Source organism: Chaetodon auriga, chromosome 20 (assembly GCF_051107435.1).
Source record: "Chaetodon auriga isolate fChaAug3 chromosome 20, fChaAug3.hap1, whole genome shotgun sequence".
NCBI lineage: Eukaryota > Metazoa > Chordata > Actinopteri > Chaetodontiformes > Chaetodontidae > Chaetodon > Chaetodon auriga.
Window position 1 is genome coordinate 10,928,085 of NC_135093.1, and position 240,699 is coordinate 11,168,783.

At 43.2% G+C, this 240,699-nt stretch overlaps 24 protein-coding genes and 1 long non-coding RNA gene across 40 annotated transcripts; 12 read left to right on the forward strand and 13 right to left on the reverse strand.

Annotated features, from left to right (window-relative positions):
- Positions 1-7,404: 7,404 nt before the first annotated feature.
- On the forward strand, positions 7,405-18,818 carry atp2a1l (ATPase sarcoplasmic/endoplasmic reticulum Ca2+ transporting 1, like). Of its 2 annotated transcripts, none has more exons than XM_076759219.1 (23): positions 7,405-7,661; positions 8,585-8,602; positions 8,949-9,031; positions 9,978-10,082; positions 10,946-11,084; positions 11,791-11,871; positions 11,957-12,042; positions 12,167-12,464; positions 12,556-12,722; positions 12,832-12,920; positions 13,012-13,114; positions 13,203-13,334; positions 13,525-13,641; positions 13,737-13,955; positions 14,052-14,163; positions 14,454-14,677; positions 14,792-15,012; positions 15,118-15,320; positions 15,409-15,494; positions 15,574-15,707; positions 15,841-15,958; positions 16,118-16,235; positions 18,183-18,818. In XM_076759219.1, the coding sequence occupies exons 1-23, from the start codon at positions 7,544-7,546 to the stop codon at positions 18,197-18,199; spliced, it is 2,988 nt and encodes a 995-aa protein (XP_076615334.1). In that variant the 5' UTR covers positions 7,405-7,543; the 3' UTR covers positions 18,200-18,818. The 2 variants fall into 2 exon arrangements, with proteins under 2 accessions (XP_076615334.1, XP_076615335.1); XM_076759220.1 differs by lacking the exon at positions 18,183-18,818 and adding an exon at positions 16,577-16,625.
- A 19-nt stretch (positions 18,819-18,837) lies between these two features.
- Positions 18,838-27,373, reverse strand: LOC143338680 (sulfotransferase 1C1-like). The gene is made up of 7 exons (XM_076759256.1): positions 26,967-27,373; positions 22,498-22,626; positions 21,352-21,449; positions 21,094-21,220; positions 19,838-19,932; positions 19,578-19,758; positions 18,838-19,191 (listed from the first exon to the last, which is right to left on the reverse strand). The coding sequence occupies exons 1-7, from the start codon at positions 27,151-27,153 to the stop codon at positions 19,079-19,081; spliced, it is 930 nt and encodes a 309-aa protein (XP_076615371.1). The 5' UTR covers positions 27,154-27,373; the 3' UTR covers positions 18,838-19,078.
- An 818-nt stretch (positions 27,374-28,191) lies between these two features.
- On the forward strand, positions 28,192-30,762 carry LOC143339296 (sarcoplasmic/endoplasmic reticulum calcium ATPase 1-like). The gene is made up of 5 exons (XM_076760467.1): positions 28,192-28,203; positions 29,598-29,714; positions 29,810-30,028; positions 30,128-30,239; positions 30,527-30,762. The coding sequence occupies exons 1-5, from the start codon at positions 28,192-28,194 to the stop codon at positions 30,760-30,762; spliced, it is 696 nt and encodes a 231-aa protein (XP_076616582.1).
- A 267-nt stretch (positions 30,763-31,029) lies between these two features.
- LOC143338679 (sulfotransferase 1C1-like) lies at positions 31,030-38,206 on the reverse strand. Its single transcript, XM_076759255.1, has 7 exons — positions 37,405-38,206; positions 36,809-36,937; positions 35,666-35,763; positions 35,408-35,534; positions 32,146-32,240; positions 31,886-32,066; positions 31,030-31,379 (listed from the first exon to the last, which is right to left on the reverse strand). The coding sequence occupies exons 1-7, from the start codon at positions 37,589-37,591 to the stop codon at positions 31,267-31,269; spliced, it is 930 nt and encodes a 309-aa protein (XP_076615370.1). The 5' UTR covers positions 37,592-38,206; the 3' UTR covers positions 31,030-31,266.
- Positions 38,207-41,613: 3,407 nt separating this feature from the next.
- On the forward strand, positions 41,614-45,825 carry LOC143338664 (tectonic-3-like). The gene is made up of 14 exons (XM_076759230.1): positions 41,614-42,188; positions 42,478-42,592; positions 42,679-42,776; positions 42,931-43,043; positions 43,177-43,285; positions 43,636-43,748; positions 43,844-43,882; positions 44,180-44,254; positions 44,353-44,472; positions 44,555-44,653; positions 44,750-44,853; positions 44,958-45,105; positions 45,324-45,458; positions 45,578-45,825. Exons 1-14 carry the CDS (start codon positions 41,882-41,884, stop codon positions 45,815-45,817), a joined length of 1,815 nt encoding a protein of 604 aa, XP_076615345.1. The 5' UTR covers positions 41,614-41,881; the 3' UTR covers positions 45,818-45,825.
- A 74-nt stretch (positions 45,826-45,899) lies between these two features.
- Positions 45,900-51,854, reverse strand: mto1 (mitochondrial tRNA translation optimization 1). 2 transcript variants are annotated; one of them, XM_076759226.1, is made up of 13 exons: positions 51,749-51,854; positions 49,820-50,022; positions 49,527-49,726; positions 49,306-49,423; positions 48,697-48,995; positions 48,250-48,362; positions 47,972-48,162; positions 47,747-47,877; positions 47,395-47,599; positions 46,706-46,877; positions 46,510-46,619; positions 46,228-46,385; positions 45,900-46,153 (listed from the first exon to the last, which is right to left on the reverse strand). In XM_076759226.1, the coding sequence occupies exons 2-13, from the start codon at positions 50,007-50,009 to the stop codon at positions 45,983-45,985; spliced, it is 2,058 nt and encodes a 685-aa protein (XP_076615341.1). In that variant the 5' UTR covers positions 50,010-50,022; positions 51,749-51,854; the 3' UTR covers positions 45,900-45,982. The 2 variants fall into 2 exon arrangements, with proteins under 2 accessions (XP_076615341.1, XP_076615340.1); XM_076759225.1 differs by lacking the exon at positions 51,749-51,854 and adding an exon at positions 50,630-50,790.
- Positions 51,780-62,092, forward strand: LOC143338655 (ataxin-2-like protein). The gene is made up of 23 exons (XM_076759218.1): positions 51,780-51,904; positions 52,987-53,026; positions 53,490-53,546; positions 53,988-54,059; positions 54,258-54,417; positions 54,763-54,884; positions 55,167-55,258; positions 55,476-55,724; positions 56,331-56,776; positions 56,863-56,949; positions 57,039-57,152; positions 57,351-57,431; positions 57,602-57,663; positions 58,284-58,639; positions 58,751-58,820; positions 59,102-59,236; positions 59,475-59,538; positions 59,837-60,018; positions 60,247-60,388; positions 60,508-60,617; positions 60,711-60,890; positions 61,070-61,241; positions 61,351-62,092. Exons 1-23 carry the CDS (start codon positions 51,780-51,782, stop codon positions 61,398-61,400), a joined length of 3,168 nt encoding a protein of 1,055 aa, XP_076615333.1. The 3' UTR covers positions 61,401-62,092.
- A 19-nt stretch (positions 62,093-62,111) lies between these two features.
- On the reverse strand, positions 62,112-68,447 carry adprh (ADP-ribosylarginine hydrolase). 2 transcript variants are annotated; one of them, XM_076759249.1, is made up of 9 exons: positions 68,387-68,447; positions 67,574-67,722; positions 66,927-67,041; positions 66,705-66,813; positions 66,243-66,341; positions 66,055-66,160; positions 64,426-64,692; positions 64,057-64,271; positions 62,112-62,778 (listed from the first exon to the last, which is right to left on the reverse strand). In XM_076759249.1, exons 2-9 carry the CDS (start codon positions 67,579-67,581, stop codon positions 62,630-62,632), a joined length of 1,068 nt encoding a protein of 355 aa, XP_076615364.1. In that variant the 5' UTR covers positions 67,582-67,722; positions 68,387-68,447; the 3' UTR covers positions 62,112-62,629. The 2 variants fall into 2 exon arrangements, with proteins under 2 accessions (XP_076615364.1, XP_076615363.1); XM_076759248.1 differs by lacking the exon at positions 68,387-68,447 and having other exon boundaries at positions 67,574-68,011.
- A 14,542-nt stretch (positions 68,448-82,989) lies between these two features.
- On the forward strand, positions 82,990-104,617 carry LOC143338668 (double C2-like domain-containing protein alpha). Its single transcript, XM_076759241.1, has 11 exons — positions 82,990-83,323; positions 87,278-87,642; positions 88,724-88,803; positions 89,781-89,855; positions 90,136-90,245; positions 92,989-93,115; positions 94,927-94,986; positions 99,315-99,514; positions 101,306-101,387; positions 101,695-101,791; positions 102,762-104,617. Exons 1-11 carry the CDS (start codon positions 83,292-83,294, stop codon positions 102,896-102,898), a joined length of 1,365 nt encoding a protein of 454 aa, XP_076615356.1. The 5' UTR covers positions 82,990-83,291; the 3' UTR covers positions 102,899-104,617.
- A 5,634-nt stretch (positions 104,618-110,251) lies between these two features.
- prrt2 (proline-rich transmembrane protein 2) lies at positions 110,252-116,300 on the reverse strand. Its single transcript, XM_076759261.1, has 5 exons — positions 115,947-116,300; positions 114,108-114,398; positions 113,614-113,909; positions 113,311-113,440; positions 110,252-112,335 (listed from the first exon to the last, which is right to left on the reverse strand). The coding sequence occupies exons 2-5, from the start codon at positions 114,331-114,333 to the stop codon at positions 112,319-112,321; spliced, it is 669 nt and encodes a 222-aa protein (XP_076615376.1). The 5' UTR covers positions 114,334-114,398; positions 115,947-116,300; the 3' UTR covers positions 110,252-112,318.
- A 319-nt stretch (positions 116,301-116,619) lies between these two features.
- On the reverse strand, positions 116,620-124,009 carry kif22 (kinesin family member 22). Of its 2 annotated transcripts, none has more exons than XM_076759228.1 (13): positions 123,064-123,379; positions 122,513-122,715; positions 122,279-122,406; positions 121,834-121,985; positions 120,949-121,158; positions 120,131-120,527; positions 119,436-119,556; positions 118,918-119,038; positions 118,535-118,706; positions 117,904-117,998; positions 117,404-117,604; positions 117,191-117,250; positions 116,620-116,807 (listed from the first exon to the last, which is right to left on the reverse strand). In XM_076759228.1, the coding sequence occupies exons 2-13, from the start codon at positions 122,698-122,700 to the stop codon at positions 116,778-116,780; spliced, it is 1,875 nt and encodes a 624-aa protein (XP_076615343.1). In that variant the 5' UTR covers positions 122,701-122,715; positions 123,064-123,379; the 3' UTR covers positions 116,620-116,777. The 2 variants fall into 2 exon arrangements, with proteins under 2 accessions (XP_076615343.1, XP_076615344.1); XM_076759229.1 differs by lacking the exon at positions 123,064-123,379 and adding an exon at positions 123,892-124,009 and having other exon boundaries at positions 116,623-116,807.
- Positions 124,010-124,040: 31 nt separating this feature from the next.
- On the forward strand, positions 124,041-126,542 carry pagr1 (PAXIP1 associated glutamate-rich protein 1). The gene is made up of 4 exons (XM_076759259.1): positions 124,041-124,209; positions 124,807-125,140; positions 125,219-125,307; positions 125,411-126,542. The coding sequence occupies exons 1-4, from the start codon at positions 124,041-124,043 to the stop codon at positions 125,644-125,646; spliced, it is 828 nt and encodes a 275-aa protein (XP_076615374.1). The 3' UTR covers positions 125,647-126,542.
- A 583-nt stretch (positions 126,543-127,125) lies between these two features.
- tlcd3bb (TLC domain containing 3Bb) lies at positions 127,126-134,835 on the reverse strand. Its single transcript, XM_076759257.1, has 7 exons — positions 134,248-134,835; positions 132,585-132,785; positions 132,207-132,290; positions 131,422-131,647; positions 130,930-131,025; positions 129,392-129,501; positions 127,126-129,231 (listed from the first exon to the last, which is right to left on the reverse strand). The coding sequence occupies exons 2-7, from the start codon at positions 132,707-132,709 to the stop codon at positions 128,964-128,966; spliced, it is 909 nt and encodes a 302-aa protein (XP_076615372.1). The 5' UTR covers positions 132,710-132,785; positions 134,248-134,835; the 3' UTR covers positions 127,126-128,963.
- Positions 134,836-137,578: 2,743 nt separating this feature from the next.
- mazb (MYC-associated zinc finger protein b (purine-binding transcription factor)) lies at positions 137,579-143,778 on the reverse strand. Of its 5 annotated transcripts, none has more exons than XM_076759235.1 (8): positions 143,638-143,778; positions 143,257-143,407; positions 143,089-143,124; positions 141,465-141,895; positions 140,663-140,910; positions 140,311-140,374; positions 139,652-139,823; positions 137,579-138,893 (listed from the first exon to the last, which is right to left on the reverse strand). In XM_076759235.1, exons 1-8 carry the CDS (start codon positions 143,668-143,670, stop codon positions 138,550-138,552), a joined length of 1,479 nt encoding a protein of 492 aa, XP_076615350.1. In that variant the 5' UTR covers positions 143,671-143,778; the 3' UTR covers positions 137,579-138,549. The 5 variants fall into 5 exon arrangements, with proteins under 5 accessions (XP_076615350.1, XP_076615352.1, XP_076615349.1 ...); XM_076759237.1 differs by having other exon boundaries at positions 141,789-141,895; positions 143,218-143,407; XM_076759234.1 differs by having other exon boundaries at positions 143,218-143,407.
- Positions 143,779-145,554: 1,776 nt separating this feature from the next.
- Positions 145,555-171,669, reverse strand: taok2b (TAO kinase 2b). Of its 3 annotated transcripts, none has more exons than XM_076759215.1 (20): positions 171,122-171,669; positions 167,061-167,201; positions 165,872-165,943; positions 165,679-165,780; positions 164,745-164,790; positions 164,551-164,647; positions 164,156-164,269; positions 162,960-163,051; positions 162,693-162,786; positions 162,011-162,092; positions 161,248-161,415; positions 159,688-159,894; positions 158,773-158,984; positions 158,347-158,524; positions 158,133-158,261; positions 157,823-158,026; positions 157,384-157,623; positions 151,817-152,029; positions 149,853-150,035; positions 145,555-149,165 (listed from the first exon to the last, which is right to left on the reverse strand). In XM_076759215.1, exons 2-20 carry the CDS (start codon positions 167,190-167,192, stop codon positions 148,242-148,244), a joined length of 3,489 nt encoding a protein of 1,162 aa, XP_076615330.1. In that variant the 5' UTR covers positions 167,193-167,201; positions 171,122-171,669; the 3' UTR covers positions 145,555-148,241. The 3 variants fall into 3 exon arrangements, with proteins under 3 accessions (XP_076615330.1, XP_076615329.1, XP_076615328.1); XM_076759214.1 differs by having other exon boundaries at positions 151,808-152,029; XM_076759213.1 differs by lacking the exons at positions 145,555-149,165; positions 149,853-150,035; positions 151,817-152,029 and having other exon boundaries at positions 153,276-157,623; positions 171,122-171,662.
- On the forward strand, positions 150,029-151,863 carry LOC143338688 (uncharacterized). The gene is made up of 3 exons (XR_013079266.1): positions 150,029-150,269; positions 150,574-150,703; positions 151,493-151,863. It is a non-coding gene; the product is annotated as an uncharacterized LOC143338688 (long non-coding RNA).
- A 2,413-nt stretch (positions 171,670-174,082) lies between the features above and the next one.
- Positions 174,083-176,771, forward strand: cabp5a (calcium binding protein 5a). The gene is made up of 7 exons (XM_076759262.1): positions 174,083-174,290; positions 174,693-174,742; positions 175,071-175,101; positions 175,275-175,418; positions 175,625-175,734; positions 175,837-175,984; positions 176,167-176,771. The coding sequence occupies exons 1-7, from the start codon at positions 174,251-174,253 to the stop codon at positions 176,193-176,195; spliced, it is 552 nt and encodes a 183-aa protein (XP_076615377.1). The 5' UTR covers positions 174,083-174,250; the 3' UTR covers positions 176,196-176,771.
- Positions 176,772-179,499: 2,728 nt separating this feature from the next.
- Positions 179,500-183,424, forward strand: nif3l1 (NIF3 NGG1 interacting factor 3-like 1 (S. cerevisiae)). Of its 2 annotated transcripts, none has more exons than XM_076759242.1 (7): positions 179,500-179,597; positions 180,175-180,740; positions 180,921-181,077; positions 182,167-182,290; positions 182,453-182,591; positions 182,791-182,874; positions 182,962-183,424. In XM_076759242.1, exons 2-7 carry the CDS (start codon positions 180,185-180,187, stop codon positions 183,144-183,146), a joined length of 1,245 nt encoding a protein of 414 aa, XP_076615357.1. In that variant the 5' UTR covers positions 179,500-179,597; positions 180,175-180,184; the 3' UTR covers positions 183,147-183,424. The 2 variants fall into 2 exon arrangements, with proteins under 2 accessions (XP_076615357.1, XP_076615358.1); XM_076759243.1 differs by having other exon boundaries at positions 179,521-179,587.
- A 3,239-nt stretch (positions 183,425-186,663) lies between these two features.
- tbx6 (T-box transcription factor 6) lies at positions 186,664-190,269 on the forward strand. The gene is given in 9 exon segments (XM_076759223.1): positions 186,664-186,733; positions 187,064-187,277; positions 187,642-187,909; positions 187,991-188,134; positions 188,300-188,370; positions 188,476-188,534; positions 188,657-188,951; positions 189,053-190,217; positions 190,219-190,269. Coding segments are annotated over 9 exon segments (2,337 nt in total).
- Positions 190,270-191,988: 1,719 nt separating this feature from the next.
- prodh2 (proline dehydrogenase 2) lies at positions 191,989-196,007 on the forward strand. Its single transcript, XM_076760468.1, has 10 exons — positions 191,989-192,219; positions 192,808-192,998; positions 193,563-193,689; positions 194,013-194,084; positions 194,232-194,312; positions 194,431-194,574; positions 194,703-194,869; positions 195,073-195,183; positions 195,478-195,566; positions 195,829-196,007. The coding sequence occupies exons 1-10, from the start codon at positions 191,989-191,991 to the stop codon at positions 196,005-196,007; spliced, it is 1,392 nt and encodes a 463-aa protein (XP_076616583.1).
- A 1,486-nt stretch (positions 196,008-197,493) lies between these two features.
- Positions 197,494-205,834, reverse strand: eif3c (eukaryotic translation initiation factor 3, subunit C). Its single transcript, XM_076759222.1, has 23 exons — positions 205,706-205,834; positions 204,794-204,911; positions 204,642-204,707; positions 204,359-204,548; positions 204,059-204,184; positions 203,866-203,917; positions 203,428-203,552; positions 203,164-203,294; positions 202,924-203,074; positions 202,465-202,568; positions 202,047-202,188; positions 201,783-201,908; positions 201,451-201,544; positions 201,114-201,301; positions 200,717-200,941; positions 200,446-200,637; positions 199,904-200,075; positions 199,653-199,812; positions 199,442-199,507; positions 199,135-199,222; positions 198,865-199,030; positions 198,631-198,672; positions 197,494-197,963 (listed from the first exon to the last, which is right to left on the reverse strand). The coding sequence occupies exons 2-23, from the start codon at positions 204,889-204,891 to the stop codon at positions 197,860-197,862; spliced, it is 2,808 nt and encodes a 935-aa protein (XP_076615337.1). The 5' UTR covers positions 204,892-204,911; positions 205,706-205,834; the 3' UTR covers positions 197,494-197,859.
- Positions 205,835-206,131: 297 nt separating this feature from the next.
- LOC143338659 (uncharacterized) lies at positions 206,132-210,321 on the reverse strand. The gene is made up of 8 exons (XM_076759224.1): positions 208,767-210,321; positions 208,549-208,594; positions 208,301-208,444; positions 207,924-208,013; positions 207,603-207,728; positions 207,366-207,488; positions 206,744-206,815; positions 206,132-206,550 (listed from the first exon to the last, which is right to left on the reverse strand). Exons 1-8 carry the CDS (start codon positions 210,267-210,269, stop codon positions 206,513-206,515), a joined length of 2,142 nt encoding a protein of 713 aa, XP_076615339.1. The 5' UTR covers positions 210,270-210,321; the 3' UTR covers positions 206,132-206,512.
- Positions 210,322-212,672: 2,351 nt separating this feature from the next.
- On the reverse strand, positions 212,673-228,899 carry LOC143338651 (uncharacterized). Of its 5 annotated transcripts, none has more exons than XM_076759212.1 (13): positions 228,699-228,899; positions 226,507-226,833; positions 226,116-226,409; positions 225,634-225,939; positions 225,283-225,393; positions 224,471-224,632; positions 222,988-223,218; positions 222,842-222,892; positions 222,493-222,747; positions 222,046-222,393; positions 221,631-221,903; positions 220,690-220,965; positions 218,882-218,994 (listed from the first exon to the last, which is right to left on the reverse strand). In XM_076759212.1, exons 1-13 carry the CDS (start codon positions 228,748-228,750, stop codon positions 218,882-218,884), a joined length of 2,799 nt encoding a protein of 932 aa, XP_076615327.1. In that variant the 5' UTR covers positions 228,751-228,899. The 5 variants fall into 5 exon arrangements, with proteins under 5 accessions (XP_076615323.1, XP_076615327.1, XP_076615325.1 ...); XM_076759210.1 differs by lacking the exon at positions 218,882-218,994 and adding an exon at positions 219,920-220,517 and having other exon boundaries at positions 222,493-222,744; positions 222,988-223,302; XM_076759211.1 differs by lacking the exon at positions 218,882-218,994 and adding an exon at positions 219,921-220,517.
- A 2,418-nt stretch (positions 228,900-231,317) lies between these two features.
- Positions 231,318-235,399, forward strand: LOC143338677 (chymotrypsin-like protease CTRL-1). The gene is made up of 6 exons (XM_076759254.1): positions 231,318-231,408; positions 232,593-232,607; positions 232,776-232,944; positions 234,211-234,479; positions 234,583-234,731; positions 234,858-235,399. Exons 1-6 carry the CDS (start codon positions 231,354-231,356, stop codon positions 235,164-235,166), a joined length of 966 nt encoding a protein of 321 aa, XP_076615369.1. The 5' UTR covers positions 231,318-231,353; the 3' UTR covers positions 235,167-235,399.
- An 855-nt stretch (positions 235,400-236,254) lies between these two features.
- Positions 236,255-240,307, reverse strand: aldoab (aldolase a, fructose-bisphosphate, b). The gene is made up of 7 exons (XM_076759247.1): positions 240,201-240,307; positions 238,749-238,867; positions 238,217-238,483; positions 237,957-238,117; positions 237,170-237,428; positions 236,849-237,048; positions 236,255-236,698 (listed from the first exon to the last, which is right to left on the reverse strand). Exons 2-7 carry the CDS (start codon positions 238,858-238,860, stop codon positions 236,606-236,608), a joined length of 1,092 nt encoding a protein of 363 aa, XP_076615362.1. The 5' UTR covers positions 238,861-238,867; positions 240,201-240,307; the 3' UTR covers positions 236,255-236,605.
- Positions 240,308-240,699: the final 392 nt, after the last annotated feature.

The window sequence follows — 240,699 nt, forward strand, 5'->3', positions numbered from 1 at the left end:
TAGGATTTGTTAGAGTCAGTGATTAGTTGATTTAGTGGGAAAAAGCTAATTCACAAATTGACAATGAATTCCTGACCATGACTCAAATGACAGATTAAAAGCAGATTACTTAAGAGCAACCACAAGAAACTTTCATGTTGTGTCAGCTTTGGCGACCCCTGTGGACAAAAGTGGCAGCGTTTCCCCGAATAAAGACTGCATTTCCCCTGAGCACGCCTGCCTCCACCTGACCAATCCTTGCACTGGTTTCTGCAGTGAAGAAAAGTGAAAGATGCAACTTGTTTTGTTATTTTTCTTTTTTGTCCACACGGAGGTGCTGTTGAGCTCCTTCGGCTCTTGCAGTCAGAGGCTCCACATAACAATGAGACAAAAGCTCTGCAGAGTGTTTGTTAACAAACAGCCGACTGCTTTACGTTTTCCCAGGAGAAAGTTTATGTTTCATAAGCCTTGGCTGTGCACCTCAAAGTAACTATGGAGCTGTGTTGTTACATTAGGTTCAACATTTCCTACAAAGTCCTTCACATTAATAAGTTGGTGTCAGTTTAAAAATATATATATATATATATATCTTCTCATTAGAGTAAAAATCACCTTCTGTTGCTAAACGGTGGCTGTGTTGAAACCCCTCTACCTCTCTTTCACGTTCCTCATTCTATATTTATCAAAAAAGGATCCCATTTCATTCTTAGGCATTTCTCTTTTTGCATTCATTCGTCTTCCTGTCATCAACACCCTGCTTCAAGGCGCTCCATTTTGCCTTCCTTTTACAGGACCACGGAGGTGAGAGGTGAAGGGTACAGCTGGGGTTTGGATTTCAAAAAAGTGCAACTTTTTTGAGATGAAACAGATTTTCTGTAACTCTCTGCCCCTCAGCTTGATAAGAATAATTCTCTTCTGAAATGTAGAAAGTCCAGAGAGTTGAAACGTACTGAATTCAGAGAATTCAAAAAAAAAAAGGAAATTCAGCATGAAATTGTGAGCCATTTATATCCTGATGCAGAATCAGGAACCCTGTTACCATCTCCAAACTTCTGTCCATAAGATAACGTGATGAAGAGTTAGAGTGGGCTGTTTTCTGACAGAAACCACATTTTCACCGCAAAACTGCTCTGATATCAGCCCTAGCCTTCCTCATTGTCCTGCACGGACACACCCCTCTGTACTTTATGGCGAGGCGAAAGACTTGAAGACTTCCAGTCACTCTTAATCGTCACAGGTTGGCACTTTCCGTGGTCTCACATTCTTACTGCAGCACATCTAGAGGATTACATTTCTAGACTCTGTGCTGCTTGAGGATTCAGACGTGACCTTGTGTCTGATGTGCGCAGGTTTATTGGATGTATCAGTGTTGGAAAAGGGTGAAAATCAAACTTTCTGTCATAGATTGCGGGGTCTGGTCCATTTTTGTGGTTGCAACATGCCTCATCAGTCAGAGCTATTAACCCAGAAATAGTGTCTTGGTTAGATAAGAGTACTGGAAATAGACAGGACATTGAAGATGTAGTAAGACTTCAGATGATATCAAATACTGTACATACTAGTTCATACTGACTATGCTGGCCTGAAATACAAAGTGGTTTAATTTATGACTGCTATTATGAAACTGCAGAAGGATTTTATTCATGTGCAGAAAGAAAAGTCACATCTGTGCAGCCTGGAAACAAAGTTTTTAATTTTCAACAGTGAGAACAGGAAAGTTTGCTTTCATTTCTGAGATATAATCTTCTTTACAGATGGAACGGTGCCAGTAAACGTAAGGCTGACAGTGTTGTGGATGGAGGGCTTGATGAATTCATCAGACATGAAAAAAGTGACCTCAAATGAAAGTATTTTTACTTACACCATGACAAAATCCTGACTTTTAAAGGAGCAGTGTGTAAGATTTTTGGCAGAATATGGCTGAAATTGAACATATTCAGTGTATTATCACCTGAAAATAAGCACCGTTGTGTTAGAATGAGCGCTTACAGAGGGAGCAGGTCCTCCACAGAGTCCACCATGTTTCTACGGTAGCCCAGAACAGACAAACCAAACAGTGGCTCTAGTGAGTGGCGGGGGTGAGGGGAGGGGTTTTCAATTGGTTGCAATCTGCAACCTCACCTCTAGATGCTGCTAACTCCTGCACACTGGTCCTTAAAGTACTATTACAAATTTCCTATGGCCACTTTTTTTAACATCGTTCTTAATAAAGAAATGTAGTGAGGTGAGTATATTAAAACTATTTCCGCCAGTACAATTTCCTAAAGAAAGCATGTAACCCATATCAGTAGCTCATACTACAATAGATCAAACTTTGCTATTATGTAAATGCTGAATATCGCACCGATTCTGCAGAAGTTCAGTAAAGCTAACGGGATGCTGTGCTCGATTCTGCAGACCTTGAGTTCCCTAATAAAGTGTCTTTGCAAGTAAATGAACAACACCTGCCTCTAAAAATGCAGAGCCAGCCAAGTAAACGACACCCCATCAGTAAAACGAAAGCCACTTTTGATCAACGGGCTCACTTTCCCGTCGGCTCCCCCGTGGCTTATATAGTACACCCCTAAGTGTGTGGAATGGTGTGAACAACCCGGAACTCTTTCAGTCCAATGTACCACATGGATACTGACGACACTGGGGAGTCGAATGTGGCCTCCAGCATCCAATCTTATTTTCTCCCAATAGATGAAAGTTAGGCTTATGAGTCTGAACTAAAGGTCCAGCATTCTGAGTCAAAAAAACGCAAAGCTGTCGTGGTGCCATGCCCAGCAGCACAGTGTCACCTGCTCTATTTATATCTCGTGAGGAATTCTGGATTCAGAGACTCAGCTGCCACTTCTATTATTACTATTAGCTAATGCTGTAACAAGTGCCCAGCTAACTCCGACACTGCAGCTCCTTTATCCATTGCCTTATTGCCGAGTACTAATTATGTCCTCACTGTCAATACCACACATTCTTTAATTTCATATTGCTGACCAGCAAACCTTTTCGGTGCCCCTAATTTATCTGGCAAGTGCATAAAAGTTTAATATTGCAAAGAACCTGCAGATCATGGATGCAAGGTAGTACAGTTAAGATGATGCCACTGTAACCAACCCTACACTGTGAAAATCTGCTCTCAAAAACAAGGAGGAAAAAAAAGCAGTAAAACGGTGGAAATATTACTTAGAATAAGCAAAATTACCTGCCAACAGAACAGGAAAATTTCACTTACCAAGATTTTTTAAAAAGAAGTGAATATCTCATCTAAAAGCAGTGCGAAACTACAACAACAAAACTATTTGTCTGGACACAGAGAAATTCTGACTGACTTTGATTTGATCCAGTTACTGAGAACCAGCAATAAGAGGAAAAAGTTAGAATATCTTATTAAAATAAGCAAGGATGAAAAAGCTTGAATCAACATAAAAACTACTTGATAAGAAGATACATCTTGTCAGACAAAAAAACAAGCATATATCACCTCGATTTAAGATATTTCATCTCACTCAGGTGTCACTTTTCTGCCTGTTGCCAGTTACTTAAGCATGAGACTTAGACTGCCTGAGTTCAGGTTGTTTTCCATAAGAGTACAGCTGCACAGCTTACAGGCCACAGAATGTGCTGTTAATGACAATAGCTGTCTTTCGGAAATAAGACAGTCTTTCCCGGCTCCATGCCTTTAAGTGACAAATGTCGCCTTGTCGCTCTCACTTTGCTTGTGCCGTGCAAGTCAGCAGAGCCAGACTTAGTTGCATAAGCTAGGCGTGCGTACAGCTGCACCACCACGGCACTTAACACTTGTACTGAACTGAGAACACGTATAGAGTTCACCAGTGGAGGAGGGAGGGCTCGGTGGGTTAAGGCGTCACATGGTGATCCCTCAGCCTGGCCGGCGGGCGTGGCATGTTAGCGCCGCGGCAGGAGTTGGAGGCGATGGGTGTTCCAGCTTGCAGGGGTCTGTGCTGTAGGAGTCCCTGCACCCACAGGCTACTGACACTTCACAGATAGACAGAGGCGGAAGATAGAGGGGAGCGAGGGAGAAACCTTATCCTTCTGGGATATTGAGTTAAATGTCACTGCTCTGCCTTGAGGGAGACACTGACAGGCCGACCCCTATCACAGCCCCCAAATCTCAGAGGTCAACGGCTGCACAACAGCTGAGGCCTGGAGAACGGTTGGATGAAACAGAGATGGGACACTGGCAGAAGGGAATAAGTGTTTCAGCAACACGTCTTGGAACAATAAAAGTTCACATCACGTGAAGCTGGTGCCAAATGTTTGTAGATGTGGAACAAATTGGTAGGATTCACTCTGAAGTTTAATGCTCTTACGGTTGAGCTTATACACGTTTGGGTGACGTGTCGATATCTTGCTAACCGAAGTGTGGCGTTAGCACACCCATCATCACACTAACCATTCTCACGTTGTTTGGAATGCCAGTGAAACTGATCAGAGGGATTACATACATGCACAAATAAAACTCAACACCTGGATCCTAATACAAAGCGCATTATCTAAATGTGTTTGCAGCATAATGTTTATATAATTACATGAATGTAGCAACAGGTGTTCAGACTCCATGACAATAATTCTGCTGAATTTTGCTTGAACACTTATTAAACTAGGTGCTTCTGCGCTTGCTGATCGCCACTGTCCTCTCCAGCTTGCATAAACTGTACCTTCTGGGAAAGGAATTGCCCCTCACCAGCAGGCCAGAGGGCCGGGTCAGTGGGCCACCAGCAGCTGACTGGAAACTTGAAAGCTGCCACAAAAACAACTTCCTTTTTTAGAAATTCCCTGTGGACTAGCAGCAGAAGCTCGTGTTTGTCTTACGAACAGGCTAATAATGCATATACTGTAAATGCTTCGTCATAGTTATGTAGCATAGCAATGGTAAGTTGCCCTGCAAGTACTGCAAATATCTGAGGTTGAAATGTATATAAAAAAATGTTCATTTATTCATTTCTTATAGACATTAATCCCATTTATTTGGGAACACACTCACAGCAAACTTGAGCCACGTCCCTGCAGTATTAACACAGGAATCATACCAATGATTCGTACATAAGTGTAGTGTAAAGCAACACAATGAGCTGGGCTAAAAATGTATGTTGTTAAGCTTTTTGTTTACTTTACATTCCACACAAATGAACAGTCAGACTCACTCACAGTCCATGGTGGTCCCTTGGACCGGAGAGTTAAAGCCTTCATTACTGGAAGCACCCACCCTGATGGAGTGTCCTTGAGCAAGTCAGTCTTATTTATCGATTTATTATTGCCATACATGCAAAATCAAGAACAGGTCATCACATATCAGGTCAGAAATTAACCATCCAATGCAACTAATTTGAAATTGCAGAATTAGAGGAACATTTTGCCAGTCAGCTGTTTTACTCACTAGCGGAGATTCCTAAAGCTCACTTTACGGTCATTCACACTATGATGTGAGCCGTCGAGGTCCTGTAAATCATGAAGCCAGCCGTGAAGCTCAGCCCTTGAACTAAGGTGCAAATGGGTGTGAATTCTAAAGTAATGATTCCTTCAATACAAAGCTGCTGTGTTGATCAGCTATAAAAGGTAAAAGAAGATTGAAGTCTGGTTGTGAACATTGATATGATCAGCCATGTTGTAGCACGCTGTGGGTATATTCTGTCACAACTCACTGAAGCAAAAACAGATATTGTAACATGTCACTTTATTATTATGATTATTATTATTACTCAGAATAAAGCTACATGTCAACTGATTCAAACACATCATCAGCATATTTTCTTGTTACGTGTTGAAGTTGATATATATAGCTCTATGTAGGACGCTTGTATGCATCATCGCAGTGCAGGTGAATAGCTAATATTTTTTCAAGGAGCAGTTCGTCCAGAAATAACCTTTAGCAAAGCAACTTGTTCTGCAATAACTGCCAATAAGTGCATTTTTAGAGCGCAGCCTATTTCAAGCTGAAACCAAATTGACACTGCGCATCAACTTAAGGCAGGAATAAATAGAATGCAGCAAAAATGTGTCCTGTGGCTGTCAGGCGTGACGAGCAGTGACCACTGCTGGTCTTACAGCAACACCTGTCAGTTTATTGATTAGCAACAGCAACTTGAATTCCTGTCTACAGCGGACTGTGCACCACCCAGCAGCCTGTTTATTGCTGTTTACTGCAGTTCAAACAAACAGTAAATCAAAACAGTCTGTGCTCAAATTTGGGTTTTATACTGAATTTTCACACCAGCATCTAAGTTTTCACTATATTAAGACTTAGGGATGATTTATTATTGTCAGAAACTATAAAATATTCAGACAAAAGAGAACAAATAATAAGGCACCAAATCCTAAATTAACGCACAGATTTAGAGCGAGTGAATGAGCTGAATAAAATAATCAATAAGCCTTATTTTCTCTGTTGAACCTTGTTCATTCTTACTTACCAATAACAAATTTCAGTGCTCCGAATTCACCACAAGAGGCCATTGTGCATCACTCAATAGCAATTTGTGGCCGGATCATCTGTTGTGCATCCACTTAAGCCCGCTGCCCTCTCTTCCTCATAAAAAAAAAGAGAAATAAAACTTGATCCCCCCATATCTGCAGCTGGGGCTTTTCCTCTGCGGTGCGATAGTGTGACACTCTGGCGGCCCCCCCGGCATTCCTGTCCCCCTGCGATCATTCCTCTACTACACGCTCACTTTCTTCTGTCCTTTATCATTCCCATGTCTTACTTAACTTCCCATGTCTTACTTAACACTTACTTATCAGGTCTGGTGTTGCAGTTACTATGAGTGGTTACTGGCTCTGCAGAGCTTTAGGTAAATGTATGCTGATGATGGTTGTGGCTCTGAGGCTGAAGGTCTCGTTTCTGGTTTGGGTGGAGAGCTCAGCGTGTCAACATGTCAACATGTGTAACTGGCGGTGTTCTTGTGAATATGCCAGGTAAGTCTTTTACTAAGTCATTGGTCCACCATGTCCCCTCTTCAGCCTCTTGCTGTGTGTAGTTCACTCCTCTGTCTCTGGCTCGGCCACCTTCCTCAGCAGAAACCAGTTGAGCCGTCACTCAATGCCCCCCCCTCCACCCTCTGGATGATCTCCTGTCTCACTCTCTCACCTTCTCCCTTCGTCTTATTCCACTGACCATGCATGTTCCAAAAACAGATCTCATTTTCATCCACAGTGCGACTCCCCCCCCCCCCAGCTCCCCCCAGCCCCTGCACCACCGCTCTTCTGCATTACCTCCTTTCCAAATCCAAGCCTTGTCCCCAGTTCCTGTCCAAGTCCACCATCTCACCTCCTCATTGCTCCACCTCGAGCCCCACCCGGCCCCCCCGAGTCCTCCCATGCCGGAATTTGGAGGCGTGTGTCAGTGGGGTGTCCACCAATCCTGAGCCCTTTGGTGGTATAAAACCCTGAGCATGTATGCAGTTATTTGCTCTTTCTGTCAGTCCAGCACTCCTGAATTGGAGGGTGCCACACTTCTAGGTGAGGGTGGTGGACCAAAGGTAAAAACTGCAGAGAACAACAAGAAGTTAAAGAGCGCGGATAGACACGGTCAGACGGGAAATCCCTTGTCTATCCAGAAAGGATGGAGAACGCACACACAAAGATGCCGGCAGAATGCCTGGCCTACTTCGGGGTGAATGAAAACACCGGCCTCACTCCCGACCAGTTCAAGAAGAACCTGGACAAGTATGGCTACAATGGTGAGAGAGCAGGGCATCAGGGATGGGGTGGGAGGCCCCTATTTGGTAACAAGGCCACATAGAGAGTATTTGCATTCAAAATATTCCACTAAGTACTTTTGCTAAGAGTGTTTTCCTGAGTCAACTCCAATGGAGTTTCCAGAGATTCTTGTTGGCTTGGGCTGGGTCGAGTTTTTTGCATGTGGTGCTTTTTTAGAGAGGAGTTGCAACAGCTGGTAGAAATGCAGAGACATTGAGAAGCAGAGACTTTGAGGGCTTTGAAGAGCTATTTAAAGATAGCCAAAGAAGATGGCTGGAGAGCGAGAGAGACAGGTGATGGCTCAAGAAGCTTCCTGGGTGATATATGGGCCGGCCGTAACAGGAGAAATGGATAATTTTAGGCTGGGTAGAAGGGGGAGGTCCTTAGATGGATTACGGCTAAATGACCCGTGATATGATTGCTAATCAATAACCCATGGAATGGCAAATTAGAGAGCAAAGGCTCTGTAACATGGTGTTATAGTTCAGTTCATGATGATGTCTCTGTTGCCTTGGGACATTATAGTGAGCTGCCATTAAACATAACACTTTATTTGATCGAGAATGAAGGAATTCATGGACTGCAGTCAGGTTTTGTTTAGGCCCAGATTAGAAGTAAAAGGAAGCTGGTTCAGTATTGAACATGCTGCAATGATTTTTCCAGGTTACAGTCCTCAAAGTCGTCAAGTGTACAGCACACAGGGATTTTTGAAAAGGTGGAAATCAGGGAGCTCAAGGTCACATTTATCATCTTTTACCAAGAAGTGTAACTGTCCTCCCAAAATTGTTGTTGAAAATGTTTCCCAGTGAGCATTTCTGTTCCAGTCATTTGAACTAACCACCTTTTCTCCTGTCTTTCTGTCTCCACACCTTTTCTCCTCCATCGCATTTGTGTCCAAATCTAGAGCTGCCTGCTGAGGAGGGTGAGTGTTTTTCCAGCTACATTTACCAAATGTGTAAATCTGAACAGCAACTTCCAGACACCAATACTCCAAAATACTACACAAAACTGCCCCTCATCCACAGAAGGGGTGCACTAAAAACATGCAGGCTGCATTCTGATGTGTGACGTCCACATGCTAACGTCTGCTGGCAGTACATGTTATACACAGACCATGATCTTCAGCAACAAATAATATGATAGTCTGCAAACACTTCCTTTTGGAATTAAATGTACTTTTGCTTGCATTTGTCAGAAATGTATATTTTGTGGTATTTATCCATTGATTTACATTCATTTTCCTCTTTCTATGTCTCTGTCTCGCTCAGGTAAGAGCATCTGGGAGCTGATTGCTGAGCAGTTCGAGGACTTGCTCGTCAGGATCCTGCTGCTGGCTGCCTGCATCTCTTTTGTAAGTAAACAAATGTTGGTAATAAAAAAAGACAGTCAGTAATTTTAAACTGTGGTTATTCCTGTCTTGGTCATTTTAAACTCAAGTGGCAGCACTAGGGTTTGTAGTAGCCACCATAGTAGCAACAAATTACACAAGACACTCACATCACGTGGGATCAAACACTTCTCCTGACCACAAATGAGTTTTCTCACATTCACATTTGGCACAATAATCTCTGGCCCTTTTAACTGTCTTGAATGCCATCTTGAAACACATAAATCAATGCATTTAGCTTTAAAACCATCAGTTATTAGTCCTACCACCCCTCCATGTGTTTTTGAGGATGACAACTTGAGAGGAGGGAGACATGGGCTTGTAGGAGGTGTATTAATTCCTATGCCCAGCTTTCACCCCTTTGGGCAGCTGTCACGATGGCCTTAGAAGGCAAATATTGAGGAGCCAGTGAGAGACGGGGGTCAGGGAAGTATAGGGGGGCTGAAGGGTAAGGGTTTATTTTAAGAAAGCCCCAAGCTGAGGAGAGAAACTGAATCCTTCGGGAAAGGTCAGGCCTGAAGGAAGGAACGAAGGACCTCCTCAGAGAGAGGGTTGAAATGAGAAGGAGCAAGGAGTTATGGGACACTGAGATCAAGTTATTATCAATTGTTTAATTATGCTATACAATATATTAGCAAAATAACAGGTGCTCACACATGTATAAAATCATCAGACATTTTTTATGTTTATGTTGTATGAAATCATGCTAAATGCATACCAAACTATACATGCCTTTGGTAGTCGCCACAATCCATGAAAAGGTCTCTTATTGTTCAGACATTACACAAGGTTATAAGGCTGTGTGGAATCTTTTCATTCAGGCACAATGCAAATATTTACCACATTGTTATGTACATGCTGTTTCTCAGGCCCATTGTCACTGATTTGCTCTCCACTACTCTGATCTCAGGTGCTGGCCTGGTTCGAGGAAGGTGAGGAGACCGTCACCGCTTTTGTGGAGCCCTTCGTCATCCTTCTTATCCTCATCGCTAACGCCGTTGTTGGAGTGTGGCAGGTCAGTGACGAGGCCTGGCACATTGAGCAATGAGACATATCTATTACAGCGATGACAGAAAGTACACAGTTTCCAGTTACTGCCGTGTTTTCTACCCAGACCTGGTTGCTCAACCGTAACATTATCACTTTTACAGCTCAGGAGCTCAAAATAGTTAGTGTGTGCTCTGTAGCTGCTGTTACAACATAGAGTAAATCTTAAATAAACAGTATTAGTCACTCACACCAATTCGAGAAGATAAATAAGATAGTTGCCATTTTAGCACTTATTTGCAGTCACCATGCTGAGTTTATGTTTTGACTGCATTGATTCACATTGTGCAAGTTGTGCTATTCTACACGCATGCCATTCAGTAACTGGAACTGCTGTCATGCATCAGTTGCTACGGGAACATTGTTGTTATCGCATCCCCGCCAAGTGTCAGAATCGCCTGCTTTGTTGATGTTTTTCTCCTTGAGAAACACAACTGAATTCAGCAACCTGCGATTAAAAGATTTATGTCAGGCTTCCCAGATCAAATTTTACCTCTGAACACAGTGTGGTCTTTTCTGGTTGGCCTCTTTAGATGGAGTAGCGCACACAGGATCATAGATTTAAGTCATGTCATCAGTAGGTTGTGTGTAATTGCTACATAAAGCCTGCTAGAGGACATTGCAAGTGCCAGACCAAGGTCAAAATGAGTATGGTTTACATTCAGGCAGAGATAAACAGAGATGTTGACATCAGTTTACTGATAATTGTTAGGAATGTGCATTAGGTTTCTTTTTTCCTGATCAAGTCAGGCTCAACTTTGTGACATTTTAGCTGAGCCCCTGAAGTTACTTTGATTTTTTAATGACTGTTTGTCTGTGTGTGTACCACAGGAGCGTAATGCTGAAGATGCCATCGAGGCTCTCAAGGAGTACGAGCCTGAGATGGGCAAAGTTTACCGTTCTGACAGAAAGAGTGTGCAGATGATCAAGGCCAGGGAAATCGTCCCCGGAGATATTGTGGAGGTGTCCGGTAAGAAATTTCAAGATTGTCTCTGTTTGCTATTTGTTGTTAAAGGAGAAGTGAATTACTGACATTTCTGTTGAGGGAAAGAAAGACAGACACAAATTCAGGATATGTGTGTCTGGTAAAGGTAATGGCAAAGCTTTTAAGGCAATGTGAGCGAGGCAGGATGAAATAGCACTGCTGTGAAAACATGCTGACTGGAGGAAAACAAAATCAGGAGTATAAATACCCTCACCAGCACCTGCTGCACCTCTTCTCCCCTCCCTGCCATTACCCACTTCTGTTCATTTGTCAGTGTACACCTGTTCCCTCTCTAGCTGGCCATCTCCACCCCCCACCATGTATGGCTCATTCTCATTGGGTCATGCATGTGTCAGTTTAGCTTCTGTCCCATTATGAAAACCATGGATTAAGTATAAATTTATTCTGAGCATTTGGATCTACATTTGGAAAAAATTCTACCTTAATTTTGGCTATTTGTTTTATTATTCTTTCAGTTAGGGGCTTCATTTTATGCTGCTCACATGTATTAACACTTGAATGTTATGGAGGTGCAAAAATAATTAAATATAAGAAATTTCCTGAGAAAAATTAATCCACAAATATACTCAACCACCAGAACACACCTTTACTTCATGTTGTAAAATCGATGTATTTTACTCAGTAAAAACAGGGATTCATTTTAATGATGGCTTCTCTGTGTCTCCCACAGTTGGTGACAAAGTCCCAGCTGACATCAGGATTGTTACCATCAAGTCCACCACCCTGCGTGTTGACCAGTCCATCCTTACTGGTAAGCTTTCAAGCAACCTGAAACATGCCTAATGTTTTTCTGTTGCATCTGCAGTTTTGAGTAAATTTTCTGCTTTCTCTCTCAGGTGAGTCTGTCAGTGTGATCAAGCACACTGAAGCTGTTCCCGACCCCAGAGCTGTCAACCAGGACAAGAAGAACATGCTTTTCTCTGTAAATACCTCACCAACATCAATACTTTATGCTCACCACTACAGACATTGTTTTCCTGTATTGCTCCTCACTTCATGTCCCTATCACTACCTTGTCTAACCTTTCTCTTCCTCTCTCTTTGTAGGGCACTAACATTGCTGCTGGCAAGGCCATTGGTATTGCTGTGGCCACCGGAGTCTCCACTGAGATTGGCAAGATCCGTGACCAGATGGCTGCCACTGAGCAGGAGAAGACCCCTCTGCAGGCAAAACTGGATGAGTTCGGTGAGCAGCTGTCCAAGGTTATCTCCCTGATCTGTGTTGCTGTCTGGGCCATCAACATTGGCCACTTCAACGACCCCGTCCACGGTGGCTCATGGATCCGTGGTGCCGTCTATTACTTCAAGATTGCCGTCGCTCTGGCTGTGGCTGCCATCCCTGAGGGTAAGAGAAACATGTCATCAAACCAGAAAGCGAATGTTCCTTCCCACACTGCTTGTTTATCATACTCACAGTTTTCAACAATGTCTCTCAGGTCTGCCCGCTGTCATCACCACTTGCCTGGCCCTTGGTACCCGCCGTATGGCCAAGAAGAACGCTATCGTCAGAAGCCTGCCCTCTGTGGAGACCCTGGGTTGCACCTCTGTCATCTGCTCCGACAAGACTGGAACCCTCACCACCAACCAGATGTGTGTGACTAAGGTGGGAATCAAATGTTATTCACGCTAAAAAAGGTAATTGTGTTATTGGCAGTTTGTCTACAAAACTACTTTGGACACAGCTTAAACTTTCTTTCTTTCCTCCGACACAGATGTTCATTATCAAGAGTGTTGATGGCGAACATGTTGACCTCGATGCCTTTGATATCTCTGGCTCCAAGTACACCCCTGAGGGAGAGGTGTAAGTTCAAGCTCGTTGAAATCCAGCATTAGTCATACACTGAGGTATACATGAACTGTATGTGATTTATTTGAAATTCTTTGTCTTTCAGTTCCCAGGGAGGTTCTAAGACCAACTGCAGCGCTTACGACGGCCTTGTTGAGCTGGCTACCATCTGCGCCCTGTGCAACGACTCCTCTCTTGACTACAACGAGGTAAAGTCTGAAAGTCACGATGTTGTTGATATGCTGAAATTTCTTGACCATCCGCAATTTGACCAATTCTCTTCTCCCTTTTCTCCAGGCCAAGAAGATCTATGAGAAGGTTGGTGAGGCTACCGAGACTGCCCTGTCCTGCCTGGTTGAGAAGATGAATGTGTTCAACACCAACGTGAAGAACCTGTCCAGGATTGAGAGAGCCAATGCCTGCTGCTCTGTAAGTTTCCTCCTGCATGTTGAAGATAATACTCATGCTTATTATTAATATAGCCAATTGTAAAAAGTATCAGTTGAATAGGCCTTAATTGTTCTGAATAATTACAGTTTTCAGTGTTTGATTGAGGCCAACCTGTGGTGAGGTGACTCTCTGTTTAATAAAAATCCCTTTTAACTGTGTCCTCCAACAGGTGATCAAGCAGCTTATGAGGAAGAATGTCACTCTGGAGTTCTCCCGTGACAGGAAGTCCATGTCTGTGTACTGCACTCCCTCTAAGGGTGATGGTGGTGCCAAGATGTTTGTGAAGGCTAGTTTCTGTCTTCTTTGCTCCTTTTCATATCCTTTGGTCAGACAATGTGAAGCATCCAACATAACAAAAAGCAATCCTGCTGTTATCCACAGGGTGCCCCAGAGGGTGTGATTGATAGGTGTGCATATGTGCGTGTTGGCACCACCCGTGTGCCCCTGACCAACGCCATCAAGGAGAAGATCATGGCTGTCATCAGGGACTGGGGTACTGGCCGTGACACCCTGCGTTGCCTGGCCCTGGCCACTCGCGACTCCCCACTGAAGCTGGACGAGATGAACCTTGAGGACTCAACCAAGTTTGCTGACTACGAGGTGGGAACCCGGACCCGGGGTGGAAATGTGTGGGTACAACCATGACTACATGTAAACACTTGGATTGAATGACTCCACTCTTGCTTCTCTCCTCAGACTGACCTGACCTTTGTTGGCTGTGTGGGTATGCTGGATCCCCCTCGCAAGGAGGTCACTGGCTCCATTGAACTGTGCAAAGCTGCTGGAATCCGTGTCATCATGATCACTGGTTAGTATTATGGCTGGGATGGATTACCAGTACAGAAATGTGCTGTGCTGTGATGTGATATGAACATGCATTTTTACATGTTATGAGAACTATAAATTATGCATTTTACATAATAATTACACCGTATTTTTTGCAATAATTGCCATTTTGAGGCAAAAAATGTTGCATAAATGTAAAAAACAAGAACAACTCCATCTGTTCCCCTGTGGTGCAAAATTTGTGTTTGACACTTCTGCAACATCAGTCATTCCACTGACCCTCCACCAAACTTGTCCTTTTCCATATTTCAGGTGACAACAAGGGAACTGCTATCGCTATCTGCCGTCGCATTGGCATCTTCACAGAGGAGCAGGATGTTTCTGGCAAGGCCTACACCGGACGTGAGTTTGATGATCTGCCCCTTCATGAACAGGCTGAGGCCGTGCGCAGGGCTTGCTGCTTTGCCCGTGTTGAGCCATCCCACAAGTCCAAGATTGTGGAGTACCTGCAGGGTTATGATGACATTACTGCTATGGTGAGAACCCAGCAGCATCAGATGCAACCTAAAGTTGACAGAGACATAGTTCATGTTGTGCTGTACTTGTGTGCAGTTTGAGAGTAGTTTAACTTTCCTCTCCTTCCACTCCAGACTGGTGATGGTGTGAACGATGCCCCTGCCCTGAAGAAGGCTGAGATTGGCATCGCCATGGGCTCTGGCACTGCCGTTGCCAAGACTGCCTCTGAGATGGTCCTGGCTGACGACAACTTCTCTTCCATTGTGGCTGCTGTTGAGGAGGGCAGAGCTATCTACAACAACATGAAGCAGTTCATCCGCTACCTCATCTCCTCCAACGTCGGTGAGGTCGTCTGGTGAGTGGTGTGATACACACTCTGATCCACACCTAAACGCCATATTTTAGCCATCTTTCTGTCTCCAGCTAACCCCAGCCTACATTTCCTTTTTCTCTCTCTCAGTATCTTCCTGACTGCTGCTCTGGGTCTGCCCGAGGCTCTGATCCCCGTCCAGCTGCTGTGGGTCAACCTGGTGACTGACGGTCTGCCCGCCACTGCTCTGGGCTTCAACCCCCCTGATCTGGACATCATGGGCAAGCCCCCACGTTCCCCCAAGGAGCCCCTGATCTCTGGCTGGCTGTTCTTCAGATACATGGCTATTGGTGGTAAGTAGGACTGGATTTGTGCGCTCGGGTTTTGTTTAGATGCAGAAAAATACTTGCCCACACAGACATTGTTACCTTTCTCTAACAGGATATGTCGGTGCTGCCACTGTTGGTGGTGCTGCCTGGTGGTTCCTGTACGATCCCACTGGCCCCGGTGTCAGCTACTATCAGCTGGTACGTAATTGTTGTTCTGTCATGCCATCTCAAACACTCACATGCAGACACTGAATGACCTCACCTGTCCTCTGTGCAGTCCCACTTCATGCAGTGCCATGATGAGAACGAGGATTTCGCTGGCATCGACTGCGAGATCTTTGAGGCTTGTCCTCCCATGACCATGGCCCTGTCTGTGCTGGTCACCATTGAGATGTGCAACGCTCTCAACAGGTAATACTTCACGTGTTGGCCAGAAAAACAATTTTTGTCAGCATTACAAACTTAAAAGGAATTATGAGAATGTCTGGTGGATCATCATCTTAAAATGTATGCTCAGCAGTTGATGTTCTTTTTCTTTTCCAAGCTTGTCTGAGAACCAGTCTCTGGTGCGCATGCCCCCATGGAGCAACTTCTGGCTCCTTGCCGCTATGTCTCTCTCCATGTCCCTGCACTTCATGATCATCTATGTTGATCCTCTTCCCGTAAGTCAGCCACCAGTACTCCGTACAGTTTGACTTAAGAGCTGTATATGAGTAAATCCCCCAGAATGAGGAATTATATGTCGTCCTCTATGACTTGAAGCTTTTGTTGTGGTTGCTTTCGACTGCGGTTTCTGACTCCCACTGTTTTGCCCCCCCCAGATGATCTTCAAGTTGACCCATCTATCCGTGGACCAGTGGATGATGGTCCTGAAGCTTTCCTTCCCTGTCATCGGCATTGATGAGGTGCTGAAGTTTATCGCCCGCAACTACATTGAGAGTAAGTCACCTTGTATTTTTGCACATTCACTCAAACATATTAAAATAGTGTTAATAAAAATGTAACTTATTTCCTAAAATAATTGTTCAGCTCTCCTTTGAAAAGCTTTAATATAATTTTGAATTAATTGATGTTTTATCTTTTTTTGTTAATCACTCATTAATATTCTAACAAAGTATAATCCTTTGTCCTGTGCTGTTATTTCATTTCTTTACACCATCTCTTCTTCTATCATCATTATTATTCATACTGTCTGTTTCCATCTGCCTGATCTTTCTCATCACTCCATCCTCTCTCTTCATTCATCATTAACTCACTTAACCCTTTTTGTTGATTTCCAGCCTAAATTCAGTCCTCCCACCAACATTAGCCTGTACCTAAAGCAAGGTATTCCAATGCTATCGCTGTGTGGATGTACTATGTCCGTATGTTCCCGTGGTTGTTTTATCTCGTATGTTCCCGCTCTGAGGCAGATCTGTCTTCAGTGCTGTCTATATCATCACTCTCTATAGATGTGGAACTCTGGGTTCTCCCTACTATTTTATGACACAATTGAAAATCTCACATCTGCCACAAACTGACAATGTGGCACGATGACCAATGAATAGGGAGATCTCTCTGTTCTGCTGTCTGTATCTGACGTCCTCCTCTGACCTCTCTGTTTGTTGTTTCCTCTGATGTCTTACCGGTTCATGACATGCCTCATAAGGCGAGTTCAGCACTTCTGAGTTTCTGCTGTCAGCGTCAGCGTTGCAGCGTCTTTGTCAGGTTGTTTCTGTAGCAGGAGTGTGACCGATGCCTGTTCTGGTAGCACAAAAAAAGCATTTAGCATCTATGAACAGTACATAAACATTCTATACATTTTTTATAACACACTATAATGTATGTAGATAAAATATATTTAAGTGTTTATTGATGTAGTTATCAACAGATTTATCTGTCAAGCAACCATAACTGGATGCTGGTAACTTACTCTTATTCTGAATTTTATGCCAGCAAGGCATTTCAAACAAGTTGGGTGTTTGTGAAACTCCTGATTGTATAGAGGATATTACTGTAGGGAATGAATTTTTATGTATGTTTTACACAACATCCCAACTTTTTTTGGAATATGGGCTGTACAAGCCGAACAATACAACACAGTTTTGGTTATATGAGATAAATCTTAATAGAAGTTATAATTGTTGAAAATAATGACATTAATAAACACTTACAAATGTCTTTCTATCTACTTATAATTACACTATAATGTGTTATAAACAGTTTGTGACATGTTTGCATACCACTGTGCCTGTGACTGTCATTCAGAGCTGCTCGGGCTACATTTGAATGTAATTCTTCTTATTTTATAACATTAATTAAAATGAATGAATCAAATTAGCCTTTTCTTATGAGGGCCAGGTGGTAACAGTTAGTCCAATGTGATGATCTTTAACAGAGGGAAAAAAATCCATCCTGTGAATGACAACCTACTTCCCAAAAAAATTAAATGTACTCAAAACTGAGTCACACCCAGCTGGACCTTCAGCTTTGTAATGTTCAAAACTAGTTTGACTCAGGCCTGAGCTCTTTACATGAATGTCTCATGTAAGCATGCCAATGATATTGTGTATTATTGACTCAAGAAGTTTGGGCCTGCAGATTAAAACAAAAAGACTTAAGATCAGTGTCCCACCACTGACGCAGACTTAGTTTGCTTGCTGCTTTCATTAGATTTGATATTTGAAAAGCATATCTTTAGTATTTTATAGATTATATCATGCTTCCTTAGTGAGCTGAGCTCTAACACTTGGACTTAGTTATGATCACGTGCTTGTCTGCAAAGATAATTTAAGTGTCGGGCTGTTTAATTTGTCAAATGGGTCAATGTGTCAGTTTCCGTTGTTGACCAAATCATGGGTCCAAAAGTCCATTCCCTCTCTGATTTATGCCTTTTCTATTTTCCAGGTACACAAGCTATATAGAGATGTAGAGGAAGAGGATCTTAAGGGCTGGAGAGAAAGATGCAGAGACAGAAGAGGATCAAAACTGAAGAGGGAAGCCATAGTGAGCCAAACAATAGAAGAGAGGAGAAAACACAGGAAAATGTACAAAAAAAAACAATAAAACAAAAAAAATCTACATAAACATAGCCTCTATATAAGGAAGGAGATTAAATTCAAATGAAGGGAAGTGTCCCTGCCGATAAAGTATTCAAATATTTAAGATTTTATTCTCAGAAATAAAGTATGTATTAAACGTGATTTTTTGTTAAACTTGGATATTCTCAGCTGTTGTGTTTTTGTGTTCTCTGTCCATTTTCATATGATTGACTTTCCAGCTCATTATTTTTATTCTAGTCTTTGTTGCTCATGTCTCGTGCAGCCTCCCTGCTTTGGCTGGGCTCTGTACAGTGTGGTGTAGGGTTGCAAAATGACTTCATATGGGCAGAAAAACCACATGCCTCCAGCTGCCAGCGCTCTCCATAGGCTCCATGAAGTCAGCAGACTCTGTCTCATGACATAAAATGGGCATGTCCACTCAGTCACAACACTTTTGGTCTTATATATTGTTTACGTGATAAGCTGCAATAAAGTGATGATTACAAACTCATGCACTCGTATGGTGGAGCACATTTTTATTGATTTTTTAAACATACATTTGGATGACTGTCCTCTATCGGAGGTGCAGTGATTACAGTGTTTAACACACAGGCTTGAGAAGTGAGTAAGACACATTTGTTTTTACTCATTTGTTTTGGTTTAAGCTCGTGTCAAACAGTATTTCTGCCTTCTGAATGCAGCAGTGTCAGTTCATCCATCTTTGGTTTGCAGAGCTGATGAATTTGGAAAACCTCAAATCCGTTAGATTTTGGACCTGAATGGCATGTTGGATCCCTTCATTTGCTTTTCATAGTCTTCATCAAACATCTTCGATTGCTCTGGGGTGAAATGGTTCTCCCAATCACCCACCTCACCTGTAATGGAAGACAATGCGGATGTGAATGCAACAGTGTTTAAAAAAAAATAAATAAACAAAAATAAAATATATTTTTCTGACAGAGACAAATCAATTAATCAACTAATAATTTAAGCTATATTGAGCATGAAGGTCTCATGCATTATTTATTAATGAAGGGGAATAAAAGAAAAGAGAAAGAAGTAAAAGTAGGAAATCCAGCAACCTCTTGGGGGTGCTACTGTACTGTATAATGTGAAGTGGAGGAAGAAGGCAAACTGTAATGATACAATGCAATGCAATAACTGAGCAGTGAGGTGTTCATGATACTGTGTCCACCTAGTGCAGGTGTCCTCATGTCGAAACCTCAGATCAATGTCTTTGTCAAGAAATTGGTTGATGCACCTTTTCTCATGAAGGGAGAGATGGACGGGTCAAAAACAGGTGCTGGGATGAAGGAGTAATTGGCCATCGGGTTCTCCTTCATCTTCTTAAAGGACGTTAGCTCCACAATATTTCTGATGACCTCATCAGAGAGCGACAAGTCCAGGTACCTCATGATGCGCTCCACTTCATGCCGAGGATTCTGCAGGAGTAGACGTGATAGTTGGAGTCTGTACAACAAGCTTTGGTCATACTGGGGTCTTATGTTGGATTCTCCTTACCTCTTTCATGTCCTCATAGAAGAGGTAAAGGATATTCCTCTTCTTTCTCTCCTCCCAGAAACCTTTCACATGGTCATACCAGGAGCCCCACGCTACTGCAGAGAGCAAATTCAGAGAATTCTAATGCATTTGATAATGTTTTAATGTCGGTTAGACCAGTTGAGTATCACTTTCTAGCAAGCCAACCTTTTAACATATGTTTTATTCATGTGAATAAATCATTTACTTAATCTTATAGATCAGTTATAAGTCATTATTTGTTGACAGCTTGTGAAAAATCCCTCTGGCTGTGTTTCTGTGGTGAACTCTTTAATTTGTCAAGAAGACCCACCAGTGAGCAGTTAATCCACTTACTTTCTGGGACAGGACTGTGGGGAGTCTGTACCAAAATCCATTTATTAACAACTTGTTAATATTTTTCTCTCATAAATGACTTTATGCCAACATTCATAACTGCAGGTGTCTCAGTAACGTTTGCTGTGAGCCAATTAGAAAGAAAGAAACCTTGACCCCTTCTCAATAACTTTAATACCACTGATAACCACCCAACTGATGGATTATTATAAAGCTTTACACAATTACTGGTTAGTTCATTGGCCACACAACCAACCAACTAATTACGGAGCGACATTTTTCATTCATTGGCAGCTGTTGTTTCAGGCTATCAGACAAATATGGGTCCAAAATGAATTGTTTTAGCTCTGCTTTTGGTCTCTATCAACTCCTCAGGCAACTGTCTGGCTCTTTAGTAGCCAAATGCTCCACTATGCTCACCAGCTAGTCTGAAAACAGTTGCCTGCTGTGGCCAAAATGATGATTTGAGAGCAGTGACAGAGAAAAATCCTCTGTAGCAACAAGGAATCTACAAGTTCACCACCACGAGCGACTGCTTTCACATACAAGTAGCCCATTGTTAACGTCAAAATATTGATTGTAGCTACTTTAATTAGTCATGAATTATCTTGGTCTTGAGTTGCATATGTCTATTGCTACACATGTCAGTGGTCTAGCAGTCCACATGAATCCTGCTGAATTAAAGAGTAAAAGCAAGCTGCTAATGCTAATGCTAATCTTGTGGTCATGTGGCATACAAAGATTCTCAAAGTGAAAAGCTGTGAGGCAACTTATGGTATCATGGGTCACAATATTCAGCAACCACTCATTTATTGACTTTTCTTCATTCTGCTCTGACTGGCGGGGTAGATAAATGTACCATACATAGCTGATTACAAGCTTTGTGCAAACAATCTACTTACACTCTCCTCGCATGAACTTGTGGATGTATCCTTCCCAGGGTCCAGGTTCAGGCTGGGTCAGGTTCATACAATCAAAGTGATAGTAGCTCACCAGGTTGTCTTTGGCATTGCGTGCCACGTAGATAGTCTTTACACGTGACCAGGAGGGACAAACCAAAGGGATTTACAACAACAACACAGAGAATGAGTCACCTAAAGCTTTAAACCAGCTTTATGACATTTTATTGTTCAAATTTCACAACATTTAAGAAACCTTACCTTGCACTTGTTTTCCCAAAACCCAGTTGGCACCAACTGAAAAGGAAGATGTGTCTTTATAATTCTAGGTGGATCCATTTTCGTCAGAAGATCAAGACCTGAAACACAAGTTCAGGTACAAGAATATGTATGAAAGAGCTGAAACACACTTTTGGTCCATACTATCTCAGAATCCATGTTATGCTTCCCATATGTACAGCAAGTCCCACTCTAATGCACTGAGATGGAGAAATATCCACCAGCTGCTTTGTGCTTTGTGATTTTTCACATTTTCAGTAACATTTTGATGTATATACAAAGATTAATACCACTCTTATGTCTGTACGTTAAATATGAAGCTACAGCTAGCCTGACTTTGTCCAAAGTTAACAAAATCCTCCTACTGGAACCTCTACAGCTACCTTTTAAAGCTAAATTTTCTATCCCTGTTTTCATGTTCATTCTGTTCATGCTATGAAAAGCACTTTGAGCTGAATTTCTTATATGAAAGGTGCTAAACAAATTAAGTTTGCTATTATGATTATTATTATTGGAAGCTTAAGTAATTGCTGCTGGCTCTAACTTTCTATTTACTGTAAGAACACGAGACTGGCATTGGTGTTCTGATCTCGCTCTCAATAAGGAAGCAAACTTCAGCCATTTCCATAATAACTGATGAGCCAACTGATGAGCTGCACAGCACCAAACAGCAAAGACGCAGAGTTACAAGTTAAGCAGTTAAATAAAATAACAACAGGTAGGTAACCATTTACAAGTCTTTTCAACCTGTGGATAAGTCATGTTTCACTTGCCGTGCTAATGTAAACTTATGGCAAAAGATTGTTTTCAAGTTTTTTTTTCACACCAGGAGAAATTGTACTCTTCATATGTTTGAGTGTGTCACATGGCAGTTTGATGCTGAGCACAATGTTTATGGGTTAATAGCTCATTGCCCCGATTAAGGTGGAAGAAAGAAGAATTTATGAAAACATTCCTCCATGAATTGGATTTGACAGACCATCAGAACTACCTGGAGTATACATTTGAAAAAATATTAGAAGTTTTGGACACAAGGTGCACTTGAAGTGGATATTTGGGACAGAAGGTGCGGAGGAAAGCAGCGTACAAAAATTCGAATTTCTTTCAGAAATGTGTTACAGTACACACCTGAGGACATGGGTGGTGGGAACTTGATCTCTAGGAAAGGACTGCGGATTGGTGTGGGGGCTCGTTTGCAGGCCTCAGCATCTCCGTTGTGAAGAAGCAGGTCAACTATCTCCTGAGTCCATGTGGTTCCTTAAGAGTCCAAAATACAAATGAACACTGATTTGAATAAATGGAACACTTTCCATGTATTGAATCTCACCGGTTAAAGGAGAAATCCCATCGTACACATACAGACACCAAAAACAAAAAGCATATTTACTAGAAAATCCTGTCTTTTCCACTCTTCACTCTTCCACTGCACATTATATACTGTTTTTAACTTCTGGTTAGATGCTCGACTTTATTTCATTTTTTCAATACTTGTACTCTGTGCAATGAAAAAAAGTTGAGTCTAACTCTGGTTTACAGACAAGAATGTCCTGTCAGTCCCACTTTCTCTCTGGCCCTGTAACACCTTTCACCACTTAATGTGGCATCAAACTTCAAATCTTCCGAGTGGGTGAAGTTGAGATTGAAATCCAAAACAAAGGACAGCCGTGAACCAAAAGTCACTTCAACTATTCATTAATATGATTACAAACAAAAGAATAGGTGATCTGCCCTTTGCAGTCAAAAAACTGTGTCGCTTCCAGCACTGTCCCCCATGTCAGCCCCCACATGATATTAATCACTTCTAAAATTACCTCTGCTCCGACCCCCAGAGGGACCAGCAAAGTACAAAAGAAATAATTCCCCAAATCAATCTAAACAAGTAAAGAAAGGGTTTTTATATAGTAATTGGTAACAATAAATGTTAATAATAATATTAATTATTTTATAGTTTGGCTCCAATATACTGGCCCCTAACTGTTGATGCAAATGCAGCACAATTGATAATTAAACATTCAAAAGGGGCCAAAAAAAACGAAAAACAAAACAATAACTCAGGTCATGGCTCAATACATTTCAAATAAACACACATTCCATAATAATTGTCCATAATTGTCCTTTGATTGGGGATATAAGTTCAAGAGACAGGAGAAGTGTGTGCATGTATATGTATGTATTATTGTGAGGGCCAGTTGTTATCAGCACATAGCCCTTCCAATCAGTCTGCTGCTTCCAAGAGCAGGCAGAGCTTGTCAACAGGTCTTAGTAGGGTGCTGTTCTTGGTTCTCATCAAGATGGTCCAGTGCCCTTTGGACCCTAAGAGTGTCTTCACAACACGTCCCAGGAACCATGAATTTCTCGGTGCTGTGTTGTCCACTATAAGGACAAGGTCGTTAGGGCAAAGGCTTTGTTTGGGGCTGAGCCATACTCAATCACCTTGCTGGTTGTATTTTTCTCTTTAATGCTCACACTGTTTACAGATGCCTCATTTTTGACCTCTGGATTGTCTGGAGGAATCTGTCCCAACTCTTTAGGTATCTTGGGCCAATCTGTTTCTGGCATTTCCAAATACTTGGGACCCTTTAGCCATCTTGATTTTAGAAAGGGTTTAACATGCAGCCCACGTGATGCGGCATCAGCTGTGTTGTCCTTAGAGGCAACATGTCTCCACTGTCTTGCTTGAGAGCTGAGAGCCTAGTGTGGAATCTTTTTGTTCGATTATGGATATATCCCAGCACAGAGGTGCTATCCATCCGGAAAGTAGAATCTATGATTTCTATTTGGAGTTTTCTTTGCAATAACCTTTTAGGTTTGGTACATCTGTCCACCTGAAATCTGCTGAGTTGATCCAACTCTGAGACCCACACCTGCCATTGCTTAGCAGATTTTTTTGGGATAATTTCATCCCACCCGCATTTCAATTTGCAGAGTTATTGGAGTATTTGCTTGGCATTGAGAATGAATGGGGCAAGGAATCCCAATGGATCATAGATAGAGCTAACCATGGAGAGGATACCTCTTCTGGTAAGGGATTTGTTCTTGATGGTAACTTTGAATGTGAAAACATCAATTTCACTGTTCCATTGGATCCCAAGTGCTCTTTCAATTGGTAGCTTTTTCTCTCTAGGTCCAGTTCCTTGAGATTATTGGCTCTCTGATGTTCAGGAACACTCAGCAAAACCTTACGGCTGTTACTGATCCACTTACTTAATGAGAAGCCTCCTTGAGAGCAGGTGGCTTGATCCACTGTGGCCACTAATTTAAGGCAATCATCGACATCGAAATTGTGATGGACTGTTTCGGTTACTTCCTTATTATATTTGTGGCTGTTATCTTTTGCTGTTTGTTTCAGGGCAAAATTAGCAATGCTAGGTGAAGAAACTGCTCCAAAGAGATGAATCTTCATTCTGTAGGTCTCTAAGGGTTTGTCGGTGTCTCCACCAGGCCACCACAGAAATCTCAGGAAATCCCTGTGTTTCTCATGAACCGGCACTTGATAAAACATTGCCTCAATATCTGCAATGAAAGCAACCTGTCCTTGGCAAAACCTGAGCAGGGCTCCAATCAGAGTATTTGCCAGGTCGGGACCTTGTAGGAGATTTTAGTTGATCAGTTGCTATACGATTGACCATTGCCACCATGGGACAGATTCCACAGCATCACATGAATTGAGTGGACCATTTATCACCCATCCAAATACTGTCTTGACTGCGTATGGGCCATTTTCTTGGCTGTTGATCATGTCCCATGGTTCCATTGCTTTAGGAACATGAACTCCAATAAGAAGTTTTAGCACATGTTTTCCCTTGCAGAAAGTGCATGATAAAGATGGCTGCCACCTGGTGGCTGTTGTTTGCATGTGTAGTGCTGCACTGTTTCTAAAGGCAGTGAAGCACTACTTTTAACATCAGTCGCCACAATAGTGGTGAAGCTGCTTCCTTTACTCTTAGGTACTCTTAGATTCACTGCTAGATTTCTTGTAACCGGCTTTTAATTGAGAAGTTGGTGGTCTTGAATGTCTCCAAACAATGGATCCATAAGTATTTTTGTATGTTTTTCCATAAACTCCACAAGGTTCTGGAATCTAGCTCTCCTGTTAGTTCTTTGCAAAACATCATAGGCTGCCATTCACCACCTATAAGGAAGTTTAAGTGCATTTGATCTTATATTGGAGGGAATGTCAAGTTCATCCACGTGATGCAATGCATTATGGCATGCTCTTCAATACATTGCATAAGCCTGAAGTGCCTTTCCATCATCAGCCTTTACGGCTGTCCAGTTCAATGCCTTTTCCAAGTAAGCATTTGCTATCTGGATCTCATCCCCAAAATGCTCCTTTAATAATCGTTTGGCTTCCTGATAACCTCTTTGTGAATCCATATGTAGGCAGCTATGAACAAGACTCCTTGGTTGGTCTGAGGTGTATTGCTCAAGAAAATAGAGCCTGTCCCAACTGCTACTGGTTTTGTCTTTAATCAGGTGTTTAAATGCTTGAATAAATGATTGATATGCCAGCAGATCACCATCAAACACCGGAACCTCCACTGTTGGCAGCATGGCTAGTTTTTGTTGCATGATTATGAGTTCAGCAATGTCGCTCGGTTGTCCTTGCCTTGAGTTATCATGATGGTCTGGACTGGGGACTAAATCATCCATACTGTGCATTCTGGATGACTTATGTCATCTCACTGGTTGTGTGAGGTTATGCTGCTGAAAAGCACTTTGACCAACAGAAAATCTTTGTGATTGTATGTCTTCAACAGTTTTCTGCAGAGGTGTTTTAGACACTGCACCCATATTCAGAAACTCAACAGGTGAGACTTCAGGATTCATTAAGTCTATATTCTTTTCTTTACTTGACTCCAAATATGCATTCATTCCATCCTCTTGTGTTTCGTCATCCATGCCTTTGCAAAAAACTGTGTCACTTCCAGCACTGTCCCCCATGTCAGCGCCCAGGTGATATTAATCACTTCTTAAATTAGCTCTGCTCCAACCCCCAGTGGGACCCCCATTCATTCATTCATTCATTCATTCATCTTCTATACCCGCGTATCCCTTTCGGGGTTGTGGGGGGCTGGAGCCTATCCCAGCTAGCAATGGGCGAGAGGCGGGGTACACCCTGAACCGGTCGCCAGCCGATCGCAGGGCAACAGACAGACATACAACCATTCACACTCACACCTATGGACAATTTAGAGTGACCAATTAACCTAATGAGCATGTTTTTGGTCTGTGGGAAGAAGCCGGAGTGCCCGGATAGAACCCACGCATGCACGGGAAGAACATGCAAATTTCACACAGAAAGGCCCTGCCCGACCCGGGGATCGAACCAGTGACCTCCTTGCTCCTTGAAATAATTCCCCAAATCAATCTTAACAAGTAAACAAAGTGTTTTATATAATCATCGGTAACAATAAATATTAATAATAATAATATCAATTAATGTATATTTTGTCCCCAACACCAATGGTGCCAACTGTGTGAACACAAACAGAGCTTCAATAAAAATATTGTACATATGATGCAAAAAACATGTCTTGTCTTGACCCTTGCAGAGATTTACCGTATACAAACAAAGCATGCAACCACGTGAGTACCTGCTTTGGGGTAGGTGGCGATGAGGAGGTCGGAGGGGTCGGGTCGAAAAGCCCAGATGTTGTCCCAGTTCTCTGCGATGCAGCTCATGAGAGGAATTCCTCTGACTGGGATGAGAGGGAAGCGGGTGAGGGAGGCGGAGGCCTTCTCAATGGCTGTGGTGCAGCTGATTTCTTCCCCATTTGACATGGCTGACGCTGTGAAAACTTCACTCAAGGAAATGAAGAAGCAAAGGCCAAAATTTCAACCACTCCAGTGAGGCCAGTGTGGTGGTCTTGTCTACTGCAGCAGCTCCTCTCTCTGCACTGGCTTTAAGTCCCGCTCCTTTGTCAAACATTCACAGGTGATTTGCTTTTATACATTATGCCATGCAAACTCTCTTCCTGTTGGATTGCCTCGCCCACGATCACTGCGTGTACACACTGTCACTGTCGTAATCTCCTCCGTGTGTGCCTTATGGTTTTCAGCCCTCCTCCAACATCCAACATCTGAATGCAAAAAAAAAAAAAAAAAAAAAAAAAACAATCCTTCCTGAACTCCCAGCTGCAGCTTAAGTGCTTCAGTCACTCTTTCTCCCTCTTTCTATCTTTACAACCTGGCTGTCTGAGTGCTTGTACCAGGTTCTCGTCTGTCTGCGATCGCTGGAACTTGCACAGCCAGATCTATACTAAAATACCCTTATGTAACATTCCCAGTTACGTATGAATTCCACTTCTGCCCACAATACTATCGAAACTGCTAATTTGAGGGGTAAGGGGGTGCCTTAGAGCAGCTCTGCACAGCACAGAGAGGCAAACTGAATGAACATTTGAGCTCAACAAATGATTTCATTAACTCTGCGTTACTTCACTGTTTTGTGCTCTTTTACCACAGAAAGTTGTGTCACAGTGGGAGGCTTGAAATTGTGTCAGTGTTTACTCCAATGAAAATGAACTTTCTGCAGGAGACAAAGCTGAAACCTACCTTTGGACCCCTACGTGACATTCAATATCCTGCCAAAGGTAGAAACAATATTTTCACTGAAAATAAGCTCAGCTCGATGGTCGCCTGAAACATTTAACAACAGAGTCTGTAGAGTAGTAGAATTCAAAAGACTGCTTTTGAGTATCTAAACGTGCAGAAACCCACTGAAATTCATTACTATATACAAAGTACATGAAAATGAAAGCAACCTGAAACATTGAAATGTAGATTTAGATTTAAAATACAGGCTTCATAATTGCCCCCATGTGCATGAAGGTTTGCTAAAACACTGTGTAGGCAATCACAGCAGACAGAGCAGCAACTAAATGGTAATAAATGAAGACGTGAAAGACGGTCTTGTCAGGAAAATGCATACAGTGTACTTATAAAGCTTTAATAGAGATACTTCAACCCAATATTTCATCCCCTTTTACTCTGAGCGCATACAATCTTGGTACTTGCTCACAGAATAGGTTGTTGCCCCACTCTCCTTTAATCAGAACTGAATTAAGAAAAAGGCCATTTTCTGACACCACACAAATTGAGTAATCTGTTAAACTTGCAATGTGATTGGCTGAAAGGTGAGAGACATCACTGACATGAAAAGTGAACTTTTGAAAGGGGGCATTTTATAATAAATATTAATATTGATCTCGTTGGGTTCCATATACAACAGCACAAAGACATAAGTGAACAATAAAAGCAGACATGGTACTGCACCCACCTCCTTTCTTGTGTATTGCAGAGTCATGATGAGTTTTTCCTTCCAGGAAACCGTCACTGACCTTATAGGTACCAATACACAGGAAATCAATACAGAAAAATCCCTGAGTCAACAAAGTAAATGGAGAGCTTTAAATATTTTCATCTATATTTATTCCTCTTGCTCTTAGATTCATGTTTCTATTCTTTAGTTGTATGTTTTTGTTTCATTTGTGTGACACATAATCTTCACTGAGGGACAAAAGTTAGTATCTTCAGAGAGTCAAAGAGACATTGGAATAAATCTAAATATATGCACTCATACAAAATCATGAATTTGATGACTTAAGGATTCCAACAAATAGTTTCTTGTGTAGCTGAAGGACAAACATTTTTCACAACCTGTTGACTTTATCTGGGTTAAGTCAATAAAAGCTGCCTGTTTGCTTAACCCCACTAACTATGCAGTTTCACATGGTCGCATCTGGGAGCTCAGAGTTTTGCCTTGTCTTGTGTAAAGTTCCACCACAGCAAACATATCTGCAAGTGAAACATCAGTCAAATGATTAATCAGACAATAAAACAACAGTGGAGTCCATTTAACATAGAGAGTAACAGTGAATGAGGTCAGAGTGCATTTGTTTGAACACATACAACTGTAAAATCTGCAGAAGCAGAAGGGAACAGTGAGCGTGCAGGTGTTCAGTTCAGTGTCACCACCTCTAACACACTATTCATCCTGCATGTAGCACATCTCACTGACAGCCTGGTCTGTCTGGATTTTGTAAATTTAAAGCAATAATAATGCAAACCTGTGATATAATATATAGTGTTTATTATATAGTATTTTAAATGTGGCCAACATATCACAGTTAGATTATTAATTTCATAACTGCCTTTGAATTCTTCACATTTGTTCCAAACATTTCTTTGATAAACATCCCTTTTAACTCTGTGTCCTCCAACAGGTGATCAAGCAGCTCATGAAGAAGAATGTCACTCTGGAGTTCTCCCGTGACAGGAAGTCCATGTCTGTGTACTGCACTTCCTCTAAGGGTGATGGTGGTGCCAAGATGTTTGTGAAGGCTAGTTTCTGTCTTCTTTGCTCCTTTTCATATCCTTTGGTCAGACAATGTGAAGCATCCAACATAACACAAAGCAATCCTGCTGTTATCCACAGGGTGCCCCAGAGGGTGTGATTGATAGGTGTGCATATGTGCGTGTTGGCACCACCCACGTGCCCCTGACCAACGCCATCAAGGAGAAGATCATGGCTGTCATCAGGGACTGGGGTACTGGCCGTGACACCCTGCGTTGCCTGGCCCTGGCCACTCGCGACTCCCCACTGAAGCTGGACGAGATGAACCTTGAGGACTCAACCAAGTTTGCTGACTACGAGGTGAGAACTTGATGGACCTGGGGTGGAAATGTGTGGGTACAACCATGACTACATGTAAACACTTGGATTGAATGGCTCCACTCTTGCTTCTCTCCTCAGACTGACCTGACCTTTGTTGGCTGTGTGGGTATGCTGGATCCCCCTCGCAAGGAGGTCACTGGCTCCATTGAACTGTGCAAAGCTGCTGGAATCCGTGTCATCATGATCACTGGTTAGTATTATGGCTGGGATGGATTAACAGTACAGAAATGTGCTGTGCTGTGATGTGATATGAACATGCATTTTTACATGTTATGAGAACTATAAATTACGCATTTTAAAAAATAATTACACCGTATTTTTTGCAATAATTGCCATTTTGAGGCAAAATATGTTGCTTGAATGTGAAAAACAAGAACTCCATCTGTTCCCCTGTGGTGCAAAATTTGTGTTTGACACTTCTGCAACAGCAGTCATTCCACTGGCCCTCCACCAAACTTGTCCTTTTCCATATTTCAGGTGACAACAAGGGAACTGCTATTGCTATCTGCCGTCGCATTGGCATCTTCACAGAGGAACAGGATGTTTCTGGCAAGGCCTACACCGGACGTGAGTTTGACGATCTGCCCCTTCATGAACAGGCTGAGGCCGTGCGCAGGGCTTGCTGCTTTGCCCGCGTTGAGCCATCCCACAAGTTCAAGATTGTGGAGTACCTGCAGGGTTATGATGACATTTTGTCAATATTTTTATTCTAGTCTTTGTTGCTCATGTCTCGTGCAGCCTCCCTGCTTCGGCTGGGCTCTGTACAGTGCGGTGTAGGGTTGCAAAATGACTTCATATGGGCAGAAAAACCACATGCCTCCAGCTGCCAGCGCTCTCCATAGGCTCCATGAAGTCAGCAGACTCTGTCTCATGACATAAAATGGGCATGTCCACTCAGTCACAACACTTTTGGTCTTATATATTGTTTACGTGATAAGCTGCAATAAAGTGATGATTACAAACTCATGCACTCGTATGGTGGAGCACATTTTTATTGATTTTTTAAACATACATTTGGATGACTGTCCTCTATCGGAGGTGCAGTGATTACAGTGTTTAACACACAGGCTTGAGAAGTGAGTCAGACACATTTGTTTTTACTCATTTGTTTTGGTTTAAGCTCGTGTCAAACAGAATTTCTGCCTTCTGAATGCAGCAGTGTCAGTTCATCCGTCTTTGGTTTGCAGAGCTGATCGATTTGGAAAACCTCAAATCCGTTAGATTTTGGTCCTGAATGGCATGTTGGATCCCTTCATTTGCTTTTCATAGTCTTCATCAAACATCTTCGATTGCTCTGGTGTGAAATGGTTCTCCCAATCACCCACCTCACCTGTAATGGAAGACAATGAGGATGTGAATGCAACAGTGTTAAATATACATATACATCAATAACTCTGTATGTTGTATGTGTGTGTGTGTGTGTGTGTGTGTGTGTGCGTATATATGTATGTATGGATGGATGTATATTTTGCTTGAAAAAGTACTTCCAAGACGAAGCAACTATCAAAATAATTGCCAATTATTTTTCTGACAGAGACAAATCAGTTAATCAACTAATAATTTAAGCTATATTGAGCATGAAGGTCTCACTCATTATTTATTAATAAAGGGGGGAAAAAAGAAAAGAATCAGAAGTAAAAGTAGGAAATCCAGCAACCTCTTGGGGGTGCCACTGTGCTGTATCATGTGAAGTGGAGGAAGAAGGCAAACTGTAATGATACAATGCAATGCAATAACAGAGCAGTGAGGTGTTAATGATACTGTGTCCACCTAATGCAGGTGTCCCCATGTTGAAACCTGAGATCAATGTCTTTGTCAAGGAATTGGTTGATGCACCTTTTCTCATGAAGGGAGAGATGGACTGGTCAAAAACAGGTGCTGGGATGAAGGAGTAATTGGCCATCGGGTTCTCCTTCATCTTCTTAAAGGACGTCAGCTCCACAATATTGCTGATGACCTCATCAGAGAGCGACAAGTCCAGGTACCTCATGATGCGCTCCACTTCACGCCGAGGATTCTGCAGGAGTAGACGTGATAGTTGGAGTCTGTACAACAAGCTTTGGTCATACTGGGGCCTTATGTTGGATTCTCCTTACCTCTTTCATGTCCTCATAGAAGAGGTAAAGGATATTCCTCTTCTCTCTCTCCTCCCAGAAACCTTTCACATGGTCATACCAGGAGCCCCACGCTACTGCAGAGAGCAAATTCAGAGAATTCTAATGCATTTGATAATGTTTTAATATCGGTTGATTAGATCAGTTGAGTATCACTTTCTAGCAAGCCAACCTTTAAACATATGTTTTATTCATGTGAATAAATCATGTACTTATTCTTATAGATTAATTATACACTGAACAAAAATATAAATGCAACACTTTTGTTTTTGCTCCCATTTTTCATGAGCTGAACTCAAAGATCTAAAACATTTTCTATATACACAAAAAAAAACATTTCTCTCAAATATTGCTCATAAATCTGTCTAAAACTGTGTTAGTGAGCACTTCTCCTTTGCCGAGATAATCCATCCCACCTCACAGGTGTGGCATATCAAGATGCTGATTAGACAGCATGATAATTGCACAGGTGTGCCTTAGGCTGGCCTCAATTAAAGGCCACTCTGAAATGTTCAGTTTTATCACACAGCACAATGCCACAGATGTCACAAGTTTTGAGGGAGCATGCAATTGGCATGCTGACTGCAGGAATGTCCACCAGAGCTGTTGCCTGTGAATTGAATGTTCATTTCTCTACCATAAACTGCCTCCAAAGGCGTTTCAGAAAATTTGGCAGTACATCCAACTGGCCTCACAACCGCAGACCACGTGTCACCACACCAGCCCAGGACCTCCACATCCAGCATGTTCATCTCCAAGATCGTCTGAGACCAGCCACCCGGACAGCTGCTGCAACAATAGGTTTGCAAAACCAAAGAATTTCTCCACAAACTGTCAGAATCTGTCTCAGGGAAGCTCATTTGCATGCTCGTCATCCTCATTTGGGTCTTGACCTGACTGCAGTTCGTCGTCATAACCAACTTGAGTAGGCAAATGCTCACATTCGATGGCGTCTGACACGTTGGAGAGGTGTTCTCTTCATGGATGAGTCCCGGTTTTCACTGTTCACGGCAGATGGCAGACAGCATGTGGGGCGTCGTGTGGGTGAGCGGTTTGCTGATGTTAATGTTGTGGATCGAGTGGCCCATGGTGGCGGTGGGGTTATGGTATGGCCAGGCGTATGTCATGGACAACGAAGACAGGTGCATTTATTGATGGAATTTTGAATGCACAGAGATACCGTGACGAGATCCTGAGACCCAATGTTGTGACATTCATCCTCGACCATCACCTCATGTTGCAGCATGATAATGCACGGCCCCACGTTGCAAGGATCTGGACACAATTCCTGGAAGCTGAAAACATCCCAGTTCTTGCATGGCCAGCATACTCACCGGACATGTCACCCACTGAGCATATTTGGGATGCTCTGGATCGGCGTATACAGACAGCGTGTTCCAGTTCCTGCCAATATCGAGCAACTTCGCACAGCCATTGAAGAGGAGTGGACCAACATTCCACAGGCCATAATCAACAACCTGATCAACTCTATGCGAAGGAGACGTGTTGCACTGCGTGAGGCAAATGGTGGTCACACCAGATACTGACTGGTTTTCTGACCCCGCAGACCCCCCCCCCCCCCCCAAAAAAAAGCAAAACTGCACTTTTCCAGAGTGACCTTTTTATTGTGGCCAGTCTAAGGCATACCTGTGCAATAATCATGCTGTCTTATCAGCATCTTGGTATGCCACACCTGTGAGGTGGGATGGATTATCTCGGCAAAGGAGAAGTGCTCACTAACACAGATTTAGACAGATTTGTGAATAATATTTGAGAGAAATGGTTTTTTTGTGTGTGTGTGTATACAAAAATGTTTTAGATCTTTGAGTCCAGCCCATGGAAAGTGGGAGCGAAAAAAAAAGTGTTGCGTTTATATTTTTGTTCAATGTAAGTCATTATTTGTTGACAGCTTGTGAAAAATCCCTCTGGCTGTGTTTCTGTGGTGAGCTCTTTAATTTGTCAAGAAGACCAACCAGTGAGCAGTTAATCCAGTTACTTTCTGGGACAGGGCTCTGTGGAGTCTGCACCAAAATCCATTTATTAACAACTTGTTAATATTTTACAAGTGCTGACTTAAGAATTGCTGCAATAACTCTCATAAATGACTTTATGCCAACATTCTTAACTGCAGGTGTCTCAGTAACGTTTGCTGTGAGCCAATTAGAAAGAAAGAAACCTTGACCCCTTCTCAATAACTTTATTACCACTGATAACCACCCAACTGATGGATTATTATAAAGCTTTACACAATTACTGGTTAGTTCATTGGCCACACAACCAACCAACTAATTACGGAGCGACATTTTTCATTCATTGGCAGCTGTTGTTTCAGGCAAATACTTGAATTGTTTTAGGCAAATACTTGAATTGTTTTAGGCAAATACTTGAATTGTTTTAGCTCTGTTTTTGGTCTCTATCAACTCCTCAGGTAACTGTCTGGCTCTTTAGTAGCCAAATGCTCCACTATGCTCACCAGCTAGTCTGAAAACAGCTGCCTGCTGTGGCCAAAATGATGATTTGAGAGCGGTGACAGTGAAAAATCCTCTGTAGCAACAAGGATTCTACAAGTTCACCACCACGAGTGACTGCTTTCACGTACAAGCAGCCCATTGTTAACGTCAAAATATTGATTGTAGCTACTTTAGTTAGTCATGAATTATTTTGGTCTTGAGTTGCACATGTCTATTGTTACACATGTCAGTGGTCTAGCAGTCCACATGAATCCTGCTGAATTAAAGAGCAAGAGCAAGTGTCACACTGCAGAGGTTACCAGTTAGAGGGATTTTTCATAATCTGGCGCTCAAAAGACATCAATCTCTTAGAAGTGATCTGTAAAGCACGAGCAAGTGAGTCATTATACATTATTAGGGTTGTCAGCTGTACAAAAAACAAAACTGACCCCAGAGTCCCAGCCAAAAAGCTAAAAATGTGTAAGGTATCAGATGGTTCCTTGATAGCAAACGGACACCAAAGAAGAAATAAGGAATCTCAAGTATGAAAGCTTTCTTCTGACTGGCATCACGTTTGTTCTGCAACAGGAAGATGCTAATCCTGTGGTCATGTGGCATACAAAGAATCTCAATGTGAAAAGCTGTGAGGCAACTTATTTGTCCTAAGGTATCATGGGTCACAATATTCAGCAACCACTCATTTATTGACTTTTCTTCATTCTGCTCTGACTGGCAGGGTAGATAAATGTACCATACATAGCTGATTACAAGCTTTGTGCAAACAATCTACTTACACTCTCCTCGCATGAACTTGTGGATGTATCCTTCCCAGGGTCCAGGTTCAGGCTGGGTCAGGTTCATACAATCAAAGTGATAGTAGCTCACCAGGTTGTCTTTGGCATTGCGTGCCACGTAGATAGTCTTTACACGTGACCAGGAGGGACAAACCAAAGGGATTTACAACAACAACACAGAGAATGAGTCACCTAAGGCTTTAAACCAGCTTTATGACATTTTATTGTTCAAATCTCACAACATTTAAGAAACCTTACCTTGCACTTGTTTTCCCAAAACCCAGTTGGCACCAACTGAAAAGGAAGATGTGTCTTTATAGTTCTAGGTGGATCCATTTTCGTCAGAAGATCAAGACCTGAAACACAAGTTCAGGTACAAGAATATGTATGAAAGAGCTGAAACACACTTTTGGTCCATACTATCTCAGAATCCATGTTATGCTTCCCATATGTACAGCAAGTCCCACTCTAATGCACTGAGATGGAGAAATATCCACCAGCTGCTTTGTGCTTTGTGATTTTTCACATTTTCAGTAACATTTTGATGTATATACAAAGATTAATACCACTCTTATGTCTGTACGTTAAATATGAAGCTACAGCTAGCCTGACTTTGTCCAAAGTTAACAAAATCCTCCTACTGGAACCTCTACAGCTACCTTTTAAAGCTAAATTTTCTATCCCTGTTTTCATGTTCATTCTGTTCATGCTATGAAAAGCACTTTGAGCTGAATTTCTTATGTGAAAGGTGCTAAACAAATAAAGTTTGCTATTATGATTATTATTATTATTGGAAGCTAAACTAATTGCTGCTGGCTCTAACTTTCTATTTACCGTAAGAACACGAGACTGGCATTGGTGTTCTGATCTCGCTCTCAATAAGGAAGCAAATTTTAGCCATTTCCATAATAACTGATGAGCCAACTTTACGCTTCACAGCACCAAACAGCAAAGACGCAGAGTTACAAGTTAAGCAGTTAAATAAAATAACAACAGGTAGGTAACCATTTACAAGTCTTTTCAACCTGTAGATAAGTCGTGTTTCACTTACAGTGCTAATATAAATTTATGGCAAAAGACTGTTTTCAAGTTTTTCACACCAAGAGAAACTGTACTCTTCATATGTTTGAGTGTGTCACATGGCAGTTTGACGCTGAGCGCAATGTTTATGGGTTAATAGCTCATTGCCCCGATTAAGGTGGAAGAAAGAAGAATTTATGAAAACATTCCTCCATGAATTGGATTTGACAGACCATCAGAACTACCTGGAGTATGCATTTGAAAAATATTAGAAGTTTTGGACACAAGGTGCACTTGAAGTGGATATTTGGGACAGAAGGTGCGGAGGAAAGCAGCGTACAAAAATTTGAATTTCTTTCAGAAATGTGTTACAGTACACACCTGAGGGGATGGGTGGTGGGGACGTGATCTCTAGGAAAGGACTGCGGATTGGTGTGGGGGCTCGTTTGCAGGCCTCAGCATCTCCGTTGTGAAGAAGCAGGTCAATTATCTCCTGAGTCCATGTGGTTCCTTAAGAGCCCAAAATACAAATGAACACTGATTTGAATAAATGGAACACTTTCCATGTATTGAATCTCACCGGTTAAAGGAGAAATCCCATCGTACACATACAGACACCAAAAACAAAAAGCATATTTACTAGAAAATCCTGTCTTTTCCACTCTTCACTCTTCCACTGCACATTATATACTGTTTTTAACTTCTGGTTAAATGCTCGACTTTATTTCATTTTTTCAATACTTGTACTCTGTGCAATGACAAAAAGTTGAATCCAATTCCTTTTTACAGACAAGAATCTCCTGTCAGTCCCACTTTCTCTCTGGCCCTGTAACACCTTTCACCACTGGTGCCAACTGTGTGAACACAAACAGAGCTTCAATAAAAATATTGTGCATATGACGCAAACATGTCATGTCTTGTCTTGACCCTCGCAGAGATTTACCGTATACAAACAAAGCATGCAAGCGCGTGAGTACCTGCTTTGGGGTAGGTGGCAATGAGGAGGTCGGAGGGGTCGGGTCGAAAAGCCCAGATGTTGTCCCAGTTCTCTGCGATGAAGTTCATGAGAGGAATTCCTCTGACTGGGATGAGAGGGAAGCGGGTGAGGGAGGCGGAGGCCTTCTCAATGGCTGTAGCGTAGCTGATTTCTTCCTCATTTGACATGGCTGACGCTGTGAAAACTTCACTCAAGGAAATGAAGAAACAAAGGCCAAAATTTCAACCACTCCAGTGAGGCCAGTGTGGTGGTCTTGTCTTCTGCAGCAGCTCCTCTCTCTGCACTGGCTTTAAGTCCCGCTCCTTTGTCAAACATTCACAGGTGATTTGCTTTTATACATTATGCCATGCAAACTCTCTTCCTGTTGGATTGCCTCGCCCACAATCACTGCGTGTACACACTGTCACTGTCGTTATCTCCTCCGTGTGTGCCTTGTGGTTTTCAGCCCTCCTCCAACATCCAACATCTGAATGCAAAAAAAAAAAAAAAAAAAAAAAAAACAATCCTTCCTGAACTCCCAGCTGCAGCTTAAGTGCTTCAGTCACTCTTTCTCCCTCTTTCTATCTTTACAACCTGGCTGTCTGAGTGCTTGTACCAGGTTCTCGTCTGTCTGCGATCGCTGGAACTTGCACAGCCAGATCTACACTAAAGTGCCCTTATGTAACATTCCCAGTTACGTATGAATTCCACTTCTGCCCACAATACTATCAAAACTGCTTCCCCTGTAATTTGAGGAGCAAGGGAGTGCCTTAGAGCAGCTCTGCACAGCACAGAGAGGCAAACTGAATGAACATTTAAGCTCAACAAATGATTTCATTAACTCTGCGTTACTTCACTGTTTTGTGCTCTTTTACCACAGAAAGTTGTGTCACAGTGGGAGGCTTGAAATTGTGTCAGTGTTTACTGCAAATGAAAATGAACTTTCTGCAGGAGACAAAGCTGAAACCTACCTTTGGACTGATACATGGCATTCAATATCCTGCCAAAGGTAGAAACAATATTTTCACTGAAAATAAGCTCAGCTCGACGGTCGCCTGAAACATTTAACAACAGACAGAGTCCTGTTTAGAATTCAAAAGACTGCTTTTGAGTATCTAAATGTGTGGAAACCCACTGAAATTCATTACTATATATAAAGTATATGGAAATGAAAGCAACCTGAAACATTGAAATGTAGATTTAGATTTAGATTACAGGCTTAATAATTGCCCCCATGTGCATGAAGGTTTGCTAAAACACTGTGTAGGCAATCACAGCAGACAGAGCAGCAACTAAATGGTATTAAATGAAGAGGTGAAAGACGGTCTTGTCAGGAAAATGCATACAGTGTACTTATAAAGCTTTAAAAGAGATACTTCAACCCAATATTTCATCCCCTTTTACTCTGAACGCATACAATCTTGGTACTTGCTCACAGAATAGGTTGTTGCTCCACTCTCCTTTAATCAGAACTGAATTAAGAAAAAGGCCATTTTCTGACACCACACAAATTGAGTAATCTGTTAAACTTGCAATGTGATTGCCTGAAAGGTGAGAGGCATCACTGACATAACAAGTGAACTTTTGAAAGGGGGCATTTTATAATAAATATTAATATTGATCTCGTTGGGTTCCATATACAACAGCACAAAGACATAAGTGAACAATAAAAGCAGACATGGTACTGCACCCACCTCCTTTCTTGTGTATTGCAGAGTCATGATGAGTTTTTCCTTCCAGGAAACCGTGTAATCTTCACTGAGTGACAAAAGTTAGTATCTTCAGAGAGTCAAAGAGACATTGGAATAAATCTAAATATATGCACTCATACAAAATCATGAATTTGATGACTCAAGGATTCCAATAAATAGTTTCTTGTGTAGCTGAAGGACAAACATTTTTCACAACCTGTTGACTTTATCTGGGTTAAGTCAATAAAAGCTGCCTGTTTGCTCAACCCCACTAAATCTATGCAGTTTCACATGGTCACATCTGGGAGCTCAGAGTTTTGCCTTGTCTTGTGTAAAGTTCCACCACAGCAAACATATCTGCAAGTGAAACAGCAGTCAAATGATTAATCAAACAATAAAACAACAGTGGAGTCCATTTAACATAGAGAGTAACAGTGAATAAGGTCAGAGTGCATTTGTTTGAGCACATACAACTGTAAAATCTGCAGAAGCAGAAGGGAAAAAAATTTTTGGCAGGAAACCTCCATCATGAAATGTGAGCATGAAGTGCAAAAGATGAGGGCGTTTAACTTGCAGGGAAGGTCTAACAAAAGTTAAATGTAGAATTCATAATAGGGTTATTTTGGCTTATTATTTACACTTGAAGTTTCTTTGATTTTATAGCATCGTCAAGTTATTAGAAAGTTTGTGAGAAGGAGTGACAGTTCGATAAATGCGAGCCCAGTTCTCTAAACTGGAAAAAAGCAACATCATTTGAATGGAAATATGGCTCACTTCATAAATGACACAGAACAAAATCAAAGAATATAAGTCAAATTCTTGTTGTGTGCTGTGACCCTCAAAGAACATTTGGTTCACCTCTGATTGGTATTCACTGCAGTCTGCAGCCTTGCAGGGTGCTGCTAATCTCATCACGGCCACTGAGGCATACTAAGTATCTCATGACTAACCAGAATTACTGCCTCACAGTTGTATGCGTCACCAACCAATCAAGCTGTGGGTTCCATCCATGTTTGTCCAGACTCATCATATTTGTAGTGAAGAATTTAATAAAGGTACTAAGTGTACTGCTTTGGCAAAATGGAAGTTATTGTTATATTGACATGTATGATTCCAGTGAATAACTTCCAGTGACAAACATGCTGTCTTCACTTAGAGGAGGACAGAGGACTGATGGAGAGCTTTATCACATGGTGCAACAACGATCACCTGAAGCTCAGTATCAGCAAAACCAATGAGTTTGTGGTGAACTACAGTGCTTCAAATATGGATGCTGCTACAAAGAACTACAAACTTTAAAATGTGTGTGCTTCACACACGTCTTCAGCCCAGCAGCACAGAAGGTGAGCACCTGAGATTAGTGTGACCAAATGTGAAACTTGGTCACAGTCTCACCTTCTGTTCCTGATTATGGTGTTGAATAATGGCCAGAAAATTGTTTTTACAGAACATTATGATGTCAGAGTGAAGTTGACCTCTGACCTTTTGGACATAAAATACCATCACTTTTTTCACATTTGTGTGAAATTTTGTCCTAATTAGCTTTAACCGTCAAAATCTTATGAATTCATCCTTGAGTCCAAGTGAACATCTGCACATACGCACACATACAGACAACCTGAACACATCCTGGCTCTGGCCACAGCTGTCGCCAGCATGGAGGCATACAAACAGTTAAATCAAGGAATTAATGTATTTAATCATATTGTCATCGCCTGCTAGAAGCTTTATATGCATCGTAATTATCAGTTGACTAAAAGCAAAATTACATTCCGAACGTAATTCAATCCACTTATACTCTCCTCGCATCACCTTGTGGATGTTTGTGGATTAGCAAACAATACAGACCACAGGTAATCCGATGAGATGTTTGTCATTGGCGTTGTGTGAAACTTGATGACTCCTGTGGGAACCATTTTCTTCAGGAGATTAAGAACTAAGACATAAATGTGAGTAAATGGATATGTACATACCGAGAGGGTTGAAACAATGAGGTCACCCTTGGTGAAAATACACATAGTAATCAGAGTCCAGGAACAGAACAGCAAGTTTCATTTGCGGCAGCTATTCAGTGAATAATTGAACAGCTGACTATTTTCTGTGGAGAAATAAAGGGTGGAGAAGTACACCAGGCATTTTGATGCTGAGGGAAATGTTTATGGGTTAATGGATCCAGCTCACCCACCGCAGGATCTGGATTTATATGGTCTGGCATGTCAGACCTTATTGGAAGATGCATGTGGGTTGAGAGGCACAAAATATCTCAGGAGTTTAAGCAAAAGCTGGTGGACATAAAAATCAGATGTGCTACCTGACCTCTTCAGCATCTTTATTTTATTTATTTGCCCTCTCCATTGTCTTATTTTGTGTGGTTGCTCAATTTCCTCCCCTGTTTCTGATTCTGGTGGGCCAACTGAGTACACAAATTTAAGAAGTTTGAGAAAAAAAACGGCTTTCTTCTCTTTTATAAGTTTTACGGTAGCTTTATCATAGAAACGGAAGTCGCCGCGACGACTTCCTTAGTAACAAGAAGCTTGGTCGTCGGTGTGAAAATGAATAGCATGTAAAGAGTAATGCCTCCGTGGAAAACACTTTCTGAATTGCTTATTCACTTTTGACGTTGTTGGTTTATTTTACTGGATTCATTCATGCGTTTTGAGTTATAAGAAGCGACGTAAACGGGATAATTCCAGCTAACTGTCAAGTTGCCATCTGTGTAGCTAGTGTGATTAACGTTAGCTAGCTAGCTAGGCTTCGCACCGTTGACAGCATCATGTCTCTGACGAAATGAATTTCCGCCAGTGGTGTCGTTTAGTTAAGATATTTATCGTCGTGTGTGGACGTTCAGCAAACGCAGCCACAGAATCGGGGGTTACTTCAACCGATAACATCAGCCCTACCAATGGGGAGCCTTTCAGCTCAGCAACCCCTGCTCCGGGCGGTACAGAGGCCGTGGGCTCCGCCAGTGTCGGCACCACTGAGGCGGTCACTCGGGACTCCACGATAATCACGACGCTGACTGCGTCTGAAGTGCCCACTGTGGTCAGTGAAGCGCCCTCTGCAACCACCGTCCAGCCTGTGGTGACTTCAGACGGTAACTAACTCCTGCCTCTTGTTCTTTTTCAAGCTATTGGAAGTTGCCTCCTAAACTGAAACTCTCAGTCCATCAACCTCCATCCACTCTGCAGCAGTGTTTTGTTTGTCAGGTGCTACACGATTCGTCAAATTGATTATGGAAGCTAGACCCGATTTGTCCTTGTAATATAATTTTGTCTATCTATGGCTGCCAAACCCTAACATTATGTGTTTTGGTGATTTTACATCATTTTAAGGAAAAATCAAGTAGTGGTGACCAACACAAGTCATTTCTGTCTGTTATCCAGGTTGCCTCTGTGATTTAACCCCTGATTTCTGCGACATTGGCTGCTGTTGCGACACAATTGATTGTGGGATTGCGAACTTGAGCACAGTCTTCATCGGATGTCCACAGAAAGCCATGTAAGTCTCTTGCACATGCTGCAAAAATATAGCTCATGGAGTGCACATTTCTAGCATTTAAAAGAGTTTCAACTCTTGTTTTACAGATCAGGAGTTTGCATTGAGAAATGGCTAATGTTCAGGGCCAACGTGGAGTCGTCTCTTGTTACTGTGACTGACTCCTTGTTTTGTGTCCAGCCTGAAGGTACAAAGAAGCAATAAGAAAATATTTTTTAAAAAACACTGTTTAAATTAATTGACAGTCGTCGTTGTTATCACCAGGGGAAACACTGTGACATGTAAGTATCCTCCACTAATGCTGTTAAAAATCTTAATTCTTGTTAAACCTTTCCCGACAGATAATGCACCACAGTCCCTCCCAGCTCTACCTCAGGATCCGGCTTTAGGGGACTCGTACCACTTCTCACCACCAGCACCCACAAGCAGCAGGCACAGCAGAGATTTCTACAGGGTAAGCAGATTTGGTGTTTTTCGGTGTATTTTTAGTAATGCACCTTTGAGATTTTAGGGTGCTACACTGTACTAAAACTTGGAGAGTGTATTTTTAATAAATGAAATGCATGTAAGACTCTTAATTTTTGTAGGTGGATGATGTCATCCAGACATATTTCTCCAGCTCATCTGTGCGGAGTCTCCTTCGTCAGCCCTCTCCAGGAGCTGCTGCTGCATTCTGTGTCAACCTCAACCCTGCAAGTGAGTTCATATCAAATCAAAAACAAAAAGAAAGACCTGCAGGCAAGGTTTGTTCCAGGGACTTCCTCCTGTCAGAATAAGCATTCTTTCTCATGTCACTCACTCAGTTTAAAATCCTATTTTGGCAGAAGACCCCCCTTGATCTCCCTTAAGAATTACCAACAGTCCCTGAAGTACACTCACTGCAGTGTTTTATTGATTGTAAGATTTTCTCAAACGATGACCATGGTCAAAGTGGATTTGTTTGCTGTGTTTCTTTGAAAATAGTATATTATCCCTTGTATATCACAACCATATTGACCACTGTAACTCTTTTGTTCTAAACACCTTCTGTTTTCTTCTGCTTCCAGAGTTCTTGAGGTCTGCGTCTGTGTCTTGCACTCGCATGTTAACTCCTCAATCATGCACCACAGATCCAAATATCAACGCCCGCTCTTACTACTCTGACCTGAGTCTGATCAAGGTCAGCGAGTCTGCCTGCACAAAATGCTTTTATGCAGCTAATTACTGGTGAGAATCTCGCAGCAGATGGAATAACGTCAGTATTTTTGATTTCAGATTCCAGTTGTTGAGACGGCGCAAGTGTCAGACTTTCTGGTAAGCCATACAACTCAAATCCATACGTGTCATTAGCAGAACATGCCTCTGCACAAGTTGATTGGTCAACGCAGCAGTTTTCTCCAGCATATCAGGCAAATAAACTTACTAAGAACAAGTCTTACAATGAGATGACATCCCTTAAACTGTATCTACAACATGAAAAACTATCTGTAGAAAAAGATGTAAGTGCCAGGTGTCATCCGCTCTTGGCCTCTTGAGTAAATAAATCCCTTTTGCCAAACAGTTAATGCAATTTAAATCCAAAGTAAGGAGCTGTACTAACTCTTGTTTTAGATCCCTGTTACTCCGCTGACTGACTGGCCTGCACCAAGCAAACAAAACAACTCCTGTGTCAATGTGGTGAAAAAGGTGAATAGATTAAAATTCAGATTTTTTTCCTCCCTCCGTTGTTCCCTAAATCACAAAGTTGTGAAACTCAAGTCCTCCTTTTCCTGATTCTCCCACAGGTGGAGTTTGTCATAGGATACACAGGCAGAGGCGAACTCTCGTATGCAACCGTGAATGTGGTCTTAGCTGATGTGGATCCAAATCAGTTGCTGTTGCAGACGCACTCCTTACAGTTCCAGGTCGCCTTTTACAGCCACACATTTCATCTTTAAATTAGCAACAGATTCAAACACTCAAATTAATATCATCTCTGTCTTCTAGCTAGCAACACCCAGCACCACTCCGGGAGGACTGATCCCTGCAGTCGGATTGAGAGCAGGATCTCCTGTCATTGGTCGCTTTGATGGAGAAGTGAATCCTGTATCCTCACAAACAGGAACTTCTTTTAGTTGTGTTGTCATTTATACAGCTAGCTTTGATTCACTCTTGCGTCACGGTTCCTTGACAGCGAGTTAGCTGACCACACTGGGGGTGTCGCAGAGTGGGGAGTGTTCCTCTGAGCCCAGCAGACGGGCCCCCATCCTCTTCGCACACAATGCCATCACTGGCTGCACATTCAGGTGAGACTAAACTTTACCTCTAGTTTTAACTGATGTTTAGCTGATGATGAGCCGTGGTGTCATGTTGAACCTGTGTGCTTCCTTTCCCTCTCTGTGCTGTTTAGTTCCCAATCTAGTGACTGTTCAGAGCTGCGTTCCCAGGTTTATGGGATCTTGCAAGGACTCGCTACTCCTGATGTGATAGCTATGAACTTTGGCTCCCAACCAGACTGGACGAGAGTCATCACCCAGGAGTGTCCTGTAAGCCTGCAGGTACAGCTGAATCTGCAATCTTTAGTATTTTTGAATGTTAATGATTTTGGATTTTACTCAGTTACTGATATGCACAGTAGGACTTGAAGATGATTAGATTTGATGACAAATGAAGTTCTTTCCTGCATTGTTTGGCTCTGCTGTCTTGGATTTGGTTATGTTAAAAGACCGGTGCTCTCTCCCTCCTGTTCACAGTCATTTATTTTGTTCTTTCTCAGGAAACATGTGAATCAGGCTGCATCCTCCCGAACTCTCTCTCCATCCGAGTGCTGTGGGCTCGCCAGGGTCCGTTAGACCTTCCACAGAACTACATCCTGGGAGCCAAATACCTTTTCCAGTGTCAAAATGTCAAGGTAAGCATATACTCTTTCATCATGAGGCCTGCATCAAATATTCTTCTTCTCTGTCCAACACATGTAGTTTCACCTGTATGAAAAACGTCCAATCAATCTCCTCTCATCGTTTCTTTCAGTGTCCTACATTGTCCTCTATCGTCCTAACCACCGAAGTGACGTTTGTCGACACTACAGTTTACCCAGAACCCCCCAGGGGCTTGCCTCAGCCTAGGTGGAAGTTTCCATTTGGTTTCTTCACTCGAGGCACAGCTGAGCTGGACGGGCACATTGTTATTAACGGCACTGAGAAGGTCACGTGGAGTTTAATGCTGTTCACAGTAATGTTACTAACAGGATTAGAATTCTTCACGAGGTAGTTGGATGGCTGACAGTAGAGCAGTTAGAGCACCTTTGATGTTTCCAGGGCTTCTTGGCTTGAGAAAATAGATGTTTATGAAACATTTTTAAACACCATATTTTATTCTTTTGTACATTTTCAGAAATAAATACATTTTTTACAAGACATTTTGCGAGTCAGCATTTCACTGAAGCACAGGTGTTTTTCTTGCACACGGCTCCTCTTCGCTTTTCTCCTTTTGGTCTGACTGTTTTCTGCGCATTCGCCTCTCGTTTTGTCTGGTGTGGTGCACGTAGCGGAGCAGATTGACAATTGCAGCTGGAGTGATACCTTGCAAGCGTGTAGCAGCACCCAGCTGAGGGATAAAGCATGGTATTAGTTGCATATTTGTTTTTATGGAGGAGAACAAAACATTACTGGCAGACTCACAGTGCTGGGTCGAACTCTGTCCAAAATCTCCCTGGCTTCGTTTGACAGTGACACTGGCAGAGACAAATAGTCCATGTCCTGAGGGAGAGACATGCTCTCCTCCTTCTGAATTCTTGCGATCTCTTTCCTCTGTAGGTCACAGTGAGGCCTGTACACAGCTGAGTAACGAGAAATGTTTTTATCAAGAGAATGAACTATGTAATGGCAGCTGAAAAGAACACAATACCAAAGCTGCATTTGGAAACAATGCAGAGGGATAACTGAGCCAACAATCAGAATTACCCTCTATCTTGAGTCTTTGGGAGAATTCCATGTAAGGAGAAAGGAGCTCTGGGAAAGCAGACACCAGCTTTTCAAAGGACACGTCGTTGTACTGCAGCATATCCATACCGCTGGAGAAAGAGCAACAGTCAGGACCACAAGTCGACCTCAGATTACAATTTTGACGGTATCTTGAGACAAAGCATTTGCCACTCACGTCAGTACGGCGAGCTTGGCCTCGCTTATACGGACGTCGGGCAGCTTTTTTTTCCAGCTGTGGGACGACAGAGTGAGAGCCTGAAGGGCTGCCAGTGCGTCCTGCAGACTGTCTCTGACTCTCACAGCCTCCTGGTAGCGTAAGGAGGACACACATCCCACCTCCTCAAACCCTGACAGAGCAAAGTGTTTATAAGAGGAGAGTAAAACTAAAAGGCACAAATGGATAGGGGGCTCATGAGACCCCTCATGACTCCCATCAATTTAATTTTCAATATTAATTTACTGTATACTGTGCTTAAGTAATGTTACATCTAAAGTGCAAATGATTAGAACTGACTGTATACTGAAGTATTTTTCTAGTGGCATCAGAATGTTGTTATAGCGAAACCAAACAGCAAGAAACTGATTATATTTCAATGAAAAAAAACAGGTTAAAATTGCATTATTGGATTGCATTAAGTCAGTAAAAACAGGAAATAGTGGAAGCTATAATATACTATAATGATACTGGACATAGGGCATCCTGTATTTGGCAGTATTGGTAAAATGTGTTGATATTTTAAGGAATTAGTTGCTTTCAGGAGCTACTTTAAATCTCTATAACAATGCATGCACACCAACCAAAGTAGAGGCACAGCTGATCTTTTATTTCCCTCCGCTAATTTAAGTTCCCGACAGCGCGCCTACCTTTCAGAGTGAGGCGGAGGTCAGCGTTGTCCGGCCTCAGGGAGGCTCGAAACTCAGCCCGGCTGGTGAACATGCGGTAGGGCTCTGTGACGCCTCGACTCACCAGATCATCGATGAGAACCCCAATGTAGCTCTCTGTCCGAGACAACGCCACGGCGGGCATGGAGAGTGCCGAGCGGGCAGCGTTCACCCCCGCCCACAGGCCCTGCAGTAACAATATGATTCCTCAGGTCTAATTGGTCCCTGTTTTCTCTCTTACTTGCTACACGAGTGTCATTAGTTATGCAAATGAGCACTTGTGTGAATGATTTTTTGGTTTATGACCCACACTAATCGCTAAATATAGTACTACCTGTGCAGCAGCCTCCTCGTACCCTGTTGTTCCGTTGATCTGACCGGCCAGAAAAAGCCCTTGGGTGTGCTTCACCTGGAGGGCATGGCTCAGCTGAGTGGGACACACAAAGTCATACTGCACACCATAACCTGGAAAAGCCCCCAAAGATGAGAAACATTCAGACAACACTGCACTGTCAGATCCATGAACTGAAGGTAATCAAACTGGAGTCTGGTGGTGCACCAGGTGTGTGGATCTCCGCTCTGTGCATGGCGGGGATTTCTCGGATGAGGCGGAGCTGCACGTCAGGGGGCATGGTCATGGACAGCCCCTGAGGGTACAAAAGGTCAGAGGTCAACCCCTCGGGCTCCAGCCACACCTGGTGCTTTCGGCCTGGAAAGCGAAGCACTCGCGACTCAATGGAGGGGCAGTACCTGTGAGAGACGAGGCGAGTCGTTACAGCTGACTTTCAGAACACACTGTGTGCAATGACATTTGTGTGTGTGTGTGCGTGTGTGTACCTGGGGCCCTTGGTGTCCTGCTGTATGTGACAGTTGAGATGAAGACTCTCCCTCACCACTCTCTCTACACCAGGGGTAGTGTGGGTCAGGTAGCAAGGAAGCTGCTCCTCAGGCTTCAGAAGTGTTTCAAAATAAAGGATTTATTAAGTAGCATATTAGAAATAATCCTTAGAGTTTATATAACTGATACTATGAGTCTTTTCCCTTAAGAACAGTGCTGAAAAAACTCTTGTTAATCAATTCGGCAGCAACAAAACATCAAAATGACAAATTTTTATATTTGCTTAATCCTTTGTCACGTGTCAAGTAACATTACTTAACGTAGGTTACTGCTTCTGAAATATAAAGATTTGCTGCTTTCAGAGTTAGAAATTGATCTGTCATAACATTTTATAGACTAAACTATGAATTAATGAATAAAAATAAGTACTTGGAAAGAGCATTTACCTTGCAGCGTGTGTGTGTGTTGAGGAAGCTGAACGGAGTTGGGTTGCTGTCTGCGGGGTGAACGTTAGCCAGGGAGAGGTCTACTGAATCCTTCACGATCCTGGGAGGGGTACCGGTCCTCAGCCTGCCTATCCGCAGCCCCAGCCTCTCCCTCAGCGTCTGGGACAGCCCAGCGCTCGACGGGGCATCTCCAATCCGACCCCCTGGGGACGTGGTTTGGCCCATGAAGAGGGAGCCGGACAAGAAAGTACCAGTAGTGAGAACCACGGAGCTGGCAGAGATCGGGTGGCTTTCATTCGCTGAGAAGACATCGAAAGAAGTGCAAAATCATTAACTAACAGACTACTTTTTCCTGCAAAGACCGATTTATATCAGAAACATCTGTGTGATATTTAGAATTTAGGAAGGACACATTTTACTCTGCTGACCACAGTGATAGTACATTCATTATACAGTGTGCACAGGTTGGTTTCCTACTACACTGAATAAAAAGACAAACTAACCATGATTTATACGAACTTCTTGCCTTCAAAGTTTCATTTAAATCTTAATCATAATAGTAGGATATAGAGATAAAACTTGGAAAATCGCTCTCATTTGCTCCCCTACCCAAACGTATCCCAGTGACTTTATGGCGTCCAGGCTCCTCTGGGTTTGGTTCAGTGACCAGCAGCTCCTCCACCGAGCCCTCCAACACCGTCAGCCTCGGAGTGGACAGCAGCTCGGACTGAAAGAGCAACAGCAGGTGGAGACATAGTCAATTACATTTTTTGAATTAACTCACAGACATGAAATCACAGAAAATGCAACCCTCTTTTACATCTGTGTACCTGGATAAATTCGCGGTAGCGCTGGCGGTCCAGCTGGGCCCTCGGGCCCCACACAGCGGGGCCTTTACTGCGATTCAGGATGGAGAAATGGATCCCCGCCCAGTCTCCTGCTCGGCCACACAGCCCATCCAGAGCATCGACCTCTTTCACGAGCTGGCCCTTCCCTACTCCTCCCAGAGACGGGTTACAGGACAGGGCACCTGGGAAGAAAAAAAGTTCTCAATCAAATTGAACAATCCAAACCCCGGTTTTATCGAGATGGTCAAACTCTTTAATGAAACCCTTCCTCTTACCGATGGTGTGTATTTTCTGTGAGACCAGGAGTGTCTCGGCTCCCACTCTGGCTGCCGCGGCCGCGGCCTCGGTCCCCGCATGACCCCCACCCACAACAATGACATCATAGTTCTGTCGGGCAAGGTGACTGGCCCGTCTGGAGACCAGCACCAGGAAACTCTGCAGGGGGGGAAGCTTCTTTGACAACATGTGAGACGCGCACCTGCAGAGGGAGGGTCACACAGTCAGAAATGTGGACAAGATGAGCTTCTTAAAGGGAGCGTGATGTCATCAGGAGGCTACAGAGTGATGCTACTGGTTGCATCATGGGAAATGTAGGCTTGAATCTTTCTGAAGTTTGAGCCTCAGTATGATCTAAAAGTCTAAAAGCCCTGATGCTCTATCTAAAACCTCAACTCTATGACACTGCAAAACTGCTGAAGTGCCCTTTTAATTAGGTTATCAAAATTACTGCCAGCATTTTCACATTAATGTTCTTGATGTTATTAATCGAATAAAAATCCACTGCAGTTTACATGAATTCAAGTCTATTCTAGCCGCTGTTGTTTCGCACATCAGTGTCAGAGCCTTCAGTCTTAAAACACAGATTTCCGTGGAACAGCACTCTGAAACCACGAAATTTAGAACAAATCATTTCTGTATATGTTTTAGGGCGCTGATTTACTTAATTTACAAAGTCCACAACAGGTTATAGTTGTTGTGAGGTCGTTCCCCATTTTACTCTAAATGGGAACAGAACACTTCTTTGACCGCATGTGAAGGGTCATCGCAACATATAAATCACCTTAAGTGTTAAAAAATCTACTTACAGTTTCGGCAGGTGACGACTTTTGTTTAATTTCAAGGTTGCTGACAGAGGAGCTTGAGTTCAGAAAGATCAAGATGCTTGGTAACATTACAAAACTGCCGCTATGTAACACAAACGCCGTTCATGGAGGCCGCCATGCTGTTTGCAGCTTACAGTCGTAATAACTGATGTACAGACGCACTGACAAAGTTAAGCTAGGTGAATTCGGTTTGCCTCAGCATTAGCTGTCTTTCTAAGTTGTAGATGAATGTGTCCATTAAATGAAAAAATAAAGCAATCAACACTAACATACAGATGAAAAGGTGGAAAGTGAAGGGGAAGTCATACATGTCAAGGTGATATGACGTAAACAAAACAATATTGATCGTTTGTGTACTGACTGCCACGTGTACAGTAGAAACCATCCATTCTTGTTTATATCACAGATCAATCAGGATCGATTAAATATCGATTCAGTGCACACTTCTCTCCACGTACGCGCGCTCGCTAGTAGGTCAAAGGCGCACGCGCACGTCAACGCCCCCTCCCCCTTCCAGCCGGTTTCCAGTCAGCCGCGCGCGGATTGAGTCAAGTGAACCTACCGAGAGGTGGTGTTGACCGACCGCAGCAGGTTTTCAGTAAGAAACCTGAAAAATCAGACTTCTCTAAGGCAACTGACAGTAACGCTTAAGACCTTATTTTTTAACGGAGGGGTCAGCGGTGCCGGAGTTAAGGCGACGCGACAGAGAGAAGAAAGTAAATCCCGGAGGGAAAGCGCCCGAAGTGAGCTTGAGGATCAAAGCTAATGCTAACTCAGCTAGCAATTGCTAAATAATTATACGGAAACTCGTGTAATTTTTTTTAGTCGCTTGCTTTGACACAACCACTGCGGTTACAAAGTAGATAGTTGAGGGACATTTGTTAAGTTATATGTCACATTTACTTAAAATAATAAGGTGTTTTGCTTTTACATTTTAGGCCACAAGCGACTGGTATTCATTTAGCAAGATTAGCTACAATAGCCGGTCTTAGTGAGGTTACACCGGCTCTGCTGTCCGTGTTACAGGTGAAATTGCTAAAGGTTGTTCGCTTTCAAAGCAACTTCACATCGAGAGGTATCAGTGTTACTAAGTTAGCTTACACTTGGTACTGTCTAAGCCTTGTGCTTCGCAATGCTGAAACAACAGCAGCAAACCGGCTCAGGCGGGAGAAAAGCGTCGAACGGAACCTCGGGCCCCGGTGGTATGTCTTCCCCAGTCAGCGGCATCAACAGTGGCAACAGGACACCGGCCGGGAGGTAAGCGGGTTGGGGGGTTTCTGTCAGGACAGTCCGGGGATTGTCCTGTGACTCGGAGGCCTACCGGTTAAAGCGCTGTGTGCTCAGTGGGTGTGTCTCGGAAATAGAGACTTTCTCCAGACCAATAAGATTAGTCTATATTAAATTGACAGTGGTTGTAGGCCAATCAGAATCCTGAACTTGAACCGAAGACAACTATGTGAGGTGGGTCTAAGTTTGGGGAAAGCAAGGAGTAGCAAATCAGCATACAAGCGATACAAAGTTTATCTGGCCTGTCAGTCCCTGAGAAGGGACGTTGATGTTTGAAAAATATGAGACTTACAACAACACGTCCTTGTATCTAAGAAAGCCTGATGTCGAAACGTTGTAATTAGTACCGAGATTATGTGTTCAACATGAAGGCATGTGTGGCCCAAGTCTCTGAGATGAGTGTGTTTACTGAAGTCTTGTTTCAGTCTTTTGTTTTGTAACCGTGAATGCGACTAGCAATGATACGATCTTATGTAAGCGCTCTTTATGGATTGTGCATTTCGTATCTAGATTGATCTCAATCCTTTTATTGAATGTATGAATATGAAAGTATAGATCTAAACCACGTTTCCGTTTTTCGTCTAAAATGTTGTCATTATAATGACGGAGCTGTCCCTTTTCTTTGTTGAAGAGGATCAAATATGTGATTCATTTCAGGTCAGCTTAAATATGATTTTGAGATACTAACCAACATTGAAGTTTGCTTAAAATTGAAGGTAATACTACACCTTACCTCTTTGAAAACAGTGTTCAGATGCCAGTGTGGAAGGTTACAGGTGAACACAAGAAAGGCTGACACTATCTGTAAAATATAAATCCATAACAGGTGATTCGACAGTAGGAGTAAGTAGTAGATAGACAATTTCAATGCAGGAGGCTTGTTGATTTTGGAACTTGTCTGGGTTATAAGTAAGATTGCCAGCTCCTCAAGTAGTCATGTTGTATATGTGCAAGGTGGAATGCGATACTGCCTTGGCAGGCTTTGAAAACAAGTGACACTCCTTTTGCTTGTAAGCTGTCAAACATGTTGTAAGTGTGCTGTTTTTCCACAGGAATCGAACTTCTGCAAAGCCAACATTCCAGTCATCTCCAGTGAGTATCCTGATCCCAACAAGTTGGGCAGAAAGTCAACACACAGCATTTTGCTAAAAAATGAAGGGCAATACTGACGATGCGTCTTATTTTAAAGTCCTAATCCATCATCCAAGATATGAAAATGTAGATGGGAAATCAGTATTATGTGCGTTTCCCGTGTGATTTTGATTTAAAACATAAGGATGTTTTACTCCTGTGCTTACAAACATCGGTGAGGTAAAACCCATTGTGTAGAAACTTACTGTGTCCATGAAACCACAGTTGAATTCAGTCTGACAACCAGGAATGAATGTGTGACAACAGTCGATGTGAATGAGCTCCTCACCATAGTGTTCCCTTGCTCTGGGAATAGATTTCCTAATAAGTATCGAAGCATGTTTCTTTAAATATATCACTATGCAATGGAGTTTTTATGTCAAGCCTCACTTGATGGATGCTTTATACCTTTTCCCATCTGCAGGTGTTTGAGGGTGTGTACAACAATGCCAGAATGCTTCATTTCCTCACAGCTGTTGTGGTAAGTCATTTGGCTTGTTATCCATGGTCTTCTCGGACCAGGATGATTATTAGAAAATGAATAGCTTGCATCACCCCCTTTGACATGCCCCATAATAGTTCAAGATAATATGTAATTTACCAACTGTAAAGCTACTTGTTCATAATTTGCTGTGTCTATCGCAGGTATTGAAGCATTATGGTACCTAGTAGAAGGTTGCTGGACAATCTTTTTCCATTTCACTGCGAAAAACAGGCACATATTTTGGTTGTGAAGAGGCTGTACATCCTGTAGCTACCTTTAATATTAATTATGCACAGTGGGTGTACTGATATAGTGAACAAAATATGTATAATTAATCAACAAATGGTATTCCATGTATCCCTGATCTAAATAACAATTTCTAACTTACTTTTCTGATTACATAAGGTAGTTAACAAAATCTTTGTCTTTCTCTTTCAGGGCTCCACCTGTGACATAAGAGTGAAGAATGGCAGTGTATTTGAAGGCATATTCAAGACTCTAAGTTCTCGGGTAAGAAGCCCGTGTTGAGCACACAGGCATGCACTTTCCCTTAGCCAGTTTAATGAAGCACTGCAAGTAATCCTGTCACTATAATGGTAAACCCCTGTCAAGGGAAAAACATAGCCTTTTCTTTAGTCATTTATTTTCTGCTCTGCAATTTCACACATTTCTCAAATTTCTGATGCCTTCGTAACGTTTGGTCCTTAGTGTGAGTTGGCTGTGGATGCTGTACACAAATGCAGCGAGGAGGAGGGCTCGACATCAGCTCCACCACGGAGGGAGGACATCACTGACACTATGATCTTCAGCCCCTCAGACCTGGTGACTATGATCTGCAGAGACGTTGACCTCAACTATGCTACCAGAGGTACAAACAAACATGCCTGGGGCCTCCTGATAAAAGGAAGAAGGCTTTGTGTGAAGCATTAGGTTGTGTTCATGCAAAGCGTATTGATTTGTGCTAAATGGTTTTTCATGTGCTGTAAATGATGACCAAGTGCACGACTCATGTAACAAGGATTAAAGTATTTGAGCTGACTGTTTTAAAAGTCCAGGCTTCTGTTTTCTGCAATATGGTTAAAATAAAGCAAATTGTGACATAGTATTATGTAATTAACAGTGTGAATCAGAACCAAATGTAGGCTGCAGACAAATATTGGCAAAGGTAACAATTTAAGAATGTCTCATCTATTTTTTTTGTCCTTTGTTTTAGACACCTTCACAGACACAGCCATCAGCTCCAGCCGCGTCAATGGAGAACACAAGGAAAAGGTTTTGCAGAGATGGGAGGGAGGAGACAGCAATGGGGAGAATTACGATCTGGACAACGATGCAGTGAGTTGCCCTGTCTCGTTTACACACACAGAAACACCCAACTAATCATCTAATGAAATAAATGCCCTTTGACTACAGAAATCGCACAATAATATGCATCCTCAGTAATACATACGTCTGTTATTTAGTTAATTATTCACACTCAACCTTTTGAAACAAACTTCTAATGAAATGCTACAATAAATCAATCTTTTTTATCTGTTCTACTAATTAAGCATCACTGTAAAGTACTGACTTTTTTTCCCCACACCGTTGATTTCCTTATTTTTTGTTTTTCCTCAGTCCAACGGCTGGGATGCCAATGAGATGTTCCGTTTCAACGAAGTTAAATACGGAGTCACGTCAACATATGATTCCAGCCTTTCCATGTATACGTAAGTTTCTATATGTATTCGTTGTCTTGAGAAACTGTATTTTGGTCCTTAAAATACAGTACTGTCAATTGTGTCATTGTTGACCAGCAGGTTAATGGTTTTCCCCAAACCAAAAACTGTACCAGTCCTGCTGATCTCAGCAGTCAGTACGAGAGAAGGGAACAACTTACTTTAAACAGCTGACTTTGTTTGTTTGTCGCTCCTCTGTCCTGTCCAGTGTTCCACTGGAAAAGGGCAACTCTGAGGTCTTCCGGCAGAGGGAGGCACGCGCCGCCCGCCTGGCCAGTGAGATTGAGTCTAGCCCCCAGTATCGCCATCGCGTCAGCCTGGAAAATGATGAGGGCAAAAGCGAGGAGGACAAGTTCAGTGCTGTGGCGCGGGACGGCGGCGATCGTGAGAGGGGCCGTGAGAGCCCCCGCGACAGAGAGCGCGAAAGGGGCCGAGACAGCCCTGGAGCCAGCAATAGGTGAGAGGGGCTGCTTGTTGTTGAGCATGCCGATAGTAGTCTTCATAATCAATAGGCCTTTTTCACAGCAGACTGTTCTGTGCGAGTGTCCCAGTCAGTCATGATGGTGTGATAGTTGACAAACAGTTTTGCCCAAGGGTTCATCCAGTAGCTGTTCTGCAGCGTTTGATTGTTAACACACATCTGCCCAGTTGTCTTGGAATCGTGGAGGTTTTAAATTTTCTGGAGACTCTAGAGACTTCTCCGCAATTTTGGCTTTAAATTCTTGACTTTGGAAATAGCAGTAGACAAATCAAACTAATTTTGTGGCTGTTCGGGAGGTTTCAATCCCACCATGCAATCAGTTCATGTAGTTAGCCTCCACCTGCTGAGGGAGATCATGTGATACGATCAGAAGCTCCAGAGCAGCGACTAAATAGACTTTGAGGTGAGATTGTTTTCTCAGCTGCTGTTTCCGAGGTAAAAGCAACTCATTGGTTTTCATCATGTTTCTGTGCACCAGTGCTTTTAGATTGTATAGTATTTCCTGTATCACATATGTGTTGCCCCTGTGTGATAATGACAATGAGATGATGATGATGATGATGTGTCCCCTTCCTCTTTCAGAGAGGGCAAGTACATTCCATTACCACAACGCCAGAGAGAGATGAACCGGGAGCGAGCTGAGAGAGGTCCTGGTGGGCCTCCATCCCACAACCGTCTAAGTGGAGGTTATCGCTCCACCCCTCCATCCTCCTCTTCCCCCAGACCCCCACTGCCCTCTGCTGCTGGGCCCCAGCCTGGCGTCTCCCCCTCTGAGAGAAACAGCCCTCTGTCAGGTCGAGGTGGGGCCTACGCCCCCCACCACCCGCAGGGGAGCCCGAGCCCAGGCCCGGGCTCTGGCCCGGCGAGCCCATACACACCTGCCTCTCCAGGAGGACCAGCACCCACCCCAGCCTCAGTATCCGCTGCCCAATCCCCTGCCAGCCCCCCCGCCTCACACGGACACACAGTCCCCCATTCCCACTCACTCCCGCACTCGCTCTCTGAAGCTGGCAGGCCTGTTAATGGAGGTAAGTGTGTGAACTTGTGTCAGAAAGTGTTTTAACTGCATCTGTATTTGTGAAAAACTGTAAGGAGATTTTTTTGTGCTTTTCAGTCTCTGCCAGAACATCTCCTAAAGCCCAAAGACCTCCACAGTCGAGCAGAACAGTCCGCGCTGCAACCTCACACGCTCAGTCCACAGGTACATTCAGTAACTGCTCTTACAAAATCCTCTTCTGTTTTACTGGCAGGCTTTGCCTAAAACTTAGTTTCCCTGTCCTGTCCTCGCAGCTACTCGCTCTCCTAAATCAGGCTCTTCCCAGGACACGCCTTATTTGGACACATCGTCTGTCTCCCTACCTGCTCAGAAGACGTCTGGCCCTGCCCCTCTCTTCCCTGTTGATGGTACTGTCTCACTTATTGCCTCCTTTTTTCTTTTTGCATCGTTAAGGTTAGAAATCAAAGTCAAAACTATTTTTTCTGTAATGACATGAGCTTCATCTGCCTCGATGAGACAACCACCTTGTAGCGACAGGTATTGAAGGTGAAATCTAATGAAGCGCTACGAATAATTAGTTTTTGCCGTTTGTCTCATCCTGACAGTGAATGAGATCCTTGGAGCAGCTGCAAAAGAACGCTCAGCCGAGAGCCCCAGCAGCACAGAGGAAAGCAAGACGAGTAAAGGTGTGTGCAAGACTGCAAATAAGTCTTAATTTTGGACACATACATCAGAGGACATACTGTCTACTTGTACCTAATTGCATGCCCTGTGCATTTTTGACAGCATGCACTGAGTTAGTGGGTTTCATACTTTCGCGTTTTCATTAACCTTTGTCTCCTTCCTCCTCCACCAGCTCCCTCAGTTCAGCAAAGGTCGCAGATCGAGGAGCTCCGGAAATTTGGCAAGGAATTTAGGGTAAGAGTTCATTTGCCTTTCCGTGAAGCGTGAAATGAGAAAATCTGTGACCAATCAAGAGGCTGCGACTTGAGACATGACTGATGTTAGATGACTTCCAAAAAAATCACTTGCAGCTTACTCACTTGGTTCTGACCATTAATATGTTTCACATACCACCATGAATAGCAGCTACTGGGACCTGTGAGGATCAGTCAGGGCGGTATACTCCTGAAGGTGTCACTCTCTTTTTAATGCTTACTGGTGCAACTGTTTGTGCAGCATATTTACTGAAGCATAAGTTGTTTCTGAAAATTGCTTGGGTGTGATATAATTACAAATCTGATCGTTTAATAAATCAGTATAGCTTTTTTAATTGGATTTTTTTCTCTGCTTCTCAAGGACATTTGCCCAGTGGCTGTTGGCCGCCTGTTAGATGTGGTATCTTAAGATTTCTGAACAATGTATTATTCCCCAGATCAAAAGCTAAAAAAAAAAGGTCTAATTAAGACTTTAGAGTGTCCATTTAATTGCATTTATCTGTTTGCTTAACCTTCATTCCTTCCTCTCTCTTTCGTCATCTTCATCCCTTTTTGCTTCTCTCCCGTGGGCTCGATCCTTACCTTCCTCTCTCTTTCCAGCTCCAGGCGAGCGGAGGCAGCTCAAGCTCTCCCAGCTCCCCAGCAGCAGCCACCCCACCGGCGGTCAGCGAGGCCCCCCCACCCAGCGCAGCCAAACCCTCGCCGTCAGACGCTCACCCCGCTTCAGAGCCCAAACCTCAGCCTCCAGCTCCCAGTCCCTCCCAGCCTCAACCTCAGCCTTCACCAGCCCCAGCTGAGGACCCCACCAAGGACACCACAACTACACCCGGTGCCACAACAGCCACCGCTGCACCCGTTTCAGACAGGCATTCACCTGCTGCCCCGCAGCCAGCCAGGACCCCTGGAGGTGAGGAGGGCAGGTCTGAGACGACGGAGCGGACAGAGGGCGTGGCAGAGTGAGTTTCAAAAAGGATGCGGGATAACGAGATGCAGAAATTTCTCATTCCAAACAACTTGATGTTGTTCGTCCATCTCATTGTAAACATTTCTTTTTTCATATCTTCTAGCCAAGTAAAGAAATCAACCTTAAACCCCAACGCTAAAGAGTTCAACCCGATCAAACCTCAAATGCCCATGGTAAGCCAGTTTGTTCCTGCTGAATCCTTGAAATACACCTTATTAATATTAAATGTTTGCACTCTTTCCTACTTTGCACTGAAACTGCTGTGCAACAGTTTCCCCTCGGGATAGGTTAGCAATGTGGTGTTTAGATCAGCGAGTGTATTAAGGTCGAGCTAAGTTGAATGGAATTTTTTCACTTATTGTAAAAACATGGAGGAAATTGTAAAATGGACGGAAACTTTCACGGTAGCCTGAGAGACATCCAGATTAATTTGCCTCTGGTTGTTATCATACAGACAAAGCCCAGCACTGCACCCACCCCACCTCGGCCAACTCCTCCCAGCCCAGTGGTCCTTCAGCACCCAGGCGGACAGGGGCCACTCTACAACACCCCCTACCTCTCCTATGTGTCACAGATCCACTCTGTGCAGGTACATGAGAAACTTTAACACGAGCAGCTGTGTTTGTTTGTGCAGAATGTTTGGAAGAAATCCAGATACTGACTTTATTACCCCAAAAATCTGTGATCAGAGATTTTTGAGCATTTTGCTTTATCATATGACAAGAAATTAATTGAAGATTAAAATATATGCCAGTTAGTTTTGTTTTGATCAGCTAATCATTTCAGCTTTGTCTTGTGTTGATCTACTGGACTTTTCGGTCTTTCAGCCCCCACCAATGTACCAATACACCATGTCTACAGTCAGCCAGGGAAAATACCCCAGGACCAAAGGTAAATGCAGCGTTTTGTTCTCTCCAGTGTCTCTTATGTGTGTGGTTTTAATTTGTTGTTTCCATTTTAAACTGCTTTTAAAATGAATGTCTGGTTAGCTCTCGTTAAAGGCTTGTAATCCACTTCGCAGAGCGCAGTGCTGACATTGGCACCTTTCAGTTTAACCTTAAATTATGTTTTAATCAGTGGTCATACTACAAGGTACCAGATTGCTGTAAGTTGTGACACACCAGAACAGTCACCATGCAGTGACTTAACAAAATCTGTGTTTGTCCTGATAATTCTTTGCCTCCACCAGGCTCAGTCGTGGCTCAGCGGTCTGATCACGGTACCTCGGCACCTCCCATGTTACAAGCTGCTGCGTCGGCAGCTGGGGCCCCATTGGTAGCGTCCCCCTACCCTCAGTCTTACCTTCAGTACAACCCACAGCAGTATGGCCAGCAGCAGGTCATCCAGGCCATGACGCCCTACCCTGGACAGGTAGAACATCTGCCCTCTAACCCCTTTAATAATTCAGTTTTTAAGTGGTCGGCAGGGTGTTTGCAGAAACATTTCAGTAAATGTAACTATTGGGGGGATTATCTGATTCTGAGAGCTTATTTATTCAACAGAGGTTAATAACGCCTGAAAAGCTCCCAGCTATATGTTGCATCCATGTCTAAACATTTTAGTACATTTAAAAAATGCTTAATCTCTGCCCCTCTCCAGCCGATGTACTCCATGCTGCAGGGTGGAGCCAGGATGATAGGTCAAGGTGGGGGTCCCCACCCACAAGCCCTGGGACCTCCAGGAGGCCCCCAGTTCCCTGCACAGGGGGACGGACCTCAGGGACCACAGCAAGGCATCTACGGTTAGTTATTGATGGGAAGCAAATCCCTATTAGTAAATTCCATATTTCCATTAAGAGTCTCAGTATTTTGACAGTAATACAATACAAAACAGTATCTTGACTTGTCTTTTTCTGTATAGCTCCACAGTCCTTCTCTCATCACTCGGGTGCAGTTCATCAGCCCCAGCCCTCCAGTACCCCAACAGGAAACCAGCCCCCTCCCCAGCACGCTGCACCTAGCCCTGGACAGGTGAGATACCCCCGTACAGGACTGCTTGAGTCTAGACTCTAGATGAACTACTACTAATGACTAATGTTTCGATGTCGTGATCTCTCCTTTCAGAACGCCCAGTCAGGCCCACAGCCCCAGTCCTTGTACCACTCAGGTCCCCTGTCAGCACCCACCCCACCCAACATGCCACCAGGCCACACGTCTCCACAGGGCTCTTACCCCATTCAGGGCTACAGCATCCACAGTCACCAGGGCATCCCACCAACGTATCCCCTGGGACAGATAGCACAGGTATGGATCTGCTGTTGCTTTTTCTGCAGCGTAGTTACTACTGTTCCTTCTCATGCGTCACTGCAAATGAATATTTGTTGAATGCGACACAAATTTAGCATGACAATGTGGTCATTTTTGCAAGTGTTGCCTCATTTGGGAAGCTATAAATATGATTTGTCGCTCTCCTGTCCCTGCAGGCCCACGTACAGGGAGCCATGTCGGGTCCCCACCACTCAGGGGGACACGGTCAGCCCCAGTTAGTAATGTTGCAGCCGCCCCCTCAGCAGGGCCCCGGCTCAGTGCCCCAGCACCCCCAGCACGGACCTCAGCAAGGAGCACACCAACACTTTTACATAGGACATCCACAAGGTACAAGACATGGCGCCAAGTAACGGTGATTCAGAGTGTCTGTGGGGTGAAGAGTAGCATTTACAGATTCTGTTGTGTTTTTTTTTTTTTGTTTGTTTCCTTTCCACAGCAATGCAGGTACAAACACACCCTGCTCCCTTCCATCCGCCTGGAAACTAAACCCCATCTGCCCCCCTCCCCACCTTACCTCCAAAACTGTTCCCAGGAATGAGCCCCAACATCCCCACCACCTGCTGGATGTGAGGCCCAGACTGAATGCGACTCAAAAAACAAACGGACAGGATCGTACGGAGGAGAGGACAAAGAGTCTCACGGCACCTTATGCTTCTGCTGTTTTGTTCATCGGTACAAACCTCGGTGTCAGCCCCAGACAAGGAGGACCTTTTTAATGCTAATGATGATGGTGGCAGACAACAGCAGCAGCGTCCAACCCCCGCTGCCATCCTGCTCCAACTTCTTCCCCTTTCAGAGACACGAGGCACCTTGCTGGGCGGACCGGTCAGAGAGGAAAAGACGCGGATGAGAAACAGCAGCAGACACTTTATCTTCTAGCAGTGTGTTTTTAGCCTTGTGGGATTTTGTATGTACCATGACACAAACGGGAAGCAGACTGTTGCTGTAACTCTCATGAATACAGCATGAACAGTGCGATTTGAAAAGGAGGGAGATTTTTAGCAAATAATTTTTTTCTTTTCTTTTTTTTTTTTTTTTTTAACTCAATCCAGTAGTTAAAACCGCCCTTTTGCCCTTCTTCTCTCCTGTAGGAAAATATAATTAATAAAAAAAATGGACAAGACAAAAAAAATCTTAAAACAACAATGACCAAAAAATAAAGTTTTCAACTCAACTACAAAGCTTTTGTTTGTTTAGTTTATTGTATCATTAATTGTGTTTGCAGTGTTGCAGTTACAGTCTTGCTCTGCACTGCTTGAAGGAACAGTTAACTATAATGAGACACAGAAATGTATTTTTCATTAGACAATAACAAGAACACATTTAATTTGAAGCTCGCTAAGCATTTGCTATCATGTCAGGCTGACAAAACAAAGTAATTACCTCCCGGGGGACTTCTTGTATTCTCTTCACATTCTCATTAGCTTGGATTCGTTCCACTCAGCGGTACAACTCTACATGTTAATTTAAAATGGTCACTAGAGGGACCCCTCTTAATACACCAGTGATGATGCCATAAGGCACGCAGTCCTTGACGAGGCAGGATGACTCTTCTTTGGGTTAGTGGGACACTGTTTCCCCTTCAGGCAAGCATGACACCACACATTGTGGTTACGTGACGGCACTAGATCGATGTACAGCTGAGCGCACCAACTGGCTCTATGTCAACATGTCAGCGTGTGGCCTCGTTCCCCTTCAGCGCTGTGGCGGACTTCTCAGTGTGACAGGGCGTACAGTTGCTCGGCGCTGCGCTCCAGTCGGTCCCGGTACTCCAGGTTGGAGTAGTTGCCTTCAGGGACGCCCTGGATACCGTAGAGGAGACCCCAGCAGCAGCAGGCAATCACAGCCGTGCTGTCACTGTCGCCTGGGCAGTAAGGAGAGGAGACGAGGAGGAGCATGAGTCCTGTGATGAGGCAGAACTCCACATTGCTTCTGTTTTTAACTGATTTAGATGTTTATTTGGCTGCTATAATCAGCATTGTAGTAATGTTCCCAACCCTGCATTTCCCCTCTGCTCCACAGCATTTTAGCATCATTGGGTTTATTGTTTTGGTTCAGTCTCAGCGCTCTCCTGTTGCCCTATGTACGCTCCCTGCCCAGCATCACACACCAGGCAAAGGTAACACCTCGCTGGTGGTGAACACAGTGGAGGGTTTAGCAGCTAAGGAGCCACATACTGTCCTCATTAAGAGTGAATATTGGACTCGCTATCTGTCAGGTGGCAAAAGACACGACTCCAAATGAATGCTAATGGCGCTAAGTACGTGCTAAGTACCTATATATATTTAAATCTGGTGTTCGCATTGAGTGCTGTAAAAAGTGGTCAAAAATATCACTTAATGCCTTGTTACACCAAAACTGACCAAATATCTGCCACAGTGGTGAATGTATTCAGTTTTCAGTCTTTCAGTGAGATGGACAATGTGATGATTAATGAGCAGATCACCACTGAAATAAACTCAGCATTTATCATGATGTGTGTTTAGGATAGGAAATTCACATATTAAGTTGCTGTTTATCACATTATTGCAGGATATTGGCAAGTTTAAACTTCTCTTATGAAATAATATGGTGACATTTGTTCCATACCAGCTTTTGATGGTGCACTGACATAAGGCGGTCTGTTAACACACTGGGTCTTTCGAAGGACTTTCATCTACAGCCAAAAAGGAGGGTGTATTAATCACAAGCCATGGACAGCTGTGGCACTTAGGCCAAATCAGAACATCTCTACGGATGACTTCAATTCAGAGGGTTCATAAGCCGATTTCTTAAAATGTCAGCCTTCATTGTAAGGACTTGTTCACGAGCCGCCGTGCGAAAGAAGTTTCCTTTACACTTCATTTGTGCCGTCCCTACAAAGCTGCGTCTGTCTGCGAGACAATGACAGATGAGGACCAATTAAGAGTTTAGACCATTAGTCCATATGGCTTGACTGAGCAAAACGTGCCCTGACTAGATGAGAATGTGTGCAGAAACGTAAGAATAAGTGAAAATACACGTGTTATGAGTAGAAGTGCTTGTTGAAACCACTTAGTTTCAGGCTGACAGTGGAGAGGTTTTTTTACAGCATCAAGGTTCAGGCGAGACTTCCCTGTCAGCTCATAAGATCCATAAAAATGCAAAAGACATTTTAACTGACCTCCATGGAAGGCCGCTCTGCTCATCAGCTCCTCCCAGTCTGAACCCGCCCCCAGCAGGGCGTCCAGTGCGATCATAGGAGCGTCGTGGCCGCTGCGTCCCGCCCAGCCCGACAGGCTGAAGCTCTTGTAGGCTTCGTCTCTCTCAGCTGGGCCGTAGCTGGAGGGCCAAATTGCAGGCCCCACCCCATTAGAGATGCCCCTCAAGTCCAGGTACCTGAGGACAGGGGGAAGACATCCTGAACATGTCATTTTTACTGTGAGTCTCCCGCCATCATCGATCAACTTTGAGACTGAAATAGTTTCATAGGAAGTTGCTGATGTTGGAAACTTGAATTTGAACCCGAAAGCCTGACTTCAGCCACTCATACCACTGCCACTTGTCACAGAAGTAGCCCCAGTCTCTCTCCGTCTCCTCCACAGCGAAGCCTCGACCCTGAACGAAGCTCTTTGCTATTGGACAGGCCTCATTGATCAGGCCTAGACCCCACGTCGTGATTGGCCTGCGCTGGACGGCGTACGCTGTAAAAAGGGCCGACGCCACCGCGCCGAGGAATCCAGTGGGGTGAGGGTGGGTCATCCTGCCTGTCTCCACGGCAACCGCCACCAAGGACAACAGCTGGTCAGGCTTTGGATATCTGGTGAGGGTAAAGTATTAAAGTCCTTATGAGCATTCATTATGGAGGATATTCAGCTGAAGTTTCCTCCATAAACCTAATGTGGTCCATCAGTCTTTGATAGATACACTTAAGCATTCTGCGTGCAGTACTTTGTGTTTGTGTGGATACAAATGATGTTTCGGGTAATTACTTCTTTTCACGCTTTAACTGAGTGCGCATAATGTTTTAATCTTTAAACTCTATTATTTATTAAAAATGTGCTGCTGAGTGATCAGAGAAAGTATTCCACTGTTGCATTTATTAGAAACGACTTTGGATAAGAGCAGCAGCCGCACGCATCAGCTGTAACTTTAACTGGGAAATGTTCGCTGATGTTTTTTTAAGACGCTTTCTTCGAGTCATCGGGTGACCAACGCGCACAGTGCATCTTCAATAATGCTACTTCATTCACATCCTCTTTTTTTTTTTTTCCATTTTATTGTGCCTCATTAACCTAAATGAAGATGAAAATAACCCGTTTTACATTTGATTAATTCCATCCAATCAATCCCTGATGAGCTCAAACAATTAGTGGATTTTAGCGATTAGCCGACTATTTTAACTGATGAATCATTTAAATCGTGTTTTGAGCAAAAATGTCAAGCACTCTCTGATTACCTACAGATTTGCTCGTTGTCTGTGTTTCACACCACTGTAACCTGAATACTTTTGGGTTCTGGACTATTGTTCGGACAAAACTAGAGATTAGAATATAATATAATAATGATCAGATTAATCAAGACTGAAATACTTTCTGTAGGTCCTAAAAACCAAGTGAGGAAATTTACTCACTTGGGAGTTACTGAATGTGGAATACAGTGAGTAGGTCAGGACCCTCAGAGTTATTTTGGACTCTGACCCTAACTTTGAAAGTCATGTCAGTAATATAAGAAGGGCAACTCTTCATCGCTTTAAAAACACAGGAAGAGTTGGAGGATAGAGGATATGAATTAATCACTTAGGGCCAACGTTAGTAACATTCTGCATTTCCTTTCCTCTGTTTATCCCTCAGTTAATCATTGAAGGGAAATTCTAGCACTCTTAAACTTGGATCTTATTTTTACATATTTTGGAGTCTAAAAGACTAAAAGGTACAAAAAGTTTTGGAACTGGTCCAGTGGATCGCTGCAGCCAGCTGCCACGAAAATAGGCTGCAACAGCTGCAACATAAGCGCATGCGCCCATCAAAGTCTGTCCCCTGAAAGTGTTTTTGCCTCTGATAGCTCAGATTGTTAATCTTAGGAACCAAACCCATGGAGAGCTCAGGCGAAAGACAGAACATGGAAACTGGAATGCATAAGGGTCAGAGTTATGTTTTTATTGTCAGGACAAGTGTTTTACCTGAGGCCGATGCACATGGACCTCATGGCGGCTCCACAGCCCGTCCCCTCTGGGTTATAGGACACTCTGTAGCCCCCTTCCTCTCCAGGCTTCAGCTGGGAGACTCCTAAAAGAGCAAATGAAAGTCAGATCTCTGCCATCGCTACAAATAAATGTACGATGATTTTAAGATGAAGACCTCGTCTCACCCAGAATGCTTGAGGGCCCTGGTTTCCTCCCGTCCATGTCTTTCATCCCCTCCACATATCGAGCAGCCACCTCGTGCAAGAGCTCCTCCCCCATCTTCCCTATGAGGGAGACAACTTGTTCAAACTGCACACATTGACCATTTTAACATTTTTAAAGATGTATCAATCTATTAACAAGCCTGGCTGTTCGCCTTATTGCAGTAAAGGTCAAGTGGCATTTCCACAATTTTCCTCCCACTTGTGCAGGGCCGTAATAGAGCTGCAAATCAAGGCAAGACGGGAAATTAGATTTAACCTTTAGCTGGGGCTCATGAGGAGGGAGGGTGTGGTGTGTGTTCTGATGAGGCCTCATCAGAACGGCGCATCAGATCAATCCAATCAATTCCTTGTTTCAAAGGAAATGAGCAAAGGAGAGACAGAAACGGGAGACACGGAGCAGGTTCAGCGTCACTTTGAGCTTACCGGTCGCCAGCCCCTCAGCTGTTGCCAGATGCAGAACCGTGTCGTCGCTCACCGGCCAGTCAGGGAGTTCAGCCTTGATGCTCTGCAGACCGCCAAGCTCCTTCAACTCCTGCGAGAACAGGACAATTTGAGCTAAAGACGCCTTCACAAACTCAACTAGATGAGGCATACACTGCATTATCATCGTCTACGTTCTCCCAGTTAAACATACTGGGCACTGACCTGGTGAATAGCTGGTCCTGACTCATTGTACTCCCACAGCTGGTTCCTGTATCCCAGAGCATCACCAACACCACTCAGCAACATGGCTGCCTTATAATGCTCGAGTGTGGCAGATCTGCTGGGATAAAAAGGCACAGGGTCCCCACACTTTGTTAACAAATGTATTTTCACTGTCCATAAAAATGAAACTGTAGTGAGAAACTGTTTCTACAAAGATCAGAGTATGTTACGTAATGAAATGGAGGGACACTGTGTGGTAATGTCTAGTTTTGTGCTGATATTTTCATGTGGGAACTGCACTAAAATAAAATATGATATGTAGCTGTGGGAAAATGATCAGAAATTAAACATGTTTTAAATAGTATATTTTCTTTTCTTTTTGTCTTTTGCTCCACAGTAAGTCAAAGTCTTCATACTTGCACGTGACTTTACTGTGCAGTGTAAAAGCAAAAATGAATAATGCACAGTATGTGCAAACAGCTGAACTATACTTTTATAAGACATATCGTGAAAGACAGTTCTTTGGTCATTTTATTTGCAAACTTAAAAAGTAAAGCATTTTCTGATCATAAACGTAACCATCGAGCAAAACATATAAACAAGTCGGCTCAAACATGTCTCGCTCCTCCATGCAGCTGCACGCTCACCGGTCCATTGCAGCGCGTCGCTCCCGGAAATCAAGCTTCACCAGGCGGCCACACACAGAAGTCGACACCGGGGCTGCAAACTGAGGTACCGAGCACCAACTTCTTACTCTCGACTACTTGTTTGTTTCAACTATGAGCTCGGTCCCAGCCTGCAGCAAACAACAGCGCTGATTCACTTAAGTTATTTCACGCTACTTTCTCCGCCCGAGGCAGCAGGCTGCAGTCCCTGAAAACGTGGGGCTAAAAAAAGACGCAAAGCAGTTTTAGACGGCTGCTTTCCAACCGGCCAGCTGGAGACACAACAAAACAAATGGCACATTTTTTTTGTGTGTAAGACCAGGACAATAATCATTGACTCGTTCCCAGGAACTCAGCACCTACACAGCTGCAGCACACACAGTTATATTTGTATATGTGTGCTTTTAGAGCACAGAGCATTTCACGAAATGATTACATAGACAAACAATACATTTGGCTTCAAAGCACCATGCCTATTTATGATTTATGAGGCTTGTGCAGAGTGATTTTTTTTGGACAGCTGTTTCAAGCAGCTGTCACACTCTGAGCGAGTGATCTTTGAATCTTGTCATTCAGATTTTGAAGGTGTGCATGCATATTCACTCATGCCAGAGGCTTCCAACAATGGATGACATTGAGCAACTCACGCTCGCACCTGCTGGATCAGAGCTGAAAGGGATTGCAGCAGTCTATGAAGAGCAACAGCCAACATCAGGAAAGACCATAATGTCAGTTACTTACCCCAGTACCCAGGATGTCCAGGAGGAACAAACTGTCAAGTGTCTAAGCACATACCTTACAGAGTCCAGCACCTAGTACCTCTCCCTTTTCCTCAGATTTTGCACTGGATCAGACTCACTCACAGGAAACAACATCACTGTCATCTTCACGCAAGTGAGGCTGTCACCAGTGAGTTATGACAACTACCCAGATTTTCAACATGAAATGAACAAAGTCTTAGAAAGCAACCTGTGGATAATGGAGATTGTCTGAGATGCAAATATTTCAGCCAACAGGAACTGGACTGCCATCAGAGGTTTCATGTTTTGGCTCTGCAGGTTTGAATGATGAGTGATGCTGCTGCTTTGCTGAATATGCCCCACGCATTTGCTTATGCTGCCAACAATGAAAACCATGCAAACAACGATGACCATGAAAATAACAACAATGAAAACTATGAACACAACAGCAACCATGAAAACAATGGCAACCGAGACAGTGCTGACAACCCCGACAACAATTACGCCATCCACGACGATGTAGATGCTAATGCTGACAACGTTGTCAACATTGACAATCCCACTGTTGATAACGTTGACAACAACAATGAAAATGCAGTGCCGGTTGTGGTGCTAGTGCTGGAGTTGTGCTGGTTGTTAGAGTCAGCCAGGGAATAGAGGAGGATGGCCCCCTGCTTGGAGTATCCAGGAAGAGGTCAAGAGAGGAGGATGAACAGGACGCTGATGAGAGAAGCAGCGAAATGTTCAGATGGTGGGAGTCTGACTGCTCCTCTGACAGTGACACTGACAGCACTGACTGTGAGGATAATAATGCAATACAAGACAGGAATCCTGTAAACTGTCCAGTCATACATGCAGGCGCTACTGCTGAAGCTGCAGACGAAGACCCTCTGCCTGGTCCATCCAGGAAATGCCAAAGGAAGCATGGTAGAGATGCAGATGAAGATGAGAGAAGCGGCAAACAGTTCAGATGGTGGGAGTCGACTGCTCCTCTGACAGTGACACTGAGTTTGTTAAAATGATATTGATCACTTTTAAAGGGATAGTTCAACATTTTGGAAAGTTTTGTGCTCATTCACTGTCCTGCAGAGAGTTAGATGGTAAGTGATACACTACTCCTGTCTGTCTGCTGCAGCACATTTAAGCTTGTTAATGGTTTGTTTGTTTGTTTGTTTGTTGACCTTTTAGCATTATCACAGGTTCACAAATACATTAGCATCATCATTAAAATCACAGAATTACTTTGAATTAATAACACTGAATTACAGTGAAATGAAATCAATGCTAAGTACACGAAAAATTAATAATAGGCTGAAATTTAAAATGTACAGTTACCTTAGCAAAAATCTAATATCTCATATCATAAATCTGAAATGTAAAATCTGCTGTCATTCAGGAGTCTGTATACAGTATATATTGAGTAAAGGGGATTGATGATCTCAATTTGACATCTTGGGATGATCAGTTTGTTTGAGTTCTTTGTCTGATAACCTGTGAGTCTCTCCCTGAGGTGGCTAGCCATTCACTGAAGTTGGACTTCATCAGCGGTCGGGCAAAGCCAAGATACAGTTGAGTGCGTCTCTCTGCTAGAGTGCACAATCCCGGAGTGCAAGGAGCCTCTGGGTAACCTGAGTACCTCTGGGCACGTATGATTTTCTTGTTTCTGCATGGTTTCCACCCTTTTAGCCTGGTCTGGACAGTGATTTTCTTCAGGTGATCCCGAGCAAAAAACTTCCTGTTGGCTGAGGTCAATAGCAGGTCCATCTGACTGTCCTATCCCAGGTTACCCTGGATGGTGACCACCAGGACTTTGACTGTGTCACAGACTTCCAGTATGTTCTGGTCAATGGAAGAGTCAGCAGTCTCATGCTGGTGACATATAAAACTTTACATTCCCTTGGACTGAGTTTCATTTGTTTCTCCTCAACCCAGATGTCAGCAGCATTCAGGCTCTGTCGGAGAGTACAGGGTAGTTCAGTCAAGTCATATCGTCCACATATTTGCAGGGAGTTGTTCCTAATGTTAATCAGTGCTTAGAAGATGAGAGGCCCTTGTATGGTTTTCTATGGAACTACACATGTGGGATATTCCCTGTCGGACAGATGCCCCTGGTAGTGCAGTATCTGCCTATAAAGCGGCCAGTCATAAAGCTACAGATCCATCACAAACGTATAAGTGGGTACAGAAGGAATTTGGCCTCGTTAACTGGTGCAATAGTTTTGCAAAATGGGACCTCATATGTGGATGTTGTGCAGGATTAAACCCACTCAGGTGTCTCATTTGTGTGGAATGTTAGACAAAAAATGGTGAAGGAAATCTTGTGTAAATTATAGTAACTCACTGGTGTTTAAGTTGCTTTAAATATGACATTTTGAAAGAGAAAATATGAGGTATACAATGGAATCACTGACTTATTTAGCTGAAAGCTACAGCTCTGATTTCATGCACAGTGCAGCCTGTACCCGCTGCACAGAAAGACCCTGCATCTGCTTTACACTCTCCTGGAATCCAGATGGGATCTTTGCATTTTTGACACAGAAAAAAAAACAAAAAAAACAATCAGATCGAGACTGCCCTTTGTGCAGCAGGGTGGCAATGTATGATTCATATGAAGACCATCATTCCACCAGAGGACTCAGCTCCAAGCTGCAGTGCCACCGAGCATCCATCCTGTGAACATGTTGGAGCAGTTGTCCATTCTTTGGTCCTTGCTGTCATCTCCCTTTCACCAATTCACTTTAGCTGAATCAAAATCCCTCTGAGTTGATTGGACGGTTATTTGGATCATCACTTGTGCAGCGTGTTGAGACTGGCTGCTAAATAATGGCTGAGAGCGGTTTAGCGCATTCCCCTTTTAGCCAATAAGGGTTCGGCTTCGGAGAGGTCGGAAACCGAACACCCATGTCAATCGGATCCTTCCTCGACTAACTGCAGACCCTTTGTTTGTTTGTTTAGGCCCTTTTGATACTTTTTTGCTGTGTTTTGCTTTTCTAATTAAGAGTGATTTTGAGCGTTCTGGAGCCTAGTTTGACTGAGTAGTTTAACAAAAAAAGAAATCACAGTTTCACTCGGTTACCTGCATTAAGGGAAATTCTAGTGCTGCTCGTGCAAGAGTTTTGCTTTCCTGACAACAGCCTGACGCCTGCCTTTGCTTTGTTTATGTTTCTCTCTATTTCATTTGGGGAACTTTAAAGGGGAAAATACTTAAGTTCCCTTATTTTTGAAGAGGCATTTGTTCATTGTTATTAAGGAGGCATTTTTTAATTGTAAACACAGCTGTGAGATTTGTACCTCGCAGTAAATATTCTTTTCTATTTTCATGTGGCTGGGAACTGGTTCTCAGGCGTCTTCCCAATCAGCTGAATTCTGGGGAATCAGTACTGCCACAGAGTCCTCGAGCGAGACACGGCTGTTTTGTGTCTGACCCAGTGCTCTGACCTAAAGGTGGAGGGAGACACATGAAAAGAGAATTCTCCTCCAGGGATCAATAAAGCATTACATTACATTAGTATTAAGTTTTGGATCCTAGATCGAGCTTCAGATGGCTCTAGGATCTTCCCTCCACATGGGGGCATGGTTTCACTACAGTATACAAACAACAACGGCTTTGAAACACACTTGATGATTGACGCTGGCAGGTGGTGGATCCTCATGCCAGACAGTGATTCCCAGTGGCTGATGCGTCGGGTCAGTCTTTGTTACCAGATGATTATCATCAAAGGAAAGGTGCAGATTGTGGAGGGAGCTGAGGTATCAGGAGAGAGGTGGCCTGGAGGCTATTTGTCACATGAGTTGTCAGGGGCCATAAATGCAGATGGCAAGCTGAGCCAGAGAGAGGCTTATTGGTGAAACAAATGGTCCATGTACAGATATGTCTGGGCATACAGCGGAGCGGCCTCACTATCGCTATTGATGTGGCTGAGGTACTTTGCTGTATTGTGAGCATGTGTGTCTGAGTATGAGTGCTCAGAGAGAAGATGAAAAAATGTATTGCTGCATCAGTAATGTCGAACAGATCTCACACAGAGGCTGCGGAGCCACAGTGATTAGCTGCACACAACACTCTAAATGAAAGAAATACTTCCAGATTTTATGAAACAAGCTTGTTTTTCTTCTTACTTAGAGTTAGATGAGAAGATTCATAGCACTCTAAGACATCTCCAGCTGCTGCTTAGCTTAGCATAGCATAATTGTGGAAATAGGGCACCCCTACTGTCAAAAGGTATCCATCAACCAGCACCTCTAAAGCTGAAGGATCGACGCATTATATCTTTTGTTTAGTCCGTACAAAATCGTGGCTGTCAATTCGTCACTGAGGCTACCATGCAACCAATTTCAGCCCTGGACAAGAAATGGTCCAGCACATGCCTTCCTGTAAAACCACAGCTTGGCGATTTCGCAGTTTTTATGCTAAACTAAGCTACCTGGCTGCTGATTGAAGCCTTATATATTTGATGCACAGATATGAAATACGTGTCAGTCTTCTCATTTATTCTAATTCTTGTCGAGACAGCAAATTAGCCTGTCTCCCAAAATATCAAATTAATCGCAACAAAAGTGCTATTATGGATAGTTACGGTTTATAATCACACCTCGACAAAAGACCATTACCCTAAAAGCTGCATGAATTATAAATGCGTGTGTTTCCTTACTCCTGAAAGTGCTTCGGAGTCAGCTGGAAACAGGATAATGAAGAAGCCCATTATGCTGCTACATACCACACCAAACAGCATCAAAGATATCCCCCATTCACCACTGCTAATTATCCAGCCAGAGACATTTCTGCTCATGTGATTATAATGTTTTTTAAATTGCTCCCTTTGGCACGGCTGAGCTCCAGCATGCAGCACTGCATCTCCACTAGGGTGGTTAGTTTAGCCCTGCTTGGCGACAGGCAGAAGGTGCAGTGGGCTTGACTGAGCCTGACAGACTTGCTCCCAGGTTGCCTCTTAGGCGTGAGGGATGGAGTGGGAGAGCATAGCACATGGGTGTCAGGGTGATGTGTTGGCAGCCTCAACTGCCTAAAAGGAGAACTGACAATGTGGCTTTGCAACCAGATCCAACTCCCTTCTTCCTATTGGATAAGACACCCCTGATACATTGACCAAATCCTAAAACATCATCAATTTATCTCGTCATTTTTTTAGGCAAAAATCCCAAACGTTGCCTTGTTCATGCTTCTTCTTCTTTGCCATATGATAGTAAACTGAATATTTTGAGGTTTTGGACTGTTGGTTGGACAAAGCAAGGAATCTGAAGACTTAACTGTGGAGTCTGGTAAATTATATTGTGCGTTTGTCTTATTTTCTGGCATTTAAAGACCAAACGATTAATTAATTGTGAAGAAGAAAATAATCAGCAGATTAATTTCTAATGAAAATAATCGTTAGAAGACTGCCAGTGACAGTGTTTACAGTTGAGGGCTGGAGCCGGAGAACTTTGGCTTTTGAAGATGACTGGAGTGATTAATCAGAATAGATGTAGAGGTTTTTTTGTTTTTTTTTTGACTGATTCTTTCCGCTCTAACTTCCTTTGGGACTGTTAACCATAACTGCTGTAGCACAGTGCTGCCATTACTTTTTTTTTTTTTCCTTTATTCATTTTATTTTGTAGTTGTCATGTCTTGCTATGTTTCTGTTTGCATTTGAAAAATTACTAAAATATTTGCTAAAATACTGAAGTAATCATCAGTCGCAGCCCTAGTTTGGTTAAAGACATTGTGGTATTAATGTTTTCAGGATCGCTCCTTCCTTCTCCTCCCTACTGCTGTCAGAACATTGTGGAAAAAGAAATGGAGGAGACGTCTCGTCGTCTCTTCCGTCTGCTCTGCCCCTCTTCTAACCGCTCGTCAGAAATAACATAACGGCTGTTGGTTAAAAGAGAGGGTCAGAGGAGGAGCAAACGAAAAACCCAGGCAACCTCTTCACCCGGCACCCCCATCCACACTTTCACCCCAACCCCACCTGCGGCGGGCCATCATACCCGAGTGCTATTACAAGTTCCAGTGTTGCCTAGCAACTGGCTGGCGCATTACAATTGGGGCTGTACACGGTGGAGATTTAACACTGTTTATGGGGGTGTCAGCTTGTGCTTACGTGTGTGTGCATACATTTGTGTGTGTGTACGGAGGCAAAGGGAACTGTGTGTGTGTGTGTGTGTGTGTGTGTGTGTGTGTGTGTGTGTGTGTGTGTGTGTGCGAGTGCATATGTGAATGACTGATGTGAGTGTGTATGGATGTGTCTTTGTTGTCCCTGTTTCCCCTGCAGCTTCCAGGTAATATACTGTATTGGAAACTTGGCTTCATAGTGGTAATTATAGCAAAATGTATCACCAGGTGTCTGCCTTGTATACCTCAATTATCATCTTCAGTGATTCAAAGTCATATTCAATTTCACTGCTGCTGGGATAACAGCTCGATTTCACTGTGGCTAAGCGTTAAAGCGGAAGTTTGACGTCATGGGAAATGCATGTGTTTGGTTTCTTTCACAGAAACGATTGATGCCATTCTCATATTTGTCTGAATATGAAGCTACAGCCAGAGTTTTTGGACAGACCCCTGGTTTCACTGTGGCTCTCTGTGGGAGGTTATGTACTATTATGTGCTACTATTTCCTGACTTCAAGTAATTTTGCTGGTCACCAGCTGAGACTCCAGGAGGTCACTGGTCCCAGCCAAGAAATAGTCCGGCACATAATCCCTATGAAACAGTGGCTTTTCGTTTTTAGACTGTGTTTTGTTTGTTTCGTAAAGATTAAACAAACCAAATATAATGTTTAATTGGTGAGCTTTAGAGGTGCTGACAGGAGGATTTTGGAAGCTTTGCGCTGATGTTTAACTGACCAGCATGAGAGTGGTATCAACCGTCTCATGTGACTCGTTTTTCTCAAAATGTTGAACTACTCCCACAAGGCGTTTTCTATTATCTGCCCGGCAGTGAACTTTTGTTTTCAGGTACTTCAGCGTTCTTCTTATTCTGACATAAATCTTAATTTATTAAAGCGCGGCTCTTAATGTCAGCCCCGCTCAGAGATTTGTCTTGCGAGCTTTGCGGTGAAAGCATAAGTGCACTACTGGATAATGAAAGGTCACTCTTGGAGGTAATGTTGCAGGCGTCACTTGACTCAGCTGTCATCTAACAGACCTAATTCAGCTGTTTCTCAGCTGCCGTTACTACACGAACGGGAAAATTCAGATTGGAAAGCCTGTCCGGACTACTTAGTCTCTTCTCATTTGTTTTGTTTTCTTAAATTAGACTCTTAAATTGTTGTTTAATGTCTAACAGTTGCTTAATAACAGCTGAGGGAGAGTGCTGATTGTGCTGTTTGTCAGGTAACCTGTAAATGGAGGGGGGCTGGAAATGTTCTATTTATCAAATGGCTGTTTGGAATATTCATGCGTTTGTCGTCATGAAGTAAAATATTTCACAGTAAACCACTGAACACCTTAAAAGCTCGTCTTTCCCCAACAGAGGCACAGCACTCTGACATTTCTCTTTGACAGTGTTGTGAGAGGGAAGGCGGTGTCCCTGATATGTAAAATCAATATCTCAACAGAGCAGGAATACCTTCAGTCTCCTCACTGATACATTTTCTCGGTGATGTGATTATTTGCAGTTTTCTGGTGGAGGCTTCTCTTATTCTTTTATCCAGTCTCTTTCACGAGATAAAAAAAGACAATTCAATTTCTCTGAAATGATCACAATAACTCTGGGCATCAGAAACGCTTATCTGACAGCCCGTCTCTTCTGGTTCCAGTCCCTCCATGTTCGTCCTTCACGCCTCACTGTTTCTCTTTCGTCTTTTTTCTTTCTGCCACCTCTCCCTCTGTAATCTTTCTTGCTCTTGTTCATAATTCATTAACACTGCACTTTTCAAAACACTTTCAACAGACTTGCTGATTACAGCCTCGAGCGTATGTCATGTAATAAAGCAGCCAAATAATTAGGAAAAAATGGAACATCTCATGTCAAAATAACATTTGCTATGTTTGTTAATCAGGTTTTACATAATTAGGGCCTTGTTTCACGCATGTTACCCGACAGCATGTCTGTCACTGTCTAAAATTAGCAAGCGTCTGATTTTTCCATATGAAATTCATCATCAGATATCACCCTCTGATTAGAACTTCAAACAGAAATCTCTGTAAATCCTGAACCCCTTGTTATCTCGATTCATACAAATGAACTCAGACATAAATATTTTTTAATCTCCAGATAAAAATTGCAAATTGGTGAAGCCTGTTCAAACTGCAGCCTTGTTAATGTAAAAGTCATTTAAAATGAGACATCATGCTGGTATTAACATTCATTCATTCAAAGCTTTGAATCAATTTTCACTTTTCAGCGTCCTGTGAAATGACACAGCTTGAAGTACAGACTGCTTCAGTTTAAGAGGCTGTTTGGTAATGGCAGAAAGCCACTTTTTGTATAAAATATTCAATAAAACAGTCATTTTTCTTTTACAGCCAAACACCCCTCCTGTACAATGACTTTATGAAGACTGCAAACCAACATCAGACTGAACACATCTTCTTATTCAAATGCCCTTTCAAGCATTTTTGCATATCAACATACTTTTAATAGAATTCAGTTTTGGATGTGGCTGGCTGCACATCACCTGAGGCTGTGTGTATGCACTTTTGAGAGGGGGGGAAAAAAGCGAGTCGATGCCATGCTCCTGTTTTCAGGGAGCATTTCAGCAGTTTACGCTTTAGCTCAGATTTAGACCTTGCTGACATAACAGCTTGTCAGCTTGCATTTTGTAAGCGAATGTATGCATGCTGTGTGATATTTCAATGATGCAGGACTTTAAAAACTCAAAGAAAAAAAAAAAAAAATCATGACTAATGTGCTGATTTTTTAAAATGTATAGTAAGGATTGAAGAGATGGTTCAGTGAAAGTTTTTAATCAATTAACTGCTTTGGCTCCCCTTCGCTCCTGTTATAGGTCATACATTCATTTTGAACCCAATCCAGTGATGGCTAGGCTAGGCTAACTAGCTTCCACTAGCTGAGTGGAATATGAACTTAATAGCACAATGGGTCCTTCAAAATGTTGAATGTTATCACAGGACAGGCAACTTAGAGTAAATTGCTAACTGCTGATAGCTAATGCTACGTGGAGAAAGGAGGAAAAGGCCTTGCATCAATAGGCTACAGGACCGTCGGATCCAGTTGGTAGTGCACCAGAGAAGCTAACAGCGAGTCTCCTAACTGCACTGGCCCTCAAACGTCAGTCAACCGAGTGGCAGACTCCTGCTGTCTGAGCGAGGGGCACCAGCAGCACGTGGTGGGGCACCAGCATGCACAAAGTCATGATACATTTATGGTGGACATGAATCCAAACCCTTTTCTAGCATGTAGGGCAGGCTGTATAGTATTGCATCATGTTTCATCCACTGGAAGGCCACCCAAGAGGGCACTGCATCACGTTTTCTTGCACATTGGGCCACCGTAGAGGGCACATTATCATATTCTATGTAGTGTAGGGACATCCAAGAGGGTAACCCCCCCTCCCCTCCCCCTCTAAGTCCAACAGTGAGTCAACCTCTACCATGGAAAACACCCACCCAGAAGCTTAAAGCTTAAGCCAAGTCAATTTTATTCATAGACCCCCAGTATTGCAAAGGACAAGGAGCTTTACAATCTGTACATTATACAGCCCCCTCTGTCCTTAGGGCTTTGATTCGGTTAAGGAAAACCTTAACGTGGAATGTAATAGATGTTGTATGCACAGACTAGATCAACATCAGATGGTTCTTGTATGGATACTGTTTTCACAAATATGCCCAAAAAATGTTCTTTTGAAAATGGGAAATTATACCAAACAGATGCAGTATGACTATAGTTTGTGCTTCCTTTTGCAAAAAGTCTAAGAATCATCTTGTGACCCTTCAGCTTTCTATTGTGACCCCATGGTGGGTTTTGAGCTTCAGGTTGGGAACCACTGATTCAGTATAAGTCAGAAAAAAAAACTCACAAACTGACTTCAGAACAGCGTTTCCTGATGACACTTGAATGATTGAAGTCCATTCTTGCATGGAGGGTGAGAAGCCAGGTGAGAGGCCTTTCTTTTCTTGTAGAAAAGAAATCACTGCACATGCTTGTATTCTCAGGCAGAGGAAGCTGTTGGCATACAGTGCTTACACACCACATACATAAACGTCCTGCACACACTCACATCCCTTCATCATGAGCAAATGTAAGCACACATGCCTTTTATGTGGACGTGCACATTAGGCTGCAGGGTTGATAAGCTGCTGCACACTCATCTGCACATGTCACAGTCAGCCATGAACTCATGTAAACTTGTTCGCTGCCCTCCATGACTGTTCCAGCTGCTTGTCTCCATGTGGCAACCAAGGCCACTCGCTTCGCAGTCTAACATCTCCACCTGTCTATTACCACGCAGCATGTTTTCCTTGAGTAAAACTGAAACAGCTTTAAGATACCATATGTTTTATGTTTTGTTCCTGTTCTTCTGTCTCACCAGTTTGCATTTGCATGAGTGGACGTCTAATAATGTCTCCTGTCTTGTCTCTGGATGTAAAGCTCCATAGGGGATGAGTTGAAAAAATAGCAAAGGTAACTGGGACAGCACCCTGGATGGTTTGCAGTGAGTGAAGGCACATCCTATATGCAGTAATATACTGTAACATGAAGCTCATTTTGATGTTCAGTTTGGGGAAGCTCATGCTTGAGGCTAACATTTTCAGCTGTTTCCCTTTATTGTTTCACACCCTCTTGACTGGATTTCTAAAGTGATATAATAGATTTATAAAGACATATAATAAAAGTGTGTATATTTTTTGCCTCAAGCTTTTGTCACTCAGTGACTTGATAATCCAAAGAAGGCAGTTCTCCAGGAGGCCAGCGTTTCACTTCTCTTGCATTTATCTACTTGCATACTGACTCGATTGTCTCAAGCATTTATATGAAGTGTTTTGGTTAAATGATTTTTTTAATCTTTTACGGAATCACCAGCAATTCACTGTTATTAATTACTCTGCAGATATGGACCATGCAAAGAAATTGAATGAATGAACACTGCACAAACACGAGCTTTAGACTCAAGATTTTAATTCCCATGTCCCCCCCCCCTCCTTTTTCAGACACCCGTCCCTCCTCTGCAACTTTAATCTTTGTTATTTGGATGCGGTTTCCTCTCCTATCTGTCACTCTCTGTTCCCTTGTGCTCCTGGCATTGCAACAGCTGCTGTGTTTATTTCTCCAGCGTTGTTATCAGGCTCTTCCCTTTTCAGTTCTAACATAAAGGCATACTAGCATTTCCATTTCACACGTTTATGGGCCAGTGAATCATGCTATACATCAGCGTAGCTCATCATGAAAAAGAAGCAGCCGTGTAAGGGAGTGCAGTCAGAAGCTTGAGTCCTTTTTTTTCCCCCTCCAGTTGGTACACAATGTCCTTCACATGGCTGAGAGTCAGAAAGAAGAGGACCTTGGACTTCTCTGATTTCTTGTGTTATTCCGCTTGCCTGTCTTTGACAGATGTATAGTGCGATTTGTTTATGTACCAGAGCAGAGCTCTAACACATGGTTTGGTTATTGCTCATTAACCGCTGCTCCTTCGGTGGCAAGTGAGTCAACCATTCCCGACCACACAATCAAATGTTAGACTGACTTCATAAATAGTTTCCTCATGGTTCCAGGGGACATTTCCAACATCAAACACTTCATTTCATGCATTCTTGTGAATTTTTATGCCCCAATTTGTGCCTTTTCTGCATCAGTCTATCATGCCAATGTCTTTGTGTAAAGAAAAAAAACAAAATTCAGGTGTCTAATATCACTCAATAATTCCTAATTTCAGACCTCCTCCTCCTTTTTCCCCCTGGCAGGCACCTGCAGAGTTATCAACCATGCACAGTTGCTTCTTCTGTTTCTGTTTTATAGCAGATTGCAACCATTGCTTGTGAGATTACATACTGCCGCCATCTACTTTACAGGAGGCATTGTTGCTCCTATAAGTCGCACTCAAGCGGTTTGTCAAAAAAAAGGTCCTCTGGGACTCAAATGTTTTTATTGGGCAGGACAAATGCATATTGTTCTGTGTGATTTGTGCATCTTGAGCATGCATGTTGTCTTTTTTATGTCTTGTATGTTTGTATTTCTAAACCTGTTCACTGGTTTAAAAACAAAGGAATGTATTGAGTTGTATGACTGAAATAGGCTAGAATCATAAAAGAAAAAATATATAACAGTACACCATATCACCATATGTGCATTAATTGTCTAGTTGTTCAATATACGTGACTCCTGTTTTGTAACTGGTTAAAGAAACCGCTCCTGTCAGTGTTTGTCATCTGTCTGTAACCAGGCCAACTGGCTCGCTGATGTCATTTGTTCTTGTCAGAGCCATTGTGGACTCTGTTGTGGTCAGCTGTTTTCACTGAAGCACTAGCACCCATCCCCAACATAATTGGTGTGGAGAGAGCACGTAATGACTTATGCATTTATAATGAGAAGATTTTCAGTTCTCATAAACAGAAAGCAGGGGAATGGAGATTTGATGAGGAGGAGAAGGGAAGAGGGAGGGAAGTGGAATCAAGCCCAAAAAGGTGAAATAGGGATTGAAGATTGAAGTGTCTTTTGACAGAGTTGGCAGAGTGGTGGTGTGTGCATGCGTGTGTGTGTGTGTGTGTGTGTGTGTGTGTGTGTGTGTGTGTGTGTGTGTGATTGGGTAAATGTGTGTAGCATGAGCTGTTTGCATGAAGGGAGTGGGAGTCATTCTTCTCTGGAGGCCTGTATTCGTATTAATCCATCCATGCATGTCTGTGCCATGGCATCAATTTAATGGAAACAGAACATACAGTACATGAGGGTGTGAGTGTATGTGTGTGTGTGTGTGTGTGTGTGTGTGTGTGTGTGTGTGACAGAACTAGACCTAGAGAACTGGAGAGGGGACATGAGATAACAAAAAAGAGAGACATGAACACCACGGCACAAAGACATCAGGCAATTTTTGAAGATAACACACAAAAAAGCACCAGTAGGTCTATTCAACAGCCTGTGCTGTGTGACAGCCTCCAAGCTCCTCTTTTTGATAGACAGAGAGTTTCAGCGAGTATGGACATGACACTGAAAGAAAGAAGCAAAAAAAAAAAAAAAAAACAGAGAGAGGGACAAGTGGAATAAAGAGACAGAGACACACAGAGAACACCAATTTTGTCCCTTCAATAGACACAAGGGGGAAATAGCATGTTTCCCCTTGTCTATCACTGACTCAAGAACCATTAGCTTAATTATATGGAGGAACTGAGACTGAAGAGACTGTGTGTGAGAGAGAGACAGAGAGATTTAGACACAGTGTATTAATTTGGAATTAACATGGACAGAAAGATGGAGAGATTTAATGAGATGTCTTTTTTTTTTTACCCTTGAAATGAACACAAACTCAGACCTGTAATCAGGCTCTCGTTCGGGGACACAGAACAGGTCTGTACAAGGTGAACCAATGAATCATTATGGTTAAGGTTAAACATTTAACATGGTTAAGGGTCATTTCAACGTTTTGAGAATTGTGCTTATTCCCTTTCTTTATAAGAGTGACATGAGATGGTTGGCCTAACTCTCATGCATTAAGTATGGCTCTAGAGTCAGGAGGTGATTAGCTGAGTTTATCATAAAACCCTGATGCATGAGGAGGCGGCCGGTCTGGCTCTGTCCACAACTGAAAAATACTGACTTATTCACACATTGTGCCTCATTTGTTTAATCCCTACATTAAGACGAAGGTAAAAATGCCACGTACGGGTGGCAGACTGCTCTCTGCAGTGACACTGAAGGTTATTATTGGTTGTGAATTATGATTGCAAGTTGGGTCGATATGGCCTCGATTTGTAGGGATACTGAGCTTTTAAGGGGGTTATGGGCTGGAACTATTTCTTAACAAACAACAGGTTATTCATCCGCTCGGAGCCTTTTTGCTTTGTGCTTTTCCAGCTGTAGCTAATTAATTAGGGCAATTAAAATGACCCAGTTTTTGCTGTTGTGTTACCGATTTGTAGCAGTTCGTGAGCAAATGAAGCCAACTACAAACAACCAGAATATAACTCTTTTTAAAGGCACAATAACTAAGGCATTAAACTGTCTGAACACAATTAGACCTATGTTGTATAATTTGTTAAGTTGTGTTCAAACCCACAGAAATCTGCCATTTTATTCCAGGTAACGGTGCGTTTGATTTGGTTGCCTGTCAATGGCGCCATTGACCCTCTCTAGTTGCTACAATTTGTGGGGAAGCACCAGATGATACGTTGGAGAGGGATGAAGGAAGTCGATGAATGAGCTAGCCTCAAGCTACTTCACAACGTCATCGAGCTTCATCTTTTGTTATTGTTTTGATTGAGAGACTTTTAGCAGCACACCGTGTGACCAAATGGGCGGAATTGATGCCATTTGTGTAAATATTTTTGTAAATGTTCAGTTTTATTCTGCCGTATCAGGCGACGCTTGTGTGTAAGGCAAATCCATTGTTGGTTGGGATTTGTTGACATGAAGAAAAGCTTTGTCCACTGTGGTTCACTTTAAGTCTTCAAGGAATGAATGTAAGTCAATGCAGCGTCCTCCCAAGTGACAAAAACAAGCGTGTGTGTGTGTGTGTGGTGGGGGGAGCGAGGCGAAACAGTCACATGCACAACAGAATGTCAAGGAATAACTCCCCGCTGCCTCCCTCTCTCTTCCTCTTGACTCCCTCCATCCTCCTCCTCCTCCTCCGCCAGCATGCCGCTCTCCTCTCTCTTCCCCTCTGCTCCTCATTTTCATCTCAACTTGAACTATTCGTGCATTTAATTTTTAATGATATGCGTAGAGCTCACTCTCTCCCTCTCTCCCTCTCTCTCTCTCTCTCTCTCTCTCTCTCTCTCTCTAGTTTTTGCTCCTCTCTTCGCCACCTGTTAGTTAGTCTCCCTCTCCTCTCCGTGCTGGAATCCCCCTTTTTTTTATGAGGAGTTTCACACTTGCACTATCAGTAAGGTAAGTCAACATTTTTATTCTTTTATTCTGAAATGCGAACAGGTTGTAATGTGAATTTTGTGATCCATATGTACCCCCCCCCCCTCCTCATTTCCCTGCATGACATGCACCTTTATATTTCACACCTCCTCTTTTAAAAAAATCTTTTCTTTCCTGCTCCCTCATGATATCATTGCATCTTCACTTTTCTTGCCTCTTTGGATCTGTGTGTGTGTGTGTTTTTTCTTTGTTAACCGCATTACAGATATAAAAACTAATGCAGCAAAACCCAGATTGAGAGACAAACACATTTTATTCTATACTATTCTCACACAGCGAGCAGGTGCAACATGTGGCAGCCTGTTTTCCTTTTTACCTGCTCCTTCACTTTTCTTTTATGCCTTCAAACACACACTGACACATGAGACACGCACACACACACACTGTCACTCACACACTTTGAAGTTTACTCATCCCTGGCTGCCTGAAAATAACTTGGCTCTAATTGACAAGTGCTCCTGTCACTGTGGTTAGCTATAAATGATGTGCTGACTGTCAAGCTCTAATGAGTAGCTACAGTGTGCGGCACTGTACTATACCATCTGCCTGTCAGCCAGCAGCTTGTTATTTAAAGGTGAACGCAGCCCGCCGCAGGGGCCCATTGTATGTAGGACACAAGAGAAGAAGAAAACTAGTTGCGAGATAGAGAGAGATCCTCGCATACCTACAGGTGGAATAACAGTGTCTGAGAAAGATTGATGGAGTGATAATGGCAGAGATAAAGAGGGGAGATGAAGAGAAGAGGTGGATTATTGAGGTGGAGATGAGACGATAGAGGTGGGGGATTGGGAGAGAGTGCATCCATATTGTGATGTGACTCTAATTTAAAGTGAAGCAGCTGAAAGAGGAGGAGGGGAGGTCGCATGTTGCACAAAGATATTCCTGACTGCCGGCTTCTGTCAGCTCCATTCCTCCCTCTCAAAGCTGGAAACATATGAAATCCTTCAAATGTATGTACAGGGGGATGTGCAGGATATACTGCATACTGCATGTGGTTGCATAACCAATAGCCATAAGGCAACTGTATGTAGCTGCTGTGGACGTGTTGGGCCATTATCTTGTAGCTTATAGGAATTATGTTAAGTTGTTCAGCTCCAAGGCTGAGAGTCGCGTATGTAAACGAGGTTTAGCGCATAAAAATCTGTGAAGTGCGAGGGTTACCTTATTATTTCGAGTGTGCATTGCCACACGCCCCAGCAGTGAGATGATGATGAAAAGAGGAGATGAGAGAGATTCCAACTGGCAGCATGAGCGCGATCAATCACGATCTCGCTGTGAGCTTCTGCTTCCCCGCGAGCTGCGAGCCACCAGGCCTCCCGGGCTGTACGTGTGCTGCTGGTGATGGTGCTGGTGATGGTGATGGTGCTCCGGCTGCTCCAGCTTACGGCCACCTCTGCCAGGACTGCAAGGCGACTGACTGCACACATTATATCAACAGACACTCGCTCACAAGCCTGCAACAGCTGCCTAGTATGTGTGTGCGCGTGTGTGTGTGTGTGTGTGTGTGTGTAGAGGGATGAATTAATGATCTGATGAAAGTGTATCTGTACGTATGTTTGCTGGCATGCTTGTGTGAGGGATGTTTGTTTGAGGGATTATGTATTATTCATAGGAACAATCATTATTATCTCCTCATCCGAGTTAATTGATCTTTTAATCAATTCTGGCCAAAATCATCATCATCACAGGGAGTTTCATTAACTTGTTTTCACCTTCTCTTTAATGTCTCGCAATCCACTTAATTGTAGATTATTTCTTTTTCATTGTTGTGTCAGACTGAAGTGATTTATGGCGTGGTGGCTGTGACGAGCTGCGGTTCATCTTCTCTCTACATTCATCCCCCTCACAAGAATCATAGTGTCCTGAGTCTGAAATTATCTCTGTGCTGCTTAATTGAGCCATGATGAACTCTGACCAGTTTTCCAGCTTCAAAAGTCATTAATTTTGCTATTGTGGTCCTGAATGGCACCAAAATGGCTGCTGCAGATTTTCCAAAGGCAAGATGTCCATCATGGTCCATTCCAGAGCCAGTGGTCTGTCAAAGTCCTTTCAGTCAAATGAGTTGCGGAAGTTCGCAGGCTGGCACACAGCAGTACGTTTGGAAAGTTTGTTTCATCTCCAGCCAAGGCAACGCTGGATGAGCGGCGGTGTGTATCACCCACTGCTCACAGCAGAGAGACTGGACCATACATGACAAATGACCCTCACTGCCTGTATTCTGCTGAAGGTCAGCAGTCAGAGGCGACAGTTCCAGAGCCAGTTCATCACTGGTCATATTGACTTCATCCTGATGACCGAAGGGCCTGAAATTAATCTGTTTACAGGTTTTGACCCCACAAGCGGAAGTAGGACAAAATGAGGAATCATTTTATTTCTGAAGAACCGTCTATTCACATCAGTCATTGGAGGAACAAAACTTCATTATAAAGTGAGACATTTTGAGAAGCTCAATACCACTCTCATTTGCTGTATGGTAAATGTGAAGCTGCAGCCACCAGCCGGTTAGCTTAGCTTAGCATTAAGTCTTGAAACAGGGGTAAACAGCTAGCTTGGCTCTGTCTAAAGGAAATAAAATCCACCAACAGTAAATCTCACTAATTAACATGTTACATGTTGTTTTGACCCACACTTACACCACACATACACATTTCTTGGCCGGCGCAGTAACTTTTTAATTACCAGCTGTAATGACCTGTCAGACATTCATTAGGTGGCAATCTTCCCATATAACTCTCGGCAAGAGAGTAAATAAGAGTATGTTGAACCTCTATTATGGATTCAGGTTTGAGATCATCCACTCTTCCAATGATTGAATAAGGATCATCATAAAATACTCATTCCTGATTTTCCACTTACTTCTGTTTGTGGGGATTAATTTGAGGCCAGTCCGTCACCAGAATAATGTCAATATGGCCGCTATCCCTGTCTGTTTATTTAAGCCTCCCTCTCTGAGTCTTGAGATTCTCTTTGACATTTCTAAACTTCACAGATGTTCGACTTACAGGCAACCCAGGGGAAGCGCAAATATTCACCGTGCAAATATTCACTTCTCAGTTTCAATCGATTAATGCGGACGGAGCAGAAGGGGGGGATTTGTTCAGTATTGAGGACAGAACGCCCCCTCAGGGCCTGCTGTCTTTAGAAAACAAAAGCTGTGAGATATTTGTAATCCACCCCCCTCTTTTTTTATTTCGGGAAGACAGCAGACACATCAGCCTTGTGGTCAACTCCATTCTCTGCTACCACAACTGTATATAATCATCAGGACTCTTGACTCCAGCCAAGTGTACTGAAGAGGCTCCAGCCAGTGACGACTTCCTTCCATAATTACCTCTCCGTTATGGAGGATTGTTGAGCACTTTAGATAACATGCGTGCCTTGGTGGCTCACGCGCGATGCAATTTCATCAAGAATGATTGGGATTCGGGGGAGACCCCTATTGTTCATTATCCTTCATCCACCCTGATAGGCTTGAGTTTATTCAGATGTATTCAATTGAAATGCAAATGTGCGCCCATCCTCTGCTGTATTTTGTCATCTTATGAGTAACGTCTTTCTTTTTAAGAGTTCTAATTATGTTGAAGGAGGTTTCAGTGTGAGAGCAGATAAACGCTTTTTATCGCAAGTTCTTCTTCTTATGGCAAATGAGAAACTCCACTTATGTTGATGATATCTCAGAGATGGCCAGACACAGGAAAAGATCTTATTTATCAGGAACCATCTTACGACGTTCACCTTGTTCTGCTTCGGATAGCATAGGTGAAATTGAGAACGGTAGCTCCTATCTGTGGATCAGTGTCTTCGCTTTAGCTCGCTCTGGACGAACGCTTTCAGAAATTTCAATTGTTGTTGCTGAAAAGTCACGTGATTTAACTTTCCATCTCTTCCTCCGTCTATCTGTCTCTTTCCCTCCAGCCCTATGACTGTGCGAAAAGGAAAACGTTTAGCTATCTCCATCCAGGAGCACATGGCCATCGACGTATGTCCAGGCCCCATCCGCCCCATCCGCCAAATCTCTGCCTACTTCCCTCGCCTTTCGCCCACTTCCTCCTTCTCTGAGCCGCTCTCGCCCAATCAGGCGCCAGCTCCCGCCGCGCTCAGCCCTAGCAACGCAGGTCAAGGTGGAGGGGCTGTCGGAGGAGGAGGAGGAGAAGGAGGAGGGAGCAGCAGCCTGTTATCACCGCTGTTACCAGGGGCGGCGGGCGGAGGAGGCTCACTGTCAGCCATGAGTAGCATGGACACCTCCATCGAGATCGACAGCTGTGACAGTGATGATAACAGTGAGTCACCTGAAAGTCATAACTTGGATTCACTAAAGCCGCTTGAGCCCGAGAATTTAAATGAACTCAGCACAGATGTGGGTTTGGAAGAAGACGGCGAGAACAGAGAAAACAAAACTGAGGTTCTGTCAAGCTTTACGATGTCGCGCAGAAGAGTTTAAAAAGATGATGGTGAAAGATTTACTATCAAAATTCTTGGGGATTTTTTTTAAACAATGGGTCTTTGAATTTACAGAGAATGAAATAAAATCAGATTTCTCATTTGAGCCGACGACCTCTGAAATGACATCCATCGCTAGCGTAAGCTAATGCTAACACTAACACTAATACCAGAGACTCCATAGTCACCGAAGTAAATGCTGGACCCATTTTTCATAAGCCACATATCTTCTGAACATGCAGACACTAAAATGACATTTTTCAGACGGGCATATCAGGAGGAAATTAACTTTTTTCAAGACCTGCCTGTGTCTCAGCAACACACTCAGCAAGTGAGCATATTAAGATCGCATCAGTGTTAAAAATTTCTCTTGGGATGGTGAGGAGAGGGGACCGCACCCACTTAGGAGACAGGAAGTGTAGGCAAAGGTAGTAAAAAAAAAAAAAAAAATCACCTACCAGTACTTCCAAACTTTACTATTTAACATGATCTATGCTTGTTCAGTCTGTGAAAATGACACAATCTGTGGTTTTGACTCTGCCCTGGACCATTTCTGACCGGTGAAGTCATTTCCTGTGGTCTTATGATTAAACAAGATATAATGTGTTAAGCTTTAGATGTTCTGGTGAGTGATTTTTGTTACCTTTAAGCAGAGCCAGGCTGGCTGTTTCTAATCTATGTTAAGAACCAGCAACTGGCGTTCACCTTATATTTACCAGACAGATGTGAGAGTGGTATCAATGATTTCATCCCACTCTCAGCGTTGGAGTGAGTTAAATGAGGCATAATGGAGTACATGAAGGTAAGTGCACACACATCCCGCCATAATTCTCTGTACAAGGTAATAAGGTCATCAGCTGAAAAGCAGTTACCAAAGTGGCACATTTAACTTTTTTTTCCCTTTCATCTCCTGCCGTCCAGCGTCTTTGGGGACGTTAGAGTTTGACCTACTGTATGAGAGGGCCACCAGCTCCTTACGCTGCACAGTCCTGAGAGCAAAGGTAAATACTGTCCTCTGAAATCTCCATTAAAGGCAGATTCGTGTGTCCAACCTGTGACACAAAAAGCTGCAGCCTGTCAATCAAAGAACGACTCCTGTTTGTACTCCCGCTATCATCGTCGCTCTCGGGATGGCGATGCCTGTTGGTCGGTCCAGCCTTTGACCTAGACTGTAATATCTCAACAAATATTGGATGGAGGGCCATAACATTTTGTACTTGTACGGTTCCCAGACAATAAGTTTTGCTGACTTTAAGGCCACCATGAGGCTAATTAACAAATATTACCACACTAACACATTAAATGAAGATTGTGAACATGTCACATGGCTACATTAGACCTGCTACATCAACACGTCAGCATAGTCTAACACGCTGACATTAGCATGCGCCTCTAAGCACCACTGTGCCTAAGAACAGCCTCAGAGAGCTGCTAGCACGGCTGCGGACTCTTAGTCTAAATGGGTGCAATCACTGCTTCAAAATGAAAGCATGCTGTGGGCACGGGTCAAAGAGACCTGCACGATGGCTTTCATGGTGACAGCATCAAAATGAAGAATTGCACCTGTTCATAATTCAGGTAAACTTTACGTCAAAATTCGTGCCCCATCTGAAGGCACTTCTTACTCGATATTCATTCATTATTTCACAAAGGTCTGGAGTTACATAGACTTGAGGTAAATGTATTACATCTTTTCATTATGTCAGTTCTCATCCTCAATTTTTCCATTGCTTTTAAAATGGGCCGTACGTCCTCTGCTCTATGTGGCTCACTGGTTAACTGAAACTACATGTCAAATTAAAAGCCGCCTTCCCTTCCTCTCTACCTCTGTGCTTTAGATTCAATTTGTAAATGAACCTTGCACCTCTAAGTCTGCTAATTGTTTAGTTTTATTAGTTTTTTTTTTCAGAGGTGCTGGCAGCTTACACAATGTTCTCCACCAATTATTTCATATCCCCTCTCTCTCTGTCTCTATCAGGGTCTGAAACCGATGGATTTCAACGGTCTGGCTGATCCTTATGTCAAGCTGCACCTGCTGCCGGGTGCCTGCAAGGTCTGACTTTACGAACAGAACATGGTTATGTCCCTACTGAAAAAAAAAGCTCTTTGGTAACCTGTTGCCCAGGACTTTTGAGTGCATATTCAAGTCTAGGTATAATTTCGAGCTACATTATGAAAGTGCAAGTGTGGGCCAGTAAATCTGCACGAAAATAAAACGACCTTCTAGCCAAGAAGTAATTGTTTCCCTGTTGAGGTTGTTTGCTGTTTGCAGCTCTGAGAAAGAGCTTTGAGTTACATTATTATTTTTCTCTCCTCTCTGCTTTGATGCACAGGCTAATAAATTGAAAACCAAGACTGTTCGTAACACGCTGAACCCTGTGTGGAACGAGACACTCACCTACTGTGGAATCACAGAGGAAGACATGTACCGCAAAACACTCCGGTAAATGTTTGCTGTAGAAGCTTTCGTGCTATTTCTGTCTCCTTCACTTCCTGCCTCTCTCTTCTGTCTTGCCCATCCGAAAGCCGGCTCTTGCTTTCAAAGGATTTCTTATCATCTATCTCAATCACAGAATCTTTTGCTTTCGGTTTATAGGCCTTTATCCTATCTCTGCTTCACTGTCTTCCTACCTCCGCTGATGCTTTGATCCTTTGTCACCACAGCTTCGTTCCTCCCTGTCCTCACGTCTCTCCTGTCCACGAAGATCAGACTTTTTCCAAACCAGCCCTCTCTCATGGTCTTTCTTTCCATCTTTCTCCCTGCCTTTCTCTCTGTTCAAGTTGCAGTGACAGATTGAGGTCAGACTAAGCACCGCGGGGTGTTTTAATTTCATTGACCCCCTCCAGAGGTGACAAAAGCTGTGAATTGTCTCTGCCTGTGACTAAAACTTTGCCACAGCACATGTGGGAGTGGGATTTAAATACGATCGACGGTTAATGTCTCGGGGGAAATTAGAGAAACTGGCCCTACAGCCAGCCTCCGACACTGTATTAATTCCACACAGGAGTTTAAAGATCAGGAGGCAGGAAGCTTAACCTCCTGAAACATGTAAACATGTCGATGTTTGAATTGTGTTCTTGTATTCAGAGACTGAATTTAATTGCTTTTTTACATCTGCATGAATCTCTGGTAATAGATATCATTAAAGAGCTGCAGATTTAAAAGGATTTATCCAACCTGAACCAGTTGAACACATTTCATAAACAGCTGCTGTAGATATGCTGAGTCTTTTTTTTTCTTGCTGTGAGTTTTTCAGTGCAATGCAAGTCCCCTTCCACTGTGTCTACATGGTTTAGCTGCAGAAAAGATTTCAGCTATCTCAAAAATCAATGGTCAGTTTGGCTCCAGTCCCTCATAAATAAAAGGATTTCTTCCCAGACTCGAAATTTGTTATCGTATTCCAACTCTTCCAATGTAGGAAGAAATCTTATCACAGAAAAGGGAGGTTTTCTGGTTTCTTCTCTGAGAGCAGTTTCATTCGACCAGAACTCCACGAGATTGCGACCACAAGCTATGCCGCATGTTTAAAACGGGCAGAGCTCGTACTTTTTAACTGGAAAAGCTGCAGCTCTAATCATGTTTGCTCTCAACTTCAAACCAGCATGCACAGGCGACAAAGTGCAGAAAATACAATTCATAGCTTGCAGCTGTGTGTTTTTATTGCTGTATGGCCACAGGAAGTCATGATTTACATTTCTTTTTACGGCTTTATTTAATTCACTTTCACTTTCATAATGTATAATGTTTCCTTATTTCTGGCAGTAATGAGCCTCCATAAGAGCCAGTCCAGAAGGTGTCATCATCCAATTGCCCTGCAGCAGCAGAAAAGCCTGTAATGGACTCCTGCTCTTCATACAGCATCAGAACATTACATGACTGACACGGACATTTAAGCTGGTGACAGCATGTATGATTAGATTTATCACACCGCTTTACTGACATGACATCTTTTTGATGTAGACGGAAATGTGAGCTGTCACAGTGGCAGTAAAATGTGTACATTACCGCATACTGTGTAACTGCAGCCTGTCTGTTTCACATTATAATGACGCTGCACTTCACACTTGACTCTTTGACCTATATGCTCACTCACCACTCCATCCTCAAGCCCTTTGGATCAGCTGTCCGTTACTCATCCATGTATCGCACCATCTTTCACCTCTCAGCCCTGGCTGACTTCATCTCTCTTTATTCTCCTTGTCTTTTTTTTTGCCTCATATTCCACTGTTTTCTGTCTTCCATTTTCATTCCTCCCTATTTTCACGGCGTTTCGATTCTGAAGGGTCCAGACATCCTTTTGGATAATAAGCCACTAGCCTAGAAATTACCTCTGGGGGAATGCCAGCACATATCTGGTATCCCCAGGCAACTGGCCCCTTAGACCTTCTGCATTTCTGCAATACCATGTTTTATTACCTTAACCTGAAGGCAGCAGGTGACTGCGATGTTTCATTTCTGTGGTAATGAATTTAGTTAGAAGCTGAGTAAAACAACAGGCCAAGAGGCAGCATATTCACATCTGGACCTCTGACAGATTGCATTCTTAGTTTTCTTCTTCTTTTTCTTGCACATTTTTCACTCACATTTACATAAAGCACAGAAAAAGGCAATTTATCTCTTCCTCTCACCCACGTCACTCCATCCCTCGCTTGCTTTTGATTTCACATACTCAGCCTCCCTCCATCTCCTTCACTGCTCTCTGCTGCTCACAGCCATTTATGCATTTCGACTGATGGTGTGGCAGGTGTAAAAGTTTGCCAGACCCATAAATATGGATTGACTTGCATGATGCACTTTCACACTAAATTGCCACGGGAGGGAAAATGGTAATTCCTTGCGCAATGTTTGTACACAGATGCTGGGTTTATACGTGGGTGTTTTTTCTGACTGTGTGCTCTTTAATTTGGGTCAGGTTTATGTCAACAACTTCCCTCCCCCATTATAAAGTTGCCACAACATTCAGAATAATTAAATGAGTGATAAAATGTAAATTTGTTTGACTGCCACCTCCTCCTCACCTTCTCTCACACACACAAAAGTAAATTACATCTTTCCACTTACATTTTCTAGCTCTCTCTCAGCCTCATTTATCAGTATCTTATTCATGTTTGCATCACTCCCCATCGCTGTCTCACGCTTATTCTTATTTGTACCTCCCCCTCCCTCTTCTTCCTCTCACTCCCAGGGTGTCTGTGTGTGACGAAGACAAGCTGACACATAATGAGTTCATCGGGGAGTCGCGGGTGGCCCTCCGCCGCGTGAAGCCGGACCAGACCAAACACTTTAACATCTGTCTGGAGCATCCACCTCCTGTGAGAAGAAGAGAGGGGCGGCAGACAGAACTAAAGGGAGGATAGGAAAGAGAGACTGAAAGGAAGGAAAGAAGAAAATGAGTGTATTAGAGAGATATTTCACTGGAGGGTACAGTAATATTCAATATATTAAGGCTTCCTGTCTGACTCACAACCTCATCTTTTAAAAAAGATGTGGTGAAAAACACGGAGAGATGGGGTGAATGAGCTGAAGGGGGACGGCTTCCTGCCTCCCTTGTTTACGCGCCAACAGGGAGGCGTTAAAATGTCGATATTTAGTAGACACAAGTATCCACTCTGATGATTACCACACACCTGGGTCTCACACGCCAGCGTGTTGCTGCCATCACCGCAGCATCGTTAGCAACAGCGCTGAGCGAATGCTTGAGAGTAAGCCTGATATTTGAGAGGAAGCAGCAAACAAATAAGCATAGACACATAATCGGAAACACTTAAAGCAAGAACCCTCTTTATTAGGGCCGTGAGACAAAAATGTGCTGAGGCAGGCGTTTTACAGCTAAACAATCTGCTTTACTGTTGAAGATGGCAATAACAGTGAAGATAAAAAGCACATTTAGAACAGAGAACTTCAGACATAGTAATAATAAATAAGAACAAACACAACACACTTGTTTTCTGGCTGAGAAATAGATGAGAAGCTCAAGCCAAAACATCAAACTTCCTTTAAAGCTCAGATGGCACTTTCTTTATAAAGAGTTTAGAAGTTGTACCTAATGATTTTATTAATGGTTAGTCATTTACTAATGCTTTATAGATCAGCCATTAGCCATTAATAAGAACAACTTTGGGCTTGCAAGGTTGTAAAAAAATAGGAATTTATGTATTATTATTAACCATTAGTATCGTAATAAGTTGCATCACATGGCCAAAAATATGTGGACACTCAAGTAAACTCAAACTCCCAAACCATGGGCATTAATCTGCCTCTTCTAGGACAACTTTCTAGCATCTTTTAAGCCTGGCTGCAGGGATTTGCTCACATTCAGCCACAGGCTTTAGTTAGGCCGCGACTGTCACACCAAACTGGAAAGACATGTCATTATGTCCCTCACCTTATGCACAGCGGCAGTGCCATTTTGAAACAGGGAAGGCCATCCACCACCTGTTGCATCAAATATCATTGCATGGTATATAGCATAAAAGATTTCTCTTTCTTGGAAATAGGGGCGGCGAACAGCCCCAGACCAAAACTACCCAAAGGACAGTGGTGTCGATTGGCTTACTGACATACAACAATTGAGATGATTTTTCCCTGAGAGGAAGTATTAGGTAAACAGGACTGAGTGTGACATCTATTCTTATGGCCCACAAATAGCTTTTTGTGCAGGCTAAATGTCAGCTGGGTGACACATGGGAAAAGGGTACATAGAGATTGGGAGAATAAAGGGAGGGGAGGGGGGCATCAATGGACAGAGAGAGCAAGTGAGAGAGATGAGAAACAAATGGATTAAAAAATAAAAGTGGCGGAGAGTGGGCGGGGGCATGTGTGAAAAGGGGTGGGAGGATGCTGGGTTTTTGTTCTTTATGAGCTGGAAAGGGCTGTTGGTATTAGATTGGTCCTCTGAGGCTGGTGGCCACTCTGCGATCAAACAGCGAAGCCCCTCTCTCATCCTGCGAACCTGACGCTGTGTCAGGCCCGTCATTTTCAAAGTGGTTTCACCCCTCGACTCGATACGTCCATCCTTTCTCTTCATCCTTTGCTCCTCTAACCTGCTTCTGCAGCCTTTCTGTCAGTCACATCCCCTCGTTTTTTTGTCTGCTTCTCTTCTTTTTGCCTTCTCTGCCTCCAGCTGCCTTCCCCGACTGCGATGAGCACAGCCCTGAGAGGAATCTCCTGCTACCTGAGAGAGGTGACCACATGAGTCCTCTGTTCTGGTCAATATGACCCTCCTCCTGTCTGTCTGTCTGTCCTTATAGTCCATCTTTCAACCTGGCTGAGTTTTGCTCCTCTTAGCCGATTTGAGACTATATGGCTGCAAAATAATATCCTACAAGTATGAAAGCAACATGTTTTACTGTTTACATCTAACAAGTGAAATTAATCAGATCTAATGCCATCTGTCTTTTTCTTTTTTGGCAGGACTTGTAGGTTAAGATGTCTGCCATTGAAATTGAAGGTCCAGTGTGTAGGATGTAGAGGATCTATTGGCAGAAGTGTAATATAATATTCATGTTTGCTGTGTTTCCATGACCTTAGAATGAGCTCTTTATATCTGCAGAGGGAGTGGGTCCTCTTCCACAGAGTCCACCGTGTTGGACTGCCATGTTTCTACAGTAGCCCAGAGTGGACAAACCAAACATTGACTCCAGAGAGGGCCTTATACCTTATTAACGGAGGTGAAAGAAGGGGTTTTCAATTGGTTGCAATTTGCAACCTCACCACTAGATGCCACTATATCCCACACACTGGCCCTTTAAAGCATTGACCACAAATTGTGTTTATCACTGCAAACTATTTTGCAAACCATTTGAATGCATGTTTTCCACCTTTCCAGAGATCTGTTAGTTTTCCATTCCTTTCTGGAAGACATAGCAATCAATTAGCAGCTTCGCTTGATTTATCTAATCCATTAAACCGCCATTAATTTATTGGTGTGGCTTAATTAAATGCAGTACAATTCCAATTAATCTGTGGTCAAAGTGGATAATTGAGTTTGATTTTTTTTTTGCTATGGAAGTGAATGAAAATGAATGGCTGCTAAGGGCTGTTACGATTATGGGAAAATACATGTCAATATGTAAAACTTTTCAGTTTACATTCAAGTGAAACTGTGTAACTTTCATGAACAGCAGGACAAAGCTAAAAAGTAGTGTAACAGAACTGCATGAGAGAGAGTCATAAAGTTTGTGAGCTGACTCAGTAATGTTATTATATTGCAGCAGCATCTATCTAAAGTTTGCTAACATTAGCTAAATAAGCAAGCGAATGTCTGGCATATTGGCTTAAAGGGTGACAAGGGTCATTGATCGACTGTCAAAGTGGATTTATCAAGTAATCATTTCAACTGTGTCTCTTTTTCGCCCATTTTTGTGTTTGCTCACGTGTGTGCGTGTGTTTGTGCGCGCGCGTGTGGTGTGCATGCATGCGCGTGCTACTGGTCATACCAGAGACCAGAGTGTTTTGTATTGCCTCTAAATCCAACCTTTAATTTCTGAGAAGATATAAATGATGTAATGCTATTTTTCATTTCACAGGTTACATAAAAAATTTAAAGCATACATGATTTCTAGCAAACACAGGTCTGGTGGTCTGGTCCACCATCCAGGTTCAGAGCTGCTGCACAGCCCGGTTTAGACACAGCAATGATTTTAGAGCCCCTCCTCTGTTCACAGACTGGCTAAATCAATGAAGGGGTCAAACCAAACGGCCGATGTAATGCTTTGCCTCTATATAGATAACTGGAGTGAAGCAGCTGCCTCTGTATTTCTCACCATTGTCAAGGTTGTTTAATGTATCTGCTGGTCATCTTGCAAGTTCTCTAGCCTTGCAAACCCACAAACAAATGAATCTCTTTCCCATTCATCTGTCACTGTGTGTGGCTGGCTCCACATTGATGCCTGTTTATTTCCACCTCCCTAATGAGTGTCTCTCTATTGATCTGTGAAGGTCTGAGCTGTTTCATTAGCAGATACCTGGTGCAAATTATCCACAGTAATTGCAAGTTTTAAAGTCTCTTACTCAGTCACAACAGATGGTGAACGGCCTGTTGGCAGCAATGATGAGTCCCCCCAAAAAAACAAAAAAAAAAACATACAGACAAGAGGAGGAGGAAATAAGGAAGAGAGAATTAGGAGGAAGAAAGGGAGCACGCTGTTGTGACAATTAAAGAAAGAGAGGGAGGAGCATGGAGGAGTGTGGGGCGTGTGGCGTATTGATCTTCCCGGCTGTGTCCACCTCACGCCCGTAGATAAGACTTAATGAGAGATGGACAGATACGCAGGACAGAGGAGACATTTAGTGAAAAATACAGTGGAGGATTGATGGAATCCGTTTCACATTAAAATTAAATTAGAGGCAATAAAACCAAACCTTTTCCATTTTCTCATGGTGAAATATCAAATGTAACTCAATGCACCTGCAGTGATGAAAAGCCTGAAATAACAAATGTGCATCTTTCCTATAAATAACATACATGTATTGGTGCTGCTGGCCATGAGGGTGAGTCACGGTCCTGTGAGAACATCATCTTCCCCTTCTTCACCCTCTGCTGCTGCTTCCTCGCTTTCTTTCATCTGTCACTTTGAATCTACACTGTTGTTCGGCTTGTCGGCAAACGCTTTGGAAACAGTTTGACGTTGTCCGCGGAAAATACTCAAGAAACGAGTGACAAAGTGCATTAATGTGACTTTAAGGTTAGTCCAAGACATAGGACCAGCTGCACACCTGTCCGTTACAATGTCAGAGATAGCTGGGTTTGTTTCTGAGCTGCAGCAGATGAGCTCAAAGGCTAGAGGAAAGTCACCGAGCTCTTAAGATGTGGCTGCTTATGAGAGAAAGGAGAGATGAACTATATTACAGTGAAGGACACAAAGCACCGTGTAACCATGTAACGACTGAAAGAAGACATTATGTATTTTTTCTTACACATAAGAGGTTGAATAAAACCTTTGCTCAGTTCAATGCACTCAGGGTTTTTGAAGCTACAGCCTTGCTTGTTCTGGTATGACGAGTAGCATTTAACCTTTAGATAGATGTTGCTGTATAATGGGGTCATGCAATTTTCCAATTGGCCACCTCCGTTTAAATATCAGTCAGCTCACACAATGTATAGATAGGAAATATTCTTACACCTAATTTCCTTGTAAAACAGAAAGAAACAAACTCAAAAGAAACAAAACCCCAAATCATAATGGTTTGTTTTTCCACCGTTCTGACAATCACCAGCTCTGGTGAGTTAGATGTGAAAATATTGTGGCTCTACGTGTTTTTTCCTGACTGCTCCACTTGTCTTTAATATTGGGCTTTATGTATTGACGGCAGATATGCTAAGTGATCAGAGGAAGAGTTTAGTCAATGCATTGCATTAGTTTAAGCTTATGGTCAGCAATGAAGAAAAATATTTAACCTTGAGTTAGTTTCGGGTCTCAAATTTGGTGATAACAGTTGGATTCAGTCTGGTTCTGAAAGAGCTCTGGGTCTGGGTCTTAAAGACATGATGGGTTTCATGTGGAATTGTGTTTAAGGTCCAAAGAGAACTTTCGAAGTGTCTTTCGTCTAAGTGTCAGTAGTGGTTTCTGTTCAGCATAAGTTCTACGTGTTTGCTTTGATTTCTGCTGTTGCTGTAGGCAGAGCTGCACTACTTTATTTTCACTGCAGCCTGAAACCTGCATCAATTGATTTTGTGGCCTGAGGAAATACAGCATTGACATATTATCACCTTATTAAGATGATCATGGCGAGCATCTTAGCGAGCAGCTGTGGCTTATTTACACATCAAACAGACACAGGGAAACATTAGCATTCGTTTTGAAGTCCACAAGTTCACTCTCCTTTTGGCTCTGTTTTGCTTGTGACCAACTCCTGAGGGAAACATCTGACTCTTTAGCAGCTAAAAGCATGTATAGGTTTCTCTGCGTGCCTGTGTGTGTGTGTGTGTGTGTGTGTGTGTGTGTGTGTGTGTGTGTAATTAAGTTCTAATCAGAGTGTAGGGATGCATTTCCCCCTAGAAGAGTTCTAGGGGGAAATGCTTGTAAATGTTTTACTGTTTTTACCAACTGGTCTCTCTGACTTAATCTGTCGTTTGGGCTGAGCAGGGAGGGTGCATTGGGTTTATCAGGGCTTTTTTCACTGAAAACAGCTGCTTCTGCATCTGGAAATGACACTGATGTGAGCTGAGAGTGAGCCGAAGTGATTTTGGTCTGTAAACCAAAACAATAAGCTTTTAAAAGGGAGTTTTAAAAGCTCTGTAGCGCAGAATTTGATCATAATTCTGTGAGGGTTTGATGCTACGAGTGACCCCTTTTACACTGCACAGTCATTTAATCCAATAGTAATATAAAAACATCGATTACAACAGCTTTAAACTTTAACACTATTGCCTTTTTCATCAGCTCATCTGAGGCATCATTTCCAGTAGAGGCATCCTTTTAACACTGAGCCTTAAATCACTAATCTACAAATGCAGCTCAGACACCCTTTTCCTGATGTTCTTCCTCTCTGTATCCCTCTTCCTGTCAGTGGGAGACTGAGCAGCAGAGGAGTCTAGAGGAGCGAGGCCGTTTGCTGCTCTGCCTGCAGTACCTCCCCCCAGCCACTGACGGCGATGTGAAGGGCGAGGCCAAGGAGAGGGCTCGTGGTGGGCTGTGTGTGGGCGTCAAGCGCTGCGCCCACCTGGCAGCCATGGACGTCAACGGCTACTCAGACCCCTACGTTAAAACGTAAGGATGACATCCAACCACTAACTGTGCGCCATCACGTATTTGATTGCATGAAATGGAATAACTGCTAGATGAACAAAACATTTTTTTTTTCAATCATTGGACAGATTTAAAATAATTAATGCACAACATTTCACAACCCTCATTTCAGAGCAATTTCCACATGACCAATCCATCTCCCTCGCCACTGCCGCCAACTGGCCGTTGGCTTACATGTATTGGCCCCCTGAATCACCTTCTGTCACCAATCATGAGTGATAGATGGCCCGAGTTAACCCCGCATAAGATAACGGTGACAAATGAGAGCAGCTTTCACACAAGTGGATGCCATTGTGAAATGTATCACTCGTTCATCAAGATAATGGTAACAGTATGTGTGTGTGTGTATTGACAGCCTTCAAAATGGACTGACATGATCTAATGTTATGGGCGTACTGCATCATGGAGGAGGCAGAGTTGGATGCTATTGTTAGTGTCATAGAGGTCATTTGGAGTTTCATTACTCACAATGAAAGAAAAGCAATACTGTGTGTGTCACTGTGTGTGTGCGTGTGTTTGTGTTTGTGTGTGTGGCAGGGAGGGCAAGAAGGTCCGTGGGTTGAATGATGCACCCTGACAGAGACTGGACAAATGAGCCTTAAAATCCCCCTCTTTTTCACTCAGTGCTCTCCTGAGTGCTGGCTCTGGCTTTGAGGTTGTTTGCGGAACGAGTAAAACACTAAACAACCTGTCATCACACACATTCATGCACACCAATCTCCCTTCTCCTTTTCCCCTCATGCCTTAAACTCCAGTTTTCTCCTTCCTTCTTAACACCCACTGAACCTACACATGCATCCCTCGCACATCCACAATAATACATCATGCACCTTGTTTCATTTCGGATGCGTGCTCGCATCTTTGCCCTTTGGCGGGAGCTTTTTCCCAGATGCTTTGTTGTGTCTGAGAGCGTGTGGGAACATACGCTCTCTGAGATGTGGGTGGTGGGTGGAAAGCAAATGTGAAGAGAGATTTTTGCCACGCTCCTTCCAGCTGGCTTAAAAATATCCTGAGAATTTAATGACACCCAGAGAAGGGATGCTGAGCTATTTCAATCTGTGCTGTGTTGGTGAAGGAATAACTGATCAGTCCTCACACTCACACATGGTTAGTTCCACAAAAACACATCAAACCTTTCCAGGAATTGTTGAACATTTTGGGAAGTATGTTCATTAACTTTCCTGCTGAGAGTTAGATGGGCAGATGGAGGCCACTGTCATATATGTGCTGTAAATATGCAACCAGCAGCTGGTTATCTTAGCATAAACACTAAATTATGGGAAAACAGGCAGTCTGGCTCTGTCCAGAGGTCAAGTGGTGGGCTGATGGACAGAAGAAGGCTAGCTGTTTCCCCCTGTTTCCAGTCTTTATGCTAAGCTAAGATAGCAAGCTGCTGGCTATATCTTTGTATTAACTGCGTAGACGTGACTCTCCGCAAGACAGCAAATAAGCCTTTATCCAAAAATATGGAACGGTTTCTTTAAGTAAATACTTTTTCTGAATCATTCATCAGTGAAGAGGAAACTAAGAATGAAGTCATAGTGAATGACAGAAAAAAAAAAAATCTATAATCGACAGCAATTCTGGAGAGAACATAATGATTATCTGTATGCATGAACGTACTCTTACCTTAATGTAGTCATCACTGGTATTTGCAGCCATTGTATCATCAGTACTTAACAGAAATATTCCTTTCAGCAGTGCTCTGACCTGTGAGTGATAATGTAATGGCATCACGTTCCTCTGTCTCAGGTACCTCAAGCCAGACGTTCATAAGAAATCCAAGCACAAAACAGCGGTCATAAAAAAGACTCTCAACCCGGAGTTTAATGAGGTATACATCAATGTTTATGTTTGGGTACGTGCATGTGCATAAATGTGAAAGCAAGAAGCACACTCACAATGTTTAAATGTGGAGATGCAGCTCATTTAGAGTGTCCTCCTCCAGAGACCCTCCACTGCATGCAAAATTTGTGCAGTACTTTTGCTAGACAGCCAATTACTGTTTGCGTACCCTGATCTGCTGCCTCATTAGCGTGTAGTTTGGAGGCTTATAGAAGGGGAGCAACACGTGTGTTCGGCGCAATCTTCTGACCTTTGCTCCCGACCACTCGTCCTTCTCCTTATTTGTTTTCACACAGGAGTTCTTCTATGAAATCACCTTCTCAGAGTTAGCCACCAAGACGCTGGAGGTCACGGTGTGGGACTACGACCTGGGAAAGTCCAATGACTTCATCGGTGAGGTGACACCACAAACACGCTGGCAGCGAATCTTTTCATGCTGGTGCTTTTTGGCATTACTAATTAGCTGGCTGGCTAGTTTATTAGCAGTCTTATAATGTCGTACCCATGGCAGATGTTGCTGAAGATATTTTAGGATGTTCTCCATTATCTGTTATGATCCGAGTGCAGCACTGAGTGTAATTTGCAGGGTTTGTTTGCCAAAAGGGTGCCAGTGACATTTTGGCTAAAAATGAGCTTTATACCATACTTAGTGAGAGTGTGAGTAAGTACTTACATTTACTCCTGTTCCTGTATTTGAATTTGAAGACTTTGTGTAGGTAGAGATCAAGTTCTTTATTGTTATCAACAAATTTACTGAAGAAGTAAAACTCTAAAAGCAAGTCAGATAGATATAGTTGTATTTCCCAAAAAGACTGTAATTGTTCACAGTCAGAATCACAGAAACTCAACTGGAAAACTGTTGCTATTCAGCAACAACATTACGATATATTCAAGTTGACTTTTGCAATAAAAAGGAAATAAGATTTTCAGCTCATTGGCTCTCAGCACTCAGTTTAATTTGAAATTAAATCGATATCTGTCTGTAAGTAATTGCTCAAACAAATCAAGCAAAAAAGACGACAAAATATGCAATTACTGCTAATAAAGCAGTCGAACAGAAAACAATGCAGAAGATCTTCCATAGATCAAAAAGGTGTAGCTTGAAGCTACAATAAATTACGGCAACTCTCACAGGAAACACCTGTTTACATTATGGTGGCATGCAAACGTTTATGCTGTTCGGAAATCAGCTCACCTTTTACTCACTTAGTTATTCAAATTCTGACCAGAGGTGTACTAATATCCATTTGTCCTTTTGCAAAATCTTGTCAGTTCCTGACAACCGTGACTTAAATTGACCTCTTCATTTCTGCATCAGCCTTCAGGTCACACTGACTTTCTGTTTTGTCTGTGCACTGGTTAGGCGGTGTGTCCTTAGGGTGTCACTCACAGGGAGACACTCTGCAGCACTGGATAGACTGTCTGAAGAACAAGGGCAAGAAGGTGGAACGCTGGCACACGCTGACCAACGAGCTGCCCGGATCCACGCTGCAGGAATGAACTGATCCTCATCCACTGTGCTGACACTGGAGAGACTGAGCTGAAGACTCGGCATGAGAGACGTTTCATCGCATGCTCGGAGGATTTTCTGCATGACTACGAAGGATTAATATCTGGCTTACTTTGTGTCTGAAATGAGACCATAATTCACAACAACATACCCAAAGGGGGGTCACATTCAGAGATCAATACTCCAATCTTGGATCTAAATAGACTTGATGCAAATCTGGGAAACTGTCCACATCACAAAGCTGACAGTATGAGAATTTTCATAATCATATTCATAGAACTCCATGTCCCTTTTGTGGATTTAATGTCAATCTAAATGCTCCCGTGCTGCTCCAAACTTGTCAGATCCCAATCAACAAGAGAAATTGAATTCCTGCGGAAGGAGAATATAATGAGGGAGAAAGTTGAATTATTCTGCACTTCGTCCCTCTTGTCAGGTTTGCTTGCTCTCATTACGTTCAGCCTGTTCTTTTCATTGACTGCTGGCATTAAAAGTCCTCCGTTACGACCGTCCGTCTCACAGTGCACATACCTCTCCCTCGCAATAATGTTTTGCCTAATGCTTCCGAAGATTTCCAAGTGGTCTTAATACTGAGTGTTTTGTATCTATTGACCTGATCGCCATTGGATTGCCAGCAGACAGCATAATCTAATAAGATAATTGGTTCTTCCACATTGATGGTTTGTGTCAGTTACTTGCATGTTTGGTGTCTATGGAGCAAACTAAATATGTGCCAGGTTCTGCAGCAGGATGAATTATTCATCATTGTGTTGTTCCCAATTCTCCTGAGGTGTTTTGCTCTGATTAACTTAAGAGATTTTCTTTACTATTATTTAATTCAAGAGTAACAGTTTTTTATGTTGTTCACAGTTGTTTAATGTGTCAGCTTTAATATCACTGTGTCAGTTTCTTGGTGGTGACACGCTGATGAACCTAATCTTACTTTACAATCCTGAATATGTATGGAAGAGAACAGAGATGTAATTAACAGAGAAGATTCAGAGAGCTGTGCGCGGTCACACAGTAAATAAAATCATCAGCCTTTGTTGCGTATCTAAATTACAAATATGAATGGTGTATAGAGCACAGTGTCGTCTGATTACTCTCCATGGCTGCTGCTTTACTATGGATTGCATTTACTAAAATGCAGGTTTTGTCTGTGCTGGGTCTCGTGGTAAAAGAGGCATGCTGAAAACACCTGTGGTGTTCATATGTAAATATATATTGTGTTCACTTGCTTTGGATGTTTGTCTTCTGGAACTTAAAGTGTGCATGATTGTTTTCTTTTTTTTTTTTCATAAAACATTCATATTGATTGATGGTGTGCATCCCTGAGTTTCTAGTGTGTCTGCTCAGTGGCCTCGTTGAATCTCTAATGTTTACGTACGGCTCAGTGGCAATCCAATAAAGCCAATACTGCCACCTGGCCTCCGGGATCTGCAACTGCAGCCTCATCTCTCACAGACGTGGGCAGAAGTGATCCAGCAGGTGTGTCTGAGGAGCACAGGCGCAAGAACATCAACACAAACATCGGTGTTGGTTTGACACTTCGGACTCTGGCTCTTGTGGAAACCTATGATTCTGTGATGGCCTGTGATTGGTCAGATTAGAACAAACTCAAGCCTTTTCACCTGCAAACATATATGGAAGCCAAAAATAGCCGTAAGTTTTATCTTTACTGAATAATAAATATTGAAATTTAAATCCCACTGAATTTATAACATTGAAATGTTTTACTGTCTGAGCTGATGTGGTTTGAATTCTCCTCTGTGAAAAATTCAGTGGGTCATTTTAAGTGGCTCACAGACTGGATTAATGTGGAGGTCATCTATCTATCTATCTATCTATCTATCTATCTATCTATCTTATCGCCATCCTGGAATATTCTATTGATTTCAGCACCCTTTACTGAACTTTGTATTCGTTCCATTTGGCAGGGAGGTCAGAGGTCAGAGGTCAGCGTCAGCGTCAGGACATCGGGATGTTTTGATAACTCACTGCTGCTCAGTGCCCCAGATCGTGTATAATGTTGTGAGGCTTACTGTGAGCCGATCGAGTGTCTGAGTCAGAAGCAGAGTCATGGACTTCGGGACAGAGGCTCAATCTACGTTTTAAATAGAAGAGAAAAACACAAAGCTGTACAGTTTCTGATTATTGTGCATTTTCTCGTGCATCCTGAGTGGGAAAGGAGATCTTTGTGAAATCAGAGACAGCGACTACGGTTTCATCTTAGTCACTGTTTGTTCCTCCCGGTGCTCTTGGATAGACTGACAAACACCATAGACATCTGTCCTCTGCAGGACCACTCACTGCACTTCCATTTAATGTTGGTGATGTCCCTAATACTCATACTCTTACACATACAACCAATAATAAAGAACTTTCCACAAAAAAAAAGGAAAAAGTATTTTACAGAAAATATAAATCCAGAAAATGTATCGATCAAATGTGCATTTTGGTGATCCTCTGACTTTACCTCTGGCGCCACCATGAGGTTGACATTTGTGGTTTTGAGTGACATGTCTTCAGCTACTGGATGGATTTCGAGGATACTTGGTACAGACATTCATATGCCTTTTAGGACAAATGTAACTTTTCATGTAGCACCATCGTCAGCCAAAACACCATGTCCAAAACTGCTTTATGACCAAATAATTTTAAAACTAACACGTTCAGCCTCAGCTGGACCATGTTCAGCGCTAATTAGTGAATGTTAGCATGCTTAACTATGATTGTGAACATGGTAAACATTATACCTGCTTAGCATCAGCATGTTACCACTGTGTGCATGTTAACATGCTAATGTTAGCATTTAGCTCAAAGTAGCATGGCTGTAGACTCTCAGTGTTATATGCAGAGATGCTAAAACTGGGGTTGTACACGCATACTTTCTGGCTGAAACTTGTGAGAAGTCTGTGGTTTTGTGAGGTAATTTTATTTAAACACTGATGAAGAGCATTGCATTAGTCCAGGTCCAGACGCAATAAAAACATGAATGAATCTTTGCAGATAAAAAAAAAAAAAAAAAAAAAAAATGTATATATCTAATCTTGTGAATCTACAGGAAGGAGGACTGGACTGCTGATGTTGTTCCAGGATCTGAGCTGAGATTACTGTAAAAAAAAAAAAAAAAAGAGGGGGGCGTTTGAGGAGAGTAAACATTCATTTTTTAGCCTTTCTGAGGTGGATCTGTATCTTAAATAATACCAGAGATAACCAACTAGTGATAATAAATTCAAATGATCAGCAGACGCTGCAGTAACATGTAAAAGAAAGGATTTATTGAAATAAGACTCCTAAAAAGGTGATAAAGGAAATGCCACAAAAAAGCATTAAAAAACAAACAAACAAACAAACAAACAAACAAACAAACCACTTTCTAATGATGCAGACTGACTCTAACATCACCGTTAAAGAATAATAATAGTTATTTCTGCTCAGGGAGGATTAATCTAAAATCCAGTGGTTTAACAGATTTGACGCAACCACGAACATTTATTTAAACCCAGGCTGTATCCTCTCTGTGGGGACAGACACCGGCACTGCTGCTGAGTGAAAAAACACATAATTGATAGTGATGAAAGATACTGCTAGCACATGATGTCACACAATAGTGAACTTCAGCAGCAGCCATCTGGCTGTCTGATGCCCTGAAATGCTTTCGATTTTAATAAGCTGAAAAAGATGAAGTCATTTTTGGATGGTCATCTCATAACAGTAGAACTGGCAGCATAATAAGGCAGTCAGAAGACGCCACAGTAAGGCCCTCTTGGATAATGCAAACAAACTAAGAGCTTTTATAGAAATATTACAGTGATAATTCACCACAGAGGGACAGAGCCATGAATCCACTCTGTGATGAAGAGTGGGTTTCCTTCAATAATGAGTGTGTTACTGCCACCTAGCCAGGATTGTGAAGAAAAGCTAGCAGCTTGCAGAGGATGCTGAAATGTGGTAGTAAGGCTGTGTACTAATAATGGGCCAATTGTGAGCCTGAAGCTCACAGCACATTTCAATTAAGCTTCATGCAGATATCAGAGAGGTACTCAATTGTAACCCAGTTCATTAGATTTATGAACAGATTTGCATGGATTGCTAAAATTGTCCCTTGGTGGTTCGCAAAGGTTGAGCTGTGCCTTAAAACACGTCCCTAAACAATGAAATAACCAGCCTTTATACCAACAACCCACACTCAACATGTGCTTTAAAGTTTCTTATTGATTGCAGGCAGAGGACGTTCCCCCAAATAACTCAATGGTTCATATGTCTGAAAACTACGTTCTTTATGGTGAAAGAGTTCTTCCTCCAGACAGGATTCAGTCCCTTTAAACAATCCATTGTGCTCTTCTTCTTGAGCAAAGACACACAGATACACAAAAAACTTCTCACACAAGGAACATTAGGGACAACAGTGCAACAGGTTTCTTTCCTTGCCAAAATTGTGCTGCATGTTCTATTTGTAAAAAGGTCAACACTTAGCAGCTTTATGACCCAAAAAAATACAACATGTAAAAATGATAACGTTGTCTTCACTCCTGCATGTATAAAATGTGTCATCCAATATGTTGGAAAAACAAGGAGAAGAGTTAAATTCAGAGTCAGAGTGCTGTCCGACAGCCTCCTGAATCACCTGTTGTAAGACACTTTGCAGCCCCCAGAGTGCAAGCTAACACATGTATGTATACCAGTGTGTATCAGTATGTGTCAGTGCTGTTGACCTGCTGCCAATTAGCTTCATGTATGTTCAATCAAGCCTTAAATGATTGATTAGGTGTACCTGCAAAGTAAATCAGGTTACAACAGGTGTTGAGGAGGATTTTTGTCCACTTGGCAAGGAGGTGCAGGGTAAAATGTAATCAGATTAAGACTGATGGGTTTAAATGTACGCATGAGGAAAACGAATGATTCATCATTAATTTGTCTCATTTGGAAGGCGACAGGCAAATATGGAACTTAATGGCAAATCAGGCACTGTTGACAGATTGTGTTAATCATTAATTATGTCTCTCGAAAAGTACATTGTGTTTATATTATATATATGATATAATATTGAATAGAACAGAGCCATCCTGAATGTTATTGGTAACACCTGTGCTTTGACTCAATCAAAATGTCTTCTGTGAAAAAGGCAACTCAAAACAGGCATTTTACCTGAATTCACAGCAGAAAAAGCCCAGATGTAACATGAGATTAATTATGGCCCCATTCCTTTTAGGTTTATTAGTAAACTCTGCCACTGAGCCAACATTCAACACACATCTCTGGAGCTGAAGCAGCTAAATGGAGTTCAGTTGTACTTAAATTTATTACACCTGCTTTTTCCTGCAGCAACATTTTGAGATGCCTGCTGTGAAAAAGGCCTATTGCTGACGCATCACACAGTTTTGAGGGTTTTTGATTACAAACGTGTCAATAAAAATTACTGCCACCGGAAATAACCAGTGGGCGTGATAATTCACCGTATTGATGCGAAATGAAAAACGATTGTCGAGCGGTGACTGTGTTTACCAGACAGCTGTCTCTGTTCACAGCACCGTGCAGTCAAAGTGAGCCTTTAATTCAGACCTGCTCTTTCATGTGGAAACTGACACCGTGTTAAAAAAAAAAAGGTTTGAGTTTCAATAACAGCTAATCCCTCTCTTCAAATGGAAAATCCACAATCCGTCCAAGCATTAATTCACACTCATAATGATTTCCTTTCAGCCCTTCTCTTTCCAGATGAAGCCGGCACTAATAGAGCAGCACGGCCACGGGTCAGTATGTCTCATTATGCTGTTACTTGCTACGCGGACTGACAGGATGATCATGATGCATCCAAACGCTGCCAAGTTGACTCACAGCCTCAGTGTTGATGTGACCCAGCTGGATAATCCCTGACCCACTTACTGCATCTGGATGTGACCCTGTCTGATATGCTGATCCCTGGCCGAGCCGCGCTCTACTGTATACCTCCTGTTAAATTAGCTGAGTACAAAGAAAAATACCTTTCGCTGTCAAAATGTTAACATTGGCGAGGGGGGGATTTTGCTGCTGTCAGATGTTGTGAGTGCTGTTACGTTTCTGCTACTGTGGTTGATTTTTTTTTTCACTGTGAGCTCAGGATGCTCCTCTTTAAACATAAACTTTTATAATAAAAGTGTGATACAGTCATGTTTAATTTGTCGGTGCAGTATTTCATGTGAGCTCTAATATCTCACTGAGAGCTGTGCGTCTCTTTATCCTTGTTAAGCCTGTGATGTTGTTTTTATCATCATTTCCATGTAATATATTTAAACAGAGCCTCTGTCCCAGCACATAATATTATACTTGTGATCGCTGCAACGTTAAAATTAGGACAGCAGCTAATGCTTATTATCACGATTGATTAATTTGCTGATTCTCATTTTACTCCATGATTCATTTGGTCTGCAAAATGTCAGAAAACATTTGACATTTAGAGTTTGTGGAACAAGGTTTGGCCTTCTTTTTTGGTAACATTTTTTAAAAAGGAAGAAGAAGAAAGTCAAATTTTCAACCTGTTTTTAATACTTACTGCAAACTAATGACATTCCCATCAGCCTCAGCTGCACTTTGTGTTTAGCACTGATTAGCACATGTTAGCATGCTAACATGATAAACATCAGCATTCTAATGCCTCTTGGATGTGTTGGCCTTCTTCATTGATGAAATCACTTTTCATTTTCAATTAATCGATTATCAAATAGTCGCAAATTTCCTGCCTTAACTAATGGACAAATCCTTGCAACACCAGTTGAAATAAATGGTATGATATTGTTATCAGGTGGCCGAATGTGCCACAAACAACATTTAAAAGATCATCACTGTCAGTTTGGATGCAGAAATCGACTATAAAAACAACACTTTTCTTCTTTATGATGATCCAAAACAAACTGCTCTTGTTCAGAGTTATGAAAGCCTGTAATAACAGCCTCTTTAAGGGTTTCAAAAACCTCAGAGGAAATAAGGAGGCTTATGCTGCTTTGATTTTGCTGAAGTCATCTGAGGCTTTAGCTCTCATTACAGCGTATTTCCTCGGCCTGCGGCCTCTCCCTTCAGCAGTTTGCTCTTCCTGCTGTCTCCGCTCCGCTGCCTGACAACAGCATGCGCTTTCAGTCCCTGCAGCTTACACGCTCTCACAGTACGGACGACTACATCAGTACTTCCCCGCATTTATATATTTATCTCTTAGCTCTCATCTGCTAAACTGCAAAACCCAATCTCTTCTCAGTGGCTAAGCTGTCTGGATATCTCTCACTTGTGACACTCACTCTCCCCCACAAAAACAAAGCCTCTTTAATCTCCACCGCTGCTCTTTATCGCTTCAACACGACAATGAAAACACGTTGCATGCATTGTGTCTTTATTATGAATGTGCTGCAGAAGTATAATATTCCAAGTGCCAGCTTATCTTTGTAATTTTTCAACTTCTATCATCATACATTAATGAAAATGCACAACATGCCAATAACCACAAAGATTATAGAAGCCTGGTGGCAATACAATGGTTGTCGGGAGGCTAGCCGACAGTTTCTGTGCCTACGTTAGATCATAACTACTTAACGCTAACTCATATCAACTAGAGAAGTATCACAATATTGAGATTTATATCTGCAGAATACACCAACTGTTGATTACAATTCAATTTACACATTAAGTACTAACAGAGGAAGAAATGCCGTATTAATCAATACAGAAAATTGTCTGCAGGAGTGAACTCATGATGAGAAATTGTGGCGTTTCTGTACATGATTCAAAATCCAAGGTATAATAAATTAGGAGAGTTTGATCCTTTCTTGATGAAACCCAGTTGTTTCAGATCACAGTGAGAATCACAGGTAGATAAAGATTAGAGGTTAGTAAAGGATACACAAGAGTTGTAATAATAATAATGATAATAATAATAATAATAATAATAATAATAATAATAATAATAAGACAGATATTAAAATTAGTTCTATTCATGTCTCATACCCATAAAACCATGGTCCCCTGAACCAGTTTTACAAATTAACCACCAAAAGACAGCAGCCTACGGTGCATGATAACAGAATGGGCGTATATTAAGGTGTTTGTTGCTGTTTTAGGGGTTCTTTCAAGGGTCAAAAAGGCCAGAATGGCTTGGTTTGAAAGCACAGGCTCCCTGTGGGCACAGACTGAGGCTCCAGCCACTACTTTGACTGCAATCACAAGCTATTTGATTTGTTAACCAAATAGTGACGCCCATAAGCACACAATACTACCGCCATCTATCAACTGTGGCACAGCACTTTGAGAGCGTCCCATTACGAAATCGTGTTTTCTGTTTCAAAATGATGTTTTACAAACATTATCAAAAGATAGGTTATAGATGACGTAGCATAATTAGCTTCACTGTAAAATGGATGTCTTAAGTATCTTGCTACAGTGTTTTTTTTTTTTTTTTTTTGTGAACATGTACCCTTTCCCCCCGGCTCACAGTGGTCAGCGGTGTTGAGAGGATAAACAGTGAAGGTGCAGCAGAGTTAAAACACTTTTGATGTTTCTCTCTACAACAGCAATTCTGTGTTGGGTCTTTACAAAGCAAACTTTCCCTCTAAATTCTTGTTTTTTGGCACATATTTTTCCTTGCAGTGATGACTGTGCCTTCTGCGCGAGACTTTCCATAATCCCTTCCATTCTAGCACCCGTAGCTCGTCCTTGGTAAGCCTCTTTTGCCACCCGTGCACTCACTCTCAAACACAAGATGCATGGCGGGGAGTCATGAGAACCACACAGCGGAGAGTCTGCGACGAAGAGGACACACAGTGATTCAAAGTGTTTCTTCTCTGTGAGGGAACAGGGTGAATTTCTGCTCCGTGGTTCCGATGTAGCACAAATCCCAGAGCCTCTCCACGTGTCCGAGGGGATTTGACGGCAAGCCTGAACTCTGATGCTGTCCGTCGTCGGTGCAGTGAACGATGGACTTGGCGGGTATTTTGTTGCTGACGCTGGGAGGCAATCCAGCCCGTTTCACGTTCTGTAACCACCTCCACTGGTCCCCCCATTTTCTAGTCCACCTTGTCTGAGTCAGCTCTGCGGGTGACGATGGGATTCTCGAAGAGCGTGTGTCTTGGTCAAGAATCGTTCTGAATGTGTTGACCAGAATACGAAGGGGCTGATTAGACTGTCTACTCCCTTCTCCATCTAACATCAGACGGACAAACCCACCCCCCCCCACCCTCCCACCCCACACTCAGAGCAGCATCATTTGCATATTTTATTTTCTTCCATTAGCAAAAAGGGATTTAAATGGATTACAGAAATATAAGTAAGCGCTGTATATCGGGTGCATATTTGTCACACATCCAGGTAATGACTAGGCGGTAAAGACGGTGGTGCAGGTGCGGGCCAGACGGTCAGTTGCCTTATCCAGTTTCATCCTGGGATGAAACTCAGGTTTTCACATTTACTAAAAAAAGAAAAGGAAGCATATTAGTTGAAGCTATATGTTACTGCAACCTAATATGGATGTATAAACTTTCACAGACCACAGAGGACAGTTAAATAATGAGAAAAACAAAGATTGCTGAGTCCCAGAGCCCTTAAACTCAGCTTGTGTGTACAATAGCTCTTCCAGTCATTAACTTAATTGGGACATCTCTTGCCTTAATGAGAGCCAACTGGGCGCAGGCGAACACAAAGTACAAATAAGTATCTGCTTGAACTGCAGCGGAAAGGCGAGGCATCATTTAACTGACTGACCCTTCATGCTCATATTTAAATATGAGACAAATGAGTCACTAAAAAGTAATAATCACTGATCTGTTATCACAATCCCTTTATTCGCCAGGTGCAATAAATGTACATTTATTTGTCTTGTGAGCACGTCAACAACTCACTGACATACATATATGTATACAAATGGTACAAGGACAACAAGACTTCACATTTTGTACAAGCAAACAGGGCAAGGCGTACAACAGACAGCAGACTACACTACACATATCACTCTACAGATACACACACAGCAGTCTGAGGCATGCAGTCGGTTACAGCTGGAGGCTGGAGGCCACCCATGCAAATGGAAAAAATATGTCATAAAATGTAGATCTGACTGATGCAAATGTGATTAATATGTTCTGATCTCTGTGTAGCGTTGATATAGTTCCTAAAGTGCCGCAGTGTGTAAAGACGAGTGCAGGCGTTCTAACTAGTGCAATATTATGCAAACATGGATGGTAAGAATATCAGTGATTACAGTCAGATTGTGCGAACATAGCTAAATATTATACTGTGATGGAGTAAATAGTGAGAGGAGCAGGTTTTTGGGGGACCAGTGGGATTGAAGAAAAAAAAAGGGAGAAGTTCAGGGGCACGAATCAGCTGTGCACTGGGGTTAAAAAAGGTGAGGTTAAGGTTTAAAGGTCAGATTTGGGACACTCACTGGCCAGGTTGACAATGCAGGCGATGATTATGACCGTCCCTCCTACTAGTGACACCATGGAGAGCATCTTGGCCACACGTCCCAGACGCACGGCACCGTCCAGGTTCCCCTGCTCGAGACTGTTCTTGGACTGAAGGAGAAGATTGAACCATCAGTTAGATTGAGTTTGACACGGATGCAAATTAAAAAAACCAAAAAAGCACTAAAAATCAGCAAAGTCGCATTAGAGCAACAAAACTGCTGTTACTGAAAATAGAATAAGATGTCAGAAATCAAAAGCCAGACAACAGAGCCTGTTCTTACCATGATGGAGTAGACAAATCCCACAATGTTGATAGGCCAGACGGGGCAGAAGCAGGCCAGCACGGACAGGAGGAGGTAGTCTTTAACTTTGGTCCGGTCCAAAGGCGGGTTGGTGGCGATGCTGGAGTGGCGAGAAAGTGACGGCCTGGGCGAGAAGGCGGTGTAGCCGATGGAGCTCGCCCTGCTCCCCTTCCTGGTCTTGTTGTGATGGGGGTACGAGATGGAGTGCTGTCGTCTGGGAGGGGAGGAGATGACTGGGGAGGTGCTCTCTGCAGGCGCTGGGTGGATCCCGTTACCTACGCATGAGGGACGAAAAGGACGAGCAGATGTTTGAAACACTGGCAAAGGGAAATGTGTGTCGACTCTCCCAGGAGCGCTTTCGTGCTCTGGAACCTGACTTGCTCTGAGTGAGCTGACTCAGCAGCTGTTTTACCCCCCCACCACACACTCCCTCCACCCGCTGCCTTAATATGAGGTCAAACTCAGTCACTTACTGTTCTTCAGCTTCTCGTTGATGACTATGACTAGCTCTCCTTTGGATTTGCTGCGGGGGGGCCTTGTGCTGGCCGGGCTGCTGCTGTGGATGAGTTGTTCGCCTCTGACTGGTAGGCATGGCTCAGAAATGGGGGCTTGGCTCGCCAGAGAGCCCTCCTGGTCCAGCAGCGATGGTTGTTCCTCCCCTGGCCAAATGGTGGGACATGGCATCATGTTCACAGCCATGCTGACATCAAAATGAGGCCTCTGTTTGTGGTCCAGTCCTGTGTGCGTGCAGCCTGTAGTTACACCTGGGGGGCAGAAAATGGTTTCAACAATGTTGGTAAACAGAAGCTGCGCCCTCCAATCGGCTTAGGGACTGTACAAAAATTATTCAGGTGGGCTGAAACAGGAGAGGATTGTGTATTTTTTCATTTTGCTGACAAAGGGGTTGTAACACCCCTCCCACTATCTTAGAGGCAGCCCTGGGAACCTCACAGGCTTGTTTGACATGGGAGGGTGGTCAGCATTTGACAAGGTGCTCTGAACAGGGGAGCGTCATTTAAGTTTTTCTCAGCTCAAAGTAAAAGTGTAAAGAGCATTTTAAAAGATCAAAAATGTATATAAAAGGTGTGTTTTGCCATATGAGGACAACAATCATGCATCTTTGCCATTAATTGTGGCATAGAAAGTGACATTCTCAGCCCTTGGATCAAAACTAAAGAACGGCTTAAATATTTGTGAAGCAGGGCACCGGACATCATTTTAACAAAGCTAACTCCATTCCTATTGTTTGATTTGGATGCTATGTGAAAATTATTATTCCATTAAAGAGAATTTTTAGTCTAGAGCCTTTAAATTGGCTTTAAACGGAGCCACGCTAAATCTACGTTAGCCGCTACTAGCATAACACACCAGGATCCCTGACTGAACTGTCAATGCATTGTGGGTAATGGAGGTGCCAGGTTTTGAGGAGGACGAGGGAATGTGTGCCATAAAAAATGCTGCATTATTTTTATTTTTATTTAGTTATGTCATTATTTACAGATCCTGGAGGGAGGGTCCTGCCTTTTTCAGCCCCCCCTCTCACTCTAATAACTTTAATACAGTCCCTAAATACATTGCGCTTCAGGCGATTTATAGAGTTTAGATCCAGGCTCAATATCACGATAAGCCTCTTTATAATCCCCCCTGACTTCAGATCACATGTATCCTCTTCCTTTTATCATCACTCCTCATGTCACGTTGAATTGTTCATAAACAGTCTCGTGGTAAACACATAAAGTACACGCATGTTCTGCTGTAAATGAGGCCTCAAAGCTCATATTAAAATAGCAGAGTAACACAAGAGGGGGAAAAAAAAAACAGGTCACAATGACATGAGGAGTACAAAGGCACGGCAGATGGAGGCAGGTTGCTTTGTAATGATAGAAGCGGCCATAGTCTCCGTGCAGGTGCGGACAGAGCGTTATTTCATCATGTGGTGTGTACACAGGCTGGCATATGGTGGTCGGTTGATGGGCACAGACAAAAGGGAAAAGGACAGAGCAGAAAAAAGGACGAGGACAAAGGAAAAACAGTCGGACAGACGAGTGAAGGAGGAGGAGGAAGAGGAGGAGGAGGAGGGTGGCTGCTTATTAATTAGCCTGCTGCTGCTGCTTGATTTGGATTCAGTGGATGTGGGCTCGCAGTGATAAGCAGGAAAAAAAAAAAACACACACACATGCACCTTGCATTGGATGCTTGCTTTTAAAGCAAACTGTGTGTGAATAGCACTAATCACTGATGGTGCTGTTTAGTATTTCACACCGACACACAGGGGAGGAGGACAGGTGGGAATGAAGATAAATCAAACTGACCTTTTTAATCCAGCGCCCGTCTCAACGCAGCCGGAGCGTCCCTGGTTTAGGCATCCTGCTAACGTTATGTTCAGGTGCAAAATAAAACCAAATATAAAATTCAGCTTCAGGCGTGACCAAACATCTCAAATGCAGCCACGGAGCGTTTGTAAACGTGCGCAGTTTTGTGTGAAATCCGAGAATATCCGACAGGGAAGCTGAGGAGCGGACGGGGTTGCTGTAGCGCCTGTTTCCAGCGCAGTGTGCTGGGATGGATGGGGAGTCTCCGGGATGGCAGGGCGGATCAGGGAGGAGGGGTGTGTGTGAAATGAAAAGTGAAATCCACCAGACTACGTGATGTGGGAGAAGGAGGAGGAGGATGAAGGGGATGCTGGATTATAGCATCCTCCTCCTGTTAAAAAAAAAAAAAAAAAAAAAAAAAAAAAAAAAACAGCTTCCAACACTGAATTTTTAACCGGTGATGGTGCAACAGAGCAGTCTGTGATTAGAGGTGTCCTCCTGTGTCCACCACGCAGAAGACAAGAGTTCACAGATGAGACCAATTAGGTTTTCAAACCAGAAACAGAGCTACTCCCCAGAGACTGTGATTGATCCGAGAGACGATTCAGTTCAAAGCCACATGTGAAACGTGTGCCGCATTTATTCATGTTCATGGAATAAACACTCAAACATTCAATGCCATCAGAGACATTTATTTAAAAAAAGCAATAGTGCGCCATCAGCTGGAAGAGAGTAGTAATTACAAAAATATCATAAAACCAAGCAAAAACGACAATAGCTTCAGAGGGATGAACATTACACATGGGAAGGACAGAAAAAAATAAAAATAAATCATTTTCCCATGGCACTCAGGATGTTTGCCTGGAAAAAATAAAGAAAAGAAACAAACATTAGGACTGAGCAAGACCATCTGTAACGCTGCATAATGATAAGATAAGCACTTATTGATCCCCCAGAGGGGAAAATCTGTCTGGACCAAATTTCAGGGCAAACTATCCAATAGAGACATTTCACTCAAAACCACAAATGTCAGCCTAATGAAGCTGCTGGTGAAAAAGTCAGCAGCTCGCCAATACTAATAGGATTCATCTAGACCTTCATGGCAATCCATTTAATAGTTGTTGAGATATTTTAAATTGGACCAAAGCGGTGGACCTACTGACCAACCAACACATCTGATTACATGGCCCCGCCACTGGCATCGGACACAAAAACACAAATATCTCACTGAGGACATGACTTACCGTCATAAAGGAGGAAAACCTCTTTTCTGTCATACCCTCAACTTTTTTCAGATCATCCAACTGCAAAATAAATCGGACATAAAGTCACCAAGAGTAAATGAAAATCTACAACTATCAAATGCTGAAAAACATCAGAAAAACACAGAAGACGAGGCGCTGTGGGGCGAGTTACACGATAAAACCAGACCTAAGCTCGACATCTTCTGCACCAACCTTTGTGAAGTGACCGTGGATTTCCCTCCAGCCCAGGATAAGCTTTGCCTTCTTGTCGCCAATCTGCTGCAGACCCTTCAGCTCTTTGAGGGAGCCTGAATTGAGAACCTGTAGGATTTTCTGTCTCGACTGCTCCAGCACTGATGTGTCCAGTTGGGACTCCCAGCCATTCTCCATTATGTTCTCTTTACCATCTGGAGGCTGAAAGGAGAGGAGATAGATACAGTTTAAAGACTGCATTTGTAAATTTACAATAGGCATTTTGTACAATTATAGAAAACAGTACATGAAAATCTATTTCTTAATGTCAACATTTATTTGTCTATATTGGCCTGAAAAGGACGTTAATTTTGACCTAATATATTTGAGACTTGCAGTGTCTGCAAGTCAAAAAAACAAATTGAAGCTAATGCACTACGTCAGCTCCTTCCTGATGCTTCCAATTCTGCAGATATGTCAAGCTAAGCACAGCACAGCACAGTCAGGGCTCGGATGCTGACCTCAACCTGGTCTGAAAGCTTCCTCTCTTTCTTCTTGACGCAGACAGACTGCTTCTTGACCACTGCAAGCTGCTGAAGAGGCTGCAGCTGTGACACTGATTGGAAGGAAACCACATATACAATTAATGTTAAATTCATTTAATGCTACACATTAGAACACAATCTGTTCAACAAAGAAAACATTCTCACTGATGGGGGTTGAAACATAATACCTGAAACCAAATTTGGACTTGAAAGAGTCTGAATTTCATATTTTGTTTCAAACTAAATGCGTGAGACAGGTACCAAGGAAAGTTTATCTGGCTCAATCTCCAAGCTGCTGATGGTGTAAAAATAATTCCTCCTCATCGTCATTTGATACATTCTCTGGCTCCCATATTGTGCACTGAGGTCTTGCATCACCTTGCAGCACATCAATAGCTCCAGTGATACAACAGAAAGAATGAGTGAGTAACATGAAGAACAGAGGTTAAATTTAAAAAAAAAAAAAAAAAAAGTTTTTACAAAGTCAATCTCCTCATATAGTACTTCCTCATTCCTGATACATCTATGGTCTTAATATGGTGGTTCTCTGCGTAAATTCATTGAGTTACAATCACACCTGAAATGAATTTGATCGCTTCCGACTGACCTTGAAGGGGTTGGACCACTGCCTGCTGCTTATTGGGCTTTGTGGCAGTTGACTGTTTTTTGAGCAGAGGTGCTGTGTTGTTCTTGAAGCCAGGCTCCTGTTTGTCGTGGGACTTTTCTCCAGCCAATAGCATGGCCTTGCTCTCAAACTCTTTCTGCTTCTCTTTGAGCTCCTGTGTGGGTGCGAGGAGGGGAAGAGCAATCAAATAGAGCTGATCGATCAGTATTAAGATCTGGTGGTATCAGCGTGTGGCAAATCACATACAGATGGAAGAGACAAACGTTGGACCAGGTGCAGATAGAAATGTTCAAAAACCCATAATATATGCAGGATTTCACATAACCCCCTCACCCACCCACCCAGATGCAGGCGTGTGTTATCACCTGGATCTCCTTGCGAGACTGAGCCACATATTTCAGCATGCTGAGTCTGTCTTTGTCCTGGCAGCTCAACATCAGCTTCTCCAGAGCTATTAATCTGTCCATCACTGACGGTTCTGACACGCTGAAAGAAACAAACAAATCAATACTGTGAAAAGTATGTGGAGGGGGCGGCGGTGTGGTCAGGGGCTCTGAAATGCACTCAGCAGTCGAAAGGTTGTCATAAGTTGCCAAGATTCATAACTCATGCAGACTTAAACACCTAATAACAGATGGCAAGAAAGCTGTGCTTGTATCTCTCCTGAAGAGATCTCAGTAGACACAGCAGCTGTAGCCAATGGGAGCACTGCAGAGAGAGTTGCTCTCAGCACAAGCTATAAAATCTTGGCCCACACTAATTTGAGGCTATGGTTTAAGTTGCTGTTGTATGAATTGAATTTGATGCGGTAACAGTCAAACATCACAGTTCTGATTAGCCAGACAAATAATAAGTCTGTGTGTGGGTGCGTGTTGTCTTTAACCTGTGAAAATGTGTGGAGGGTGAGGAACTGTCTTGTTCGGTTTTCCTCTCATCCTTCTGCCTCTTCTTCTGTGGCTCGGTGCCAGACCCGCGTGCCTCGTGGTCTTCTCTGGCCCGCTTCACTGGAGATGAAGGCAGAAGGGAAATTAACAGTTTAGTATTCCGTGCACTCCAGCAACACTGTTTGTGGGCTTCTCTAGAGTGTAAAGCAATTCAGGCGAAGATGGCAAGGCTGCATTGCGGTGCCTGAATTAAGGCCAAGGGAAGAACAGCATCAAAAATGTATTTAAGACAAACCTTTTGGAGACAAAAATGCATGAAAAAAGCAAACTTTTACATCCAGATAAGACATTCATCATGCCAACAAACACTTGGCTAGTTATCATATTCTGGCATGTTCTGAGATGGGACATGGGTGCCCCCTACTGGCCTTAGATCAAACTGTCAGCATCCTCTCCTCTGCCTATTCCATTTATTTCTACACTGACAAGCCCCCTGAAAGGGGGGAAAAAAGTGCATTTTTCAGGTTCGCTGGTGGAGTCAGCTGTCAGTGCACCAAGGCTGAGTCCTTACAGTGGTCAGAACCCGGTGGTTCGGCCCTATCAACATTTCCTGTCCTCTCTCCAGCTGTCACTATCACAAAAACAACAGAAATAAACACCAAAAATTCAGTGCATTTCTCTCTGTTTCACTCACCTGGCAGGACAGGCACAGCCATAGTTTCACGGGTGAAGGGCTTGTTCACAATGAGCTTGGACTTGGCAGCAAAGTTGAGTGCACTAAATGTATCAAAATAGTATTTGTACTCGGGCGCAATATTGGTGATCATGACGGAGTGTGCTGAGCCGCCCAGAGAGTCCTGTAACAGTCGTGTCAGTTTACTGTCTCTGTATGGCACGCGGCCGGTTGTGCCGGAGTTGAGAGAGTCCACCACTTTACTGAGTGTGAAGAGAGACAGGTTGATGGCACCGCTCTCCTTCAGACGGATGCCCTGGTTGCCAGTGCGCCGGTTGTCCTCAGATCCGGCCAAGTCGATCAAGTACAACTTGCCCGTTTGTTGTCTGTGGGGCAGCGCGCGCTGAGTGCGCACAACCTAGATCAGTGAAAAGATTGAGAAGCAATGACACAAAGGTCAAACATGATAGAAACACGGGGGAGGGAGAACAAGAGAAATGAAAGGTTAGATGAGGCAGCGAAGGAGGGTCACGTTTATGATAAAGGATAGGAGGAAAGGATACAGTTAGGAAAAGGCACCACTATGTTTCTCTCCCAGAATAGTCCCAGAAAGCCCAGAGGTTGCTAACAGGAGTGTTGCAAGAGAGAATTGATATCAGCACCAGCTACCAAATCCTGGCCTACTGCTCTGAGGCCACGACCTGTTTAAGATGCTGTTTGAATGTCCACCGACACCCATGCACAGACCAGTTGAATGAGCAAAACAGAGCAACTTTCAAAAAGAAGTATAATTGAACGTGTAGCCTTTTCCCATGAGCCGATCAAATTACGCATCAAACCTTGAGGAGGAGGACAGCGTGACTGCGGCTGGAGCGCTGGTTGAGTTTGGTAGAAGCTGTAGTACGATTGAGGCTGGCAGGGACAAAATGTTTGTCAAAATCTGAGAAGCATGTGATGGTTGTGTGAGTGAGGCCAGGGATGAGGATGTTCTTGTCCTTATCCTCTCTGATCGGCAAATCCTGGGAGTTTGGTGATAGAAGATCAAGTACCTGACACAGAGACAGAAGGAGGTGTTGATGGATGGCACGACATGCAAGCTATTGAAGTTTTTAAAGATGAAGAGAAGTTTGGGGACATCAGGAAGGGAGCAGAGCTACTGTATGAGGCAGGTTTAAATTAAATTGAGAAGAGTGTAGTTTTTCTAATGACACGATGATATGGCCCCAGGTACACGGGGGGTCATGAGCAGTGGAGCAGTGAGGAACTCTGTGCTGAAGTGTAACTCATGTATCAGTGGTTTGACAACTAAAAAGAGGAGGGTTGGGTGGAGACTGGGTTTGCCTTGGTCATTTACATGATAATGAGTTTGGTCCTCATTAAAAAAGAGAATTTATCCTTGTTTATTCTGAATATTTAAACACACACATTCCCCCCAAATCAAGTATTTCTCAACAACTGATCAACAAATGGCTCATTTTAAGATGAACATGCACACAACATGTTAATGCTGATGCGTGACTTTTCTCAATTAGTACCACAAATGCCAACTTTCAACGCTCTAACGCTGACAGATACATTGCTCTAATGGCACAAGTTATAAAATGGGCTCAACTTTTAAACTAAGGGCAACAATCTTATTTCATTCTTTCACTTTCTTAAGCATGGACAGAAAACAAGAAACTACTGGGCCATACTATACTGTGCATATAGCCAATCATTCATACCTTCTCATTGTAAATTTCCAAATAAGACATGCCAATGCTGTAGTCCCATCCTTCATCCTCATCCTTAGCTTTGACTAGATTGAAGACCTCGCGAACAGCTCGGGGAATCACGCCTGGCTGATCTGAACTGCCCAACATGGTGTGGGTTTTACCTGTAAAAAAGGGTGGTGCAAGTTAATGGGGGGAAAAATGTAGGAAATGGAGCAAATTATATACCAAAAGAAGTGAACTTTAAGAGTAAACCATTATAGAAGGACAGAGAGATTGCTTGACAAAACAGATGAATTCAAATTACTGTGACTGGTGACTTCCGAATATCAAACAGTAATAGTCTAATCTAAAAACCTACTGTTTATATCACATTCATTCATACCATTGTGCCTTGATTACTGTCTTTAATATGTAACCAAGTATTCAAGGTACAAGTAAACAATATGTAACATACCAGCCCCTGTTGGTCCGTAGGCAAAGACACTGGCATTCTGTCCATTTAGTATGTGTGGTAGAATGGGCTTCACTGACGACAGGAAAACCTCTTGCTGAGTCGTTTGCTCACCATGAAAAGCATCAAAGCTGAAAAAGGATCACTTTTAGAATTTATTGCTGAATAATAATTAGAGACATTAACAATACAATCATTGTGAGATGAAAACCGTTAAGTCACGCTGAGGACACTGACTGGTATTTGACTGTTTCTGTAGCGTTCCTCCAGTTGACTATTTCCAGGTTTTGTGAGTCCAGGCCTCTGACACACAATCCCTCATCTTTCTCATCTTGAATGCCCATACAGGGTCGCAGACGAACCGCTACCCGAACCCTGGTCGTCTTCTTGTTTCCTCCATCTGTCAACGCCACACGCTGAGCCATGTTTAAAACAAACGCCTGGATAATAACATAAACCAAGTTAGCAAAGCATAACTTAACGTCAAGCTGGCTTTTACCTGTGGAAAGTGTCATTTAAATAATGCAGATCATTCACAGAGTCATTAGATTTCAAATGCCGATACCCCTCGCACAAAGCACTGCAATATTGGGGAAAGTTTTACTCAATTAACTAACGTTGTAGCTTTAATCGGCTAATAACAAGCTAGCTACGCTGCTAACGTTAGATAACTGCCTATACATTAGCTTACTTACGTTAACGTTAATTAACTTTACTTTTCGACCTAGCTTGACTAAAGTTAGTTACTCATTTGCCGACCGAGTTACTAATGTTCGGTTGGTGCTTACCGATACTATTTGCCGATTCCTTGAATAAAACCTGTATTATTCTCCAAGTTTCAGTTTTAGCAACATAGCGAACACTGTCTTTTAACAATGGCGGCCGAGTCCACGAAGCATCTAACCGAACACTTTTCAAATGAGGAGCGTTGTAACAGGAAACGGCCATCAACCAATCAGGCACACTGGCGCCTCTTTGACGTCTGCCGTCCTAATTTTCCAAGATGTAATCATGCACCGAATATAAAAGTCGACACTATGCTATGTAAGCATATGTGTACACCTTTTGAAATAAACCAATAACATGAACAGTGAAGGAAAATATGTTTACTCAAATTTCGCTCAGCATGCTTGCAGACCTGTTTGCGGTTGCGCTCTGCGCAGGAAGTCGTGAGAAAAGTAGATCTCTAGCGCACACATTAGCTGCTGTCCACCAATCGCGCCGTCGGTGGACTATCCATGTGATGTTTAATCAGTGGAAATGCGCAGTCCAGCGGAACCAAACACACCGTCACTCAGTTCTTCTAATCCAAAATGGCGCTATGTTTACGTCTCTACATGACCGTTTATTATCCCTAGCTAGCCTCACGGAGAGCTTTGGTGATGTTATTCACAAGTTTTAGCCACAACACCAGTGATCCACGATAAACCGGACGTTTGCTAATGACAATTGAAGGTATGTTACTTAAGTGTATTTTGCTGTGTAGAGTTAGCTGACGGTAAGGCCTGGCGTTAGCTAGCTAACTTAGTTCAGTCAAAGAAGGGCAGGTCACGTTTGATTTACAGAATGGTAAGCAGTCAACGAAGCCACAACATCAACAGTTATCGTTGTGCTACCTGTTATAGACTTGATGTTATTCTCAGCTAGCTCTTCCAAAGACACCTTTCTTACACACTTAGGGTTACTTGCAGTCGTGTGTCTTTTCCCACAATGCTTGTGTTTTGCAGCTCCGTGGGTTTAAAGTTGACCAGCAGCAGTAGGAAGGATGCAGGCTGAGGCCACAGACTCTTCGCTGAGCGAGGGCATAGAAGCTCTGGGTGTGAAGGATACAGAAAAACCTGCAGCAGTCGAAGAGGAGGGAGGCAACACAGAGCAACAAGACACGGAGATGACTGCGGCCACAGAGGAGGACACAGAAAGCAAGGATGGAAAGGGTAAGTCCACCGAGACACAGAAACAGGGACAGAAAGCATCTGCAGATACACATTAACAAAGCTCACATAAGTAAGCAACAGGTTTTACCATTAAGGGAAAAGTACACATGGATTGATTAATATTTAATGTGACAAAAACCAGCATGAGTAATGTAGGCAATAACACAAAGTAATTAACCGTAACTGGCAGTAAACTATAACTGCTTATGTTAAAATATGCAGGTTTGGAATAAGTGTGAAGTGTAAAGAGCAGAAAACGCAACAGGGTATAACCAATTATGTATATATAGATGTAGATATATAACATTCTACAGTATGTAAATATAAATAAGGTGTAAGTTAAGCGATATCAATCATGCAAACACTGAACATGTTCAATTCATCACTATGTGTCAGTTTAAGAAGTTGTTCTCACTAAAAAAAATTTATTTGTAGAATGTATAAATAGTCGCCTACATATCATGAGTTACTGAGGTGTTATAGTTCTGTGTGATGCATAACGAAACCAGGTTGTACTGTTATTCCCAGCGTGGATTTTCCTTTCACTCAGCAGCTTTTGTTAAACTGCCTTTCTACACATTTTTTCTGCCTTCTCAGACAGAGACACAGATGCAGCGGAAGGAGAGGCATGCAAGGACGAACCTCAGGCAGACGCTGGGGTGGACGGCGAAGACGGAAAGCAGGCGGCAGCCGTGGACGGCGAATGGGAGCTTGCATACAGCGACGAGGAAATGGAGGACCCCAAAAACTGGATGCCCCCTCCTGCTGAGATCAAAAGACTCTACGAGCTCCTCGCTAAAGGGGAGATGCTGGAATTGGACTTTGTGCCCCTTCCTAGGAGGCCCCCTACACCTGAACGTACCCCCTCACCTGACAGAGACGATGAGGAAGAGGCGGCGAAGGAAAGGGAGAGGGAGGAGAGAGAGCGCAAGTCAGTTTTACTCTTTTCATCATATCATATTTAGTTTGCGTACTAGTACTGTGTGGTAACTTCCTTTTTTCCCCCTAGGCCTCCAACTCCTACTGAGTTTGACTTTGATGATGAGCAAATGCAAGCCACTCCGAAAAATGCCTTCATCAACAGACGCAGAACACCAGGTGTGACGGGCAGTAATAACTCATGATATTCTCAAAGCACAGTTCACGCGATGATTTGGTGGTTTTTTGGAAATCCGGTTAACATTTTTTCCTTCCCTCCCAGGATCTTCAGCCCGCTCCTCTGTGAAAAGGGAAGCCCGGCTGGACAAAGTACTGTCAGACATGAAACGCCACCGAAAAATCGAGGAGCACATCATGCGCACGGGTCGAGATCTCTTCCGGACCGAGAAGAAGCTGGAGGAGGCTCTGTCTCCAAACAGCCAGAAGGAGCGGGAGAAGGAGAGGGAACGAGACAGCAACCCCAACACCATCTTCTCCCCGAGACAGAGGAGATACTGACGCAGTAAGAGATGAGGACTTGCCCAGAGGCAAACGAGGCCAAGAGCTTTCAGAGGCTTTCTCAAAACTTGAATTTTTTAATGTAACGAGTTTTGTATGTTTTCTATTTGTGTTTTGTATATTGGCAATAAACATTTAAACCCTGGAGAATGTTAGCTGATCTGTAATCAGTATGCACTAAGGGTGGATGATTTGGAGAGAAAATCCTCTGTAACAGCATATGATTGTGTAGAAAATTACATGCTTGGGATGTATTTCTGGCTAAAGCAGTCAGTCAAATACCAGGCACGTTATGGTACACCGTCACATTTATGCAAAAGTTGTATCAAAAAAAGCAATATTGTATAGTTGTGCTCATTGATGCACATTTCCCACAATGGCCTACCACCAGTGGTGGAATGCATTTAAGTACATGTACTCAAGTACTGAACTTAAGTACCAATTGATTGTACATCGCAGAGGCCAATGTGGTAGTGTTTTACTCCACTAACATTTGTCTGACAGCATTAGTTTCTAGTTACTTCTCAGATTTTTGTCCGCCTTTCCAGTGAAATCCATGTAGCTTCTGATAAACTGAAGGATGAAATGTTCCTTTTTGGCTTGAGAAAAGCTAAAATAAACTATTTAAAACCCCTCTTGGAATAGCTTGAAAATCCATCGTCATAAAACCGGAAACATTGTTTTTCTGAGCTCATGAAAAATTGACTCTTTAGAGACTTGTGGTTCTCAGAGGGCGGCGACACTACAAACATCTGATGATCTTCCTTAATATGAAGCACTGCTGTAGATAAAACCACCAAACTATGAAGAAGTTGAAATTAACTCCATTGAACATCTACAGCAGTAAAACACATTCAAGCAGCAGGAATATTAATAAAAAACATAGTAAAACACTGGCACGGACTGTTTCTCTGCAGATTGAGCACTTCCACTTTTGTACATGAACTAATTTAAGCAGGTAATACTTTGACATTACTCAGGTTTTGAATGCACGACATAGTTTCAGTGTGATAACAGTACTTTTACATGAGTAAAACACATCTAAATACTTCTTCCACACTAATGAGATACTAAAGAGATATCTATCATACCAGAGATTGTCTAAGACAAAACTACACTGAGACAATAGAAAGTCATCTAATGTCAGTGTGCTGACGTGCTGTTGGGATGGAATTCTATCCTTGCTGATTGTTTTCCTCACGATGTGTGATACTCCCTTTGGAAAAAAGCCCCTTATAAGCTTTTTCATACTGTAGTAAGTCATCCAGGCTGAGGTCAGTGCTTACAGTTTAACAGATGGTTAAGTGTTGAAATCATTCTAGAAATTCTTGGATTCTGGTGCCCTCTAATGGCTCACTTTTACCCCATGATGGAGCAGCCATGTCCAAATTCCCAAACTAGGTTAATAACTTGAGAAACAGCATTTGATAAATTCTTCGGCTCAACTTGGGGAGAAAAAAAAAAAGACTGGAGGCAGGCTCAGGACAGAGAAGTATATTTTAGCTAAGATTGAGTAACAATACAGCCTTCACATAAGGCTCAGAAGCATATAGTATATGTATGCATAAATATGCATTCAAAACCACAAACCAAATAAATAAATAAATAAATACTTACAAATAAATAACAAGCATTTTTGTGGAATATACAGTACACCAGTTGAAATGTTTTAGTATTGTCAAGAAGCAGTACCTTATGAACTCATGGAACAGGGGAATGGATATTCTGTGTTCAACATGCCCACAGTTGTCCAGATGTTTTGGCACACGCTGCCCTGTGTTACTGGTTTCTAAGCTTTGTTTCGTTTTTTAATTTTTTTTAAAGACCTTTTTCCAGGACAGTGAAGCTGCTTTAACAGACATAAAATGATAAAACTAGACGGTCTGTTCATCGGTTTATGGAACCTGTGGTTCAATGAATCGAAGCAAATCATACAATTTAAAAGCTTTTAGGAATTCGTGGGCTTGATGACGGTTAAAAAAAATAATCATTAAGATGAGTTGCCATGGACAAATGTGCTGCATGTCAATCACAAGGGAATGCTTCCCTCCAAGATGACTTTTCACGTTTGTTTCCCTTCAAACTGCAACATCAGCAGTCCCCTAACAAAGCTATAAATACTCACATCTCATGGATCCCTTAGTGAAATATTCCAGCCAATCAAATGGATATTCTGAGATTCACATCAGCACCAAACTTTAAAAAAAACAAAACAAAAAACAAACACATGAAAATTCATTTTCAAAGCGACTGCTACTGTGCATCACTTCCTTGAATGCAAAAAACACTTGTGTTGTGATACCAGTACATGGAATGAGGTCATATCTACACTGAAACGAGAAGCGCTGCCGTAACCTGCGGGGGGAGGGGGCGGGGGGCGGTTGTGTACACTAAGCTGTAAAACAGTGAAATGTTTGGTTTTAATGCCGAAATGTTAAAAAAAAAAAAAAAAAAAAAAAAAAAAGATGCAGAAATGAGACAAAAACCTAAAACGAAACACGGAAAATCAACATCGGCCTAATACTGACATGGAAATACGGACAATTTTACATCTGCTATGTACACCCATCACATTTTTCTGTCTGAAGCAGCCTCGTCTTTCTCCTCTGAGGATACGAATAAATAAAAACGGAAAGAAACTGCAAAGAATGGGGGAGATCGGGATAAGGCAGCAGAATACAGTCTTATGAGAGTCTCTCCCTTCTAAAGGTGAGCCAGTCTGCAGGTTGGTTACATTTTGTTAGAGTGACAGTGACTACATAGAGGATACAGATAATAAACACTAACAAGTCAAAATACTGCTTAGCTGGGATTTTTTTTTCTTTTTTGAAGGTCTTCTTCATTACTAAACTGAATCCGGCCTTCCGTCTACAGCAAATGTACTAACATACAATATAATACATTCCTATTTTCCTGCTCTTCCTATACCGTGAGGCAGAGAGGACTGAATTTGATCTACATGAGGGAAATCGCCACCTATGCTTGCTATACATCCAGGCAAATTCCTCTCAGGTCAGTGCATGTTCCTATCTGTCACGGTGCCTGATGACATCTTTACACTGAGTGCACTCTAGTTTCCTACAAACTGAGCAGCTGAAGTACTTGATGGCCACCAACCAACCAATTAGCTGTTAAGAGTTTGGCTGATGGACGTAAACACTTCAGCACTATTTGAGGCCATCGTCTGTAGCTTTCTCCATATTGCTACTTGTTTCAAGTCTCACTTTTCCCCTCATAAGCTTTTTTTTTTTTTCCTTTACATACTCATTGGTACATTCGCCTTCCTTTTCCCTCCCCACCCTCCCCCTCCACTCTTCTCAGTGAGTGGCCAGCTCGGGCTCTGTGGAGCGCGCGCTGTAGCCATTGGAAGGCTGGGGCAGTGCGTTGCCATCCGTCTGGAGCTCCTTGGCTGCAGCTGTACTCGCATGTGGTCTCTGAGAGCGGGAGGAGCCCATGAATAGTCGCAGGGCGCCCCTGCAAATTAGGGAGAACCAGTAGAGCTGTGGAGCCATGAGCAGAGCGGCGCCGAGGTTACAGTGCCAGGGCACCGTGAGAGGAACCATGTGGAAGGGAATGGACGCGTACCTGGATCCAGACGGAGGGAGACATAAAGGATTCGTAAGCGCGTGTTCTGAGTCTCGGTTCCATAATCCATGAGGCAGACATCACGAGGCGTGCGAGTTAGCGACCCAAGCTCAGCAAGACAGCAGAACATGAGAAAACAGAGATGGAAAGACAGACATACCTTCCATAGACGTAGTAGAGGTAAGGGAAGAGGAGGACTCGACAGATGAAAAAAGTGATCAGCATAAGAGCCCCATTCACTTTGTGCAGGAGAGTGTGTTGCTGTTTGTACTGAGAGCGGGAAAAAAAAACAAAGGGAGAGGTAGAGAGAGAGAGAGAGAGAGAGAGAGAGAGAGAGAGAAAGAGAAGCAAGCAGTACAGTTTGGTGAAAGCTGTTAATCTTATTTACCATTGTTATATTGTTAATACTAACATTGTTATATGTGTTAAGAATATCTGCACGGACTGATCGAGTGGCGAGGGGAGAGCGCGGGATGCCATGCAGCTGCTTGATTTCTACAGGAGGCGGTGAAGCTTTTCTTTTTTTAAATCCTCATTTGTTTACAGCGGATGAGTTCACTTATCTTCAGCAGTCAACCTGCGTCCGCGAGATAACGCTGAGGACAAGTTTACACACATTCCGCTAAAAAAAAAATAAAAAAAAAATTAAAAGATTTTCCACTTGCCCATTCTCTAGTCTCATATCCGAGAATTACACGGCAGCCCATCAACAAACACTCTTTTGTTTTTTGTTATTCATTGTTTTGTTTTTTCTTGGCAGATGCCATTAGTGCCTAGTTTTCCGTAGCACACAATGCTATTTGCTGTTTGCTTCCTAAACCCAACCGAGTAGTTTAGATGCCAAAACCCAACCAAACTGCAGCTGAAAACTGAAAATACGAGTAAGAAGAAGAAGAAGAAAATGAAAATATTAAGTCTAAAAAAGAAAAGTCAGCAATGAGTTTTACTTTCACAGGGGACTGGAACCCCAATTTTACCAGGGTCAAAGTCCTGTGCTCGACCCCTTAATCCACCATGACCACGTTCCTCTGTGAACTTTGTCACTCTTTATGCTACATCACCTGATGACAGGTGTAAACAGCCGAATAGCTGCCGTGTGACTATTCCCACCCGGGTGCAAACAGACAATCTACAGGTATAAGAGGGCGGCTCTACGAGGTCACAGCTTTTAGCCCCACTGTTGTTTATCACATGCACTGTTGTCATGGACGGGAGGGGCAGGGTGTTGAGTGGTAGAGGGTAGAAGGACAAGCTGATACTGTATCTGCTGAATATCCAGTCTAAATACTAGGGGCTATATTCAGAAGCTAACAGCTGTAGGAGTCCCGGATGGGGGACGAGCAGTAAGCAGTGGAGGGGCCACGTTCACCCGGACACTAACACAGTGTACACACATCAACACAAACTAAAAACAAAACCGAGTGGTGGGGGGTGGGGGGGTGGGGGTACAGCTCCTACAGCATGTATCCAAACAAACTGTGTTACCAATTAATGACTGATGTTTCTGACAGTGCTGTTCGTGTGAGACACAGTCAACAGGAGCCGACGGGCATGAGGCTGCATGCCGGGAGTGACCGGAAATACATTCTCCATTGAATGAAATGGGGAAGAGAGAAGTGGAGAGTGCAGAGGAACTTTAGTGTGACACATGCACATGCAACGAACGCACGCCAATCTCTTGTGAACCACGACACTTACCTGGATGAGGATTTTTCCTAAGCAGACAGACGGAGTGCTGAGCTCAGCCATGAACATTATACCCTGGAAATAATCTCCCTTTCCTTGTCGCCAAAACTAGAGAGAGGAAAAGAGGTTGGTTATTTGTCTGGGATGCAAAGTGAAATGATTTCTACTTGTGCATGGCGTTTTCATGTCTCCACCGGCAGCCTGGACACATGCTGAACACTGACCTTTGCACAACTTGAAAAATGTCTGCGATTGAGTTGCAGCTTCTCTCAAAGTACACTGTTAAAACTTCTCTGATTTAACTGGATTGTTTTAATTAGTTTAAGCATAATGAGGTTATGTCACGCTTCTAATCCCTGTGTTTACATGCACACACAGCTAGAATGCACTGCCAAGGCGATAAATGCCTATACAATTCAGAGCTGAAGCAATCAGTGTAATTGCTTATCAAAATAGGTGCCAATGAATCTCCACCCAACAGAAAGAGCAATGTGTGACAGTTACCACAGAGACGGGGAAGCAGACGGTGACCATGACAACATGGTGCAGCACCATGAGGAACTCGCGACGCAAGTAGCTGGTCAGCGCTGAGCTCATGTGCCGGGGTGCTGCCGAGGGCTCCTCGTGCCCTTTGACCTGTAGCTTGTACCAGTAGCACATAAACATTGCGTAGATGTCGTACACGAAGTAGGGAACAGCAAACATGATGTAACTGCAAGTCAGCCAATGCCTGTGTAGAGAGGAAGAGAAGGCAGCTTTTAAAACAGGAAAAAAAGAGGACCTATCAATTAAAGAGCATGAGCAAAGAGTTCAGTCACACAGAGCTGCGTGACCAGCAACAACACAACTTTTCTAATTGCATGTTTGCCTGTTAGGTTGGTAACTAAAACAAGAACATTTGACTTATCTATGAAAACCAGTGCAGTTACTACTCTCAAAAAAGAACATCTTTTCCCCTCTGCAACCCAGAATAATCTCAGTGGAACCCGTCTCACCTGAATTTACAACCATCTAAAAAGAGCGATTAAATGCTTGAGGCAGTTTTAAGGAGAAAAAACTTCAGGGATAGCTGAACTAAAAACTGATTATATACAGCACCTGAAATCACATGACAAGGCATCAATATCCAATTAAATTTTTGGGTTACATTTGTAGCTGATGTATGACGAGAAGTCCAAATCTCCTGCAGCCTTGACCTTCCTGACAGCTGACATGCTACACCCATTGACAGACAAGACATGCTGGGCAAATGGGCTGCAAAATATTCTGATTAGCATTTTTTGACTTACTGGTCCTCAATGATGTCCTCGCAGGAAGAAGCAATGATGTAGCCAGCTGAAGAAGCCATGACTGCCTGCACTGAAGACACCAGCCTGGGAGCAGAGAATAGCACGTAAACGAATGTATTTCTCATTAGCCAATGTGGTGAAACCTTTTATACTGTTTAGTGAATGCATGGTAAGAAAGCAGTGGCCTTACTCTTGCACGCAGAAACAATACAGCTGAAAACAGCAACCGGTCATACAATGTCATGCAAAAAACTGCATGAGCCTAAAACTAAAGCAACTTGGATGGAACTTTTGGCAGCACACTGTTGTGCCCCTATAAGAAATGTGAGTGTAGAGTGTCAGGATGACACTGAAAACAATGTTTTTAGAAGGTCTCACCTGGCAGATACAATGACTGCATCTCCTTCGCTCCACCTCAGTGCTGGGATTGTCTTCAGGCATTGTTTGGACAGCAGGAAAAGGCCTGGAAAGAACACAGACCCAGCAGCTAGGATGGTCAGCATGGTCCCCGGTGATCTGTCTGAGAGGCAAAAAGTGCAGTGGGCAATCTGGTCCTTGAGATCCGTTGCTCTTTCCCCTCTGTGAAAAACACAAAATATCAACTGGTGAACAAACAGTTAGCATTGATCTATACAGTGGCAAGTCCCATGAGTACACATTTGCCTGTGCTTACCTAGATAACAAATAAAGCAAATTATCAAAGTCCAACATATGTGGCAATACAGTATTCTAGCTCCACTGAAGGTCTGGCCATAAGCATAATAAAGATGAAGGGGGTAGATGGCCGGGGTATCAAAGACAGTCCAGCACAATGTGGAAAACAGCTTTATATCAATGTTGAAAGAGGGCAGTGCATGGGATCAAAAGCGGAGGGGGGGCTATATAAATGCTGAGCACAGGGACAGAATATCTGATAGAAGGCCCTTTTGTGCAGCATGCTGCCCTGTTCATCTGATGACATCGTAAGCATTATTCACTTTCCCATTTATTCCGACGGCGACCGTGTGGTAGTTCAATGCGGTTTAGCAGCTTGCTTACACTAAACTAGCTGACTCATTAAAAAGTTGGAAGTCCATTAGCAAAATACGCATTGCGCTATTTTAAAATCCCGAACGTCGAAAATATTGACATGGGCATAGGCTGCTGGTGCTCATAGTTCCTGGCAACAACACCAGCTAATGATATTTGTCTGGAAAACGAATTTAAAGCCACCGGTGGCAGGTAGCAAACCAAATAAACGAATGGAGACCGGCTGTAGGTTGACATATAACGTCAACTAAACTAATCTCATATGGACGCTGAGCTACCAACCAAACTGTTAATGCTAACGTTACCTTAAAACGACTTTGTCTAAATTGTGCAATGCTTAGTTCAAGAGCACATGTCAAAATCACTTGGTGTATTAAACTACAGCTAACTTAGCTAACGTTATACAGAACGCTTTCCATAATATACAGCTTTGCTACGAGCTAGTTACGCTAAAAATAACGGCAGATAGCTACAGGTAACGCCGACTAACGAGATTTGTTGTTTGGTTGTCAACTTGTTAGCTAGAAAAACTGGGTCAGTCAGGAAGCACGTATGTAGGTTTGGTGAACAGAGACGATTTTGCTAACACTTAATTTCATATGTCACCCCGGTAAGCATGACCAACTGTCTGCGCCGCTGAACTGCCTGCTAACAATGACGCTCAGACCGTTAGCTAACGGGAGCGTCACCCAGAATGTGGCGTTAGCTTCTAGCAGTTAGTCACCGCTGGTTTAGTTAGCAAGCATTTCGCTTTGACCGACTCTAAATAACGGCAATTAGCAAGATGATGACACCCAATTAACAACAACTAATATTTGAATGTACCACCATCCATGTTTGTCACTCATTGATTGCGGCGTAATGTTGACGTTAAATTGATTGGTTAGCTTGTTATTTGTTTGTAGCAGTTAGCAGTAGCAACTAAGCTAACCGACACAGTGAACGCTAACTGGCTAACAGATTGGAGTTTGCACATGTTCAGAATAAATGAAAAATCTAAACCAGCATTTACACAGAGACTCTGCAGAGTCCAGTCAGCGGCCAGTCGAAACTCGTGTCCTGCAGAAAGCGTTTAACGTTAGAGATGTCCCAGGGGTCTCCGCCTCGATGATCCGCATGTTTATGTGGCGACTTCAATGTCTGAAGGGTAGCAGCAGCGAGCTAACGCTAGCTTGCAGCAAGTTAGATCGACATCTAGGTGAGGGCAGCTCACTAAGAGCATTGGTGAGTAGCCTGCGATTTAGCCAGTTTCTGTATACGGCTGATTAAAGCACGAGAAACCGACGATAAGCAGCAATGACACAATCAGATCCAGGTGTCAACGTAACGATAGCGGGTCCTGTCGCTATGTCATCTCATCTGTCTCGCAGCAGCAGACTGGTGATGCCGCTGCCTCAGCTTCGCAGATGCAACGTTGACTCAACGCTGTGGACTGCTGCGCCAGCTAGTTCCTACAGGTCCAGGCGGCAGATCATGACATGACGAGAAATATGCACCAGTCACAGCACTGCATTTTGTAAACTGGGTTTTGTTGCGTTACATGAAGGGAGACGCTGGATGGATTGCCCAGCAGCATCTATTCCTGCTGCATTCATAGTTTGCAATATCCAGTCTGTCCACTTAAATAATAAAGTAATTTGCATGACAACAAAATGACTCCGCATTTATGCATTTAATTCAGACAATCACTAGAAATCTGTGAACTGTACACACTTAGAGAAGTGTTGATCTTTGACAGGCTCTTCATTTGACCTTTGAAAGGACCAGCACTTGCAAATAAAATGATCAGTCATCAGTCCTCAGCTGCACTTTATCAAAGATGCCTGTTTGGAGGACTCAGGGCTGTGACATTCAGCAGCCTTGTACACTGTGACATGTTTGGAGACATGCAGATTACATGACAGTCAATGCAGCACTGTTGAGGCTTTGCAGTGATAAGCTCTGTGCTCAGAGTTTATGGCATGTCAAAACTGTTGCTGTTAAATCTGTAAATTCATTCTAGTCTATTTGTGGTCCCTCCTCAGATGAGGGGGCCGTGTGCTCAGTCTGCTTTTCCTCCTCAGTCCGATGCCCCTGTTTTAGGTGTCAAACCAGAATTATGTTGGACAAATTAAGAACAGCGTCACAGTTTTTCTTACAGTCAGACGTACAGCTCTGAAGTTGGAATAGGAGCAGTCGTGGAAAATTGAATGCAACACATGGCACATTTGACATAACTTATAAGACCAGGACAACTACAACTGAAAAGATGACTCATCTCTTTTTTTGTGTGTATTTGTACCTTCTTATGATAATGTTTTAATGCATTCCCAGATTTACTCTCAACACTCTGTGGGGAAGGTGGCTGAACGTGTGTTCAGCTTTGCTACACAGTGATGCTGACAGTGATATCATTGCAAGAGCAAGATAACAAGTTTATCAAGTCAAGAAAGGCCAAGTGTCCTGACTGAACACATTGTTCTATTTTGGCGACTGTCAGCGGATGACGACAGGATTTTGATAAACTGGATTAAAGTGAGGCATCTAGAAAGACGTCACACAAGAAAAGTGATCTTTGCACTCATGTATTCAGACAGGGCCGTAGGCGAATACATTAAAGTAACAGCAATCAGATCCTGCACACTGTCACTGACTGAAACTATTGAGTACATTTACGATTTGCGTTGACAGTGTGCAGGATCTGATCTTTGCATGTAGAAAGACATCTCCTCTCTGATAATGAGAGGTTGACGGACCCTTATGTTACCAGATTTTTTTGGGAAATTTTCAAGTAACTGTTGGCCAGTAATCCGTGGGAAATGTTCCTACGAGCAGTGTTAGTATGTTAACAGATGGATTTGTTATTCACTTATTGTCTGTTGGGTCATGCATGAACTTGCACAGGTATGCATCAGATCAGCAGTTTGATGAGAACAGCTTCATACTGCTATGAGAGCAGACACTGTTATGTTGTGGCATATGAAGTGGCATATGAATTAACTGTGTGTTAACACTCATAGATGATCCATTGAGCATGAACTAATCTAATACACTCATTGTGACTTGATTCTGTCTTAATAGTAACAGGAATTCATGATGCATCCTGTATTATTTCATGTAGTAATATCATACTTCAGCATGTGTTTTGTACCCTTATTATAAAGTGTGACAAAATCATCCATGATTCATTACATACATACTTGCTGGACATCCAGAATGAACGCCTGTCTGTCCGTCGTGGATGCAGCAAAGAAGAAGTCGTGGTATAAAAGTGATTATTTTCCAAAGCAGGTGAACAGATCAGCACACAAAACAATGCCCGTTTACTCTTTTTACTTTAAATTGTCCAAATTACAAAATAATAACATGATCTCTACTTCATCTACAAAATAACATAATATTTATGACTGTAGTAAGCATCATTGATTTTTTTTTTTTGCTCTAACAACCTTTTAGACATGCATACTGTTGAGAAATATAAAAATATAAATATAAATACATCCCATTAATATTCTTAATGAATCCATGACTAAGATTTGAAATATTTCATCATAAAAGAATTAAAATGCAGTCGAGTACGATAAGGCATTAAGATGTATCACAAGAGCTGTACAGAATCCTAGAGTAGAGGTATTATTTTTTTTTTCTTAGTGTAATGGAGAAAAACCTAAAATTAACATTTTGATAAATCACTACTTTTCTCAACAGGAAGAACACATTTCCAAAGGAAAAAAAAAAAAAGAGAGAAAAGGAAGAAAGAAACAACTCTACAAATTTCAAGGTAACATATTAACACAAAACTGAAAAAGCACTCCAGTACAAAACCAGGATTTGTTTACAGCATACCACGTGGTGTTGTCAAACCCCCATTGTACTTCTTTTGCCTGACTTCTGACTTTATAAGCCCTTTCTCGACACCACATCACTCACAATATAACTCAAAGCAACCGAAAATATCCAACGGACAAGTGACCATTCTTCACATGATTAATGCGGAACGATAATGACTCGCGCTCAGAACATTGTGTGCTATACAGAGTAAAATGACTAAATCTAATGCATAATTTCACTCATTGGACTGGTACATAGAGAAAACAAAGGGCTATGGCAATGACAGTTACAATCAAATGAATGGCCAACAATGTTAAATTTTTCTGAATAAAATCAACACTTTTATAAATATTATTGTTTACAGCCAACTAACTTGGTGGAACTGCTAAAGGTTACTTTTTGTCATCATGACAGCTCCCTAACAATAAGCATGACTGGGCTAGCTTATTTTCATGCAAAAGGTAGTTTTCAGGTGCAAGAATTGCCATGTCAGAAGCTGAAGTGTTGATTAGCGATTATGTTTTATTTATTTATTTTTTTCTTTCTTTCATTCTTTAATGGCCTGGATCCAGAGAGGAAGACTAAGAGCAAGAAAATCCAAGAAATCTCAAACCCATTTTGATCCTCGCTGAATCAAACAATAACAATTTAAGGTGCTTGACACTCCCGAACGCAACTCTATTCTTATCTCTGTACCACAAGGAAACAGTTGAACAAGTACATCCCACAGTTCCATACTGACCACGACACGTATGGCCTCCTGTCCTGATCTATAAACAGCCCTCGAGAGACTTAATAAACTGGCATTGCAAAATCAAATGTTGATTTTAGTGTTGTGAACAAACAGGCTAACATGCTAGCGGAGCCCTGACTTAACGCACACCCGACACACAAACTTCCCTTCTACTGTGTTTCTTCGTTACCTTTTCTAAGAGCTATTCTCTCCCTACTAATTCTTAACGCAAAGCCATTTGGATTCTTAGTAAGTGAGCTGCAAAATGGAGGTAAGATCAGAGCTGGTGTGAGATATACAGTACTTGGTGCACTTGCAGAGAGCAGCCAATGCCAGGGAAGAGAGGAGGGACAGAGGGAGAGGGCAGAGAGGGGAGAGTCATACAGTAGATGCTCACAATACCACAGTTTCACTGGAGTCTTAAATGCACGAGAGCGTTCAGGAATATTCGGACAACACATCCATGTTTGTCGTGAGTGTCGATGAACCTGCTGCAGCCACAAAAGGTCCCTCTTTGCATGACTTCATTTTTCTAACACAGCTCTTCCTTTCTCTCCTTTTCTCTGACGCTCCAGCTCTGCAGCTCTGAGGTGATGCCGCCCTCGAACGCGGACTGTGCTAATCTCTTCCAGCCTTAATCCTAACCTTCCCAATAAGTGGCGGGGGATATTACAAAACTGAAACTGGATCAGCATCTATGCGTAACTTTGACCTTCTCTAACCTTGCCCTCTGTTAAGGGACTGAGGTTATTATTGCTGAGCTCTCTACTGCTAACTGTGGGGCTGTGGTGCTGCAATGCTGGAGCAGTCTGTGACGAGTAGGTCCACCACCGTGTTACCGGTGACGTACACAGTAGGCGCTGTCGCCATGTTGCTAAGTGTGACAGAGCTGCTGGCAGCCACATTAGAGGTGATGGGGCTCGGGGCACCCTGGCTGTTACCATGAGTGCCCATGTGCCCCTGGAGCTGGGTGGGTGTCTTACAGTGGACGCCGCACAAGTGGCAGACGAGCACGCCGCCTGAGGCTGTGCCGCCGAAGCCGCCCGGACTGTCCTTCCACTCCTGGCCATGGTGCTTCTGGGCGTGGACACGCAGGTACGTCAGCGTGGTGAAGCCTGATGGATGAGATGAGAGGACAGCCAGGAAGTCAGACGTTATGGCAAAAGTTCATTCAGCGCTAAGCAAAAGAAAGATCCAAGCAAAACACACAGTGGCCACTATAAAGAAAGAGGTGATGACATCTGATCCTGCTGATGCAAAACAGATGAGCTGAAGTGAAAGACAATTCAAATGTTATGTAAAAGGATTGATCCACAAAAACTGACTTCTAAACTCTCAAATTGTGACTGTAGTGAAATAATATTTTATATCATTAAACAGATAAATAACCTTGATTTTTACACAAAGGAATTACAGGTTGAATGCTTAAACCTGCACAAATGTTCTGGCCACTTTGATTTGGTTGATATGGTGAAGTTATTAGCAAACACTTGTCCATTGACACATGCAGTAGATGAAGTAGTTTTCGTTTGAAGCTGTGTTTGTAGTCTCTCCTTTCAGCTCTGTTTTTGGTCTCCAACGACTCCTGAAGGAAACACCTGACTCTTTAGCTGTTAAAAGCTCTGCTATGTTTGCCGGCTGGTTGCTAACTGTGTCAGCTTGCCGTTTGGTGCTGAGAAGGTTGTGTGCAGTAGGTTTTTCAGAGGTGCCTGCTGCAGCTGGAAACAAATGAAAAAGTAAAAGTACGGGCTGGAAACCAAAAGAAGGAGCTGAAAGGTGCTTTAAAGCTTTGTGTCAAGGTTCATGTCATTATCAAAAATACTGACGATAACCACTTAAATGTAAACTAGTAAATCCAAACATCTGTACTTACTGCGGTTACAGAGATGGCAGGCGTGGTGCTGTGACTGGTTGTGCACTCTCATGTGATCTGTGATGTAAGCAGCGGACAGGAGCTTGCCACAGATGTGGCAGGGGACCTTCTCCTCGTGACGAATCATATGCGCACGCAAACGATCCTTCGTGGCAAAGCTGGACTCACAGGTCTGAAAGAAAGGTGCAATCGATGAGTGATTACAGAGACATATAGAAAAGCTAAATCCTCAAACAAGAGCCCCAATTTAAGATGATCAATGTTCTACAACCCTGTGTGGAAAATAAATCAAATACGTATGTTACACATGATGAAGCAGGTTTGTCATGCTCATGTAAATATCAGACTTTGAGCAGCTGCATGTAAACACAACAATTACCGAGCAATTACAATGACACGCCAGCTGCGCATTCTGTTTCAAAAAGGCATGTACTTTACCCAGATCAGTTTCCATGGTAATATTCTCAATGTTCATTTACTCATGTCAAGGGATTTCTGCACGAGGCAGCTGAAGACACAGATAAAAGTGCAGTAACGTACAAGACCTCGACCTGGACTCATCTGGAACACGGTGCAGGTAAACATGGTCACTGTTAACGCAGGTGGACTCAAAGAAGAGCGCCAGGCGAGGACACTACACGGGGACAAACGTGACGTACCGGACATTTGAAGGGTCGCTCCGAGGAGTGCACCTGTCTGACGTGACTGTTTAGATGGTCGGGCCTTGGAGATGAATGAGAGTCAACATATTAGGACAATTGAAGGGAGCACGTATCATTATTTGACCTTTTCTGAGTAAACCTTTAAAGGGATAGTTCTATATTTCCTCATTTGCTTTCTTGCTGAGGGTTAGATGGGAAACTGGCTACCACTCTCATGTCCGCATGCTACATATTGTTGTTTGCAGTTTTTGCAGTTTTTATGTGAAGCTAAGCTAAAGGGTGCTTTACTCTTCAACTATCTCGATCCTGACAGTCATGTTATGAGATCTGAACCGGTCCACCGTGTCACCTGGAGAATGCCTTGCCGCAGTGGGGGCAGACGTAGGGTTTTTCCACACCACCCTGGTGGGAGCGCACGTGGTGGCTCATGCGGTCCTTCCTCTTAAAGCGCTGCTGGCAGATGGGACAGGAGAACGGCTTCTCGTCGGAGTGGGACAGGCGGTGGCGGTTGAGGTGGTAAACGTCGCGGAAAGCCTTGCCGCACGTCTCGCAGGCGTGGTTCTTCCTCACTGGATTTGGGTTGGGATTTGAGGGCCGCTGAGGCAAAACAGACAAGCAGATAGACACACTATGGAGTTCAGATGGGAAGTTTTCCACACAGTTACATGCACAAAAAGCACGATTCAGTGTCGACTACTCTGACATTTTTGTATCTTTTGTTGAAACCATGCAAATGCAAACAGATGTTATGGCCTGATTTGTTGCATGTCATCCCTTGTGTCATCAACAGTTGACTCCTATGTTAGATGAACTACTTCACAGGGGGAAACCTGTGTCTGCTTTCACACTGTTTGTGTTACAGAGAACATGCAGGGGAGCGTGTGGGGGGCTTCTAGCACGCTGTTTCTCAAACTGGGGACCAGCGCCAAACGCTGGGATGGAATTTACTGGTCCCTGAACCCATTACTGCACACGGACATTTTGCCAATACGGAGTTTCAAATACGAAGCAGGTGACACACAGTAACTGCTTGCGAGTCCCAAACAGTAAAACAAGGCGGTTTAACCATCCCTGTGGCCGGGCAGCTTCAGAAACAACATGCTTGAAGGTTTGGGGTTGACGACAGCCATCTCCACAAGGCCCTGACCCACCTGTACTGTCGCCCCTGTGGCCATGACGACAGCAGCAGGAGGCGGAGCATGGGGGTTAACACTAGCCATTACGTTTGGCATGGCAACCCCTTCACCATCCTGACTACCCAGGGGAGGCTGCTGGGCCCCCGCCAGCACGCCGGGAGGGGCGAGAGGGGGAGGTGCGGAGAGGTGTAGCAGGGAGAGGGGAACAGCGGGCCTCTCCACCCTCCCTCCGGCCCCCACCGCCATCGCCGACGGGGCCGCCACCGCCACCGCCACCTGGCCGGCTGCTCCCTCCTTTGCCCCCTCCGCCTGCTCTCTGGCCCTGTCCTTCATGCGTACCCCAGTGTGGACCGACTGGTGCCGCCGCAGGTTGTAGTTGTTCTTGAACTGCTTGTTGCAGATGGCACAGATGTGGGGCACGCGGGCCGGCCGAGACACTGGCTTCACTGGACCACCGGGAGGCGGGAGAGAAGGCAGAAAGAGAGAAAGACAGGTGTTCATTTCAAAGAAGACGATTCTGCGTCTTTAAATAGGTCACTTATAATAACCTCTCAGCCAACTCAGGCACACTTCAATATGACATCTGCGAGGAAAACTGGTTCAGAAAGTAAATGTTTGGTCATCCAGTGATTATGTGTGCTATGATGCAATTCCCAGTCAGCCATGTTTTCATTTGAAAAACACGTGTCAGCATTAATGCTGAAATGAGTCATGAAAGAACTGATTGGTCGACAGAAAACTGAGTAGGTTGGTTATGGATGGATGGTGTCAGTCACTTATCAAACATGGAAAACATCCACTGGATTCAGCTTTTCTGTGTTTTCTATCACTGTTCGTTCAACATCTTTGTGTTTAGGACTGTTGGTTGGACAAAACAAGCTATCTGAAGACGGGATGTGGGAACTGTTTACTCGCTATAATAACTATTAGAATAGTTGCCAGTTGCTTAGATATTAATCTTTAAAGTTGCTCCAACCATGATGATCATCAAGGCTTCACCTGGTTTGGCTGAAAACTGAAAGTTTCTTAAAGGTTACATCAAACTTATTTGTTAACTGCTTGTCAGTGATGTGCGTATCTTGAATTTCAGTGTCTGGATTTGAACAGTCCAATATGACCCCGACCTGATTTTGGACTTGAATTTGAATATAACTTCCAGAGCTGTTAACATTTAGTATTAGGTACTGATTAAAGTTGTCACAGGTGTCCATACTTTGATACTTTTTCCATGTGTTTAAAATGATGTAATCTCCATGATTATGCATTTGATAGTATCCAAAGCTTAAAAAAAAAAAAGAAGCAGATCTACAATCAATTAGAAATGACAAAAAGAACATGGAAGCCTACAAGGTCGTGAAAACATTTAAGAATAGTAATAATAATGTTAATTACTATTCACTTTGTTAGAAATGTGTTGGTATGTGTCCGGTGCACTGTGTACAAATTGTTAATAATAACAATTAAAAAAAGAAATAATATCCTATTTTGTGTCTTTTTTCTTTTTGCCTTGGTACCAAAAAAGGAATCGAGCATCTTGTTTAAATGCTGCGTCAAACCTTCAACATTCAAACACTGTGACAGCATCTGCGCTGACTAAACTTTCACATTCAAGCACTCAAATAAAATTCAAAATCTTTACGGCCGTGATTTGCCTCCACGTGTCCCGTCTTTTCACCTGCAAATCACCAAAAAATAAAAGGGTTTTTAATCACCTGGCTGACTTTATCACTGCCTGTGAATTATCCAGATTAGAGCTATGTGTTCTTACTCCACAGGTGTGTGTGCAGTGCAGAGCAGCGGCCCTCACCAGGCAGGGGCTCCTCACTCAGGGCGGCGGTGTCCACAGTGGAAGGAGGCTGTGCTATGTGCTCTGTGGGTGGGGTTTGGGGAGAACTCGTATGCACGGGCATGAGCTCTGATTGGAGGCTCCCCTCCACTTGGTTTTGGGTGGGAGTATTCTGGAGAAGCAAGCAGAAGGCCATCACCAAATGTAAACACAAGTCACAGCATTATCTTGAGGTGCTACGTCTGTAACACAAGGTGTGAGGGCTGCAGGACTGCCGGACACACGCACCAACACACACACACACACAGACACACACACAGACACCAACACATACACACTGAAGTGAGAACATGCGCGCCGTAAAATGAGAGCAGAGAGAGACGCCATGCTCGACAAGCCTACCTGGAAGAGAAAATTGCTCCAAGCAGCATCCATTTTGCGCCACAGCGATGGAGATTATAAAGTCAGCTCCTGATTGAGATCGAGGCGAGCGCCGTTTGCATGGTTCAGATCGGCCCAGCGGTGATCGAGGCGCGAACAGTCGCCTGTCCTGCAGCACAAACGACGGGCTTCCGGATCCCCTTGAAAAACGTGAATAAAACCGTCTGCAAAAATATGTTTTTCTCATTGAGGTAGCCTAATGCTGTCCATTAAAACGCACGCAGCTGTTGAGTGAGCGCAGGCTGCAGCGCAGAGGCAGTAAGTGGAGCAGGCCAGGTCCAATAACGGCCTGTTTCTATTTCACTTTGGTTTCTAACTTTAATTCATTAAACACTAATCTCACTGAAACGCAATGTCACACAAGAAAACTGCTTTCCCAAAAAAAAAACCCAAAACCGCATATCACGGTGTTACATTTTAGCCACAAACATAAACCATTCTACGTGAAATTAATGCGTTTTTACGCAAGAGAACAAATATGGGTTGTTACACACGTATCTGGCAGCACAGCAGGTCATGCTTTGTTTTTAATTTATGAATCTATTTTTCCGATTTCCCCCAATAGGCCAATCGGGTGTTTGTCGAAGCCTCGTTGTTGGATTCAAGCCCTGACCCCGGCGAGCGGCGCTCTCGCCGGGCCGCAGCCTATCGCTCCACCTCGGCCGTTCAGCTGCGAGGATGTCATCTTTCTTTTTTTATCGCCCGCTCTCCCTCCTCCCTCCCTGTCTCTTTCTTCCTTTTCTTTTTTAATTCCTCTTTCTTCTCCCCCTCCTCTCCTTTTCTCGCACCGCTATGTCCCACTTGCTCTTAAAGGGATGGCTTTGGACACCCCCCTCTCATTTCCGTCTCCCTCGGCGGAGCCCGTCCTCTCCCCTCCCTTCCTGGGTTTCAGTCGGCCGACTCAAAAAGCAGCACAGCGTTGTTTTTCCCCTCCTCTCCCTCCTCAGACCAGCTGGAGCAGATCTTCACCGCAGAAAACAGCCAGAACGACTTTCATTAACGGAGAGATGACAGACGCATCTTAAAGGGAAGTGCGCGCAAGATCCTCCCAGTCGGCCTATAATAATGATGTCAGAGTCAGTTATAGTACACAGGACGAATAGCCGCTCAGGATAAACACACAATGGATGATAAGTAGATGAGAATAATGTCAGCATTACATAAATACAGGTCTGTTTAGGAAAACACCATATTGTGCGCTTAACCTATGAAAACCTCAGAAGTAGTTAGAATCTATGAAAATAATAAACCAAACAAGGATTAATTGATCATTTGCTAGACACAAAATGATAATCGGTTAATTGTTATAACCAATTTTAGGTTATAATGTCCCAAATTCACTGTTTCCAGCATCTGAAAGGTGAATATTGGCTTATTTTCTATGATGTAGTTTTTGACCAAAAAAAAAAAAAAAAAAAAAAAAAAGTGTCAACATTGGCTTCTTCTTTTCTTTTCTTTCTTTTTTTTTTTTTTTTCTCTTTTTTACTCTGACATTTTATGCACCTAATGATTAATCAATTACTGACTGATGGATAATTAAAATAATCTTATTTGTTTCCCATCAATAAGTCTGTTGATTATTTTCTGTATGAATAGTTTTGGTAAAAGAAGAAGAAAAAAAGCCAATTTCCCAAAGTTCACATGTTTTGTCTGACCAACAGTCAAAAACTCTAAAATATTTAGTTTAATCTCACAGAAGACAAAGAAAACCAGCAAATATTCACATTTAAGAAACTTTTGGGCATTTTTGTTTAAAAAAAAAAAAAAATTAATCAATTATTAAATGAGTTGCAGACGATCGATTAATCGATCAGTTCTTTCACCCTGTAATACACCTCTGAATAACAATGTCATCACAGCACATCAAATCAGGACGAGTTAATGTGTTAATATCAATTTATTATCTTTTTTTTTAAATTACTTTTTAAAGCACCCCATTTCTTTTCCAATACATGTGTTACGACCCTTCTTCCTTCTCCTCCTCAAGCTTGGAGTCGCTTGATTTGAATATTTAATAAGGATTTCAACCCCCCCCCACCCCTACCCCCACCCGAAAACTCTGCAAAACACAGATGAGCCTGCGTTGCTTCTTCGTCTTCATCTTTCATCCGGGGCATGACGATGCAGGAACTGAGACTCCCTGCTGTCGCCACAACCTCTGACACTGACAACAACCCGTCTAAAAACACTACCACACTGACTTCCCCAACACAACGGCCGTCCCGAACCTGCCAGTCTTAGTTTATATAAGGAGTTTATGCATGCACTGAGATTCCAACCAAGCATAAAGTAGTAGGTTATACAGGGAATTGTCTTGAGCTGGTGTTTCTGAGTCATACAAACAGCAGGGTGATTATCTTTTTCATTTTTTTTTCAATTAAAATAAAAAAAACAACAACAACAACAACAAAAAAAAAAGTCCAGTTATTTCTGATCTCCTTCAAGTAAATGACCCACAAAAAAGGGAGAAGGGGCCTTCGCAAACACTGATTGGTGTCTTTCTCTGTGAGGACGGGCTGCTGCAGTCACCGCTGCTGCAACGGCACAAGAAGGTGCAGGTTCACAGCAGCTCAGTCGACGCCCGCCCTTTCTCCTCTTCTTCTTTTCTTCCTCACACTCCCAGCTTGTTGCGCTGGTTGCATGCTGCACCCTCCAGCAGTCAGATTATCAGATAGGATTGTGCACGTCTCTCTTGTTCTTTCTCCACGTGTCCTCCGAGAAACCTAAACTGAAAATAAATAAATAATGATCATAAAAAAAAAAGGAAAACCAGCATTTACATTCCAGTGCCCAATTGTAAAATAGTTTTTTTTTTTTTCCCCCCCTATGAGAGTCCAGAGGAGGAGGTCAGAGTTCATGTGAACGGTGGGGTGTTGCTGTTGTAGGAGTGTCTTTCAAAATTGTTTGTGTCTTAAAAAAAAGTGGCAATATAACCAGACTGTACCGCTCGACACACATACATTAATCATTAACAATTATTAATAATAATCCCTTATTAATAATCATTAATACCTTGAACACACACCATACCTGACAATGCAACAGTTTTTTATCGTCCATTTTTTTTTTTTTTTTTTACAGTAAAAGTGGGCCCTTTTCTTCTTCTCGCAAGAAAAATGTGAACATGATTACAACAACAATTACATCAGGATTAGTTATGGTAATATTGACACCTATAGAAAATGCAGTTGGAGTCGTCGCTCTAAATCTTGAATTCAATACTCATTTGAATATATCAAAATTACTATCGTTATCTTTGTTACTCTATAAAACCAATGACTTGTTCTTGTTTTTAATATTCCCATAAATATGTACAGTAAAGATCAAAAATGTGGGACGAGTGACCTTGAATGCCAGTGAAACTCGGACAGGTACGGTACATTTCAAATGTGTTTGGTCATGTTTACAAATGCTTTTTTTGTACATCTATCTCATGCATTGGAGTGACTCCCATAGACACCTACAGTATGTTGTTTAGATACTCAATATGTCATGGATGCCGGAAAGCTTTTTTTTTTTTTTTTTTTTCCTTATCTTCTGTATCTGTACATGTCCACACAAATGTTTCTCCTCATCCCAGCTGCATTTTTACAACAGAGTCTCTTGCCTTTACAAACATTCTGCGTTTTCAGTTTGAAATCATCCTGCGGTCATCAAAGAAAAATTTTGATGGCACGACATCCCTTTAAGAACCCCTTAAAGGCATTGGTGACGTTCCAAGCAACTTGTTTTTTGTGTTTTGATTTTATACACTTAATACAAAAAAAAAAAAAAAATCAACACAACCTCACTTATTGTAAATCAATAAAAAGTGTTTTTCCAACCCCCCCCCCCCAGCAGGCTGGAGACTAAAGTAACCCATCTTTGTGATTCTCCCCTTTTTTCCTCTCTGGAGCAGAAGTTACGAGTGCTTGCTGGATATATCTGGACACTACGGACTACATACAAATACACACACAATGCAAAAGAAAACAAAACCCACGTCATTTTCCTTTTTTCCTCCCCCCCGTCCTCTCTCTTTCTCCATTCCAGCATAGAACATCATAGAAGAAGACATGGCTGCCGTCCCCTCTCTCTGCAGCTCTGGGAGGAAAAAAAAGGCCGAAGTATCCCACCTTTCACACTTCCTGTCTCACTTTTATACAGGCGGCAACAAAGATAAAAACGTTAAACACAAACCTCCTCTTTTTTTGATCTAATATCACCTTAATCCAGTGGTATTACAGGTGGTTACATTCCTCCCTCCCTCTTTTACGCCTGTGAGAATGGGAGAAAACCGCTCTACCCACCCTGAGTCTAAAGAAGCAGGGACCAGCTCAATAATGTCAGTTTGTCCTCTCTTTGCCTCTGATGTTGACTGATCTCTTCGTCTTTCTGGGTATTAAGAGGGAAGGGCGATGTCCCTAAATCCCCTGAATTTCAGCTATTCTGAGAGATCAGTCCAAGAAAGGACACAAGGCAAGGTGGCAAGCTGAGAGTATTGAGATGCAACCTGTGATAGCTACCTTCCTAAATCGCTCCCACCCTTCGTGCTACCACCCTGTCCTCACTCGCCCTCCTGCCGTTTAAGAGTAGGAGAGGTGGGAGCCGTTAGAGATGTGTGAAGTGACTGAAGTGCTTCGGCTCAGGACGCCGTCGCTGCCCCCGGCTCCTCCGGGCCCCCCGCCGGATGCCGTCCTCCTCAGGGGCTGGGGGCTGTTCCTCAGGGCCATCAGGCTGGGGGCGCCGCGCACGCCCAGCCCGCCACCGCCGTAGATCCCCCCCTGGGAGGAGGAGGAGGAGGAGGAAGAGGAGGATGGGCCAGAGATGGAGGGAGGGGCAGGCGGCGGGGGAGGTAGCATGGCCAGCGACTGAGAGGAGGAGCGTGAGGGCAGGTGATGGGAGAAGGGCAGGGGGTGTGGGTGGGCCAGGTCGCCGCCGGAGCCTCGCACTCCAGCCCACTCCCGCTCCCTCTCCTTCTCCCGCTCCCTATCTCGATCCCGATCCCGCTCCCGCTCGCGGTAGAGCTGCGGCGTGCTCTGGTGGTGGTAGTGCTGGGGCAGGTGGTGGCGTTGGTGGTGGGAGGAAGAGGAGGAGGAGGAGGAGGAAGAGGAGGCGGAGGAGCGGGAAGAGTGGTGCACCTCCCTCCCGTCTCGTCCCAGCCCCAGGGCCATTCCCAGGCCGTGGGAGGAAGAGGAGGACTCGCTCCTGCGGTCCCCTCCTCCGCCGCTGCTGCTGTTGTGGCTGCGGCGGGAGTGCTGCTGCGGGGGCGCGTTCTGCGGGTGCATGCCGTGGCTCCAGTGGCTGCTGGAGCGGGAGCCGGAGGGCGGGGCGTTGGAGTAGCCCTGCATGGGGTAGGCCTCGCTGGGGATGCCCGTCAGCGCCATGTTGCTGAAGCCCAGACGCAAACTCTCCGAATCAAAGGACTCGATCTCGCTGGCCTGCCGCTCCAGGAGGGTGCGGATGCGTTCTGAGCGCTCGTTCTGCAGGGACAGCATCTCTTCCTCGATCTAGGAAACGAGCGGGAGAGTGCACATGAAAACACAGTCTACATTAACATATTCTCCTGATCTGAGACTCAAGACTTTACATTTGCAAATGAGGAACTGACTTTAATCACTGTAAATCTTGAGACTCAGATCTGAATCTCACCACAAGCTTTGGAGCTCTTGATCAAATCACACCATCTTTCTCAGCAGATGGAGCTGCCCAGTTATCATGGAAATGATGCACATGTTCCTTTTTTTTTCAGAAGAAGACATGCAATATGATCGAAAGCTCCCGCACATCTGCTGAGAAGACCTGGTGGGGGGATTGTTTTTGGTCAACTGCTGTTTCCAAAATCAAGAATGAACTTTCAGTCTCAACTTCCAAACAAACACAGAAGAGACGTCCTGAAAGAAGATACGATACGACTGAAAGCTCCAGAGCAGCTACTGAGAGGCTGTGTGGTGAAAAACCATCTTTAAAGACTCTGCTGCTGTTGTAGAAAAGTAAACTGTAGAAGGCCCAACATATTAAAGCAAAAAGTTACCCCTGAATCTTGCTAAAGCTAACGATGCTATAGCTAACAGCAGTTCATAGCTACCTGCTTTACTCTCTACGAGCCTGACTGGATTCCTCAAACTCTCCAGAGGTTTTTTACTCAGTTTTAAGGAGCTTTGCTTTCATAGGAGCGATTGCCAAAGGACACTGACCCTCTGCTCCAGCAGGGCGCGGCGGATGGACACTCTCTGCTCCAGGTCCTTGACCTCCCTCTCATGCTGCGTGTCGGTGTGGATCTTGATCTTACTCTGGTAGGCGTTGAGCAGCTCCAGCTCCTGCTGCAGCTGCATCCGCAGCACCTTGTACTCCGCTTCCTGGGTCTCATCCAATCGCAGCTGAGAGGGAGAAAAGAGAGAGAGTGTGATGAAAAAATGGATTTGGAAGGATGGCATTGGCTAGAAATTGTGCTTCAGTGTTGACAAGGGTAGACGAGGAAAAGCTTAGAAACATGAAGAAAAGAGAGGGAGATGAAAAGGAGAGCAGAGGAGAGTTTTGTTGAATCAGTGTTTAGCTTGGTGTAACTTTAATCCGTCTGGGTCTGCTGATGCTGTGTTCAACAGGATGAAGAGGTGAGATATGAAATTTAGTGGAAATGTAAGAAATTGTCACAAGCAACAATTATTACAAAGTCTAATGAACTGGAATGCATCAGGCAGAAATGTGAAGCGTTATATTGAGATATCATCTCATAAAGGATCCACGGCTGGATCTAAATAAATGGGTATAATATTACAAACTGTTGCACAACAGCTGAACTGCTTTGACCCGTGTGTGTGATGTCTGTCTTAAAGTCTGGCTCCAGGAAACAGATTCAATCTTATTTTAGAAAAAACATTCTTCATTTCAAACTTTTTTTTATTTTTTTGACCTCAGGATGGAGCTTAATCAGAGAATGGGAAACCTTCCCAAAGAGACTTTAACCACAGCGTGAGAAGATATACGGACAAACAAGGGCAGCAGGGATTTGGCTTACAGGGGCTTACGTGGCACGCTGCCATGTGAGGTAATTAAAGTGGCGTTAGGGCGTTATGTCACCGAAGGGAACGAGACGTTTTGTCACGTCCCGTCCTCTTCCTACTATATTTCATTCATTTAAAAGCTTGGGATTTGTGTGTGTGAGTGTGTGTGAGCTCCAGAGGGCAGTGGATGAGTGAGGAGTTTAACCATCAGGGACTGTCCAAATATTATTTGAGTGGTGGAATGCAACTCAAGTACTGTACTTAAGTACATATTTGAGGTACTTGTATTTTACTTAAGTATGTTAATGATAATCGTTTTCATTGTAACGCACCATGGATCTTCTCTCTTCTTTTTATTTAACAATTTCACATTCATTTTCAGTTTCTTATGTCAGTTATTGGTTGGGCTCTTAGTAATTGTGATGGCATTTTTCACCATTTTCTGAGGTTTTAAACTAATTTATAAATTAATCCATAATGAAAACAGGCTCATTGTTGGTGGCAGCCTGACATAGCACAGTTAAACGAGCTCCATCTCGATCAGGAAAGCTCTGTGAATGCTGTAATACGTCCTCCACCACTGGGAACTCCACTGATCTGGGATGTGTGGAGGTCGAAATAAGTGATCTTTGTAACCAAACTGTCAGCAGTTGAGTTACATTGTGGATAAGGTAGATGCCAGTTTTGATCCTTTTTTTTTAAAACTTGAGTCTGACAGTGTTATAGGAGTGCAATGCCAAAGTGGTGGAGATAAAACACACTTGTTTATGGGCTGAATATCAATGTTCTTAGTCCTGAAGTTATGGCTGAACCTCATTTTCCTTCTTTTCCAGGCCTCTAAAATTTATCCTTTGAACTACGATGTCAAATTTCATCAAAGCTGTCATCGTCTCCAGATAATGATCATTCTTTCAGAAATTCAGGGAAAGGGATGTTTTGGAAAAGGACTCGTTGCAGGGGGGAAACAGGACGGTGGAGATCATTCAGTATAAAACTGGGAAATGTGGGTTTAGGTGGAGATTAACACTGAGGGACCAGGAGGAGGCTCGTTGGCGGGCAGGCGGGCAGGTGGGCGGGCAGGGCGGCCCCCAGGCCAGGCACAGCAGTGGTGGTGTGGTGCGAGTGTGAAGTGAACGACGTCTCCTTGCCTTACTCACAGCCTGTGTGGACAGCATATCATTGATGGAGTGGTCATACTGCTCTGCCAGGATGGCCAGCTTACGGGTCTGCTCATCCTTCAGCCGCTTCAGCACGGCCTTGTGGTCCGACTTGGGCGTGTTCTCCAGCAGGTGGTTGCGCAGCGCCTTGTACTGACGGGTTTGGATCTTACAGGTGTCCTGGAACTGACGCTTAATCTGTAGCTCTTTGGACTGGAGGAGAGAGAAGAGAGATGGAGGCAGCTGGGCTAAAGAGCTCCTGTGGCTTCATGAATCAACACGGTGACGGACGCGTTCAACACAGAAAAATCAGGAGAAACAACTTTTTACGCTAAAAGAAAGTTTTGCATTGACTTGCAGTCAGACGTGCCTGATGTAAACATGCACCATCAGTAATCACAGCTGAAAGCACAAATACCTGTCAGATGTGGAATCATTGCCTGTGACACATCACAGCCACACTCACTAATTCTGCCTTTTTTGTACACATGCTGCAATTTTAATCAGTGTTTTATGAAGGTTTAACAAATTAAATGCATGTATGCTTCTTCTTCCTTTTTTTCCACATCTTGCATCTTAATTTTTATGATAATGATTGTTTGCAGTTGTGGAATTTTGTAAATGCAGCCTATCAGCAGCAACTTAAGATATGATACAGTACACTTGATTGACTGAATCTCTGGAACGATCCACTTCATCCTTTGATAAAAAGCTGAAAATGTGACGGTCAGTGCTCATTTTTAGAGAAGTGGATCTACTCGGAGAGCAGTTCATACGTTGATACGAGAAATCCAAGCTGTCTACGGACATTTCTTTCATTTTCTTGTGTTACCTTCGATTTGTGAGCGCTGGACATTACGCCTGGTTGCTTCAGGTTCCTCAAGAGAGTGAAATTAAATCAGTAATAATAATAATTTTATTGTCCATGCTTCAACTATAATTCCTAATTATATAAAAACAGATGTTAATATATAGAATACAAATATTTAAAGGACCGATCAACAGGTTTTTTTCCTCTTTAAGGTATTCACATGCATTTAATTCAAAGACGTAGACGAGCCTGCTGTGCATCTGTCGTGTGGACATTAATAAATGGGGCTGTTAAATCTTGATGTTTGGAAACATTTCTGATGTAAACACAAAACATGAATAATATAGAAAATTACTTCTGGTCTGTTTTCTTTCTTTCTTTTTTTTTTACATTTGGATTGGAAACTGCTCCTTTAACAGATCCGTATTGACGTCAGAAACCGTGTTTACATTACTATTTGCAATTTCTAATTATGACTCCAGATTGAACGTTTTGCCTGTAAAAGCTTAAAAAAAGAAAAAAAGAAAAAAATCGTGCAGAAATAAAATCTGGGATGATTTAAAACAACCATCTCTGTCTGTCATAATCTGGAATATAGGAAGTGGATTAAAGCAACACGACCTACTTGGAGTCCTATGAAAGACTTCCTCGTCCTCAAACACATGGACGCCTGCTGGCATTATTTTTGGTGGATTTTAAGGGGGGGGGGGGTGTAACAGATGACAACAGAAGTAAAATGCATGATGATACGAGAGGAATGACGATGAACAAAACGGTAAGATTGTCTGATGACTCAGGGGGAAAAGGAAACAAATGAAGACGTGGTAATAATGGAAACGAAAATCATAAAAACAAACAAGACAATGATTTTCACACAAAAGAATTTATTTTTTTTTTCTGTGTTGCGAAAAATCTGAAAGTATGACAAAATATTTCTACCTATGCTTACGAGCACGCCGCCATACAGTACGCCAACACTCATGCAGCTGGTATGAGAATAAAAGGACAACAAAAAATGGCTGCCAACACAATGCAGTACTGATCTGATAAATACTGCATAAATTAAATATATATATTTATATATATTTATAAAAAAAACTCAAGGTGATAAACTCTGAGACGGTGTCACAACAAAACAGCATACAAACATGTAAACATACACAGAGGAACAGGAAATAACTGATACTGAACACAAATGTAAATCAATGGCAAATAAAGTTACATTCAAAAAACAATGGTTGCTGTGAAATGTTTTTGTTTTTTTGACACCCAAAACAGGTGCCCTGCTTTTTTTTTTTTTTTTTCTTGTTCCCTCTGGATCAAACACAGTTAAGATCGAGTCACCCTGCTCAGTAATATTCCTGCATGTAAATGGCTCAAACGTTGTCCTTCGGTGACACGCGGGGCACTTTTTCCTACGTGAAAAGCATTCGCAAGCGCTGATGCATTTAGCTCGTCTTCACCAGACTTCCTTTGCAAATATGCAAATTTTAAAAAAACCTGTATAATCTCAGATTTCTGCGTGTCACAAACTTTTCACCTACATTTGGTTTTCACTTCATTCAACTGACGGCACTCTTAACTTTCTTTTTTTGGTCCGACAGAAGCGGAGCTGAAACAATTCATCGGTTGGCCGATTGACAGAAATGAACCGATCCAGTCGTTTTTCAAGCTTTGTACATCAGAGGATTTGCTGCTTGTCTCTGTTATATATGAGTGTAAACTGAATATCTCTGTTTTGAACTTTGGGTTGAACAAGAGAAGAGATCACGACAGGCTGTGGGCATGTCAGCGTCTAATGGAGAGGATTAATGGTCAATGGAAATAATCGTTAGTTGCAGCCTTAAACTGAAGTGATCTGTTCTCCCATCTTTGGTGTTTTTTTTTTTTTCTTTTTTTTTTTTTTTTAAATGGTCTTTGGGACAGTGCAAAATTAACCAGACGTCTGCTGTCACTGGATATCTTCTCTTCAATCTCAACGTTCACATTCAGTAGTTGCATCAATCTTCGGACTTATGTTACAATTGCGCGTCTCAAAAGATTGTCTATATGGCTTCATATAAATTAAGCTACAATGAAATATTAAATAGGTTTTTATTATATTATACTTTCACTACTCCAAAGTATATCCTGCTTTCTTATGTTTTCCGCTATAAATTTAGGATACGACACTTCACAACAGACTATTACTGTGTGTGCAAACAGCTCTAACTAGGCACTCAACTGGTGTAAGTTTATATGATGGGGTGGGGGGTGGGGGGTATCTAAATGTTTACATGGTAAATCATAGAAAGATTATTGCTTAAAGCGCAATAAAAACAGTACACAGAGCAAGAATCTGAGAGATAATGATTTCACCAGCTGTAATGAAAATAAAACCATGAACAGACTTTAAGCTCTGGATAAATGGACCCAAACTTTGTTACTTCAGGTCCTGTAAAGTAAGACCTGCTGACTATTTCCCACTTTTAAATTTAGGAATTACACTTCAACATGATATTAAAAGTCTTACGGTGGTCCCAGACATTTCCACTTGGATGATTATTGCACGAGAGCTAGTGTTCAGGGGGATGTTAGTGAAGTTTCTTTTCACAGTATTTAGCTTTGGGGAGTGAAATTATAGCCATGAAGCTACGCAACACTGTCATATTTGTTCTAAGCACTGAAATAACAGCGCACGCTATGAAAAAAGGCCAATAATAAAGGAAAAAAACAAAAGATTGCACAAAAACGGTCTTAAAAATAACCATAAAAATCTTTGTCTTAGAAATTAAGAGCAAAATAATAAAATTAAAGAAACTTAAAGGAACTTTTACAAAAAGCACAATAATGAAACGTTCAAACTTCACTGGGTTTGGGTGCAGGAACCGTGGGTTTGGCTGCACGTTTACTGCTGCAGAGCCCACTGATTCCACAGCACGGCTTGTGTGCGCACAAGAGCGCACGTTTGGATAAGCTTCAACAGCCAAAATCACTTTCAGCCACAGATGTACAGATGCATGTGTGCAGAGGAAAATGTGTCTCGTCTTAAAGAAATGTGACCGGCAACCGGTTTGGGAATTACATAACAAGAGAGACACGTGGGTCCAATTCAAAGAGACACAGACGATGGTTGAATGATGGATCATGGTCACGTTCACACGCGCGCACACACACACACACACCACCAGCACACACGTCTCCGTCTATTCGTCTCTTGCTATCTCCACGGCCGCATTTTCCCCCTGACAAACCTTCCGGATGAAGTTCGTCTCAACCCACACTCCCACCTCACCTCATCGCGAAACATCCTCTCCCTCTCCACCCTCCTCTGCCTCTCCCTCTCTCTCGCCCTCCTCTCCCTCTGTCTCCTCTCTCTCACCTCTCTAGGCAGCAGTCGCGGCAGCCTGCTCGGGGCCTCCTTCTTCAAGACGCCCAGAGTTTGGAGTCTAACACTGACTGTGAGCGGCAGCTTTTTGAGCAGCTGTCTGGCTAGTTTTAGCACTATGGAGTTAGCCAGGTCTGCCAGGACGCCGAGGGGGCGTCGACTGAAACGCTTCACCCAGAGGAGGCCCTTGGCCAGGGGTGAGGTGCTCCTGCGGCGAGCCTGATACTCCAAAGGCAAGCTCTTGAGTGGGACTGGGATTTTGGACTGGCGCACACCCCAGTTGCGGCCAGCTTTGGGAAACATCTCATAGAGGTTACGCTCGGCCACACCGCCCAGGACTGACTGGCACATGGCAAACAAGGGCCGAGGCAGGCGGAAAAGGACGCGCATGCAGAGGCGGTTGACTTTACGGGGTGCGTGCTGGAAGAAGTCGCGGGCCGGCCTGACAACCAGCACCACCACCAGGTAGAGAGAGAGGAAGAGGGAGGGAGAGCTGAGGAAGGAGGCTGAGATTAAAATCATGGGGATGTAATAAATCCCCAAACTGAAGGAGAGACCTAAACTGAAGAGGCCGCTGGCCCAGAGGCTGAGCGACAGGTAGGTGGAGAGAGACAGAGAGCAGCAGGAGCGAAGGAAGAGGTACGAGAAGAAGAGCGCCAAGAAGGCAAGCTCGGCGGAGAGAAGGATGGAGGCCACAGAGGGCAGAGGAGGTGAGCGACGGAGGGAGAGGAGGAAGATGGAGAGCAGCAGCAGAGTGAGGTTGGAGGGCTGGGCAGCAGCGGAGAGGGAGAGGAGGAGGCAGATGGCGTGAGAGAAGAGTGAGGGGAGGGAAGTCTGTGCGGGTGCAGGGGGTGAGGTGGGAATGGGCTCCAGCTCCTCCGGAGTGTCGGGGAAGTAAAACTCGGACAGCTCATCCATGTCTCGCACGCGGAGCCGTCTCTTTTCTGGGGACAGGGATGAGATGAGCTCTGACGGACAGCCGTCGGCCACACCCCTGCCTTCCTCTTCCTCCTCATCAGTGTCTATGTGTGCGGTCTTACTGTGGTCATCCTCGTACACCCACTGCACTCCTTCTACTTCCCTTGCGTCTGCGCCTCCTTCGCCCATTTTCCACTCCTCTTTCTCCTCCTCTCCGTCATAATCTCCCTTTGGTTTACCGTCGTCATCAACCTCATCTTTCCTTTCAACCACCTCTTCATCTCTGAATTTCAACACTGCCCCATCAAACTCACCCTGACCCTCATACATCTCCTCAGCTACCACCTCCTTTTCTAACTCTCCACCCCTCTCGTCCTCCACCTCTACTTGCGCCACCCCTGCCTTGCTGTCCTCTGTTGTCTGGCTCTCTCCCTCCTCAGGAGACCCCTGGCCCTGGGTGCTCTCACTCACTTTGAGGCTCTTGGGCTGTTGGCGGACCTCCACGGCGTGTTTCTGACGCAGCTCCTGCTCACGCCTCTTGTTATACTCCATCTGGTTGGTGAGCTCCGTCTGGTGCTGCGTGCGGATCAGCTCGGCCCGCGTATGCTGCACCAAGCCCAGCTGGCGAAACTCCAGCTCCTGGGTGGACTCGTGGTGACGCAGAAGCATGGCGCACTCCAAGTCCTTCAGAGTCTGCTTCTTGTTCAGTTCCTAGAGAGGAAAAGATGTTGACGAGGTGGAAGAGCGGGGAAACTTTACACACTTTTATTTTTCTCTCAGTTCATTTTTCTTATCAGCTATAGTGACGGAAGGTGGCTGCTGGCTGCTTAAAATATGCTGTGTTATATCATTATAGTTATATTATATTCGGCTATAGGCTGGACACACTGTTCAAATCTACAAACGGTACCTCTCGGAGCAGATCCTGCTCCAGGTTGTGGCGTGCCAGCAGCATCTTCCTCTTGTACTGGCGACACTGTAGCTCATAATACTGCCTCTGCCGCCGGAGCAGGCCGGCCTCCTCCTCCGCCTGCAGCTGCTGTAGACACTCCTTCTGATGCACCAGCCACTCTTGTTTCTCCCGCTTTGGAGTTGACTGGTTCTCGTTCAGTTCCTTGAGTGGAAGCACAGGACAGAAAGTAGAGTAGTGTGACGTGAACAAGCACGATAACAAGCTGACAGATCAAGGCTGTTTGTGCAGGGCCAAAACCTAGAAGCACCTCTTTGAGCTGTTCCTTGCGTTGACGATACTGCCGTTTCTGGGACTCCAGCAGGCTCGTCAACTCCTTCTTCTGCTGAGCCAGTATGTGCTGCTGGAACTTCTTCTCCTCAGTCAGGACTGCCTTTGTCTGAACGAAAAGAAAATAAACTCTCTTTAACATCAGGGCTGTGAGAAGCACACAAACTGACTTCATTCCTCCTCCACCAGCTCACCTCCTTCTCCAGGATAACCTGGTGCTTCTTCGACAGTTTCTCCCCCTCCATTGAGAAGCTGTTCCTTTGATTCTCCAGCTCTTTGTCCAGTCTCAGCTGGTGCTCGTCCATCTCCGCTTTCAGCTTGTTCTCCAGGCCCATCAGCTGCTTCTGGTGCTGCCGCCGCATTCGCTTGTACCTGTGAGGAGATACAACACATGAAGTCAGCCAGAAAGAAGAAGGTACGCTCTCAAGAGACACTGACGGAGCACGACTGACTTTTATTTCTGACAAGGTTTTCACTGGAGGTTTTCTTTGAAGTTCAAAAGCCAGAGGTGTGTGCTTTATTTCCAGTTTTAGAAGTCCTTTTAGACTGCGAGTATGACTAAGAGCTACACAGGCAGTACATGCATGTGTGCCAGCCCTGAGTCACAATCACCACCTTACCCAGACATCTGCTCTCTCAGGGCCGAGCCCTGCTCGTGTTCCTGGATCTGTCGGGTGACGAGCGAGGCTGTCCTGATGGTGGCAAAATGGTCTCTGCCTCGACGACGCCTCCCTCCTCCTCCACCCCCTCCGCCGCCACCACCAGCTGACGAAGCTTCTTGTTGTGAGTCAACCTCTGGCTGATAGGGATCATCGTAGATGTTGTCATGGCTCTATAGTGGAGACCAGCAGAGGAGGACAAAGAAGAGAGAAAGTGTTGGTTTGAGGATAGGAATCAACTGACTACAGGTCTAAATGTCATCTTTGGACCAAAAATGAAATGCACTGGCCATTTAACTGAATACGGATGTGGTCCCCAGAGTCCAAAAAGTGGTTTTCTTCTTCTACTCTGTAGGTGGCAACACTGACATGTCTACTGTGCATCTGCATGTCTGAACTGGTGCTGCTGTTACCTTTCATTTCCTGTAGGTGGTGCAAGTTTGCACATGTATAACTAGTCTGATGATGACAGAACAGCTTCCCCTGTGCAGCCAATGTATAGTCGAACAGTTTGTGCACCTTCAGCATTGAAGTAAGACTGATTCGATGTATCTTTACCCTGAACTCCCTCTGAGTGTTTTCTGCTCCTGTCACATTTTTACTAACAGTGGGTTCATTTTATTTCATCATCAGATTTTCCAGTTTCTGGCAATGATTTTCGTAAAGAAATCATGGCTTTCAAAGCTGCTGGCGGTTTGTGGGGTTAAAGCAACTTTTAGTTCTATTCCTTTATTCTTCAAGAAGAAAGCTGGTAATTCCTCTCTATTTATATACATACATACTGGACTCAGTGTCAAACTGATGGGGTTTGTGAGGGACAGAACTCCCACGCTCCTCAACGTGCCTGCCTCCAGACATTAAAACATATGGACTGACCAGGGGCTTGTGCACGACGGAGCTGTTGGAGGTGACGGTGTGCTCTCCCTCCTGCATCATGGCCATCTCCCCACTGTCGTCAGAGCCGTCTGCCAGGCTGTTGACCGAGCTGCTCTGGGAGCTGGCACTGATTGACATGGACGGCAGAGAGTGGGAGCTCTCCATGCTGTTGACTGTGCCGGTGCGCAGCATGTACTGCTCCACATCCTGGTGGAAGAGGAGGAAGTTTAGTCAAAATAGATAAAAGGTTCTGGGAAAGACAACACTTCTAGGATGGTGATTCTTTACTAGTTGTGTACATAAATGTGCCCAACTTATGAAAATCCATCTGAGCAGACAGTAAAATATGAAACACGCAGGCCAAGTGCAGCCCCACATTCTCTGAATTCCTTCATTTCCTTTTGGGGGGAACAACCAACTGGAATTAAATGCTGATGGAAACAAAGGCCTTTGTATGGACAGGAAAGGGTCCAAAGTTCCCAATATATATTGGGAGGTACAATACAAAGGCCGGATGGATGCTAAAGCCAGCTGTGTTCCCTCACAGACCCCGACACATGCATCTTCTTACTAATTTTGGCATTACGACAGGAACTAAGTTATGAAGTGTGAGTGGCATTTCCAGGTGAAATGTTAAGTAATGAACAAAAGATCAATATACGGAGTCTTTTCAAGTGTGCTTTCAAGTGTTCTTGCTTGGTGCTTGTGGTTGGCAGGAAATGCAATGCGTGGCAACACACCGCCCCACTCTGAGGCAATGCGAACTCACTCACGCATTACAAAAATCAGACCATTCAAGGCAATCCACGGCAATATTTAAGGCAGAGCTGTCCAGAGCTGATCTTAAGGAACAGCATCGGTGCCGAGTGACTCAGAGTTCTGACACCCAGATTGGCAAAATACAAAGACTCACTAAAGTCTGACTGCAACTCTCTTTTTCAGTAGCACAGACAGAAAACATCCAGTGGTAGAAGCTGGATGTTTAGTCGCCGGTGGCAGATACAGCCATTATGGTTAATTAACATTTATCCTGTAGGTAACTAGATGACTGGCCTAAATAAAGTGATCCGTCTTCTTCTGGGAGGAAGCTCCGCTCTGTTACTCTGTGAAGGTTTTTATAGTTCCAACAACTCAAACAGAGTGACTGGGAGTCTTTTCAGGAGTCACTTTCTCCAGTTTAACTTTCATTCGTATCATGTCAATGATTTGAGACGATAAACTTTAGAGTTTTTAACCACCACCTTCAGTATTTGGATCAAACAGCTCATGAAAAATGTGTCAGATTAAGGAGGCTATGGCTGCGATTCAATGTGTCAGATAGATATTTAATCAACATTTAAGTTAATGTAAGTATTGGATTGGACGCTGCATCAGCAGATGCTAAAGTTTAATGACTCAGATCAGGATCAGGGCCAAAATAACTTGATCAGGACATCAATTGTTTAGAGTGAACATAAATTAAGAGCTGAAAGCCAACAGTGGTCATTATTTATTCCATCAGTCACTGCATCGAACCGAACGAACTCTCTGCCTTTTTAACTTCACGTCTTCCAGTCTCACCTCTTCCTCATCGCCTCCTTCTGGTGCGGGACCGTTGTGTGCCTCGTGGAAGAGGATCTTCTTCATCTTCCGGTACTGAAGGTTGTCCAGCTCGCGTACAGCATCCTTGGTGCGGGCGATCAGGTCCATCACAACCGTCATGGGACGCTCCCTGCATAGGAAATGGTGCTGGGTGGGCAGAAAGGTTGAGAGAGTGGAGGGAAGAAAAGGACAGAGACAGGCTGAGGATGTCAACAGTCACAGGGTTCTGAGACTCAACGGTCCCCATCACAGTTAAGACGTTGATCTTATTTTCCTTTATACTGTGATTCTGCTTATCAGCTAGGACAGTGAAGGACAACTGATCATCAGACTTTATCACAGAAGTGACTTCCTATGAAGCATCACTGTAGCCACTCATTAACGTAGCCTTCCTGATGATGGTCACAATGATCACATTTTCCTTTGATATTCTCCCTGAAGTTCAAGTGCTCTACAAACGATCTGCTTCCCCAACAGCAAGGAGCTGACCTGCTTGTCATGCCCGCACACACTTGAGCCAACAGTACCAACAACTGTAAAGAGAGACGACTGCAGTGTTTATTAGACACCGAGCAGCTGGTGGCATGTGAGGAAAGATGGGAGCACTTTATTTTCCTGAACTATATTAACACTTCAGATATCCTCACGCTCGATCACAAAGACGCTCTCTAACAAAGAGGTCGTCACATGTCTCCGCCTGCCTTCATGTGCAACATCAAACAGTCCTTTTGATGCTTTGTACCTTCAGCAGTACATCAGAGGTAGGTCTGTCCTGGGCGATCTTCTGCAAGCAGGAGTCCACAAAATTGCGGAAATAATCCGACCTGAAAATAACAAAAATGTCTTTAGAAATGCGTCATTGAACATAGCCTGGAAGTATTCCAACTGCAACACAGATCCATGATTTCAGGTGGTCTATTTCAAAGTTTTTCATTGCAAAATAAGAACTTTTAACTGTTTTTTTTTCAGTGCTGTAGTTTACTAAAGGATGTCATAAAGCATTTAACTTAAGACCCTTTAAAATGAGCCTGTTCTGACAGCACATGGGGGCCCCACACAGGAAGTGTTGTGCATCTTGTTTATTTTGAGCAGAAATGATAAAACCATTGTTGTTACCATTCGGCATGTGCTTCTCGATTCACTGAGATCTGCAAGCACCAAACGCAAGTTAATACTGAATGTTTTTATTCCAGCATCAGCACTTTGTCAGTGGTGATTTTACTGAGTTCTGTCAAATTTATCTAAAAAAAGAATCAAATCCTCAACCCTTTGATAAATGCTGAAGGAGGCTCGGTGACATTGGAAGCTCTTTTATAACAGCAACATTTATAACACAATCTCAAGCAGCATAACTCAAACTCACAGTGCAACAAAAAGTCTTATTTAGCCTAAAAGGACACATACTAGTCAGGACCGACTCTCACCAGTGATTAGACTGCAACACAGGGCTCTCATTCTGGGCGATGTGGTATAAGGCACTCATAGCATTCATGTTGAACAGAGGAGGCTTCCTTTCCGCTAGAGAGTGACAAAGCACGACACAGCGTGACAGAGACAGAGAGTGGCAGATAAAGAGCAAGAAAAAAAAAAAAGAAAACAAGAGAAGAGAAAGCAAAGAAAAGGGTTGGATGCTTTCCGCTTTGTGAACACATAAAAACACATTCGTGGACCGTTTCACGGCCGTCTCTTACCCAGCTCTATGCAGGTAATGCCAAGTGACCACACATCCACCTTCCCATCGTACTGGCCCTCGTCCATGGCCAGGATCACCTCAGGGGCCATCCTGCATGGAGGATACAACAAAGCAATTCAGCCATTTCCAGCTCTCTTCCTTTGATCCTGGACCAACAGAGAAAACCACCTCAGGGCTCTCCGTCCTTCCCGGCGTCTATGCCACATGAATAGACATGGCATTATGAGGGTTGGGCTGTTTCGTGTACACTAACAACAGCCACCTGTAGCTGATGAATGGTGGAATACGATGCCTTTGTGAGAAATATGCATGCAGTGCTGAAAGGATTAGCTGACTGACAGTTAAACACTTTGAATACCGGTGGAAATATATATAATTACTAAGTAAACACACATCAGTGTCTAACGACTTTGGGTTAGTCTAAGGTGAAATGTTTGATGAAGTTTGGGATTCACTTTGCTGCTTGTTTTGAATGAATTTGAATCCGACTTCCAGGTCACCACACCTTGTTGGAGCCTTTTCATTTCAAGAGTGTCACAACACACAAAGCACAGGCGGTCGGTTCAGAGTCGGCTATCTGAAGTTCGGTGTACTGCAAATTAGACCGAAGCTACCTGCATGACTGGGGTTAGGGGTACAAGGAGGGGGTGGGGACGTAGTATTTCCTCTGAAGTAAAACAAATTAGATTTTAATATCAAAATATAAGAAAAAAAAAAGTAAAAATTTTTGTTTTCACTTTGACTTAATTCTTTACTTAACTTTGTTTAATTCTAATCTACTTACTCTGCCCGGTGTGGGATCAATTAAGTTTATCTTATCTTGTAATTTTTATTGTGAAGCTGTCACAGGAAGCGCAATGCGTTCGCCATCGCAATTAGCAACAGAACAATGATCACTTCAAAGTAGCTGCTCAAGAAGTGTTTGCTGCCCCCAGAAATCTCAGACCTGTAGTTGTACACGCTTCCTGTTACCATGGTAACCAGGAGGGCTGATGACATCGTTTTATAAGCAGGGACCATTTTTGGGGAAAAGTCTGTTTGGAGAAGCTGATTAACACTGACATGGGTAAGGTGCAAGCTCTGCTGTGGCATAATTCAGTGTAATTCTTGCAAATCCACCAGTAGAGGCTTTTCTCAAACCACCATCTCACGGCGAGGACGACAACATCAGGAGTAAAACGCCTGATGTCTTACCAGTAAGGTGTTCCCACAAAGGAGTTGGCCGGGGCAACAATGGAGGCGGAGCCAAAGTCTCCCAGTTTGACCTGGCCCGGCTCTGTTAGCAAGATGTTTCCTGCCTTCACATCCCTGAGAGAGAGAAGACGACAGGAATGGTCAAAAAAAAGTGCGATGAAAACAAAACAAATAGAGAGACATGCCATAAAAATGTACTGTTCGAGGGTGGGGAGCAGCACGACGCGCTGAAATGTGCTGCTGCGCAGTTACAAAGAGTATATACACCATTGCATAAGCGAATCTTAGGCAGCACAGTTTGTGCTTTCTCCCCTGTATTTGTTTTGTCTCTTGTCAGAAGTGTGGGCGAGCAGAGCAGAATAGATTCAGATAGTGAGAACAGGAGCAGGGGTTACCTGTGAATCATGTTGTGAGAGTGAAGATACACCAGTCCCTGCAATGCACCATGGGTTATGGCAGCTATTTCCACTTCCTGGAGGGGTTTCTTGTGGACTGAGAGAAGAGATATCGAACATTGTTTATGTGAAATACATGATTAACTCATCAGTATTTCTTAATCAGCTGTTTGTCCCTGTTCTGTCCTGCTTACCTTCTAAGAGGTCAGAGGCTGAGCCCAAGCAGTACTCCATCACCAGCTAGGAGAGAGGCACAGCGGGTGTTAACAGGCTATTTTAGGAAGCCTAACCCAGGAGCACACTTGACGTTGAGGGCTTTTTCCACACTTGACCCGAATGCAAAGGGTTTTTTTGGACCAGAGGTACTTTTACCTGAGAGTTCAGTGCAGCTGTTAAAGCGTGAGAGCCGAGGTCGAACTAACGGCAGAGCACTGAACAGCGCAAACTCCCTAAACATCAGTGTTACATCAGCGTTATCTGTACGGTGAAAATACTCTCCCAGTGTACCAAGAACGTTTTGAGGAACTGTGGAACAAAACTTGTGTTTGGAACAGAGGAACCAGGGACTGAACTGGTTTCCTGTGCCATGGTTCCAGGTTCTGTTGGTCAAGTTTCAGGTCAAACAGTCTCTGTGGCAACTACAGCTTGTGTACCACTTCATGGAGAAAATACAGAAGTACTTGGCGCCACCAGTATTGATATTAGGATGAGGGGTTTATAACAAAGTTAGGCTTTTTGTTGAGACGCTGAATGAGAGTGAGGTGAGAGGAAACAAAGGGACTAAAGGGAAGAAATAAAACTTGATGTGATAACAGTTTCACAGTGGAAACAAATTGCCATCAAATGCTGAGCGAACAGTCACATTCAAGCACTTTGAAAAAAAAAAATGTCTATACTCTCAAAGCTTTAATCATCACATCTGAATTCTTACTATAAATGCAAGTAATCGATGTACAGCGTCACTCTGTTTATTTGACCAGCTGTTCAGATTAACTCTGATTCGATGCTTTGAACATGATTATCAACTGCTCGCTAATTTCGATGTCAGGAGGCAACAAACAAATATGAGGACGAGAACACACACACACACACACACACACACGCACATACATACACACACACGCTCACCCATGCTGTGTGCTCTCTCAGGTAGCAGCCACGGTACTCAACAGTGTTGGGGTGGCGCAGCTTCTGGAGGAACTTCACTTCCTTGACGATATCTTGCCATTTCTGGAACATAAGCAGAGCGGCGATCACTCATCAGCAAACTGACCTCACAGCTCGGACACAGATGGAGGGTTGGAGAGGTGCCAGGTCCTACCTCATTGGACTGTTTGCCACTATAGGACATCTTCTTGATGGCCACCACCTCATTGGTGCGGATGTCATGGGCCTAATGTGGAAAGGTGAGAGACGACAGATGAGAACTGTATTTTTTTTTAAGTCTTCTTCAAACAGTAGAGATCCCCCTGCTATTATTTTAAATCAGCCACTTAATTTCAGTCAAAAATCTGGGATTAATCAGCCATTTGTCCATCACATCCAACAGAGAAGTCACTATTAGACAGAACAGGATTTGTGCTGAGCCTCCTTCCCTCTTCTCTTCTGCCCTCTCCCGTCGGCCCCTTCATCCATGACTAGCTCCTTTTCACCCTTCATTTAACAGGCCTTTTCATCCACCGCTTACGAGTTTGTCCTTTGTCCTTGACTCGCACTGTGCTTTTACCTTTTCTCTTCTCTCCTGCCACCTTTCATCTTCAGCTCATTGATTTATTCACCTTGTGTTCTTATTGACATCCTCATCATCACCACCACCACCTTCGGTCCTGTCCAACAGACACCATCTCTCACCCACAGCATCACTTTTACCATTGTCTGTCAGCCATTCTCCTTTGCTGTGCTTACCACTTTTTTTTTTAAGCTCAGAGGAAGAGTTTTGGGTTGTAATCACTTGTAGCAACAATGTGATTTAGCTCGTGCGGGTACAACTACTGTCAAGACTAAACTGAATTATTTGTCTGTCTTTGTGATGGATGTCAAAACTAGTGACAATCTTCCATCTCGACTTAGCCCAGCGTGATAACTTCAAACAAATTATTTTCTCTGAAAAACAGGCAAAAAGGAAGCAAATCAACACATTTTAGATTATAATGGCTTTTTACTTTCATTTGTATGACATTCATTACATCATGCTTTGATAAATTACGGCAAATCCAAACAAACAAGATCAGTTTTCTCTTCTTGGTCTCAAGCTAATAGGAGCTATTAGCTAATCAAGATTAATAATCTCAATGGGAAAATCCTAAACCATTTCAAACAGCCGAGGAGAGCATGATACGATTGTAATCAAAACCATAAAATTCTTAGGTTTCAGTCAGAGAAAATCTTTCCATGATCTCAAAGCAGACCACATTCAAAGCCGTGCTTGTGTGAGTGTACGTCACAACTGTGGCCACTGCGGCACAAACATCCCGTTACTTTTACTCTTTACACTGAGGAAAGCGACTTACAAAGTAGACCGCTCCGAAGCTCCCATGGCCGATCTCCCTCAGGTCTGTGAAGAGCTTCTCAGGGTCCTCCCTGAAGAACAGCTCAGCCACCTCCGGGTCCTTCAGGCTCCCGGCCCGCACACTCGACGGCATGGCCAGCGCCTGGTGAGCGTGGAAGAGACACACTGGGTGAACGTCTGTCATTTGGAGGGGTTACCGACATTTGTGTTAGAAACATGACGTCTGTGTGTTTATGTGTTTAGCAAGAGAGTTTTGCTTTTGGAAAATTTAAGCTAAAATAAAAGGTGTAGTCGATCACATGTAACTGACACACTACATATCTAGCACTTAATATCTGGTGCTTTGCTCGTCGTAGTCGCACACAGCTGGACGCAGCGTTTGCTTTTCCACTCCACGGGCTCGCGTTGAGAGTCACTTTGGTTCATGTGTACAAAGCGTATCTTGCTCTACATCTGCATCTAAACTACTTACGACTAGAAAAATGAAAATCTGTGTTGGCTCACACGGATGGAAAACATCAAACTGCCTTTCAGCTTCAAATGCCCATCCATCCATTCATCCATCATCATCATCATCATCATCATCCATCTGTCTCGACCAGAAATATAAGGCTGAACAATACTGGCAAAACATTGCTGTACTTGTCATTCGGAGAATTAACGCTGCGATATTCAAGAACAGTGGATTAGTAGAGTTTCACCAGACGCCGTTTATTCAGTTTTTAGCATCTCTAGATCCAGTTGTGGAAGAAATTTGCACAGCACAATGTATTCCAGCGTGGCTGGTATTGTTTTCACCTTGTGAGTTTGCGCGTGTCAGCATGATAAAATGTGGTCCTGGAGACACCTATTGTAGCACGGACTACCACAGAAGCGGTTTGGAGTCCATTGCCATGTCCTTTACATGCCTGTGGACAGATTTTGTCAACACAAAAGCTTGACAACCGTGCAAAATGTAGTCATGGAACCGTACAGGTTTGCAGTTGCGGTCCAAGCAAAGGGTGCAGGTTGGCTGGGGTTGCCCCCCAACCCCCCTCCCACTTCACGCCCGTGGCCTAAATTCATTTTAATCATGGATCGCGGTATCCTAGTTTCAATGATGCCCGCCGACTCTGAGACAACTGGTAAAACTAGAGACCATCTTACAATGGGATCACACCAGCTGTGACGCCAAATCAGAGCGCGCTGCTTCCCATAACTGCCGGCTGCCAGCCAACCAGACACCTACTCATTTAAATCCAGACAGCTACTTTATTATTTCTATTTATTTTGGATTCTAATAAAAAACAGTTTCGATTAACACGCTGCGATATGCATTGACCGCACATTTTACAACCACAAACCTCCACTTCTAAACAATGCGAACACGATGACAGAGAAACGCTCCAATCTCTGTCAGTCCCGCCCCCGCATGCGCTATATGAATGCGTGTGCGCATGTATGTGCGTGTGCACGCTCAGCTGAGAGGTTTTGTTCTTCTAAGTAGAAAGCAGAGACTCGTCTTTGCCGTTATATATTATATATATTGGCAAAACAGCTGATGACAAAATGAACGATCGTTTTTTACATTGCGCTCTTTACGGCAGAGACGCTCTGCAAACCAATAAAACAGGCAACCAACGCTTTACAGTGCGTTTGTATTTTTGCCATTGACCAATTATGCAAATTAACGTCAGATGTGCCAAATCCTGTTTTAGAAATAAAGTATGATGTCGTGGAATGTCCTGTCCTAATATGTGTGATCAAGCACGTGTGTTATTCCACATTATATATTGTATCTTGATTGAAAAAGCTCTGATCAGTCAGGAATAGGCGTGGTTTTACATACTAATAGCTATTTACAGACTGTGTGCCAGACGCTGCCAAATTTGGGCTTTTACGGGCATTTTTCTTTCTCTGGGGGGTGGGAGGATGTAGTTGTGATCAATCTGATGGCTTTTGAAGGTGGGTGTGGTCTGACCCATGAGTACTGAGTGCTCATAGAATAATGTAGTAATGACTACTGAGGACTAATTATTTGGAACGTCAACATGTTGACGAGCCACTGCCATTTCAAAAGGGCAGAGGCGGCCATTGCTTGTTAATGTGCGGTTTATTTCACCTTCCTCGCTCATGTTAAACTCAGACTCAAAAAAACTTCAGATTTTCATTGTGTGTTCAACAAAAACAATCCTCTGACAATGACTTTGGCTGCTCCGTCTCGCCTGGTCTGTCACCACCTGCACACACGGTCAGACAGCACGCATGTGTGTGTCAGTCAGTGAAACATAAAATTAGGATAAGAACCAGGTGAAAGACAAGGTTTGTCAAACATCAATTCAACTTGAACTACATGTACTGTCCAGGACATATTAGGCTGATACTGATGACGATGTATCAGCTGACAGTAAGTTGTTGGAAATATCAATCTTGATTCGTATCCCCTTGGTTTTGAGAACTGTGACCACTTACATACTGAAAAGGCCATTTTACCGCATCAGGCTGACTAATTTATTGGTCGAGCTCAAGCACAGAAATCCCTCTGTAAAGCAACAGGCAACAGCAGGCCAAATGTTTCAAGATAGAAGTAAACCAGCCGACCAGTTTAACAGGCCCGTGACTTACTCACTGTGTGGGAACAGTGCGACCACAAGCTTTACCTTTGTTTTTAAGGCATATGAACCAGTAACCACTACAGAGAGTGATATCTCTGTGGAAAGGTCATCAGAGGTTTCCTGGCCAATTATGGAAATATGGCCAAAGGTGTGGTGTTCACGATCGGATGAAGCATGCTATAATACATATGTGGTGATTGGAAACTCAGATTAGGACATTAGAGGATGAAACTGATCACTGATTTGGCCAGTTTGGTATCATTCCCCATAGGCTCAGGCGATGTGACACTATATACCCTGAGACCATAGAGATTTGTCATATGTGGTGTTAAGAAATAGAGTAAGAAACATTAAATGACTTTGCTCCTTCTCAAATATTAAATTAGCTTGTTCACAGTACTGTGTTTCTTAAGGTGATGCCAATTTTCTTTTGGAAGCCATAATTGATCACGCAGGATGAAAATTATGATGAATTATTAAACAACTACCATATTAGATGTTTGCCACTACAGATGTCTGACATGAAATCACGTTGTTTTGCTCACAGTTGCAGCCATTTTAAACCCAACATTATTTTCAAGAGCACAGCTACAGAAAATGTTTTTGCAAAACAGAAAATATAAATGCATGTAAGATACTTGTGCTGCCATTTCAAAAGAGGAGACATATTGAAATTATCCCTCGTCATGAGACACAAGGATCTTGTCAAAGGCTTAATGTGAAGATGGAGCACATGCTTCATGTTAATGGGGAAATATAACACATGCCCCATGCTGTGGTCAGTAATCTAACAGCTGAGCTTCCCTGTCAGCGTTTGAAAACACTTCAAAACGAACATGCATCAGATGAGACGTTTCTTTCATGGCTATTTTCAAAGAGGAAGCATATGGTTCCCTTTGAAAATGAGAACTTCCTGAAATCTAGCAACCAAGCCTAAAGAAAGCGCTCCATCTTTTTTTAAGAAGCCATCCATGTCATCCTCAGACAAACACGGGAGGAGCAAACTGCTGCAATTATGTGGCTTCGTCCAGGATTATCTCTCTAACCCACAGGCATTTTCACAACCTTGGAGCACCCTGGGCATATTTAGGAATACAAAATGCAGACTGTCCTTGGCTGGAGAGACAGAGAAGTAATTATCTCGATAGCTGCTTGTATCACGTACAGTGTGCATCTCAGCTGAGCATGCTGGGTGGCTTTTTCACTTGGCTGGTCAATTAGGCTATCTTTGCTCTTGGTCACCGAAGAAATGCATGACATATATTCAACAGTAGACAACAACAACTCCAACTGGCTGTGGATTCAGGCTGCAGGCCAACAACAAGCCTGCATGTCAATGTCAAAGTCTCAACCATCTGAAAATTAACTTGGGTGTTCAAAAACGCTAGCTGCTCTTTTCCATGCAAACGGAGGCAGAGAGGCGCATTCGCCTGCTTTAGCATGCTGAATGATTTATAACATGTCTTACCGTGGCTTTTGGGATCCACTGTAGCTAGCTCTGAAGCTAGCTAACTGGCCTGGCTGGAAAATATTGGTCTCACTCCCCTTTCCTCGGAACTGCTGTCTATTCAACACGAACCAGCCACATTCTGCCTGTCGATGCTTTTACTCAAACTCCTCTCCATCCTGATGCTCCCAGTCAATTGGACAGTTAGCACGTCTGCACGACTTGACATGAGTAAAGTGCCAGTCAGTTTAAGTGACAGCTAGCTGACTGACGCCTGTCAGCTAAGCGAGCCAGCCAGCTAGTAGCAGAGCTGTCTTCCAAAGAAAATCAGAGGCTAGCTCTAGCTGCTGTTAGCTACACCGCTAACTAAATAACGTAACGCCAGGAGCTGCCTGGGACGTTTTCAATGGGAAGTTGATTCATTAATTTCCACGGGTCCGCTCCGTGCTCCACTTTGCGCTGTCATTACGTTAGTGTTGTCGGCAGATTTCATCTCCAGCTCGTGTTATCCCCATTTTGCTCGACTCTCATCCGTTTTTGTTCAGGACTTCATGATGGCGGAGCGGGGCGGGAGCCGAAAGGAAAACGGAAATGCTCTTCTTCGACGTTTCAGAAGCGTGCAGACGAGCTGTAATGACGCCCCCGCGTGGCCGAGGAGGTTTGCCAAAAACACCAAGGTAGTAAGTTAAAATCAATTGGAAGTTAAAATTAGGTTAACTCCATTAACAGCTACTGTAAAACAGCGAGACCCCAATTATTAGAATGATAAGATCTGACATAAAGCTCATTGTCTTCACCTAATAGACTGTCTTTATCTTTGTTTCAGGATTAACCTTTCAGGGTTTATCAATAGCACTGTTTTGCATTTGTCAAATTTGGATATGTTCAGTGGGGGAAATGTAACTAAAAACTATAAACAGTTTTGGAAGTAATATTTAGGTTATTTACTTGAGCATAAGAAGAAATATTACATTGTAAAATGCTTAACTAGAAGAAGTCCTGCATGCCATTATGTGAGTATTATGGTATTACCGGTTTATTATTACTGATACATAAATGTGTAATTACTACTTTATTTTTGTAGCTGGTCGAGATGGATGCAAAGGATTTACATTCCATTGGGTAGTTCATGGAAATTAGAAGATAATTAGAAGATAATGCAGGAGGACAGATCTGGCTTGTGTTGTCAAACACTCATCAACCAGCACAACAGCTGTTTTTCCAGTTAAATTTGCCAGCATTTCTCCTTGCAGAGATTAATCTATAGGCAACATATTGCAAATTACAAACCAAGAAATAACTGCAATAGATGACTATACATTATTTAGGTGTGTTGCTCCTCTTTTTTTTCAAAATGTTTTATGTAAATGATTTTCCTCCTGCCAAGCTGATTTGATGACAGTGCATCTCTGCACACACAGACATATCATCACAATCACACATATCGCTCATTTGGCTCAGCCTTTGCTCCCATAATCCACTCAGTATAATCTCTGTGTTGTGCAATTTTAGCTGACACAACATACACAAAACGCACAGTTAAACCAAACATTGTCCCTCTGTGTATTACCACTTTCTAAACTATCCTTCTCCCTCAGCTGAGGTCAAACTGTCACCAGTCATCTGAATGTAAATTATACAGTTGTTTTATTTCATTCCTAATAACACAACCTATGCATCCTTAACCCAGCCCTCCCCTCTCCTCCTCTCAGTTTTCCATTTTCCTCACCCATATTCCTCCTGCCCTCCACAGACAACTTTTCACAGCCGTGGATGCAGCCTTGCATAATCCTTTAGCTGGCCCACTCCCACAGAGTGAGGAAAAAAAGATAATAAAATCATTACTAGTGCGTAGCCCAGCGGATTATTCCTCTTATGCGAACAGATTTTAGATGAATTTACATAACCGGAGCAGGCAGAGGGGAAAAGGTCAGAGCAGAGGACACACAGACTATCAAGACCCTCTGCTGAAGTGATTCAGCTCAGCCAGTTAATTCAGCGTTTGCATCCTCGCGGCAGGAAGTGAGGATTGTCTCCGGGGCATTAATCCCAGACATTGTCATCAGGGAATTTCACGGAAAAAATAATCCTTTTTTTCATGGAGATGTAACCAATACTCACACAGATTATCCCACAGTGGGATGCTAGCTGTGATTGGCCTGTGGCTCTTTAATACAGTCCTTAATCTGTTTTGCCATCATGTCTTTGAAAACAATAGGAGCTGAAACAACAGACAGACGATCCAAATGAGCCTCAGCTCTCTGAGAGCGTCACCGCCGTATGTTTCTCAACAGAGAGATTAAAATCTGTCATTTTGAGCCTTCAAACTACGATAACTAACTACCCTGTAAACTGTAGAAAGTTGTTTATTTTGACGAGGAAATTAAAGTAAAACATTAAAAGATTATGGCTGCTGATTTTATTAGATAATTTGGAGCATTTTTGCCTTTATTAGAAAATTATCAGGCGACACATGAAGGTGAGAGAAGCTTGGCAGAGAAATTTTGGATTCTGAAGGTGAGCAATAAAAAATATCAAAAAACCAATGAAAACAAAAATAAATCAAGCAAACAAAAAACAACCAGACAATACAACAAAAATGCAACCGAGGAACACAAAACTGACTTTTTAGAGGGTCAAACAGAGTGATTGATAATGAAAATAACTGTTGTTTACAGGCCCAGATCTTTCACACTGTGATCAATATACTTGACCTTTTAGGTGCTGAATCTGCACTGAATTGGACGTCTACTGTAACCGATTGACAGTCAGCAAAAGAACAGAAACAATAAACAAGCAACTCTACCCCTGTGAACTGACGCTATCCTATTTCTTGTGTCAGCCGCAGCTTCACAGTATAACTTACAGTATGATGTCAACACTCTCCAGCTCACACATGCACCTGCTGTCCTCCCCTCACACCGCTGACTCCTCCCTGCCCGGGATGCAGCCACACCTCCCCTCATACAACCTCCCAGCATCCCCTCGGGCTGCACAGTCGGGGTCGCCACACGCCAAGAGGACAGGGGCCGCCCTGCACGAGGAGGGACACACACGGACACTGAGAGGCAGAGGCAGAGACAGACAGAAGACAGAGGGCTCTGTGCGCTGCATAGGCCAGCTGCTGAGTCTCGGCTTCAGGGGTCGTGTATGATGCGTTTGGCTGATGTGAAGAAATCACCAGAAGAAGGTGAGTGCAAACACACACAGGGTGACACTTCAAGACAGAATGATCTATAGATATTATATGTAAATATATAAAATGTAAATGCTTTTATCTAATTGAGCAGTGTTTTTTGTAGTAATAGTGGCATCAAAATGGCAAATTTCTTCTGTAATGAATCTATCAAATTACTTTTTTTTTACATTTTTGAGAGATGTTTTTAGGAAAATGAACGCACACGCACACACATACTCACAGACTGACCGTTGGGACATCAGAGTGTTCAATCCCTAAGAGTGAACACAGATGATTCAATCTGTCTTAATCCCGACTTTTGGCTTTGGCCAGCTCTGCATCAAGTGTAGGACGATGTTAATCAGTTCATAACTTTTCTTGATTACACACCACACTCTGTTTCTCCTCTTGCAGACATGAGTTTTGGGGCCGCGTGCATTTTCTTGCGAGGAGGGAAAAATATTGTGAGTACAACAGTTATGGCATTTTACTGTTTTTGATGGCTGATGTTTGCAAACTGTTATGAAAGGTTGATTGGATTATGACCCAAAAGGTGACAGGATTAAATCGTGGGAGATACAGAGAGAGAATCCGTGCCCGCTCTTTGATATTGCACGCTGTTGCGTGCTCTTTAATCCACAGTGTAATCTCTTTATTACAGGGTTATTTAATTCTGCATGAATATTCTATATTAAGGCTACACAATACATCCATTTTGCTAATTGTGAGGTAGATGTCACTGTCCGTGTAACACTGGATTTAACCTTCTGGTTTTTTTTGTCCTTTTTGCAGTCCAGACAACTGGCTGATGATGAGATTGATGGTGAGTTAAATCATCTTGACATCAGAAAAAGTCAGCTAAGCTCATTACTTCGAACTACACAACCCTCAGACCTTTCACACCTCGTGCTTTTTAGACACTCACTTGTCCATCGCACACATTTTTCTGCCGCACAGTCTTTACTGACTTGAGTGTTTTGCTGCACACCTCTGCAGAGCTGCGTGATGCGTTCAATGAGTTTGATAAAGACAAGGACGGGCTGATCAGCTGCAAGGACCTGGGGAATCTGATGAGGACGATGGGCTACATGCCCACAGAGATGGAGCTGATTGAGCTGAGCCAGAACATCAACATGAACCGTGAGTCCCTGCTGAAGAAAACATTTGAAACAAGATTTTTTGACAGGAGAAAGTGTTTTTTTTTTCTTTACACAGAATCGTTTGAAGACATTTAGTCAAAACTTTTAAGATGCACAGCTGTAAGAAATGCAGAAGATGTAGTTAACTAACAAAGAGTGATGGATGTCTCTGAATTCCTGCATCTTTGCTTTTGATTTTGCCTCCAGTTGGTGGCAGAGTCGACTTTGAGGACTTCGTAGAGCTGATGACCCCAAAGCTTCTGGCAGAAACAGCTGGGATGATAGGCGTGAAGGAGCTCAAAGACGCCTTTAAAGAGGTGAGAATCAAAATCAATTTGCAGCCTCTCACATCATTTTGAAAAATGGCAGTTGCTGGCAAACATTTCTTCTTTATCGTCTTCTATCTTTTCTCCGGTTAGTTCGACATGGACGGAGATGGAGAGATCACAACAGAGGAGCTGAGGTCCGCCATGACCAAGCTGATGGGAGAGCACATGAGCCGAAGAGAGATAGATAGCATAGTAAAAGAAGCAGATGACAACGGAGACGGCACAGTAGACTTTGAAGGTATGAACTGTTTTTAGCTGCAGTGACACAAAGAGCAGTAGTGCAGGTGATTCAAGAGCTCGTGAGCGGCTGTTGCAGTAAGCATGTTGCTTTGTCCATCAGGTTTAAAGCAAGTGCAATGACAATGATTTTATTTAAGATGAATGAAGCCAGTAAAGTAATGAAACTCTTCCTCTCTGCAGAGTTCGTCAGAATGATGTCCCATCAATGACGGTCGAGGAGGCCGTCAGTCAAGAAGAGCACCCTCGCACCTCCGCAAACATTAATTGACGTCATCTTCCTGGAAAGCTCTTCGACTCATTAACTTGTACTTATTAAGAACAAACACGTAATAACATTCACACGAAAGTGCTGTGAAGTCAAGTCACTCTCACAGACGAGTTTACAGCTATGCAGCGATTGACAATCATGTTCTGGGACACTTTTTTAAATTAAATGTTTATTTAATATAGTATGGAACAAATGGAACTATATTGGTTTGTTTGATATTTATTAATTGTATATACAGGAAGTCATTTTGGATTGTTTTGTTGAATTGGATTGAATTTTTGAAATGTATTTATCTCTATGGAATATATGAAATACATTTATTCTCTAATTGTTCTGACAGTATTGCATCATTCTTATCACTGAAACAATGTCATAATCAAGCATCTGCTAACAGTTAAGCTACTACTGTGTATAGTACAGCATATATATATATATACAGTATTTAGCCTGGGCTTGTAATGTGGAACTTACATCCTGGTCTTTACAGATTCAAAATAAAATATCGAGGTAAACTTTACACTTTGAGTGTTGATTTGAATCAATGCAACATGTTTCCCATCTGCGTGAATTTGACTTTTGGTTTTCTCGCATACGTGCTGAGAGACTAAACTGCTTTTTCATTTGTCAAATTCCACAGAAAGTAAAGAGACTTAACAATTTTAGTGTCATATTAACTTAAATGTGGAACATATTCTCAGCATGACCGCCATAATAAACCAACTTGCATAATAACACACAGCGCACCGCTTGTGTAATACATCAAGGCAATGATCTCTGTTTCATGTGCCAAAGAGGGGATTTGGAAACCAGAAACATCAGCGACGCAGCTGCACTGTGGGTAGAAATGTTGAGGATTGAGTAGCTTGTCTGTCCTGGTTTTGGAAGGACATCAGGATAAAGAGATTGCGTGGCCAGAAATGGACAGGCGACTGATTTGATAAGAGTGGTGCTCGCAAAACATCATCTCAAAATTCTGACATCGTGACATCATACATAACAGATTTCTAGGTATTAAGTGCAGAAAAAAAAAAAAAAAAAAAAAAACAAGGGAAGAGATGTGCCCATCCAGAATTTAGCTTTTTAAAGAGCCATCTTTGAATTGTATTTTGGTAATTCTCAGAACAAGTTGTTAACATCTGTGGAAATCTGGACACTGAAGTAAAAAGTGGGACGAATTAAAGAGCATTAGCCGTTTATGAAACATTGTACGTACCAATGCTGAGACGATACCAGACTTTTAAACTTTTATACAATACTATTATAGAAAAAAAACAACACCTCTTTCTCTACCACGGCAAAAAGAAAAAGTCGTAGACACACAGAATATATATCTACAGTGAATCATAAGCCACTGCTAGTCATTAAGATGCACAGTTAGTATCTGAGCCATGGCTGCTGCTACAACACGACAATCAAAATACCAAATTTGCACCAGAATTTCCACAGATTTCACCTCCCAGCCTGATCTAAAAACCTGTGAGCAGAATTCGTCCTGTGGTTTGTCCCCAATATACTGTGTCAAACCGACCCAAAGCCAGCACAGCTGAGATTAAACACCTACGCTGAGGGACACACTGCACCCCTACGGCCGGGTCACATCAGCCAGACAGATGTTATTGAATGACAAACTGGACAGAACACGATGGCTTATAGTCCCAATTAACGAAAGTGAAGCTGTCCTCTCTCTGAAAACACAGACCTAATGACTAAATGCACATCTGTCAGTGGCAATCCACAGATTGGATACAAGGGGGGGGGGGGGGGTAGCAGTGCCAATAAGCTTAATGAAGACGGGGTTTCTTGTGTTGCAAATAGCTGCTCTTTTCTGTGTGCTGGCACTCAGAGTGAGAATGAGACAGAAAGAGTCATTTAGGAAGGACTAAGACTGCTTTTATAATGAAAATGTAGAGTACATGTTTGAAGAGGGGGTCTCATGTGGAGTGAGGGGTGCAGTGCTCGGGGTGGTTGATGAGGCCAAAGGAAGAATCGGATGATGTAATGCTCATCGCCCGGCCTTTGCCCTGATCTGATCCTTCCCTGATTCCCTCTAACATCCAGCAGCGACCTTTACTTCATTAATCCACAATAATCTCTCTCTCTCTCTCTCTCTCTCTCTCTCTCTCTCTCTCTCTCTCTCTGAGTTTGCCGTCCTGCACTTAATGAGAACTGCAGGTTTTAACCCTAACATCGATAGCCGTCCAATTTGTTTGCGAGTGTGAGCGTGTGTGTGGATTTCAGTTATTTATTCTAAAAGTCCCGGTAATCTTTCTGAGAAGTGGCAGATGCAGAGTGGGTATCTTCTGCTGAACCACCTGCCCTGCGAGCGTTAATACAGCTTATCAAAGTCATAGTCTTTTCCTGTTCATTTTAGTCTGTGAACTTGTTTTATAACATATGAACAGTATTACATAACACCAGCAGCTATGCATGTTTCCTTCTGGTTTAACATGTTTTTCAGGCATTGAGCCAAATCCAAATCAGCTCTGTGGGACTCAAATGTTTATCAGTACGAACATATTAGAGGAGTCAAAGAAAGAAGTGACTGTGATGGGACACATCTGCTGTGGGGATAAAGAAACTTCTGTGTGTCACTGACAGCCTGATTACAAAAACTCAGTGAATTGCTTCAGCTTCATCTGATTAAATTCATCCTCTCAAGTTCTGTTTGCTGAATTTCAGTCTTTACAAGTTTACAGTTTTGCAGGAACGCATTGATTTTTACACTGTCAATCTGGTTTCCTTCAGTCTATAGAGAGTTAAGTTATATTAATTTGTTCCTGAACAAACATGATCTTTCTGCATTTGTAGCCTACTGACCAGAATTTGGATTCAGGGTCATTACAGATGACAAAAAGGAGGAGCCTGATCCCTCAGTCAGAAGTCAAAGGGTTGTAGTCCACCTGTATGCTGTTTCAATGAGCTCAAAGCAAACAGATAAATATAAAGGAGTATTGTCTCTCAGAGGGTCTTCTACCACTGATTAGATGTGATGAATCAGATCTGCCAGCACAGTATTAATTATGTGTGTAATATCTCTGATCAGACATTTCATGTTTTTTAGCTGAATTTTTCAAACCTTCAAATAGTAAAAATCATACTAAATATTTATATATATCACTTTTTCAGTCTCGTATTATATGTATACTCACTCTGTCTGGTAACATTTTGATTTTCGATTTTTTTGAATGACGTCACGCAGACGCTTCAGATGGACGAATAAAACCGTTGCATTAAGAAACGGAAACCGGAAATGGACAACCTGCGCAGCCTCTCAGTCGCTTTGGGAGGAATGAGCACAGCAGCAGAGTGGCGGTAGTCTTCTGAAGTGGAAAGGCAAGCGAAAGTATGACGAGTTCACTCATGTCCGAGTTGATATGTGTGTCCGTGTCTTTTAAACACGGCGGTGTGGATTCGGTGTGGATTAGCAGCTAATGTTCGCTAACTAGCTAGCTTCGCTGTTAGCTGCGTGCTGGGCAGCAGCCACTGACAGTCACAAGTAGCACAGCAGGTTCTCCAAACAGGACAACAGTTTACCAAATGTAGCTTCTAAACGCATAAGTTATAGTTATCTATCTTATGACAGGAATGCTACTTTCACAATCAAATCTGTTACAGATTTTACAGTGAAACGTTTCAATCAAAAGTCCCTAAACCAACTATTTACTTTCTAATAATATGAAACAGAAAAAAATCCTCTCATTTTAGAACCTGGACTCAATCAGTGTTTGGTATTTTGCTTAAACAGTCAATGATCAGATGTCTTCTGTTACATGTCTGACTAACTGATTAATCAGTTCATCGTTTCAGCACTCAGGATGTGTATTCAAAAGAACGATGGGCTCTTCCTGGTGTATGATCTGCTGCTCTTAGGTATTAAGGTATTACTTCATTGGGGATTCTTTTTCTGGGTATTCACACAGGTCTCCACTGATGTTGACTGGATGTAGAAACCTTCCACGGGCTTTTTTTTCACCCACCTATAGAAGAGTCTGTACCCGGAGGACCTGGGCCTCACGGGCGTGCACCCCTCCGTCTCCCCCTTCACTGAGCGTCTGGACAAGCCAACACAGCTCCGTCCCCCTCCACTCATCCCCCCGCTGCCTCGCTCATTCTGCTCACTGTCTGGGCCTGATGGAGCTCAAAGACGTTCTGCAGGTGATGGAGCAGCTAGCTCCTCTCTCTCTGGCTGAGTCGTGGGACAATGTCGGCCTGCTGGTGGAGCCCAGCGAATCTCGGCCCATTAAAACCATCCTGCTGACCAACGACCTCACAGACGCCGTCATGGAGGAAGCAGAGGCCATGAGCTGTGATCTCATTATCTCCTATCACCCCCCGTTGTTTCGGCCAATCAAGCGTCTAGTTCAGAAGGACTGGAAGCAGCGATTGGCCGTCCGGGCTGTGGAGGCCAGGATAGCGATCTTCTCCCCTCACACATCGTGGGATAGTGTAAAAGGAGGAGTAAACGACTGGCTGGTTGGGGGTCTTGGTAAGAGGTCATTCTGAATGGAAAATGTGTCACACACACCAACAATACCTGCATATTTAATGAAGGTACAGGCTAAAATGTTGTGACACATGACACTGACCCACTGGTCCGATATTCTGACCAAGTGTCCTCCATCTTCTCCCCTTTTTCCATCTCTTGTGTCTTGTCTCTGGCTCTCAGGCAGCGGTCAGGTGTCTGTGCTGAGTCAGGCCCTCGGTGGCGCCTCCCACAGTCACAAACTGGAATTCACGGTCAGGAGCATGGAGGAACTAAACGGTGTCATGGAGGAACTGAAGGCTTGTGACAGTGGAGCAGCTCTACAACATTCAGTCGGCAGGTCTTGTACATGTTTGCGCACACCAGGGGTCCAACGGTCATGTTTTCATTAGCCTGTATCAGTGAGAACAGACATGAGATTCACTATCGGTGAAGTCAGTACATTTTATGAGCAGGCCTTCTGTGACATTACCCATCTCAGCGGTCGGGGACATAATAATCACGTCAAGTGCATAATCCTAGTAGTCCTAATAGTCCCAATAACCTATGAGTGGGAATCAGTCCCGTCTGCCTGTGCACGGTGCCAGAGGAGAGGGAGAGACGCTGCTGCCAGGAGAGCTGCTGACTCTCGTCTGTCTGCGTGCCATCGGCGTCCTCTTTTCACACCACGGCACGATCACTTCTGACTTTGTTTGTCACTGTGAGAGAAAATAGACGGTGGCGTGGTCAGTGTGTGAGAGCTGGCAGCCCTGCATTTTCCTCCTCCTCACATTTGAGAAATTTGTTAATATTCTGTGGGCAGGATGGGAAGCTGCCAGGTGACAATCACTGGTGGGCCAATACGTGTTGTCAAGGATGTGTGAATGAATTAGAAATTATATGAGTGCTAAGTTCCACCTACTTGACAGAACTGCAGATCTGTTCCAAAATATAAGTTTTACATTGATTTCCTTTCATTCAAGAACCTTTTAACTGTACTTTTCTTAAGTTTCAGTGCAGCATGAAATCAACCTGCAGTTGTGAAAACTGTGTTTGTGCAAGATTTGAGTGTCGGTTTTAATGAAGAAACAGTTGCTGTGCACAACATCCAGCATTGCTTCATGATCCTGGCCGCATAGCCTGTGAATGCAATGCATTTGGGGAGCTGACTTGCACACCTTGGGTATCAAAGCTTCCAGAAAGAGCCTGACAAACGGACACAACTTCAGTGTCACAAGCTGATAACATAAGTTTGACAACACATGAAAGGCTAAAAATCCTGCGCTCTGATTGACTGACTGAAAAGAACAGACACTAATCATTTGGGTTAACCTGAACACGGTCAGTCGTGATGTTTGGTGTACAGAATATGTAGGCAATAGCTTTAACTTCTAGTTACCGTTAAGCTCCCATGCACTGGTGAATAATAGTTCATTTGCCCTCATACCAGTTCGGACAGCAGTGGAATCCATGTCAGTGTGACCTGCAGTGACTCAGCGCTGACCCCCAGTGTCCAGACTCTGTTACGACACAATGCTCCCAGCGTGTCCCTCAGCATCCTGAAGTTAGAAAAGGTACAGCACAAACACGCCGCTGTTATAGACGATAAACCGAAGAACATCAAGGAATTCAGGAAACGCCATGTTGTTTAGATTAATGTCCATGTTAAAAAAAAAAAGAAAACAAACAAAAAAACTGTTTCTTCTCACTAACTTTCCACCTTTCACTCCCTGCAGCCCCCTCTCCCGGGCCATGGCCAAGGGCGACTTAGTGTTTTAGACCAGCCAGTAACCGTGGCAACAGCCATCCAGAAAATGAAGTCCCACTTGGGTTTGGGTCACCTCCGTTTGGCTCTGGGATTGGGACAGACGCGAGGTAATGAACCCTTGTACAAGCCCTGAATGTGCTTCCGAAGTGATGAATAAACTCTCTTTGAAACGACTCCAGTGCTCCTAAAATGAAGCTGAGAGGATGAGAACTTCATATCATGCATTGATATCAAGCTTTGATGTTTATTGAAATGGTCCTGAGATGTAAATGTGTGTCAGTAAGTCATTATTTTGCTATTTTCCAGAGTCCTCTGTGCGCACTGTGGCCGTGTGTGCTGGATCTGGGGCCTCGGTGCTGAATGGAGTCAAGGCAGACCTCTACATCACAGGTGGACAAACAGTCATCTATTCCTCATGTTTAGAGTCAGTTTACTTGCTTTATGCCTGCAGATGTAATTATCATATCCGTTGTTCAGGTGAGATGTCCCACCATGAAGTGCTGGACGCCGTGGCGAAGGGAACCAGCGTCATCCTCAGTGACCATAGCAACAGCGAGCGGGGTTTCCTGGCTGTGTTCAGGGAGAGGCTGGCTGTGCGTCTTCCTGACAGCGTGACAGTGACGGTGTCCAAGGCTGACAGGGACCCTCTGGAGGTGGTCTGACCGACGCTAGTTAGTCTGTTGGATGCATTTTGACTGTTTTGATTGGTTCAAATTGACGACATTACAGACACGCTGTTTGCTTTAACCAATGGTGTGATTCAAATGGATGTGTGTCAAGTGACTGCAGGCTCTTAATGTATCCAGTGGCTGTAAAACAGTAACACTGTATTTCTGTATATCTGCAACATGTGCTGATGAAAAGTCCTTCCTCGGTTCATTTTGGAATATTTATCATGTATTTCTGGCAGGGACTTAATAAAAATGGGTCATGGTTGATCAAAAAACTGGACTGTGGGTGTGTTGGATAAGACAAAATATCCTCAAATGCACAATGAGAGCTGAAGATAAAAGCATGTAATCTGGAGTCTGAATGCATGTGTGTTTTGAATGCAGAGGATTTATTTACGGACGACACATCGTGTTTTAATCCTAATAACCTGTGACATCAAGTGCTCCCTGTGCCGGTGTGGACAGACATTTTCAGCATCCACAAATACATTTTCCCCGAGTGTTTGCATTGTGTGCACAGGGGCAAAAAACAAAACAGTAATCCTCATCAGATTAAAAGCCTGTTGTCCCAACATAAACACTCCGGTTATGCAGGAAGTGTTCAAACAGCAGTAACATCTGCACCAATGGGAACCAACGCTGAAAATTTAAAGACAAATACTGATCAGGTTTTACTGATAAATCAAGTGTTTTTCAATACCTGACCTTTAGACCTCAGTGAGCAAACAAAGCTGGAAATTAAACCACTTAGCACATACATGTCAAAGAGCAGGCCTATGCTAATGCTCAAGGCACTGTAAACAGCACACAGCACCTGCCCCCGCTGCAGTAATAGTAAAAAAAACAAGCAGTAACGCTCCTCATCATCGGCTGTTACAGAGTGTGGTGGCTGCAGCGCCTGCGACACACCTGTCAGTTCGTAAAAACGTTAGGAAACATCACACACACCTCGCCGCCCCCATCAAGGTAATGACCTTCCTCTCGGTGTGGCGTTCACACCTCCACTTCCTCTCGGTCCACGCTCGCTTTTATCCCTCCCTGACACACACACGTAGGCAAACACACACAAATGGAGAAGGTAAACAACAACTAGAACAACATTTAGACTTCACTCGTGTAAAGTGACTCCAGCTGTTACTCTTTATACAGGCAGAAACGTCTGTGAGCAGGTAGATTTGGGCCCTCTTCTTCTTCTTCTTCTTCTTCTTCCCTTTGATCCTCACTTGAAATAGCAACACAGATAAAGCCCTGCGTAGTCTATCCTGTTCATTTCATGATGTAACAGTAATCCTGTGCTGAAGAGCCCCCGTGGTCTGTTGACGAATCCTCCAAAAAGCATCAGATTACTGCATATTAAGGTCTCTCATGAGTACTTGTTGTGACCATTGTCACTTCAAGGAAATCAAGTTTATGCAACAAAAGCAGACTGGGGCTTTGTTTTTCCTTTGGTTTTTTTTGCACTGAAGCCATCTCACACCTGACTGCAAATGGTTTGCATGTATAAGATTGTGTATTTCTATTTCAGATACTTTACTCTTCTGCTCCTACATTTGAGTGAGAAATAGTTCACTATTGACCATTTTACATGCAAAACATATGAACACTTTATAAATGATGATATATTGCTGTAGGTTAAACTACCTAAAAAGCATGTAAAATCACTAAATGAGCCCCCTCTGGATCAAATATTAAAATTCCTCTTAAATGTTAATGCAATGGGAATAATCCACATTAATGTAACACCAGCAGGAGAGGCTCTGCTGCACAATGAGTACTTTTACTTGAGTGACACACTAATAATAATACTTATGCACTTTTGCTTAAATAACATTTTGATTGCAGCTACATGCAGTGGAGTACGCAGTATGTCAGTATCCAGCTCAACTCATACTAACTCACTGACTCACTGTCTGGGAGTGCCAGCAGTGGTTTGTGTGTGTGGTCTACATTTTTATGATGTTTTAACCAGAAATCCTGTCTGCTCACCAAACCTCACTCACAAAACAGCAGAATTTGTGTTAAATCGATCATTCAGCTGTGTTAAATTGTCTTAAATGCTCCCCATCGCTTGCCCTGAATCAGCTGTGATACAGAGCTCATATCTGAATTCAAACTTCTCATATCAACTTGTGGACACTCACGTCTGCATTGTGGCCAAACTGCAGCCGTCAGCCAAACTGTCTTCCTCTTCCACCTTCATTCAAGGCCCGACTCCCTGCTGAGAAAGCCTAATAAGCCGAGTGCAGAGAGGAAGAAGCATGTCATCAAGTCGTCAAGCAGCCACAGGGGACCTTCTAGTAAACTACTGGATCTCTGTGTGTGTGTAAGAGCCATCTGAAATTGGAGTAGCATTTCTCACAATTATTAAAACAATCATAGAAAATAAGTAAGTTTACAGATGGCAGTACACACACGGTGAATCAGGCTTAATGCTTGACTAGTCAAACAATAGATTTCATGTTTTCAACCTTTTTTAGGGCTTTTGATTTTAGTCCTGTATGTATTCCGGTTGAACCCTTTCAACTGATTGCATTGTTTTTATGGTGACTAAACAGTGTCTTTAAAGTCAACTATAATTTGGACTTTTTTCAATGAGATTCATTGATGAGAACTTGTGTGTGGTAGGAATGGACTTCCATCCCAGGTGGAAGCATTGAACTCTGAACTCTGGACTGAAAGGGGCCTGCCTTTGTGTTTCGTATTTATGTTTGCTTTAAAACTATTGCAATACAATATCTGATTTAAAACGTACCTGTGTCTCCTCGTCCATGGTATTCAGAAACATTGGGCTCCCAAACGAGCCTGCTGTATCTTCTGTGCATCTCTTGTCTATAAACCCAACTTTAAATTTTCATTTAACTAATTTTCACTTGCTACAAATACATAATATTTTATAAATTATGTATTGCGCATCTGCAAAGCATCTAATTGCAGCTGTAAAATAACTGTATTGAAGTCAAAAGCACAACATTTGCCTCTGAATTGCAGTGAAACAGAATTAAAAAGCACCATAAAATGAAGCATGCAGTGCAAATAATTGAAATGATTACTTGAGTGGAGGTAGTTCTTTGAACCTCTACTGACATGAAACAATGCAAATCCTTTCCCAGCAGACACTAAAGCAAACCCTAGATGTTTTGAATTACCTCTCGATGTGAGTGTTCTGTGTTTATCGAGCAGGAACAGAAGGGAGGATGAGGGGCAGAGTGTGTTGAGACAGGGAGGCAGAAAGAGGAGCCATTTGGCCTGAAGTGTGAAGCTCCACACACCTATTTAACAGAGCAAGTCACTGCTGTGGGCATTTGTAGCAGAGGACAGCAGAGGGAGAGGAGCTGACACTGAGGCAGCAGAGAGGAGAAGATTTTCAAGAAGAGGCCTCGTGTGCCACAGAAGATTGATTTCAACCTGTGCGAGGAAGCAGAGCAGGAGACAGAAGGAGCGGAGGAGTGAAATGTTACTTTACTGCATGTGAAGAGGACGAGCTACAGGACAAACACATACGAGGAAAATGCTGAGTGTGGAGATGTACCCCAGTTTGGCTCTGGGACCACAGAGGATTGGAGAATGCTTCTACAGAGGTGAGAGGAAGTGTGTGCGTGTGTGTGTGTGTGTGTGTGTGTGTGTGTTGGCGAAGGAGACTGGACGTACAGGAAGACAGGTGTGTTTAAAAATCTATTTTATTTTATTATAATTTCTTAATGGTGTTTGAAAATTTAGCTCTAACAGTCATCAACAGGCATCACGCTAACTCAAAGACTCAATTAAATGTGTGCTGCAAACCAGATCAGAAACTTAAAGTGATGGAGAATTGAATGATCCATTGATTTGTACAACTCGCAGTAACTAAAATATACATCAACATTTCCTTTATTCCAACCATATAAACCTGGATTTTCATGTTCCCACAGATCGACAGGCTCCAGCCCACATGCCCATGTACCCCCCTGCATGCGACGCGGCGGCCAAAGCCCTGCCCCCGAGGCTGCTGGCCCCTCCGCCCGTCCCCAACGAGCCTGCCACCAAAACCCAAAAAGACGAGGTGAGGATGGAGCTGGAGAACGCATCTTTGTGGAAGCAGTTCAGCTCGGTGGGCACAGAGATGATCATCACAAAGAAGGGCAGGTGAGAGGACGTAATTCCCTGACCTTTGACCCCTCACTCTGTCTTTATCTTAACGTTTAATCCTCCTATACTTACCACTCAGTTAACATCTTCTCCACAACTTCTCTGATCCTACCTGTTTTCTGCTTTTCTTCCACTCCCTCCACTGTCCACTATCCTCTACCCAATCCCTGCTCTCAACATTATCTGCTGCTGTGTAGTTTAAAAGGCAGAGCATGGCACTAAATCCCACTAACAATGTGAGTACTGGATAAAATGCACTCTGAAACAGCCCATGAATAAATACGTGGGATGAACAAACTGCCTTTAAGAGAACCTACTAAAAAGTGAGCTAACCTTGTCTGCTGTCCCTCCTTTCTGCTAGACGGATGTTCCCCGGGCTGAGGCTGAAGCTCTCAGGCCTGAACCCATCTCTCCGTTACATCGTCCTCCTGGACATCATCCCTGCGGACAACTCCCGCTATCGTTTCCAAGGTGGTGGCTGGCAGGCCGTTGGCGGGGCGGAGGCGAGGCTACCGGACCGGGTTTTCATCCACCCAGACTCACCCGCCACGGGGGCTCACTGGCAGAGCCGCACCATCTCCTTTCACTACGCCAAGCTCACCAACAACACACTGGACACACAGGGACATGTAAGTACTGCAGACCCACTGGCTCAGCGCAGTACAGCCAAAGGTAGATCTTTTATTCAAAGCCTGTTCCTTTATTTTCAGATCATCCTGCACTCGCTGCATCGCTACCAGCCCAGAGTTCATGTCATTGAAGCCAGAGACGTGCTGCGGTGGGGCGGAGGGCAGCACTCCTTTGTTTTCCCTGAAACCCAGTTCATCACAGTCACTGCCTACCAGAACAACAAGGTACCAAATCTATGCATCGATATCTTGAGCAGCAGTCATCACATTTCTCTGCAGATTATATCTAAAAGATCTGATGCAACATTAAGAAACTGAGAACGAAGAACACAAGTACAGAAAAGGAAAGATAAACTATAAAACTGTTTTTTTTTTTGTTGTTGTTTTCAGATCACAGAGCTGAAGATCAACTCCAACCCCTTTGCCAAAGGCTTCCGAGAGGACGGCATGAACAGTAAAAAGTAATTCCCAACAGATCCCTCACACAGAAACACACAGTTACTTACCCCTCACATCATTGCATACGCATTGTGGAGGATCTAAACTCTTTTTTTTTCCCTCTGCAGACAGAGAGATGCACGACAGAAGCGCAAAATATCTGCCTTGACTGAAACTTTGGATATTGGTAAGTGGAAAAACACACTTAGGCCACTTTAAATCATTCATTTGGACATTATTTCTAGCCAATTGTTACTTCCTGTATTCCCTCATACTCATTCCCTCCACTTCTCCATCCTTCTCTCTCAGTGAACTGTGATCCATGTGACGCCGCTGATCTTCTGCCACAGCCCACAACCACAACCACCACCAGCAGCACAGACCTGCAGGCCCTCGCTCTGGCCTCTCTGCCCCCTCTGCCTGACCCCTCCTGTGGGTTCAGACCAGAGGAGGCCTCCTATCAGGACACGCTGGTCCCGGAGCAGCCACTAGACCTCGGGCAGGCATTCATGGCATCCCAGATGTCTGATACTATCGGCATCTCCATGGCCGACGGGATGCAGAACACTCCAGGAAGCGAGGTGGCAAATAGTATGATTGAAAGGTAGGTGTGCAGAAAGAGGGGCATTTACTCTTGTGTGTGTTCTTAAATTACAAATTACGCTATTTTTTTGCAACACTAATATGTATCTGTCTCTTCCACAGGTCAGAAACTACATCTTACACCTCCACCTTCCCTGCTGCTCAGCCCAACACCTCCTCTTTCCCCTTGGCTCCTCTTCCTCAGTCATCCTCCTCCTTCTCCTCCCTCCCCAATTCATCAGACACATCCGATCCTCAGTCCTCCATCCCTCCTATCGACTATCCCTCCATCCTCTCCTCCTCCCCCACGCTCTCCTCCTCCTCCACCACCACCACTCCCTCACTGCAGCAGACCTCCTTCACCTTCCCTACTCCACCCCCATCAAACTCCTCCTCGCCACAGCCACTCCTGTCCTCCTCCTCTCCCTCTGCCTATGACACCATCCCGGAGACAATCAGCCCGCATACACCTACAGACGCCTCATTTCCTGCACCGCCCTCCACGTGTCAGTCAGGTCTTCAAGGCCAAATGTCAGCTCATTCTCTGCTCACCCAACCGAGTGAACCGCTCCAGGGTCAACCTATTACCAGCGGAAATAACACACCCAGCAATCAAAGTTCAGCAGCTTTTATCTATCCAAATATTCTTCATACAAATCCTGTTCCAGCTACCGCTCAGCCCCTCCCCAACCAAAACCAACCACCAGCTCACAGTCTGCAGTGCTCCCTCCCTGCTCATGGGGGTCCCTCATCTTTTGCCTTCCCCACTGCCCCTGCACACATGCAAAATCTGCCTTTTCCAAATGTGTCTCCCAGCTCTGCCCACCCTGCCCTGCACCTCCCAAATCTGAGCCACCAAGCCCAAGCTCCCTCCCTGGCTGCTGCCTTCCCTCCCTCCTCCTTCCCTCATCCCTCATCCTCCCTTCCTCACCCTCCTTTCCAGCCCTCCTCTTGCTTGGCTGTCTCCTCTTCGTTCCAGCAGTCTGCCACCTCATTGCCGCAAACAGCCCATCATCAAAACCTGCCCAATTCCTCCACTTGCGCCTCCACCTCCTCGTACCCTCCGGTTGAAATAGGCACCATCCCTCAGTTCAATCCTGCTGCCCCCTATCGCCCAGAGATGGTACTGCACCACCCTTCTCTTCTCCCTCAACTGGATCCGTCACTTCCCTCCAGCCTTCCCTCCTCCACCCCTCCCCCAGCCCTCTACCCAGCCTTCCCGTCCTACCCTCTCCGGCTTTGCCAGGACCCTCACTCATCCCTCTCCATCCCATTCAGGCATCTGTACAGACAACACCAGCATGGACATGCCCACCCTCAGGGGTCTTACCTGGATATGAGCACAAGAGCTATGTTTTAAAATAGAGGAATGCTAATGTGGACTTAATGTTTTGATCTTGGTAGCGCTTTTAGGGGTTCAGTCAATGTGTAGCATTAGTTCAATGAGTGTGTGTGTATGTTTTCCTAAGAATTTAACTGATAAACAGATTAATGAAATTGAACCAAATTTGTAAATAGCTGTTGAACATTTTCTTTTCAAATATCCATTCCAGTGTGAAAAATGAATAAAAAAAAGCTTCATTTTCCAGACATTCGTGATTCAATTCTTTTCAACTGAAACCCTGAACATGCTAATATGGGTGTGATACTGATGGAGTTCTCTGTTTTTGCTAACTGGCTGCGAGCCTCAGCTTGAAGTTGAACGGTTATAGATGATCTTCTCATTTAAGTGTCGGCAAGAAAGTGAACATCAGTATTTCCCAAAATGTCTAACTCTTCCTTAAAAGCGCAAAGTAACATCTATAAATTGTCAAACTATGTCAGAGACTCGTGTTGCATCTCTTTTTTGCTTGATTAGAGAAAACATTTTGACTCATTTTAAAGACAGTTAGTCCTTTCACCTGTGAGAAGAGTGTGTTTCTTCACCATAAAGGCTTTCTGAACGGATTGGTTTGGACCCTGACCCTGACCCTAACCCTAGAATTTCTGTACGATCACTTAATATCCTCCCAACCCTTTACTGTAGATGATGACAGCATCAATCATGTGCTGAACAGCTGTTGGTGTTTTCATGCCAGGTTGGTCAGCAGTGCCAGCAAAGCAAAGACTTGAGAGGCCTGAGTGTGAGCTTAAATGACTTTCAGTCTTGTAATACATGACATAGATGGCGACAGGCAGCAGTTAATCATTTCCTCTGATGGCTGCTTCGCTTGGTCTTTTTGGGGATATATGTTTAAACCCACCCCCCCTCAAAATATAAATTGGAGCAGCTGTTATGTGTTCACAGGGACAGTGCAAATCAATTTCTGTAAATGCACCAGTGAAAAAAAGCAACATTACTGTTGTTATAATTATAAATGCATTGCATATGTTTGACCCACTTTGACTGGACTACCATCTGAATCCCTAACCTGGTTTAGAGTAGCCTCTTGCAGCCAGTTTGTTTTAGCGCTTCTGGCAAAAAGAAAGAAAATAAAGGCCAATCAAATATGACGAATGCTTTTACATATGACAAAGTGAGCTTTTAATGTCCATTTGGTTGTTGTCAAACCAAGAGAACACTTGTGGGGCGATGCTAAGGGTCAACTTGGTGTTTACTCAAATTTCCAAGTAGTCACTTATTAACCAGTGAGTAAGCCAAAAGATGATGAATTTTACAGATCAACACACAAACCGTCAAATCGCACCTGCTTAGCTTTTCATCATTTAGGTCATCTGAGGAGCACTTTTAGGACAGACGGTAAAGTTTCTACTGACTTCTTTTGCAATTCACAGCACCGTGTAGCAAAGCCGATATCTGCATAGACACTGCTGCTACCCTTTGCTTGTCCTCGTCCAGCAGCTTCTGACATGGAAGGACATCACGTCTTCCTGAGCTCACCACTCAGGCTCTGATCATCTGGCACTCTGGATCACTGGATTTCCACTGAACACACATGTCAGATACAGCTTCCTCAGCGAGCAGACAGTGCACACTTAAAAATTACAACAAAGGAAGATTTCTACAAACACTCTGAATTACTGAGGCTCCAGTTACTTACAAACACACCTTTCCTGGGATGATGATGTGCTCCCGTTTGCTCCCCCCGCTCCCTCGCCTGCTGTCGCGGAGGCTGCTGGGCACTGCGGCTTCCAGGACGGTGGCGGTCAAGCAGCCCGACCTTCCCTCAGCGACTCTGGCCTTTGAGGATCCCAGTGCCTTCAGGGTGAAGAGCTGGCCTGAACTGCTCCGTGCTCTGGGCATCTTCCGCCTCTGCTCCTTCCCTGTGCTGGTCAACAACAGTGGGAAGGTAAGACTTGATGCTACTACTTTTCTGGGTAAGTCTTTGACACACTGACTGTGTTGCCTTGCTAAGGCTGATGATTTGCTGATTGCTGGCTTATTTTCATAGTCGACACTGTCATATATTGTGCACATGATGTACATCAGTCTAAATACATGATAAAAACATATAAAATAAGGCAGTAGGTGAGAAGACTGTGTGACACACTGCTTCTGTGTCACCTCATGAATCTACATCCTCCTCTCTATGGCTTAATCCCAATGTCCACACATACACAAGCTCATGGATTTGGTGTGTCTCTGGAAAATCCACAAGGATTTCGGGCTGTCCCATTGACAGACTGTCAAATGCATGAGGACTCTCTTGCAAACATTTCAAGCCCTTTATGCACACTTTCCTGAAGTCTGCGTTTCTGCAGACTTTACCTGAGGGAATTACCCACAGTTCATGGCGCTGTGACGTTAGTAAGCAAATTTGTAACCATGATAATCCAGATGATGTTGGTTCTGAATATCTGATTTATGTTCACTCTTGGGGGGACATTGGGATTTGGTTCATCACTCTTCTATCTGCTTCACATTTTTCTTCTTTCAGCTGATGTCGGTAGCGCGCAGGCTCCTGGGAAAGAGGGCGTTTTCCTTGCTGCTGCGGCCCACTGTGTATGCCCAGTTTGTGGCCGGAGAGAATGAGAGCGAGATCTCTCAGTCCATGGAGAAGATGAGCTCGCTGGGACTGAGGCCCATGCTGGCGGTGCCCATCGAGGAGGATCTGGGAGAGAGCACCGGGTATGACAACAGAGGCTCAGGCTCAGTAATTTATGCACCCACTGAGCCGATTCTCAAAACAGAAAGACTGAAAAATCACATGTTCAAGTGGACATTGTGATTGGAAGTTGATGGTTTTGCTCGAGGAGAACCAGTGGATGGACTAAAGAGTGGAGGTGCTCTGGTTTTTCATCAGTCTTACGGGCAGTTACATTTAGCTTACACATGTGGACCACACTTTGTTTGTGGTAAATGAAGATAGGCACTGGGTGTGAAATGATCAGATATTGCCTAATAAATTGGGTAGAGAACATGTGAACAGCTGTTGATAGCCTGGTGGTTTGGTGATGTCCACAATGTTTCACTATGTGGTGACAAAAGTGCGGCCATGTCTGTTTGTCACTGATATTAAAGGTCGCTAATAAAATCAATCATCATTGCAAGAAGTCTCTCTTCTTAAAGGACCTGAATTGTGGATTATTACATTGATGCTGAATAAAGATGAAGAGATAGATCATTTTAAAAAGCAGTTAGATCTTTACCTGACGTACCTTATAGCCCCATGTTGCTTTTTGGCACCACCAGAGAGAAGAGATATGACGACAACCTGGAGACCATGCTGGAATGCGTGCGGATGCTGGACAGCAACGCCTGGAGCAAAGACCCCATGATGCAGCTGAAGATCACAGCCCTGATCAGCCCGGAGCTGTGTGTAAGGCAACGTCCCCCATCTCACCATTCATTATGTTTTCAGGACATGACTCTCCAGGCCATTTTCATTTCGCCTACGACAAACATATTTACAGTGAAAACCATTTGTGAAAATTCCAGCTTTTTGCAGTCATATGAGAAACCTGACTTAGCCTCAGCCAAACAGTAATGTAGCTCAAGTACGTGGGAAAAAAAGATAAGAGCGCACATTTTAGTGTTTCTTGTGTCCACAGCTGCTCCGGCTTGCGCTTGAATGTCCCCAGTCCTCAGTGTCTCTCTTCAGATTCAGTGCATTGTGTCTTTCTCTGTGCTGCTTGTATCAAGGTGAAACTCACAACCCTCATCGCACAACAACCATATGAGCTGAATCTCCTTGTCAGCGCTATGGACGGAGAGGTGCGTCCACAGTACACCCAAATAATTTGTCAGACATCTTCCTTCCCACCACTTTATATTAACATTTACAGTGCTGATGAAGGTGATTCTGGTAAAGGAAAAAATGTGAAATGACCTCTGACCTTTGCCTGAAACCTCCTCTTTCAGACCATCAGCTTCCCTGGTTTGAATCAAAGTGAAGTTGCCCAGTTCCTCTTTGGCCTGCGGAGACTCAACAAAATAGCAGAGGTACAGATGTGAAGGATCATGGGAAATTTCTACATCTCAAACTATCAGAGTCACTGCAGCAGTAATCTTAATATGTGCAGTTACAAGTTTATCATAAAGATCAATTGTGTTTTTTAAGGCAAGTGTGAACAAAGTCCGAGTCCTGGTCGATGCAGAGTACACCTACATGAACCCTGCGCTCTCTCTCGTCACCATGGCGATGATGAAGAAATTTAACAAAGATGGCGTCTGGATTTGGAACACATATCAGTGTTACCTGAAGGCAAATATCTTTAATTCTCTTGTCATTGTTAAAAAAAAAATATCTAAAGATTCCTTTGAATTGAACTGAACGGTGGCTAATAAGATGGAGACTTTATCAGATACTGCCCTGTCCTGTCTGTCTTTCAGGACTCCAGGTCTCTCCTGTTAGAGGCTCTGCGGCTGGCCAAGGACGACGGTTTCTGTCTGGGAGTCAAGCTCGTACGAGGAGCCTACATGGACAAAGAGAGGAAGCTGGCAGAGAAAGAGGGTCGGCCGGACCCCATCCACCGCTGCTGGGAGGACACCAATGACAGGTGGACGGGAGGCAGCGGTCATTAATCACAATCAGACAATGACAAAACAAATTACTTTAAACCAGCACTCACCTCAATTTATGCTAAACTGTTTTTATCTGGATTAAAATCAAGTGACCTTGACCTTCTTGAGAACACGCAGATCATTTCCGACAGGGAACTTGACTCCACCACCTGTAATCTGCTCACCTGTGTTTGCGCAGTTACAACGGCTCTCTGGATCTGATGCTGGAGGTCATAACCCAGAAACCTGAGCGCTACAGGATCATAGTCGCCTCTCACAACGAGGAGTCAGTGAGACGAGCCGCCAAACGGTAGGAGCACATGAAGTGGGAATCACATGGACCCTGGTGCTATCTATGTCTCAATTCAAAGTTTTTCAGTGCCACTGTAATCAATGACAGACTCATCTCCCCAGATTGATCGTACCCTCACGTGAATGCCTTTTTTGTAATTTACAGGAAACAGCAAAAGATTAGAGACAATTCTCAATCAATCAAATATTCTTAACCATCTCATGACACCTCCAATTCATCTTGCGGCCCCTAGTAGTGGTCCTGAGCCCCAGGTTGGGTGCTTATATGATATATTGTGTATATCATGTCCAGGATGGAGGAACTGGGGATTGACAAAGATGGAGGCTCGGTGTGCTTCGGCCAGCTGCTGGGCATGTGTGATCACGTCTCCCTCACGCTGGGTGGGTGATTTTTCTTTACATTTTCTGCAAGACAGGGTCCTTTGTTTTATTCAACCAAAGCTTCACATGACACATGGTTGGTGAAGGGACTGAGAGCAGCTCTGGCCACCTAACATCTCTTCATTAAACCTTTAAAATGCTGAAATACACCCACCTTCTCACCCAAAATCATGAAGTGGAGCTGTGCTGGAGGAAAGCACTGCCCTATCAAACTGCATGCTGTCGTTCCCCCTCTAACACACCTCTCCCCTCTTCCCTCCAGCTAAGGAGGGTTATGCCATATACAAGTCAGTGCCATACGGCTCAGTGGACGACACGGTGCCATACCTGGTACGTCGGGCTCAGGAGAATCGCACCGTGCTGCAAGGAATCCGTAAAGAGAGAGACCTGCTGAGGAAGGAGCTCTACAGGAGACTGAGTCTGAGGGGAGGCGGCTTGTAGGCCACCTGCACAGGGTGAACAATCAGGAAGTGGTGTAGAATAAGGAGGCCACATGGCAACACTGACGGCCAATTGGACAAAAGAACAAAAGTTCTGATCCATGTTCACTGACATACATCTCAAGTTTGTAATAGAGCTTGTCTGAAAGCTGTACTGGACACTGATGAAGAACTGAGGTGAATGTAAATGAAGTGTGAAATTTGCATTAGATATAGTAGTTTTGATCTAAATGACAACTGAGAACAATAAGTTTGATGGACAAGTTGTAAAAAAAAATATGCATTTCAAAAATGTAATATTGCTGCTGTACATCCAAAACTGCCAATATCTTCTATACTGTATGTTTTATAGTAATAAACTACTTAACTGTACAGAATACTTACTTTATTCATGCTTGCTGGTCTAGTAAAACAACACCGACCAAACCACTGATTCACACTACTTTTGATCAAACAACAACAACAGTTGGTTTGACAGTGTTGAAAAGGTTCAGTGATTTTTACTCACATCATACTTACATCTGAAGCAACCAACAAGAGAACCTGATGGTGGTGGTGAAACAGAGACCGATGCTGGTTTCTTTGCCTTTGTCTGCCTGGTGTGACCTATTTACCTTGTTTAATGAATAACAGTAAATGCATCTCTAGAGAAGCAAAACCCAGTTCAAGCAAGATGAAGAAACCCAAGGTCTGTGAGTGCTCAATATAAGGAGCGTTTGCATTTTACCTCAACACCCTGATGAAACGCCACCAACATCTTGGTGTCAGCCGTGTCGTATTAATGCATTTTTAATCAGAGTCAGGACTCACAGTGCCTCGACTGTGTAATGACCCTACATCAAGAATCAGGACATGATCCTGAGTTCTAAAATGCACAGAACAATGGAAATATTTAAGTTATGGAAGACCTGTTTCAGGCCGATACCCCTCTGTGTTTTCTGCGTCTTCAACAGTGGGATTTATCAAAGCAGCCTGTCTTTCGATACTTGCAAATTCATCCTTTAATTCTGCCTGACGAGCCGGTCGTAGCTTTTCTTTTAGATCATATTTGCTTCTGCACTTCATCAATTCAAACATTTCTTTCAGTGAACTGATTTTCAAAGCAGCGATTCACATGAAATCTGGACCAGACTTTGCCATTCACTTAGTAACACAATATGAAATCATTCCAACCTGTACACTCAAAAAATTTGCCATAGATTTCATGCAAATCGCTGCCCTGGAATTACGTTTAATGAACAAAAATGACTCATTACTTACTCCAAGCTGCGGATAAGCCAATTAATTTCTTTAGATTCCCCACAGATCAAGCTCTCACACTGCTGACAGCACATTGTCTGATAGATTTTTCACTCGTATGGATCTGAAGCTCAGTGTGGAGGACGGTGGTTTATGTCATCTATGTTGTTTCATGGTTTGGTTTTATCTTCTTTGTACTGATTAAAAAAAAAATCAAAATAAAACTGCCACAAAGAGTATTCAAAACACGCTGTTAATTATTGTTTATTTAATAAGTATACATTAACAATACTCGACATGTCTGTCGCCCAACTGTACTGCCGCAAGCCAGCCACACTGCAGTGCCTTTATGATACAAATTCCCATCAGCAATAAAAACCTGAAAACTCTTCTGCTCATCCAAAGTTGGCAGTACTGAGATACCACACTATGCAGTTGCAGTGAGAAGGGCTGCGATAATTTTCAGCTGACTCAGGATCAGCGAAAAGCAGTTTTGAGTCAAATGAAGGAGAAAGCAAACAGTCAAGTGCCGACCGCAGAGAGCTACGTTGTTGTTGTTGTTGTGGAATGAAAACTAGTTCAGGTGGCGAAACCGAAATCCAGGCGATCCAAGCTCAGTAGTTGCTTTGGTTCTGATTTCTGTAGCCGCCGCGCTGGTAGCCTCCCTGGTAGCCGCCCTGGTAGCCACCCTGTTTCTGCTGGTAACCGCCTTTCTGATCTGTGAACACGCAAAAGAGAAAAACATGATTCATCATCAGCATTTATCTCAGATAACAGAGAGCAAATCATCTTACCTGATATTCCTTCAGTGGTTTACACACAATTATAAAAAGCAGCCTTAAATGCTGCTTGTTGGTTGGATGGTCTAAGAGCTGTGGAAACCCCCTCCCACCCACCCCTTTCCAAAATTGAGGATTGGAGTGTCTCTTTCCCAAAATCCGGCATTCACACTCACTTCATGGGGCTCTGGCCACCTATACAGAGGTGAATGTCACTGAAAACATGCGGCATTATTCCCATATTGAAACAATTTCACATGCCCCCCTCTGTACGGCAGCCATCTTTTCTCTCCTCCTTCCACTGTAGCCGTTGTTCAGAATAATTATAAATACACTTCTGATTTCCGACAGTTGTATAACACAACGTACAAACGAGTTCTGTTTGAGAGAAACGCAACCTTTCTCCTTAACGTAACATTTTAATGAGTGATGAGTTAGTCACTGATTAAGTGCACAGAAACTCAGTCAGCAACTAAGTTAAAAGCAGCAATGAATAAACAGCCTCTGCAGAGGATCAGGGGCGTGTTGGCTTGGGAAGGTCACCATGTGGTCTGAATGTTTTTTTGCTTCGTATCCAAAGTGCAACTTCAGTCGGGCTTAACATACCTCTCTGGTAGGACTGCTTCTGCTGGTAGCCACCTTTCTGATCTGTAATGCACAGAACAACATGTTATTATTGTTTCTAAAAATGCACTATTCAACCTTTAACAGAAAGACTGATGCTAGGGGGATTTTTACCAGATATAGCACTCAGAGCCAAGTGCTTTAATGTGTATCTGAACAACATGCAAACACATATGGTATATAAAACATACCTTGAAGCATGTCGTTTAGACTTACCTCTGTTGAAGTAGCCTCCATAGACGCCCTGTTTTAGATCGAAGACGCGCTCGTTATTCTCCACCAAGCTGCCCAGTTTCTCAGCCAGTTGCAGGGCCATGTTCTGCAGGGAGGTGGGCTCTGTGCGGTGCATCACCACGGTCTGTGTGGGCTGGTCGAGTGATGCCTGTTGGGAAGCAGGGACACGGGTGAAAACAAAATTTACATGTAAGGATGCAGCAAAAAACCCATTTGGCGCATCACGTTGCATCCACACTGATTAAAACTTACCATGAGCTCCTCGTTGATGATCATTTTGCTGATGATGCTGTGAACTGTGGGTATCTCCAACTCAAACATCTCAGACAGTGTCTCCATGCTGGAGGACAGACACAACAAATGTGAAACAACAGCACTGTCTCACATTGAGATAAAATGGGGTTTAGGCTTTGCTTGATCTGATGTGGTTTGCATTAAGCAGAGTAACATCTGATTAGAGCTATTTGTAGTCTAAGTAGATACACACTGGTATACACAAACCAGTACTTCAGTAGTAACTGATGCTAGTACTGCTAAAATTGTTACATCTCGCGCTTACCTGATGGAGTCGTACACACTGCTGTATGTGAACAGATAAGTCCTCAGTGACTCCTCTTGGATCTTCCTGTAAAAACGAAACAGTCAGGAAATTTAAAAAATGAAATAACGCAGGACGGCAGAGTGATTTGATATTTGTAAATTATAACTGGTAAGACTGAATGATGAACATTTGAGAATAAATTAACTGGATCATGACGGTGGATGCTTACCTGACCAGCATCTCACGCACTCGCTGTGTCTCAGGAAACAGGTCCCAAACCTTGCTGTTCATCTTCTCATTGATGATGAATGAGTGGCAGGTGCGCCAGTCTCCCATCTTCATGGCCTTGCTGGCTGCCACCACGTGCTCCCTCATGCTCTCAGGGGGCCCTGGAGGACAAACAGAGAGCGACAGTTATTCACTCTGGCTTCTCTATGGATTAAACATCTTGGGGTAAAGAGTTGTCGACATGCTGTGTACCGAGCAGTGGCTGTCTCTCTCCCACCCTCAGCTGGTGGTGGAACTGCTTGCTAATCATTCTGCGGCGGGCGTCAAACTCGTGTGCAGCCATGTAGGGGATTTCCAGCAGCATGGCTGACACCAGGTACACACACTCCAGCAGCTCCAGGTTGATGTGCATATGGAATGGCACCTGCAAGGGAGGTCAAAGTGATGTCATGGTAATCTCATCAGGCTCTGTACCACCTGATATCAAGTTGTTCTTTACCTGTTCTTTAAGTATTCCCAAAGTTTGGAAGCTGAGCTAAATGCTAATGTTAGCATGTTAACATTCTATATTAAGCAGGTATGTTTACCATATTCATAATCACAGCTATGCCTGTTTTGTCGCGCTAATATCTGGTAATTAGAACAAAAGAGAGAGAGGAGCACGACCAACATGGTTCTCGGAGAGGTGCTCTGTCACATCAAATTGCTTCTCATGTATTCAGCAAAGCTAGACTACATCCAGCAGGCGTAAACTAACATGCTCTACATGGGTCTACTGCTTATGTAGGACTTACCTGTCTTCTCTTTTCAATCTTCTCCTGCTCGGCGTTCCTCTCCTGCATGTTCCTCATGAGCAAACCCTGACCCAGGAGCTCCTTGGCACGGCCAGAGGACTGGATATCCAAAAGGGCATTGTGGGCATCTTTAATCATGCCCTGCCTGAAGGCGCAAATGCCAAGTTGGACCATGGTTCTGTTGTACAGGATCTAGATGACAGAAAATATATTAGTATTCATTTAGGGTTCAGTGCTGTTCCTTTGTATAGCTTTGCGCCTGCCTGCCAACCTGCACGGGAGGGTCAGCGTGCTGGATGTTGTCCTGCAGGTGGCTCATCAGCATCAGGTCGCGGGCCTGGTACCAGCGTGAGTGCAGAGCGTGGTGATAGATGTGGCAGAGGATGGCGCATGTGCGGATACGGTCGGTGCGATCCTTGGCGTAGATGAACTTGCACAGACGGTCCATGATCACAGCGCTGTCCTCTCCCTCGCTCTCCTCCTGGTCCTGCTCGGACTACACGGCAGACAGAAACACGACTCAGCACATTGCATTTTAATAAATTCATGGCAACACACTCACATTGAAGATTTGTCGATGTCAGAGAAACTCTCACACTCCTCTCTTTCTTGCTAATTAAGTCTCTCTCTCTCTCTCTCAGGCTGTATCACTCCTGTGCTTTTCTCACCTTGGACTCTCCCTGGAGGCCCAGGCTGCGCCGGTGGGCCTTGTAGTCAAACTTGTAGTAGGTGTGCATGATTCTACGCAGGTAGATGCGGCAAATCTCCTCAGTGCTGCCCTTGGACTCCATGTAGTTGAGCAGCCGGTCAACGATGCCACAAACTCGGCCCTCATCTTTCAGGTTGTCAACATATTCTGGAGGAAGAGTGGAGAAGATGAGCTACCACAGAGAGCTGGAAATGATGCAACACACTTCAGGGATTCTTGCAAAAACATCATTTTCCAATACTCAGCCATTTATTTTCACATCTAAAATGATCACTGACAATTAAAATAATTCTCACCTTGCGAGTGGGGATCAGTGTTCTGCATGATTTTGGTAAACTCTTCATCCATCCTCTCTACCAGCGTTAAGATGCACCCACGAACCCTCAGTGGCTGACAAACAAACACAATAATGCAATAAACACATATTCTTATTGCAATGCTACCCTCTTTCTGGGCCCAGAATTATTATGCAGTTTGTGCAGAAGGTAAACCGTTTCCATGTAAGATGGAGACACACAAATGATGAATGCAGAGCACAGCTGATACAAATACAGACACAAACGGCCACAGCTGCAGGGATTCAGCGTGGGGATGGTGTAGCCATCAACCAGGAAAGAAGATGGGATACCTGGTCTGTGTTGCCCAGATTCTCACTGTCCTCTGCAATGTTCTCCCCAATGAAGATGTTGTTGTGTTCAAAGAGGATGTCGAGCAGCTCGTCGATGCAGTCCAGGCACTTCTTCCACATCTCGGGCTAAAGACAAATAAGTCAGAATAATTCAATCTGACTAGAGTCCAGAATTTTCAGTTAAAAAATTTTGTTGCATTTAAGCAAATATTTTTAACACCAGGTAATACAAATTGTAACTTTTAGAAAAACTGCGGCTCCTACCTTCATGAAGGCTGCCAAGTTGGGGTTGTAGTCATACAGGGAGGCGATGATGTTGAACTTAATCTTGACCAGGACTCCTTGGCCCAGGTTATTCTCATTAGCGATGGCTGCCAGAGCGTGGAACAGCTCAATCTGGGCAGCCCTGTCAGAGGGAGAAAAAAGGAAGGAGAGAGAGTTAGATGAGAGAAAGAAACAATAGAACTTGGTTGTTCTTGACTGGAAGAGCAACAAGAAAAAAGAACAGATACTCGAGGGTATACAAGGTGTCCCTACTTAACAGTTGCATCAGCACCGGCATAAAACATGGCACCTGTTACTGGTGTAAATATTACTTATTGGTGCTTTTTTTTTTTTAATTACAAATATGTGCAGCCATATTTTCTAATAAGTGAGGTTTTGGTGTTTGATGTGGGGTTACCTGTCAGTGCCCTTTTTGCCTCTTGCTTGCAGGATCTCGTTCAGCTTCTTCACCACCACTGGTATGTTGATCTCTGTGCCTTTGGCAAACATCTTTGGCTTTTCCTAATAGATCAAATATTTCACATGACAACATAAATAAAATGAATTTGCTGATTCATAACATGTGTGTGTTTTTTGAGATAAGCTGTTCTTTACAAGCTTGTTGATTTTTTTTTTTTTTTTGTCACCAAAACAAGCGTCTTGGATGATTTACAATGATGCTCATTACCTTAATGGAACATTTCTACACTGTCAGGAAACAAAAAAAAACAACAACTATTTCCTGTGCTCTGAGTGATACTGTGGTAAAATACATTATCTGGCATTATGGCAAAGATGAATATGAGTGATTGTACCATCTTTTGTTTTATCATGTTGCATCGAATCTAAAAAGGCCTTAATCAAAACATCTTCTTACCTTGACCAAAGGGGCGCCTCCTTTCACCTTCTCCCAGCCTCCCTCAACCTCCTCTCCTCCCTCCTCCTCAGCCTCCTCCTCTAGCCGTTCCTTCTTCTTGGGCTTCTTCTTCTTCCCAAGCTTCTTTTCGCCTTTCTCTGTCTCCTGGGTCCTGATGGCAAAAAACCGAGTGTACGGTGGTGTTTTAAAATTCACACATATTTTCTATGGCAACCAAAAAATGCGGAGAAGGACACTCACTTCTTGAGGAAGACCACGGCCAAGGAAGCGCTCTTCCCCTCCCCTTCATCAGAGCTCTCACTGCCACTGTCTACGGTGTCTGAGCCCCAGTCTTCATCATCATCATCGTCATCACTAGAAGAGGACTCATCCTGTCAGAGGGAGAAAAACACCTGCACATTAGCTCAGGTGCAACCTCACACAGCAGTTCGTGAGCACGGGATTAGGTCTTTTACACTAGGTTGCCTGTAGCTGCACAGCCTTCTAAGCATGTTGGCATCTTACCCCGGATCCCTTGGCAGATTTGAGGAACTTGCTGGCCTCTGAGGAAGCCTCAGGCTTTTTCTTTAAGAAGGACTTGGCTGACACTCCCTCATCTCCTGCCTCTCCGTCGCTGTCAGAAGACGAGCCTTACAGAACAAAAAATAGAACGGATTTTACAGAAGTCACTTGTATTTGTTCAATGTAATCATTATGTCTTAAGCAATAATAAGCTACTTTTTTTTTTAACAAATATCACTGAAAAGCGGGTAGGGTGATGTACTTGTATGACTAATGTTTGCAGTTTATGCAATGATGTGCATATGCATCACCAAAAGGCATCGCAGCACACTTGACCCATCTGCTCTGATGTTAGATTGAACACTGTGCAGCTTGTTTATGTTCTTGTACATTTTACAGCGTTCGTGTGATTTAACTAACATGCATGAAACAGCAACATACCAGAATCCCCTGGCTCCTTCTCCTCCTCTTCATCTGCAGACTCCTGTGGGTTCTAACAGTGACAGAAAACATCGAGGGTTTAGTTTAACCTTTGTTTATCCTGAATTTAGAAGTGTAGTTAATACATTATAACCAGGCAAGTTTCTATATGTCTTGAAGAACAGGTTCGATGCGAGAAAGTTTCCCAATTTACCTCCTTGTATGCAGCTATTTCCGTTTCGTAATCTCTGTTGTACTTGCGGATCTTCTGACGTAGCGTGCTGAGGGCTTTTGCGTTGTTTTTGTTCATCTTCTTCTTGCCTTCTTTGTCCTCCCAAAGCTGGGGAAAAAACAAAGTTATAACTATATCTATTGAACTGGAAAAGTGGGGTATGTCAATCTGCATTAACAAAGGTTAATATACTTCATTTGCTGCAGACAAAGCATGCAAACACATTTGTTAAATTACAAAGCTGGTAATTATAGAATCGTGTTTTAACTCTGGGCTACTGACCTGGTTCAGGTAGTCCTCCAGGTCGGCCAGCAGACGGATGTAGAAAGGTGGAACACCCTCTTTGTCCACTATGTTTTTGCTTTTGAGGAAGGCTCGACATAACTGCTCAAACTCCTCCAGACATTTGGCCATGTCACGAATCTTCATAGCATTGCGGATAGTCTTGATGAGGTTGGTCAACTCTTCAAACCTGAGATTGAAGAATGAATGATGAATACATTCAAAACAAAACAGTTTTTAAGACACGCTGCTAAAAAATTAAAGTAAAAAAAGCCACACCAACCTTTTGTCTTTGGCACTGCGCACCACTCTCTTAGTGTCCTCCTCATCGTCACTAAGAAGCAACGACCTGTGAAAACAGTAGACACGTGTGACATCACGCTAAAAAGTGGAATTTCAGTCCTGATGATAGGATTTATTGTAAATGGCACTGACTGCTTGAAAGTTGTCCCGGGTGCTTTAGGGGTGATCTCATCAGCGGATGAGGACTCCTCTGACTCGCTGTCAGACCCGGTGGCAAAGAAACGAGACATTACTGAAGGAAGATGTCAACCTGCAAAGACAGAATTACACATGTGAGGAATGATACTGAGGAGATTACATCATCTGTTTATATCTGTGCTTTATGAAACGTGAACATTTAATGCTGTAGAGCAACAGCTTTACTTCCTACTGTTCATGGATTAAGATTGTCGCGTATGTAAATCACCCCAGTCGGTTTGTTGGTAATATGATACGTATAGCGGGGCGCAAACTATTTAACGTTGTAATCAAGATAGCTATTATTATCAGTCAAGCTAACGTTAGCTAACACCTACTCTGTTACTATGCAACAACCAGTTGCCTCAATATGTGACGGCAGCGCACCCTTTGTATATTTTGAAAGCAAACGCAAATATTGTTTAGAGGTTAATATACCTAAGCATTTGATATGCTTTCGGTGAATGGTACTGTATTCCATAAGACGTCGACGGGGTTGCGTACGGACGCTGGTACAGTTAGCATCCTGCGTCTGTGCGAGCTATGCAACGACAACCTTCACACTGCTGATGCTATCTAGCTTTGACAGATAGATTACAAGTAGCCAACAAAAACTAAACACCAAACTGGAGCTGACACAGTATATTTTTACAAAATCCACATAATGTTAACACACACCGTAACGTTTCACTTAGCAAGCTAACTCTAATTTATATTTAATAATACAACGCGAATACTAACGTGGCGCGAGGTTGTTGCTAAGCTAACGCTAGCAGCAGGCCTCCCCGCATGTGTAGCCGGTAAGTACAATTCACTAAAACGAAGATTAACCACTCATAGTTTCATCAAATATTGAGCCAGACTCACCTACGTCCTTGTGAAAGTTATACTGTCGTGTGTCTGTCTGCTTTCAACAGTTATTAAATCCAGTTTTGCTGTGGAGCGGCCACAAAAAAAGGCGTGCAACAGCCTTGCCGGGTACTTGCGCCAGGAAAGGAAGTGACGTTTAGATCAACAAAGCATGTGTTGTGTCGGGTTATGTCGCCACCCAGCGGCTCTAAAGTTCACTAGACGTAAAAACACTCACGTTATGGGGGCCACGATTACGACGGACGTAACACAGACGATAATAAAAGATTAATCACAATGCATTCTTTCAATTATTCACAGAATATTTATTTTAAATATCCCAGATATATGCATACACTAACAAAGTTCATTTGCAAATGACTGCAATGTTTTTATTCACGTTCTACACAGCGTCCCAACTTTTGGGATTGGGTTGTACACTGGCAGTGGAAGAAGTACTGTTTAAGCTTTTATCATGTCCTCTCCATAAATGTCCTTCTTAGGTTACCAATTAAAACATTTGAAGATACGTGTGGTTCAATTTATAATTGGCATGTAGTTCAGGGTGTGAGGTTTGTGAGCATATTATAACGCAGCAGACTTCAATAATATAACATACATTCAAAGCATACAGTATATTGTGTTAAACAGCTGGTTTAAATGAGTAAAGCTGTGTTAAATGTTAACATATTTATTAGTAAAACACATTTATTTAATTCAAAATTATTTACAGTGTGAAACTGTGACTGCAGACATTTATGAATGACAGCAGCTATTCTTTATGCACACTAGTATTATACTTGAACAAGTAGATTGGAATGAATGTCAGCAGTCTTCCTCTGGATTACTGTACTTCAGCAGCTCTGGAAAAAAGGAAAATTCCATTAATAACACAAACAATTATACATTTACACAACCCAACATCCGGAACATATTACTCAATATAATAACCCAGCTATAACATGGTCTGACACCATTCCAGAACATTGCAGCATGTTGTTTTCTAAATCATTTGCTATAAATTCATGGAGATTCAACCACATGAACGAGCCGTACCTTCTTTCAGTCTCCTTATTTCCTCCGATTTCATTTCAAGTTGCTGTTCAAGGACGGCACATTTGGCACAACCTGCAATACAGTTTGAATCATTGCATTTCTGAGGAGAAGGTCTCAGCCAAATCTTTTATCTTCCACTTTTTATTTTCAGTGCATTAGACCAGTGAGGGTGACAACCTGATTTATAACTTTCTTATAGAACTGCTTCCTCCAGCCAACGGGACGTGGCCATGGAAGTGTTATTGCAAGTTTATTATCCAGACACCCCTTTGCCCTGTCCCAGTGTCGCAGTTCATTCACTGGGGCACAGTTTGACTTATTACTGAACATATAAGCTTGGGTCAGGTCTTTGCACAGCCATTGTGCCATCATGATCATTATGATTCATATGTCAACAAGAAAGATGTCTGATATATATGTATAATGTAAAGATGGACACATCACTGCAAGATCTTAATAGGCAGAAGGTCAGTCTGTACATGGAGCCTATTAGAGGATATAAAAAATATATCACTGGAGTTGTCAGGGATGTACCTCACATTAGAGGTTTGATTAAATTAGTTCCATAAGACCTCCAGTGGCCTCAGCAGTCCATTTTGGCATCTCAGCACTCCCAACTTACCGTGGATTGGGGGTTTAGACAGCAGAGATCTATGGCTGGATACAGGCTGCTTCAGGGCTTTGGCTCGGCTTACAGCATTGCACGATGCTAATGTTTCAGCAGTACTGGCTGGCACTGCAGCATCTGAAAGCGTGTGAAAAATAGCAGGTACCAGAGCAGGTAAGTAACTCAACAAAAGACCAGCTTACTCAATGCAAAAGACCATAAAACCTGCAGTAGGACAAAATCCCAACCTACCATCTCTTTGGGTTTTAGCTGGCAAAGTTCTCTGATTGGTTGTGGGCTGTTTCAGGTTTTTAGTTCTGTTTGCAGCAACAGAAGAAGATTTGGGGGCTTCTGCACTACCAGAGGGTAAGGGTGCATCTGAAAGGATGAGATGAGTGTGAGAAAAGTATGTTAGAAATATTTAGTGAGCTCAGAAAAGTCCAGTTTTTGAACATCATCACAGTAACTGTTGTTTGTTAGCTTTTGTGCAAATACTAACCATGTCAGTCTTAAAAATGCAACACAAAAAAAGCTGCATGATGACAGTGTTCCTTTGCAGCGCTCAGTATTTACCCATTTTCTTCTTCTTTGCTACTGGTAAAGCTTCACCTCCGGTTAACGGGTGCTTGGCTGCTTGCAAAATCTTTGAGGCATGGTTAGAAGCTGTGTATAAAGAGAGAGAAAAAAACCATTACATTCTAATTAATGATGATGCATGTCACACAAGACTGTAAAACTGCTGATTCATTGACAATACTTGGCACTCTTTAACTGCAATATTACCTGTTTATTGTTGGGGCTCAGAAATACAACTGCATAGGAATACTATATGTACATATGTATGTAGATCAAGACTCAATTTAAACTATTTATGGTCAAATTTAGGCACATTTTTGTCATATTTGCAGAACAAACAGTCAAAATATACAGTCTGACCACTCAATGAGTACCTGTCGGTCCACGGAGCTGGTCAGTCCTCGAAGAAGCTGGTACGTTGCTTCTTGCTGATGGTGGCCTGAGACCTAGTGCAGCTCTCTGGATGCCTGACGGTATGCCACCCAACCGGGGTTTGCCAGGACTGGGCTGCTTGGATCCTAATGTGAGAGTGAAGAGAGAGTGTGGATAGTGTGCATACATATCCCATTCAGAGGCCATTATACTGCACATGGCTAAAATAATAATAATACACACAGCATACCTGTTAGTGTAGCACGGGAGTTGGAGGAGGTTGATATTCCTGTGTTCTTAAATACACAAGAACAGAGTCAACAAGTCATCAATACATGCAGTCAAAACTCATAAAAAAGTGGATTTAACAGAAAAAACTGACATATGTATTTGATTTATTCCATTAGAGAGAAGATGCTGTCAATAGTTTTTGTACAGTCAGTGGATTACAGACATTAAAAATCCTACCTTTTGAGGTGCATCAGAAGCAGCAGTATTTCTCAAAGCTTCAGACTGGGTCTTCTGTCTCATCATGGCTTGGGTTCTCTGCCTGGTCATTGGCAGGCCTGACATCAGTGGCTCAGCCCTTCCTGAAAGTGTGGAGGCCAGCTTGCACTTCAGCAACTTGGATGCAGCTTTCAAGGGAGGCAAAAGGGATACAGCAGCGGGCTGAGTCAAGAGTGTTTTTCGATCACAGATGATGTTCGATGGTACGTTCAATGGCACGTCTGATGGTGCCTGACCGCCCGGCTTACTGGGACCATCCCCATACAGTTTTTTCTGTGCCCCCATGGCTTTGCTCTCGTCTTGTGCAGTGTGGATGTTACTTATTTTGTTAGTCATTGGTGTTGAGGTTACCAAACAGTCAGCCCTTAGATCTAGGGTATCATCCAAATTTAATGTGTTTGCTTTGTTATCCTCCGCATCCATGCTTTGATGGCCCAAAGTGTCGGAAAGACCATCTCTCATAGGCAGACCCGATTGTAAATGATCCTTAGTCTCATGGTGACCAGCTTCAGATGCTACGTCCACAGTTGGGTTAGCTTCAAATGTGCTCTCAGGTGTGCTCTCAGGTGTGTCAGCCATCTTGGCCTCAGGGTCTGTAACAGATGTTGTGCCATTATGTTTTGACTGCTCAGGAGGGTGGACATCAGAATTATTGTGTTTGGGGCTACTCGTTGCATTACAGACCTCAGGAGGAGAGGGCTTGTCCAGAGTGTTGTGATGACTGTCACTTGAGCTCGTTTCTGACAAGGTTATTGTCCCATTCTGTTCAGAAGATTTAGTTTCGAAAGTGACGTTCTGCAGGCAAACCGTCGCAACAGCTTCTGCTAAAATGGTATTGCCAGTGGATTTTTTCCTATCAAAAGTGCTGTTCAAAGACCTGGCTCGTTTTGGGCTTGGTTGTGGCACCTTGCTGGTCAACTCATTGTCATGGCTGATAAGCAGCTCCTCACTGTTAGCTTCCACAGTATCAGAGGTCACTCCAGGTTCACCAGGAAGTTCGAGGGTGACATTCTTGGAACTAGTGTTGCACTGCACATCAGAAGTAGAGAACTGTGTCGCAGCAACCTGAACAGACATGTCAGTGGAGGAACTTATGTCGTGGGTAACATTAGCAGGGTGGGTACCATGTGTGCCTTCAGCTGATGTTTGAATCTTTGCCATATTTTGTCCACTGGTCTCCAATGGAGGCTGACTGTCCTCCATAACACTGTCCTCTGAAATATCGCGAGTTGCTTCCAAGGAAGCTTTTGTTGTGTTTACACTGACACACTTAACAGACTGCTCACTAAAGGAGCCTATGGTGCGAGTGGCACTGCCGTCAAGAGTACTCGACATATCGTCACTTTGATTGACGTTCAGTGTGCCCTGCTCTGCCACAACTTGTCCACTGAGCTCTGAGGAAGGCATGTTGTTTTGCAAACTATTTACCGGTGAATTATCCTGCGTGACATCCAAGGAGGGCATTTCCCCTCCTGGTGAAAACTCTGAATCATGTGTAACATCAAGGAGAGTAATTTCTGGGAAGTATCTGTCATCCAGCCAGCGCAGAGGAGCATCTATGTTCTCAGGGATGTCAACCATCTTGGTATCAGAGTATTTACTCTGTGTTGTCCCATTGTGTTTGGACAGCTCAGGAGGGCGGACTTCAGAATGGTTTTCTTTAACATTAAAGACCTTGGGAGGAGAAGGCTTGTCCATCGTATTCTCATAACTGTCACTTGAGCTTGTTTGTGACATCATTACTGTACCATCCTGTTTTTGAAGAGAATCCCTATCACAAGTGACATCCTGCACCTCATACGATCCACCTGTCTTACCAGCTGAACCACTCATAACGAGGGACGTTTCAGTGGTGTTCTTAGAGACCAAACAAGCCTGATCTGTCACCTCATGTTCTGTTTTGGGACTGCTAACATCAGATTGAATAAGACCCAGTGTCTTATTCTGAGGGCTGTGTATTTGAGCAGTGGTTTTCAAATTGGTGGAAGCACTCACCTGGGAGTGCTGGAGAGTGGTATATGTGCTCGCAGACTGAGCTGTTACAGGCGTAGAAGGCACACTGTCAGGAAAAGCTGAATCATTTTTAGTCATATGCACTGTGGAGTCACAGGTAACATCGAGGAGAGTCATTTCTGGCAAGTATTCATCATGCAGCCAGTGCACGGATGCATTAGTGTCACCTAATGATCGTCCAGAAAGGCTACTGGAGAAATCTGAGCTGGGATGTTGGCTGGAACCCCCAGTTGATTTTTGACAATTTGCTGTGGTCTTGCCAAAGGAAAAACAGGGAACAGTCAGATGAGGATTGTTTCCATGTTTTGAAGGTTCTGGCGATGGGCATTTATTTCCAATGTCTAAGTTTTTCAAAATTGGTGTAAGAGCAGACTGGAGACCAGAGAGCCGTGACTTTGCCTTGACTGCGCCACTGCTGCTTGTTGGAGCCGGGGTTGAAAAGGTGCACGTGTCAGAGAGAGGCTCATTTTCTCCGCTTGGCTGTATGGAGGAATATTCTACCACATCTCCTACTTGGACCTTGAGCTTTGAAGTCTCAGCTGCCACACTGGCTCTGGGTGGAATATTTTCCAGGCATTCATCAGCCTCATAATCTTCCTGAATACATGAGGTTTGCACTGTTGTCTCATTGGCCATGCCGCACGAGTTCTCTTTTTCTTTCAAAGGAGGAAAACTTTGTTTTTTTTGAGACACGGCACACGGGTCAGACTTCTTGACAGATGTCTTTTCAGATGACTCCTCAGGCTCTCTGTGCCAGCACCCTGTGGATGAAACAATTCAATTAATGTCAAACATGTTTGCTTTTAAATTACAAGGTCCTGTAAAGTTGCCTTGGGTCAAGATGCCATAATTATTGCCATCTCTGGGATCAAAACGGTTTTACCACTGGATTATGTTAGTGACGTCTGAAGCATAAACTAACATTACTTTTAAAGCACATTTAAGTACAGTCTAATAAAATAGCAAGTGGGTACATAGACACAAATCAAAACGCCAACAATTAACGTTATTTTTTAATCATAAAATAAAGCCAACTGATTTCCACTGCCATCAACTTCTGTCATGTATTTAGTACCGACAGTACATGATGATCACAATAGGACGTTGCATACTGGGGCTGTTCGGCTAATGAAAATCACTACCTTCAGTTTAGTTCGGCGCTACGCATGCAGTTAACGTTCGCTAATATATATATATATATATATATACATTTACAGCTTACAGCGGCGACGTATTTATAGTCTACAGTCCGTTAGTGATGTTATGCTCGAAGCGTGAGACATTCCCGACACGAGCTAAGCTAACGTTAGCTTGGTAACGTCAGTTGACAGAACGTAAACTTTGACTTGTTAACTTTGACTTACCTATGTCAACAGACACTTCTGCTGGAGGCTCATGTCTGTGAAAATACTTAAAATTGTTTTTTGAGAATGGAATCTGTTGAAGGAAACATTTATCCACGAATGTCAACTGAACGTCAAAGTAACATGAAAATGCTCATAAAGTCGCAAACACACAGAGCGCCGCTCTGGTTCAAACGTCAGCTTTCCTCACGCTCATTGGGTAATTCTAACCAATGACAGCTGAAGGCTTCTTCTTCGTGTATTTTAGAGTGAGTGATGTTCACAAATGGGGAAAATCTGCCATCTACAATCTCGATAAAACTTAATTAAACTAAACTGCCCTCTGCCATCTTTAATATACTCTTTATAATAAAGAGTAACTCTCTGACTCTACTTCCTTTCTCAGTTTTCTCAACTGCTTTTGAGGATGATGATAATTGTGTGTGCTAAAAACCCAGCGAAGCCATGGTATGAACACGATTCATATAAAAAAAAAATACCATTCCTTTTTCAGTTAAGCTTTATTACATAAAGTTAAATGTATGACAAATAATTGACATCATGAACATTTCATCACTTCATTCAGTTTGATAAATACATCAAAAATAAAGCCATTTGTATATTTTATTCAGACGTTCACACAAGCATTACAATTCATCACTCTTTTGTGGTTTTCTTCAGTTTGGTCTTCAGCTCAGACAGAAGTGGATTTCCAAATCTGGGGAGACATGAGAGAACTAAGAATCAGAAAATGTTTGAGCACAAGATACCTCTTTTGTGCTGTATATAACAAAGCCAATACACGGAGACTTTACCCCGGATGTCCTGGAGGCATCCATTTGGGTTTGCGTTGGGGCTCGTCTTCTTTGGGGGTGTTGCTCTCCTCCTCTGGCTTTGTCTCAGGTTCCTGTTGGTATTGTGACATTTTAATCATGTACACACCTTAACATAAGAGAAATGTGGTATTCAAAGACTATTAATGGCACCCGCAAGAGGGTTTCCTGGCTATTTTCATCCCTCACCTCCCGTTGTGTCCTTTTTAAAACAGGAAAACCTGCACCAAGCCCTAAAAAAACAAAAACAAGTGACGTTATTTACAGATTATGAAAAATAACTCGACATGAATGCCTCAAGTAGTGGCTTTCCATGTGTTGGAAGTGACCTACCAGGCAGTTTTATTCCAATGCCCATGCCTCCCAGAGGCACACCTGGATGGACTTTGACTGGCACATGTGAGGAGGGTGTAGGGTCCACTGAGGGCATGTTGAGCAGGGAGCGGGGATCTTTGGGTGGCCTCACACAAGGGTTTTTAACAGCAATTCTTGCCTTTTGAACAGTGAAGTCCAGCACAGACACATCCACCTGCAATGACCAAAACAGCTGAATTCACACCCTCTCTGGAGGTTATGAGTACTATCTAAATGTATAATGATTTAATCACTCCTATTATGGTTAAATATGAAAGAATACCTCCATCTGATGTGCAGACTCTGTCCTCGGCGGTTCTGCCATCTCAGCCCTGTTTAGTTCAGGTAATGAATCAATAATATTTTCTGGCCATCTGGGTGCTTTGTCCAGTGAGGGCAACACCAATAACTTCTTTTCTGATTCAGTGCAGATGTGGCCTTGTGATCCAGATTCTGTCGACATGATTCCCTCCTCCAACGGAGCTTCTGAGCGACTTCTAGGTCGCCCTGAGCCAGTGTGTTCGATCTCATCTGGAGAGTCAGACACAGTTATCTCAAGCGGTTCATCTCCAACTTTTGTTTCCCCGACTTTGAAAGGAGCACCCGTTTCTGTCAGGGACTCAACGTTTGCCTCTTCAGCGTCAGTCTCTTTCTGTGATCCAGTTTCTTCGTCTATATTTTCTTGTGAGTTATCCGATTCCTGATTTAGATGTGCAGCCTCTGATGATGTAGCTCCCGAATCAGGGTGAAATCCTGTCTCAGTGGCTGATTCCTCCTCTTTCAGATGTGACTGTTCTGTCTCAGCCATTTCCTCCATCAGTACATTCTCACATTCAGAGTTAGGCTGCGTAGACGGTCCAGAGATGTCTGCTGGCTGTGACATATTAGCCAACATGTCATATATGCCTTGAAATGACTCAGCACTAATTGATGTCAGTAGCTGAGTTCCACTGTTTTGTGTGCCCCACTCATCGAGAGACAGGTCCAAAAATCCAGACTCCAGAGACATTTCTGCATCACTCACTAACTCTGATTCTGCTGACTTTGACTCCACAAGCTGCTCTTCCACCTTTTCTACCTGCTCTGATGAGATTTCACCTCGTTCCTCTCTTGATGGCTCTGTCTCTGTTTGCATTTGTTGTCCAGGCTCAGGAACTTCTTGCTGTTCTATGTCATTGTTGTCCTCTGATAATGTCGTCTGTAACCACAAGTCAAGGATTTCTTCTTCAATCACATCTTGACATCCACTGATTGGGCTTACTGTTTCTTCATTGTCACGGCTCCTCTCTGATTCTGTCATATGCTTTGCCATTTCTTCTGCTGATATGACATTCAAATCTTTTGTCTTGGACTCACTTGTGATTGATTTATCTGCTGTTTCAGTCTCTTTGTTGCTTATCTGAGGTGCTTTGTGTGATAGTTGAAGTTGAGTCTCCAGTGACTCAGATTCTGTGATCAAAGCATTTTCTTTTTCATTCCTTTCTGTGATTAGCTCAGCTGTCATTCCCGCTACCTGCAGATCTAAAATTTCCATCTCATTTTCGCTCCGCGCTTCATCTTCCTCAGCTCCATAACCTGTTTCCTCCATGTCCATCCCTTCATCTTGCATTTCTGTAGCACTGTCTTCAAGTAATTTAGGTTCAGTCTTGAGCGACTGCTTCAGGAATCCAGATTCAGTTAAGTCTTCTGGTAAACTGGGTGTCTTGCAGCTCTTTTGCTCCAAGTCTATGGCCTCTATCGACTCCTGAAAGAAGCTCATCTCTGTCATCTTCTGCACTTCAGCCTCAAGGAATTTTAAAGTTTCATCTTCCTGTTCTGCCACAGCTCCTGTCGTCTCACGCTCATCTCCAGCAGCATCAGCTTCTTTGAAATCACACAACCCCTCATCTATTGCAGATTCAATCAAAAGCTCTTCAGCCCCAGCTTGCAGCGCGTGTGTCGTTCTATCAGTCACACCAGTTAAGCCAGTGTGCATTTCAAATTCTTTTCCTGGGTGTTCGATCCCTGTCTTCATTGAGGCAGTCAATAATTTTCCTTCCTCTTCCTCAAATAAAAGTCCTGATTCTTGAATTGCTGATTGAACAAGTGGTGTGTCCGTTTCTTGTGGCAATCCAGCATCAGTAAGGCGCAGTCCTCCAGCGTGCTCCTCCACAACTAAATCAAAGCTATTCCTAATGTCTCCTGTGCTTTCTTGATCCTCTTCCATATGCTCTGTCACCAGTAAATAGCCAGCTCCGACGCTACAGCCACTGTTTTGAACGCTCTCAGGCTCTTTGCTCTCCACCTCTTCTGGTAATTGCGTTGTCTGGATTTCCTCGCAATCTCCTACTTCCAGGAACCTTTGTGTTGTATTTTCATCTGGCCCAGGCTCATTGTTGTATCCAGGAACTCCCTCTTGTGTTTCCTCACATGTTGGAGAATTTAGCTCCTCCGACACAAGCCGGCCTTCACATACCCCCATAGGAATATTTTTAAACTCTCCGCTTATTTCCTGTCCAGTCTCGCCTGAGGTGGTTGCACATATTACTCCCACGTAACTTTCTATGCCACCTACTTCACTGGGGAGCCTTTCCTCTTCAAATTGATATTTATTGAAAAATGTCTCATCTATGCAAATGTCTGTTGTTGTCATGTCAGATTTTCCACTGATCTCTTCACTGTGGCTTTTTGGTTCAACATCATCTGCCTCTCTTTGCACTTCAGTGTCCTGAGCCACATCCTCTTGCTCTCCATGTGTGAATTCAACTTTGTGCAGCTCTCTTTTAGCATCCTGCACGTCTTCTTCACTGCATGCAACATGTCCAGTTGAAGTGTCTTCCTCTTGAACGTCTTCTGATTTGATGTGGTCTTTCTGGTCCGGCACTTCATCTTTTGTCTGACTGTTTCCAGCCTCATTCGCATTTTCCTCCTTAATGACAGCACCCTGTTCCCTCTCATCCAATGTGCTCTCATCCTCTCTCTCTTTTGCATCCTCAACTTTATCACTTTCACATGCATGAGCCATCATCACATGCTCTTGTCCAACAACAATTAGCTCTTCCTCAGACACAATGCCACTCTTGTCATAGGCTATTTGCAATTCAACATGCAGTGAAGTAAAGCTTGGGTCTCCCTTGAAATCTCTGTCGTCATCTGAGGGCGGATTATCAACTTGTCTTGCTCCCTCATCTGACTTTTTTTCATTTTCAGAGGCCAGCAGTGACACACCATCACTGTCCTCTGCTTCCTCACATATCACCGCAGCACCCGCCTCGTCCTTCTGCACTCTTACCTCTTTTATGTGCATGTTATCCTCCTCTCCTGGACTCAAATCTGTGACAGTACACAATCGTGCCTCAATGCCTTCTTCCTTCAACTCTTGATCATTGTCATGGTGCATTTCTTCTTTTTCCTTTACTTGGATCTTTGTCATGGTTTCATGCATTTTTTGCTGATCATCCAGTGTCGCTACCCTTTCAGTCTCAGCACCATCTTTTCTTGCACTTTCCTCCATGTCTTCACTCATTGCATCACCTCTAAGTCTCACTGACCTGGTGTTCACATGTTCTTCATACTCATCGTTCTCCTGCGGCTGATCTCCTCCGTGACTGTACAATTTCTGAACTTCGTTTCCTTCTTGTTTGTCCTCTTTTGCATCCTCAGTGACGAGCAGCCCTGCATCGTTGTTTCCTGTTTGGACGAACTGTTCCTCTCTTGTGCCCTCACGTTCATCAGATGCTTTGCTCTCATTGCTCTCTTCGTCAGGTCTTAAGTCAATGTCGGCGGTGCATAGTTCCCAGGCAACACCCGGTCGAGGTGAGCTAAGCACAGAGACTGTCGTAAGAGGCTGTTCCTCACTGACTTCCCTTCTGCTAGTGCTGCTCTCTGCATGTCCACAGTTTGTAGGCTCGCTATCAACTGCAGATTCCTGGAAGGAGTTTGGCTCATTTGTAACGATGTCAGTGGGCCCTGGTCTGAAGAATCTGTTGACAGCTCCAGTTATATAGTTCTGAGAATGAGATGGAGAGGAGGAAAGTGAGACTTTTGACTTATTTATGTAACAGATTAATCAACTTTGCTCTATGTATGTTCTTATTTGTCTTTTTCCTCATTTTGCATAACGTTTGCATTTGTTCTCTTTGTTCTAAAATGATTCTTAATTTTATACTCAAATTAAATGGCCAATGGTAAACAGACACACCCATTTAAGTGCTTTTTGGTCTGAGGCTGTTTTTCGTGGTTTGAGATTCCTCTTAGTTCCAGTTAAGGGAAATATTAAAGTTACAGCATGCAAGGCTATTTACACAATAGTGTCATTCCAGCAGTTTGGGGAAGGCCCCTTCCTGTTTCAGCATGACAATGTCCCCACACACAAAGCCAGGTCCATACATGGCTTTCTGAGTTTGGTGTGGAACACAGGCCGGCCCAGAGCCACAAGCTGAAACCCATCCATCATCTCTAGGGTGACAACACTTTTTTTTCACAGTGGGTGTAACTAATAAAGTTAATAATGGTTTCAGTTAAACCTGCAATAATTACTTTTTTTCCCCTCTGCGGAGAGGGCAATAAGCTGTAAACACAACCCTGACATCGTATGAAGTTAGTATGCTGAATGTGTCACCCATCAGAGCTACATTAGTCGTGTTTCAAGCAACCAGAGCAATCTCAGTCCAATACTTACTTGCTCTGTTTTGCTCTGCTCCAACGCCTCTATACCTGGCTTTTTGGTTGCTAAATGCTGCATATACTATGTTCACCAGCTGGTTGCTAACTTGGTTTGCTGCGCAGGTAGTGTACAGTCAGCCTGGCTTCAAACCTCTGAGTCCCTTTAGCATTCATATCATCAACTAAGTCATTTGGTTCATTGCTAATATATATATAAAAAAAACAAAACAACAACAACAACAAAAAACACATTGATTAAAGCAGCTTTAAGCTTATAGTTTAGTTTCAGGGCCAAGGAACTCAAACCCTTAAATACCATAGGCCTACAGCCATCATTAATGTTGTTAGTTACTTGCTAAGACAAGTGAAAATGTCTCCTGTGAAAAAGGTCAACAGTATTGAATCTCACTAATAGTAGTTTGGATTTTAATTTGGTGGAAATTATAAGCAAAATGTGGGCTGTGTTGAGTTGAGAAACCACCAAATAATCAATTCCAAATAAATGAATATAATCAGAATGAAGTTCACAGCAATCAATGACTGATGAATAAATGCTTTCATATGTTAAAATGAAAGAACCTTAAATTACTTGCAAATGACAGTTTCTGGGAAAGTTTTGTGCAGCTTAATTATTAGAAAATTAACAGGAAATAATGGACCTGTGTGTGCGTGTGCGTGCGTGCGTGCGTGTGTGTGTGTGTGTGTGTGTGTGTGTGTATAAGTGTCTGCAAGGTACACAACAAAAACACAGACAAGGGGAGGGAGAGAGGAACAGACGTGCACAGAGCTGTGAGAGAGGCAGTGCTGCACGGACACAGGAAGACAGACTTCACATCCATACTCCACAGCCTCTGACAATGAAAGTTAAAGCAGATATGCCCATCTGGCTTCAGATGATGCAGCGGCTCACCCAAACTGTCCAGAAAGTCCTCTCCGCCCTGGAAGTGACACTGTCGTTGTCCATCTTCAGACCTCCTCCTTGACTCTTTGACTTAATGTCCCCTGAATCTGATGACGGATCAGCCGGTCCGTTAAATTTTCCTAATCCAGGTTAACCAGAAGCCCGACAGCGAGATCCATCCACAAGCGATCAGGTTTTCAACACCCCCGCTGACGCTGTCGGTTCAGTTCCTGATGCTGACATATGTCCGCTGGCTCATTATGAGGAAGAGGGTGATTATCACAGCTGAGCCGGCGGTGCACCAAGCCTACGTGTCGCACAGTTTGCGGATGTGCGCAGAGTTTCTGATAAGTCAGGCCACTAAAGTGTGAGTGATGGTGTCTGATGTTGATGTGTGTGTTAAAATAAGTCTGCTTGTCCACAGCATTAAAAACAATCATGGTGAATAAACACCAGGGGCTGTTGTCTGTCAGTCTTTATTCATGATTCAGCAGTGACCTCTCTGGATGAATAAGCAGATTTTTAACCGTATGGAAAGCCAAATTAAGTCTCACACATGTTACTGGATCAGTTAAGATCCTTGAACATAACAGTACACACTGAAGAACATGTTTGGTTTATTGGTGATCAAATTCCACCTACAGAGCACTTGAAATCCTAACAATGTGCTTAAAGTGAGACAATGACAAGTAAAAATAGAATATTCTGCCTCTTACGGCAGAAAAGATGAACTCATAAGCACTAACTGTAAGTATACTGTATGCTCACAACAGTGAGTAGTAGGTTTTTATCGGTCATGTGGCCTGCAATACAAAATGTACAAAACATATAGAGGAAGTGTGTGACACTTAAGTAAAAAGTATAATGTGGGGCCTTTGCAAAATGTAAGAATGTTGCATGAATATTGTAGAAAATACGCAAACCTAATTTCACATACGAGGGATAAAAATAGTATTTTGCAGCATGTTATGTGTTCAGCTGTTGACGTGATGATATCATTTGACAGGTGGAAGTTCGAAACTAAATGTCTTAATTACTCAGTTCAACCACGCAGCACCTCCTCTGCTCAGCAGTGAAGTGACACCCCTGTGGTCAGAGTGCAAAAGGAAAAAAAAAAAAACAGAAGTATATTTTGAAATGAGAACTTATTTCAGCGGTTGACGAGCAACAGCGGTCAGAACAGTGAAGAGAAGACAACTGCAGTAACACTGCCTGTTGACTCATGTTTGAAGACAAAAACAAAATCCAAGGAAACATCGCTTCAAAAATATTCATATAGGTTTTATTTCCCAGTGCAGACGTAGAAAAAAAACCCCACAGAACTGGAACATTATTGTAAAATTCTTTGTACAAAAATATGAACACATGTAAAAATCATGCAGAGGGGAAAAAAGTAATGGATGACACATGAAGAATATAAAGTCATAAATAAAACAACAGAAATGTTGGAGGCAAAACTGCGCTTGTTGATCACATGACAGACTGCTGGATATCCTAAAAACACGACTACAGCTTTATATTCACTAAAGAGATAAATATTAGATATATAGGATATATAAAATGGAGAGGCACTCTTTAACACGTCACGTCTTTCATGTAGAAGATGAAATTTCCTCATTGGGCTCTGAAAGAGATGACGCAAGACAAAGACAAAGACATGAACAAACTTCCTGTTGAGTGTCAGATTTACTTTTGTCCTGTGCAACAAGATGACAGTTGGTTATTTTTCTCTCAACCAATAAGATTTCACAGCCTCAGTGAGGGTTTTTCATGATCTAGACTGTTTGCAGTCCTACCTGTCCAGGTTCGATAAACAGGAAGCTTGAGTGCAGGGTGTTTGATCTCCACGCAGACTCTCAAGCGTGACCTCTCATTTTCTCTGGGACCCCTCCTCAAGTTGACTCTGTTGATGTGCAGCGCTCCTGGGTCCTCCTCTCCCTCCTTTTCGCTGTCCTCGTCCACCTCTGACTTTGTTTCCTCATCCCTGTCAATGTTGTTATTCTCTCCATCCACTTTTTCATCGATGTATTCTATTCCCTCAGCGTCAGGGTCTGTGATGGCAACTTTTGTGTCTGTGAAGTAGCACCAATAAAAATGAAGACAACATTCATAGAGTGACAGCTGTACAGGAATAAAGCCTAAAACATGTACTGCATTGGCCATTTTGCACAAGTTAATTTGGATCATACCCCTCTCCCCCAAGATGCATCAGAGTAGCCACAGTGTCAGGTATGCAGGAGTGCAAAACCAAATAATTTGCATAAGGGTGCTTCAGAAATAAGGCCAACGCTGTTGAGGGTGTGAGCTGAGTTTCCACTTATAATGCAAATGATATCTTAGATCTCATACAATCAAGTTTGCACAACTGACAATTTCAAAGAGCTCTGACAACTAAACAATCCCTAATATGGTCCAAGCTCCAGTATACAGTGTCCACTCTATGAACTTCCCATAATGCAACAGGAACAGCATGTTTCAGCAGGCCATTTCTACCAAGTAAATATCCACCTCTTCCCAGTTTGTAGCACAGACTTCCCATTAGAATTGTATAGACTCTGGATGCAAGCCAAAATAAGTTCCTCTTTAAGAGTAATCTGATTTTTGATTGTTGGAGTTCCTCTTTAAAGTTGAAATATTTCGGAACATTTTATCAGCAGTCCTGTGGCTAAGATGTCTTCTGAACTCTCTGCCATTCTTATGAACAAGACTTGTGTATATATATATTAAAGGCAAGTACTTATTGCGTGTCCGTTCTTCCGTCTTTCCAGCTGTTTGCTTGCCTGACTTGGCAGGCTTGTGGACCTCTCCAGGGCGCACACACTTTTCAGCTCCCTCTGTCCGTCATCTCCTATCTCCTCTGTCTCAGTGGACACCAGCGGTGAGAGAGTGTGTCCTCCCGCTGCCCACACCAATTTGACCTTAGGGTGACCTCCCCTCAAGAGGAGAGAGAACACGCCGACCCCCTCACTGCTCCAACAGACTGAGATCAGTGGAGGAATGGAGGGAGCAACTGAGGAAATACGAACAGGGAGCACAAGTGAATGAAAAAGCAGGTGAGTTTCAGTGTTTTTCTATTGGTTCAGATACTGTGGGAATATCCTACATATTATAGGATAACGTCCAAAAATAAAAGCTTCTAGAATGATTCATACCAATGTCAACATTTCTCCAGTGTCTCTCAATGGGATCGAGCAGGGAACAGTGCTCCACTCTGCAAATAATCCCTCCTCCTCTCTCCTTTTTCTCCTGATTTGTTGCCCTTCTCTTCAGAGTGGCGGTGGCCCTGTAGAGTCTGGGCTGAATCTGTATGGGGCCCCACATCTCTCCTCCCTGTATCACCTCCTCCTCTCTGTCATCTCGCTCTCCCTCTCTGAGCTTCAGCCAGGTGACGGATATGTTGGGAGGGTAGAAATCTGTGATTTCACATCCGAGGGTCAAAGTCTGGTCTGGGGAAGAAGTGGAGCTGACGATTTCGGACACACACGGCCCCTTGATGAAGCCTATGCGGATAAAGTAGGATAATTCATTTATATAACAATCAATTGGATTTTTTAACATATAACCTTAAACTGAATTCTCATTTTCACCTCTTTTCTTACCTCTGGTTTCACGGGTGACCGGCTGCTTCAGGGCGATGTGGTGGACACTGACCCACACTTTAGTGCCTCCCTTTTCCAGCTCAGTACGGGGGAGTTTACACTGGCTGAAGGCTGAAAAGAAGCCTTCAGAATTGGGTCGAGGGGAGGATGAGGCCTGGGAGGCCACAGGGCTCAGCTCGCCCCCCTGGCAAAACCAGCGGAAGGTAATGACATCTGGGTGGAAATGTGATGCCCGTACTGTCATGCTGATGACTTCTGGAGGGCATAAATTACAGGGATGTAGTCTCTCACAACCAGGAATGTTTTACATGTGTTAAACTACAACAGAAGGATAAACTGTTTGTCTTACCGGAGTCATTCTGTGCCTCTGCCAGCTGAATTTCTGATACTTCTGGAGCAGCTAAAAGACAAAGTTTACAAAAATGTCCATAACATAAATTGTGAAAAATCATACACAAGTAGATGCAAAGTGAATAAGAGAACATCTTTTCTTACACAGGATTGTAAACTTCTCAGACACCCTCTCTGCCACAATCTTATCTTTGCCCATGTAGGACACCTGACACTTAAACACCGCCCCCTTATGGATTGAAATCTGGGGGATGAAGGTGAGCGAGGAGATCAGCTGTTGAGTGCCATTTCCAGATGAGAGCAGTGGCCCCAGAGTGTGCAGCTTGTAGTAACCCATCTCTCCTCTGGAGGGCAGCAGGGGACCTTTCTCTGACACTGGGGAGGTGAGAGTTAGACCGTAGGGCAGATGGATGGTGGTTAGGGGGTTATAGAGGCAGTTAAAGTTGGCTTTGGAGGTTCCTTAGTGCGTAAGGTTGTAAATTGTTAGCAGAATTAAGTGTAAAAGAAAAACATAACATGTTTAAGCAGAAGTTGCAATACACCATCCATGCACCGTTATTCACTGTAATGTATTATTAAGACACCAATCCAAACACATTTTAGTTCTTATTTCGTCTAATAACCCTCTAACATCTAGTTTTGCATCTTTTTAAAATTTATTTATTTTTGTTAATTTATAAAGGTCCAGTGTGTAAGATTTAGTGGCATCTAGTGGTGAGGTTGCAGCTTGCACCCAATGGATTCCCCCCCACCTCACCCTCCCCTCCCAAGCATGTAGGAGAAGCTGTTGTGCCACTAAAAACACGAAAAACATTAAAGGCGTTGGTTTGTCTGTTGTGTGCAACTGTAGGAACATGTTAATGAAACATGGCGGACTCTGTGGAAGAGGATCTGATCGCTCTGTAGATTTAAAGTTCTAAAGTAACGAAAACGCAACAATTCTATTTTCAATATTCACCTAAATCCTGCACACTGGACCTTCAAAGCAATAGTTGGACATTTTGGAAATATGCTTATTCAAGTTAGATGAGAAGATTGAGACCACTTTCCTATTGTCTGTTTAATATGAAGATAGTAAATGAAGTGGTTGTCCCCTTGGTTACATAAATGTATGTTGTGTCTGCTAGTATCCAGACAGTAAGATTTTCTCCCTCTCCCCCATGTGAATAAAGGTAGAACTGACACTTCTTTTCGCCTATCGGGTTTCCAATAGCAGGTTATATATGGCTGGTTTCATCTGTGTAAAAAAAACACGAAAAACCTGCGCCTCTGGGAAAGACGATGCTCGAGGAAGGCAAGATTCCCAGAAGTCACCCTGGCTTGCCACTAAGTATTTCAGCACACAACGCCTACAAAAAAACATGTGATGCATTCCTGCTTTGGCATTTTAATTACTTTGACAAATGTCAAGCGAGATGCAAATTAGTGAGCTTTCAATTTAGCTACTGGCTGAAGCCTCATATTTACAGTGCAGACAGGTGAGTGGTAAAGATCATCTCATCTAATATTCATAACTTTGTAAACTTTGTGCACAACATGAGTTTGCAATTACGGACCAAGTTCACTGAGGTCAAACAATTATTCACAAGTAATCACTGGTTATCTGGATGTGCATAAGCTCTCCTACCTGTGAGTGAAGTATCAGAGATAGGGGTGTCATTGAGGAACCATGCGGTCTGGACTCGGTCCACCCTCCTGCCCTCAATGCTCAATGTCACCCTGCCCTTTTGACCTACAGTTACACGTGGGGGGAGGATGATCCCTGAGACATTCAGAGACTTCTGTTTCTCTGATTGAGGAGAGAAACATGGAGATAAAGGAGTTAGTAAGAGAAAAGGGCATCTGAAGTGGCTGCTATGATGCAATAACTGCAGGGTTTGCTGTCAACATCGCTTTGAGAGCATGTATACCTCACAACCTGCTGGTAGCATGGTAGTTTATGGAAATGTGATACTGCATATGTCAGTTAAGAGTAGAGATACTTTAATAAAGGACAGAGGCACTGTTGCAGTTTCAAGCTTTTGGATTTATTTTGATAATGGTTTTAAAGGAAAACAGAAGCTTGAAACTGAAACGCATCTGTTCTTTTTGGAGTAACTCTTCCTATATATGTTTTAAATGTCTGTGGATGTCCTGGCATATGCCAGTGGCTCCCAATATCGGGGTCCGGACACCACACTGGGATCCAAATATTGATCTGAGGGGTCACAAGATGATTGAAAGGATAAGAAAGAACACAATTATATGTTTTATGTTCAAGTTTGACTTTTTATGTTCTTCTGAAATACTGTATAGTTTCACATCTGTATGCTCCCCAAAAACTTGAAGTTGAACTCACAGCCAACGTCCACACTAATCTCATTCCTCGTGATGAGGGTCAGAAATAGACTTTGCTTCATCACAAGCAAAACAGATACTGCAAAGGAGCCTCTGACTCACCATCTCTCCTCCTCCAAGAAAAGCCAAAGCAGAGCAGGAAGACCAGAACCAGAGAAATACACATCATAGCCACTGATGCTTTGGCCGATTTATTCAACACTGGAGGCTCATCTGAGAGGAAAAAGAATGACAAGCTGCTAATGCTATCAGTGAAAAATCATCAAAGACAAGACAACCCAGCTGCAAACAATTGTGCAGCTGCTTCCAAACCACAACAACGTGGTTTTCAGGAAGCTCACTTGCTTTCGTTCTTTGTTTGTTTCATTGTGAAATTCACTGTGTACTCTACTAATGGATATGTGGAATATCTTGTCTGATGGGTGACGTCAAACAGTCAAATTCAGATCTTACACTGGGGATCCAGTTCCTCCAGATATGCTGAGCCACTGACTGGGTGCACGACCCCAGGTTGGTTTACCACACACTCCACCTTCCCACCTTGATCCCTCTCCTCAGTGCTCAAAGTATAATAGCGTCTGGTTCTGTAGGTGCCATCCGGGTTCTGCTCAGTGGTGGGGGGCTCAGGGAGGACTGTGCCATTTTGAAGCCAGGACACAGACACTTCCTCTGGGTAGAAACTCTCCATGTCACAGTAAAGAGTTAGAGGAATCTTGTTGGAGTGCGAGGGTAGGACAGAAAGTGTGACAGAGGGGTGATCTGAGGAGAGGCCAAGAAAATATTATCATTTGGCTTTACCACAGGCTTAAACAGATTCAAAGCAGTTCTTTGTATAACGATTAACAGAAGAAGTTATTCTAGTTTTACGTAAAAGAGGAAAGTGATGAGTCATTGTGGTTATTACTTGTAATGTAATATGTCTTTGTGTGACTCACAGGTGATATTGAGTTGGAAATCCAGCTCCTGATAGCTGCCACTGTGTGACACTTTGCAGCCAAAGGTCACATTTTGGTCCTCACGGGAAGGGTAGAAGGTCAGGTTGCCCACAGCCATGTAGTAACCATCTGGAGTCTGTTCACCCTCAACATGGTAGGGAGGCCGAATCACTTGCCCATCTCTGGTCCAGGAGAAAGTAATAGGACGAGGGTAGAAACCATTTGCATGGCATTTAAGATGACTCTTTGTTTCCAACACCACCCACTGCTGAGGAACTGAGAGAGTAGGGGAAGCTAAAAATGAAAGTAGAAAATGAGTAAAAGTTCAGCTCTGTTCCTGCTTTTAGGTTCAAATGTGCAACGCCCAAATCAAATCTGAACAAATACATACCAAGGATGCTAAATGTAACATTACTGGAGTGCAGCATTGTGGAGTTGTAGCTGACTGTGCATTCATACACCCCCTGCAGGCTGAGACTGGCTCTGAGGATGGTCAGTGAAAAGTCCCCATTGACAAAGACTCTGGTGTCCCAACTGAAGCCTTCCTGTATTTGTGTCACTGCTTTACTATACGAGGCGATGCCAGAGCCGTTACTTATCCAGCTGACTTTGAAGAGAGACTTGTCTATTTTGTCCCCCTTGATAGAGACAGGGAAGGTCACATTGCAGGGGAGGGTTGCATTTGTATTTGGGCTGGCCTGTATTTCACTTGAAGACACTGAAAGCAGAGAAAAAAAGTTAAGATGGTCAGAAAATGAAGAGCCTCTACAACACTGAACAGCACTCATTGTTCCTTCTTGCAACACAGGAAGGTTTGAAAGACCACTGATGAGACTGTGTGAGCTCGGTGAAATGGGCCTTCAATATTTGCCGAGCTAACATGCACTGCAGGCTTTCATTGTGTCACAAGGGGGTATTTCTTCTTTTAAAAGAATAAATGACACAATCCTCCTCTTATGAATGCAAATTTGAATCCACAGACAAAGCTATAAAAACCATATGTGTTCACTTAAATACACAGTTTTGTTTTTTTTTTGGCATGGTGTAGCTAATAGCGGCTGATGTTAACTGATGTTAGCAAGCTAAGATGGTGCTGTATGACTGACATTACTTAGCCAGTTGGCTGACTTTATGACTACTCTTGCTAGAGTAACAATATGTTTAAACAGATCACAGATCCATTTTATCACAAAACTAATATGGCAAATAGAATTGCCGCTTGTAGACACAAGGCGAGCCCTGTTTATGTCAATCTCTTGGCTGATAACTGCCATTGAAACAATGTAGGAACACACAACAATGCAAGTACAACAACAAACACGTGTCTTAGCCTGGGCAAATAGTCCAGTTTGTTTTTTTAAATTGGCACATGTCAAAAACCTGAATGAGCAGTGATAAGGGATTTGGTGTCAGGGGTTTTAGTTTCATGAAGTTTTCCACTTCACATTCTTTCTTTTCACCCCTAATCGTAAATCAATAATCTCAGTATACCTCTTCAAATCAGAGTAAATACAAAGCCTTTCAGTAAGGCCTGGCCAATCCATCAGTTTAATTAGTAACTAGTACAATAAATACCCTCAGGCATACTTCCAAGTACTTGTAAACTTTCTTTAGTGTTGAGTGTTAATGTTGCACCTTTTGTGTGATTGATGGGCTGATAATAGCAGGTTGCAAGGCAGGAAGAGAACGCGAGAATAAAAGGACGTGACTAATACTTTTATACATTCATGGGTACGTTTCTATTTTAGAATACAATAGTCCCAAATGTCAGAATCAGTTAACAGCGAACATGATGCTGCTCCACCGGCACAGTATATTATTATATTAGTATTTTGATTAATTACAGTTGTTTAAAACATTCAGCTCAAACCAAAGCAGTTGAATCTAAATTGCTTTAATTTGGAAGAAAAAAAAAACAAAGAAAATCATAATTAGAATATACTTTTCACCATAGTAATCAGCATCCTCAAATTCCTTAGTCATGGTAAGGTATACAGAGAATAATTCACTTTAAATTTAAATAATTACTGGAGGTGCAACTCCAAACAACAGCTTTGGTCATTATTCTCAGTGCATGTGAATATTATAAGAATGTAAGGCTGCATAATGTTAACAAAATCATGCATCTCTGCATATATCATGTGGCATATGTATTTAATGTTGTATATTTTTTGGAAGTTCAATCGAGAGAGGCGAATGTCTCATTCTTTACGTTTTGTCATGCTGCCCAAACCTATTATGCTCGATGCACTTCATGTTCCTGACATACAGTACACTCTCAAGTTTACCGTAAATCAACACAAAATACAGGTCAAATGCATGTTGAAACATAACTTAATGTAATCAACATGCACCATCAGTACTTTTGGACTTATTCTAACTCCCACCTCGTAAACCACTGTAAGGTCAACACAAACTAATGATTTGCATCAGGACTATATACTGTAAGTAAACATTCCTGTTACAAGACTGTTAAAAGATAGTTCAGAATCAGTAGTTCCAGTTTCACCTGGTCAAACCAAACCTGGTCATCAGGTGAAGAAACAACAGTGCAGCCTGTGTGTGCAATGGCACTTTACTCACCATGCTTTATGAGAGTCAGAAGGGCGATATGGACGAGGACTTTACACCCCATGGCCAGGCTTGTCTTGAGACCAACTTCTTATCATCAGGTCCTTTCGCTGTCTTATATAGAGCTGACAGTGGGCGGGTTTGTCCAGCCAGATGGGAAATAAGAAATATTGTCCCTAGGCCTCAGAGGAGTGAAAGGAGGCCCTTGATATGTGTATGTCCTCCTAAACAAGCAAGCCCTAGAGGACCGATCGAGCGAGAGGGAGAAGGAGGGAGATGTGCAGGGACACACAAGTGGGCAAACTTAAAATTCACAAAGGCCTCCGGCCAAGGTTTTGGGGCTACTTTACATTGGTGCAGTGTTGCCGTGAACAAACGGAGAGGGGGATCCCACTGAGCTTATGTGGGCAAACACTCAGGCGAGACTACAACTCTTTTCTGCCTGGAGAAACATTAGAGTTGTGTTGAATTTGGAGAAAAAGAGGAAAAAAACAGGTCAATGGTTCCTTTTGCCCTTCCTCTGTACGGGCCCTCTATCTTTCAAGTAAACTCCTGCTATGATTGCTCACACTGATTGAAGTTAATTTTTAGCCAGAACAAGTGTTTGATGTTCCAAGGAAATGTGTCTGTTTCATCCCCTGCTGAACGGTCGTTCACGTGATTATCCATTGAATTGTTTGACTTTTCACTTTAATTGGTCTTAACACACATCAGTCAGTGAACATGGGTTAATGTCACTGAGTTGAAGTGTTGTCTCTGTCAGCTTTCCCCTCTCTGCTTTACTTTGCTTTTGGTAAAAAACAAAAGTGAGTCTACAAACAATTAAAAGAGGTGATTAATGTGTTCCCCTCCCTGTTTGTGCTCACACATGACTCTCTCTGATTCTTTCTTTTTGTGACGCTCTAGCTCCTTTAATCAGGCTGAAAGATTGAGTGCACTTCAGGATGCTCTTAGAAAAAGAGGAACTAACCGACCAACTCAACCATTGTGAAGACATTTTCATGATTGTCATGCCTTGAATCAGTATGCATAATCATGACATCATTGTCAGATTATACATTTTTTTTGTCTGTTTCTGGAGGTGAAAACCACATCTGCATACAAACACTGCTGGAATCTGTGCATGAAGTCAGAAACATGACAGCAATGTATATTATTTGAATAATGCGAGATTAGATAAGCACGTTCTTTACATTTTGGAACGTATACATTGTCAAGGTCACACACACTTCCAATTCCATTGTCCTCACGCACACAAAGTATATGTTATGATCTATTTTATAACATCTATTCATCTAAAACAGATAGAATAGACCCCCAAAAGAGAATTTTTATTAGTCTCTAAAGAACAAATTTTGGAAATTTTAAGCTTAGAGTGATGAATTTATTATGCCACTACTTACTGACAGACAGGTAATTGATGCACTTAAAGAAATATTCTGACATTTTGGGAGATGTGATTATTCTTACTCGCAACTGACAAGAGTTAGATGAGAAGATGAATATCCCTTTCATATCTGTCCTGTAAATATGATGCAGCCAGTTAGCTTAACATGAAGACTGGAAACAGGGGAATCAGCTAGTGTGGTTCTGTCCAAAGTCAACAGGGTCCTTCCTGTAATCCACAACATGTCATTTGTACCTTGATTTTTGTACAAATTACACATAGAAGATATAATGTGGTAGTCAGTCAACATTAGAGGTGCTGGTAGGCAGATTTTATTACCTGCGGACAGAGCCACACTTGCTCTTCCCCCCTGTTTCCAGTCTTTCTGCTCAGCAAAGCTAACTGAGTTTCAGTATTACTGGACAGATATGAGGATGTGTCAATCTTCCCATCATACCGCTGTCAAGACAGAGAAAACTAATTTAGAGTCATTTCAAAAATGTGGAAAGGTACTGAATGTTCTAGTTTGTATGTATGTCTGTGAAAGTATGTGAAACGGAGAGGTGGCCAGAGGTGGAGAGAGCGAGCGCAAGTATGAGAGCGAGAGAGAGACTGTACTTGAGTATGATTTTGAGGTACTTTTTTTAAGGTATTCCATTTTCTGATACTTATACCTCTGCTCCACTACATTTCAGTGAAATCAACTGAACAAATGAACTATGGTGTAGTTTTTTTTTATTTTAAGCTACAACATCAAAATGATGCTTACAGACTTATGCATCAATAACTTCAGTATCATCCATGACTGTGATATACAGGCTTTTATTTTGAGTGAAAACCAAGACACCTTCGGAGGCTTTCCAAAGACATCACTGACCCTTTGAGTCAAGATGTGATCAAGTAGCACAACTACACACAGTCAGCACTTTTATGATAATACACCAAGGAAAACAAAGGCAGGCTCTGTTAACTACTGTTATCATATGTGTGACACCAAAGGAAGCCACATACTAGGCATGTTGTGCAGGCCCTCTGGCCATTTGTGTCATTTATTGGTGATCAAGACAGATTTGATTATTTAGTGTCGATGAATTAATTACTCTTTCAGTATTAAACCTGTGTGTGGGTGGATGTGGATGATGTTCGTCAGAGATATCAAGAAAAACAGGTTTGAGTGGGGAGTGTTTGCTGTATATAGCAGACATGAGTGCGGCTGATGAATGACAAAGCTACATCAGACAGACTCTGCGCTTGCTGAAGGCAAAAAGTCACATTTCAGTATGGAGGCCTGGACTGTATGGACACTCCTGATGTGTGCAGCCCTCACTCGGCAAGGTGAGCTTTCACTCTGATTACCAGTTATTATCTATTATACCCCAATAAATAATCTTTTTAAAGCTTATATTTAGTTTCCATTATCAGTGATTGAGATGTTTTGATCCAACTCTATTGCCATTTTTGAGGGTGTATTTTGTTGTAGTCTAATGCCTGAAGTTTTCTCTTTCTTTTATACACAGTGGAGAATATTAAAACCACCTGTAAATATAATATGAATGTAGCCTCAAAGACATGGTTTATTGCAGGAATGCTGTACTGAACAGAGCCGTTGACTGATGCTTTTACAGTAGTGATAATTATCAGTGATGGAACACCTGTAAATCATTGAGAGGTTTGCTTACTTACTCACTGTTTCAGCAATTGTAAAGCAGCTTGGGATAATGACTTCTCTCTTCCATTATTCAAAACACGTTATATGTATAATATGTGTACGTAATTATACTGCAATAATATGGAGAAAGAACTCACAGACAAAAAAAAATGAGAAACATCTATCCGTCATATCAGCATTACTGTACGGGTGTTAAACTGGATGTAAGCTCATTTTCTTATTCATTTGGGTTATGTCCTGTTTTGTGTAACTATCTGATTAATCTGACAAGTCACCAGCCTTTCTGGTAAATATGGAAATGCAGAATCAAGCATCATGTGGGAAATAGTGACAGTGAGTAACAGTGGTGTGAGTATTGGAAAACTGGGCAGTGCTTCTTCATGTTGGTTAGCACAGTACTTTGGTGAAGTCTGTCAACACACCTGTTCCAACAACATTAGCAGTCTGGCCATCAAAGGAAAACGTTCTTTTATCATATTGTGGACTTGAACATCAAGAGGACATTGTGACATATAACAACTGAAAATAGAAAAAGCTTCAATGAACCACATAACACACCTAAATATTGCAGTGATGTGCAGTACTTTGAAGAAGCCTTGTACCACCCTGGTGAACATCTAAGTAAATGAGCAAAATAAAACATGGCAAACAAAATACTCTAAGAATGTTGCACAGTGCTGATCAGTAAGCCGATGAGGGAGTAAAAAGGAGCAGCTGGAACTTTGAGGCCACCTTGTGTCTGTAGTGACACATACAGTGTCCACACAGCACTACTAATACCTCCAGTATACTGGAAAACCCACTAAGGCATAGAAATGTAAGTAACTTTTTCCATCTCTCTTTCCACCAGGGTCAGAGGCTCAAGGTAAGCACAGTTCATATATTCCATATAATTGCTCTTAGCAATGTAAATGCTCATGTAGTCACATGCACTGTACCCAAAATGAACATGAGCAACTTTTAATAAACACGGTTTGGGATGACCACATGAATGAGCCTAACTTTACTGACATGGTTGTGTGTGCTCCATCAGATTGTGGGGTGGCGCCTCTGAACACGAAGATTGTGGGTGGTGAGAATGCCACAGCAGGGTCATGGCCCTGGCAGGTCAGCGTGCACTTCAATGTTGTGGGATATCACATCTGCGGAGGGACTCTCATCAGTGACCAGTGGGTCCTCACAGCAGCCCACTGCATCTTGGTGTAAGTCTTAATTTAGGGAAAACCGGGAGCCAGTAAGACTGCCTCCACCTCAGTGCTCTGACACTAAAGTAATTGACCTTCAGGCTAATCATTTCTTCCATTTTGACTGCCCAGCCCAACAGTAATTTGACATGTTAGCAGTGTTCGCTTAGAATGTCACCAACACATAAGACTCAGACCACAAGCTGAGTTGGCTCACTTGCTTGGTAGTAAAATGGAAAACAGAAAAACTAAATTCGACTGAATCATGAAGCAACAGAGAAGTCTCATAAAAACAGTACCCACAGATAATGGGCAGAAAATACATTTGGAGAAAGAGTTACTGTCAAAGATGCTTGAGAGGCTGGATGTAACACGTCGGTCAAACCTTAAACAATATGTGCTACCGCAACATCCAAATGAAACCAAGTGTTGGTGGCAGATTATTAGGCCGCCTGACCAAATAAGCAGCATTTGTTGCTGTGACTCTTTCTCTTGTCCTTTCAGATCCTGTTGGGTTTGTTGTTTGCTGTGACCCCGCAGCAATTTTAGTTTGACCCAACCTGCAATTGATATGGACTAGAATTAATTCCCAGGCCCTCTGGTTTTCTTATTTTGGAGTTGTTCTTTCCTTTCTTGGGAAACAGGAGTCTACAGGAGGGTCAGACTTCTGCTTTTCTTCACTTTTTTTTTTGCCTTTACTGAGTTGAGGAAATGAGGAAATGAAATTTCCTAATACACCAGCGGTCTAAGTCTGATAAGATCTGTGATTTGATGCAACCTTAGTTAGTGACTTGTCCAACCAGTGAAATGAATACATGGTACACTGGCTCAGAAAACAGCTCCCTCTTTGTTTAACTTACATCTATTTCTGAGCTGTGTCTAAACCATGTATTTCTGCATTTTAAAGTGACACAATACAGCCACAGGACTCATTGTACTGTCAATCTGTCTGTGCATCTTACACCCTCTGAAGCAGACCAGGTAATAAGCAAGCATGCAATCCATATTGTATCTGCTTTGACTAGCTCAGACTGGTCCAGTGGTTTTACTGGATGTACAACTGAATTCCAGTACATGCACACATTGTTTATCTAACTCACAGAGAATATGATCATTGAATTGTCTTGGCAATCCTTAGCAATCATAGGAATAATAAACTGGAACTCAATGTTCTCCACCAAGTATCCACAAACACAGGAAAAATCTTCTTGAAATTGTTTAGAAGGCAATGTAATCCGCCTTCACTGACTGATTTAATTTGTCTTTATCTATTCTTTTATCCAGAAAATCACCAAGGGCATACACCATCTACTTAGGGAGAGAGACTCAGACTGGCCCCAATGTCCAAGAAGTGTCCAGCACTGTGTCCGAGGTCATCGTCCATCCTGACTACAACAACACTTTGCTTAATAATGACATTGCCGTCATGAAGCTCAGCAGCCCTGTCAGTTTCACTGACTACATCAAACCGATCTGCCTGGCAAGTAGTTCCAGCCAGTTCCACAACTCCACTCTCTGCTGGTCCACTGGCTGGGGCAAACTCGGAAAGAATGGTGAGTAACCTGCAGGCTTTTCATTTGGAAAACAATCCTCCTGAAACTGTGCAAAAGATGGGTGAATAAACAGTCTTCTGATTTCACACTCTCTCTCCCACAGTTTCCTTGCCAAGCTTTTACCCACTGCAGGAGGTTCAGATTCCTGTCATTGGAAAAAAGCAATGCCGCTGCAGCTACCTTTCAGTACCAGAAGCAAAAATCACAGACAGAATGATTTGTGCGGGGCAAGAGAGCAAAGGAGCATGCCAGGTTAAAATAATAACCCACTGATGTTATTATCATTGAGCATGTGCCAGGCTGGAGGCTATTCTAGTCTTATTCTGCTACCAACAGTACCAATTAACTGTTTTCTGTGTTTTGTCACTCCTTTTTCAGGGTGACTCTGGTGGACCATTGCAATGCAAACAAGGCTCAGTGTGGGTCCAGGCTGGCGTAACCAGTTTCGGAATTCCCTGTGCCTTGGCTGGCTTTCCTGAAGTCTATGCCCGAGTGTCTGAATTCCAGAAATGGATCACAGATCAAGCGGTGGGGGCGAATGTCGGCTTTGTGACATTCACGGCCACTGGCACTGACCAAGATGACAGCTTTGTGTGCACAAACTCAACAGCATCCACTGTTGGAACTGAGCTTGTGTGCATTGTCATCTCAGTGACAGTGTTCCTGCAGCATATTTTAGCTGTTTAACAGTTTTGCACCAACAACCTCTCAGCTTCTTCGTCTGTTGTGTTCTATTTGTCTTTTGAATCATTTTATCTAATCATTATTGCATTTCAGATTATACTTGTATGTATATGATTGTAATGACGCATGTTTTTATACCCATGTATCATACATTGCATTTGATTTTACCAGTGAAGAGCATCCCATCCCCTCAGGCGGAGCATAGTGTTGAAGGGGACTGATTGATGATTCCAAGAAAATTGCTGCTCTTCTGCATTCTCAATGCAGAACCTTCATATTCCAGATTTGCATAGTTATTTCTGCAAACCATAGAATAAAGCATTTTGCACTGCAGATGTAAAAGTTTGTTCTTCTGTATGTCGGTGTGTGGTTATGAGCCTGATAGTGGTAATTTATTTTAAGTTATTGAAGGCTCAATGCAAGAAAAACCACAGCGAGAAATGTTTTTTTGCATTGTGCTCAATTTCTTCCGGTTGGCCTGTTTTGATGTAATATAAACTTCATTTAACACATACACCTCTAAAAAGTCAGTCAGTTTTGTAGGTAATGGTATAAAATCATTCATGTTAGCAGTTGCTCCACAGTCTTTCATTGCCACTGTCCCTGCTTCTTTGAAACGTGATGCTGGCATCAAATTCAGAATGAGCCTATATTGGCCTGAAAATGTTTAGATATTGTCTTTGTACTGTTTTCAGTTGAATATTTGTTGAAAGGGTGAGCACATGAGCTCTGTTTTTAATTTTTAACACAGTCCCATTTTTTTGCAGTCAGGGCTGTAGTTCAAGCTGTAATAATGCATCATATTAACCATCATATCCCGTGTGAACTATGTATCTATACAGTTATTAGTAATTACACGACAGACATCAGATAAATGTGCTTGGGATATTACAGAAGTATGGTCATAAATGCTACAAGGACTTGTCGGATGAAGATTAACATGCACCTACATTGGCTGATTATGTATTTCTTTTGCTAGTGATGTTATTCATCTCGCAGTGATATTATCAGGCTGCAGTGGCTGCAGCTTCTTAATGTTGTTTGTGACCTTGCAATAATGTGCAAAGACTCAAAAGTTAAGCAACATGTTTGGGTAAATACTTTATTCCATGGTACCAGCATAAATCATATACTGCACTTGGTGGAATCAGACCACGGAAAAAGAATAGTACAAGTTGCGTAAAAAGATTGTGGGAATCTTCACCTGAGAAAAGGTGTTTAAAAATAAAAGGTAAGGGAATGGAGGCAGAACATTTCTTTCAGGATCTCCTAGCTGCAGCAACAGCCCAAAGGAAGTTTTTTTTTCCCCATCTTTCTCTTTCGCTTTCTACCAAGATGATGTGAAAGTGCAGTGAGACGGTGCACAAGAGGTCGTGGCCTTTTCCATGGTGACATAGTAATGATGGGAAGATGGTGGAAAGAGAATTAGTGAGTGTCCATGCTTAATAAGCGTGGTTTGCCACAAACAGTGACTCTCCACCAGCAGAGCTGCCTCCAGTGGAAACATATTTGCCCTGGCAGGCCTGGTTATTAGCCTGTAAGAGACAAAAAGGGCAGTATTATTGAATGTATAATACAGCACCGAAGTCTGATGCTTAACAAATCTCTACTGCAGCATATGTGTAACACAAGACGGCATATTTAACTTTCTTTAATTAGCATGATTATTTTATAATCGCACGTACCAGAGCCCTCTTGACGAACTCCTCCTGGCATGCCTTTCCATTCTCCTTCTTGCCGCCCCAGGCTTTGAGGGCAGAGGCCTGCAGGGCACGGCCGTATGAGAAGGTCAGGGCCCAGGGCCTGTGCAGAGGGCACTGGTTCATGGCGTTCAGGTTGACGGAGGCCTCCTCCTCACTCTGGCCACCAGACAGGAAAGTAATGCCTGCACAGGAAGACCATGAGAGCTTAGCAACGCGTTTCTCTAGACAAGAATGAATGCCGTGCAACTATTCAATAAAGAATCAAGACATTTGCATTACAAGTATTTTGTGCATCTCACTCACCAGGGACTGCAGGGGGCACGGTGCGGCGCAGGGCAGTAACTGTTGCCATAGCGATCTCCTGGTTGCTGTACTTGTGTGAGCAGGAGTGTCCAGCGGTCACCATGTTGGGCTTGAGCAGGGTGCCCTCCAGGTAGACGTGGTGGTCGGACAGGGCCTTGTAGACAGCAGCCAGGACCTTCTCAGTAACGTACTGGCAGCGCTTCAGGTCATGGTCACCATCAGGGAGAATCTCAGGCTCAACAATGGGGACGATGCCATGCTGAGGACGGCAGAGACAAAAGGAGTCAAAATGACTGTGTTACCATGAGAGGCAGGTGTCAGAGGGAAGTTCATAATAAGGAGGCAAAACAGTAGAATCACAGTGTGGACATACAGTACGTAGGTCCAGATTTGAGGACGTTTTATTGAAGTGTTTTGTCATTCTTCAAAGACACACCAAAGACTAAATCTGTATAAATCTTGACGAGTCTTTGAGACTATTAACTTAGATCTGAGATTAAAAAAGCTACTTTCATCTCTCAACTTACAGTTGAAATAGATAAAACTAATATGATACAATTATCGATAAAATAGACCTAATGCAACTCCTTGTTGGGTTGGCGTTATTAGCGGCGCTGTACTGAAATTGCTATGAGAGCATTTCAGAGAGACAGTGTAGAAACACCCATGCAGGAAGTCAGTGATAGGATAACATAACCTTTATCTGTCCTTGCCATGACGTTTGTAAAATTATCGGGAAATAAAATTACGTAGACACTGATTTCAGCATCCAACTGATGTGTCTTACCATCTGGCAGATGCTGGCATAGCGAGCCAGCACATTGGCGTTCTCAATGATGGCCAGTCTTGAGGGAGTGGTGGGGGTGATCTTCAGCACACAGCGCCACTTGGCAAAGTCAGCACCATCCTTCTTGTACTGGGCACAGCGCTCATACAGTCCATCAAGGCCTGCGACAGAGAGACAGGACACACCAAATAAGTTAGACAAAGGTATAAAAACACATTCACACATTGCTCTCTTTGTGTCTACATCTGTTTCTCACTCACCCTGTGTAGTTGTCTCGCCATTGGTTCCGGCCAGGGGGACAACACCTTTATCGACCTTGATGCCCACCACCATGCCTCTGTCTTTGAGGTACTGGGTGAAGGCCTTGCCGTCGTCGGTCTTCTGGTACATGGTCTCATGGAAGAGGATGACTCCTCCAATGCAAGGAACTATGCGGTCATCAGCGGTGAAGAGGAGCTGGCGGTACAGCCTCCTGTTCTCCTCAGTGTTCTCAGCGTTGATGCTCTGGAAGCGCTTGGCCACGCTGCCTAGAAGATGTGGAGATATAAGATAGTTGAAAAGTGGATCCATCTGTGGATGGTACCAGTGTGCTTTTTGTAAGCATTTGCAGATGGTTGCAGAAAATATTCAATTTAGTTCACCTATACTCTGTCAGCTCTGTTGTGTGCTTTATAGATTGTTGAAAGTTTAATGAGTCAATGAAATACACTCCTTTTTCAGATGTTGGCTGTCCTACATGACTGACTAATGATTTTCTATATAAAGTAAATACATTTTCTTGAAATGCTTTACCGGTGGACTCATCTGCGGCGAGGATTCCCTTGCCGGGAGCGACAATCTTCTGAGCAATATCGCTGAGCTCCTTCTTCTGCTCAGGAGTGAGGAAAGGGTATGCGTGAGGCATCCTGACTCTTGTTAGGAGGGGGAGGAGGAGGAGGAGGAGAAGGAAGAAGACACACGATGAGATAATGAGGAAACAGGGAAGACGCAGGGGTACATTTAGACAGAGACGGTGAGGGGAAAAGTTCAACGAAAGATATACTGCAAAGATTTGCATTTGAGTTTGTGGTTCTTATGAACGCATGGGAAACTGAGTGTTGAAAGAAGGACATGAGCCTCGGTTGACTATGTGAGGGAAGTGGTGAAAGAAGACTGACTGTATGGTTTGACATTTTCCTGTCTGTCTCTTTAAGCTGGTGTTTTGACTGTGTGACTGCAGTTGTTGCAGCTATAACTGTTGCAGTATCATAAAGCACCTTATGTGCCGGGGTTACACGCCATTCCCCGGGCACAATATGCTGTGGCACAGGAGATCCAGTGTCAAAGAGCCCTCCACCCTCCACTGCCCCACCCTTCATGTAACCACCCTTGAAAATACATGACAAGCATGTGGATGACCTATTCCATTTTCTAGCCTCTTCTCCCTGACCTTTCCCTTCCCCTTCACGGCCCCCTTCTCTTTCCATTCCTCTTCCCTGCTCTTCTATCCCACACCTCCTGCACTCGTCCCTCCCTCTCTCCCTGTTTGCGCCTCAACTATCAATAGGCTGAACTAAATATAAACAGTGTATTACATGCAAGGCAATGAAAGCACTATGGCTCTGCAAGAAGGCATTATGTAAAATAAAAGTGCACAGCCTCATACTTCACTGTTCAGAAGTCATGCACTTTACAGGAATATTAATAACCACACAGCCTGGACAAATTTAGCAGTGTTTTTAATAAAAACCTACTCAAATAAGTGAGTCACCACTGACTGACTGGAAACTTTGCATCAGATAAAGGAAGGTGGCGCAACAACCAGTCAAGACAAATGAGCTAAACTGCTCAGTAAGTACAATCGTTTGCTGTGTAATAATACAGCATGCTGTTTGTGAAATGTTGTTTGTGAAAGTGAAGTTGAAGTGCAAGAGAAGTGTGAACTAGAAGGCAAGTGACTCTGTTCATTAGTGAATATTAAATATAATATTGAAAACATTGAGATATTTCAGTCAGCTTTAGTTGGCTTGAGGTCAGTGAGAGGACATATGTATATGGGTTAAATGTGACACATATAGCTCTAGCTGTCACAGTAACCACAATGTGGCACATGTGCTTCAGCAAAAGCATAGGTGAAACGTATTTCTCTCACGTGGGAAAGGTTACGCGCCTCATGCTGTATAAGAACAAACTATTCAACGGAAAGCACAACAAGCTAATTAAAGTAATGCATTTATCTCATAGTTAGCTTTCTGTTCATTTTACCTTTGAGGTGAGGAGGAGAGCTGAGAGAAGAGAGAGTGAGGAAGATCCGGCCTTCGTCTGCGACACCCCCCCCAGCCTGCTGGTCCTTGTATTTATCCTCCCATTGTGACCCCTCACATTTCAGCTGCCCAGCTATAAAAAGAACAGGACGCAACCAGAGATGGATCGTGACATTCAGAGAGACTGAGGCTGGAGTAACATAGTGGTGAGCAGCCAGTGAAAGGGCAAAGAGTGTTTCAGTGAAAGGCACAGAAAGGGACACTTTGGGTGGAGGTATAGGGGGAAAAACGAGTAGAAATGTGGTATAACAGTATAGTCCAAGTAGTTATGGAGACAGGAATAAAATATTACCCAGAAATATTTGATAAAGAATGATGTGGAAGAATTAGCCTCATTTTGATGTCAGTGCTCTCTGCATCCTCCTTTAACAAAGTTATGCATCTTCCAAGCACATCCCTGCACCCTGTGCATCCTAGTTTAAGTCATTTTATGACTATGT

Coding starts and splice junctions, on each gene's coding strand:
- atp2a1l (XM_076759219.1), top strand. CDS start 7,544: ATGGAGAACGCACACACAAAGATGCCGGCAGAATGCCTGGCCTACTTC. Junction 12,043..12,166: donor AGAAGAACATGCTTTTCTCT/GTAAATACCTCA, acceptor CTCTCTTTGTAG/GGCACTAACATTGCTGCTGG. Junction 14,678..14,791: donor ATGATGACATTACTGCTATG/GTGAGAACCCAG, acceptor CTTCCACTCCAG/ACTGGTGATGGTGTGAACGA.
- kif22 (XM_076759228.1), bottom strand. CDS start 122,700: ATGGCTCAGCGTGTGGCGTTGACAGATGGAGGAAACAAGAAGACGACC. Junction 119,557..120,130: donor GGCTGTGCCTGTCCTGCCAG/GTGAGTGAAACA, acceptor CTTCATCTCCAG/TGAAGCGGGCCAGAGAAGAC. Junction 117,251..117,403: donor TCCACGGTCACTTCACAAAG/GTTGGTGCAGAA, acceptor TTTATTTTGCAG/TTGGATGATCTGAAAAAAGT.
- nif3l1 (XM_076759242.1), top strand. CDS start 180,185: ATGTTGACTGGATGTAGAAACCTTCCACGGGCTTTTTTTTCACCCACC. Junction 180,741..180,920: donor CTGGCTGGTTGGGGGTCTTG/GTAAGAGGTCAT, acceptor TCTGGCTCTCAG/GCAGCGGTCAGGTGTCTGTG. Junction 182,875..182,961: donor GGCAGACCTCTACATCACAG/GTGGACAAACAG, acceptor TCCGTTGTTCAG/GTGAGATGTCCCACCATGAA.
- LOC143338664 (XM_076759230.1), top strand. CDS start 41,882: ATGAATTTCCGCCAGTGGTGTCGTTTAGTTAAGATATTTATCGTCGTG. Junction 42,777..42,930: donor GTTTTGTGTCCAGCCTGAAG/GTACAAAGAAGC, acceptor CTTTCCCGACAG/ATAATGCACCACAGTCCCTC. Junction 43,749..43,843: donor CTGACCTGAGTCTGATCAAG/GTCAGCGAGTCT, acceptor TTTTGATTTCAG/ATTCCAGTTGTTGAGACGGC.
- adprh (XM_076759249.1), bottom strand. Junction 66,161..66,242: donor AGGGCCCTCAAGCATTCTGG/GTGAGACGAGGT, acceptor TTGCTCTTTTAG/GAGTCTCCCAGCTGAAGCCT. Junction 64,693..66,054: donor TCCATGTGCATCGGCCTCAG/GTAAAACACTTG, acceptor TACCCTCACCAG/ATATCCAAAGCCTGACCAGC.
- prrt2 (XM_076759261.1), bottom strand. CDS start 114,333: ATGGCTGTGAACATGATGCCATGTCCCACCATTTGGCCAGGGGAGGAA. Junction 113,910..114,107: donor CAACGAGAAGCTGAAGAACA/GTAAGTGACTGA, acceptor CCTCATGCGTAG/GTAACGGGATCCACCCAGCG. Junction 113,441..113,613: donor GATTTGTCTACTCCATCATG/GTAAGAACAGGC, acceptor CTTCTCCTTCAG/TCCAAGAACAGTCTCGAGCA.
- LOC143338659 (XM_076759224.1), bottom strand. CDS start 210,269: ATGCCCTCCTTGGATGTCACGCAGGATAATTCACCGGTAAATAGTTTG. Junction 208,595..208,766: donor CTTCTGATGCACCTCAAAAG/GTAGGATTTTTA, acceptor TGTGTATTTAAG/AACACAGGAATATCAACCTC. Junction 208,014..208,300: donor CCAGCTCCGTGGACCGACAG/GTACTCATTGAG, acceptor CTTTATACACAG/CTTCTAACCATGCCTCAAAG.
- LOC143338668 (XM_076759241.1), top strand. CDS start 83,292: ATGAGGAGTTTCACACTTGCACTATCAGTAAG. Junction 83,324..87,277: donor ACACTTGCACTATCAGTAAG/GTAAGTCAACAT, acceptor CTTTCCCTCCAG/CCCTATGACTGTGCGAAAAG. Junction 101,792..102,761: donor AAAGTCCAATGACTTCATCG/GTGAGGTGACAC, acceptor TGCACTGGTTAG/GCGGTGTGTCCTTAGGGTGT.
- mto1 (XM_076759226.1), bottom strand. CDS start 50,009: ATGTTGTCAAAGAAGCTTCCCCCCCTGCAGAGTTTCCTGGTGCTGGTC. Junction 47,878..47,971: donor AGCGGAGATCCACACACCTG/GTGCACCACCAG, acceptor GGGCTTTTCCAG/GTTATGGTGTGCAGTATGAC. Junction 46,154..46,227: donor ACAGAGTTCGACCCAGCACT/GTGAGTCTGCCA, acceptor TTTATCCCTCAG/CTGGGTGCTGCTACACGCTT.
- prodh2 (XM_076760468.1), top strand. CDS start 191,989: ATGATGATGTGCTCCCGTTTGCTCCCCCCGCTCCCTCGCCTGCTGTCG. Junction 194,870..195,072: donor TGGGAGGACACCAATGACAG/GTGGACGGGAGG, acceptor GTGTTTGCGCAG/TTACAACGGCTCTCTGGATC. Junction 195,567..195,828: donor TCACGTCTCCCTCACGCTGG/GTGGGTGATTTT, acceptor TCTTCCCTCCAG/CTAAGGAGGGTTATGCCATA.
- eif3c (XM_076759222.1), bottom strand. CDS start 204,891: ATGTCTCGTTTCTTTGCCACCGGGTCTGACAGCGAGTCAGAGGAGTCC. Junction 204,708..204,793: donor CCCGGGACAACTTTCAAGCA/GTCAGTGCCATT, acceptor CTGTTTTCACAG/GTCGTTGCTTCTTAGTGACG. Junction 201,909..202,046: donor ACTTGGCAGCCTTCATGAAG/GTAGGAGCCGCA, acceptor ATTTGTCTTTAG/CCCGAGATGTGGAAGAAGTG.
- LOC143338655 (XM_076759218.1), top strand. CDS start 51,780: ATGCTGAAACAACAGCAGCAAACCGGCTCAGGCGGGAGAAAAGCGTCG. Junction 60,389..60,507: donor ACCACAGCAAGGCATCTACG/GTTAGTTATTGA, acceptor TTTTCTGTATAG/CTCCACAGTCCTTCTCTCAT. Junction 60,618..60,710: donor CTGCACCTAGCCCTGGACAG/GTGAGATACCCC, acceptor CTCTCCTTTCAG/AACGCCCAGTCAGGCCCACA.
- cabp5a (XM_076759262.1), top strand. CDS start 174,251: ATGATGCGTTTGGCTGATGTGAAGAAATCACCAGAAGAAG. Junction 174,291..174,692: donor GAAGAAATCACCAGAAGAAG/GTGAGTGCAAAC, acceptor CTCCTCTTGCAG/ACATGAGTTTTGGGGCCGCG. Junction 175,102..175,274: donor GGCTGATGATGAGATTGATG/GTGAGTTAAATC, acceptor ACACCTCTGCAG/AGCTGCGTGATGCGTTCAAT.
- tlcd3bb (XM_076759257.1), bottom strand. CDS start 132,709: ATGCTGACCATCCTAGCTGCTGGGTCTGTGTTCTTTCCAGGCCTTTTC. Junction 131,648..132,206: donor GAGGACATCATTGAGGACCA/GTAAGTCAAAAA, acceptor CTCTCTACACAG/GCATTGGCTGACTTGCAGTT. Junction 129,502..130,929: donor TAGGAAAAATCCTCATCCAG/GTAAGTGTCGTG, acceptor TCCCGCTCTCAG/TACAAACAGCAACACACTCT.
- LOC143339296 (XM_076760467.1), top strand. Junction 30,029..30,127: donor CCAAGTTTGCTGACTACGAG/GTGAGAACTTGA, acceptor TTCTCTCCTCAG/ACTGACCTGACCTTTGTTGG. Junction 30,240..30,526: donor CCGTGTCATCATGATCACTG/GTTAGTATTATG, acceptor TCCATATTTCAG/GTGACAACAAGGGAACTGCT.
- LOC143338651 (XM_076759208.1), bottom strand. CDS start 218,956: ATGGACAACGACAGTGTCACTTCCAGGGCGGAGAGGACTTTCTGGACA. Junction 217,337..218,902: donor GGACTTTCTGGACAGTTTGG/GTGAGCCGCTGC, acceptor TCTCATTCTCAG/AACTATATAACTGGAGCTGT. Junction 213,069..213,183: donor TAAAAAGGACACAACGGGAG/GTGAGGGATGAA, acceptor CAATACCAACAG/GAACCTGAGACAAAGCCAGA.
- LOC143338677 (XM_076759254.1), top strand. CDS start 231,354: ATGGAGGCCTGGACTGTATGGACACTCCTGATGTGTGCAGCCCTCACT. Junction 234,480..234,582: donor GGGCAAACTCGGAAAGAATG/GTGAGTAACCTG, acceptor TCTCTCCCACAG/TTTCCTTGCCAAGCTTTTAC. Junction 234,732..234,857: donor AGAGCAAAGGAGCATGCCAG/GTTAAAATAATA, acceptor CTCCTTTTTCAG/GGTGACTCTGGTGGACCATT.
- mazb (XM_076759234.1), bottom strand. CDS start 143,670: ATGGATGCTGCTTGGAGCAATTTTCTCTTCCAG. Junction 143,408..143,637: donor GGAGCAATTTTCTCTTCCAG/GTAGGCTTGTCG, acceptor TTGCTTCTCCAG/AATACTCCCACCCAAAACCA. Junction 141,896..143,088: donor CGTGGAGGCAAATCACGGCC/GTAAAGATTTTG, acceptor CCGGTGGTCCAG/TGAAGCCAGTGTCTCGGCCG.
- aldoab (XM_076759247.1), bottom strand. CDS start 238,860: ATGCCTCACGCATACCCTTTCCTCACTCCTGAGCAGAAGAAGGAGCTC. Junction 238,118..238,216: donor TGGCGAGACAACTACACAGG/GTGAGTGAGAAA, acceptor TCTCTGTCGCAG/GCCTTGATGGACTGTATGAG. Junction 237,429..237,956: donor ATGCCAGCATCTGCCAGATG/GTAAGACACATC, acceptor TGCCGTCCTCAG/CATGGCATCGTCCCCATTGT.
- taok2b (XM_076759213.1), bottom strand. CDS start 167,192: ATGCCGTCGAGTGTGCGGGCCGGGAGCCTGAAGGACCCGGAGGTGGCT. Junction 164,270..164,550: donor TCTCACAACATGATTCACAG/GTAACCCCTGCT, acceptor TCTCTCTCTCAG/GGATGTGAAGGCAGGAAACA. Junction 157,624..157,822: donor AGCAGGATCTGCTCCGAGAG/GTACCGTTTGTA, acceptor TTTCCTCTCTAG/GAACTGAACAAGAAGCAGAC.
- LOC143338679 (XM_076759255.1), bottom strand. CDS start 37,591: ATGTCAAATGAGGAAGAAATCAGCTACGCTACAGCCATTGAGAAGGCC. Junction 36,938..37,404: donor TGCCACCTACCCCAAAGCAG/GTACTCACGCGC, acceptor TGGGCTCTTAAG/GAACCACATGGACTCAGGAG. Junction 31,380..31,885: donor CTCTCCCTTCATGAGAAAAG/GTGCATCAACCA, acceptor CTTCCATTACAG/GTGAGGTGGGTGATTGGGAG.
- pagr1 (XM_076759259.1), top strand. CDS start 124,041: ATGCAGGCTGAGGCCACAGACTCTTCGCTGAGCGAGGGCATAGAAGCT. Junction 125,141..125,218: donor AGGGAGGAGAGAGAGCGCAA/GTCAGTTTTACT, acceptor TTTTCCCCCTAG/GCCTCCAACTCCTACTGAGT. Junction 125,308..125,410: donor CAACAGACGCAGAACACCAG/GTGTGACGGGCA, acceptor CTTCCCTCCCAG/GATCTTCAGCCCGCTCCTCT.
- LOC143338680 (XM_076759256.1), bottom strand. CDS start 27,153: ATGTCAAATGGGGAAGAAATCAGCTGCACCACAGCCATTGAGAAGGCC. Junction 22,627..26,966: donor CGCCACCTACCCCAAAGCAG/GTACTCACGTGG, acceptor TGGACTCTTAAG/GAACCACATGGACTCAGGAG. Junction 21,450..22,497: donor CCCACCACCCATGTCCTCAG/GTGTGTACTGTA, acceptor CTTGTGTTTCAG/GTCTTGATCTTCTGACGAAA.